Consider the following 288,358-nt stretch of genomic DNA (forward strand, 5'->3'; position numbering starts at 1 on the left):
TCCCAATATAGGAGACATTAATGCTTTAAATCACTGATCTAGCATTGAACATACATTTTACAAGACTAGCATGATAAAAGGTATTTACGATAAATGAGCTGTCATTTTTACTTGATTAAACATATCTACAATTGGGTTAAATATGAAAACGATATAATTGTTATTTTATGGTAAGTAATCTACGGAAACCTTTGTTTTCCTACAGCAAGGGTATTCAACTCTTACTCTACGAGGTAAGGCCTGCTGGTTTTCTGTTCTACCAGATAATGAACTGCACCCACCTGGTGGCCCAGGTCTAAATCAGTCCCTGATTAGAGAGGAACAATTAAAAAACACAGTGGAACTGGCTTCGAGGTCCAGAGTTGAGTTTGAGGGTCCTACAGTACGTTAAACTATAAACTATAATTAGCACAGATTACTTACATGTTGTACCTGAGACTGAGAGGTATTTTGAGTTTGATATGTGTCTCTGTCTTCCATCAGCTGTTTCTGTGGCCCAGTGTTGGTGGTGGTTCTAAACTTCCAGGATGTGCTCTGCTTCTGTGGTCCAGGACCAGGACTTGGTCTGCTTGGAGGGGGAGTGGGTTTAGACTGCTGGGAGTAAAGAGGAGGCTCTGGTGGGTTGTCCTGTCTCGGTCTGTAACCTGACTGCTGCTGCTGACCCATCTGAGAGTAGCTACTTGGGGGTACTGGCTTGTTCTGTGTGTTCCCACTGCTGAAAGGTGCATTGTAGTTGCTCTGTCTGGGGTTTGCAGGGACTCTTGAGTCCTGCTTCACTGGTGGCTGTCCCATCTGCGGACTGGACATATGCGAAACAGTGATATGACAGGTTTATGTGTTGCATAACCATCAGACATCTATAATGACTGCCTCTACAGAGAGCTCCAGAGAGTCCTATCAATTTACCATACCCTGTATTCCCAGCTTTGTATGGGTGTGGCAGAGGTGCAAACCTTCTCCCCACAGGTCCCGGTGCACGTTGACTGTTAGGATACTGAGACTGTGGTTGAGACTGCTGCTGGTTGCCTTGTCTGCTCCACTGATTGTCCTGAGCAGCAGGTCCAGGACACCTTGGGGCTTGATCTTGGTAATAGCCTGTGTTACCTGAGCAGAGGTTGAAAGTACTATGAAAAATGTTGTATGTTATAGCATTGAGATATAGGTGGCAAAAATGCATTTTTCTTTGTGTGTGGTGCCATCTAGTGACTGAGACGTAGTAGAATCTCTCTCTCTCTTTAAAAATCCAATATAAATTCAGGATAAAAGTTTATGAATCACAGAACACATCTGATTATAGCTACTACTGAAATCCATGAGAAGTAGCCTATATTCCTCTTACCTGATGTGTTGATGGATGAAGCAGAGCTGTGTGTGGGCATGTATTCATTGCCGGAGCAAAATTTGTTCTCTGAGGGATTGGATGTCAAAGGCAGCCTGCTCCTTTTCTTCTGGTTAAACAGAGGCACAGAGAGGCATCCTGGAAGACAAACGATCATGAGACATTACATTTTTTCTCATGACAGTGTTGACAATGTTTTGACAATGCAGCCATCAGTTTATGACATGAATGCGGCCATCACATTCCAATAAATCAAATGGCTACCTGGCGTATTTGCATTGACCCCCCCTTCCTTTTTTTTTGTACACTGCTGCTACTCACTGTTTATTATTTACATTCTATGCAGTCACTTTACCCCTACCTGCATGTACATATTACCTCAATTTCCTCGACTAACCTGTACCCACACACATTGACTCGGTAACGGTACCCCCTGTATATAATCTCGTTTTTGTTATTTTATTGTGTTACTTTTTTTTTTACTTTAGTTGATTTAGTAAATATTTTCCTAACTATATTTTCTTAAAACGGCATTGTTGGTTAAGGGCTTGTTAGTAAGCATTTCACGGTAAGGTCTACACTTGTTGTATTCGGTACATGCCATGTGACAAAATTGTTTTGATTTGATTTGAATTTCACAAACCTGCAGTAGGTCTGGCCTGCTGGTTTTCATATCTTCTCATCTTATTCCAGTGTCTTCACTCAATCAAAGAATCTAATGAATTCATAAAATAAAACATTTAACTAGCTAGCCTGACACCTCTAACTACAAAGCATCAAATACAACGTATTGCTAGCTAGCTGTCGTTAGCACTGGGCCTAGCTATAGTAGTTAGCTAGCTAGCTAGCTACAGTATAACGTTAGCAAAAAAAGTTATCAATAGCTATTTCTGTTTTAGTAGCTAGCTAGCTAAATAACAACCTAATCATCAAAGAATGTTTAGTTTTCATCAACGTTAGCCAAGTTACATTTAATTAAATAATGTCTTTCCATTGTTTACATGTGGTTTCTGTTCCAAAGTAGCTAGCTAAATACCTACTGTAGTTAGCTAGGCAGCCTCCTCCAAGCTTCGTCGAATAAAGCAGGGGCCTCCTTTTCGCCAGTCAGATTGGATAGGCACGCGCTAATGCCCGCGATTTCCCACTTCTTGGCTAGCTAGAACACTTAGCTAGCTATTAGCTAAGAGAGGGAGGCTGCACTTTATATAAATACTACCTAGTTTGTTCGTTTTCTTTTCAAGTGGGACTGAGTTAGTCTGTTGGCCTATATACTACAGCATCTATACTGCTCACCTGTTTAGGTACTTGTAACTGAGGTATTACTGTGCTCTTGTAATCAGTTAGGCATCATCACATATGGGTGACTGCGGTCAATTGAGCGATTTTTTTACATTCAGGATCACTCTGTGAAGGGAAATATAGTATTCTTTCTAACAAAGATATCTACATATATTTCAGGATGTTGTGTATCCCTGGACATAATCAGAACGCATGTAAACATTACAGTTTTTTTTTTTTAAACATAGCTTGTCTGGGTATTGGGTAAGTTGAGCCGCCTACAAATGTCTGTACTGAATGAAATATTACCACTACATTTTAAAAACCATGTCTATATTTCTTTCCCAAACACAATTCAACACAATCACACTCGTTTTTTTATTAATCATTTTAAGCATCTTTTAACACAGGCTTAACACCTAACAAACACTTTTAACATAGGCCAGGCCCTGTTGTTACCTCATATCCCAGCAATATAATGCCTTGCATTACGGCTGGGAAGAAAACACCTCAATTTGCCTTTGGCTCAACCTTTGGCTCAATTTACCCCATGGCCATTGGCTCAACTTACCCCAAGACAAACATTTTGACTATATTAGCCCACACAGCCAGAAGGATGCACTTTCATGCTTGGTTTAGGACCTCATATTGAAGCTTATAAAGACCACAACTGATATATAGAACAATCTTATAATGATCTACTTTGGTTTAGATACAAGCATCATGAAACCTCTAACACAAATTCATTTGATTTGGTAAAAATATGTTTTTTTGGACCTAACTTGCTTATCACTTTCCCCATGTGGTTTCTTCCTTTACAGACTCCATGAAATCATGACCTCTTCCTAAATATATACGTACCACACTCTCCCCTACCACAATAGATGCAATTTGAATCAGGTACAGTATATGAATAGCAGGCTACACACAATGCATTTCCAATGTCATGAATAAAATAGAGAATCACTGACTGTCAAGGTTTTTGTGTGTTTTTGAAGGGCTGATGTTTGAAGGAGAGGTTAGAGTGAGTAGACTGATATCCACCTACTGCAGCCTCCCCCAGAGTCAGGGCCAGTGGTTGAATGTCTCAACAATTCTGTGTCCTGTCCCCTGCTCTGTTATTCTTTAATGGGAGGGATTAAAGAGCATATACATTGACATGTCTCCACAGTCAATTAGTAACTTCCCCTCAGCTCCAGACCAAAGGGTGCATGTTACTGCAGTGCTACCAATGGAACTCTAGACACTTTATAAACAAGCATAAAGAAAATAATGAGAGAGAGAGCGAGATAGAGACTGTGTCAAAGTAGATTAGATTGGTGTGTGTTTTTGGTGCATTCTGTAATGTAATTTAGAGCAGATTATTTTTTTTACCCGTTTCCAATCATAATCGTTTAGCTGCCAGGGTGCTTGACGTGCTGGTTGATAATCAGACAAGGGGAATGATTGTTTTGCCAAATAAATTGTTATTTGTTTTGATGGGGCTATATCTCTTTCATATCAATTCTTTGTAATGCACTGCAAACTTGATTAAAAAGTGATGAGTCTTTTGGATCACACATGTTCAATTTCAAATTGATTAAGGTTAGGGTTAGAGTATATTGTCATTTGTTCACCCTAGATAGAAAAGCAGTGGGATCTGCACACAGTGGAGCACATGTCTGAAATGAAGTGACACTGACAGTCTCACATTGTCATAGTCATGTGATCAAGGGTGGAGCTCCAGGAACCTGATCACAGAGTATGAGATGACTATTACCCCCACAAGCTGGGCTATTATCATTGTAGGAGGGGGTTATTTACAGTACCAGTCAAAAGTTTGGACACACCTGCTCATTCAAGGGTTTTTCTTTATTTTTACTATTTTTTACATTGTAGAATAATAGTGAAGACATCAAAACTATGAAATAACACATATGGAATCATGTAGTAACCAAAAAAGTGTTAAACAAATAGCCACCCTTTGCTTTGATGACAGCTTTGCACACTCTTGGCATTCTCTCAACCAGCTTCACCTGGAATGCTTTTCCAACAGTCTTGAAGGAGTTCACACATATGCTGAGCACTTGTTGGCTGCTTTTCCTTCACTCTGCGGTCCGACTCATCCCAAACCATCTCAATTGGGTTGAGGTCGGGTGATTGTGGAGGCCAGGTCATCTGATGCAGCACTCCATCACTCTCCTTCTTGGTAAAATAGCCCTTACACAGCCTGGAGGTGTGTTGGGTCATTGTCTGTTGAAATGTCAGTGAATGTGTGTGAGAGAGAGTGTGCGCATTTGTATTCCTACATTCCATAGAGCCACAGAGCCTCTTAAGCTTGCACTGGATCCTAGTTAGTCCAGTCCATTCTTTATCACTGGGGGAATAACTCAGCATGTTAATCTAGCCACAGGAGGACACAGAGCTCACATCTGATGCTAGAGCCCTGCCAAAGAGCCAACAGTTACTCTTACATAATGTCTAAGACTAGAGAGACAGAGTTTTCTGTTTACATCTTTTCCTCAGCACATATTCTTTAGAATCTAAGGAAGGCATAGATGTTTAGAGAATCAGTGGCAAGAATCTAAGTGGTGGATCTGAGCCTGTTTACTTTATCCATGTTGAAGATGGATCTGTTACTCTGCACTGGAAGAGGAAAATAGGAAATGACAAGGGTCAGGGCTGAGTTACCAGCGTTTCTCTTCATTAGCTCTAGGCCTGAGGGTAATCGCTGACTCTTCAGTGTGCCTGTGACATACCGGCAGCGAGTCCGAAGGCCACCCTTTTATGACACACATGGCCTCTCTGTATGAGCGACTGTGTCTTGTGTTTCCAGGGTCCCTACCTCCATGGCAACAGATATTTGCATAGTCTTCTCAGGGAGAGGAGCCTCCTTCCTTGCACTTCATTCCTCTTTAAACTCCCCTAGCATTAATTGGTCTCCCAGCAGCAGAGAACTGATCAATTTCTACTCCTTGGTGCAAAACCAATGGCCCACCACTGGCACTGGCAGCTCTCCAGAAGAGCATCAGACAGACCAAAAACACGAGGAGGCAGAGATTTAACAAAGAGTATGGATTTTTTGTTGTTGAAAATAGATAAAATGGTCAAAGTAGCCTAAAAATGTAGGCCACCCATTAATGGGATATGGTGAAAATTGCTCTGCAAAAAGGTATTTCTCCAGTTTATGGGGTGGGAAATTCCGTTCCAGGTTTCTCTCCTGCTCTGTCTACTCCAGAGCCACCTCCTCTGGGTAAGGCCTGAGGCACAAAGAAATATTGAGCAGTACAATGCCTCCAATTGTCTTTGAATAAATATTTACAATTAAGCAGAGTCCATTCCTTAAAACCGAAATCAGGCGTGTCGAATCCAATGGAAAAGGGTTAAAGCACATGTCAAACTCATTCCACTGAAGGCCAAGTGTTGAAAAGAAAAAACCAAAACCCGCAGACACAGGGCCGTCCATGGAATGAGTTTGACACCCCTGGGTTAAAGACATTGGGTTAAAGACTGTACACTTCCCGGAAACTCCAGTGCATGTTATCAGTGTGATCCGCCAATGATACAGCCAGAACTCCGCCCCCTTTCCAGTTCTCCGGGTAGTCACTAGTTACCATAACCACAAGTTCATAAACCCCGCCTATTTCTACAATTTATCTTCTTAAAATCTGATTTTAAACCCTCACCCTAATCTTAACCCTGACCTTAAATTAAGACCAAAAGCTAATTTATGTTTGTAGGAATTTTTACGATATAGCACATTTTGACTTTGTGGCTGTGGTAACTAGTGGAAACCAGTTCTCCGTTTTCGACTGAGGTCCTTCCTCGTCAGCGCCCCTAGCCGCTCTGCAGCCATGCTGCCTCTGCAATGCTTCAAATAGAGTACCACAGTATGAGTCATAATAACCATAAAGCCTAGCCATCAAACATGGAAATGGTTCCAATCGTTTTTCCACCATTTATTTTTCCCATAGGGCTGTGTTTTGTGTAGGCTTACCCTGGCGTGACGTTTTGATAACCGTGTAAATCTCTCTCAGACAAGTTGACTTTTATCAATATATTCGTCTGTATTTACCCCCAACAAACTAATTAGCTGCTAATGTGGCTATTATAAAGAACTACAAATGCCATGATGTAGCTCAGTTGGTAGAGCATGGTGCTTGCAACGCCAGGGTTGTGGGTTCGATTCCCACGGGGGGCCAGTATGAAACAATTTATGAAAAAAAAAATGTATGCACTCACTAACTGTAAGTCGCTCTGGATAAGAGCGTCTGCTAAATGACTAAAATGTAAAACGTATAGCCTGTCTGCTGCAGAGGGACACGGCGGAGCCACGAGAAAGTGAGTTTTGATCAGTTATGGGCAGGAAAGTGCTGAAAACATGTTGGCTCACCATTTAAGTTATCAGGACCTATTAGGATGATAAATACCAAAGTTTTGGCGCAGGAGCTATTATGAATGAGATACCAATCTCAAAATTGTGATTGAGACATCCCTATACACATATGCATGTCACCAATATCAACACCATCAAACGTTTTTTTCACATGACATTTTATACATTTCTCTTTACCATTTACTTTTTGTCTGTCAAAACTTTACTACTTGCCATACAAAAGGCTGGGTCATGAGTAATCTTTCAAGATTATTTGTCGGTGTGAACGGCTGTACATGGTCTCAGTCAGTGACAAGCAGTATCTTGGTAGTGAAGTGTGTTGGGATTAGTTACTTAAGTAATTTTACTTGTTTAAAATATTACTTTGTGTGGAAAGTAATGTTACTTTCATTAACAAATCATCTCTAAATCAGTTTGTTTGACTGTCAAGGGAGCAAGGCGAGCTGCGTGTATGCACTCACTAACTGTAAGTCGCTCTGGATAAGAGCGTCTGCTAAATGACTAAAATGTAATGATGATCTGGATGAGACTGCCGAATCGAGGCAAAGGTAAGAATCTCTGGATGAACTATCTAATGTTAGCTAAATGCAGTAATTAATAAATTGGCAAAATGTCTTAAGATGTACAGTTGAAGTCGGTAGTTTACATACACCTTAGCCAAATACATTTAAACGCAGTTTTTCACAATTCCTGTCATTTAATCCTAGTAACAATTCCCTGTCTTAGGTCAGTTAGGATCACAACTTTATTTTAAGAATGTGAAATGTCAGAATAATAGTAGAGAGAATTATTTATTTCAGCTTTTATTTCTTTCATCACATTCCCAGTGGGTCAGAAGTTTACATACACTCAATTCGTATTTGGTAGCATTGCCTTTAAATTGTTTCACTTGGGTCAAACGTTTCGGGTAGCCTTCCAAAAGCTTCCCACAATAAGTTGGGTGAATGTTGGCCCATTCCTCCTGACAGAGCTGGTGTAACTGAGTCAGGTTTGTAGGCCTCCTTGCTCACACACGTTTTTTCATTTCTGCCCACAAATGTTCTATAGGATTGAGGTCAGGGCTTTGTGATGGCCACTCCAATACCTTTACTTTGTTGTCCTTAAGCCATTTTGCCACAACTCTGGAAGTATGCTTGGGGTCATTGTCCATTTGGAAGACCCATTTGCGACCAAGCTTTAACTTCCTGACTGATGTCTTGAGATGTTGCTTCAATATATCCACATAATTGTCCTTCCTCATGATGCCATCTATTTTGTGAAGTGCACCAGTCCCTCCTGCAGCAAAGCACCCCCACAGAAAGATGCTGCCACCCCCGTGCTTCACGGTTGGGATGGTGTTCTTCGGCTTGCAAGTACTCCCTTTTTCCTCCAAACATAACGATGGTCATTATGGCCAAACAGTTCTATTTTTGTTTAATCAGACCAGAGGACATTTCTCCAAAAAGTACGATCTTTGTCCCCATGTGCAGTTGCAAACCGCAGTCTGGCTTTTTTATGGCGGTTTTGGAGCAGTGGCTTCTTCCTTGCTGAGCGGCCTTTCAGGTTATGTCGATAGAGGACTTGTTTTACTGTGGATATAGATACTTTTGTACCTGTTTCCTCCAGCATCTTCACAAGGTCCTTTGCTGTTGTTCTGGGATTGATTTGCAATTTCCGCACCAAAGTACGTTCATCTCTAGGAGACAGAACGCGTCTCCTTCCTGAGCGATGTGACGGCTGTGTGGTCCCATGGTGTTTATACTTGCGTACTATTGTTTGTACAGATGAATGTGTTACCTTCAGGTGTTTGGAAATTGCTCCCAAGGATGAACCAGACTTGTGGAGTTCTACAATTATTTTTCTGAGGTCTTGGCTGATTTCTTTTGATTTTCCCATGATGTCAAGCAAAGAGGCACTGAGTTTGAAGGTAGGCCTTGAAATACATCCACAGGTACACCTCCAATTGACTCAAATGATGTCAATTAGCCTATCAGAAGCTTCTAAAGCCATGACATAATTTTCTGGAATTTTCCAAGCTGTTTAAAGGCACAGCCAACTTAGTGTATGTAAACTTCTGACCCACTGGAATTGTGATACAGTAATTATAAGTGAAATAATCTGTCTGTAAACAATTGTTGGAAAAATTACTTGTGTCATGCACAAAGTAGATGTCCTAACCGACTTGCCAAAACTATAGTTTGTTAACAAGAAATTTGTGGAGTGGTTGAATAGCGAGTTTTAATGACTCCAACCTAAGTGTATGTAAACTTCTGACTTCAACTGTACCTGTAAACAAAGGTGCCAGCTAGAGATTATGTGCAGGAGCTTGTAGGGGTTTGTAGTCTTGCATGTCTACATTGATGCTAAATAGAGCCGAATATATTGATAAAAGTCACCTTGTCCGCGAGAGATGTACATGGTTATCAAAACGTCACACCAGGGTACGCCTACACGAAACACAGCCCTTATTTTAAGTGTTTCTAAACTCCCCTATGGAAAAATTAATGGTGGAAAAATGATGGGGTGGAACCATTTCCCTGTTTTGACCGCTAGGTTTTATGGGTATTATGACACCTCCACTGTGGGGATCTATACACACATCAATACACAGTAAACCAATGGGAATACATTGAACAATTGTACCTGCATTCTCACGAGGGGGGTGTGAAAATCGGGCCGCAAGTTGCTCCGTTCTCCTCCTGTTGTTGCACTCCAGTGATTGTTGGCAATGCTCCTATGAATCCACCACAGGAGGTTGGTGTCACCTTATTTGGGTAGGACGGGCTCGTGGTAATGGCTGGAGCATAATTGGTAGAATGGTTTCAAACACATCAACCATATGGAAACCACACATTTGCTGGAGCAATCCACAACAATACTGTTTCCTTATGAATGTAATTTTGTCAGATCATGACATGGGTGTGTGGTTTGTTTGTTTGTTTTCCTGGCTGCCTGTACCATAAGGCCACACTGATGAGGTTTGAGATGTGGGAAGCAACCACTTTGCCTGCATGAGTTGGGCTGAGGTAAAACAGAGTGCAAACGAAAAGACACCGTTGATGTCAGCTTTTATTCTTCTACCAGAGGAACAAGTAGATACTTCCAATACATGACCACCTATAACCCTAGCTCTTGAAAACCTTTATTCTCCATATGTAGGGTTTTCAGTGGTTACATTCGCTCATGCTTGGCCTCCATGTGAACTACAATTCAGACACTGTGTTTTAAAGTTTAGAAACGTCAATAATCATCGCTTTCAAACCGGTTTTCGAAACATATGCTGATATTTACATTTTACATTTTAGTAATTTAGCAGACGCTCTTATCCAGAGCGACTTACAGTTAGTAAGTGCATACGTTTTCATACTGGCCCCCCGTAGGAAACGAACCATGCTCTACCAACTGAGCTACAGGGGACCAGTATGTATGTCCCTTATCTTTCATATCAATGAGAAATAATCTTTCAAATAAAAATATACACTTACTGTAGCAATTTTTCACGGATCCACAAGCTGTGTGTGCCTCCAGTTGACGAACTACACTTCGTCCCATCACGCTTACACACAGGTGTTTGGAGCACGCTAAATAGCTAATTAGCACAGGTGGCTGCCTATGTCTTCCATCTGTCTTCCGTAAACAAGCGATATAATATGGAAATATGGCTGTGTGGGAACCCTAACCGTATAAAGGTGTCTAGTAATTTAACCTTTTGGTTTGAGAAAATTATTTCTCGCTGATATGAAAGATACGTTCCTTATGTTTAAACCGTACTGCAAGCGATGCGTTTTAATGTTCAGAATGAGCGTCGGGATCTTAACAAAACACCCCCGGCCAGAAGATACTATCATCAATAGGTGCTAAAGCAGTTAGCGTCTATGATTGGGTTATAATCCGCACAATCCTCCAAACCAAAGGTTTACTGGTTTCCATGTACAGTTGAAGTCTGAAGTTTACATACACTTTGGTTGGAGTCATTAAAACTCGTTTTTCAACCACTCCACAAATTTCTTGTTAACAAACTATAGTTTTGGCAAGTCGGTTAGGACATCTACTTTGTGCATGACACAAGTAATATTTCCAACAATTGTTTACAGACAGATTATTTCACTTATAATTCACTGTATCACAATTTCAGTGGGTCAGAAGTTTACATACACTAAGTTGACTGTGCCTTTAGACAGCTTGGGAAATTCCAGAAAATGATGCCATGGCTTTAGAAGCTTCTGATAGGCTAATTGACATCATTTGAGTCAATTGGAGGTGTACCTTTGGATGTATTTCAAGGCCTACCTTCAAACTCAGTGCCTCTTTGCTTGACATCATGGGAAAATCAAAAGAAATCAGCCAAGACCTCAGAAAAAAAATGGTAGACCTCCACAAGTCTGGTTCATCCTTGGGAGCAATTTCCAAACACCTGAAGGTACCACGTTCATCTGTACAAACAATAGTACGCAAGTATAAACACCATGGGACCACACAGCCATCATACCGCTCAGGAAAGAGACGCGTTCTGTCTCCTAGAGATGAACGTACTTTGGTGCAAAAAGTGCAAATCAATCCCAGAACAACAGCAAAGGACCTTGTGAAGATGCTGGAGAAACCGGTACAAAAGTATCTATATCCACAGTAAAACGAGTCCTCTATCGACATAACCTGAAAGGCCGCTCAGCAAGGAAGAGCCACTGCTCCAAAACCGCCATAAAAAAGCCAGACTACGGTTTGCAACTGCACAAGGGGACAAAGATCGTACTTTTTGGAGAAATGTCCTCTGGTCTGATGAAACAAAAATAGAACTGTTTGGCCATAATGACCATCGTTATGTTTGGAGGAAAAAGGGGGCAGCTTGCAAGCCGAAGAACACCATCCCAACCGTGAAGCACGGGGGTGGCAGCATCATGCTGTGGGGGTGCTTTACTGCAGGAGGGACTGGTGCACTTCACAAAATAGATGGCATCATGAGGAAGGAAAATGATGTTGATATATTGAAGCAACATCTCAAGACATCAGTCAGGAAGTTAAAGGTTGGTCGCAAATGGGTCTTCCAAATGGACAATGACCCAAGCATACTTCCAAAGTTGTGGCAAAATGACTTAAGGACAACAAAGTCAAGGTATTGGAGTGGCCATCACAAAGCCCTGACCTCAATCCTATAGAACATTTGTGGGCAGAACTGAAAAAGCGTGTGCGAGCAAGGAGGCCTACAAACCTGACTCAGTTACACCAGCTCTGTCAAGAGGAATGGGCCAAAAATGCACCCAATTTATAGTGGGAAGCTAGTGGAAGGCTACCCGAAACGTTTGACCCAAGTTAAACAATTTAAAGGCAATGCTACCAAATACTAATTGAGTGTATGTAAACTTCTGACCCACTGGGAATGTGATGAAATAAATAAAAGCTTAAATAAATCATTCTCTCTACTATTATTCTAACATTTCACATTCTTAAAATAAAGTGGTGATTTTAACTGACCTAAGACAGGGAATTTTTACTAGGATTAAATGTCAGGAATTGTGAAAAACTGAGTCTAAATGTATTTGGATAAGGTGTATGTAAACCTCCGACTTCAACTGTATCTGCTCCATCCGTTCTGTCATGGACAGAAGAGGACCCAAGAGCGCAAGTTCAAAATCAGAGTTCTTTATTGAAGGTTTCAGGCGGGAAGAGGAGTGCCAGGGGTGTCAGGGGTTCCAGGGGTGCTTGGGGCTCTGGGGTTTTTCAGGGTCCTGTGGGTACCTGTGCTCCGGGGGTCACCAAATGTCCGGGGGTGTCCAGTCCAAGTGCTTAGTGTGTGTGTTCCCCAGTGATGGAGCGGCGTATCGGGCTGAGGGTGGTGAAGCGTCTGGGCACGCTCATCTGGTGGTCGGAGACCGGAGGGGCTGAAGATCGGAGAGTAGTCGAGGTCCAGAAGGCAGGTCGGGATAGACGGGGCAGTAGAACAAGGAGGCAGTCAAGAAAGGATCGGTATCACAAACAGGAGTCAGAGCGCAGACAGGCAGGTTACTGGTCCGGGTATGAAGACGATCTGACAGGGCTTGGCTGAAAAACAGGGCTTGATATACTGGGAGAGGTTAGTGGGGAAATGCAGTTCAGCTGGCAGAGTAATTAGAACAGAGTAGGGCGGAGCCAGGTGGAGCTCGTTAGGCAGAGTAGGGAGAGAGTGAGCAGAGTGGCAGAGAATTGAATGCAATTAATGTTGCTACCAGGGAGAGAGAGTGCTCATGACAGGACCCCCCCTCCAAGGGACGGCCCCAGAAGTCCCAAGAACAACATCATGCCGGGAGGGTGGAGGGGAGCAGGCGGCGGGTCAGAACTCCTCCGAGCGGTCCGAGTGAATCTCCTCATCCTCAGAAGGAGCTGGAGGGTCACGGTCGGGAGACAGGACAGGCACTGAGACAGGAGCAGGGTCAGGCACAGGACAGGAAGCAGGGCGGGCAGGACGGCTAGGAACCCCTCTTGGACGGCCCCTACGGATTGCAGGCTGATCAGGATGTAGTCGGTGGAAGTCAGTGATAAGGGTCCGGTCCACTATCCTCCTGGCCGGGATCCAGGTCCTCTCCTCTGGACCATATCCCTCCCAGTCAACGAGGTACTGGAGACCCCTACCCCTTCGCCTAGAGCGGAGCAGCCGCCGGACGGTGAAGACAGGACCGCCATCTACGAGGCGCGGAGGAGGTGGCGCCGGAGCTGCAGGGACCAGGGGACTTTCATGGACCGGCTTGACCTTGGAGACGTGGAAGGTGGGGTGGACCCGCATGGAAGCGGGCAACTGAAGTCGGACCGCCGTTGGACTGATGACTTTCTGCACAGGAAAAGGACCAATGAAGCGAGGGGCCAGCTTTCGTGATTCAACCCGCAGCGGCAGATCCCGGGCAGACAGCCAGACCTTCTGACCAACCCGGTAAGTAGGTGCTGGGGTCCTCCGTCGGTTGGCACCGACGGCGTAGCTGGTTCCAGACTTCAGGAGCACAGTGCGAGCCTGGGCCCAAGTGCGGCGGCAGCGGCGGGCATACGCAAGAGCAGACGGACAGGTGGCATCCGCCTCCTGGCTGGCAAACAGTGGAGGTTGATACCCGTAGACACACTGAAAGGGGGAGAGCCCGGTGGAGGAACTGGTGAGTGAATTATGGGCATATTCCACCCAGAGCAGGTGTTGAGCCCAGGCCCGGGGATTTTGGGAAGCCACACACCTCAGTGCCTTCTCCAGCTCCTGGTTCATGCGTTCAGTCTGGCCGTTTGACTGCGGGTGGAATCCAGACGATAGGCTGGCGGTGGCCCCAAGGAGATGACAGAACTCCTTCCAAAAGGTTGCTGAGAATTGCGGGCCCCGGTCTGACACTATATCCTGGGGTAGGCCATGGATACGAAACACATGTTCCAGGACCACCTGGGAGGTCTCTTTAGCAGAGGGTAGTTTGGGAAGGGGCACGAAGTGGGTCATCTTACTAAAGCGGTCAACAATGGTAAGGATGACTGTGTGTCCGTCAGAGGGCGGAAGGCCCGTAACAAAGTCCAGTGAAACGTGGGACCAGGGCCTCTTGGGTATGAGTAGGGGTTGCAGCAACCCAGCAGGAGGCTGGTTGGGGGTCTTGTTTCGGTTACAAGTGGGACAAGCTCGGATGAATTCTCGGACATCCCGTCTCATCCGCCGCCACCAGAACCGCTGGCGGACCAGATGAAGGGTGCGAGTGATGCCGGGATGACAGGCCAGACGGGATTCGTGCCCCCACTGAATCACAGGTGACCTGAGATTTGCTGGAACAAACAGACGGTTGGGGGCGCTGGTGCTTGGACCTGGCTGGTCCCGAAGAGCCTCCATGACCTGCTTCTCGATCTCCCAGGTGAGGGCCGCTACGACCAAGTGGCTGGGAAGAATGGGGGCTGTCATGGCGGTGGTCTCGTCCTTCTGAAACATCCGGGAAAGAGCATCAGGTTTGATGTTGCGAGATCCCGGGCGGTAGGAGAGCGTGAAATTGAAGCGCGTAAAGAACAGAGACCACCGCTGTTGACGGGAGTTCAGCCTCCTGGCTGTTTGGATATACTCCAGGTTCTTGTGGTCTGTCCACACTACGAATGGTTCCTTTGACCCCTCTAACCAGTGCCGCCATTCTTCAAGGGCGAGCTTGACAGCCAACAGCTCGCGGTTCCCAATGTCGTAGTTGCATTCGGCAGGGGTTAGCCGACGGGAGTAGAAGGCACAGGGGTGCATCTTGCCATCCTCAGCTGCTCTTTGAGAAAGCACTGCACCCACTCCCACGTCCGAAGCATCTACCTCCACCACAAACTGCCTTGCTGCATCTGGCATCTGGAGGATGGGAGCAGAAGTGAAACATGTCTTGAGGATATTGAAGGCCTTATCAGCAGCTGATGTCCATTGGTACGGTTGTTTAGTGCTGGTTAGCGCCGTGAGGGGTGCAGCCACTGTGCTATAGTTTCTGATGAATCTCCTATAAAAGTTGGCAAAGCCCAGGAACTGTTGCAACTTTTTCCGAGACTCAGGAACTGGCCAGGAAGTGACAGCCGACACCTTCGTGAGATCCATCTGAATGCTGCCCTCGGTCACCACATACCCCAGGAATGAAACGGTCTTGGCATGGAACTCGCACTTCTCTGCCTTCACGAAAAGAGAGTTCTCCAGCAGGCGGCGCAGGACCAACTGGACGTGGTGCGTGTGTTCTGACAGAGTCTTTGAGAATATTAAAATATCGTCAAGGTACACAAATACGAACGTATTTAGCATGTCCCTGAGGATATCATTCACTAGGGCTTGAAAAACTGCTGGGGCATTGGTGAGGCCGAAGGGCATGACGAGATATTCATAGTGGCCGGTTGGTGTGTTGAACGCTGTCTTCCATTCGTCTCCCTCCCTCATCCGCACCAGATGGTAGGCATTGCGAAGGTCCAGCTTTGTGAATACAGTGGCTCCCTGCAGCAGTTCGAAGGCAGACGAAAGTAAGGGCAGTGGGTAGCGATTCTTAACCGTGATGTCGTTCAGACCCCGGTAATCTATGCATGGACGAAGAGAACCGTCCTTCTTGCCGACAAAGAAGAATCCCGCTCCTGCGGGGGAAGATGACGGTCTAATTATCCCGGCGGCAAGAGAGTCATTAATGTAGTCCTCCATGGCCTTTCTTTCCGGGGCTGACAGTGAATACAGACGACCCTTGGGAGGTGCTGTGCCAGGCAGGAGATCAATCGCGCAGTCATAGGGTCTGTGTGGGGGTAGAGATGTCGCCTTGGATTTGTTGAACACCTCTTTCAGGCTGTGGTAACAGGCCGGAACATTGGATATGTCGGGGGTAGCGCTAGATCTTTCCCGGTGAACGGGCAGGGTGGCCCCCCTTAAACAGGTCTGGTGACAACTCCTTCCCCACTCACGGACTGTTCCTGTCTCCCAGTCGATGTGGGGGTTGTGCTGACGGAGCCACGGGTATCCAAGAATGAGTGGTTGGCCAGGTGAGTGTAGGAGGTGAAACTGGATGGACTCCTGGTGGTTTCCTGACAGCAGGATTGTCACAGGGGCGGAGATATGAGTGACAGTGCCAAGATGATGCCCATCCAGGGCTCGTGCAGGAATGGGTTGTGTCAGTTGATGATGGTTCACGCCCAGTTGCTGTGCAAGCTCAGGGTCCATGATGTTTGCTTCGGCTCCGGAATCCACAAGGGCGGCCAATGTATGAGTCTTGTCAGAAAGCTGAAGGCGGAGATGAAGCAGGGTCTTTCGGATGGAGGGAGACTGAAGGCTTGTTGAGCTCACCCGGATCTCCCCTACACCTGGTGAGCTGCGGCTTTTGCCGGACAAGTGGCGACACGGTGATTTTCGCCACCACAGTAGAGGCAAAGGTTGGAGCTTAGACGGCGCCGACGCTCCTCGGGAGTCAGAGAGGCACGGCCAATCTCCATGGGCTCAGGCTGATTGAGTTGGCTATGGGACTTGACAGGCAGGGGCTGGACAGAAGCGGTATCGACCCGAGTGCGGATGGCAGGTTGACTGAGACGGCCCTTCTCCCTCCTCCGGGTCTGTATACGGCGGTCAATGCGGACGGCAAGGTCAATGGCGGCATCAAGCGTTGAGGGCGGGTCATGGGAAACAAGCTCGTCTTTGATATAGTCCGCCAGGCTATGGAGGAAGGCTTGCACCAGTGCCTCTGGGTTAAACGAGCTTTGACTGGCCAGGGTACGAAAGTCAATGGAGAAGTCTGCCACTGTCCGATTGCCCTGACGGATGGTGAGCAGAGCTTGTGACGCTTCGGCTGTTGGCGAGCCTAGGTCAAAGACCTTTAACATCTCCTCCTCAAAGGCACTGAAGGAGGCACAGGCTGGGGTTTGCCGGTCGAATTCCGCCGTTCCCCACAACCGAGCTCGACCGGTGAGATGTGTGATGACATACCCCACCTTGGCTCCCTCTGTTGAGAAAGTCCTGGGCTGTAGTGCAAACTGGATTCGGCAGCTGCTCAAGAATGGTCTTACTTGCTTCTGGTTGCCATCAAAACGTTCCGGGTTCCCAATCTTTGGTTCAGGAGCGTGGGGATCTGGTGGCAGCACTGCCGGGCCTGCAGCATTGGGACCTCCAGCGGAGGGATGAAGGAGTGTCGGTGGTACAGGAACAGAAGGACCAGGGGGGGGTGCAGGTGGAGTAGCCGGGTTTGAGAGTAGTTGCAGGGCTTGGGCTAGCTGTTGTTGCTGCAGTTGGAACTGTTGTTGCTGCTGGTTGAATAGCTGGAGAAGGGAAGCGATGTCGCCAGCCATCCGATTTATGTCTCCCTCAGAGCGTTCCAGTCGCTGTAGGGCAGTCATCTCTGGCTCTTCTTCCATCGTGGTCAGGAAGTGCGCTGGGTCCATGATGGTCAGATCGTTCTGTCATGGACAGAAGAGGACCCAAGAGCGCAAGTTCAAAATCAGAGTTCTTTATTGAAGGTTTCAGGCGGGAAGAGGAGTGCCAGGGGTGTCAGGGGTTCCAGGGGTGCTTGGGGCTCTGGGGTTTTTCAGGGTCCTGTGGGTACCTGTGCTCCGGGGGTCACCAAATGTCCGGGGGTGTCCAGTCCAAGTGCTTAGTGTGTGTGTTCCCCAGTGATGGAGCGGCGTATCGGGCTGAGGGTGGTGAAGCGTCTGGGCACGCTCATCTGGTGGTCGGAGACCGGAGGGGCTGAAGATCGGAGAGTAGTCGAGGTCCAGAAGGCAGGTCGGGATAGACGGGGCAGTAGAACAAGGAGGCAGTCAAGAAAGGATCGGTATCACAAACAGGAGTCAGAGCGCAGACAGGCAGGTTACTGGTCCGGGTATGAAGACGATCTGACAGGGCTTGGCTGAAAAACAGGGCTTGATATACTGGGAGAGGTTAGTGGGGAAATGCAGTTCAGCTGGCAGAGTAATTAGAACAGAGTAGGGCGGAGCCAGGTGGAGCTCGTTAGGCAGAGTAGGGAGAGAGTGAGCAGAGTGGCAGAGAATTGAATGCAATTAATGTTGCTACCAGGGAGAGAGAGTGCTCATGACACGTTCATAATGTGAAAATTATGTAAACTTGTTTGCCATATACACTGTTGCTTTCAAACTTTGTGCTCTGCATATTTAATAAAAATAAATATTTTCTTATTTATTTTCTTTCAATATAATGTTACGATAAGTCTCCTGTAGCTGAAAAAGCTATAGTTTGTGAAAGGTAACATAACCATTATGATAATTTCCTTCCGCTCATAAAACAGCTGTTATCTCTGACAAGAAATATCATCAACCCAATGAACCCTGCCATTTCTCTGTGTAACTACAAATACAGAAAGACATTCATGAAATAATAACAACATTGCAATGGTACTATAAAATGAAGCACATTTAGTTGTAAGTTGTTTCCACTCATAATAGTTGCACTGTTATAGCTATTGTAGTTGGAGAGCAAATCAAATCAAATCAAATCAATTTTTTTTGGTCACATGCGCCGAATACAACAGGTGCAGACATTACAGTGAAATGCTTACTTACAGCCCTTAACCAACAGTGCATTTATTTTTAACAAAAAAAGTAAAAATAAAACAACAACAAAAAAAGTGTTGAGAGAAAAAAGAGCAGAAGTAAAATAAAGTGACAGTAGGGAGGCTATATATACAGGGGGGTACCGTTGCAGAGTCAATGTGCGGGGGCACCGGCTAGTTGAGGTAGTTGAGGTAATATGTACATGTGGGTAGAGTTAAAGTGACTATGCATAAATAAACAGAGTAGCAGCAGCGTAAAAAGGATGGGGTGGGGGGGCAGTGCAAATAGTCTGGGTAGCCATGATTAGCTGTTCAGGAGTCTTATGGCTTGGGGGTAGAAGCTGTTGAGAAGTCTTTTGGACCTAGACTTGGCACTCCGGTACCGCTTGCCGTGCGGTAGCAGAGAGAACAGTCTATGACTAGGGTGGCTGGAGTCTTTGACAATTTTGAGGGCCTTCCTCTGACACCGCCTGGTATAGAGGTCCTGGATGGCAGGAAGCTTGGCCCCAGTGATGTACTGGGCCGTACGCACTACCCTCTGTAGTGCCTTGCGGTCGGAGGCAAAGCAGTTGCCATACCAGGCGGTGATGCAACCAGTCAGGATGCTCTCGATGGTGCAGCTGTAGAATTTTTTGAGGATCTGAGGACCCATGCCAAATCTTTTCAGTCTCCTGAGGGGGAATAGGCTTTGTCGTGCCCTCTTCACGACTGTCTTGGTGTGTTTGGACAATGATAGTTCGTTGGTGATGTGGACACCAAGGAACTTGAAGCTCTCAACCTGTTCCACTACAGCCCCGTCGATGAGAATGGGGGCGTGCTCAGTCCTCTTTTTTTTCCTGTAGTCCACAATCATCTCCTTTGTCTTGGTCACGTTGAGGGAGAGGTTGTTGTCCTGGCACCACACGGCCAGGTCTCTGACCTCCTCCCTATAGGCTGTCTCATCGTTGTCGGTGGTCAGGCCTACCACTGTTGTGTCGTCGGCAAACTTAATGATGGTGTTGGAGTCGTGCCTGGCCATGCAGTCATGGGTGAACAGAGAGTACAGGAGGGGACTGAGCACGCACCCCTGAGGGGCCCCCGTGTTGAGGATCAGTGTGGCAGATGTGTTGTTACCTACCCTTACCACCTGGGGGCGGCCCGTCAGGAAGTCCAGGATCCAGTTGCAGAGGGAGGTGTTTAGTCCCAGGATCCTTAGCTTATTGATGAGCTTAGAGGGCACTATGGTGTTGAATGCTGAGCTATAGTCAATGAATAGCATTCTCACGTAGGTGTTCCTCTTGTCCAGGTGGGAAAGGGCAGTGTGGAGTGCAATAGAGATTGCATCATCTGTGGATCTGTTGGGGCGGTATGCAAATTGGAGTGGGTCTAGGGTTTCTGGGATAATGGTGTTGATGTGAGCCATGACCAGCCTTTCAAAGCACTTCATGGCTACAGACGTCAGTGCTACGGGTTGGTAGTCATTTAGGCAGGTTATCTTAGAGTCCTTGGGCACGGGGACTATGGTGGTCTGCTTGAAACATGTTGGTATTACAGACTCAGTCAGGGACATGTTTAAAATGTCAGTGAAGACACTTGCCAGTTGGTCAGCACATGCTCGGAGTACACGTCCTGGTAATCCGTCTGGCCCTGCGGCCTTGTGAAAGTTGACCTGCTTAAAAGTCTTACTCACATCTGCTACGGAGAGCGTGATCACATAGTCATCCGGAACAGCTGGTGCTCTCATGCATGCTTCAGTGTTGCTTGCCTCGAAGCGAGCATAGAAGTGGTTTAGCTCATCTGGTAGGCTTGTGTCACTGGGCAGCTCGCGGCTGTGCTTCCCTTTGTAGTCTGTAATAGTTTTCAAGCCCTGCCACATCCGACGAGCGTCAGAGCCAGTGTAGTACGATTCAATCTTAGTCCTGTATTGACTCTTTGCCTGTTTGATGGTTCGTCGGAGGTCATAGCGGGATTTCTTATAAGCGTCCGGGTTAGAGTCCCGTTCCTTGAAAGCGGCAGCTCTACCCTTTAGCTCAGTGCGGATGTTTCCTGTAATCCATGGCTTCTGGTTGGGGTATGTACGTACGGTCACTGTGGGGACGACATCATCGATGCACTTATTGATGAAGCCAGTGACTGATGTGGTGTACTCCTCAATGCTGTCTGAAGAATCCCGGAACATGTTCCAGTCTGTGCTAGCAAAACAGTCCTGTAGCTTAGCATCTGCGTCATCTGACCACTTTTTTATTAACCGAGTCACTTGTGCTTCCTGCTTTAGTTTTTGCTTATAAGCAGGAATCAGGAGAATAGGGGGCACATGTAAAAGTCTTGTGAATGTGTTTGTGAAGATGATGAGGGCCATATAGGCTACTGTGGAGTAATTAAGAATCACAATGAGTGTGTGTTTCCAACCTAGAGACATCTTCAAATAACTACAGTTATACAATTATGCTTTTTAAATTAGATTCAGGATTTTGATCACGCTACTCTGCATGTCATATAAATGTATTGTATTTTTATTGCCCTCTATTATTGAGGATGTCCATGTGCAAGGTAAGCTGCTTTAAAGATAAAATCATTGTAAAGTAGTTAACATACTGAATTATTGTCCATTTCAAACCAGGAGTACAATTTATCACACATAATGTATTGTCATTTCCTCAACTTGACTTTGATCATTTTCTTACATAATGTAAGGGGCCAGTATATGAATGCAGTATCACAACGTGCTCAGAGAGAGAGCGTAATGTTGTGTATTCATAGCAAGAAAGTTTAAACTAAAGATTAATTTGCATTTTCATATACAGTATTTAGGCACCCATTATTGTAAGAGTCAATAAAACCTGTGGAGGAAGAGATAGTTTGCAGCTATACTGACACTGGCTTATGCATACGCAGCCATGAGTCATTCAAGAACATTTGACATGGTTTTCAATTTCATGATTTGCAATACATTCTTGTGATCCAAAAACAGTCATGGGTTTGCATTTGGTTTGAGTTCTATCGGAAATAACTGTAATTCACAAGGCTTGTTCTGTGCAAACATGGCTGAAGGCCTTGCCTGTGTCAGGCAGTGATTTTCCAGATGTGTTGGACCAGTCTCGCTGCAGACACTTTGCTGTGATGAGATCAGTCTCTTCATTGCTGCTGCAACACAACGTTATGAGGCTCAGACACACCTCGCGTGCTCTTTATAATCAAAGCAGGTGACACTGCCAGACATCTGCAGACTGCAGTTAACTGGCCAATTGTAAACAACTCAACTCAAATCATTTTCTTATGGATTTTTAAACAATAATAGAAAGGTTTATATATTTGATGACTTATGGTGATCAAATCAAATCAAATCAAATTTTATTTGTCACGTACACGTGTTTAGCAGATGTTATCACGGGTGTAGCGAAATGCTTGTGCTTTTAGCTCTGACAGTGCAGTAATATATAACAAGTAATATCTTACAATTTCACAACATATACCCAATACACACAAATCTAAGTAAGGAATGGAATTTAAGAATATATACATATATACATAAATTATATGGACAAGCAATGACAGAGCGGCATGGACTAAGATACAGTAGAATATTATAGAATACAGTATAGACATATGAGATGAGTAATGCAAGATATGTAAACATTATTAAAGTGACTAGTGTTCCATTTCTTAAAGTGACCAGTGATTTCAATAGGCAGCAGCAGCCTCTAATGTGCTAGTGATGGCTATTTAACAGTCTGATGGCCTTGAGATAGAAGCTGTTTTTCATTCTCTCGGTCCCAGCTTTGATGCACCTGTACTGACCTCGCCTTCTGGATGATAGCGGGGTGAACAGGCAGTGGCTCGGGTGGTTGATGTCCTTGATGATCTTTTTGGCCTTCCTGTGACATCGGGTGCTGTAGGTGTCCTGGAGGGCGGGTAGTTTGCCCCCGGTAATGCGTTCGGCAGACCGCACCACCCTCTGGAGAGCCCTGCGGTTGCGGGTAGTGAAGCTTCCGTACCAGGCGGTGATACAGCCCGACAGGATGCTCTCAATTGTGCATCTGTAAAAGTTTGTGAGGGTTTTAGGTGCCAAGCCAAATTTCTTCAGCCTCCTAAGGTTGAGTAGGCTCTGTTGTGCCTTCTTCACCACACTGTCTGCGTGGGTGGACCATTTCAGTCAACTCTTCTTACTCTAAAGGGCAAACTCTAATAGCCTACTGGTGGATCCAGATAAGATAATTGTCAATGCCTCTTGTCTTTATTCAATCTGATTTAGGAACCAAGGTGTTTACAAAATCTAAAATGGTCCGAAATACCCACCCATTCTTGATTAAGATGACTTATTCAACTTCTTTAACAAGAGGACAAAATAAGGAGAAACATTTTTGTATTAGCTTATTCTTGACCACTCCTTGGTTAGCCAGCATCTGCCTCCTCAGTTTATACTGCAGACTGATCAATTCCCTCTCTAACTCTGCCCACCCAATTTCCTAGCATCCTTGGGCAAGTAAGTGCTGGCTCAGATGCCTGCTGCATCTTCTTGATGAAATGGCATTACTACTAAAAGGTCAGCTTCACTATCAAGTCCCAAGAAAGGCTTTTACCAACCCTCATTTATTTATTGTGCAATTATAGCCTACTACACTCAGTTACCATGCAGATTGTGGCCACGTAAAATAGAAAATGTCTACTTGGATGTCTGACCCACCCTTAGCACTCTGGTATGATAAAGATGTTGATAGACATCTGGATCCAGGATCCAAGAGAAATTGGATTGTTGTTGAGTTGGATGATATATTGTGCAAATACTCTGAGTAGAGATCGTTCAACAACTATTTAAAACAGGTCGTTTTACCCTACTTATTTCCACTGAAACTATACACTCTCACCTCAAGATTTAGCTGAGTAAGCAGCTGATGTGTCATTGTGTCAGAAGATGTACTACTACCAGTGCTTGGGAAATGGACAGGATGGAGCTGTGTTGACTTATCAAAAATGTATATTTGACAGAAAGGTCCTGATGAAATGTGGGATGATTCAGTTCTAAGCAAGTGGATCTGTGGCAAGCCCTGTTTGACTTTTGTGGGCAAATGAATTGAAGTTGTTCTCATTTGCTGCACATACACACAGCAAGAGTAACATTAATTGTTTATAGCCTATTAGTAGTGGCTTCACCTGTTATCTGTTACCAGTGGTAAAAATACTTTATAAAGTACTACTTAAGTAGTTTTTTTGGGTATCTGTACTTTACTTTACTGCGCTTATCAAAAGAACATCCCTGGTCATCCCTACTGCCTCTGATCTGGCGGACTCACTAAACACAAATGCTTCATTTGTAAATTATGTATGAGTGTTGGAGTGTGCCCCTGGCTATCTGTCAAACCGTCTGGTTTGCTTAATATAAGGAATTTGAAATGGTTTATACTTTTACTTTTGATACTTAAGTACATTTGAGCAATTCCATTTATTTTTTATACTTAAGTATATTTAAAACTAAATACTTTTAGACTTTTACTCAAGCAATATTTTACTGGGTGACGTTCACATTTACTTGAGTCATTTTCTACTAAGGTATCTTTACTTTTAATCAAGTATGACAATTGAGTACTTTTTCCACCACTGTCTGTTACCCGTCAAATCAGGTCAACTGTAGGCATCAAGCCTATTGAGGAATACGATCTAGTTATAAAAAGTGAGTGGTTTGACGATAAATATAATACACACCACATCGACCAGATAAACATGTGAATATATTTAAGGCCGTGAATTCAAGAGGCCTACAAAACTCCAATATCATGATTTTATTGTAAGGGATTTTATTGTAAATCGATTAAACCCTTTGACCCACAGCTTTCACCCGTGCGGAACAAGAGTAGCCTACGCAAGTAGGAACTGACGTGCAATCACGAGGACGAATGATGTGGCAAAAATCAAAGGATGAATCGCAAAGAAATAGTACCAATGCATCCTTATCTCCAAAATGGCATGCTTCCTTTACACACTAGTCAATTTTCCTGGATGGTATAAAAATGAATAGGTTTCAATGGTGAATATCCTACATCAGTTTAATCATGATTAGAAATGACACTTTTTGAAACATGAATATCTGTATTCGTCCGCCCGACTGAAGTACACAGCCATTTCCGGATTGTTTCTCTTCTCCTGAGCAGCTGCCACCGCCATTGCAGGTCCAGGGTGTTCAGTGCAGCTGCAGCCGTCCGTCATCAGGGGAAGCGCTCAAGTAAACAGCAAAAGGACGAATAAAATCACCATCACATTTTCATACAAGACTTCGAGTCTACCCAATTGGACTGTAAACTAGCAGTTCCCTGGCTGTCCGGCTAGGATCTGAGAAGAAGCCGTAGTTTGTTAGCATTACTTGGAGAATCGGGAGGAGAGCAGAGGAACCGTCATGGCTCAGATTCTGCCTATCCGCTTTCAGGAGCACCTGCAGGTATGTTGTCTGTTGAATGAATGGTAATATTTCGGAAAAATTATCATCTATTACTTTCCTCATATTCATTGTTCCATAGGACACCAAAATAACCGATAATTAAGCGAGCGTCACTGATCTCTGAATGAAAAATAGCTCTCAGTCTCAACATAATGTGAGTTAGCTTAGCTAACTAGTTAGCTTATGACACATCGTCTCCCGGCTCGGTGGGAAGCTGACACTAGCGATGGATGATATTAGTTGGCTAGATATCGTTTCTACCTAGTTACCTTACCCGGTGGTGTGGATGGCGAGGTCGTTAGTAGGCAGATAAGCTATTATTGTTGATATTGGCTAGCTAAAATAAAGTATAGTTCGCTAACTAACCTGTAACAAACTCTAGTTAACTACTCACGTATGTGTCGCGAAGTGGCTAGCAATTTAGTTAGCTAGCTACCTTGCTAAGGAAATAATGGAATAGCAATTCACCATCAATCGCAAACTACGATGTCGGGTGTTTTGGTGTTTTAAGGCATATAACTTTATAGCTAACGTTCGCTAGTTAGCTAGGTAACTAAATTGCTGACCATTCTACCCGGATCAAAGATTAGTTAGCTGACTTTAGCCAGCCGCTTAGCTAACGTTCTTCCCCGTCACACATCTGACTTATCTCAAGCGACTTGAGTTTGAATTGCCAACCCACCATTTACACTTGTTCTTGCCCCAGTTTTGAAAGTCTGGTCTAGCTCAGCCAGCTGAGCGAGGTCTTTAGCTAACACCAAGCCTCATAGTTAGTACTCAAGAATAGGCAACGTTTGTATTTCTGTCCCTAACAGTAACAATCATATCCGTTCATTCATGCCGATTGCCTAACGATTGTAGTGCTTTGCTGGTGGTAGTGAATGGACATTACCTCCTAGGTACACACACCATGATAGTATGAGAGAGCATGTCATCAGCAGGTGTATGGCACACCTTCACACGTAAGCAGACTTTGTTATGTGATTTTTAATGAATGTGTACCGACCAGTGATGTCCCATATCACAGATGACACTTTATAATTACTGTTCTGTTAATGAAATAAGACTCTTGAGCAGGTTGGCTGTAGCTTATGGTCAGTGGACGATTACCTCAAGCACTAAAATGCTCCACAAATGACACCTGACATAGAACACTGTGGGTTGTGAAGTCTCAGGCCAATGAAACAAATGAGGACTCTTCCTATATTATCAGGGAATATGTGTGAATGGGAATGTTTGTGGTTTTGAATTACCATACCTTAGCCTGACATAGGCTACATGTCATGTTGACTATTGAACTCACAGTAGGTCAGGTTGAGGAAGTGGAAAACATTCATGCTCCTTGGAGAGAATGACTTGTGTAAAGACTGTTGGCTTGCAAGTTCCGTGACCTAGCTAGTGAATAAATCATACTCTTTGGTGTTTTTGTGGAGCCTCCGATTCAGAACGAGACATGCAATCCGCCTACATCTTGGCTTCATAAAAATAATTTGTTTTGCATTGTGTTTATTTGTTGCTACATAATGCATCGTTTGTTTGTTTTTACAGCATGTCTCGCACACACTACCCGTTATTAGAAGCACAGTTGGATAGATTGTCACAGTCAGACTGACTTTACAACAATACTTCCATAGACACAAAAGTGCTGCTTGTGACTGAGACTGTCACTTTTGTTGTTAAATTGTGCAGGTTTGCCTCTACATCTGAAGTGCTGCTGTTTTTGCTATTACATTGATTCTAGTTCATCTTCTCTATTCTCATGGATATTGTGTTGCGTCTGAGGGGAATTGCTACTGTTTTTCTCAGTAGTTCAATCTGTGGTGTAAAATTATAGGTTATTGTCAGGAGGATTATGGCTAACCACAGATGTTGTAGAGGTGAAGGGAGGGAAAATGTATTTCTCTCCTCTATTTCTCTCTGTCCCCCTCTCTCTGTCACTGTGAGCCAATGTTATTGGAGGGCTGTCCTCTAGTTTTTTTTTGTGCAAAGTGCAGACAGGGATGGTGAAATTAACACAAATTAACCCTACAGGCAGTGCCCCAATCACGAGACCTATTATCCACTCCAGCCTTTACTGCTGCACAGCACAGTGCACTCACATCAATAGCACTCCATATCACTACTCTACCTGTTCTATAGGCTACTGAAGCTACATTTGAATCGGCAACTTTAAATAATAGAGCTCTAGAGTTATTCATACATCAAGTCTGAGGTTGACAAGCCTGTGTAAAGGCCTTTTGTCCTTGGAATTAGAATGTACAGTTTATAGAGGGGAAAAAGTCTGATGCCCTTGACAGATTCATAATTGCAGGAGTGGGTGTTAAAGAAGATTGAGGAAGGTGGTACTGTTAGATAATGTACTGGCCATTCTGTGCGTTGAGATTGAGCTCAGCTGGCACTGTCATTTCTATCTGCAGGCACTGGAATTCCAACTAGCGTTAGCGTAATGACTGGAAGTCTACAGATACGCTAGCGTATGTGTATGTAGAAAAACGGCAAATTGCCAGAATCTTGCAGTATCCCTTCAAAGCACACATGGCTTCACCCGGACTGACCCCACAGGCTGAGGGAAACCCATGGTGAACTTCATTGGAGTGCTTCTGGCTGGGGGAAACGGAGCCACTGGCAGCCCCCACCACAATTGTTTTAGTTGCGGAACTGAGCAGCATGGTCAATTTTTACAAGTACATATTGTGCGTGCAATGATGTCCGGGGTGGGGGGGCCAGTGTTCGTTCTTTACAGTAATTTATTTGTTGTAATATCACAAACGGACGTGGCTGGTTCACCACTAAGGATTCCAGCTTTAAAGCCTCCCATCCACTTTATTTGCTCTCCATCTGCGGGTGTCCTGTCCTTTCCTCACTCATACGGGGCCACTTGCATAGCTTGTATTTTTATATATCAACCATTTATACAGCTGGGTATTTGGTGAGCTCTGGCTGCTATAGATTGGGACTTTTCTCTCTCTAAGTAACAAGAGCACTGCTTGTCTTTCCAGGCATTATTATTTTACACACAGATACAGTAGGCACTCACACACTCATAAAGCCAGACACTCAGATTGTATAACGCTGCTAATTGTGCAAAAGTTGGAGTTGAAAAATATATCAAACATGACTGGAAAGCTGGGTTCCTGCTCTTTTCAATAATTGCTGACTTGTCTTTTAGGAATGTTGCTCAGTGACTGGGCTTATTAGAGCACATTTCGTTCCATGCAGCAATCAGCTGTATGAGGAGTTGCACGCTCTTGCCATCCGACATTTGATATTAGTCAGATAAATAAACGGCATAGCTCATTAACAGCTTCGGGAATATATATATATATATATATTTTTTAAAGATTATATAGAAAACAATAGCATTATTACATAAAAAAAAATATATACATTGATTTGTGAAAATGTAGTTTCTGTAAATAATGTTTGTCTTGACAAGCAAGCAGCTACATGTAGGTCTAGGCCTACGTAAACCTTTCTTTGCTAATAATGACATCGCTGTGTATGATGTCTGATATGAAAAAAGACTGAAAATGTGGAGGACTTTTATTCTGTGATTGTGGAATGCGTGTGCCGAAGTTCATCTCAGAATTGATGGGTTTCCCTCCTCCGCTGAGACGGGTCTGGCGCTAGTATCCAGGACTTACTTAGGCGGGGCTCACTCCAGAGGGAAGGCTTTGACATTCTTCACTTCACTTGGAAACCCAATGCTGGTTAGTAACAAGTTTGAAGTGTCAGATATCTTGAAGATTGTGAAGGAATAAATAGAAATTCTAAAAAAATATTTGTTTTGGAGTTTGAAAATGTACTGGCCCAAGCAGGCCATATGAAAGCTTGATTAACTGACCGGGTGAGCTCGGCAGATGTTGCCGGAGAAGCCCTGAATGTCGAGCACTGACAACCAACCATCAAACAGCAGCAGGTAGGCTGACAAGATCAGTCTTAAGTCTAACGAAATCTAAGTACTTGCGATATTTTGACAGGCTCTCGTTTGCTGGTGTCGAACTTTTGTGACATTGTTTAGAATTTTTTGCAGTCCACTAAGTCAGCGAAATTAAGTTCACCAAAGTGGTCAAACCTGGCTCTCATTTAAACCCTGGACCTGTTTGATGAGCTGGCACTATCATCGTTGCCACGAAATGCCAACTCCAGTTTACCTAGGTAGCATTAATTAGCTAGGTCTTTCAAAATCTCACGGTTCTCTTTTACCTTTGCATTATGCATGCTGATGTTCAGTTTCCGTTGTTCATTCAATTCCAGATCTATCCGTGAGCTGTAGGGCTGTCCTCTACAACAACAAAATATTGGTAGACCGAGACCCGTCATGTTTAAACTTATTTTTCCATATATAGACACATATGAATAAAATCAACTACATATGCACTTAGCTTGTCTGATGCTTTAAGCACACTGTTTGAGTAAATAATGAAGACACACAAATGACTCAAGAAAGAGCCCGATGGTCACACTGTTATAAAAAATGACAGCGAGTGCCTGTGTGATCAGAAATACAGTGTAGACATTGTTAATGTTGTAAATGGCTATTGTAGCTGGAAACGGCTGATTTTAATGGAATATCTACATAGGCGTACAGAGGCCCATTATCAGCAACCATCAGTCCTGTGTTCCAATGGCACGTTGTGTTTGCTAATCCAAGTTTATCATTTTAAAAGGCTAATTGATCATTAGAAAACCCTTTTGCAATGATGTTAGCACAGCTTGAAACTGTTGTGCTGATTTAAAGAAGCAATAAAACTGGCCTTCTTGAGACTAGTTGAGTATCCGGAGCATCAGCAATTGTGGGTTCGATTACAGGATCAAAATGGCCAGAAACAAATATCTTTCTTCTGAAACTCGTCAGTCTATTCTTGTTCTGAGAAATGAAGGCTATTCCATGCGAGAAATTTCCAAGAAACTGAAGATCTCGTACAACGCTGTGTACTACTCCCTTCACAGAACAGCGCAAACTGGCTCTAACCAGAATAGAAAGAGGAGTGGGAGGCCCCGGTGCACAACTGAGCAAGAGGACATTAGTGTCTTCTAAATGACTAAAATGTAATGTAAATGTAGTTTGAGAAACAGACGCCTCACAGGTCCTCAACTGGCAGCTTCATTAAATAGTACCTGCAAAACACCAGTCTCAACGTCAACAGTGAAGAGGCAACTCCGGGATGCTGACCTTCTAGGCAGAGTTGCAAAGAAAAAGCCATATCTCAGACTGGCCAATAAAAAGAAAATATTAAGATGGGCAAAATAATACAGACACTGGACAGAGGAAGATTGGAAAAAAGTGTTATGGACAGACGAATCGAAGTTTGAGGTGTTCGGATCACAAAGAAGAACATTTGTGAGACGCAGACCAAATGAAAAGATGCTGGAGGAGTGCTTGATGCCATCTGTCAAGCATGGTGGAGGCAATGTGATGGTCTGGGGGTGCTTTGGTGGTGGTAAAGTGGGAGATTTGTATAGGGTAAAAGGGATCTTGAAGAAGGCTATCACTCCATTTTTCAACGCCATGCCATACCCTGTGGACGGCGCTTGATTGGAGCCAATTTCCTCCTACAACAGGACAATGACCCAAAGCACAGCTCCAAACTATGCAATAACTATTTAGGGAAGAAGCAGTCAGCTGGTATTCTGTCTATAATAGAGTGGCCAGCACAGTCACCGGATCTCAACCCTATTGAGCTGTTGTGGGAGCAGCTTGACCGTATGGTACGTAAGAAGTGCCCATCAAGCCAATCCAACCTGTGGGAGATGCTTCAGGAAGCATGGGGGGGAAATCTCTTAAGATTACCTCAACAAATTGACAACTAGAATGCCAAAGGTATGCAAGGTTGTAATTGCTGCAAATTGAGGATTCTTTGACGAAAGCAAAGTTTGAAGGACACAATTATTTCTATTAAAAATCATGATTTCTAACCTTGTCAGTGACTACATTTCCTATTAATTTTGCTATATTTCCAATTCAAACTAATTTCATGTATGTTTTCATGGAAAACAAGGACATTTCAAAGTGACCCCTAAATTTTGAACGGTAGTGTACAGTACCAGTCAAGTTTGGACACACCTACTCATTCCAGGGTTTTTCTTTATTTTTACTATTTTTTACATTGTATAATAATAGTGAAGACATCAAAACTATGAAATAACACATGGAATCATGTAGTAACCACAAAAGTGTTCATATAGCCACCCTTTGCCTTGATGACAGCTTTGCACACTCTTGGCATTCTCTCAACCAGCTTCACCTGGAATGCTTTTCCAACAGTCTTGAAGGAGTTCCCACATATGCTGAGCACTTGTTGGCTGCTTTTCCTTCACTCTGCGGTCATTGTCCTGTTGAAAAACAAATGATAGTCCCACTAAGCTCAAACCAGATGGGATGGCGTATCGCTGCAGAATGCTGTGGTGGCCATGCTGGTTATGTGTGCCTTGAATTCTAAATAAATCACAGTTTCACCAGCAAAGCACCCCCACACCATAACACCACCTCCTCCATGCTTTACGGTGGGAACTACACATGCAGAGATCATCTGTTCACTCACACGCGTGTCACAAAGACACGGCGGTTGGAACCAAAAAAGTTCTTAAAATGTTCAATTTTGATTGACCTTCATGTCTTAAAGTAATGATGGACTGTCGTTTCTCTTTGCTTATTTGAGATGTTCTTGCCATAATATGGACTTGGTATTTTACCAAATAGGGCTATCTTCTGTATACCCCCCTCCCTACCTTGTCACAACACAACTGATTGGCTCAAACGCATTAAGAAGTAAATACAATTCACAAATGAACTTTTAAGAAGGCACGCCTGTTAATTGAAATGCATTCCAGGTGACTACCTCAGGAAGCTGGTTGAGAGAATGCCAAGAGTGTGCAAAGCTGTCATCAAGGCAAAGGGTGGCTATTTGAAGAATCTCAAATATAAAATATTTTGATTTGTTTAACACTTTTGTGGGTACTACATGATTCCATACAGTGAGGGGAAAAAAGTATTTGATCCCCTGCTGATTTTGTACGTTTGCCCACTGACAAAGGAATGATCAGTCTATTATTTTAATGGTAGGTTTATTTGAACAGTGATAGACAGAATAACAACAAAAACATCCTGAAAAATGCATGTCAAAAATGTTATTCATTGATTTGCATTTTAACGAGGGAAATAAGTATTTGACCCTCTCTCAGTCAGAAAGATTTCTGGCTCCCAGGTGACTTTTATACAGGTAACGAGCTGAGATTAGGAGCACACTCTTAAAGGGAGTGCTCCTAATCTCAGTTTGTTACCTGTATAAAAGACACCTGTCCACAGAAGCAATCAATCAATCAGATTCCAAACTCTCCACCATGGCCAAGACCAAAGAGCTCTCCAAGGATGTCAGGGACAAGATTGTAGACCTACACAAGGCTGGAATGGGCTACAAGACCATCGCCAAGCAGCTTGGTGAGAAGGTGACAACAGTTGATGCGATTATTCGCAAATGGAAGAAACACAAAAGAACTGTCAATCTCCCTCGCAAGATCTCACCTCGTGGAGTTGCAATGATCATGAGAACGGTGAGGAATCAGCCCAGAACTACACGGGAGCTGGGACCATAGTTACCAAGAAAACAATTGGTAACACACTACGCCGTGAAGGACTGAAATCCTGCAGCGCCCGCAAGGTCCCCCTGCTCAAGAAAGCACATATACAGGGCCGTCTGAAGTTTGCCAACGAACATCTGAATGATTCAGAAGAGAACTGGGTGAAAGTGTTGTGGTCAGATGAGACCAAAATGGAGCTCTTTGGCATCAACTCAACTCGCCATGTTTGGAGGAGGAGGAATGCTGCCTATGACCCCAAGAACACCATCCCCACCGTCAAACATGGAGGTGGAAACATTATGCTTTGAGGGTGTTTTTCTGCTAAGGGGACAGGACAACTTCACCGCATCAAAGGGACGATGGACGGGGCCATGTACCGTCAAATCTTGGGTGAGAACCTCCTTCCCTCAGCCAGGGCATTGAAAATGGGTCGTGGATGGGTATTCCAGCATGACAATGACCCAAAACACACGGCCAAGGCAACAAAGGAGTGGCTCAAGAAGAAGCACATTAAGGTCCTGGAGTGGCCTAGCCAGTCTCCAGACCTTAATCCCATAGAAAATCTGTGGAGGGAGCTGAAGGTTCGAGTTGCCAAACGTCATGCTCGAAACATTAATGACTTGGAGAAGATCTGCAAAGAGGAGTGGGACAAAATCCCTTCTGAGATGTGTGCAAACTTGGTGGCCAACTACAAGAAACGTCTGACCTCTGTGATTGCCAACAAAGGTTTTGCCACCAAGTACTAAGTCATGTTTTGCAGAGGGGTCAAATGCTTATTTCCCTCATTAAAATGCAAATCAATTTATAATATTTTTGACATGCGTTTTCTTGATTTTTTTACGTACAAAATCAGCAGGGGATCAAATACTTTTTTCCATCACTGTATGTCTTATTTCGTAGTTTTGATGTCTTCACTATTGTTCTACAATGTAAAAAATAGTACAAATAAAGAACCCTTGAATGAGTAGGTGTGTAGCTCAGTTGGTAGAGCATGGCGCTTGCAACGCCAGGGTTGTGGGTTCGATCCCTCACCTTCCTCATGATCATTGATGCCCCACGAGGTGAGATCTTGCATGGAGCCCCAGACCGAGGGTGATTGACCGTCATCTTGAACTTCTTCCATTTTCAAATAATTGCGCCAACAGTTGTTGCCTTCTCACCAAGCTGCTTGCCTATTGTCCTGTAGCCCATCCCAGCCTTGTGCAGGTCTACAATTTTATCCCTGATGTCCCTACACAGCTCTCTGGTCTTGGCCATTGTGGAGAGGTTGGAGTCTGTTTGATTGAGTGTGTATACAGGTAACGAGTTCAAACAGGTGCAGTTAATACAGGTAATGAGTGGAGAACAGGAGGGCTTCTTAAAGAAAAACTAACAGGTCTGTGAGAGCCGGAATTCTTACTGGTTGGTAGGTGATCAAGTACTTACAGTGGGGGGAAAAAAGTATTTAGTCAGCCACCAATTGTGCAAGTTCTCCCACTTAAAAATATGAGAGAGGCCTGTAATTTTCATCATAGGTACACGTCAACTATGACAGACAAAATGAGAAAGAAAAATCCAGAAAATCACATTGTAGGATTTTTAATGAATTTATTTGCAAATTATGGTGGAAAATAAGTATTTGGTCAATAACAAAAGTTTCTCAATACTTTGTTATATACCCTTTGTTGGCAATGACACAGGTCAAATGTTTTCTGTAAGTCTTCACAAGGTTTTCACACACTGTTGCTGGTATTTTGGCCCATTCCTCCATGCAGATCTCCTCTAGAGCAGTGATGTTTTGGGGCTGTCGCTGGGCAACACAGACTTTCAACTACCTCCAAAGATTTTCTATGGGGTTGAGATCTGGAGACTGGCTAGGCCACTCCAGGACCTTGAAATGCTTCTTACGAAGCCACTCCTTCGTTGCCCGGGCGGTGTGTTTGGGATCATTGTCATGCTGAAAGACCCAGCCACGTTTCATCTTCAATGCCCTTGCTGATGGAAGGAGGTTTTCACTCAAAATCTCACGATACATGGCCCCATTCATTCTTTCCTTTACACGGATCAGTCGTCCTGGTCCCTTTGCAGAAAAACAGCCCCAAAGCATGATGTTTCCACCCCAATGCTTCACAGTAGGTATGGTGTTCTTTGGATGCAACTCAGCATTCTTTGTCCTCCAAACACGACGAGTTGAGTTTTTACCAAAAAGTTATATTTTGGTTTCATCTGACCATATGACATTCTCCCAATCCTCTTCTGGATCATCCAAATGCACTCTATCAAACTTCAGACGGGCCTGGACATGTACTGGCTTAAGCAGGGGGACACGTCTGGCACTGCAGGATTTGAGTCCCTGGCGGCGTAGTGTGTTACTGATGGTAGGCTTTGTTACTTTGGTCCCAGCTCTCTGCAGGTCATTCACTAGGTCCCCCCGTGTGGTTCTGGGATTTTTGCTCACCGTTCTTGTGATCATTTTGACCCCACGGGGTGAGATCTTGCGTGGAGCCCCAGATCGAGGGAGATTATCAGTGGTTTTGTATGTCTTCCATTTCCTAATAATTGCTCCCACAGTTGATTTATTCAAACCAAGCTGCTTACCTATTGCAGATTCAGTCTTCCCAGCCTGGTGCAGGTCTACAATTGTGTTTCTGGTGTCCTTTGACAGCTCTTTGGTCTTGGCCATAGTGGAGTTTGGAGTGTGACTGTTTGAGGTTGTGGACAGGTGTCTTTTATACTGATAACAAGTTCAAACAGGTGCCATTAATACAGGTAACGAGTGGAGGACAAAGGAGCCTCTTAAAGAAGAAGTTACAGGTCTGTGAGAGCTAGAAATCTTGCTTGTTTGTAGGTGACCAAATACTTATTTTCCACCATAATTTGCTAATATAATTCATTACAAATCCTACAATGTGATTTTCTGGATTTTTTCCCCTCAATTTGTCTGTCATAGTTGATGTGTACCTATGATGAAAATTACAGGCCTCTCTCATCTTTTTAAGTGGGAGAACTTGCACAATTGGTGGCTGACTAAATACTTTTTTTCCCCACTGTATGTCATGCAATAAAATGCAAATTAATTACTTTAAAATCATACAATGTGATTTTCTGGATTTTTGTTTTAGATTGTCTCTCACAGTTGAAGTGTACCTATGATAAAAATTACAGACCTCTACATGCTTTGTAAGTAGGAAAACCTGCAAAATCGGCAGTGTATCAAATACTTGTTCTCCCCACTGCATATCAACAGTAAAACGAGTCCTATATCAACATAACCTGAAAGGCCGCTCAGCAAGGAACAAGCCACTGCTCCAAACCGCCATAAAAAAGCCAGACTACGCTTTGCAACTGCACATGGGGACAAAGATCATACCTTTTGGAGAAGTGAAACTTTTGTGGACATATTGAAGAAACATCTCAAGACATCAGTCAGGAAGTTAAAGCTTGGTCGCAAATGGGTCTTCCAAATGGACAATGACCCCAAGCATACTTCCAAAGTTGTGGCAAAATGGTTTAAGGAAAACAATGTCAAGGTATTGGAGACCTCAAACCTATAGAAAATCTGTGGGCAGAACTGAAAAAGCGTTGGCGAGCAAGGAGGCCTACAAACCTGACTCAGTTACACCAGCTCTGTCAGGAGGAATGGGCCGAAATTCACCCTACTTATTGTGGGAAGCTTTTGGAAGGCTACCCGAAACGTTTGACCCAAGTGAAACAATTTAAAGGCAATGCTACCAAATACTAATTGACTATGTAAACATCTGACCCACTGGGAATGTGATGAAAGAAATAAAAGCTGAAATAAATAATTCTCTCTACTATTATTCTGACATTTCACATTCTTAAAATAAAGTGGTGATCCTAACTGACCTAAGACAGGGAATTTTTACTACGATTAATTGTCAGGAATTGTGAAAAACTGAGTTTAAATGTATTTGGCTAAGGTGTATGTAAACATCCGACTTCAACTGTGTCTATATAGCGATTCGATGTTCCAAACATATTGCTCAACATATTTCTGTTGCAGAGGGACGAGAGCCATGAGTAAACGAGTTTTGATCAGTCATGGAAATTAAAGTGCTAAAAACAAATTGGCTCCGTATTTAAAAAAACAAGCTATAAAGGAAAAATACTGGAGTTAGAAATTTATAAATTATTTTCAAAGCGATCTTATACGCTATATCGTCAACTAATATGTAACTGTATAGATTTTTTCCCCCCATCACTATGAAGTAGCCTAGTTTTATCATACTAAGGCTGTCTAGCGAAGCATAAAACATGCATATCATTCTCTATATCTGTTAATGCAGCATGAACAAGTTACAAGCATGTAACCAGTTCAGCTGAAAATGAAATGGCCTCAGTCCTCAAGGTCGCTTCCTTTTCTCCTCTTAGCTAGCTACATTTTACATGACTGTTCTCCTCTGCTTACTGCTTTGAAGTCTTTATGCATTTTAGCACGGTAATAACCCTCGCCAAATGGCATTTAAATGAAACATTACATTTTACCCCAGCAGTTATTTTTTTATTTTTATTGATTTTCTTCTTTAATAAAACATCACCTTTTTAAAAGGTTTGTGTGGTGAACTTTGAACTGTCAAATGGTAACCGGCTGATATCTCGTGACATGCTTGTGAGGATATGGATTTGCTGAACACTTGACATTCCTCGGTGCAGGCAACCCAACTGTACAATAAAGCAGCAAAGCATTTCACAAAAAGGAAAAGAAACTACCCGGAAACCAACCCTCAGTCAGCAGAACTGGCTGGACCAGTGGCTGGACTCCACTCTGCATTCAGCTTCTTTTTTCCTCCCTCCTTTCCCCCTTTTTCCCTTAGATCCATCAGGCCAGGGCACCCCTCTTCCTCACCCCTGGGTTGGTGCTGGTCAAATGTCCCCTGGTTCGTGGTCACATGGTCGCTGTGGAGACGGCGCCAGATTGTTTCAGTCTGTTGAACAATGGGCTCCTGCTTCCTGTTGTGAAGTTCTAGAGCGAGCTGGAGCCTCTGCACATTCAGCACATCCTACCCTTGCCCTTCCTTGAACCCCCCCCCCCGCCCCCCCCGTGCTGCAGGACGCCGGGGGCTTTTGTGCTGAGCAAGGTGCCCGTGTTCCCTCCAAGGAAGAGAGGAAACGCAAACTTCGGGTTAAATTAGCAGATTAATTCATGGGGCAGGGGCTCCCTCTGGTTATGAGAGAGCTTAAGAAAGCTATTGGTCAACTGCAAAACATACAGATTGATGCAGCACGGGGACTGACCAAGACCAGACGGAGAGCACACATTATACCGGTTTTAAGGTCTCTGCACTGGCTGCCTGTGAGCTTCAGAATTAATTTTAAGTTTCTTCTATTGGTTTTTAAATCAATCCACGATTGTGCACCCCAATACATGTCAGACATGCGTTTAAGTTATGTACCTCAGGTCCTCTGGCGCTGGCCTTTTAACTATCCCAAAGCCTAGGACCAAGAGGCATGGAGAGGCAGCCTTTAGTTATTATGCCTCCAGCCTCTGGAATAGCCTGCCAGAGAACCTGAGGGGGGCTGAAACTGTGGACATATTTAAAAGAGATATTAAACACATTTTTGCTTTGCTTTTCCTTAGGGTGCTTTTTAGTCGTTCAGTTTGTCATTCTTTTGTTTTTGATCTTATGTTTGTGTAGTAAATGTTTCAGCTTTTATATAAATTGTTTTATGTTTTTTTTCCTGTAAAGCACATTGCGTTGCATTCCATATCTGAAATGTGCTGTATAAATAAAGCTTGATTTGATTTGAGTAACATGGTGGTCGGGGAAAGTGTCTGATTTGCGGTTTAGCCTAGTAGTCGTAACATAAGCTTTGATTAAGCCAGGGAGAGAGAGTGCAGTTGCATGTTGACTTGGATGCTCATTCGTAGCCGCAAGGCTTAGCTAGGCTACAGCTTTGTGAAAGGGATGATTTCTTTTCAGTTTAAGGTCACTGATTCCTGGTGAGAGAGGAGAGCAGCTGCAGTAGTGAGCACAGTGTAGCGGTATTGCTGCTTCTAGAGAGCTGAAGCGGAAGTTGGCAATGATAACACCAACAATGTCAACTGAACTTGCAGATTTCTTGTAAACCAATTACAGATTTCTTGGTCGATCACAAACTGTTAACGGGATAGCATTCATTATGTCACTATCTGAAAACCCCTTATGATATTAGCTTTGTCTCTCTGTTTTCTGGAGTCTGTGCTGCGGATGTTTAGCCCTGTTCCACACAGTGCACTACTGCTTTTCCACTGTCTGCCAGTGAGGCTGTAGTGAGGTGGATATCCATTTGATCCAGCCACGCCAATGCATCTGGAACCAGGAGCTGCTCGGCTCAGCCCTTACTAATAAATGATCTAGCTGCATACGGATGTGTGTCAGTCTACATTTCCTGTCGGCTTCCCAGTCTTACGTAACAGAGAAGTATGCAGAGCATGCACCACTGTAGTGCCATTTAACATCTAGTTAGGGGTTTTCATGTCATTGTGACAATGACAGTGGAGTGGGAGAGACTTGTTTGTAAAGGTAGTGGTGATGGTGATATATGAGGAGAGGTTTGATGGTGGGTGAGGAGTGACTTACTGTTACCTTGTGGCTGTCTGTCTGCTTCTTCCCACAGCACAGCACTCACCTGCAGAGTCAATCGCCTGGCAGGGAGCATCACTCAGAATCATGCTCCCTCGCTCTTTTCCTCTTTTTCATCCCTCTGCCTTTCAGTTTCCCCCAATATCTCTCTCTCGCTCTCATCATGCTGCCGTGGCAAAGTGAACTTTGACAAGGACACCCGCCGGATAAATAACCATGTCACGCTGTGGTGTCAGCCGTGACGCTAACTCTTTCTCTGTCTGTCTCTCTCTCCCCCTCTTGTCTCTCTCTTCAATCTTTCGTCATCTTTCAAGTCTCTCCTGCTCTTTACTCACTTTCTTTACGCACTCTATCTACTCTCCTTTCTTATATTGCTCTTCTGTGTCAAGTCTTGTCACTTGTGCATCCCCGCTGTGTTGGCTTACATGTCATATTTAATGCAGTGATTCGCCGGCAATGTGCCAAAACCCGCTAATCCAGCTTGTGCCAAGGGGTAGGTAACCCAACACCAGGTCTGTGTGAGGAGAGGAGAGGACACAGCCTCATGACTAAATTAGTGATTTTCCAGCCTCTTCCAGGTTAGCGTGTATAATGGTGTAGGTTTGTTCTGGTTTCACCCAAATTCCTCCTCAGTGATGTCATGCATGGCTATGTGGGGGCGGCTATGTTAGTGCCTGCCCAGCTTGCACTCATGTTTGCCTGGTCATAGAAAATCAGTGTAGACTGACAAACGTTTTGCTCAAATCAAATTTAAAATAAAATGTTATGTCACATGCGCCGAATACAACTGGTATAGACTTTACCATGAAATGCTTCCAACGATAGAATTTTAAAATAATTATACAAATACAATAGTAACACAAGGAATAAAATGCACAAGGATGGAGCTATATACAGGGAGTACCAGATCAATGTGCAGAGTTATTTGAGGTAGATATGTACATGAAGGCAGGGTAAAGTGACTAGGCATCAGGATAGATGAGTAAAATAATGAACAAGAGTAGCAGCAGCAAATTGTGTGTGCGCATGCGGTGAATGTGTGTGGGAGTGACAGTGTGTGTGACCTCAACGACCTGTGCGACTGGAGTGGAGCTCAGGTGGACACAGACTGATATGGAAACTGAGCCAGTGACTGCCTCTGATGCAGTTGTGGCAGATTGCGGTGTTGTTGTGGAGGCTTCTGTCACTCATGATGGAACATCCCATCCTACATCCAGGACAACACTCCTTGGTATCAGACGGATGCAGCTACTACAACACTGGACTGGCCTGCGGCTGCTGGGAAACTCGCTGCTCTGGACTGTGCTGACCACTCTGTCTCACATTCCATGTACCAGAATGCTGCAGTTGGCGAGGACATTCTCACCTTTATTGTTAAGGCGATTCTGTAATCTGTAATATAATCTCTCTGGTACCCTGCAAACCATGACCCATTTTGTATTTTGTTTTATACATCAGCCTTCTGTGTGTTCTCTATTTGACTCCGTCTGCATATTTGCAATAAAACGCAAAATGTTTCTCCATCTCCTTAGCTATCATACTCTAATTCCACCATGCATTCCACTGATTTCAAAACTCGGTCCTCCAGAAAATGGAAAGCAACATCTTTGCAGTTCTACTATGTGATATCTTTCAAAAAAGACATGTTAGAAAGGATTACCTACACATACTGACCAGCTCATGTTATAGACCGAAGCATGCTACATGGCAGACCAATCCGAACTCATCTCTCGGAATGTCCAGCCCATCCATTATCAGTCAATCGTGGCTAGCGGGAAGGTTCCTGTCTTTTTCTGTGGCTAAACCAACTAGGCTCGTAATTTTAATACTTTTATTCGCATTTACAGATGGCATACAAGTTTGTTATTGAAAGTTGAAAACTTCACATGTTCCAGAAGGCATTTCTGCATTTTGATAAAAAAATAGAGTTTACATTCAAATGGCTCTCCTGTGAAGTAGTGATGTGCGACATACGCCTAGTTCCCTGAAATGAGTCACTTTGTACATTGCTGGACATGACCACCTTGTTGACCTGATAGCCAGCGAGGTGAGACAAGTTGTCTCACCAACAGCTCACATGCATAAACCTTGCATAAACCTACCCCCAGTGCAAATTGTCTGGGTAGCCATGATTAGCTGTTCAGGAGTCTTATGGCTTGGGGGTAGAAGTTGTTCAGATGCCTTTTGGACCTAGACTTGGCGCTCCGGTACCGCTTGCCGTGCTGTAGCAGAGAGAACAGTCTATGACTAGGGTGGCTGGAGTCTTTGACAATTTTGAGGGCCTTCCTCTGACACCGCCTGGTATAGAGGTCCTGGATGGCAGGAAGCTTGGCCCCAGTGATGTATTGGGCCGTACGCACTACCCTCTGTAGTGCCTTGCGGTCGGAGGCCGAGCAGTTGCCATACCAGGCAGTGATGTAACCAGTCAGGATGCTCTCAATGGTGCAGTTGTAGAACTTTTTGAGCATCTGAGGACCCATGCCAAATCTTTTCAGTCTCCTGAGGGGGAATAGGCTTTGTCGTGCCCTCTTCACGACTGTCTTGGTGTGTTTGGACCATGATAGTTCGTTGGTGATGTGGACACCAAGGAACTTGAAGCTCACAACCTGTTCCACTATAGCCCCGTCGATGAGAATGGGGGCGTGCTCAGTCCTCTTTTTTTTTTTTTCCCTGTAGTCCACAATCATCTCCTTTGTCTTGATCACGTTGAGGGTGAGGTTGTTATCCTGGCACCACACGGCCAGGTCTCTGACCTCCTCCCTATAGGCTGTCTCATCGTTGTCGGTGATCAGGCCTACCACTGTTGTGTCATCTGCAAACTTAATGATGGTGTTGGAGTCGTGCCTGGCCATGCAGTCTTGGGTGAACAGGAGGGGACTGAGCACGCACCCCTGAGGGGCCCCCGTGTTGAGGATCAGCGTGGCAGATGTGTTGTTACCTACCCTTACCACCTGGGGGCGGCCCGTCAGGATGTCAGTGCTACAGGGCGATTAGTCATTTAGGCAGGTTACCTTGGAGCTCTTGGAAACAGGGACAATGGTGGCCAGCTTGAAACATGTTGGGATTACAGACTGGGACAAGGACAGATTAGAAAATGTCTGAAGACACTTGCCAACTGGTCTGCGCATGCTTTGAGAACAGACCCTGGTATTCCGTCTGGACTGTTTAAACGTTTTGCTCACTTCGGCCACGGAGAGCGAGATCACACAGCGTTATATTCCTCAACGCGAGCATAACAGGCATTTAGCTCGTTTGGAAGTTCTGCATCGCTGGGCAACCCCTGGCTGGGTTTCCCTTTTGTAATCCATTATAGTCTGCAAGCCCTGCCACATACAACGACCGTCACTATATAGCAAAGTTGGGTTGGAACTCATAAGATGTCACCCTTCTCCATCGGCGCCAATATTGTCAGCTCTAATGCAACATCTATCTGTCTGAGCTGAGTTATTTGGGTCCGGTCGGTGTAACACATTCATTGTGTAGTGGAGATGGTGAGTGCACTGTGGGCCTGCCTGCTGGACTGCATTTTCCTGTTTTATTGTGGTTTTCGTGTTATTTTTTTTTACATTTGAGTCATTGAATGAAATGCTTTTCCTTAGAATAGAGGGAGCCGATGGAGAAGGGAGAGGGAGAGCATGTAAATCTGTCTAGTCCATTGTGGAATGACTGATGTTAGGACCAGAGGATAGGATAACCCTATACTCTCAATAAGCGATCAGTTCATTGTCCACTTTCAACAGCATCACCGAGACATGTTTGACTCCCTCAAACTCTTTGGCACATATACAGCAAGACACTAGAAAGATGTGGCATCATGTCTAGGGCTTCAGCATTTCAAATATGTAGCCTACTGTACATATATTCCATTCGATTATCAGCCATGGGAGTTTAGTAATTTTTGTAGGATGTTTTGCACTGGACATTTTGAAGATCATTGGTGATCAGTGTGTCCATCATCATAATAATAGTTATTAGGTGGGTGCTCATTTGTCCTATTTAACAAATGTACAAGATTGTATTATACGCATGTGTGAATTGGAAATGTGTGTTTTGCATATCCCAACTACCCTTGAGACACCCTCGGAGTGGGTTCACTGCCAGGGTCTGCCATTATCAAAGCGACTTGGAGCAATTAGGGTTGATTGCCTTGCTCAAGGGCACATTGACAGATTTTTCACCTTGTCTGCTCGGCGATTCAAAATGTTGTGATTTGACTTGCGATATATACTGAACAAAAAAATAAACTATCAACGATTTTACTGAGTTACAATTCATAGAAGGAAATCAGTCAATTGAAATAAATTCATTAGGTCCTAATCTATGGATTTCACATGACTGGGCATAGGCTCGCCCACCCACTGGGGAGCTGGGCCCAGCCAATCAGAATTTGTTTTTCCCCACAAAAGAGCTTTATTACAGACAGAAACACTCCTCAGTTTCATCAGCTGTCCGGGTGGCTGGTCTCAGACGATCCCGCAGATGAAGAAGCCGGATGTGGAGGTCCTGGGCTGGTGTGTATTTACATGTGGTTGTGAGGCCGTTTGCGCTGCTTTTTGTGCATATGGAAAATTTCTGGGAACTTCTATTTCACCTCATGAAACATGGGACCAACATGTTGCGTTTTATTTTTGTTCAGTATAGATCAAAAACATTGGAATCATAGAAATTGAATGATTTATATTAAAAAGCTAAGTAGAAAGCGGCATCGTTCTTGTTTGGAATAATGGGTTGACTGCATTTGACCTAACATAACAGTATGCAAACTTATAGTGAATCTAACAGTGGGGAGGAGGAACTGGGCTGCTTGAGTGACATGGGGCGTGGCTTGGTGTGTGTGTGTGTGTGGGAAGTAGCTGCAAGTGGAGAAAAAACATTGAACTATAAAAATGGACGTTACACCTGGCTCAGTGACGTTTTTAAAATATTGCATGCGATGTAGATATTGCAAATGTCAATATTTCGATGTGAATTTGATTAATTGTGCAGCCCTACGTCAGAGCCACTAAAACAGGTGCGTTTCAAACTCATCATAGTCCTGTCATCAGTCTCACTTTGGTTTTATACATGGAATCTCTTAAAGAATGGCCTTGAATCTGTTGAAGAATTGTGATAGTATGTGTTCTGTTCTGGGCTTGGATAAGGCCAAGGTTATCTCTAGGGAGATGGTAGCCTTTGTAGTGAGTTTCTGTGTGCGTGTGCTGCTGATGTCACCCACAGTGAACAGGTAGGCAGGCAGTTCTAAATGTGACCGTGTCTTTACTGAGGGATGAATCGTGTTTGGCTAGGGGCTGCAGCAGATCTCCATTGTCTACTGTTCAATTCACTTAGTGATCGTTATGTCTTAAGCACTTCTTGCGCAGTGTTCCCTACCACCGACAAATAGCACTGAGGTCAAGGCTTCCCTCCGGCCAATGAGAGATGGTTAGGCCCAAGATGCTGTGATGTCATCAGGGCCATAGTAAATAGAACTCTGAACTGGGGTGTACAGGAACTGATGTGCAACTTCCTATAATATAATTTCTACCATACAATTAGATGGGTAGCTATCTCCCTTTTTGTCCCTTCTGTTATAATGATAAAGGAGAGTTCCCTCTTCACCCTGACCATTCTCTTTAACCTGTCACTCCCAGAAGCTTTTTAACAGGCTCTTAAATTACTTTTACCAAAGGCTATGGATATACTGACAAGATACATGTCTCTCCGCCCTAACAATGGGAGTCGTTGTCCACAAAGTGGCATGGCTGGCTATCTAGCTCCTTTCTTTGGATTGGTGGATACATTATTGTAAGCCTTTTTTGAATATTCGATGAGGGTTGTTGACGTCAACCGCCTGTATTCAATGCTACTAGCCTCATGCCATGAATATGCAGAGCCATCTCGAGATGACTCCAATATAAAGTGTTTTTTTATCAAAGTTGCCAGGATCTCACGTCCTACTTATATCAGTACACTTGTAACAACTTAAGCATTACAAAACTTCTATTAGATCAAATAAACTTCACGTAACAATTAAGCCATACATATTTTTTGTTGACCAAATTCGACACTCATTAACTTCCATTCAAAAGCTCCTTGCTTGGTGGGCGAAACAATGATAAAATGCCACATGCTGGAGGGAGTGTTTTTGGTGAGTTGGGCCCCTGTCTTCCTCTGCTTTTACACAACTTTTGAGTCTACTTCCATGACTTTTGTCTTCATCAAGGGACTTTGTCTGTGTGTAGGGTAGATATGTAATTGAAAAGGAAGAACTGAGGCTACACATGAGTGAAAGAATGCGGTGCCTGCCTGGTGTGGTTGTGGAGTCTCACCATTGATAAAGGTTCAGGTCCTGGTATTGTTGAGCCCTTCGTGGAAATGTGGTTTATGTTAGCCCATTACCAGTGAGCTAGGCCAGGGGTGGGGTATTGACCCTTGTGCTTTCTCTTGTTTAGCTATGCCCTCAGGCTTCATTCAGTCAAAACTGGTATCTGTGTTACCTGGATATTTAAACAACAAATTAACATTTGACCTGTGTGCAGCAAGAGAGTACGTTTGAATTATTTCAAATTGTCAGGTCTAGGCTACATTGTTTTGTTCATTAGGCAACATTAATAAAAAAATATAAGCTATTTTTACCAGTAACCCATAAACCCGGCTACTGGTTTTGATTTGAATAGGCTAGGTCTCCATGTTTGTGCTTCATATGCACTCCAGGGCATTAGCTAGGGGAATTCCAGTGGTAAAAGGCCTGATTTGCTTTGTGGGGAGGAATAAAATCCTTTGCTTACATTCCCAAATTGTATGTTGTTTGGCCTTTTGTTTAATAAAGAATTATTTTAAGAAAATAATGAAGCTGTCATCTGATATGATGTAAAAATGAAATGTCTGTGAGTAGTTGTGGTGAGCCATGGGGGGTTGTGCCAAACAGCTGTGTACAGAATAGTTCTGAATCAGAGATGTGTACTGCTTGGAGTAACAATTACATAACGCCTCCCCCTGCCCCTCTCTCTGTCAGATTCTATTCCTGTCAGTTACCATACCAGCTGCAGGCGCGGAGGTGGCACCTCCAGCCCTGTGTGTGTGTGTGTGTGTGTGTGTGTGTGTGTGTGTGTATCTTGATGGAGAGCTCCCTGTTTTTTTCCATTCAGTTTAAATTAAACTCCCCTCAGTGTCTGGTATGTGATCTGAAAGCAAAGTTGGTTTTGGCTGCATTTCAAGTCTGAACAGCTAGATGGATAGATGGATAGATAGATGGAGGATTCTCCCTCAGCCCCTAATAGCCCTGGAGGGAGAAGGAGCTCCATGGCCCACATAATCAATGAGCCTCAACCTAGACAAATACCTGCAGGTTGTAGGCTACTACTACACTATCAGAATCACAAACTGACACATGCCTTGCAGTCCCAGTTCAATATACACATGTACACTCCCACATTACTACAGAAGTAGAATAAGGTGAGAAAGTAAAACAATGTTGAGAAAAACATGCTCAACTTGTCCTAGAAATAAAGGTTCACCAAATGTAGCCATGGATAGTGATAGATCAATGTTAGATAGGCCCATGGGCACAGTATGCAGCAACACCTCCCGCTGCTACCCTGCAGATGGCAGGTTGTTGCTGTGTCAGGGTTTCTATGTGTGAGTATGGTCTGTAGGTGTTATGCCAGCCAGGCCTGGCAGACAGACAGGGTGACCGTAGAGTGGTGCCTGAGAGGCAGCTGGTGTGATGTTGGTGATCTGGCCTCCCACAGGTCTTTGTTATTGGAAAACAGGTTAACTCGTTGTTCCTCCTCATGCAGGCTGACAGACAGACAGACAGACAGACAGTCTCTGTCATGTTGTCAGCAGTGAGTTCAACAACAGATCTGAGCAGGACTTGTACTCAACTCAAGCTATACCTGCCCTGAGAGCACCTATGTTCCCCTGCAGGAGCTTTCTGGACCAGCTATTCAAAGAGCCCCAGGAATGGGGTGTTTTGGCATCACCACAATGCCTCGTCATCATCAGACATTCTTGTTTGGCTGGCACACCTAAAATGTTCAGCACATGATTACTAGTTGGAGTTCTAATTGGTATTGTCAGACCATTACTATGAGCCGAGCCAAATGTAGTATGAGGTTGTGAACAGGACTTTGGAGTCCACATTGAAAAAGGGTCCAGAGATGTTTTTTCAACAGAGTTACTAAATGGTGAAATGCTGCCAAATGAAACGTTGGGCAAGGATCACTTCCCATCACCCCTCCCTACCCTGGTCCCCCGCCCAGTCCCCAAGAGACCATGCAGCTCTGCTCTGTTCTGATCATCTCTCTGTTGGGGTGCTGCTCAGTGTCAGGCTCAATGACATCACCAGTCACTCAGTCACAGCAGCACAGCACCACCACACCCCTTTTAAGTACTGTGTGCAGCTGACCTGATATTAAACCCCTGGCATAACACTTGTTGTTTAGCCACAAAGGCCATTCATCCATCCCATGTGCTGCAACTGCAGATAACCACACAACCTGCAGATACTGTTGTCAAGCTTATTACCATCAAGTTAACTAAGCTGCAACATGTAGAAGAGTGAAGACCCTTTGACGAATGTCTTCAAAGTATTTCTAAATAGCCTTCTGCTTGAATATGCCCTTTCCCTATGTTCTCTTCCCACTTCATAGCCAGTCAGTCTGGCACCAATTGACAGTTGAGTCCAATGAAAATGTTGATGTTTCTAGAAATGCAGTGTGCCTGTGTGAGAGAGGCCTACTATGGTGTGATTGATTGATTTATTATACAGTGCATTCGGAAAGTATTCAGACCCCTTGACACTTCCTCATTTTGTTACGTTACAGCCTTATTCTAAAATTGATTAAATTGTTTTTTCCCTCATCAATCTACAGTTGTGGTCAAAAGTTTTGAGAATGACACAAATACTAATTTTCACAAAGTCTGCTGCCTCAGTTTTGATGATGGCAATTTGCATATACTCCAGAATGTCATGAAGAGCGATCAGATGAATTGCAATTAATTGCAAAGTCCCTCTTTGCCTTGAAAATGAACTTAATCCCCCAAAAACATTTCCAATGCATTTCAACCCTGCCACAAAAGGACCCGCTGCCTTCATGTCAGTGATTCTCTCGTCAACACAGGTGAGAGTTTTGACGAGGACATGGCTGGAGATCACTCTGTCATGCTGATTGAGTTAGAATAACAGACTGGAAGCTTTAAAAGGAGGGTGGTGCTTGAAATCATTGTTCTTCCTCTGTTAACCATAGTTACCTGCAAGGAAACATGTGCCGTCATAATTGCTTTGCACAAAAAGGGCTTCACAGACAAAGATATTGCTGCTAGTAACAGCCATGAATTAAGAATGGTACCAACACATCCTCCGAGAGCAACTTCTCCCAACCATCCAAGAACAGTTTGGTGACGACCAATGCCTTTTCCAGCATGATGGAGCACATTGCCATAAGGCAAAAGTGAAAAATAAGTGGCTCGGGGAACAAAACATCGACATTTTGGGTCCATGGCCAGGAAACTCCCCAGACCTTAATCCCATTGAGAACTTGTGGTCGATCCTCAAGAGGCGGATGGACCAACAAAAACCCACAAATTCTGACAAACTCCAAACATTGATTATGCAAGAATGGGCTGCCATCAGTCAGGATGTGGCCCAGAAGTTAATTGACAGCATGCCAGGGCGGATTGCAGAGGTCTTGAAAAAGAAGGGTCAACACTGCAAATATTGACTCTTTGCATAAACTTAATGTAATTGTCAATAAAAGCCTTTGACACTTATGGAATGCTTGTAATTATACTTCAGTATACCGTAGTAACGTCTGACAAAAATATCTCATAACACTGAAGCAGCGAACTTTGTGAAGACCAATACTTGTCATTCTCAAAACTTTTGACCGACTGTACACACAATACCCCATAATGACAAAGCAAAAACAGGTTTTTATCAATTTTAGCAAATGTATTACAAATAAAAAATGTAAATATCACACTTACATAAGTATTCAGACCCTTTACTCAGTACTTTGTTGAAGCATCTTTGGCATCAATTAAAGCGTAGAGTCTTCTGGGGTATGACGCTACAATCTTGGCACACCTGTACATGGGGAGTTTCTTCCATTCTTCTCTGCAGATCCTCTCAAGCTCTGTCAGGTTGGATGGGGAGCGTCGCTGCACAGCTACTTTCAGGTGCCTGGTTTCCTCCTTTCCTTTGGTGGAGTGCTGCAGAGATGGTTGTCCTTCTGGAAGGTTCTCCCATCTCCACAGAGGAGCTCTGTCAGAGTGACCATCAGGTTCTTGGTCGCCTCCCTAACCAAGGCCCTTCTCACCCGAATGTTCGGTTTGGCCGGGCGGCCAGATCTAGGAAGAGTCTTGGTGGTTCCAAACTTCTTCCATTTAAGAATGATGGAGGCCACTGTGTTCTTGGGGACCTTCAATGCTGTAGAAATGTTTTGGTACCCTTCCCCAGATCTGTGCCTCGACACAATCCTGTCTCTGAGCTCTACGGACAATTCCTTCAACTTCATGGCTTGGTTTTTGCTCTGACATGCACTGTCAACTGTGGGACCTTTTTTATATAGACAGGTGTGTGCCTTTCCAAATCATGTCCATCAATTGAATTTACCACAGGTGGACTCCAATCAAGTTGTAGAAACATCTCAAGGATGATCAATGGAAATGGGATGCACCTGAGCTCAATTTCGAGTCTCATAGCAAATGGTCTGAATACTTATGTAAATAAGGTATTTCCGTTTTTATTTTTAATAAATTAGCAAAAACTTCTAAACCTGTTTTCGCTTTGTCATTATTCGGTATTGTGTGTAGATTAATGAGGGAAATGTTGTATTTAATCAATTTTAGAATAAGGCTGTAACGTAACAAAATGTGGAAAAAGTGAAGGTCTGAATGCACTGTACATGCATACACACACACACACACAAACACACACACTCAAAAGGTATTCCTGTCATTCCAGCTGGTTTATATTATCCTACTACCCAGGTAATTGAAAGCTGAATAGCTCCTAACGTTGTCCTCGTCCCCCCCAGCTCCAAAACTTAGGGATCAACCCGGCCAACATCGGGTTCAGCACTCTGACGATGGAGTCTGATAAGTTCATCTGTATCCGAGAGAAGGTGGGCGAGCAAGCGCAGGTGGTGATCATCGACATGGCCGACCCCAACACGCCCATCCGCAGGCCTATCTCTGCAGACAGCGCCATCATGAACCCTGCTTCCAAAGTCATCGCACTTAAAGGTAAGCCAGTTAAAACTGACAGTCTGAATTTCATTTAAACTTAATTTAACCAGGATAAAATCCCTTTAAGAGGTTAAAAACCTGGGAAACAATTGGAATTATCAAGTTATCCTATGTAAAACAGGCCTACCATTTTGTACACTTGTGTTGATGTTTTTATTGATATAGTACAGCAGCATTTAACCCTTAATGGGCCTGCCTTCATGATTCAGTTTTGACATGTTTGTGTTGTAGCCAGCAGATTTTTGTCAACATCCAATGTCCATACAGTGTTGAAGTAAACATCTGTTTATGTCCACATACATACAGCTATTTCTATTTAGTTTTGTAAAGTATTTTTGATTGGCCCAGACATTAGTCTTACTGACCTATGACCCAACAGTAGTGTACATTGATAGTCTTGTTCAGCAGCCATAATTGCTTTGTCTGTTTATGTTTTGTTTTTGTTTCTCTGTTTTGTTTGTTCTTTTTTATTATTTTTTCGGCTTTCTTATGTGTATGCAGACGGTGAGTTAAAATTTCAGTACAACTGAGTTGTGGAAGTTTTAAATCCTGTTTTTAAATCAGCATTAAAAAAACAACCATAAGACTTTGTTCAATTCTGATACTAGGGTCACTAGAAACACACACAAGCATACGCACACACTCTCACACTCACTCCAGTCTCTCCTTTCATATTAGACACATCATCACCATGTTATCATACAGCTTGAGACTGACTCCCACTGTTCCAGTCCCACTTGTACTCTATTCCAAAACATGTCTATGCACACAGATGGACATCATTTTGTCAAAATACAGTGGCAGGAGTTTTATTATGGAATCAGAACTTTTATTTTTACATTACCAAAATCCATTCACATATATTTTTTCATACATGCTATATTTCATGCACCTATGTTTAAGCTATTATCTAACTATTAGGCCAATCTAAACAGGATTTATCTTTCACAACCTTCTAGCTTGAATGTTGGCATTACATCAATATGGTTTCTTAGATGTACCAATGATTTAGTATCTGTTTGGGGGTGGAAATATTGTGGGTTGACACAAATTTGTTGCTTGCCATTTCGATTCCCTCCCCAGTTCCTCTGTGTTTGAATGTAACGTTGCCAAAACCCATGGGATCCAATAGGGATCACTACCTTTGTCATAAGAGCTATGTAGTTTTATCATGGCTCTAAGTTTAGGTTATATATTATCCTGAAACGAGACCACATTAGTTGGGAGTAAAGCAGTAAGTAGACATGGGCTAGGTTACTCATGATGTAATCTGTTTCTTTTATTGAGAGATTTAGAATTCCCTCATAGCTAGCTAACTATCGCTGTAGATCCTTGCTCCTCCCTCTGTTAGAGGCAGTGAACGTGGCCTGGGTGATGATATTGATTGAATCAGTGCCCGTATTCTGATGGTAGCTCTGCTCAGATTAGATTATATACATATCCAGTGAGTCTTCCTCTGATATTCTACCCTATCAGATGATGGAGTGGATGTAGCAAGTGTATATTTCAGACCAGAAGGAGTATAGAGATGATGAATAGGGCCCTTTGACGAGTTACCATGGCCCAGAGGGCTGAAAATCAGATTAGCCACCAATTGATTGGTCGTTAAAGTAAAATACCCTTTGATTGGTTTAAACCAGTAGATTTAATTAGAGTCGTCCTCCTCCCTGTAGGTCCAACACTGCCCCTCTCCACCCCCATCCCCGCCACCAATCCTAATGTAATTTACACAGGCCCAAACCACTTAAACAAACCTCCTGGTTTTTACATATTTCCTGGGATTCCATTCAGACAGACTGACACAGACCCCATCCATGTGACAGTAGTGCTCGGTGTGTCCTCCTGTCCTCCTAGCTTCCTCTCTCCCCTTCTTTGTATTGTGACCCTGCGTTTTCCCTGACTGCCTGGTTTCAGCAACCAGTAATATATCTGAAAGGCTCATTTCTAGCAACTGAGTGAATAACTAATATTTCTGAAATAGCACAGTACCGAAGGGCCAGTCGTCCACTTGTATGCTATTTATAATTTATACCTGTGAGGGTAGGATGGTTGTGTGATTACACAATGTTTGGAGGAGGGACTCATTATCGGTCTATGTGGCTACAGCCAATAGGCCTAATACTGATTTCAGGAGTAGATATAGTCAACAATAACCAAATAGTATTACTGTTACATGCAATCTTGACTTGCCTGCAATTTAGTTTTGGAGCCCACTCTTCATTCACAAACATATGACCAAAGGACACAAGTTGAGTGGCAAATGTGAGAAAAGGGACTTTCAGTGCCTAAGATGGTAAAAACACGCAAATGCTATAAACTGTGCCAATAAATGATACTCTCGTTTTGAAGCAGAAAGCAGTTGTGAGATTATACTGGATTAGCAGTCATGATTTGCCATTATTTGGAGTCTCATTCCCAATCATCTATGTTGTACTGTAGGATGGAATTACAGGTTGTAGAACTATGTAGTGGGAAACGCAGGGCCGTGATCTTCTAGCATAGTAGCATAGCTATCTACCATCTCTTCTTACTCTTCCCTAATCTGCATTCAGACAGGGCCTGCCCTCCCTCTTTACCACTGTACTAAATCTATCAGGTGATGGTTTAGTGACCCTGGGGGATGTGAGAAGCAGAATACACAACATGTACCATGCAGATTCTCACGTGCACCTCCAATTGCTTAATATGGTCAAATCAAAACTCACTTTGTTGATTTTGTTTACACTTTAAATGTGGCTGCCGATGCTTTGTAAGTGAATTGCTTTCTGTGATTTACAATTAACTTTCGATAAAATTAACAGGGAATATATTAATTAATGCTTCTTAATAAGGCTTTAACTTACCTATTTAATTACGTTAATTCACCCAAAACTAATCAAACAAAACACAGGTGAGTAACCTTTTCTAACCTATTCATCATTGATACACGGAGTATACCAAACATTAGGAACACCTTCCTAATATTGAGTTGACCCCCCGCACACACAGTTTGCCCTCAGAACGGCCTCAATTCGTCAGGGCATGGACTCTACAAGGTGTCGAAAGCATTCCACAGGGATGCTGGCCCATGTTGACTCCAATGCTTCCCACAGTTGTCAAGTTGGCTGGATGTCCTTGGGATGATGGACCATTCTTGATACACACTGGAAACTTTTGAGCGTGAAAAACCCAGCAGCGTTGCAGTTCTTGACACAAACCATTGCGCCTGGCACCTACTACCATACCCCGTTCCAAGGCACTTAAATCTTTTGTCTTGCCCATTCAACGTCTGAATGGCACACATACACAATCCATGTCTCAATTGTCTCGAGGCTTAAAATCCTTCTTTAACCTGTCTCCTCCCCTTCATCTACACTGATTTGAAGTGGATTTAACAAGTGACATCAATAAGAAATAATCGCTTTCACCTGGATTCACCTGGTCAGTCTAGATGATGGAAAGAACAGGTGCTCTTAATGTTTTGTATACTCAGTGTATATTAACAATGTAAAATAACATCTAACAATGTACAATGGCACAGTCTTAATCAATCAATATTGAAAACCCCTCTTTTCCATTACTTTTATAGGGGTGTCCTTTTCTAGTCAGTCCCCAACCACTGTGCAACATATCTTTCCTCTCCCTCTAATACTGTCTAAGTATTAGTCCTTCTCCCTTTGTCTCTTATAATTGACCTGGATGCTGATATGTAAGATTTTAGTGGTTGTCTGTTTTTAATTTCTTTGCTTAATCTCTGACTGCTGCGTCATGGTGTCCTTCTTGCCTGATGCTCTCTTTGGGCCATGACTACCATCATTTCAAGCTTGACTCTCATTACTCAAGTGGAATTTGGTATTTACTTCACATTTCCCTTAGTCCGACGTGTGTTTGTGGCTCTCTATGACTGACCTGTGTGTGAGTGTGTTTGCTGACTTCTCAGAGTAGCCATAACGAGTTGTTCTCCCATGCGATGCCTCTCTCTGCTCCCTCTGCCCCTCTCAGCCGCCAAAACCCTTCAGATCTTTAACATTGAGATGAAGAGCAAGATGAAGGCTCACACCATGACGGACGACGTCACCTTCTGGAAGTGGATCTCCCTCAACACAGTGGCACTTGTGACCGACAATGCCGTCTACCATTGGAGCATGGAGGGGGACTCCCAGCCAATCAAAGTCTTTGACCGGCACTCCAGCCTGGCGGGCTGTCAAATCATCAACTACCGCACTGACGCCAAGCAGAAATGGCTACTGCTCATCGGCATCTCCGCACAGGTTACAGTCTTAGACACACACACACACACCCACACACATACACACACACACACTAACTCAATGACAGTGAATATACCTAATCTCACACACATATACCTAGCTATGCACTATCAAACTTGACTCATCGTTGTAGCAGAGAATGTTGCCATTGCCCTGTAATGAACATAATGAACATGTTTTTTCTCTGTTGCAGCAAAACCGTGTGGTGGGCGCCATGCAGTTGTACTCTGTGGACAGGAAGGTGTCACAGCCCATCGAGGGCCACGCCGCCGGCTTCGCCCAGTTCAAAATGGAGGGCAACACAGAGGAGTCCACACTGTTCTGCTTTGCTGTGAGAGGACAGGCCGGAGGAAAGGTAGGACAAAGGACTGGGGTACTGAGGGGAGGGGGGTTATTGGATATTGGGGTTGGTTGGTGGAGATGTTTTTCATTTTCACTTGACAATACTCAGCTAGCAAAGCTGGTTGAAATGACATAATTATAACCAGATTAAAACTAACAGGTTAAAATCTGGTTGTGTTGATGTCATTGCAGCCAGTTTTGCCCGCTGGCTAAGCACGTCATTGTAGATGACTGTAAATGACGTTGTTCTCTAATGATCATCTCTATTGTAGTTGCACATCATTGAGGTGGGCACCCCACCCACAGGGAACCAGCCTTTTCCAAAGAAAGCAGTGGACGTGTTCTTCCCTCCAGAGGCTCAGAACGACTTCCCTGTGGCCATGCAGGTACGTAATAGCTAATAACTATGGACTGTACTGTACTTATCACTCTTATACCCCTTTCACACTACTGAGCCAAGACAAGCTGTACTGTGCTGGCGTGGATCCACCATAATTACATGCTGGAAAGGCCAATATGAAAAGAAAAGTAGTACGGTTCGTGTCAGCGAAGTAATGTGAGAAGGTTATTAGTGTTAGCCAAGGGAAGCCTAGTAGGTAGCTGTGGACTGTACTAAACACTGATAGCCACTGTTAGCCAAGGACACCCTGACCTTGTGGCACAGCACATACAGTGCCTTCAGAACGTATTCATACCCCTTGACGTATTCCACATTTTGTTGTTACAACCTGAATTAAAAATGTATTACATTTTTAAAAAATCTCGCCCATCTACACACAATACCCCATAATGACAGTGAAAACATGTTTTTAGACATTTTGGCTAATTTATTGAAAATAAAATACAGAAATATCTCATTTACATAAGTATTCAATACATGTTAGAATCACTTTTGGCAGTGATTACAGCTGTGAGTCTTTCTGGGAAAGTCTCTAAGAGCTTTGCACACCTGGATTATACAATATTTGCCCATTATTATTTATCATTGCTAGACAAACATTTTCAGGTCTTGCCATAGATTTTCAAGCAGATTTAAGTCGAAACTGTCACTCGGCCACTCAGGAACATTCACTGTCTTCTTGGTAAGCAAGATATGGCCTTGTGTTTTAGGTTATTATCGTACTGAAAGGTGATTTCATCTCCAAGTGTCTGTTGGAAAGCAGACTGAACCAGCCTGTGCTTAGCTCCATTCCATTTCTTTTTTATCCTGAAAAACTCCCCAGTCCTTAATGACTACAAGCATACCCATAACATGATGCAGCCATCACTATGCTTGAAAATATGGAGAGTGGTACTCAATAATGTGTTTTATTGGATTTTCCCCAAACACACTTTGTATTCAGGACAAAAAGTGAATTGCTTTGCCACATTTTTAGCTGGTCCTCTGTAGCTCAATTGGTAGAGCATGGTGCTTGTAATGCCAGGGTACATAAAAATGTATGCACACATGACTGTAAGTCGCTTTGGATAAAAGCCTCTGCTAAATGGCATATTATTAATATTATTATTATTACTTTAGTGCCTTGTTGCAAACAGGATGCATGTTTTGGAATATTTGTATTCTGTACAGGCTTCCTTCTTTTCACTCTGTCAATTAGGTTAGTATTGTGGAGTAAATACAATGTTGTTGATCCATCCTCAGTTTTCGCCTATCACAGCCATTAAACGCTGTAACTGGTGAAATCCATGAGCGGTTTCCTCCCTCTCCGGCAACTGAGTTAGGAAGGACGCCTCTATCTTTGTAGTGACTGGGTTTATTGATACACCATCCAAAGTGTAATGAATAACTAAACCATGCTCAAAGGGATATTCATGAATTAAATTCAATAAATGAATGAACGAAAGACATCTGTACTGCCCTTGAAGGGATTTTTTTTTTCAACCTTAGAGTACTCTGCTTTTACATATGTTACACTTTACACATTTGGTTTCTCAAAAAAAAATCTGCCTTTTTCCTCTCAGATAAGCTCCAAGCAGGATGTGGTGTTCCTCATCACCAAATATGGCTACATCCACCTGTACGACCTGGAGACTGGCACCTGCATCTACATGAACAGGATCAGCGGGGAGACCATCTTTGTCACGGCCCAACACGAAGCCACCGCTGGGATCATCGGGGTCAACAGGAAAGGACAGGTACAGATACCACCTCTCCCACCCTCCTCTATACCAACCTCGTTTATCCCCACCTTCTCTATCACCACGTTCTTGGAAAGACAGAAATAACAGAAATATGGCCTGATTGATTGATAGATTTTTCTGACGCTCACAGCATTTTACAATGTAAAGAGAACTCCCCTCATCCACCACAAATGTGTTGATTATTTTACACCCCCTCTTTTGTATGTAACAAGTTGTAGTGCACAGTACAGTGTAATCCATTCAGCTCGATGAAGCTAGTTGTAATCCTAGCGTTGTAACTATTGATGTGCTCCACTGTAAACCAGCCCTGTGTGTTCCTCCTCATTACTATGCCACCGCTGGTTCAATACTGCTGCATTATACATCCCTACATTATACAGCCTCTCTCTAGGGACAACAGAGGAGGAGGAGGCTGGGTCTAGAATACATGCCACCGTGAGCTGATTACCCAAGCAGCACCCTATATAATACCCACCACCACCACATCTAAGACCCAACAAGACAACCATTAATAATCCCACCCTCTTTTATATCCTACCATATGTTCAGGGGTAAGCAGCACAGGGAGGTGGATAGATGATAAGAAGAGCTGGAGTTGAGCGAACGGGATTAACAATTATCCCGGCCTGTCGTCGCCGTTGTCAGAGGACTCAGTCTCTCAATCTAAGCGATGAGGTGTCCGTTCGTTATAAATAATCAAAGGTTGTTGGGTTTCACAGGTGAACCAGAGAGAGATCCATCCCCCCTCCAACACACACACACACACACACCTCCACTGTGAAGGCATTACAGCAGGATACCAGGATCCATCTAACTGATGAATAATGTTCCAGCCAGGCCACAGACCACATGCATTATTAAGTGGAGGAGTGAAAGCTGATCTGAGACACACGCTGTCAGACCTGCATTGCTGGCGCATAGAGCACACAGATAGACACTGGCTGGGGTTTCTATAGAGCAGTGAGCACAGAGACACCGGCTGTAGTTTGTATGGATGATAATGTCATAGAGACACTGGCAGGCTGGGGCTTCTATGCAGTACATATTTCCCCTATATGCATTTAAATCGCAGAATCGTGGCCACCACTGCAAAAAAATATACTTTCTTTTTTATATAATGTAGATTTCCAGACGTATGCCCCACCCGCTAACTCAGCAAGATTAATTTGCTTCCCTTTGGCTGTAGAAGATGTAGCCAAGCTTGCAGGAGTTGGAATGCGAGGGCACAGTAGTCGTGTGTGTGTGTGGTTTGACTGCTCATTAGTTGGAATGAATTGGGATAGCTTAAAAGCATAATGCCTTGGTAATAGGGATGCCTGCTGGCTAAGCAGGTCCTACAGTGTCTGTCTTCTCCATCACTGTCCCACACAGAGAGCTGTGGGGCTGGGCTCGCCTCTCCTTTTCTCCCAGTGTGTGTGTGTGTGTGTGTGTCAGGAGGAAGAGCCAGGGTCCAAGATGCTGCGTCTGCAGCCAGGCACAGGAACACAGTAACACAGGCACTGACTGACCTTGGGATGGAGGAATCCCTGCAAAAAAAAAACTGCAGCACAGAGCTACTCTGCAGTAATTAGAGGGAGAAAAAAAAGAGGGGGAGAGAGAAAAGAGAGGGGGAGATGTGATGACTTTCACTTTGTCAGAACCAGTTGTGTTGACAGTTGATAATGTCACCGCTCTCTGTAGTCACTAAGGTTTGACTCACAGCTCATCCCTCTCTCTGCCTCTAGCTACTACTGACGTCAATACATCCCCCTCTACACACACACACACACACACACACACACACACACACACACACACACACACACACACACACACACACACACACACACTAGGGTTGAATATTCTCCCGGTATTTTACAAATGTTCCATCCCGAGAGTAAATAACTTTTCTCCCGGGTAACACCAGAAGTGTCATTGAAAAGCATTATCAAGCATATAAATAGGCTTATGTTTTGGATTTGATTAGATCTTTGATCCAAAGTTCAAGGCTGATGCTACCTGAGCCATATATTAAATACATTTAATGAGCCCAAGCCCAAATGATTGTGCGGTTATCCAATACATATATGATATAGGCTACTGTACATTACTAACGACAGAAAAACATAAAAGCCCATAGATGTGGCTAGCTATATGCTCTCTTGGGTAAAAAACTGAAACAAGCTCCAGTAGGCTAATCTTTTTGAGTGTGAACTGTATTACTGTACGATATTGTATTATACTGTATTATATGGACTGGAATTACGCACATCGTTCAAACCACGATAAAGCAGGGAGAACATGCGATTCTGGTGCAGCACATGCGGCCTACAAAGTTACAAGTATAGGCTAGCAAATTTGATTTAAGTTTGAAATATTATAGGGCCTATTTGTATAATTAGTAGGCTGACACATATATATCGTTCATAATATTTCCCCTATTGTTATTAGCCTACCTCCTCTTTCTCTCTCTATTGTAGTTTCATTCCTTCCTCGCATTCAACAGTTAAATGAAATGTTTCATTGTCCTTATCTTCATCATTCTAATGACATCCTTGAATAATATAGGACTAGTATTAGATGCAGAAGGCATCTTCTCTTCACGAAGATTGAAAGGTTATGGGTCTGAATAAATAACTGCTATAGCCTACCACCATCGTGCGTTCGCTCTTTCAAACTATCCGTTAGTTCTATTGGCTGCTGTATTTAACATTCAGCAAACAAGAGCTTGCGTCCCTCTTCTGATAATTTTTTTAGTATTTCTTATACCAATAAACTATGTCCAGCAAGCTATTCTAGTCTAGCTTTTCCTGCATGGGACTCCCAAGAGCTAAGGAGCACAGGTGGGTGCGTATTGCGCAAGAGACAGAGGCTATAAGTTAGAAGCTTATTATGCATAACCCATCATTAATTAGCTAAATATAAGGCTAATACTGCATTGAATGTATTACCTGAAAGAGGTAGGCTAGGGATATATATCAATCTAGAACAGGATTATCTATTTTAGATGCAATTTGAATGGAGTTGATGGAGAGACAGAGACTACGAGAGAGAAAGACTACGAGAGGGTGCTTGCGTGTGCACCGGTTTCTGTTATTTATCCCGGGAAAAAGTGAGTTTTTTGGCGGTAAATCCCGATAATCTCGGTAACCAGGTTCCTGCCATTCAACCCTAACACACACACACAAACACACATCTCCACTAAGAGCTCTAATTTTACTCCTCTTTTCTTTGCCTCCATCCCACCCGCCCTTTATTAGCCCAACAATATTATTAGGGGAGTGGTCTTTCTGACCCTTCCTCTCTGAGTGAAGGGGAGAATGAGGTGCAGTCATGCCTGTTAACAGCTGTGGGCAGTGACCTGCTGGGCTTGTTATCGTGAGGCCCCTCTCCTCTCTCCAGTCCCCCATATAGAACCTTCCACCAGAGGCACATGTTATACTGACACACTAATGATGCATTTACCATCATTACAATGTATCAGCCCCAACCCACGGCCTGGCTCAATGCTCCCAGAACAGTTCATATTGTTTAGCCTAATATGCCCTGTTTACCCTCTGCATTTAAATTCTGTTTTCATCCCAGCCATCAAAGCTCCTAGAAGTAAGAGTGTGTGGTTGAATGTGCATGCATAATACAGTATGTGATTTAGCTAGCTGAGTCTATGGTGCACTATGCAGTGTCAGTCATAGATGGTCGTGAGTGCACTAACTCACTGGCGCTGATGGCTTTTGACAGGCCCTGAATCGGCTGCCTGTTAGTTAGAGTATGTATAGGCCACTACAGACGGAGAAAAGGCCATTTCAAAGAGGCCCGTTTCAAGCTCTTGTCCACTCACTGAGCTTATTTCTTTTAGAGAAAGTGTTGATAGTCAGCAAAAAGAAAGCTACAAAAAAGACACCTAGCATTTATAATAATAATAATAATAATATGCCATTTAGCAGACGCTTTTATCCAAAGCGACTTACAGTCATGCGTGCATACATTTTTGTGTATGGGTGGTCCCGGGGATCGAACCCACTACCTTGGCGTTACAAGCGCCGTGCTCTACCAGCTGAGCTACAGAGGACCACCACCATTTGTTTTGGCTAGCCTTCTGTAGCCAGAGCGATATATATATATATTTTGAAACGTAGCAGTCTTAGACATGGGTGAATGTCCTATTTTGAGATGTAAAAATATATATATATATATATTCTTAATGCAAAATGCAATTTTAAAGAATAGAATGTCTTACATTGCTAAATTATATTACACAGCTTTTTTTATATATACCATAATAACCAAATGTAGTCTATTACTAGCTGAATAGATAGATAGATAGATAATTAAGCATGTCAACCTAGGCCCTGCATGACCCTAATGCATTTATAAAGTACCCTAAGTCCGGGCCAGTAGTACCCCAAGTCCAGGCCCTCACCTTCCCCCTTTGACCCCGCTGACCTTCCTCTCCCACCTGATTGATCGCTAGTCCTCCAGAGTTTTATTTTTTTTAAACAATCTGGCTAGCTGGTGCCTATCTGGGTTGGTGGAGGAAAAGTACAAAGAGCGAACAAACAAATGGTTAGCTAGCTCCGTCTCTCTGGCAGAAAGCGAACACCCCTCTCTCTCTTCATTCTCCATTTCACACATGGCTGTGTCCTTTGTTTACTTGTGGATGGGATTGCCTTACACACTGACACAGAGCTCTGGCTCTGTCCTACCATTTACCGTCCTGTATGTTAGGAACCTGATCTGGAGCATACGCTGGCATCTCTACATGTCCTTCAATGGGAACCATGTACAAAAACAGACACCATTGTAGCTGGATAGTAGATACACCCCCCTGTCAACAAGTAGCTCAGTAAACACTATTGAGATGAAGAGAAAAGGGTCAGTAGAGCAATGTTATTTAATTAATCTAGTTTAAACTGAAATATAATTTTCTGTCAGCCTCGCATACCTACATGTATCCCCTTTACACTCATACCCGTATGCGGGTTGAAAATGGCAGATTTGGGCACTGATAAACGCCTAAATTGGAACACAGTGGCTGTACAGTAACATGCTATACATGACATCAGAACTTTGGCTCTGCGCTTCACAGCTCTGTATGGGTTTTGACTGACAGCCGTTCTGAACTTTAGCACCTCGCACAACATTTTTTGTTGTCTGAGTGAGGGAAATGGTGTAAATTACGAAGACTATGTATTTTGAAAGATTATATGTTGAGGATTATAATAAATACCGCTTTGATGTCATACAAGTAAGCCAAACACCCGTGAGTCCAAATGTGCACTTCACATTTCCATATCATATAACTCATGTAAATACAATGTCAACGTTTATGATCAATGTTTGACTTGCAGTTACAAGATGAGTTATACCCTGGGTTGTCCTGAACAGAATGAGCCTATGTTTGTTGTATTGTGAAGAAAATTTGCCGCGGACCACGCCTCTGAATGCATGACTCCATTCTATGCACACCGAAATTACGATCTGCCTAACACTGTAAGATCGTATTTTATAATTTAGCTAGTCAAGTCAGTGAAGAACAAATTCTTATTTATAATAACTGCCTACACCGGCCAAACCCGGACGACACTGGGCCAATTGTGCGCCGCCCTATGGGACTCCCAATCACGGTCATTGTGATACAGCCTGGAATCAAACCAGGGTCTGTAGTGACGCCTCTAGCACTGAGATGCAGTGCCTTAGACCGTTGCGCCACTCGGAAGCCCCATATGCTTTCCATATTTCTTCTGTAAGAAACATTTCAATTTAGCCCTATCTATATAGACCAATTGCCACGAGTGTAAAGGGTTAAAGCACTAACTCTCGAAGGTCCCCCCCCCCCCCCCCAATTGAACAAAGCCATTGTTTCTTGTCTATTGGGTCCTATGTCTGTATTTTATGGATGATTTTCAAACTCCTCTCTCACCCATGTCCTCTCTCCAGGTCCTGTCAGTGTGTGTGGAGGAGGAGAACATCATCCCCTACATCACCAATGTGCTCCAGAACCCAGACCTGGCCCTGCGCATGGCCGTCCGTAACAACCTAGCTGGGGCCGAGGAGCTGTTCGCACGGAAGTTCAACAACCTGTTTGCCGGGGGAAACTATTCTGAGGCTGCCAAGGTGGCTGCCAATGCACCAAAGGTAACTTGTATATAAACGGTACAGGGTCTCCCTCCAGGGGCTGTCTGATCACATTGCTGTAATTAAATGGAAGTTAAACTTTCTGATATCCACTACAGCTTTCTGTTTGTCCATATCATGTTACATCAATACAATATCAAAGTGAATAGTAGCTCACATGATCACGAGAGACTTTGGATATGCAAATGCATTTCTGAATAAATAACCGTTAACTCCTCTCATTTGAATAGTTTGTCTCCAGCATGTACGTGTTGCTATGTACAATATGTTGCTAGCAAAACCCTCTCACAGCCATGTATCAGCAGTATCGCTCTGTGAATATATAAACTGCAGCTGACTCCCTCCACCCATGTCTTGTTGTTCTGTCTCCTCTCTCCCCTCCAGGGTATCCTGCGTACTCCAGACACCATCCGTAAGTTCCAGAGTGTGCCAGCCCAGCCAGGCCAGACCTCTCCCCTGCTGCAGTACTTTGGTATCCTGCTGGACCAGGGCCAGCTCAACAAGTTTGAGTCTCTGGAGCTGTGCAGGCCCGTCCTACAGCAGGGACGCAAGCAGCTGCTGGAGAAGTGGCTCAAAGAGGACAAGGTGTGTGTGTGTCTGTCTCAGAGAGAAGGGGGAGAGATGGGTATCTGACCTCCCATAGGAAGAGGCCTTTCCTGAGGGGGGGGGGGGGGTGTGTCCATGTTCATATCTCCCCAATCATCAGAGTTGTTTGTCCTTTCTACGATTTGAGGCAAACTGTTTGTTATGCTGAGTATTTGAAGAGTTTTTCCCCGCCTTCAGAGAGTGCTGGGAAATGTGGGCGGCTCCTTTGTCTGTCTCAATGTTTCCCCCCATAGTTTTCTGCTTCATACTAATTGTGAATGTTTAAATGTGTTAAAAATCACACACAATTGAAACATTACATTATATTCCAAATATTATTTTTAAAAAACTTTTCTGTAGGGGTTTTCAGTAGGTTATTTTACCTGTAGGGTACTTGTGGTGAAACTAACGGTTTGTCTCTTCTCAGCTGGAGTGTTCTGAAGAGCTGGGGGACCTGGTGAAGTCAGTGGACCCCACCCTGGCTCTCTCCGTCTACCTGAGGGCCAACGTACCCAACAAGGTCATCCAGTGCTTCGCTGAGACCGGACAGTTCCCCAAGATAGTCCTGTACGCCAAGAAGGTACGTTTTCACTCTGCGATGGAGCTCTGTTGATGTTCCTGTTTCCTTGGTTTGCTTTCCTTATGACATGTTTGAGGAAGTGGATGAGCTGTATCTTAGTGTCCCGAGAGGGGCTTTAGAATGGGATCGGCTCCATTGGGGCCAAATGGGGGTTGGAAAGAGGGCTTTAGCTTTCATTAGCTAGATACTTGATGTATGATTGAAAGGTATGTGATATGACAATGAAAGGGTGTTTAAAAAACTAAATACATATTATAAATATGTACGTTGAGGAGTAGATTGGTGCATTGGTAAATGTGGTTGTAACTGTTGTCTTGCTCTTTCTGTGTGGGTAGGTGGGCTACACTCCAGACTGGATCTTCCTGCTGAGGAACGTGATGAGGATCAGTCCAGAACAGGGCCTGCAGTTCTCACAGATGCTGGTCCAGGACGAGGAGCCTCTGGCTGACATCACACAGGTTGGTGGGGGGAGTGGGGGGGGAGAGGGAGGACGAGTGAGAAGGAGGGAGGGGAGGGGAGGGAGAGGGTGGGAGGAGGGAGATATTGGGGGAACGATGGGAGAGGGGAAGGAGGAAGACGGAAGGGAGAGATAGGAGGGAAATGATTTGAGAGAGGGAGAGGGGAAGAGACCCTAGACTATACAATGGCGCCGGAGGGGGTGGCTGCCGTTTTATGGGCTCCTAACCAACTGTGCTATCTTGTTAGTTTTTTCGCATGGTTTGTAACTTATTTTTTAACTTATTCAATCAATCAATCAATTTTATTTTATATAGCCCTTCTTACATCAGCTAATATCTCGAAGTGCTGTACAGAAACCCAGCCTAAAACCCCAAACAGCTAGTAATGCAGGTGTAGAAGCACGGTGGCTAGGAAAAACTCCCTAGAAAGGCGAAAACCTAGGAAGAAACCTAGAGAGGAACCAGGCTATGAGGGGTGGCCAGTCCTCTTCTGGCTGTGCCGGGTGGAGATTATAACAGAACCATGCCAAGATGTTCAAAAATGTTCATAAGTGACAAGCATGGTCAAATAATAATCAGGAATAAATCTCAGTTGGCTTTTCATAGCCGATCATTAAGAGTTTGAAAACAGCAGGTCTGGGACAGGTAGGGGTTCCATAACCGCAGGCAGAACAGTTGAAACTGGAATAGCAGCAAGGCCAGGCGGACTGGGGACAGCAAGGAGTCACCACGGCCGGTAGTCCCGACGTATGGTCCTAGGGCTCAGGTCTCTCAGTTGGCTTTTCATAGCCGATCATTAAGAGTTGAAAACAGCAGGTCTGGGACAGGTAGGGGTTTCGTAGCCGCAGGCAGAACAGTTGAAACTGGAATAGCAGCAAGGCCAGGCGGACTGGGGACAGCAAGGTGTCATCATGCCCGGTAGTCCTGACGTATGGTCCTAGGGCTCAGGTTCTCAGAGAGAAAGAGAGAACGAGAGAATTAGAGAGAGCATACTTAAATTCACACAGGACACTGGATAAGACAGGAGAAGTACTCCAGGTATAACCAACTAACCCCAGCCCCCCGACACATAAACTACTGCAGCATAAATACTGGAGGCTGAGACAGGAGCGGTCCGGAGACACTGTGGCCCCATCCGAAGAAACCCCCGGACAGGGCCAAACAGGAAGGATATAACCCCACCCACTCCGCCAAAGCACAGCCCCCGCACCACTAGAGGGATATCCCCAACCACCAACTTACAATCCTGAGACAAGGCCGAGTATAGCCCACAGAGGTCTCCACCACAGCACAAACCAAGGGGGGGGCGCCAACCCAGACAGGAAGATCACGTCAGTAACTCAACCCACTCAAGTGACGCACCCCTCCCAGGGACGGCATGAAAGAGCACCAGCAAGCCAGTGACTCAGCCCCTGCAAGCCAGTGACTCAGCCCCTGCAACAGGGTTAGAGGCAGAGAACCCCAGTGGAGAGGGGAACCGGCCTGGCAGAGACAGCAAGGGCTGTTCGTTGCTCCAGCCTTTCCGTTCACCTTCACACTCCTGGGCCAGACTACACTCAATCATATGACCTACTGAAGAGATAAGTCTTCAGTAAAGACTTAAAGGTTGAGACTGAGTCTGCGTCTCTCACATGGGTAGGCAGACTGTTCCATAAAAATGGAGATCTATAGGAGAAAGCCCTGCCTCCCGCTGTTTGCTTAGAAATTCTAGGGACAATTAGGAGGCCTGCGTCTTGTGACCGTAGCGTACGTATTGGTATGTACGGCAGGACCAACTCGGAAAGATAGGTAGGAGCAAGCCCATGTAACGCTTTATAGGTTAACAGTAAAACCTTGAAATCAGCCCTTGCCTTAACAGGAAGCCAGTGTAGGGAAGCTAGCACTGGAGTAATATGATCAAATTTCTTGGTTCTAGTCAGGATTCTAGCAGCCGTATTTAGCACTAACTGAAGTTTATTTAGTGCTTTATCCGGGTAGCCGGAAAATAGAGCATTGCAGTAGTCTAACCTAGAAGTAACAAATGCATGGATTAATTTTTCTGCATCATTTTTGGACAGAAAATTTCTGATTTTTGCAATGTTACGTAGATGGAAAAAAGCTGTCCTTGAAACAGTCTTGATATGTTCGTCAAAAGAGAGATCAGGGTCAAGATAGTTTTTTATATTTTCCGGGTCAATGTTGCTGCTACCGTCTCTTATGACCGAAAATAACTTCTGGACATCAGAACAGCTATTACTCACCTCGAACTGGACAAATCATTTCTCTTCAACGAGTCTGACGCGGGCCCGTTTTCTCGGGAACGGGCCCAAATCCCCGTCATTTGCGTGAAGAAAAGACAGAGAAAAGGGGGGTGGAGGTCGGGCTACCTTCTGAGAATTCGTAGGCGAGTGAGTAAACCTCCACTACCATCCGTTCTATTGGCCAACGTGCAATCATTGGAAAACAAAATGGATGATCTACGATCAAGAATATCCTACGAACGGGACATTAAAAACTGTATCTTATGTTTCACTGAGTCGTGGCTGAACGACGATACGGATAATATAGAGCTGGCATTTTCCATGCATCAGCAGGACAGAGAAGCTACGTGTGTCTATTTGTCAATAACAGCTGGTGCGCGATGTCTAATATTAAAGACGTCTCGAGGTATTGCTCGCCTGAGGTAGAGTACCTCATGATAAGCTGTAGACCACACTATCTACCAAGAGAGTTCTCATCTATATTATTCGTAGCCGTCTATTTACCACCACAAACCGATGCTGGCACGAAGACCGCACTCAACGATATAAGGCCATAAGCAAACGAGGAAATGCTCATCCAGAAGTGGCGCGCCTAGTGGCCGGGGACTTTAATGCAGGCAAACTTAAATCAGTTTTACCTAATTTATACCAACATGTCACATGTGCAAACAGAGGAAAAACAACTCTAGACGTACATATCCCAACCAGAAGCCATGGATTACAGGCAACATCTGCATTGCGCTAAAGGCTAGAGCTGCCGCTTTCAAGGAGCGGGACACTAATCCGGACGCTTATAAGAAATCCTGCTACGCCCTCAGACGAACCATCAAACAGGCAAAGCGTCAATACAGGATTAAGATTGAATCCTACTACACCGGCTCTGACATTTGTCGGATGTGGCAGGGCTTGAAAACTATTACGTAATACAAAGGGAAACCCAGCCGTGAGCTGCCCAGTGACGCGAGCCTACCAGACGAGCTAAATGCCTTTTATGCTAGTTTCGAGGCAAGCAACACTGAAGCATGCATGAGAGCACCAGCTGTTCTGGACGACTGTGTGATAACGCTCTCAGTAGCCGATGTGAGCAAGACCTTTAAACAGGTCAACATTTACAAAGCCGCGGGGCCAGACGGATTACCAGGACGTGTACTCAAGGCGCGGACCAATGAAATAATCCCAAAATTCCAATCTCGAAGCTAAATCAAGAGTATTTCAAATACTCATAATTGTAAGTAGTGTATTTCTGTGGCTGTGTCTTGTGTTGACAGTTGTTATTTTGTTTCTCTCTGTCCCGGTCTGTTCAGATTGTGGATGTGTTCATGGAGTATAACCTGGTCCAGCAGTGTACCTCCTTCCTATTGGATGCCCTGAAGAACAACAGGCCTTCTGAGGGGCCGCTACAGACACGCCTCCTGGAGATGAACCTCATGCACGCCCCACAGGTTCACCTTAAATTTAGATGAGGATATGACAATCAAAAATCCAATTGCCCTCAAAGGGAACGTGACTATAATTGACATTCACACTTTATCACCGTTCCATGCTTATCCTTCTCTGTAGGTTGCGGATGCCATCCTGGGCAACCAGATGTTCACCAACTACGACCGTGCCCACATAGCCCAGCTGTGTGAGAAGGCTGGCCTGCTGCAGAGGGCTCTGGAGCACTACACCGACCTGTACGACATCAAGCGGGCCGTGGTGCACACACACCTGCTCAACCCAGAGGTATGAATCCAACAAACCCTAGTGAACCCTCCTCAAAACCCCCTATGACAGTAGTATTCAGGCCAGTCCCCTCTCATGTGTCAGCTAGTGTAAAAAAACAAACATATCACATTGGTTTCAATTAACACAGCTAGATGAACATGACTGTCATGTATTTCTTCATGACACTATCTAATTCTGACCCTACTCTCCTTTCTCTTGCTCTCTCCCTCTCTCTCCCCCCTCTCTCCCTTCCCCCCCTCCCTCTCCCCCCCCCCCTCCCTCCCTCTCTCCCCCCCCCTCCCTCCCTCTCTCCCCCCCCTCCCTCCCTCTCTCCCCCCCTCCCTCCCTCTCTCCCCCCCTCCCTCCCTCTCTCCCTCCCTCTCTCCCCCCCTCCCTCCCTCTCTCCCCCCCTCCCTTCCTCTCTCCCCCTCCCTTCCTCTCTCCGTCCCTCCCTTCCTCTCCCCGTCCCTCTCTTCCTCTCTCCCCGTCCCTCTCTTCCTCTCTCCCCGTCCCTCCCTTCCTCTCTCCCCGTCCCTCCCTTCCTCTCTCCGTCCCTCCCTTCCTCTCTCCGTCCCTCCCTTCCTCTCTCTCCGTCCCTCCCTTCCTCTCTCCCCCTCCCTCCCTTCCTCTCTCCCCCTCCCTCCCTTCCTCTCTCCCCCTCCCTTCCTCTCTCCTCCTCTCTCCCCCCCTCCCTCCCTCTCTCCCCCCCTCCCTCCCTCTCTCCCCCCCTCCCTCCCTCTCTCCCCCCCTCCCTCCCTCTCTCCCCCCCTCCCTCCCTCTCTCCCCCCCTCCCTTCCTCTCTCCCCCCCTCCCTTCCTCTCTCCCCCTCCCTTCCTCTCTCCGTCCCTCCCTTCCTCTCTCCGTCCCTCCCTTCCTCTCTCCGTCCCTCCCTTCCTCTCTCCGTCCCTCCCTTCCTCTCTCCGTCCCTCCCTTCCTCTCTCCGTCCCTCCCTTCCTCTCTCCCCGTCCCTCCCTTCCTCTCTCCCCGTCCCTCCCTTCCTCTCTCCCCGTCCCTCCCTTCCTCTCTCCCCGTCCCTCCCTTCCTCTCTCCCCGTCCCTCCCTTCCTCTCTCCCCGTCCCTCCCTTCCTCTCTCCCCGTCCCTCCCTTCCTCTCTCCCCGTCCCTCCCTTCCTCTCTCCCCGTCCCTCCCTTCCTCTCTCCCCGTCCCTCCCTTCCTCTCTCCCCGTCCCTCCCTTCCTCTCTCCCCGTCCCTCTCTTCCTCTCTCCCCGTCCCTCCCTTCCTCTCTCCGTCCCTCCCTTCCTCTCTCTCCGTCCCTCCCTTCCTCTCTCCCCCTCCCTCCCTTCCTCTCTCCCCCTCCCTCCCTTCCTCTCTCCTCCTCTCTCCGTCCCTCCCTTCCTCTCTCCGTCCCTCCCTTCCTCTCTCCGTCCCTCCCTTCCTCTCTCCCCGTCCCTCCCTTCCTCTCTCCCCGTCCCTCCCTTCCTCTCTCCCCGTCCCTCCCTTCCTCTCTCCCCGTCCCTCCCTTCCTCTCTCCCCGTCCCTCCCTTCCTCTCTCCCCGTCCCTCCCTTCCTCTCTCCCCGTCCCTCCCTTCCTCTCTCCCCGTCCCTCCCTTCCTCTCTCCGTCCCTCCCTCCCTTCCTCTCTCCCTCCCTCCCTTCCTCTCTCCCTCCCTCCCTTCCTCTCTCCCCCCCTCCCTTCCTTCCTCTCTTCCCCCTCTCCCTCCCTTCCTCTCTTCCCCCCCTCCCTCCCTTCCTCTCTTCCCCCCCTCCCTCCCTTCCTCTCTTCTCCCCCTCCCTCCCTTCCTCTCTTCTCCCCCTCCCTCCCTTCCTCTCCCCCCTCCCTCCCTTCCTCTCCCCCCTCCCTCCCTTCCTCTCTCTCCCCTCCCTCCCTCCCTCTCTCCCCCCAACCTCCCTTCCTCTCTCTCCCCCCAACCTCCCTTCCTCTCTCTCTCTCCCCCCTCCCACCCTTCCTCTCTCCTCTCTTCCTCCCCTTAGTGGCTGGTGAATTTCTTTGGCTCCCTCTCAGTGGAGGACTCTCTAGAGTGCCTGAGGGCCATGTTGTCTGCCAACATCCGTCAGAACCTGCAGATCTGTGTCCAGGTGGCCTCCAAGTACCACGAGCAGCTCTCCACCAACTCCCTAACCGAGCTCTTTGAGTCCTTCAAAAGCTTTGAGGGTGCGTCATACAGCCACACACACTATTCTATACTTCCCTTTGACAGGGTTCGAGATTGTGACCAAAACACTTGCATTTGTGACCCTTTGACTTAGCAGTGCGACCAATTTTTTTACAGGTCGCTAGGGTGGCAGTAAACATTTTTTTGCTGGTCACGTTCGTTTTTGGTTCACAATTTGCTTTTATTTTGTAATTATCTAGATTTATTCAAACAACAATGGGTATGAAAAACAGGTATTCAAAAAGTTGGGTCTGAAGTCTTGGTTGAATCTTTGCGATGCGCAATTCAGTCATCATGTGCTGTTTGAATGTTTATTTTTTTAAAGGCTTTACATTTTAGTCATTTAGCAGTCGCTCTTATCCAGAGCGACTTACAGTTAGTGAGTGCATAAAATGTTATTTTTTTCATACTGGCCCCCCGTGGGAAATGAACCCACAAACTTTCCCAAAACAACTTCATAATTAAATGTTGACTGCAAAGTAGGTCTACCTGGCAGAATTATATAATGATGATTTTTATCAATCGCGGGGTATTTGTTTTGCATACTCTGCCATCACATGTAGCCTACACTATACATTGTACAGTACAAAAACACAGCTAACCAAACACAATGGTCTCTTGCTAGGTGTGCAATTGAATTAAAGGGGAACTACACCCTCCACATAAAAATAATTTAAAAGTATTATTCCCAGACCTCAGAAGTGGTCTCCTGATGTGGTTTTAAGCATTGTTGTGGAACATTTAAAAACATCTATAAAGTGTGATTTTGAGTGAAAACCTACAACCTGGAAAAATGAAAACGGAATTTACCAAAAGATCAATCTGATTTTATAGGGCCCGACAACTGTAGACTGGCAAATGTACCTGAATGTCAAGCCCTGCAAGGGAATGCTAATTTAAAAGATGGCTAGTCATTATTAGCCTGGTTCTGTATGGAATGCAGGTACATTATGGGACGCAGGTCAGGTCAAACATTGGTGTGACCAAATCATGTGCTGGTGCCACCAGTGGAAAACGTTAGTCTAGAATCCTGTTGGATCACTCTCTCTTTCAGCCATGTGCCCTGTAATCAGCTAAGTAGGCCAGAGGCAGCAGAATGGTTGATGGGCTCAGTAGAATGGCCTGTAGGCCCAGGGTAGACTACAGACGACGAGGTGCCCAATCATAATGGATCTACAGCGCAATAAACGAAGTGAGAGAAAGCCACTGTTTTCAATTGTCCAAATAACTCTTGCAAAACAAACATGGTGGAAAGTGTTTGTGATTTTGGCAAATGGCGTTGTCCCTAAGAAGTACAAGTGTTTTATCTTCATCAGCTAATTCTCAAAGAATGTTGTTTTTGTTATTATAGCCTGAAGTGTGATGTACATTTAATCAAACAAGGGGCAATGAGATGGTGACAGTAGCCGTCCACTCCGGTCTCTTGGGGTGCAGTAGTTGCCCTATCGTAATCACTGTTCTATTTTCCCAGCAATGGTTTTACTATTGAACATGTCCTGACATGTGACTGACATGTTCTCTGGTACTGTATTTCCTCTTGACTGACATTGTCTCTATGGTGATGCTTTGTCCCAGGTCTGTTCTACTTCCTGGGTTCCATCGTTAACTTCAGCCAGGACGCAGAGGTCCACTTCAAGTACATACAGGCAGCCTGCAAGACGGGACAGATCAAAGAGGTGGAGAGGATCTGCAGAGAGAGCAACTGCTACGACCCAGAACGAGTCAAGAACTTCCTCAAGGTAAAAGATGGAGGTAGGGAGGGAGACGGGAAGAAGGTATCTAGAGGGAGGTGAAATGCAACTGACTGAAGATGTACTCTCCCTTTTTGTTTTGCTTTTCTTTCTCTTTCGATCTTTCTTAAGTTTAACTTTATTCTACTCTTTCATTTTCTCTCTCTCTCTCTCTCTCTCTTTCTTAAAATTTAGAAATGACGTTGAAATGAAATTACAAAACTTCTGTCAATCCTATTAATATGCATATCGACCTGCTAACACTAGCGTTTGTGAAACGCTTAAATGTTTCTTTCATTGGTAAGAAGTGTTCCTCAATCAACTGATGGCGGTTATTATCTCTTGTGCTTTTCCCTGTTGTCTATGGAATGGCAGGACATGTACCAGGTATATCTATCCCCAAGTACAGGACTCCCATATCCCTGATTAAACCTGGGATATGTATTACAAGTATAATGACACAACCCGCCGCTGTACTAGGTCTGGGCGATATGGCCTAAAAATCATATCTCTATTATATTTTTTAAACATATGGGCGATTCACGATAAACACTACATGGTCAAAAGTATGTGGACACCTGCTCGTTGAACATCTCATTCCAAAATCATGGGCATTAATATGGAGTTGGTCCCCCTTTGCTGCTATAACAGTCTTCACTCTTCTGGTAAGGCTTTCCACTAAATGTTGGAACATTGCTGCGTGGACTTGCTTCCATTCAGCCACGAGCATTAGTGAGGTCGGGCACTGATGTTGGGTGATTAGGCCTGTCTCACAGTCGGCGTTCCAATTCATCCCAAAGGTGTTCGATGGGGTTGAGGTCAGGGCTCTGTGCAGGCCAGTCAAGTTCTTCCACACCAATCTCAACAAACCATTTCTGTATGGACCTCGCTTTGTGCAGCACGGGGGCACATTGTCATGCTGAAACAAGAAAAGGCCTTGCCCAAACTGTTGCTACAAAGTTGGAAGCACAGAATCGTCTAGAATGCCATTGTATGCTGTAACTTTAAGATTTCCCTTCACTGGAACTAAGGGGCCTAGCCCGAACCATGAAAAACGGCCCCAGACTAGTATTACAAACTAAAGTTTGGCACTATGCATTGGGGCAGGTAGCGTTCTCCTGGCATCCACCAATCCCAGATTCGTCCGTCGGACTGACAGATGGTGAAGCGTGATTCATCACTCCAGAGAACGCGTTTCCATTGCTCCAGAGTCCAATGGTGGCGAGCTTTACACCACTCCAGCCGACGCTTGGCATTGCGCATGGTGATCTTAGGCTTGTGTGCGGTTGCTCGGCCATTGAAACCAATTCATGAAGCTCCCAACGAACAGTTATTGTGCTGACGTTGCTTCCAGAGGCTGTTTGGAACTCTGTAGTGAGTGTTGCAACCGAGGACAGACTATTTTTATGCGCTTCAGTGGTCCCGTTCTGTGAGCTTGTGTGGCCTACCACTTCGCGGCTGAGCCGTTGTTGCTCCTCCACGTTTCCACTTCACAATAACAGCTCTTACAGTCCTAGCAAGGCAGAAATTTGACGAACTGACTTGTTGGAAAGGTGGCATCCTATGACGGTGCCATGTTGAAAGTTACTGAGCTCTTCAGTACGGGCCATTCTACTGTCAATGTTTGTCTATGGAGATTGCATGGCTGTGTGCTCGACATTATACATCTGTCAGCAACGGGTGTGGCTGAAGTAGCCGAATCCACTAATTTGAAGGGGTGCCCACATACTTTTGGCCATGTAGTGTATCTGGATTTTTGTTCTCTAAATAAGCTTTGTTGCACAATTAAAGGTCAATAAACTGCATGCAAAATTATACCTAGGCTAAATATAAGACTTCCACAACCATAAACCGACTAATAATATTATTTTATCAAAGTAGAGTTTAACCTGCTTTTTTGCAATAATCTGGCTTTCAAGTCTGTCGATGAAATATATATATGTATATTTTTACAACTTTAACCAGAACAATGCACCTCCACTAATAATGACTAACTTCTTGTAGCAGGCATTATAGAAAATTAACACAGGTCTCATAAACAATCTCTCAAGCACAAGCTCACATGCTAGTGATCACATGCTAGTGAATAGCCAGCTTATCTTTATATTTAAAGTGTAGCCAACTTGGAGCTATTTGCTTGTTAACAAGTTAGAAAGAACAGTTGAACTGTTATGAATACAACCTCCTGTCCTTCTCCAACTGTTTGAACAACATAGCTTGTTCACTTTGTTTAGATATTGAAATCAAGTGGCCAACCTGGATAAGAAGATGCTTAGGCTATTGTCAAAGTCGCGTCAATTCAAATCTGGTATTAGGAACAAAAGAGGTCAACACGACTTCTAAGATATACTAGTTATTTTAATTAATGCAAAAACCTTCAATGGTAAATATGATGTTTCGTATATACGGGCTCTCTGAGATACCTCGCAGGACACCCCAGAGAACTAAATCCATTGTTTCAGATTGTTGCTCAAATACTCTGACAGAGAAAGTTTCCCACTTCTCTGCTGGCCAATCAGAGTAAAGAACTGAGTGTGGTTTAAACTTTACTCAGTTGGTTCAGGGGTTGGTCTCATCTCCTCGGCGCCATTTGTTGCACACTTCAGCCAGGCACAAGTTTATCATAACAACCTATCATAGTGAGAAGAGCCAGCTCCCTTAGACATCATTCCTACGTCCAAGGAAGGCTCACAGATCACAAAGAACTAGTATAGTCTAGCATTTGAAGACACAATCCTTATCTCATTTTACCCCCTAAAACAGCTCTTCACATCAATCACAGCCTGCCAGGTGTCACAGCCTACATTAGCCCAGTCAAGAATGCATTCTTTCTAAGTTAGTCATCCCATCAATTTAGGAGAATAATAAATCCCCAATACTATTTCTCAGAATGAGAACGAGTTGCCAATTGCTTATTGCACATTTATAAAACCGACTAGACAGCTAGCACATGGGTCTGTGGCTAAAATGCTGCTAGCTGTACCGCAATGCCACACGTGACTAACAATCATGTTCATTGATACACTAGTTTTAGTAGGGTCTCTGTTCTACATTTTGGGAGTTGAGACGTGAAAACGGTATCGTTAGAAAGGTTAAGGTCTCGTTTATTACAGTAAAACAATGTCTAAGGGTTTCGGTGTTCGTATAACCGATTCTGTTGGACCAACCCTCGAATCCAAATAGTGAGGTTAAACTGCTTGTTGTCAGAGGAAGACGTTATCTTACAAATACAAATCTTCGTCTTTATTGTGAGTGGCAGGGGGAGGGGCTTGGCGTATGTGCGAGTGGGAAGGTGCACAGCGAGACAAGACCAAAAAGACAGAACGCTCATGAATATATAATTTGATATATCGCCCAGCCCTACGCTGTACCCAAAAACCATACACCCACGATGGGGTGCACCACACTATAGTCTGTCTGTTCAAACAAGTCCAAAACCCGTAGTTTGATAGATAGCTGAGCTACTTGCTAGAAGGTGTTGTGTGAGTGTTCTTTAGTTTTGTATTTGTGACTGTGCATAGCTAGCTGTAATCTGAGCTGTAGTCAAATTAGGTTGTTATCCGTATGGAAAGTCTATCCAGCACAAGCATGGCTATATGTTCTACTGGTGGTGGATTTGAATTTGTTTACCTCTGTGGATAGATTAAGAAACTAAATGCACATACTGTATCAGTCTCCAAGGCTGTACAGGGGGAGCCAATGGACCTCAAAAGTAGTGCACTACATAGAGAATAGGGTGCTATTTGGGCAGCAGCCATTGTTTTCAACAACATGCTCTAGATGTCTTCAAATCCAGTCTTTATGGTTGCTGCCCCTAGGAGTATAAGTCTGAGAGTTTAACAATCCCATGGTATTATGTCTTGTTCAAAACAACTGGGAACTCTTAAATTTGGAAATCTCAGACTTCCAACTTCAGTGCATTCATTATAACTGGGAAATCTGGGGGCAGGGACGAGCTCCGACTGGGAAAAATAGTTTTGACCGGTCATCCAACTCGGAATTCAAAGTCGGAAACTCAGGTGTCTTTCTAGAGCTCCGACTTTCCGATCTGAAGATCACTGACGTCATGAAGCACCATAGATCCTGTAGTGTGTTGATGGCAGTCACCCAGTGATGACACACACACACTGTATGGAGAGTCTAGTCTGGCAGTGTGTGGCAGTACCTCAGTAGTACCTGCAGATGGAGACCTAGGTTTGTGTACATATGTGATTGATCCTTACAATAGGGTTTTCTTGTTTCTCTCCTTTTGTCTTTCTTTTCTTCTCTGTCCACTCAGTCGTAGTAAACAAAATGTTTTCAGTACTTAACCATCTTCTAACCTCTCAAAATGTGATGCCTCCCGTTTGTTGTTGTAGTTACGTATTTTTCATGATATTGTCTAATTTTCAAATCACTCGAGCAGGATCGTTTAAACTGGAAAATAACTTCCCAATTTCATTTTAAGTGATTCTAATATTTTATCATTGTACATTAGTGGTTGTATAAACCCAACAAGATTAGTCAAACTTCAAGCTCGGATTTTAACATTGAACCGCTTGCTATTTTTTTTGCTTTCTTAAAAACATCTATACATACAGGAACTAAAAACAAAAAACACTCAAAGCTTCAACACTAGCCATTACGATCATAAACTCAGCAAAAAAAGAAACGTCCTCTCACTGTCAACTGCGTTTACTTTCAGCAAACTTAACATGTGTAAATATTTATAAGATTCAACAACTGAGACATAAACTGAACAAGTTCCATAGACATGTGACTAACATAAATTGAATAATGTGTCCCTGAACAAAGGGGGGGATCAAAATCAAAAGTAACAGTCAGTATCTGGTGTGGCCACCAGCTGCATGGACTGCACCAGATTTGCCAGTTCTTGCTGTGAGATGTTACCCCACTCTTCCACCAAGGCACCTGCAAGTTCCCAGACATTTCTGGTGGAGAATGGCCCTAGCCCTCACCCTCCGATCCAACAGGTCCCAGACGTGCTCAATGGGATTGAGATCCGGGCTCTTCGCTGGCTATGGCAGAACACTGACATTCCTGTCTTGCAGGAAATCACGCACAGAACGAGCAGTATGGCTGGTGGCATTGTCATGCTGGAGGGTCATGTCAGGATGAGCCTGCAGGAAGGGTACCACATGAGGGAGGAGGATGTCTTCCCTGTAACGCACAGCGTTGAGATTGCCTGCAATGACAACAAGCTCAGTCCGATGATGCTGTGACACACCGCCCCAGACCATGACGGACCCTCCACCTCCAAATCGATCCCGCTCGAGAGTACAGGCCTCGGTGTAACGTGCATTCCTTTGACGATAAACGTGAATCCGACCATCACCCCTGGTGAGACAAAACCACGACTCGTCAGTGAAGAGCACTTTTTGCCAGTCCTGTCTGGTCCAGCGACGGTGGGTTTGTGCCCATAGGCGACGTTGTTGCCGGTGATGTCTGGTGAGGACCTGCCTTACAGCAGGCCTACAAGCCCTCAGTCCAGCCTCTCTCAGCCTATTGCGGACAGTCTGAGCACTGATGGAGGGATTGTGCGTTCCTGGTGTAACTCGGGCAGTTGTTGTTGCCATCCTGTACTGCAGGTGTGATGTTCGGATGTACCGATCCTGTGCAGGTGTTGCTACACATGGTCTGCCACTGCGAGGATGATCAGCTGTCCGTCCTGTCTCCCTGTAGCGCTGTCTTAGGCATCTTTCTTTTGGTGTTTTTCAGAGTCAGTAGAAAGTCCTCTTTAGTGTCCTAAGTTTTCATAACTGTGACCGTCTGTAAGCTGTTAGTGTCTTAACGACCGTTCCACAGGTGCATGTTCATTAATTGTTTATGGTTAATTGAACAAGCATGGGAAACAGTGTTTAAACCCTTTACAATGAAGATCTGTGAAGTTATTTTGATTTTTACGAATTATCTTTGAAAGACAGGGTCCTGAAAAGGGGACGTTTATTTTTTTTGATGAGTTTATATAGCCTGTGAATTCTCTGTGGTTAAAGCGTGTCAGGTTTGGCTGTGATCATTGGTGGGCTGTGATCAGGTGCACCGTCTCATAACAATGATGTCAAACTAACCTTGGCCCCTCCCCCTGCTCTGTGATTGGACAGGAGGCCAAGCTGACCGACCAGCTTCCGCTCATCATCGTGTGTGACCGCTTCGACTTTGTCCACGACCTGGTCCTCTACCTGTACCGCAACAACCTGCAGAAATACATTGAGATCTACGTGCAGAAAGTAAGTCAAACACAAACTCACACACTAGCAAGCATCTACGAGACAATACTTGTCTACGTTTACAAAATCTACCAACTTTCAAACTTGATATTCTAAGTTTCTAACTACAGAAACTATATACATATTTAGTGTCATGTTCGCACAGACTCAAAAAACACCCCCACACTCAAAATGCAGTGTCCAGGAATGTGTGTACAGGATATTGACGTGTGTGTATTAGGTGAACCCCAGCCGTCTGCCGGTGGTGATAGGAGGGCTTCTGGACGTGGACTGTTCTGAGGACGTCATTAAGAGTCTGATCCTGGTGGTCAGAGGACAGTTCTCCACTGACGAACTGGTGGCCGAGGTGGAAAAGAGGAACAGGTACAGCAACCCCATTCTCACCAGATGGCAAAAAATAACTACTAGTTAGAGGGGTGAAATATAGTTAAATGGCTTATTATTATTATTATTATTATTATTATTATTATAAATATAGTTGATAGTAGCTGGTGAATCAGCCCCAAGCCCCCAGCCTCTTCAAACACCAGGGTGTCAAGAACAACAGTGTCTTTACTATAACTTAGTCTTTAATATACTAGCTGTGCTATCTGCATCATTAGTAGTCAGCAGGCTCATCTCTCTCTCTCTCTTTCTCTCTCCCCTCCTTTTCCTCAGACTGAAGCTTCTCCTGCCCTGGCTGGAGGCCCGTATCCATGAGGGCTGTGAGGAGCCCGCTACCCACAATGCCCTGGCCAAGATCTACATCGACAGTAACAACAACCCTGAGCGCTTCCTGCGTGAGAACCCCTACTACGACAGCCGTGTGGTGGGCAAGTACTGCGAGAAGAGGGACCCCCACCTGGCCTGCGTGGCCTACGAGAGAGGACAGTGTGACCAGGAACTCATCAACGTCAGTAGCCTATTCTTCTTCTCCTCTTCCTCTTCTTATAGGAAATAGTTTCATATATCATTTAATTTTTTACAAAAAAGCACTGTGATAAATGTAAATTGAAATTCTCTACATTGTTATGCATGATTTTAACCGACATTCTTTGCTTAAAACAGCAATACTGGGAATAGCCTACATATTAGGTTATTTCAGAATGTGAGGTGATAGCCTGGTGGAGTAACTGTGTTCTCTCTGTTTTCTCTCAGGTGTGCAATGAGAACTCCCTGTTCAAGAGTCTGTCTCGCTACCTGGTACGTCGCAGGGACCCGGACCTGTGGGCCAGCGTGCTGCTGGAGACCAACCCCTTCAGAAGACCACTCATCGACCAGGTGGGACCCCACCTTTCTGTTACCCCTGTGCCAGCTCTGAACCAGGGTTGAGGTTGATTTCATGTTCAATTTATGAATTGTAAATTGCCCTAAATTTTCTATGAGGATTTTTCAGTTAATTAATTGAATTTCAGTTCACTTCTTCAATTGACTCAATTGAGAGTGGAATTGAGCCGAACCCTACTGTAAACAATAAAGGAGTTTGAGGTTCATGCATCTCCTCATGACCCTGTCTAAATCTATTTTTCCCTCCCTGTCAGGTGGTGCAGACCGCCCTGTCTGAGACTCAGGACCCAGAGGAGGTGTCAGTCACAGTCAAGGCCTTCATGACTGCAGACCTGCCCAACGAACTCATTGAGCTGCTGGAGAAGATCGTACTGGATAACTCAGTCTTCAGTGAACACAGGTAACAGAGCTCTTAGCGCTCTGATACCTGTGCTCACTGTAGGCTGGGCTGTCCATTGTGTGTCTTCTCTCTCGTTCACTTCCGCCATCTTTGTTATACTTTTCCAAATCAATCAAATCCAACTTTATTTAAAGTACATTTTAAAATCGCAACACACTTTACTGTAAATGTAAACTTTACACATACAATTGCTGAACTTCACTACGGTGAATTCCGGGATGGTGCGTGATTATTTGGTGTTTTTGTGTGTCAATGCTGAGGATAGTTTGTGTGTTGATCCAGAAACCTGCAGAACCTGCTGATCCTGACAGCCATCAAGGCGGACCGTACCCGTGTGATGGAGTACATCAACCGCTTGGATAATTATGACGCTCCAGACATCGCCAACATCGCCATCAGCAACGAGCTCTTCGAGGAGGCATTCGCTATCTTCAAGAAGTTTGACGTCAACACTTCGGCCGTGCAGGTGAGAGATGAACCCTAACCCCCCACAAACGCCATGGAGTAATCATATCACCCTTTTCTATCTCTCTATTACCTTCAGTATCACTGATCTGAAATTATCGGACTGGTAAAATAAACCTGGTTGAAGGTCTGGAGACCTATCCAGTCCCTTCTCCTATCCAGTCCTAGCAGTGGTCATAAAGGAAGGGTGGGGTTGGGGGTATGGGAGGTTGGGGGTATGGGATGGGATGGGAGGTTGGGGGTAAGGGATGGGAGGTTGGGGTGGAGGTCTGCTTCTTTTTTTGTTTACTTTTCCTGTTCATACTGAATTTATTATTACTTCAACTGTATGTATTTCAGTTTCTTTTTTGTTCTTTTGAGTGGCAGCCTACAGGTACATGTAAATAGATAATGTACCTGTAACCCCGCCCCCCAACAAGAAATTACTAAACAAATAAAAACACGTGGTAAAAAAATCTCTAATAAAGGAAAGGTGGTGAGAAGAGAAGCTAGTCAACATGATTAACACACACCGTCTGACTTCCTGTCATGGTGTGATGTTGACTCCCCTGTTGTCTCTCCTCCCCAGGTTCTGATTGAGCACATTGGGAACCTGGACCGGGCCTATGAGTTTGCCGAGCGTTGCAACGAGCCGGCCGTGTGGAGCCAGCTGGCCAAGGCTCAGCTGCAGAAGGGCCTGGTCAAGGAGGCCATCGACTCCTACATCAAGGCTGACGACCCCTCTGCCTACATGGAGGTGGTACAGGCCGCGGACCAGAGTGGTAAGGATTGTGGGGCAGACCATTGTTGAGATAGGGGGTGGCAGGGTGGGTATTAGAATGGGTAAAATCACCCAAAGTCAGTGAATACAGTCTGGGAAATGTCCAGCTGTTTTTGGTGACTTTCTGTAATCATCAGCGGCTCACTGACTGACCTCAGGATCCAAGGTACTGTAGCCTCCCAGCCTCTCTTAACTGACTAATGGTTGTTCTGGTGTGTGTTAGGTAACTGGGAGGACCTGGTGAAGTTCCTTCAGATGGCTCGTAAAAAGGCCCGTGAGTCCTATGTGGAGACAGAGCTCATCTTCGCCCTGGCCAAGACCAACCGTCTGGCTGAGCTGGAGGAGTTCATCAACGGACCCAACAACGCCCACATCCAACAGGTACTGTAGACCAAAATTAATACAACAGGTACTGTACCTAATAACCTGGCCACTGAGGGTATGTATTGACTAGATGACTGACGGGGGGGGAGTTCATACAATACTATGTGTTGTAAAAAAAAAAAAGTATGTATTAGTGTCTAATGAAAAAAATACGTATTTATCTTCCAAAACCTAACCTGTAGCTGTTGAAATGTAAACATGTAGCTCACCTCTCTACACTACAAAGCAACACAGGGTGCGTTCGTAAATTCACTCTGCCATCTACTCCGATTTCAGAGCACTCTCATCTGAGTGTGCCATAGCGCAGAATAACTGATTAATTTATGAACGCTCAACACCCGTTGAATATGGCCGGTGTCTGTAAACGTCGGCAAAAAAGCGTAATAAAATTGTTGCCAGCAGTACAGTTACAGTCACCAACGCTCTGGATAACATGAAAACAGCCTAACCAGCTCTGCAAGGGCGAGTAAAATGATCTGAATGAGCTGTTCTCTCATTTGTGTCTGGAAGTAGCTAGCAAGCTAGCCAACGTTAGCCAGTTAGCTCGGGTGCTTGACTGCCGTTGAGGTCAGAACACTCGGATCAACCCTACTCCTTGGCCAGAGCGTCCACTGTGCGCTCTGAACGCTCCGAGAGCAAAACACTCTGAATTTACGAAACGCCCAGAGCGCACTCTGGCACTCCAGATTGAATTTACAAAAGCACCCACAATGTCGATTGTATAATGTTAAGCTGGAGAAGTTAATCCATGATCCCATAATAATGTTTTCAATATTGCTGACCAATTTAAGATCAATCTGATGTAAAGTTACTCCCCCATGAAGCCAGTAAAAAGAAGTTGCAATAGACTCAATATCAATAAATGACTCTTAGTACAATAAACCTAAGAACTGATTCACTCATAGACTGTAAAAAACACTGGGTTCACTAGTGGCCTTTTTGTATACATTATGTCATGTAGGTACTAGGCTGGCTGCTAGCTTTAACTACATTCATTGTCAATGCACTATATTTGTTCAACAGTTGTGAAAGGACTATTAGAAAATCCATAACAACAGCAGTTCAATTGTACACATACAATACACAGACATTTGCTTACAAGCGTTGCTATGGTTACACAGTACCACAAGCTGTCAGGAGCAGTCGGTCTCTCAAAGTAGACCAAAAAGTACATTTTCTACGCAAAACATTTTGGTACTTACATATGAAATGTCTTCCCACATCCCTTGAATTGGTGCTGGCTGCATCCATATGCCGCACATTGTGACGTTGTTGACAAGTTGGCCATTTTAATGTGGGGTGTATCATTTTTCCTTGATTTACTTCCATTAATCAAAGCCCCAAAAGGAGGAGTATGATAATCGTGGCTTGAAAGGCTCTTATTGGCCAAGACCTAGCATCACTTATCCAGGGTTTGTATACGTCATTGCATCCAACTGGTACTGTAGACCAAATTGCATACAACAGGTACTGTTACTATAGGCCAGACTGCATACAACAGGTACTGTTACTATAGGCCAGACTGCATACAACAGGTACTGTTACTATAGGCCAGACTGCATACAACAGGTACTGTTACTATTGGCCAGACTGCATACAACAGGTACTGTTACTATAGGCCAGACTGCATACAACAGGTACTGTTACTATAGGCCAGACTGCATACAACAGGTACTGTTACTATTGGCCAGACTGCATACAACAGGTACTGTTACTATAGGCCAGACTGCATACAACAGGTACTGTTACTGTAGACCAAATTGCATACAACAGGTACTGTTACTATAGGCCAGACTGCATACAACAGGTACTGTTACTATAGGCCAGACTGCATACAACAGGTACTGTTACTATAGGCCAGACTGCATACAACAGGTACTGTTACTATTGGCCAGACTGCATACAACAGGTACTGTTACTATAGGCCAGACTGCATACAACAGGTACTGTTACTATAGGCCAGACTGCATACAACAGGTACTGTTACTGTAGACCAGACTGCATACAACAGGTACTGTTACTATAGGCCAGACTGCATACAACAGGTACTGTTACTATTGGCCAGACTGCATACAACAGGTACTGTTACTATAGGCCAGACTGCATACAACAGGTACTGTTACTATAGGCCAGACTGCATACAACAGGTACTGTTACTATTGGCCAGACTGCATACAACAGGTACTGTTACTATAGGCCAGACTGCATACAACAGGTACTGTTACTGTAGGCCAGACTGATATATTAAACAGTACAGGTTGTTGTATTCAAAGTCAATGGGAAATATAAACGGCGGTGTGATTTTTCGCTCCTAGTTCACCAGGAAGTGTTTTCGAATCTTAACCAGGACATTATTTTCTGTTTTCCCAAACAACTCCTTATGTAAGATGTTGATTGACATTCATACGATTCTCCTCTCACCGAAGGTCGGCGACCGCTGTTACGATGAGAAAATGTACGATGCGGCCAAGTTACTGTACAACAACGTGTCCAACTTCGGCCGCCTGGCGTCCACCCTGGTTCATCTCGGGGAGTACCAGGCGGCGGTAGACGGGGCGCGCAAGGCCAACAGCACTAGGACCTGGAAGGAAGTGTGCTTCGCCTGCGTGGACGGAGAGGAGTTCCGGCTGGCCCAGATGTGTGGCCTCCATATCGTGGTGCATGCTGACGAACTGGAGGAACTCATCAACTACTACCAGGTAAGACTGATGCACACACACACACGACCCACTCGATCTCGATGCACCTTATCCTCCTTGCTGCTAGATGCTGTCAAGGTTATATGTTTGTATTAAATTGGAGTTTTCAGTCTAGTCAACTTGAAAAGTTCTCATTTTGTCCACCTCTCTCCACACACTCTCTCTCTCTCCAATCACATTTGGTGCTTTAGAACCTCTTAATGCTTTACCTCTACAAACTCATGACCCCCTTTAACAAATCCCCCCCTCTCCCTGTATGTTCAGGACCGTGCTTACTTTGAGGAGCTGATCACCATGCTGGAGGCAGCCCTGGGGCTGGAGCGGGCTCACATGGGTATGTTCACCGAGCTGGCCATCCTCTACTCCAAATTCAAACCCCAGAAGATGAGGGAGCACCTGGAGCTCTTCTGGTCCAGAGTCAACATTCCAAAGGTTCTGCGGGCGGCAGAGCAGGCCCACTTGTGGGCGGAGCTGGTGTTCCTGTACGATAAGTACGAGGAGTTTGACAATGCCATAATCACCATGATGAACCACCCCACAGACGCCTGGAAGGAGGGCCAGTTCAAAGACATTATCACCAAGGTACCAGTCATTGCTGTATAGGATCTATAATGACAAAGCTCGACTTAATGTGATATTGTTCAGTGTTTCTTTAAAGTACATTGAAACATCTCAATACACTTACAATTATAAAACAATAAAGGACATCAACAATAGATGACAAACAATAATTTCAAAAGTAAAATGTTAAAATTGGACATACGCATTGGCTTCTCTTCACAATACTTTCATACATGACAATCTCCCCCTTACTCTCTTTCCTGTGACTGTGTAGGTGGCCAACGTGGAGCTGTATTACAAAGCCACTCAGTTCTATTTGGAGTTCAAGCCTTTGTTACTGAATGACCTGCTCATAGTGCTGTCCCCCAGACTGGACCACTCCCGTGCCGTCAACTTCTTCAGCAAGGTGAGACAAGCTCTCTTTCCCCCCTATCTGCCAACACAGGAAACTGAAGCATTGATACCTGTTATAGTAGTTATTCTAAGACTGTGAAGCTATGTATTTGTATCTACAGTGCACTCTGCTTATAGTGAATGCAGTTCTAGTAATCAACGGTGTGTGTGTGTGTGTGTGTGTGTGTCCAGGTGAAACAGCTGCCCCTGGTCAAGCCCTACCTGCGCTCAGTACAGAACCACAACAACAAGTCTATCAATGAAGCACTTAGCAACCTCTTCATCACAGAGGAGGACTATCAGGTTTGTGGTCAATGTTTTTGTTGGTTGTTACATTGTCATACAAGTAAGACATTAGACACATTTTCCATTGAATTATTTTTCATCCTCGACTAGGCTTAAAGGGATACTTCAGGATTTTGGCAATTAGGCCCTTTATCTACTTCCCCAGAGTCAGATGAACTCGTGGATACCATTTGTATGTCTCTTCGTGCAGGTTGAAGGAAGTTGCTAACTAACGTTAGCGCAATTGCTAACTAGTGTTAGCTCAATGACTAAGTCTAGGGTAACTGCTAGCATGCTAGTAGATGCCATAGACTTCCAGTTATTGTGCTAACGCTAGTTAATATTGGCTCGTAAAACTACCTCTTAACTTCCATCATAATGGATGCAGAGACATAAAAATGGTATCCATGAGTTCATCTGACTATGGGGAAGTAGATAAAGGGCTTTATTGCCAAAATAAGTATCCCTTTAATCTGGGTTTGGGATACTGGCCCTATATACAGTATGACATTTCTATTACCTTGTTTACATGAAAACAAAGTGTTTTTTTACCTCACTGAACAATGAAGTTACTCCTTCCTCATCCTTTCTTCCCTCTCTCCATGGTCTCAGGCTCTGAGGACGTCTATAGATGCCTATGACAACTTTGACAACATCTCGCTGGCCCAGCGCTTGGAGAAACATGAGCTGATCGAGTTCAGGAGAATCGCTGCGTACCTCTTCAAGGGTAACAACCGCTGGAAACAGAGTGTGGAACTCTGCAAGAAGGACAAACTCTACAAGGTAACTCATTCATTCCCTTCTCCTTACCAAGGCATGTTTCTCCTTGGACTGCCATTCACTGGGGAAAGTGCCATTATATTGTCATTGAACGTAATTTTTTAGGAGAGAGAGGTGGATAATGGGAAGTGTAGTATTTTGCCATTTTTTCTGGTAAGGTTAGTGTGTAAGCGTAGGGTTCGGGGTTAAGATGATTGTTGGTGTACTTTGTTGCAAATCAGATAAATTCCCTATGGGATATTAAAGTATTCCATAGGTGGAAGAAGTCCTATACTTTCTAGGCATTACTAGATTGCACCACACCTGCCACTTTGTCTTGGTATCTACCTTCCCCTCTAACACATCAAGCATCACGTCACCCCTCCTGATCTTGAACCTCCTCCTCATAGTTCCCATCTTCCTCCAGGATGCCATGCAGTACGCGTCAGAGTCCAAGGACACGGAGCTGGCTGAGGAGCTGCTGGGCTGGTTCCTGATGGAGGACAAGAAGGAGTGCTTTGCCGCCTGCCTTTTCACCTGCTACGACCTTCTGAGGCCAGATGTGGTGTTAGAGACAGCCTGGAAGCACAACATCATGGACTTCTCCATGCCCTACTTCATCCAGGTCATGAGAGAGTACCTCTCCAAGGTGGGTGGCTGTCTGGACTTGGCTAGGTGGAGTGTTGAGTGGGCCAAGGGCTGTGTTCATTAGGGCACGCAACGGAAAATGTCAGTTTTCTTCCATTTGGTGGCTAATGAACACGGCCCAGGTCTGCTTTCAGAGGTAGTAGGGTGAACCTTCCCCTAGTCATTGATCTAGGGTCAGTTTGGAATGTCTTACCCCAAATGGTTAAAGCGGCAATCAGCAGTTGAAACAATAACAAATGAAGTCCCCGCCCCTGTTTTGCTAAAAAGCTGAGGGATGGGACTGGAGAAATGTAAGCACTCTAAAATTCATAGACTGAGCTATGGGTGCAAGGACTGACCATCCGTGATATCAAAATTATAGTTTTACCCATATTTTTAGGCTATATATTTACATTTACTTTGTTTACAAACATTGGAGTAAAACAAGCTGATAGTGTTCTGATGGGGTACGACAGTTGAACTAAGCACATGAAGCATTTTAAGTTATTCCTCACAAATCAATTGGTACACATCGTTAATTTATAAGTCCAAAAAAGGATGTAGCAACTGCTGATTGCCCCTTTAAGGTTAGGATTGAGTGAAAGTAAGCTGATCCTAAATAGCATTGGCCACTTTTACCCAAAGCCTTTCCAAACACACTGTGCAGTGATCTTCTGTTACACAGTCAACTGCTTTTAGCAGTTAGTCACGTTTGAAAAGCCACTTAGCTAGTCAGTAGCACAATACCTTATTTTTAAATAGCAAGTTCAGTTGCTACCAGAGATTCTTCAATGATTCCAATAGAACTCAGTCCAGCAGAGTCTAGACTTTGCAGCACGTGTGTTGTAATAGAAATATAATTACTGGAATCAGTAGAATATTCTATTTAGAATACAATAATTATATTTCAATGTGTGGCGTGCCAGTAATCCTTGTAGACTCTATAGGAAGACTTACTTTTGTTTGTTTCTATCGACTTACCTTTTATTTTTAGTGCCTTGTCTCTTCTGTATGTCTGAGTTTGATAAAGCTAAACAAACCTCTCTGCACCGATGCCTTATACTCATGTCATTAGTTTGAATTTTCCCACTTTTGTTAACCATTTTGCTGCTGTTTTGTTAACCCTTTCCATATAAGACAGTAATTGCTCTGTTTAATGCTCTGGCAAAAAATAAACTGCATCATCCGAAATACATAAAAAAATAATTTAAGTACAGTTCAAGTGTCTTGTTGATGCATTGTTTCAAGGTGGTGTCCCCTCTGCTTTGAAATGATCTTTAGTTCCTCTCTCTAGAGTCCAATTGTTTGTTTTCTTGTCATTGATATTAAGTGGCAAGTAAGTGGAGCTCGTCATTGGATGCTGCATGTGGGACTGCTGTGACTGAGCATGAGTCAGCATACCTTAACCACACACACACACACACACACACACCCCACTAGGGCTGTCCCTGACCAAAAACAATCTTGGTCGACCGAGAGTCGTCCTGTTTAAACTTATTTTTCCATATATAGACAGACACCCTATGTGTTTGTTTGAATAAAATCAACTACATATGCACTGAGCTTGTCTGATGCTATAAGCACACTGTTTGATTAAATAATTAAAACACACAAATTACTCCTTGAAAACACCCGATGGTTACACTGTCAAAGTGTAAACAACACTAAATAAATAAGTGTACCAGAGATAAACCGCAATTCATGTCTGAATTGTAATAAAGGCTTATATATATATATATATATATATATATATATATATATATATATATATATATATATATATATATATATATATATATATATATATATATATATATATACACACACACACAGTGAGGGGAAAAAAGCATTTGATCCCCTGCTGATTTTGTACGTTTGCCCACTGACAAAGACATGATCAGTCTATAATTTTAATGGTATTTTTATTTGAACAGTGAGAGACAGAATAACAACAAAAAAATCCAGAAAAACGCATGTCAAAAATGTTATAAATTGATTTGCATTTTAATGAGGGAAATAAGTATTTGACCCTTCTGCAAAACATGAATTAGTACTTGGTGGCAAAACCCTTGTTGGCAATCAGAGGTCAGACGTTTCTTGTAGTTGGCCACCAGGTTTGCACACATCTCAGGATGGATTTTGTTCCACTCCTCTTTGCAGATCTTCTCCAAGTGATTAAGGTTTCGAGGCTGACGTTTGGCAACTCGAACCTTCAGCTCCCTCCACAGATTTTCTATGGGATTAAGGTCTGGAGACTGGCTAGGCCACTCCAGGACCTTAATGTGCTTCTTCTTGAGCCACTCCTTTGTTGCCTTGGCCGTGTGTTTTGGGTCATTGTCATGCTGGAATACCCATTCACGACCCATTTTCAATGCCCTGGCTGAGGGAAGGAGGTTCTCACCGGTACATGGCCCCGTCCATCGTCCCTTTGATGCGGTGAAGTTGTCCTGTCCCCTTAGCAGAAAAACACCCTCAAAGCATAATGTTTCCACCTCCATGTTTGACAGTGGGGATGGTGTTCTTGGGGTCATAGGCAGCATTCCTCCTCCTCCAAACACGGCGAGTTGAGTTGATACCAAAGAGCTCGATTTTGATTTCATCTGACCACAACACTTTCACCCAGTTCTCCTCTGAATCATTCAGATGTTCATTGGCAAACTTCAGACGGCCCTGTATATGTGCTTTCTTGAGCAGGGGGACCTGCGGGTGCTGCAGGATTTCAGTCCTTCACGGCATAGTGTGTTACCAATTGTTTTCTTCGTGACTATGGTCCCAGCTGCCTTGAGATACAGTTGGGGGAAAAAGTATTTAGTCAGCCACCAATTGTGCAAGTTCTCCCACTTAAAAAGATGAGAGAGGCCTGTAATTTTCATCATAGGTACACGTCAACTATGACAAAAAAAAAATCCACAAAATCACATTGTAGGATTTTTTATGAATTTTTTTGCAAATTATGGTGGAAAATAAGTATTTGGTCAATAACAAAAGTTTCTCAATACATTGTTATATACCCTTTGTTGGCAATGACACAGGTCAAACGTTTTCTGTACGTCTTCACAAGGTTTTCACACACTGTTGCTGGTATTTTGGCCCATTTCTCCATGCAGATCTCCTCTAGAGCAGTGATGTTTTGGGGCTGTCGCTGGGCAACACGGACTTTCAACTCCCTCCAAAGATTTTCTATGGGGTTGAGATCTGGAGACTGGCTAGGCCACTTCAGGACCTTGAAATGCTTCTTACGAAGCCACTCCTTCGTTGCCCGGGCGGTGTGTTTGGGATCATTGTCATGCTGAAAGACCCAGCCACGTTTCATCTTCAATGCCCATGCTGATGGAAGGAGGTTTTCACTCAAAATCTCACGATACATGGTCCCATTCATTCTTTCCTTTACACGGATCAGTCGTCCTGGTCCTTTTGCAGAAAAACAGCCCCAAAGCATGATGTTTCCACCCACATGCTTCACAGTAGGTATGGTGTTCTTTGGATGCAACTCAGCATTCTTTGTCCTCCAAACACGACGAGTTGAGTTTTTACCAAAAAGTTCTATTTTGGTTTCATCTGACCATATGACATTCTCCCAATCCTCTTCTGGATCATCCAAATGCACTCTAGCAAACTTCAGACGGGCCTGGACATGTACTGGCTTAAGCAGGGGGACACGTCTGCCACTGCAGGATTTGAGTCCCTGGCGGCGTAGTGTGTTACTGATGGTAGGCTTTGTTACTTTGGTCCCAGCTCTCTGCAGGTCATTCACTAGGTCTCCCCGTGTGGTTCTGGGATTTTTGCTCACCGTTCTTGTGATCATTTTGACCCCACGGGGTGAGATCTTGCGTGGAGCCCCAGATCGAGGGAGATTATCAGTGGTCTTCCATTTCGTAATAATTGCTCCCACAGTTGATTTCTTCAAACCAAGCTGCTTACCTATTGCAGATTCAGTCTTCCCAGCCTGGTGCAGGTCTACAATTTTGTTTCTGGTGTCCTTTGACAGCTCTTTGGTCTTGGCCATAGTGGAGTTTGGAGTGTGACTGTTTGAGGTTGTGGACAGGTGTCTTTTATACTGATAACAAGTTCAAACACGTGCCATTAATACAGGTAACGAGTGGAGGACAGAGGAGCCTCTTAAATAAGAAGTTACAGGTCTGTGAGAGCCAGAAATCTTGCTTGTTTGTAGGTGACCAAATACTTATTTTCCACCATAATTTGCAAATAAATGCATTAAAAATCCTACAATGTGATTTTCTGGAAAAAAAATTCTCAATTTGTCTGTCATAGTTGACGTGTACCTATGATGACAATTACAGGCCTCTCTCATCTTTTTAAGTGGGAGAACTTGCACAATTGGTGGCTGACTAAATACTTTTTTCCCCACTGTACATACGTGTGTGTATATACACATACATGCAGGTTTTCCTACTTACAAAGCATGTAGAGGTCTGTAATTTTTATCATAGGTACACTTCAACTGTGAGAGATGGAATCTAAAACAAAAATCCTGAAAATCACATTGTATGATTTTTAAGTAATTAATTTGCATTTTATTGCATGACATAAGTATTTGATACATCAGAAAAGCAGAACTTAATATTTGGTACAGAAACCTTTGTTTGCAATTACAGAGATCATTCGTTTCCTGTAGGTCTTGACCAGGTTTGCACACACTGCAGCAGGGATTTTGGCCCACTCCTCCATACAGACCTTCTCCAGATCCTTCAGGTTTCGGGGCTGTCGCTGGGCAATACGGACTTTCAGCTCCCTCCAAAGATTTTCTATTGGGTTCAGGTCTGGAGACTGGCTAGGCCACTCCAGGACCTTGAGATGCTTCTTACGGAGCCACTCCTTAGTTGCCCTGGCTGTGTGTTTCGGATCGTTGTCATGCTGGAAGACCCAGCCACGACCCATCTTCAATGCTCTTACTGAGGGAAGGAGGTTGTTGGCCAATATCTCGCGATACATGGCCCCATCCATCCTCCCCTCAATACGGTGCAGTCGTCCTGTCCCCTTTGCAGAAAAGCATCCCCAAAGAATGATGTTTCCACCTCCATGCTTCACGGTTGGGATGGTGTTCTTGGGGTTGTACTCATCCTTCTTCTTCCTCCAAACACGGCGAGTGGAGTTTAGACCAAAAAGCTCTATTTTTGTCTCATCAGTCCACATGACCTTCTCCCATTCCTCCTCTGGATCATCCAGATGGTCATTGGCAAACTTCAGACGGGCTTGGACATGCGCTGGCTTGAGCAGGGGGACCTTGCGTGCGCTGCAGGATTTTAATCCATGACGGCGTAGTGTGTTACTAATGGTTTTCTTTGAGACTGTGGTCCCAGCTCTCTTCAGGTCATTGACCAGGTCCTGCCGTGTAGTTCTGGGCTGATCCCTCACCTTCCTCATGATCATTGATGCCCCACGAGGTGAGATCTTGCATGGAGCCCCAGACCGAGGGTGATTGACCGTCATCTTGAACTTCTTCCATTTTCTAATAATTGCGCCAACAGTTGTTGCCTTCTCACCAAGCTGATTGCCTATTGTCCTGTAGCCCATCCCAGCCTTGTGCAGGTCTACAATTTTATCCCTGATGTCCTTACACAGCTCTCTGGTCTTGGCCATTGTGGAGAGGTTGGAGTCTGTTTGATTGAGTGGACAGGTGTCTTTTATACAGGTAACGAGTTCAAACAGGTGCAGTTAACAGGTAATGAGTGGAGAACAGGAGGGCTTCTTAAAGAAAAACTAACAGGTCTGTGAGAGCCGGAATTCTTACTGGTTGGTAGGTGATCAAATACTTACGTCATGCAATATAATGCAAATTAATTACTTAAAAATCATACAATGTGATTTTCTGGATTTTTGTTTTAGATTCCGTCTCTCACAGTTGAAGTGTACCTATGATAAAAATTACAGACCTCTACATGCTTTGTAAGTAGGAAAACCTGCAAAATCGGCAGTGTATCAAATACTTGTTCTCCCCACTGTATATACATACATACATATACACATACATACGTATCTATATACACATATATATATACACATACATATATATGTGTGTGTGTGTATATGTATATATGTATATATATATATATATATATATATATATATATATATATATATATATATATATATATATATATATATATATATATATACATACACACACACACATAGCCTTATACATATATATATATATATATATATATGTGTGTGTGTGTATATATGTATGTGTATATGTGTGTGTGTATATATATGTATGTATGTGTGTGTGTGTGTATATTCCGGGGCGGCAGGTAGCTTAGTGGTTAAGAGCATTGTGCCAGTAACCGAAAGGTCGCTGGTTCTAATCCCTGAGCCGACTAGGTGAAAAATCTGTCGATGTGCCCTTGAGCAAGGCACTTAACCCTAATTGCTCCTGTAAGTCGCTCTGGATAAGAGGGTCTGCTAAAAATGACTAAATATATTTTTTTTAAATACATACACAAACACAGTGCCTTCAGAAAGTATTCTGACTTTTTCTACATTTTGTTAGGTTACAGCCTTATTCTAAAATGGATTAAATAAAACAATTTCCTCAGCAATCTACACACAATACCCCATAATGACAAAGCGAAAACAGGTTTTTAGACAAAACATACATTTTTTACATAAATATTCAGACCCTTTGCTATGAGACTCGAAATTGAGCTCAGGTGCATCTTGTCTCCATTGATCATCCTTGAGATGTTTCTACAACTTGAGTCTACCTGTGGTAAATTAAATTGAATGGACATGATTTGGAAAGGCACACACTTGTCTATATAAGGTCCCACAGTTGACAGTGCATGTCAGAGCAAAAACCAAGCCATGAGGTCGAAGGAATTGTCCGCAGAGCTCCGAGACAGGATTGTGTTGAGGCACAGATCTGGGGAAGGGTACCAAAAAATGTCTGCAGCATTGAAGGTCCCCAAGAACACAGTGGCCTCCATAATTCTTAAATGGAAGAAGTTTGGAACCACCAAGACTCTTCCTATAACTGTCCGCCCGGCCAAACTGAGCAATTGGGGGAGAAGGGCCTTGGCCAGGGAGGTGACCAAGAACCCGATGGTCACTCTGACAGAGCTCCAGAGTTCCTCTGTGGAGATGGAGAACCTACCAGAAGTACAACCATCTCTGCAGCACTCCACCAATCAGGCCTTTATGGTAGTGGCCAGACGGAAGCCCCTCCTCAGTAAAAGGCACATGACAGCCTGCTTAGAATTTGCCAAAAGGCACCTAAAGGACTCTCAGACCATGAGAAACAAGATTCTCTAGTCTGATGAAACCAAGATTGAACTCTGAATTCCAAGCGTCACGTCTGGAGGAAACCTGGCACCATCCCTACGGTGAAGCATGGTGTGGCAGCATCATGCTGTGGGGATGTTTTTCAGTGGCAGGGACTAGGAGACTCGTCAGGATCGAGGCAAAGATGAACGGAGCAAAGTACAGAGATCCTTGATGAAAATCTGCTCCAGAGCGCCCAGGACCTCAGACTGGGACGAAGGTTCACGTTCCAACAGGACAACGACCCTAAGTCTCTGAATGTCCTTGAGTGGCCCAGCCAGAGCCTGGACTTGAAGCCGATCGAACATCTCTGGAGAGACCTGAAAATAGCTGTGCAGCAACGCTCCCCATCCAACCTGACAGAGCTTGAGGATCTGCAGAGAAGAATTTGAGAAACTACCCAAATACAGGTGTGCCAAGCTTGTAGCGTCATACCCAAGAAGAGGCTGTAATTGCTGCCAAAGGTGCTTCAACAAAGTACTGCGTAAAGGGTCTGAATACTTGATATTTCTGTTTTTTAATTTTTTATAAATTAGCAAAAATGTCTACAAAAACAGTTTTTGCTTTGTTCTTATGGGTTATTGTGTGTAATTTTAGAATAAGGCTGTATTGGAGGTGAAAGAATTTAGGCGAGGTGCTGGCTAACGGAGTAGAACACTTGAAAAAGAAAAGGAGAGCTGCACACTAGGAGCTCAGATGCAATCATTGAATAACCGAATAACCAACGTTTCGACAGATAAGCTGTCTTCATTGTCATTAAATTATTTTATCTGCCTAGAGTGTGCGGCTCTCCTTTTCTTTTTTTTTTAGAATAAGGCTGTAACCTAACAAAATGTGGAAAAAAGTAAAGGGGTCTGAATAGTTTCCAATAGCTCTGACCGGAACAGTAGTCCAGCAGCTCTCTAGTCTAGTCAATGACATATAGAGGACACCAGTTCTAGCATGTCTGTCTATCAATAGAACGGCTAATGCAGTCTGTACGGCTCTGCTCTCAATATTACTTTAGTGACTCAAAGTTGAGTTCACCGGAACCTATACAGGTGTACACACTAGTCTACTAAATTAAATACATTTGGCCATTTCATATTTGGCCAGCACAGGAGAAACTGTATTTTGATGCATGTAAATGTGATAAAGATCATTACAATGCTTAACTTATCTTCAAAACAATATTTCTTAGGATGGAAGGGATAGTTTAACAAATCACAAACTAGAAAAATTCAGAAAGAAATTGTACCAGACTTCCTTTTAGACAGGAGTGTTACTGTCTTTTCTATCTCTTAGTTTTAGCTATTTTCTACTGTGTGGATATTTGGTTGCCTCTCTCTCTCTCTATGCACTATGGGAAACTGAGTTAATTTTATTTTCTAAGCTGCGCTTCTTGAATTCCCTTCCAGGTTAATGCAATTAAGGAAAAGGTGAAAGTCGATTCCTATATTCCATCAATTTCTTTCGTTATTAAATTTTCTTCATTTATCCTGGAGGACTGCAACCTCAGGAATCTGCATGAGTTTTATTTTAATTCTGTCATCTATTACACTACTGCTTTTCCAAACACCCACACACCGAGTAGTGCCTTCTCTGAGTGTCCTCTCAAACGGACTCTCACCGACTGGGCAGCCAAGCACTGTAGTAGATCTGTAGTTACTCACCAATGACAACCCTTAGTCTGAGTAAGTCTACCAACGATGCCAGTCTGCCATTGGTTTCCAGTCCTGACCTTTCAACCCACTAACCCTAAAGCACTCTTGATACCCCAAGAGTGTCTGAGAGGAAAGTTAATTTTGTAGAATGTTAGAACACCTTTTAATAAACTCAGTCTTGAGTCTTCTCATAGTGCCAGCACATAGTTAAGACTGTTCAAAAAGAGCTGCAAACCAGTTGTAGACTGCATTTAACCATAGTACTAAAACTGTAAGCCAATAAATTCATTGTATGATTAAGGTTTGTGAAGAGAATGCAGTTTTTAGAAATGTTTCAGAAATTACATTTTGTAGTGATTACATTTATATATTTAATTTAAGGCCTGAGGGGGTGTGGTATATGGCCAATATACCACGGCTAAGGGCTCTTATGCAGTCAGCCAGTCAGCATTCAGGGCTCGAACCACCGGGTTTATAATTAAAACTTTGTCATGTTCATATTGAAGTCTTGATAGTGATGTACAGCTTGTGCTGCAGTACTAGAGGCTGAGCAAAAAAATCTGTCTTTGTTGAAGTACATTTTTCACGGGCAGTAAATGAAAAGTGCATTCCTTCACAGACTTTTACACTGTATCCAAGATAGTATGTACTGTGCCTTCAGAAAGTATTCACACCCCTTGACCTTTTCCACGTTTTGTGGTTTCAAATTGGGATTAAAATGGATGTAATTGTCTTTTTAAAATTTATTTTTACGATCTACACAATACTTGATTAGATAAGTGTTCAACCCCCTGAGTCAATACATGTTAGAATCACCTTTGGGAGTAATTACAGCTGTGAGTCTTCTTGGGTAAGTCTAAGAGCTTTGCACACCTGGATTGCACAATATTTGCACATTATTCTTCAAGCTCTTGTCAAGTTGATCATTGCTAGACGGCCATTTTCAAGTCTTGCCATAGATTTTCAAGCAGATTTAAGTCCAAACTGTAACTAGGCCACTCGGGAACATTCAATGTTGTCTTGGTAAGCAACCAGTGTATATTTGGTCTTGTGTTTTAGGTTGTTGTCCTGCTGGAAGGTGAATTTGTCTCCCAGTGTCTGTTGGAAAGCAGACTGAACCAGGTGTTCCTCTAGGATTTTGCCTGTGCTTAACTGTTTATTTTTATCCTAAAAAAAACTCCCTAGTCCTTGCCGATGACTAGCATATCCATAACATGATGCAGCCATCCCCATGCTTTAAAATATGAAGAATGGTACTCAGTGATGTGTTGGATTTGCCCCAAACATAATGCTTTGTATTCAGGACAAAAAGTTAATTTCTTAGCAGTATTACTTTAGTGCCTTATTGCAAACAGGATGCATGTTTTGGAATATTTGTATTCCTTTTCACTCTGTCATTTAGGTTAGTATTGTGGAGTAACTACAAATGTGGTTGATCCATCCTGTTTTCTCCTATCACAGCCATTAACTCTATAACTGTTCTAAAGTCACCATTGGCCTCATGGTGAAATTAAATCCCTGAGAAGTTTCCTTCCTCTCCGGCAACGGAGTTAGGAAGGACACCTGTATCTTTGTAGTGACTGGGTGCATTGATACACCATCCAAAGCGTAATTAATAACTTCACCATGCTCAAAGGGATATTCAGTGTCTGATATTTTTATTTTTACCCATCTACAAATAGGTGCCCTTCTTTGCGAGGCATTGGAAAACTTCCCTGGTCTTTGTGGTTGAATCTGTGCTTGAAATTCACTACTCGACTGAGGGACCTTACAGATAATTGTGTGTGGGGTGCAGAGATGGGGTAATCATAAAACTAAAAATCTTAACCACTATTATTGCACACAGTGTGAGTCGATGCACCTTATTATGTGACTTATTAAGCACATTTTTACTCTTGAAAGTATTTAGGCTTGCCATAACAAAGGGGTTGTATACTTATTGACTTCAGCTTATTTTTGTATTAATTTGTAAACATTTCTAAAAACAAAATTCCACTTTGAAATTGCGGGTATTGTGTGTAGATCAGTGGCACAAAATCTCAATTGAATCCATTTTAAATTCAGGCTGTAACACAAAATATGGAAAAGGTCAAGGGGTGTGAATACTTTCTGAAGGCACTGTATGTTTGTGTGAAAAACGGGTAATGGTACATGCTTTGGGAAATGTTCTCTGGTTTTAAAATATGCATGTGATTGAGCCCATGCCAATGAGTAGCTAGCAGCACTGAGATGCAAGGAGACATTGCTGTTGGCTGTGCCTTGCTGTTGGTTGATGGGACTGGAAGGCCTTGAGTGGCTGGACTACTAATCATCCTAAGCTTTCACTCCCTCTGCGCTTCAGTACTTATGCCTCTTTCAAGCACACTTTTAACCAACTGTGTAACAACTACTGTAGCATGTTGTTCTTCTCCTTTCAATGAAGCCTCGGCTTGTTGGGATTATGTGGGAAGAGATTTACTGATGGTAGTTACTAATGTTCCTAACAAGAGGTATGGAGGGAACTAAACCCACTTAACACAGAAGCACAGCTAAATATAGTGAACAAAATAAGAAAAAAGGGATATCTTTTAACTTGCACAAAATGCATCTTGCCTCTTACCACAACTTTCAAACACAAGTTTTCTTCCTAACAACTCTTGGAAAGCTGCTGTTTTTACTGCTACGCTTAAAACGTCACTCCCAGGATTGGAGTTACAGTGGGCTGATATTGACAAGCTATAAACTAAGTATGTTCGATTATGAAGACGGTTGAATGGGTCCTAGATAAATCAGTGAAAATACCACCTGGTAGTTGGCATTGCTACTTCACAATAGCATTTGTAGGCCTGATTCATACTTGATATGGGTTTGGTTCTCTACATACATAGCAATGTTTATCTATACTGAAAACTTCAAGTAAAGACTGGTGGCTGAATGGAGGGACCAAAGTCCATTCAGTCTTTTTCCAGTCACATCTTAATGGTCATCTCTCATTTTTCTTCACTAGTTTTAAATGTGTGACGAAGGGGCAGCTCACAGCAGCCTTGTATGTGTTGAAAATAAAAATCACCTAAAATGCACACACTTCACACACCGGAACGGTTCTGTCCATCAACCACTTAACATTAATTGAACTACTAAATGAAAGAACAGTCAATGATTGAAGGCTTTTCCAGCACGTCTAGTCTTTTCTGGCCTGCCTGCTTGTAGCAGTGTTTCATTGTGTTCTTTCTGACCTCTATTCCAGGTGGACAAGCTGGAGACCTCAGAGTCCCTACGGAAAGAGGAGGAGCAGGCGACAGAGACACAACCCATCGTCTATGGTAAGTACCTCGCGCGTCATTCACTACCAGTGTTGGGGGTACCACGTTACAAAAGTAACGTTACGTAATCAGATTACTTTTATGGGTAATGGAGTAAAGTAACACGTAACTTCTTCAGAATCTTCTCTCTACCAGGCGTGTGTTTCCATGATCCAATCCAATGTTTCCTCATGTAGTTATCGAGTGAGCGTAGAAAGGCTGTTTGGAGAAATGTCATGACAGCAGCAGTCCATAGAAATGTATAGGGGGCGTACCTTTGATCTTTGCCATTGATTGGTTCTGTGATAGCAAAGCCCCATAGAGGGCTTTCCCGTCTAGTGGCAAGTGTGCCCTCTATACATCTCTATGGGTCCGTATAAGTGCGGTCTATAACCAGAAAAAAGAGGCAATCTGTACAGATGTTTGGCTTACAGTTATATGGCTAAGTAGCCTGTCTTTGGTAGTGCACATGCAGATCGCCTTGCTCCCTTGACAGTCAAACAAACTGATTTAGAGATTATTTTTTAATGAAAGTAACCTTACTTTCCACACAAAGTAATATTTTAAACAAGTAATATGTAATATTAATTAAGTAACTAATCCCAACACACTTCACTACCAAGATACTGCTTGTCACTGACTGAGACCATGTACAGCCGTTCACACCGACAAATAATCAAGAAAGATTACCCATGACCCAGCCTTTTGTATGGCAAGTAGTAAAGTTTTGACTCAGACAAAAAGTAAATGGTAAAGAGAAATGTATAAAATGTCATGTGAAAAAAAACTTTGGATGGTGTTGATATTGGTGACATGCATATGTGTATAGGGATGTCTCAATCACAATTTTGAGATTGGTATCTCATTCATAATAGCTCCTGCGCCAAAACTTTGGTATTTATCATCCTAATAGGTCCTGATAACTTAAATGGTGAGACAACATGTTTTCAGCACTTTCCTGCCCATACTGATCAAAACTCACTTTCTCGTGGCTCCGCCGTGTCCCTCTGCAGCAGACAGGCTATACGTTTTACATTTTAGTCATTTAGCAGACGCTCTTATCCAGAGCGACTTACAGTTAGTGAGTGCATACATATTTCTTTTCATAAATTTTTTCATACTGGCCCCCCGTGGGAATCGAACCCACAACCCTGGCATTGCAAGCGCCATGCTCTACCAACTGAGCTACATGGGGCTATAGTCAAGTGAACAACACGTTTAAGCTTCCTTGTGGTTAGTGTCTCTGACTTAGGCCTATGCCAGAGTCAACATGGGTTTGAATCCGGCCCACTGTCCTTTGACTCAATCTCTCCGATCTTCTCTCTACAGTCCTCTGTTCAATAAAAAACCTGACAAAAATATTAAAGGAGGAGGATTGCCCCACTCTTCCTTGGCTCTCTGGAATGTTGACAGAGTTGCGCTGTGGCTCGTGTGCATTCTAAAACAATTTAGTGAATTTGGGTAAACTAATCAAATTGAATAGATTGTAATTTTGGGGTCCGCCCTACATGTATAACCCCCTCTCTCTTTCCTCCAGGCACACCCCAGCTGATGCTGACTGCTGGCCCCAGTGTGCCCGTACCCCCGCAGCAGGCCTACGCCTACGGTTACCAGGCCCCTGCAGGCTACCCCCAGGCCCCTCAGGCACAGCCAGGCTTTGGCTACAGCATGTAAAGGCCCTTCTGGTCTGGAACAAGCCTGGAGCCCATCCCTCCATCTCTCCCCCCACTCAGCTCAGTCCTTCACCAGCTCATTACCATCTTCTACTCACAACATACAGGGGATTCAAACAAGCAGTTATTACTCTTTTAATTATTTGTTATTATCGTTTGTTTTCCTTTTTTTGTCATGAAGGACTCCATTTTATTTCCATTGTCAAAGAAAAGGATTGGATGACAACGATTTTCTTCCACATTCCATTATATTTACTAGATGTAATTTGTCTTATTTTCATGTACAATGAGGGGGCTTGTGGAAAGAGCGAGGCCTCTTAATTAAAGTTGTTGTGAAGCATCAGATTTGCACTCTGTAGTATCACATTTTGATGTGTGAGCAGCTTGTTCTATCCATCTAAAATGCATTTAATTATTGTATATTCAGAAACGAAAGTTACAATGTTCTTCTATATTTGAACATGAGACTGCCGCTTCCATGAACCACAAACTAGAAACACTACGTACAATACCAGTAATGACCTACACAGGGTTGAGGGGGTTGTGTAGCTCTAGAAAGAGAAAATATTATTTTAAAATGCATATAGACATGATTTCCAAAAGTGAGTTTTATCCTTCCCATCCCAAGCATATGCACGTTCTCCAGTCAGACCGTGCGGTGTAGAGATTAAGTTGTTGGTGTCTTTGGTCTCACTTTGCTGCGTATACAGACTTCCTTTCCTCGTGCTGTAAACAGTGCTCTTGTTTGGGACCATTCCATTTAGGAGGGATTGATTACTAGAATTAAAGAAGCCCTGTTCAGTTCAGTTGGACCTATGTGTTTTACTAACTAACCACACCTTGTGCCCTGTTCTGGACTGTACAGAAGAGAGAATATAAAACCTAATAGCCTCGATGTCCTGCCAGGATGTTTTTCTTTCTTTGGACGTGTCCAAAATGCCACCCTATTCCCTATATAGTGAACTACTTTTGACCAGGGCCCATAGGGGTTTTGCACCATGTAGGAAATAGGGTGCCATTTGGGACAAAGCGTTTCAGTTTGCCCTCTGATCTAATTAAAGAAAATCACAGGACTGTGGTAATTTGGTGTTTTTATCAAAGGCTTGCGTGTATACAAAGAAATTAAATCTACCCTATACTCTCTAAAAACAAATGACTTTAGATTTATGCGTGCACTTGATTGTGCAAAATCTGGATCATGATGAATGAAATGGCGGTTTTCTTTTCCACATAAAATAAAGGCTTCTTGTTTGTCAAGAAAAGTCTGGTCAAGTCTCAACTTTGTTTTGTCAGACTAACACAAACATCGGCAGTTCGCAGTAGATCACGTGCTGGGTGTCAATGATTGTTGGCGATTCAACATTTAGAATAGTCAGGAAATTTTAAAGAAAACGATGGCCATCCGCTGTGCACAGCCGACGTTTGTTTCTTTCATCTTATGAACCTTCTCATCAAGGCATCCTGTAGGGAAAATCCATATCACTCCATATGTACAATACAGTATGTTTTAAGTACAAGCCAGTGCTCAGATGTGTTTGGGGTAGTTTAAGCACAGCCAAAGTGCGGTGTATGCCTATTGGTCAATTGACTAAATACTGAATCTGTCTGTTCAAGAAAAATGTTCACATGTAACTTATTCTATTAGGGGGGGAATAGAGTACCACAGTGAGTCATAATACCCATAAAACCTAGCGGTCAAACAGGGAAATGGTTCCAATCGTTTTTCCAGCATACATTTTTCACATAGGGGATTTTAGAAACAATTAAAATAAGGGCTGTGTTTCGTATAAGCTTACCCTGGTGTGAAGTTTTGATAACTGTTTAAATCTCTCTAGGACAAGGTGACTTATCAATATATTGACCTGTATTTACCCCCCAAAAAATGAAACACTAATTAGCTACTAATGTGGCTATCATAAAGAACTACAAATGCCATGATCTGGACGAGACTGCCGAATCGAGGCAAAGGTAAGAATCTCAGGATTAACTATAATGTAAGCTAAATGAAGTAATGAATAAATGTCTTTAATGGACAATTCTGAACTGTCTTGTGCACGTTTTAAATTGACACAATACCTGTTAGCAAAGGTGTCAGCTAGAGATGACATGCAGGAGCTTGCAGGGATTTGTAGTTTTGCATGATGTCTTCTTTGATGCTAATTAGCATTTTCAAAACAGTAAATGGAGCCAAATATATTGATAAGTCACCTTGTCCGAGACAGTGTGAACCTGCTTTCATCTGTGAAGAGCACAGGGCGCCAGTGGCGAATTTGCCAATCTTGGTTTTCTCTGGCAAATGCCAAACGTCCTGCACGGTGTTGGGCTGTAAGCACAAACCCCACCTGTGGACGTCGGGCCCTCATACCACCCTCATGGAGTCTGTTTCTGACCGTTTGAGCAGACACATGCACATTTGTGGCCTGCTGGAGGTCATTTTGCAGGGCTCTGGCAGTGCTCCTCCTGCTCCTCCTTGCACAAAGGCGGAGGTAGCGGTCCTGCTGCTGGGTTGTTGCCCTCCTACGGCCTCCTCCACGTCTCCTGATGTACTGGCCTGTCTCCTGGTAGCGCCTCCATGCTCTGGACACTACGCTGACAGACACAGCAAACCTTCTTGCCACAGCTCCCATTGATGTGCCATCCTGGATGAGCTGCACTACCTGAGCCACTTGTGTGGGTTGTAGACTCCGTCTCATGCTACCACTAGAGTGAAAGCACCGCCAGCATTCAAAAGTGACCAAAACATCAGCCAGGAAGCATAGGATCTGAGAAGTGGTCTGTGGTCACCACCTGCAGAACCACTTCTTTATTGGGGGTGTCTTGCTAATTGCCTATAATTTCCACCTGTTGTCTATTCCATTTGCACAACAGCATGTGAAATGTATTGTCAATCAGTGTTGCTTCCTAAGTGGACAGTTTGATTTCACAGAAGTGTGATTGACTTGGAGTTACATTGTGTTGTTTAAGTGTTCCTTTTATTTTTTTGAGCAGTGTATATAGTGCCTTCGGAAAGTATTCAGACCCCTTGACTTTTTCCACATTTTGCTGTCTTATTCTAAAATGGATTAAATAAATAAAAGATCCTCATTAATCTACACACAATAACCCATAATGACAAAGCAAAAACAGGGTTTTAGACATTTATTTAAAATAAAAGAACAGAAATACCTTATTTACATAAATTATTCAGACCATTCGCTAGGGGACTCGAAATTGAGCTCAGGTGCATCCTGTTTCCATTGATCACCCTTGATGTTTCTACAACTTGATTGGAGTCCACCTGTGGTAAATTCACTTGATTGGACATGATTTGGAAAGGCACACACACCTGTCTATATAAAGGTCCCACCGTTGACAGTGCATGTCAGAGCAAAAACCAAGCCATGAGGTCGAAGGAATTGTCCGTAGAGCTCCGAGACAGGATAATGTCAAGGCACAGATCTGGGGAAGGGTACCAAAACATTTCTGCAGCATTTAAGGTCCCCAAGAACACAGTGGCCTCCATAATTCTTAAATGGAAGAAGTTTGGAACCACCAAGACTCTTCCTAGAGCTGGCCTCCCGGCCAAACGAAGCAATCGGGGGAGAAGGGCATCGGTCAGGGAGGTGACCAAGAACCTGATGGTCACTCTGACATAGCTCTAGAGTTCCTCTGTGGAGATGGGAGAACTTTCCAGAAGCACAACCACCTATGCAGCACTCCACCTATCAGGCCTTTATGGTGGCCAGACAGAAGTAAAAGGCACATGACAGCCCGCTTGGAGTTTGCCAAAAGGCACTTAAAGACTCGCAGACCAAGATAAACAAGATTATCTGGTCTGATGAAACCAAGATTGAACTCTTTGTGCTGAATGCCAAGCGTCACATCTGGAGGAAACCTGGCACTATCCCTACGGTGAAGCGTGGTGGCAGCATCATGCTGTGGGGATGTTTTTCAGCGGCAGGGACTGGGAGTCAGGATCGAGGCAAAGATGAACGGAGCAAAGTACAGAGAGATCCTTGATGAAAACCTGCTCCAGAGCGCTCAGGAACTCAGACTGGGGCGAAGGTTCACCTTCCAACAGGACAACGACCCTAAGCACACAGCCAAGACAACGCAGGAGTGGCTTCAGGACAAGTCTCTGAATGTCCTTGAGTGGCCAAGCCAGAGGCCGGACTTGAACCCGATCGAACATCTCTGGAGAGACCTGAAAATACCTATGCAGTGACGCTCCCCATCCAACCTGACAGAGCTTGAGAGGATCTGCGCAAATACAGGTGTGCCAAGCTTGTAGCATCATACCCAAGAAGACTCGAGGCTGTAATTATTGCAAAAGGTGCTTCAACAAAGTACTGAGTAAAAGGGTCTGAATACTTATGTAAATGTGATATTTCAGTTTCATAAATGTGCAAGAATTTCTAAACCTGTTTTTGCTTTGTCATTATGGGGTATTTTGTGTAGATAGATGAGGGGGAAAACAATTTAATCAATTTCAGAATAAGGCTTTAACCTAACAAAATGTGGAAAAAGTAAAGGGGTCTGAATACTTTCCGAAGGCACTGTAGTCTACCCCGACTTTCTGTTTCCTATTTATATCATGTTAAATATTCCACTATCAGTATCAGTATTAATGGCACCTGTTTGAACTTGTTATCAGTATAAAAGACACCTGTCCACAACCTCAAACAGTCACACTCCAAACTCCACTATGGCCAAGACCAAAGAGCTGTCAAAGGACACCAGAAACAAAATTGTAGACCTGCACCAGGCTGGGAAGACTGAATCTGCAATAGGTAAGCAGCTTGGTTTGAAGAAATCAACTGTGGAAGCAATTATTAGGAAATGGAAGACATACAAGACCACTGATAATCTCCCTCGATCTGGGGCTCCACGCAAGATCTCACCCCGTGGGGTCAAAATGATCACAAGAACGGTGAGCAAAAATCCCAGACCTACACGGGGGGACCTAGTGAATGACCTGCAGAGAGCTGGGACCAAAGTAACAAAGCCTACCATCAGTAACACACTACGCCGCCAGGGACTCAAATCCTGCAGTGCCAGACGTGTCCCCCTGCTTAAGCCAGTACATGTCCAGGCCCGTCTGAAGTTTGCTAGAGTGCATTTGGATGATCCAGAAGAGGATTGGGAGAATGTCATATGGTCAGATGAAACCAAAATAGAACTTTTTGGTAAAAACTCAACTCGTCGTGTTTGGAGGACAAAGAATGCTGAGTTGCATCCAAAGAACACCATACCTACTGTGAAGCATGGGGGTGGAAACATCATGCTTTGGGGCTGTTTTTCTGCAAAGGGACCAGGACGACTGATCCGTGTAAAGGAAAGAATGAATGGGGCCATGTATCGTGAGATTTTGAGTGAAAACCTCCTTCCATCAGCAAGGGCATTGAAGATGAAACGTGGCTGGGTCTTTCAGCATGACAATGATCCCAAACACACCGCCCGGGCAACGAAGGAGTGGCTTCGTAAGAAGCATTTCAAGGTCCAGGGGCCTAATATATCAATCTTGCGTACGCACGAAAACACGGCGTACGCCAGCTTTCACGTTCACGGTCAGATGTACTAACAGTGAAATTAACGTAAGAATGTGCGTTCTTCCACGTAAACTTCAGGCCTGGCGTACGTACATTTTTGTGATGTTTGTCCGTTGGCGACTCATAGAGGCAATAAAGTGAAGTGGCAAACATTACACTACGAACTGTTCTATCGCACCTGCCAGATATTGCTTATAATTTGTAATTGATAAATGATTTGCCATATTATTGTCACACGAGTCTTATTAGAATATTCTATTAATTATGCAATTAAGTAAGAACATATATAAAGGATGTGAAAATTGATACAACCCGTCTAGCAATGGCAGCTTTGGCTTTATTAGAAGACATTTTCAATGGACAAATCCGGAGAGAACGAGTTTTTAGGGACCACGGTGATTTTCTGGCCCACGACGATGACTGGCTCATCAGCCGTTTCAGATTTCCAAGGGCTATACTCTTGGAGCTCTGCGCTGAGTTGGGTCCGAATTTGGAAAGAGAGACAGTGAGGAGCCACGCATTACCCGTTCCTTTACAGGTGCTTACTACACTTGGTTTCCTAGCAACCGGTTCTTTCCAAAGAGAACTGGCAGACCGCTCAGGAATAAGCCAGTCGTGTTTGAGCCGTGCAATGCCACCTGTATGGGACGGCATCATCCGCTTGTCTACCAGGTATATAACGTTCCCATACGATGCAGGTGACCAGCCAAACATCAAAGCGCAATTTGCAGCGATAGCCGGTTTTCCTAATGTAATCGGAGCGATCGACTGCACACATATTGCTATAAAGGCGCCATCTGAAGACGAATTTGCATATGTGAATCGGAAACATTTCCATTCAATAAATGTGCAGATTATATGTGATGCACAAATGCGCCTAACAAATATTGTGGCAAGGTGGCCTGGGTCAACCCATGATTCATATATCCTTACAAACAGCATGGTTGGGATGAGACTCCAAGCTGGCAGGGTGCGCGATGGGTGGCTACTTGGTAAGTTATGCATTTAAATGTATGGTTCTATCTAAAAGTAAAATGTTTGTGTCTGTAATTATTATTACTGCCCATCAGGAGACAGTGGTTATCCACTAAAGACGTGGCTGTTAACCCCCCTCACCAACCCACAAACTGACCGAGAGCGCAGATACAATGATGCCCATTCCCGCACTCGGTCAGTTGTGGAGCGGGCGATTGGGCAGCTGAAATGTCGGTGGCGCTGCCTTGACAGGACCGGGGGGATGCTGTTATACCGCCCTGACAAGGTTTGCCGCATCATACTGGCCTGTGGAGTGCTGCACAATGTCGCGCACAGGCATGGCATACCCCTTGGTGAGGTGGGGGCACCGCCAGATGACCCTGACCCAGGACCAGTATATGTGCAGCACAATCAACAAGCCATTCAGGCCCGTCAACGTGTAATTGCGACAATATAAATGGTACTCAGACACAAAGTTCATTTTTTGACCAATTCTTTTAATGAATGGCTTATTTATGTGAGTGCGTCAGTGACATTTTTAAGGTGACTGTTCATTTCTTCAATGGCCCTAACAATTTGTTGTTGTGACTCCAGAACAGCATGCGTCAAGACACGGCCAGATGGACGGGCTTCAGCACTGGGGGGAACATTAGAGACACGGGAGACGCTGGACTGAATGGGCTCTGGCTGCTCAGGTGGTGCGGACTCTGAGTGCGTGCCAGTGGACGTTCCTGCGGTTCCTAAGTCCAATTAAACACAGGCACATCTTAACAGTAATTTGAGTCTGTTCCTTATTAATGGGTACACGCATTTGCAATAAAAGCAGTGGATACGTGAAATCTCTGGTGTACCTTTTGCTATATTGCATGCATTTTAAAATTAAACGGTGGCTGGCTATGTATATCAAAGTTAAGGAAATAAATCTGAGTCACCTTGCTGGCAGTCCTGTAGTATATCCGAGTCTCCTACATCAGCGGATACGATTCCAGAGATTAACGTGTCTCCTACAATAGAGGCAACTCTCTGATCAAAGGGTGCAAGTTCATCGGTCCCTGTACCACCGCCTGTTCTGCCCACACTTTGTCGGTGCGCAGCAGTTCTCCGCTTAACTTCCACCTTTATGTCTGACCATTTCTTCTTCAGTTCATTTACGGTGCGACTCTCAGATCCCACCGCGTTGACGGCATCAGACAAACTCGCCCACTATTTTTTCTTTCTTTTGTTATTAATTCCAGAGGACAGATTTCCAAATAAAATATTTTTTCTTGTTTCTACCTCTGATAGTAGCACCTCTAATTCGTTTTCAGTGAAATTTCGTTTCTTGCTTGCTTTAGCCATGTTCTTGCAGGTTTCTTTTGCCAAATTGGACTAATTACCATATTTAAATTGATTTAATTGAGGGAGGAGACAGGGTGTGGTGTGGTGCTCGTGCATGTGCGCTCAATTTCGCGTTGATTGGGATGTACAAAGAGAATGTATGGGGAATGCTGCGTACGCAGAGATTCATACATCAGATTTTTTTGGTGCGTACGCACATTTATGGCTTTGTCCGTACGCAATGTTTTAGTATGAATTCAACGCAAGTCTTTGTACATGAGGCCCCTGGAGTGGCCTAGCCAGTCTCCAGATCTCAACCCCATAGAAAATCTTTGGAGGGAGTTGAAAGTCTGTGTTGCCCAGCGACAGCCCCAAAACATCACTGCTCTAGAGGAGATCTGCATGGAGGAATGGGCCAAAATACCAGCAACAGTGTGTGAAAACCTTGTGAAGACTTACAGAAAACGTTTGACCTGTGTCATTGCCAACAAAGGGTATATAACAAAGTATTGAGAAACTTTTGTTATTGACCAAATACTTATTTTCCACCATAATTTGCAAATAAATTCATAACAAATCCTACAATGTGATTTTCTGGAGAAAAAAAATCTCATTTTGTCTGTCATAGTTGACGTGTACCTATGATGAAAATTACAGGCCTCATCTTTTTAAGTGGGAGAACTTGCACAATTGGTGGCTGACTAAATACTTTTTTTCCCCCACTGTGTGTGTGTGTATGTATATGTGTATATGTGTATATATATATATATATATATATATATACACACACACACACACACAGCTCAAAAAAATTAAGGGAACACTAAAATAACATCCTAGATCTGAATGAATGAAATAATCTTATTAAATACTTTTTTCTTTACATAGTTGAATGTGCTGACAACAAAATCACACAAATTATCAATGGAAATCAAATGTATCAACCCATGGAGGTCTGGATTTGGAGTCACCCTCAAAATTAAAGTGGAAAACCACACTACAGGCTGATCCAACTTTGATGTAATGGCCTCAGTAGTGTGTGGCCTCCACGTGCCTGTATGACCTCCCTACAACGCCTGGGCATGCTCCTGATGAGGTGGCGGATGGTCTCCTGAGGGATCTCCTCCCAGACCTGGACTAAAGCATCCGCCAACTCCTGGACAGTCTGTGGTGCAACGTGGCGTTGGTGGATGGAGCGAGACATGATGTCCCAGATGTGCTCAATTGGATTCAGGTCTGGGGAACGGGCGGGCCAGTCCATAGCATCAATGCCTTCCTCTTGCAGGAACTGCTGACACACTCCAGCCACATGAGGTCTAGCATTGTCTTGCATTAGGAGGAACCCAGGGCCAACCGCACCAGCATATGGTCTCACAAGGGGTCTGAGGATCTCATCTTGGTACCTAATGGCAGTCAGGCTATCTCTGGCGAGCACATGGAGGGCTGTGCGGCCCCCCAAAGAAATGCCACCCCACACCATGACTGACCCACCGCCAAACCGGTCATGCTGGAGGATGTTGCAGGCAGCAGAACGTTCTCCACGGCGTCTCCAGACTCTGTCACGTCTGTCACATGTGCTCAGTGTGAACCTGCTTTCATCTGTGAAGAGCACAGGGCGCCAGTGGCAAATTTGCCAATCTTGGTATTTAAAGCCTTAGGCTAAATAAATCATTATGGAGCGCAGACTAAGCCATAACAGTTTGAACCCGATGGTTAGTGCAGGCAATAGACGAGGGTATAACCTATTGTACACTAATCTTCCAACATTACCATGGGTTGAAGAACTGAACCCAACTTTCAGGATGACTCAAACCACTATTTTTGATTTATCAGTATATTTTGTGCGTAAAGGCTCTTCAAACCAGTTTTTTATGATTAATACATTATTTCCTAAATAATCTACCAATTGGTGCTGAAACAGAGACAAATATGCATATACATTTCTTTAGATGGCTCTTTCATTGAGCCCTAATGTTCTGAACCCGTTCTCTCGATTTATTCTAGTGAGTCTGTCGACTAAATTCAAACTAAAAGGTACACCGAATTTAAAGGGATGGCTTAAGATAAACATACTGAAACCCCACAAGAAAATATCTTGGCCACCAAGTGTGAGGGTTTTCAGCAGTTGAATGAAATGTATTCAGAGCGTGCAAGGTCGCCAGCCACACCTGCTACACAACTGAATAAGGTAAGCCTGAATACCAAATACTGAGAAGTACGTAGGAAAGGCGGACATGATGTTGGACCTTTTAATGAAAAGTAATGTACAGTTCCCAAATGACCACTTCTCTATTAAAAAAATACATTTTGAAGTGGACCATGATTATCCTACTTCAAATACAACTAATACAGACTACTCAATTCAAGTCCTATTTCGTGTCTAATAGAGCTTCAAGTGTCCAGTGACTTTGTCCACAAGATCAGCTGGTCCAGGGCCTACTCCCAACACAGTACGGGATCCTGGTGCTATCTGGGTCCTCCCTGCATCTTGGATCAGACTGACAGGCAGCCCTACCTCTTTGGCATGGGTTAGCAGTTCTATCAGACTGTCCTCATCTGGAGCTTTAACCACAACCTTGGGCTGGCCACAGTACTCCCATTGCTTCAGAAGCTCAGGGTTCCTGCGCTGGACCTGCTTATAGGCCGACACAGCAGCGTGTGAGCACTGGGCTGCCACTTTCCCCTTGCCCATCTTCAGGTCGGATCGGACCACCAGGATCATTTTGAACTCCCCTCCTTCTCCCATGACGCTGGCGGCCATTTCACCCCCGCTGCCATTCCCCATCGCCGCCCCGATGAGGTCTTTGGAGGAGTTGCTGAACCGAGCCCGGACGTGCCAGCCAAGGCAAAGTCCACAGCCCACTCCTCCCAATATTCCAATGGCTACCTGGCCGTATAGGGAATCCATCTTGAGACTTGTCAAACCTGAAAGTTGATTTAAGGCTGTGAATTTATTAAAGGCAATCTGAATTTATTGTAGGCTTCATCTCTTAGCTACATAGTCTAAGTATGCCTTTCACTGTAATGTCTACACCTGTTGTATTCGGCGCATGTGGCGAATAAAATTTGATTTGTTAGGGCCCTATATAATCATTTAAATGTTTGGCCTGATTCTGTTTTTCCCTAAATTCCGTTTTGTTTTTCCAGGTGTCCATTTTCCCGTTTTATTTCAGGTTTTTGCTATCAAAATCACACTTCTAATTTCATATGAATAACAACTATGTTAGTTGTTCTAAGTCAACAATAATGATTATACTACATCAGGACACCACTTTCGAGGTCTAGGAAAATTCGATTAAATTAAATTTCGATTTGTGGGTGTAGTTACCCTATAATTCCAGTGCGCACATTGCAAGAGGATGTTTAGTTATGTTTTTGGATTGATGCAAATAATCATGATATCATTCTGGCAGGTATGCATAGGCTACTTTGTAGTTAACATTGAATTGATTAGGTTTTTGGGTTAACATCTACCAGAAGATTTTTCATTAACGTCATCGCTAACGGCTACACAAAGTGGTAGCTGGGCGCACATACACAGACCGGGGAATTCTCGTTGCCTCTTCAGAAGGTTGCATTAAATAAGAATCACTGTTGCATTCTGTTTGTCTTATGATAAACGTGTGCTAATTAATGTAATACATAGTTGATTCCCTAAGTTCAATACGTTTAATATTGTTGAATTCCGTTAAATTTTATGGATTCCGTCCATTTTATAGGGCCCTACATTGTTGGCTAACTAGTTAGGCACTAAAATCACCTAGCTACCTAAGGTTACCCTAAATGTGTTTCCACTTCAGACAAACATTGACCTGTCATCAGTTGATCTGATAGGATTGTTGAACATGGTAACTTAACTGTTTGACTCAGGGGAGAGAACAAGAGATTCCGAACTTACAGAGTAGGCTACCGTCAAAATATCTTTGCTACCATTGAACTAGCATGTAACTAACGAGTTAGCTATCCTAAGTCAACTTCGCAATATCACCTCAATGGAGGCAGAATTCGTAACCTTTTTACCTGACGCCTTCATAAAGTCATAACATATTGCATAGCAGTTTATGACCACATTTCACCGATTTTTACCTGCTCCCAGCGAGATCAACGCGCTTACATTCGTCTTCATCCACCGTCCACTTCTGATGACGTCACAGTAAATACACTGGGCACGTTTCAGTATGAAGAGGCGACAACTGGGAGATGCAAATAAATTGGGGGTGTCTCTGAGTTTATGCAGCTTTTTAGGTTTTATGTTCTATTAATAATCAAGATTATTGAAGTTTTTGAAAATAACATGGTTCAATTTCAAAGTATTACTATCCCATGTATTTAATTAATAGATTCTCTAGGTCAGTCTTTTTAATGGTGGGTGCACATGTCAGAGTAAAGAAATTAAGAAAAAAGTGTAGTAATCATGGCCAAATACCGACTGGGCACTCAAGGCACGTGCCCAGGGGCTCCTCACTCAGATATCATATTTACATGGCATAAGTTACTGCAAAGATTGCTCTCCACCCATGGTAAAATTAGTCGAATTGCATGAAATTTGTTATAAAATTGCTAAATGTTCTCTCAAGACTGCAAATGTTAAGAAAACGACTGCACTGATTTGTTGCTCTCGAACGCACCCTGAGCATGTGCCGCTCAGCTTTACCTGGCTTTGAAGTACCTGGATATACTCATCGCCTATCTGTTAATGGATGGGGCTTAGATCAAAGCTCATCCAAATGATAAGGTGTTTTGTGGTACTACTATACACCATTCCTATTGGCTCGTGGTCTGCGCTTCAGCGGAAGTACACGCAGACACTGAAGAGGAAGCGAGACACCAATAGAGATAGATAGAGGACTCATCTTTGTATCTGTGCCATTATAGCGTCTGTGACACCACAAGCGCCATTGAGGCAATCTCCATTTTGAAGTAGTCAATTTTCTTCTTAACGATTGGCTGATCCCTCCTGATGACCTGTTTGGACACGACTCCAACAGTGTCATCATGAGGCATCAGCCAATGAAGTTCGAAGTCCCACCCAGTTGACTACATTAAAATGGTGGAAGTCCTTAATGGCGCTGCCCATGCTTAAATGACCTTTTGGCCATTAGAGGCCTCTATCATTCTCTATGGACACACCCCACAGTTTCTTTCTGGTTTAATGAAAGTCAATGAACTAAGTAGACCATACACAGCTGCTATTGCATTGGTGTCTATGGGAGACATGTCCAGTTAAGTAGATCGGAACTTTTTTCAATGGTATGAAAAATGTATGCACTCACTAACTGAAAGTCGCTCTGGATAAGAGCGTCTGCTAAATGACTAAAATGTAAATGTAAAATGTAAACGGCCTCAGTGAACTATCTTTCTTTATCGACCATCTTTGGTACGCGGTCCATGGAATAAAACACACGTCTGTTTCCTGTGCTGTAGGCTGCGGCGTTTGACAGCTCGAGAGTGAAAGGAGAAGGTAGGGGGACTATTTGTATCGTTCATGTCTGCTCATTGTCGTGGCGTGTTCATAATAGTAGTTAGTAGAATAACATTAGGACACATCCAGTCTATCCCCATTTGACATTTGGCTATCCTCCATCATCAGCATGTCTTTGTAAAATGTCAGTCTAAGGCTACTGACGCGTGCCAGTGCCAGGTTTTGCTCAGGATAAAATAAGGTTTACATTGCTATAGGTACCCAAATAATATATTTTGAGCTGCTCTAAAATAAAATAAGTGAATGAAATAGTGAGTCCTTGATGATTGCAAATGTTTTAGTGTCTGGTGAAAAACCTGTTGGCAGGATAATGCGTGAACATTCTGTTCTGTATGCACCTGGCATCAACTTGCCAGTCTGTTCTGTTCAAGGTTAACTTGTTAATTTCGTGCTCTTAACTTTTTCTCGAGGATCTTTGGCTGGATCATTTATCCTCTAGAGGTGCTAGCTGGCAAATTAAAAGTGATCTAAAATTATCTATGGTGAGATTAACACCAATTAACACCAAGTGTTTAGGCGGTCATTTTGACTGCATATGAATTTAAAACTGAAATATCGCTGAAATGTTTAAAGTCATTCCCACCTCCGTCCTTAACTTTTACTAAATACGTTTATTTAACACATATGTTGTTAGTATTTTGATATCAATAACAGAATTTGCGTTATAAGCAGTTTTAAGAGGACATATGACATATCATCCCCCCGTAACTCCTACAGTCACATGCAGTTAAGACGTTCTGATTTCTATAAAGTATCAGAAATAGCAGATTCTGAAGTTTCCAAAACACGTACCTTTGCCAAATAACTCTTAAAATAAGAGATTAGCTATATTTCTAAATATCACTTCTTCCAAAAATAACCGCAGTTCTTTTGCACTCCACATGTGAGCATGCGGCAGAAGATTGCCTACAGTAACAAACATAAACTAATGAAAATGCTATTGTGCTATTTTTTCGTATTCGAATGTTACCCAAGACATTCATAAACACAACCAAATAATGATTTTTCCAATCGCATATATGACATTTATTTCCTATTTTGTTCTATACTGCTCTCCTTTTGATCCTCGATAACATCACAAATTCCCATCAGATGAACTCCTTGAATGCCCTACTCCTTGAAGTTTGCAGTTGTGTCTAAAAAACACTATTTTGTTCAAAACATATATATTTTTAGCCCTTTAATGCAGTGTTTCCCAACCAGGGGTACTAGTGTAATCGGTAACGTCACTCGCTCTGAGACCTTGAAGTAGTTGTTGTGGAGCAATAGTAACAATGCTTTGTGTGAGGCAGTTGTTGATGTATTCAGATGGTCCCTGGTTCAAGCCCAGGTTGGGGCGAGGAGAGGGACGGAAGCAAAAATGTTACATTGGTGCCATGACCCGGATCACTTAGTTGGGCAGCCCAGCTGCTGGTGTTGCTGCGAAGGAGGAGGTCAAAGGTGGGTGAGTGTAACCGGTGTGAAATGGCTAGCTAGTTAACGGTGCACGCTTGTTGCGTTTCAATCGATGACGTCACTCGCTGAGCCCTTCAAGTATTTGTTTCCTTGCTCTGCATGGGCTGCAGCTTTTGTGGAGCAATAGGTAACCATGCTTCGTGGGAGGCAGTTGAGGATGTGTTTCAAAGGGTCCTTGATTCAAGTCCAGGTTGGGGCAACACTGTTACACTAGGACCCCTGCCGTACTTGGCCTATACACATGTGGGTACTGGTAATAGGCCTACTGGTAAAATGCACGAGGGGGTACTTCAGGGGTACACCGGGCAGAGCAAAATTCAGTTGGTGGTACAGTAACAGAAAAATGTTGGGAACCACTGCTTTAGTGTGTTTACTTTACTGTATTTGTAGGGTACTAGGGGGTAACTAGTAGTGGATTAGTTGTGAGCAGTGCAGGAGGTGGGCTCATGAGTTGTGCTCCAATCTTACTGGGGATAGCTTTATTTGTGACCTATGTACAAATTAGAATCCTAGCAGAGCATAAGAGAGTTGCCACATCAATGTTACACTGAGTTAATTAGTTAAGTTATTGTTATTAAATGTTATATTCCAATGTTATTTAATGTTATTAGTTATATTCCATTCCAATATTATATTCCAATTAATATTTTTTTATGAATTATAAACAATTGAAAATCTTTTGCTCCTGAATGTCATTTTTAAAGACTGCTGGGATTCAAAATCTTGCATTATTCAAATAATATTTAGTGCATTGTATATAATGAATTGTATGGAACAACAATGAAAGAACAAATAAAATTAATGTGCAGGTGAGTTAAAGAGGGACTTTACATCAAATATCCTCATAGTGCAGATATTAATGGTGACATGTGCAACACCATTCCCCCCCCCCCATATTTTATTTAAATAATAAAAATAAGACAGCTACACTTAGCTTTTAAGTATTACTTACTAAAGAATTTCTAAATAAAACTGATTAAAATCGATTTTAACACACTTGTGTGAAACCCTATGCTATAATCTTCTAGCGGGGTAACTGGCACACCCAGGGCCAGTTACTCCATTTCATGAAATAACTAAAAAAGTGTAAACTGTAGCCATTTATTTACCTTTATAGTTTATTTGCCTAAACATGACATTCATCCACATGCAATTTCTTTCTCCAAACATTGCTTTTTTTGTGTCAGCAATTAGACATTGTTAATAGGGGGGGGCTAGTTACCCCTAGAACCCTATTTGGGATGTGGCTTTTCAACAGGAAAAGTTCCAAAATCACTGGTCTATAAATCTGCTATTTTAGAGGGGGACTGTTACTGATACAGGTATTCTGTATGTGTATTTGTGTTTTTCCTCTCCTTCTGCCCTAATCACAGGTCGTTGGTGTGTCCCACCTGTCAGATTGCTGAGGTGTACCAACCAGTGGACACTCCTCCTGATTGCACCACCTGTTTCTGGTTTTCATTACCCAATCACATCACACATCCCCTGGTTTAAAAACCCATTCAGTTGTGTTTCTCCCAATACTCTTTTTTTTTTCCCTCACACATTAGGCTACACAGACACAAACTTCTTGTCACAGACCGTTTTGATAGATTGACTACCTTCATACACCACAGTCATAGGCCATACATCTCACTTTGTCCTGTTCCATGTGAGTATGTTTTACTGTGGGGTCTTTTTTGCTATTGTCTAGTCACTCGTTTGCAGTTTAGTCCCTATTTTACCTATGTTTGTTTGTGCCTGGGGAAAAAGGGCATTTTTTGCAGTTAGATCTGAGTGGACCACCCACTGTATTTTTGTATAGTTAGTAGCAGGCGAAGCGGTTCTTTAGGCAGGCAGGATCAGTTTAGGGGTTTTTGAATTTATTATTTCATTCCTTGGGTCCAGCTCAGCCCCTTTCCCCAAACCGTTTACCGTGTGTTTAAAATAAACGTTTTGTGTTTGACGGTAGGATTGGTTGTCAGTGTATTTTGTTCTCACTGTTCCTTTTCACTATTCTAATTCACATGAGTTATGTTACGGGTGTCTTTACCATCCACCCTAGACTTTTAAAGCCACTAGGTTCGTAACAGGGACCAACTCAGGACAGGATGTTAGGTAATAGCTTGAGTGCAAGAAGGACATATTGTTGTTACATTGGCTCTATCAAGCTTTATTCAAACAACATGCCATGCATTATTTGTTTTCTCTTACTTGGATTGAAATAATGGATGTAGGCCTATTACAATAGCATGCACACAATGGCATGCAATGCATAAGTATGTCATTATAATGCAATACTAGCCACAAATGTATCAGTATTAGACTTTTCAGTGGTAATTTAGGCCATGTCTTCTCAAGACATTACCTGAAAATCTCCTCACCCTGGGTGTCTTCTCAGTTTCGTCTGGGTAAGGCTGCCATTCTCTTTCTTTGCTCAATCCAAATAGAGATTCGTTAGATGCCTGTTGCAGGAAAGTTATATGAATGTATTTTTAAAGCTTTAGTCTTGATCTCTTGGGGTAGTTACTAGGCTAACTATGAAAAGTCGGCTCACATTTACTCCTGCCTGCCACCACCCCCTCTGCAGCCCCCGACTATCCTTCTAGTGATTTATCCCTTTACGTGCCCCCAGTCCCCCACGACACCCCACACTGGGCTATAGTCATGTAGGCTATGATTCTATTACAACCGGAGTTTGAAACTGTGGTTTTGGGTACATTCCTGGCGGACTCAAGACATCTCGCGGGGCGGTGAGTTGCTCTCTCTGCCTCGAACAGTGAAAAATGTGACTTGTGTGCCAAGAGATTCATATTACTTTTTGGTACTGTTGATACTTGAAACCAGTGCGTAGGCTACTGCGTGGAGAGGTTTAGTGTTGCTAGAATTGCTTGTTAAAAACATTTAATTTGACGCGGTAATTTAGACTATCGCGTCCTAGAGTCTGTGGACTATGATTTACGCTTGAGACCACCATCCGTGGAGGATGCACAGCCCAGAACGCGCACGACCCCACAATTCCCAACCAATGCATCTCCGGTATGCGTCCTCTATTCGTCTGAATATGTTGACAGTTTGATAAATGTCTTGAGCTGCACTGACAATTCGAGAAGTATGAAAGCCAACGGTCCAATATTCGAGAACACTCCTGTGCGTACAAGTACAAACCCTTAACGGCGCACGGGGCCTCACGCACCTAGTCTGTTGTTTTTGAAGGAAGTTATTGCGTAATCGAGTCCCGTTTTGGCACACTACGCGCTGCTGGATTTACACCACGCGCTGTTTTGTTCTTTTCAGCAGTATTTTGAAATGGCAGATTGTGAAAACAACATGAGTAAATCAATGATCGTCGTCTAATGATGAAGCGCAGTCGGGTGGACTACTACAGACCGTTGTGATGCTGGGAATTGGTTAACATTTTTGCCTCAAGTTGCGTCAACACAGCCAAACAACACTCCCGTTGACGCACGCGAGTAGACTAGACATATTAATTAAAGCAAGGAGCTTGAATAGCTCTCTGCAACGCAGCTGGACATGACTCATGATGCATATTGCTCTCCTTTTTGGATGACTGTCCAGACTGTCAATCCAAAGGTGTTTGGTCTTAGCCAAAGTTACTTCTCTCATGCAAAAACAGTCAAGGTATGATTAGACAGTTAGTTGAAATTGATATGGGGCATCCAATACCTTTACTCCCCCTAAACTTTAAATGTCTGGGTTAACTTTGAGGGTAAGAATCTGTCTGTTGTGCTGCACCAACTCATGTAAATAGCCCCAGTGACCTCACTCTGCATTGTTGAGTGTGTAGGTGTAGCTTATGCTCCTACATGTAGCCTTTAAACTCAATACTGATTGACACATTTTAATGCCGCTGTATCATCAGCCTACTATAAATACTGTCCTCAGTCATCTCTTCCAACCCTGTATTTGTCTTAGAAGGAACCAGTAAAACACAGTACTTTCTCTGTAGTATTGATTTTAAATACCCTGCTCATTCACTTACCAGGTTTTAATGAATTGTATTTGTAATTAGTGATGAACTGTTGCATACCTATATGCCGCCCTATACCATTCAGCATTATGTTTCATTGACCATCACGTTTGTTCCAAAGGCAGCCAGCTATTATTTTCACAAAGGAAGAAAACATGACCCTACTCTGGCCTCAGAATTCCTATCTAGAATCTAAAGAGCCATCAAGGGCCCCTGTAAAGTCAACGATGTACATTGTCTTCTGTCTGTCAGCCCGGTCAATGTGGACGTTTGGAAACTGAATCCAGGGGCCCTCCTGTATTGGAGCCGATGGCACTAAATAGAGGGATTAAGAGGCTGTGACACTGACACTTCCACCAGATTGAGAGCTGAGTGGTCTGCGTGCTGGTACTCTCAGCTCTGAGCTCTCTCTCTCTCTCGCACACACAGCCTCAGAAAAATGGGGGTGGACAGGACACTGGGTTAATAAGTGTCCCTGCTATGTCTCACTCGCACCACCTCCCGTCTCCTTCTGGTTCTGGTCTGTAACATCCCATAGAGCGACTGTGTAGCATAACAGATGTGTCTAGATGCAGAATGATGGATCCTTTCACTGAAGTATCTGGGAAGAGACGAATGCTCAGAAATGTGTTGGCTTGTTAGTGTATTCTTGAGAAAAACGTGGTGGTGGATAGTATCTCTTTTATCACCATTGGTCCTTATCTCTGACACATTACCCTGTTGTCTACGTACTATATAGGTTACCTTGCATCTGCACTGTTCTACTCTGTTCTTCAGAGGCTGCCTGTTGTGATCATTTGGGACATCTAATCTATGACCTTTAAAAAAAAAATAAAGTACAGACACTCACTGACTAGGGGATCAGAGATTTCACAGAGCCTGTGCCGTGTCCTGCAGATTAGTGGTAACCCGATAAAGCGCTGTGCGTGACCTAATGATACTATCACCTTCTGCACTCAGATCACCACTCAGTCACGTCTTGCCAACACCACACTGTCGGTCCCATATCCTGCAGCCCTCTGGTCACGACTTAGCCTACCAACAGCACAGAGTCCCCTAGGTCTGCTCTAACCACAGTCTGTCCCTTATGCAATTTTTGTCGTTCCTCTCTCTAGGTGTCCCCCAGTCCTCCCACTACTCAATGAGATGGCAGAGAATGGGGCAGACTGCGAGCTGCCTAGCGGCCAAGGAACAGCACAACAGGCAGTCTGCAGGTAGGGACCGCTGAATGAACCACTATATAGTTAATGATTGTTATTGTTGACATAACATACAGTGATGTAGGCCTAAGTGTTTTTGTTCACACTGACTGAAGAACATAAAAACCTGCACTTTGACAGTATCACTTGAGTTTATTTAAGCTACACCTTAGCAGTTCACACTGACTGACATGTCTTTAGAGGTGGTTGAGGCAAACCCCACTGTGTGGATGTGTTGATATAGACTCCTTGTCGCTGAGGGAGAGGAAGCAGAGGGACCGTGAGAAGTGCGTGTCTCTAGTGCTATGGAAGAAACCGCTCGTCACGCTACACTACTTCCTGCTTGAGCTGCTCATCACCCTGAAGGACTGGAAGTGGAGGTGAGAAACTCACTCAGACCCTCACCTGTCACCTGTTTTTTGCCGTCATTTAGGACAAGTTTGTGTGGTCTTCTCAATTTTTATATTGTTGAATCAGTGTTACAAAGTAAGTGTTGATTATAACGTTTTGAGTACAAAGTATTGAATAAGTGTTACAAAATGGGAAATAAAGAGTATTGATTAAGTGTTGAAATGGAAAGTATTTTAGTCTCTGTAGAAACAGATGTTAAGTTCACAAATCTCCCCAACACTGTGCTCTATTGCATGTCAGACTGAGCAAGTAAACAGTCTAGCTAGTCTGGTGTTTGTAGGAAGACAAAGGTCTTAGTCCACACATACTCCCTACTGCTGAGGGTGAGGTCATGATATGGCAGCCCAGCCACAGACAGACTTGGAGGCAGCAGGGTCAGAGTCTACACTACAAGATAGAGGCTCTTTGTTAATTTGTCTTTCCTCTATTCCTCGCGTCCTCTGTCCTCGCCTCCTTCTCTAACTGCATTTGGGGAGAAGATCCAAGGTCCCTCCCTTTGGACCTTCTCCTTCAAAATGTTTTGAGAAGGAGGCGAGGAGAAAGGATGTGCAGACAGACAGACCTTGAGACTCTCCCTGCTGCCCTCCTGGCTCGCTCCCCTGTACTTAATCCTTTCTGCCTGGCTGTACAGTCCGACAATACAAGACAGGATCATTTATTAAAACAACTACGTAAGCAGGGAGTAGTTAACCTTCATTGATGTTGCAATGAAAGACACCAATTAGATGCCCTGCCAAAATTGATTTTTTTTTTCCCAGCCCATTTAAAAAAGTGTTTATCAGAATACTATTGTGAGTTTATAGTGAGTTCAGTCGAATAATACTCCCACAAATGCCGTATCACTGCAGGCTCAATGATGATGATGATATGGAACCGGTTTCTGATATGAATAACCTTGCCCCAAACATGATCCCTATGTTTTCCCTGTTTTCAGTCACTTAATACTCTATTGACGTAAGGGCCAGTATGAAAAATGTATGCGCTCACTAACTGTAAGTCGCTCTGGATAAGAGCGTCTGCTAAATGACTAAAATGTAAATTAAAGGAGGTCATTGTGCACACCTTGAGAGCCTCTTGTGGTTGAGTCTGAGGGCAACATGTTTATTTACTAAATGACAAGAGGACGTGGTGAATCTCAGGCATCACAAGGCGAGTACCGTGCTGAGAGTATGAGAGAGAGATTCCTATGACCGAAAACATGTTCTGAACAGCGGCATCCTGACGAGACTACGTCGGTGAGCAAATACACCGTCATTGCCCTCTGTTCTACATGGGCGAACGTGCATTCACTGGAGAATAAACTGGATGAGTTCCGTTCGAGACTATCCTATCAAAAAACGGTAATATGCTATGTTTCTCGGAATTGTGGCTGAATGAGGACATGGATAATATACATCTCGCTGGTTTTTCTATGTATGGTCAAGACCGGTCGGCAGACTCGGGTAAGACGAAGGGAGGAGGGGTGTGTCTCTTTTTTTAATAACAGCTGGTGCGCGATCTTTAATGTTAAGGAGTTTTTGCTGCCTGAGTTAGAATACCTCATGAAAAGCTGCAGACCATACTATTTACCAAGAGTGTTTTCATCTATATATTTTGTAGCTGTCTATTTACCACCACAAACCGATGCTGGTACTAAGACCGCACTCAACAAGCTGTATAGGGCCATAAGTAAACAAGAAAATGCATGTTCAGTGGTTGCTCGTGGCTGGGGATTTCAATGCAGGGAAACTTAAATCTGCTTTACCAAATTTTTACGAGCATGTCACCTGTGCAACTGAAGGTGGCAAAACTCTAGATAACTTTTACTCCACACTCAAAAATGCATACAAGACCCTCCCTTTGGCAAATCTGACCATAACTCCATCCTCCTGCTTCCTGCTTACAAGCAAAAACTCAAACAGGAAGTACCAGTGACACGCTCAATGCGGAAGTGGTCCGATGAAGCGGATGCTAAGCTACAGGACTGTTTTGCTAGCACAGACTGGAATATGTTCCAGGATTCATCCATTTAACACATCAGTCACCAGCTTCATTAATAATAAGTCCGTTGACTGTTGTCCCCACAGTAACTGTATGTACATACCCCAACCAGAAGCCATGGATTATAGGCAGCATCTGCACTGAGCTAAAGGCTAGAGCTGCCGCTTTCAAAGAGCGGTACACTATTCCAGACGCTTATAAGAATTCCTGCTACGACCTCCGAGCCATCAAACAGGCAAGCGTCAATACAGGACTAAGATCAAATCCTAATGGATTACCAGGCAAGCTAAATGCCTACTATGCTCACTTTGAGACAAGCAAACTGAACCATGCATGAGAGAACCAGCTGTTCCGGACGACTGTGTGATCTCGCTCTGCGTAGCCGATGTAAGTCCTTTACAGGTTAACATTTGCAAGGCTGCATGGCCAGACAGAATACCAGGACGCATACTCATGTGATGACCAGCTGGCAAGTGTCTTCACTGACATTTTCAACCTATCCCTGCCCCGTCTGTAATACCAACTTATTTCAAGTAGACCACCATAATCCCCGTGCCCAAGAATGCCAAGGTAACCTGCCTAAATGACTATCTCCCTGTAGCACTCACATCTATAGCCATGAAATGTTTTGAAAGGCTGGTCATGGCTCACATTAACACCATCATCCCAGACACCCTGGACCCACTCCAATTTGCATACTGCCCCAACAGATCCACAGATGATCCAATCTCTATTGCACTCAACACTGCCCTCACCCACCTGGACAAAAAGAATACCTATGTAGTAAAAAAACAGCATTTTTACATCTATGCATTCAACGCCATAGTCCCCTCCTAGCTCACCACCAAGCTAAGGACCCTTGGACCAGGCAGTGAGGGTAGGCAACAACACATCCGCCACGCTGACCATCAACACAGGGGCCTCTCAGGGGTGAGTGCTTAGTCCCCTCCTGTACTCCCTGTTTACCCACGACTGTGTGGCCACACAAGACTCCAACATCAAGTTTGCTGATGACACGACGGTGTTAGAACTGATCACCGACGAGGATGAGGCAGCCTATAGGAAGAATGTCAGAGACCTGGCAGTGTAGTGCAAGGACAAGAACCTCTCCCTCAATGTCAGCAAGACAAAGGAGCTGATCGTGGACTACAGGAAACGGAGGAGCAAGCACGCCCCCATCCACATCTGTGTGTAGTGGAGCGGGTCGAGAGCTTCAAGTTCCTCAGTGTCCACATCACAAAGGAATGAACATGGTCCACACAGACCCACACAGTTGTAAAGAGGGCATGACAGCGCCTCTTCATTCTCAGGAGGCTGAATAGATTTGGCATGAGCCCTCAGATCCCCAAAATTCTACAGCTGCACCACTGAGAGCATCTTGACTAGCTGCATCACCGCTTTATACGGCAACTGCAAGGTACCCGACCGCAAGGCGCTACTGAGGGTGGTGAATACAGCCCAGTTCATCACTGGGGCCGAGCTCCCTGCCATCCAGGACCTCTATACCAGGCTGTGTAAAAGGAAGCCCCAAAAAATGGTTTAAGACTCCAGCCACCCAAGCCATAGACTGTTCTCTCTGCTGAACATCAAGTCTGACACTAACAGGCACCTGAACCGCTTCTATCCCCAAGCCATAAGACTGCTAAATAGATAACAAAATGGCTACTATCTGCATTGACCCTTCTATTGTTATTTTCGACTGTCTCAATGCACACTCTGGAACTGACCGTGTATATAGTTTACTTACATTCCTGTGTTCTTCTTATTTCTATTTCTCGTGTGTTTTTGTTGTACTTGAATTTTTCATACTTTTTTCATGGAACTACTGATATAGATTACTGCATTGTTTGTAAAGCGCAAGCAAGAAAGGCTTTTCACTGTACTAGTGCACATGACAATACAACTTTTAGGGTTAGGGTTGAGGCTAGGGTTAGGATTAGAGTTGAGGCTAGGGTAAGGGTTGAGCCAGCATGTGAACATGAAGCAAGGGTTAGGGTTGAGGGTTAGCGTTAGGGTTGAGCCAGAATGTGGATATAAAGGTAAGGGTTAGCTTTATTCACTTAATAATCTCACATTTGATTGAACATGCATTTAAATCATGAACTGCATTTCAGTTAATTCCTGAACAGACAAATAATCTAAACGGCAACCCCTCAGCCTCAGACGCCCACTTAAACACACTGGGAGGATCAGCCTGCGTGCCAGCTCAAATCCAGGGGGCTGATAGTTGTCACCCGCTTCCCTTGAAAAACTGTTTGCCCTACAGCCAATTCTGTCGAATCAAAAGAATTTGCAAAAATACAGTCTGATTTCGACAGAAATATGGCTGAGACGCAAAGAAAATTCAAGGAGAGGGGGTACAAAAATGGTCAGATTAATACTGCCATTGAGAAAATTCAAAACAAATCAAGACATCTCTTTCAAGGACAGTCTCGTAAAAAGAAGCATTCTTACGTTCTAACTACACGCTATTCAAAGTGCTCTGAACAAATTTAAGGGAATCGTTCACAAACATTGGCACATTCTGGGATCCGATGACAGTATAGGTAATGTGTTTTCGGACCCTCCCTTGGTAGTATTCTCGCGGGGCAGAAATCTCAGATCAATTGATAAACTCTGATTTATCACACAAAAATATCTCTTTGCACCTCTACCAGATGGAAACGAGAAGTGTAATGGTTGCGCTCAATTCAATGGCACTTACAAATGTACATCCTCAAAACACCCCCAAACAGGGAAACAGATCCCAATAAAAGGTGTTATCACGTGCTCCACTAAGGCAGTTATTTATCTTATAACTTGTCCTTGTGGTAAAAATGATGTGGGTAAAATAAAGCGTGAATTAAAAGGACGAATCTCGAAGCATCATAGCACCATTAGGTGCAAAAACTCGACGTACCCAGTCGCGGCACACTTTTTGGAAGCGAACCACTCGATTACGTTATATCGGCATCGAACATGTCACCCTCCCTAGGAGAGGTGGTGACCTCGACAACATATTGTTAAGACGAGAGACTGCCTGGATCTTTAATTTATAGACCCTTGCTCCCTTCGGTCTCAACGTAGACTTTGATCTGAAGCCAGTCTTGTGATTTTGCTATTCATTGTAAATGTTTGTGGGCCTATGTAGCCAGATTGTGATCGTATGCTATCCATTCATGTTTTTTCTATGTTCTGTTTATCTGTGAATTAACCAATATCAGTCCACACCCGGCCATGATTAGACACCTGTGTGTGTCCTTTGACACTATATAAACTAGTGACCCACAGTGTTTGTCACTATACCCTGATGAAGATAGCTTGTCTGTCAACGTTGGTTATTATATTATTGCATCTGAGCTCCTAGAGTGTGCAGCTCTCCTTTTCTTTTTCAAGAGCTCAAGGCCAGCCACCATCTGGTCTGCCCATTTGCTCATCCTCCTCTCCCTCCCCCTTATCTTCTTTACCTCCCTCCCCTCCTCCTCTTTTCCCTCTTTCCTCCATCCCTCTCTTCTTTCCTCAGGTTATGGCGACAAAGACATTCTGTCTTCTCTGCTGGTGCTGGTCACCCTCTTCTCTATCGCCTACTCTGTTGAAGGAAAACATCAGAAGGTGAAGTGTGTGTGTGTGTGTGTCACGTCTGTAGTAAATTAGCTGTTCATTTGGTACAGTGTGTGTGCATCAGGGGTTGCTAATTAACGTTCCTAAGCCTTTATAAAGCTGTTGTCTCCAGAGATCACAAGCTGAAAAAAAAGAGTATTAAACTTACTACACACTTACCTTCACACACTTACCTTCACCTGCCCTATTTACCACATGCCCTATTTAATCGGTACATTAGCTGTACCACATGAACAGCTAATTTACTGAGCGCACACACACACTGTACCAAATGAACAGCTAATGTACCACAGTAAAAGTGGCTCCAGAGATCCAGACAGAATTGCTTTAAAGCTGCAGCACCAAATATTTTATTGTCCATGTTAAACTCCTAAACTCTAGTCCTAAGGTGTTACGTCATTAATTCTTGGTAACCCTGAAAACAATTGGACATGGCTGGCACTTCCCACCCAGGCTTTTTAAGAGGCCATGAGAGATGCTGCTGCTGCATATAATGTTTTTGTTTTCCTCTGTTCACTGGGGTTTTCTGGGAAATGAGTTTGGTGCCAGAAAAACTCCACAGTGTTCCCGTAATCTACAACATCACTGGCTCTTCCTGAAAACAACCTGTCTGCCCATTTGAGGAGGTGGTGTTGGTCCATATACTGTATGATTGATGGAGGGAGAGATGGGCGGGGGAAGAGAGGGAGAGAGAGGGAAAGAGTTGTGTAAGAGCTGACTTCCTTGTAGAATAACAGTTATTCTGCTCTTCTCTTTGTGTGTGTTGTTTTGAATCTGAACACTCCTATCCTACGGCCCTGTCCTCTAAAACTCTCAACAACAGGCACTAACTGATGATATTTTGCTCATTCTCCCTCTCTCTCTCTATCACATGCCCTCTCACCCCTGCCACTCTCTGCTTCGCCTCTCTCTATTACTTGCGCTCTCTCACCCTCTCTGCCCCTCTCTCCCTCCCTCACGCTCTCCAGGTAGAATCAGGAATTCCCCAGGGCTGCTGTCTAGGCCCATTACTTTTTTCAATCTTTACTAATGACATGCCACTGGCTTTGAGTAAAGCCAGAGTGTCTATGTATGCCGGATGACTCAACACTATACATGTCAGCTACTACAGCGACTGAAATGACTGCAATACTTAACAAAGAGTTGCAGTTAGTTTCAGAGTGGGTGGCAAGGAATAAGTTAGTCCTAAAGATTTCTAAAACTAAAAGCATTGTATTTGGGACAAATCATTCACTAAACCCTAAACCTCAACTAAATCTTGTAATAAATAATGTGGAAATTGAGCAAGTTGAGGTGACTAAACTGTTTGGAGTAACCCTGGATTGTAAACTGTCATGGTCAAAACATATTGATACAACAGTAGCTAAGATGGGGAGAAGTATGTCCATAATAAAGCGCTGCTCTACCTTAACAGCACTATCAACAAGGCAGGTCCTACAGGCCCTAATTTTGTCACACCTGAACTACTGTTCAGTCATGTGGTCAGGTGCCACAAAAAAGGACTTGCAATTTGCTCAGAACAGGGCTGCATGGCTGGCCCTTGGATGTACACAGAGAGCTAATATTAATAATATGCATGTCAATCTCTCCAACTCAAAGTGGAGGAGAGATTGACTTCATCACTACTTGTATTTATGAGAGGTATTGACATGTTGAATGCACCGAGCTGTCTGTTTGAACTACTGGTGCACAGCACGGTCACCCATGCATACCCCACAAGACATGCCACCAGAGGTCTCTTCACAGTCCCCAAGTCCAGAACAGATTATGGGAGGCGCACAGTACTACATAGAGCCATGACTACATGGAACTCTATTCCACATCAAGTAACTGATGCAGGTAGTAAAATTTAGATTTAAAAAACAGATAAAAACACCTTATGGAACAGCGGGGACTGTGAAGCAACACAAACATAGGCGCAGACACTTGCATACACACGCACTATACACACACGTACACATGGATTTTGTACTGTAGATATGTGGTAGTGGTGGAGTAGGGGCCTGAGGGCACACTGTGTGTTGTGAATGTATTGTAATGTTTTTAAAATTGTATGAACTGCCTTAATTTTTCTGGACCCCAGGAAGAGAAGGCAGCAGCTAATTGGGATCCATAATAAATACAAATACTTGCTCTCTCACCCTCTCCCCACTGCTCCCCCTCTTTTTCTGTGGCGCACTTTCACTTTCTGCCTCATGTTTACCTTCTCTCACTCTCTTGTCCCTCCCTCCTTTCTCTAGAACGGAGTAGGGTGCACACAGTGCACACGCAAAACCTCCTGTCTCTCCTACTTCGTTTTTTCTCTCACTCTGCCTGAGTCTCCCATGGCTGACTGTCTCGGTCTGCTGTGAAGCTGACACTGTCTCTCTGTCTGTGTCTGTCCCCTGTGTGCAGTATGTGCAGCACATGGAGAAGAGGTTCCTGTGGTGTGCCTACTGGGTAGGCTTGGGTATCCTGTCCTCTGTGGGACTGGGGACTGGCCTGCACACCTTCCTCCTGTACCTGGTAAGAACTCTCATTTACAATGCAAATACACATTTCCACAATGGTCAGAGAACACTGTTATATACCATGCAAATACATGTTCATATTCAAAAAGAGATCCTTACAACAGTCTCCTGCCATAGAAATGCATGCTGATGCTCAGATTGCACCTAGCCTAAAAACACTTTCATATACCATCCAAATCCTTGTTACTTCTCAGGTTGAAATATCCTCTCTGTATGATGTTACTTAGTCAGTCCCACTGCGTATGATGTCCGTCTCAAACTCGGTGTTGATGCGTGTGTGTGTATAGAACAGTGTGTTACGTTTCCCTCAGTGAATAGGCACACACTGCGGCGGGTAGCAGTAGTGTTTTGACAGGCAGTCCAAAAAATGAGTGCACTCAATGACCCCGCTGACTGAGTGCATGCAAGGATAGCCAACTTCTCTCCTCCCTTTTTCTCTTTTCCTTATCTCTCTCTCTTTTATTTCTCTCGCCGCCTCTCTCTTTTCTTTCTCTCTCCACCTCTGCTGCTCTCTCTTTTTTTTCCCTTTCCACCCTCCTCTCTCCCCCCTCTCCCTGCCTCTCCCTGTTTTGAGCGGCGGTGCGGAGTGGAAAAATGGGGGCTGGCTGCAGATCTGGGCTCCCAAACATCTGGTAGTCTTTACAGCTTGCTCTGAGAGCATTATTAACACTGACTCCCCCATCTGTCATTTGGGAGCAGCACAGTTGCAGTCCCATTGCATTGCCCAGTGGAGCTGAACTGGAAACTGTGTCCTCCATTCTGTGTTTTGGAGAGCCCACGCAAATGTAATTTGAGACGTTTTTATATTTAAATTTTTTTGGGTGACCTGACTTTCCAAGACGCCTGTCTGTTTCTAAGGAGGACGTTGCCATCTAATGGCCTTTTGATGGATCAGTAGATTTTCAGTGCTGTTTGAGGAATCAGTTAAAGTTGCCTGCTTTTGAATGTGGAGCTGATTGAGACTGCTGGATGTATGGGTGCTATTGCAGGGGATGAATTGTGGGTTTGTGCTCTCCTACCCACAGAGGCCTTGGTAGAACCATAGACTTATGGTTAGAACACTGCTCCTTATCTGATCTAGCTTGTCTATGACGCATGTTCATTTCTACAGGAAATGTTCACTACTACAGGAAACCATATTAATGTTTGTTATGATTTTTGCAATGTTTGATGGTTGCAGCGACTTGTTTATAGAAAAGTTTGTGGTCATACGCACATCCTTAAAAATGTAGGTGCTGGGCTAATAAGGAATACTTGTAAAGAACAGGAAGGCCCGCACACTGTTTATGCTTCCCCAATTCACTGCTTTATTGACAACGTGACTTGTGTCCCCTTTCTAGATAGTGTCTTCTTCACAATGGTTGATGCAGCTTTCCTGCTTGGGGTCAGGGGGTTCACTGTAAACCCATGCCCTTTACCTTCGGTGAGCAGTAGGTGGGGACATTTGTCTGTGAATGTGAGTCAGACGCTGCATGCAGTGTATGTAGGTACTGGCAGTGTTCGAGAGGATCAAAACCGTAATGTATCATGGGTAAATTGTGACTGACTGATCTACAAATAATAATTTACATTTACGTCATTTAGCAGACGCTCTTATCCAGAGCGTGAGTGAGTAGTTATTTGAGTAGTTATTTATGATGCAAGGTTCATTGTAGATCACTCAGTCGACAGTCGCCTGCACTGTTGGCTGCAACGTTAAACAAGCCCACCCAGCAAACCAAAATTGGTTCTGTGAATGTTCCCAGAACATTCATTAGGTCATGGCAAATGTTCTCAACACAAACTGTCCAGTCTGCTGATAATGTTTGTATAAAAAATTTGCTGGATGTTGCAAGAACGTTCCTCAAACAAATGTAATCTGTTCTTCAAAGGTTCCCAGAATGTTTCATTAGGGTGTGAGAACAGTCTGGTGAGAACATTGTGGGGACATCACAAAAGATATGTTTCCAAAACACAAAAACTGTCCAGTTGTGCGGATGATTGTACAATATTTATTTTAGGGTGCAAAAAACATTCACCTGATGTCACAAGAACATTCCCAGAAGACATTTTCTTTAAAGGTTCCCAGAATGTTACTTTAGGTTGTGGGAGCATTGTGGGGATATCACAAGAGAGGTTCCCAAAACACCAAATATGCTCAATTGTGATGACATTCATACAATGTTTAAGTTAGGTTGCACAGGACATTCCTATAATGTTGTCAGAACACCTGGTCTAAGTTCTTTAAAGGTTCCCAGAATATTTAATTAAGTAATGGGAGTTGTCTGGGATGTTTCAAGAATATTCCCACTATGTTCCACAATTTACAGATAATTCAGTTTGTATGATGTTCATAGCATATTAATTTTATGTTTAACATAATATTCCATTGATGTTCACGCAATATACATTTTATCTTGTCTTGGAGGTCCTCAGAACATGTCAAGACCATTTAGAAAATGTTATTTAAGTTTTACCTAATATTACCACAACATTCTCAGCATGCAAATGTGTAGCTCCTTAAAGCAGATTGGAATACATCCCCATTATATTTCTCTCCACGCTTAATGGCCATTCACATTTGAAGGTGATATAGAGACGTGCCATTTTCATTCATAGGACATTTGAACAGCATTTAATCATACAAACACAACTATTTTTTACACTTCAAATGTTGACAATCTGCAATGTTTGGTTCCAAAACCAGGTTTTTTATCCTCTGCGCCACCAGGGAAGCTCTCTTATGTCTTAGTTTTTCAGTATATAGCCATGGCAGTATGGTCAATCGAATTCCATGCTTCCTTTTTTGCCTTCTAATACATACAGTGCATTCGGAAAGTATTCAGGCCCCTTGACTTTTTCCGCATTATGTTACGTTACAGCCTTATTCTAAAATGGATTAAATTGTTTTTTTCCCCTCTTCAATCTACACACAATAGCCCATAATGACAAAGCAAAAATGTTTTTAGAAATGTTTGCTAATTTATTCAAAATAAAAAAAACAGATCATATTTACATAAGTATTCAGACCCTTTACTCAGTACTTTGTTAAAGCACCTTTGGCAGCGATTACAGCCTCGATTCTTCTTGGGTATGACGCTACAAGCTTGGCACACCTGTATTTGGGGAGTTTCTCCCATTCTTCTCTGCAGATCCTCTCAAGCTCTGTCAGGTTGGATGGGGAGCGTTGCTGCACAGCTATTTTCAGGTCTCTCCAGAGATGTTCGATCGGGTTCAAGTCCAGGTTCTGGCTGGGCCACTCAAGGACATTCAGAGACTTGTCCCGAAGCCACTCCTGCATTGTCTTGGCTGTGTGCTTAGGGTCGTTGTTCTGTTGGAAGGTGAACCTTCGCCCCAGTCTGAGGTCCTGAGCGCTCTGGAGCAGGTTTTCATCAATGATTTCTCTGTACTTTGCTCCGTTCATCTTTCCCTCGATCCTGACTAGTCTCCCAGTCCCTGCCACTGAAAAACATCCCCACAGTATGATTCTGCCACCACCATGCTTCACTGTAGGGAGGGTGCCAGGTTTCCTCCAGACGTGACGCTTGGCATTCAGGCCAAAGAGTTCCATTTTGGTTTCATCAGACCAGAGAATCTTGTTTCTCATGGTCTGAGAGTATTTAGTTGCCTTTTGGCAAACCAAGCAGGCTGTCATGTGTCTTTTACTGAGTGGTTGTTCCGTCTGGCCACTCTACCATAAAGGCCTGATTGATGGAGTGCTGCAGAGATGGTTGTCCTTCTGGAAGGTTCTCCCATCTCCACAGAGGAACTCTAGAGCTCTGTCAGAAAACTTTTGGGGAATGTTCAGTGGTGGTTGTTACAGATGTTTTCCACAACATTTTATTGAATGTTAGCAGAACATTCTAAACACTAAGTAGAACTTAATGGGAATCCTAGCTAATGTTCTGTAAATGTTCTCTCCTTTAGGAGGTAATGCTGCGTTCACGTGCTATTGGAAACTTCGTGTTAAAATTAAGATAAGTTATTTGCGTAGAGCTTCCTATTGGTTGATTCTGGTACTTTCAAGTGGGAAATTCAGAGCTCATGTTTCTACAACGAGTTTCCAAGTAGGAGAATTCTGAGTTTCCTAGTTCCGACTAGCACATGAACACTGGACTCAGTTATATCATTCCTATAGGACATCACTGAGAGGTCTTGATGTCACTGGTTTTTCTTTCTAAACCAGAGCTTCCTGTGGACATAAAGGGCTCTGCTTATGAGGCATCCTGTGACCTATTCATTCACTACATGGGTGTCAGCAAGCATGTGACTATTTCACGACATGAGTGTTGTCATGTGACTTTCACTTCCTATTTCTGACATAGTGTAGTGAGATATATATTACATTTACGTCATTTAGCAGACGCTCTTATCCAGAGCGACTTACAGTTAGTGAGTGCATACATTATAATTATTATTATTATTTAATCATACTAGCCCCCCGTGGGAATCGAACCCACAACCCTGGCGTTGCAAACGCCATGCTCTACCAACTGAGCTACATCCCTGCCGGCCATTCCCTCCCCTACCCTGGGCCAATTGTGCGCCGCCCCATGGGTCTCCCGGTCGCGGCCGGCTACGACAGAGCCTGGATTCGAACCAGGATCTCTAGTGGCACAGCTAGCACTGCGATGCAGTGCCTTAGACCACTGCGCCACTCGGGAGATGTGTGTGTGTGTGTGTGTGTGTGTGTGTGTGTGTGTGTGTGTGTGTGTGTGTGTGTGTGTGTGTGTGTGTGTGTGTGTGTGTGTGTGTGTGTGTGTGTGTGTGTGTGTGTGTGTGTGTGTGTGTGTGTGTGTGTGTGTGTGTGTGTGTGTATATATATATATGTGTATATATATATATATATATATATATATATATATATATATATATATATATGTGTATATATGTATATGTGTTCTAGAAGGTTGTCTTTTTTAGTGACTTTAGTCATCTGTCTGAAATGTACACAATGTTGCATTCTCCTGAACACGACAGTGATTCCATATATTATAGTTGTATATAATACAATCAGTACCCAGCAGAGGGAGGTAGAGTCAATGCTGATGATGTCCTGACTGACTCACTCGGGCAGTGAAGTGGAGGCTTTCCTGTTCACTGACCTTGGCAATTGCTGCACTTGCCTCCTTTGTGTTTGTGTCACAGTGAGACTGGGAGAGATTGAGTATACATGGACACAACTGGCTGTTGGAGAAACACACACACACCACCCATGCACACACACACCTCTCCTGCCTTCGATTGGCGTGGACTCATGATTCACCAAGCTGCTTAGAGGGAGGGGGTAACTGCTCTTGAAAACAATAGAGTTGTCAATGCACCTCACAACCAGAGGGTAGATCTGATTTCAAGGTTAGGCAGAGAGGCTGTGATGACTATAGTTCTCCTAGTGTGTGTATGTGTTAAGTCTCAGCGCAGACACATGACTCCGAGTTCCTGCTTCTGGCCCATCTGCTCCAGCAACACAGGCCTTTATTGCCAGAGCCCGTCTCCTCTTTACCAACCGTCTCTACCCCTCCACCAACACAGCGGGCATAGCTCTCACAGCAGGGGCCTGGGGTGGGGTGGGGGTTTGTCCCTCTGCTCTCTGTCTCTCCCTGTGCCGGGCCACGTGAGAAGGGGAGGGAGGGAAGAAGGGGGAGGGAGTCGCTGTGACTTGCTGAGGCGTGGTTCCCCAATAGCTGGATCTCGGACACAACAGTCTCCACTCCCAGGGGCTTTAGGTTCCAGAATACACACATCCTACGGACAGATCTACGTCTTTGTCCTATACCTGAGCCCATCAGCAACTACAATGATTACCCTCTCGTCACAGCATCCAGAGCAGTTTCTGTGTTTGTTTGTGAAGTCCTCCTAAATCATGGAAGATTGTATTGTGTCAGTATACCATATAAATCCAGTTTTAATGGGCCTGGAAGGGATGACTGAGACTTGGGGAAATCTAGGCAAAGCTGTAAATAGTTTTGATGAGAGCTCATTTGAGTCATCCACAATTAAATTGCATTCAGTAATGGCTGTTGTCATTAAGTAATTATGGGCAGCTTAGAAAATTGCTGTGATTAACAGTAAATCAACAGCAACAATGTATTAAAAAACCATTATATTCCAAGTCTAACACATTTGTGTTTGGATAAACACAACCAGGCCAGGGTAGTCCCAAACCCACCCGCCCTCTTGCCGCTATTTCTGAGACTCGTCCTGTGTGTGTGTGTGTGTGGGTCGTTCCACCAATTAGGTGTCTTGTGAGTAGTGTAACTTGATTTCACCTGATTTTAACATTCTGTCATAAAGAGCACATGTTCCACTTCATAAAAAACACGTTTTCCCATCTCATGAGGTTCAATAAAAAAAACACTATAGTAAGTGCCAAATAAAGTAACAGGTTTAACTTTTTAACAGGATTGATGATTTCATCTTAAAACAGTTATAAATGCCCTTGTGATAGGGGGTTTAAAAGTTTGTGTGTAACGGGGAGGATCAATTTAAAGTAAGCTTCACAAAATAATAATAATTGTTAAAGCATTTCTAGCCTGTATCTGTGGGTAACAGGGTTGATGTGTTATGTTCGACCCGCTCACTTTTCCACCAGAAAACACCAGAACATGGCCAAAAAGAGTAGAACTAGCTCATCTGCTTTTACACTATGGTTTGACTATTAGATGTCTAATGTTTCTTTAGAACATCTTATTTTTTTAAAGGATTAGTTTCACCACATTAAAACGTAAGTTCAGTTCACGTAACAGGGTTGACCTTAACATGAAGGACAGAATCACTAATCACATTAAATAAATAATAATCTCCAGAATTTACTTTGTCAAAGCAACAAAATAACTAGGGTTTTATAATGATGGTGAAAACTTTGAGAAATGTTGCGATTAAGTGGGTTAAAATCTTCCTAGAAGTCAGAGGGTGCATGAAGGGACATGTCAAAATGCTAAATTTTGGCACTTCATTGAATTCTCCATGTGGTCTATATTAAAGGGCACTACAATTATAACAGGCTTTGGTGCACAATTTCTACTTATCAAAGGGACGCAAAAGGCACTCATTTCGTGGGAATGACCTGTGTGTGTGTGCGCGCTCTTTGACTATCACTATAATGTCAACTAAACCTCCAGAAAATGCTATCTGTACTTGGGATTATAAAAACACTAGAGTGTTTGTAGCTTGTCTAAGCAGTGTGATTTACCATGTCTTATCTTTCAGAAGTAACCCAATGGATTGGCTAAATAAAGGATACATTCTGTAGTTTTCTATATCCAGCCTCGCGTAGGATTGTCTAAATTACACGTTGTAGAAAGGTTTGCCTAGCGTATACAGATTTTCCCTGAAATTAAGTTTTACTGTTTGTAATTATGATGACCAACACAGCTCAAATTAACGACAACTGTCTCAGAGCGCGCCAACCAAGATCTGCAGTATCTTTCCACTCAGTTGTATCAGTGCTGGACTATTGTCTAGCTAAGCCGGGTGCGATTTTTGCCCCGATTTAGCTGTCCCAGACAAGGTTTTGAGATCGGAGACTAAATCTCCAGGTTGTTGCCTACTCGGGGAGTGCGGCCGTCACCGACGCTCGTTTAATGTGAGCGGGTCAGAGACGCAATCTGAGGGCTACCGATCCCATCCAGACATCCCGATATTTTCAAATATGTTTGATTTTATCGGCACAAAATCTGCAATGCTCTTGTAGTGTGAGATATGCAACGACAAGATTTGAGAACGCAGATCAGCAATATCCAAGGAGAGCTCGCCAGAGAAGAAGCCAGTGAGATGATGACGTTTTATCGCATCACCCAGAATGTGTAGACTCTCGAACAGGAGCGTTGACTACTACTAGTATGCGTTTGTACTTGTCAAATCGTTACAGCTCTGACAAGCTCTTTACACACAATGTTATTCAATTCAAAATGTATTGGCTAGATATTTCAACTCTGTATGGCAAACGTGAATATCTGACTGAAAACGTTCATGATGTTGCTTTGAGCCACAGCTCGTTCTAGCTATCTAATCACATCACATCCTAGTTTTTGTGAGAGAGCGTGGTATCAAGAATCCTCACGACCAAGTGAAGAATCTTGTAGTGTGTGACCCCCCCCCATCCGCATTGTTTAGTGTGCACACCACTACATTGCCAAGACAAAGAACGACAGGAAAGACGGTCGTTTAATGTGAGATGCTCAGCGACATTAGGATTTAAAAAGTTGTGTAGTGTCTGCCAGGCATTAGAAGTCTAGATGACTATCAACATTCATGTACACAGTCATTCAAATTCATCCAGAGAAACAAAGTTCACATGAACAGACTCCATTACACCCACACTGACACTTACACTTCCTCTGAAACACACACACACACCAGTTGTTGTCCAGTCCCAGAGACTCAGTGTAACTAAAGGTAGTGGTGTGGCTCTGTGGCTGGCAAGTTCTCTACTTACCTGCCTATAGTCAGGGCAGGTGCCCGGGTGGCTGACCGCTGGCCAACCTTCCCAACACGTCAGAACACAGTGCTACACAATAGAGCCCCTTTACAGAGCCCCTGGGCCTTTGTGTCAGTGAGCTGTGAGTCATGGCCCCTTGTCTCTCTATCTGTTGGTTCACTGAAACCACATCTTAGTAGCGGATGAGTGGCAGGGGTGGAGGAGTGGGGGGATGGTTAATTAAATAGGAGTGGGAGGGCTACACACACACTTGTGGTGAAGGAGGGGGAGTGCTCTGACAGGTGTGTGTGTTTGCATGCACTTACTCTCTGTGTCAAAGGTGGCAGAGGAAACCTGTGGCCGTCCATCGATTTTCTGGTGTCAGAACTGGTCCTTTGTTTGTTGCCTTTGTGCTGTAGCGACACACTAAGATCAGGTTCAAACCCCTTTGTAAACCTTTCTGTCACCTGATTTCACGATCCTTTTCAATGTCACTTCATCCATTGGCATATTGAAATAGATCTTTACTTCAATTCAGTCAATTTGAAGCAATTGGCCTACTGTATTTATTTGGAGCTGCGTAGTAGTTGGGCTTTATAGAACTGAATCTGGTCTTTGACCCTAACCTGCTAAAAAGCAGCATTAGTTACAGCATTATAAAGCTGACATGACTGTGCTGGTCTGGTCAGGCATTTCACGCCCCCGGAGATGGTGGCAGTTTCAGGGTTAATGTGTGCCACAGCTGCTCTGGGGGCTGTTGTCCAACCGAACGGTAGTAGGCCTCAATGGAAAACAGAGCACAAAAGCGTGTGTGTTTCTGAAGGGCATAAACAAGAGGCACAAATGTCTTCATTCATCCGTTGATTCATTCATTCTTTCATTCATTCATTGCTGCTCAGTATAGGTTGGCTTGTTTTGGCTGGTCTGTAGCTTATTCTTTAGATGTTTGGGGCTGCTGGTGAACGATGATGTGCAGGCATAATCAAAGTGACTTTGAACTAGCGCACTTGCAGTCTTTAGGGTGTCTATAGCTTGAGTCTGCTGCTCGGGCAAACATCTTGGGACTTACTCCTGTAGTCCCATCAAAGCTGCATGCCAGAGATGTGTAAATAAGAACACTGGGTTAGTGTTTCTGAGTGTGTGTGTGTGTGAGAGAATGTGTGTGTTTACATTTACATTTTAGTCATTTAGCAGACGCTCTTATCCAGAGCGACTTACAGGAGCAATTAGGGTTAAGTGCCTTGCTCAAGGGCACATTTACGTCATTTAGCAGACGCTCTTATCCAGAGCGACTCACCAATTGGTGCGTTCACCCTATAGCCAGTGGGATAACCACTTTACAATTTTGGGGGGGGGGGGGGAACTGCTGAATCACACTTGCAACAATCTCAATCTAACAACTCAGTCATCTGAGGCATGTGGCTGAGTGTGTCTCCCAGCCTCTCCTTAACTGGACAGACCCCAGACAGGAACAGGAGCATTGTTAACACCAAACACAACAGCCTCTCACTGTGAAAGAAAGCCACACAGCCAGTCCCCCTCAGAGGAAGGAAGCCATGCTAGACCAGAGTGGGGTCGTCAGTGTGTAACCCTTCTGGAATGGCAGAATCACGGCTACCACAGGAGGCCAAACCCAAACAGACCAGACCAGACCTGACCAGACCTGACAGTTTGAACCAACCAGAGGAGCTGACAAAATCCTAGCACAGGCAGTAGTTCATTCATTTATCCGTCAAAGTTAATTCGGTTAGCATGAAGCTGGGAATGGTCTTAAACTGCATGTAAATGGATGATTCTACAGAAGTGGTGTAAATTGCAGTCCTACCCCCACCCCCCCAAAATAACTTGGACATTTATTTACATCATGATATGTTCTAATTCAGTCCAAGTCAATAACAAACATATTGTTAATAATATTGTACAAAGTCATCACCTATTTCTATTGAGAGTTGGCTGTCCCAAACCCTGACTTCATGTTTGGAAAAAAAATAAAATAATTAAACTTATTTCAATAGAACATCTTGTTGTTCTATTATTACATTGAAATACAGTATACTGATCTAATTAGTCATTTTATTTCTTTTTAAACATCTTTCCACAAAAATAGGCTGTCCCACCTTTTGATGTCACTACTGAAACACACACATTAAAAGACTGTAGAATGAATGTCTTAAACCACACCCCTACAAATATCACCAGGTGATAGGATTGCACCCCTCTCCAGCATGGCTCTACTGTACTCGAGTTTGCTCTACTTAAGTTTCTTACAATTGAAGAAAGGGCCCATGGACTCTTGATCTAGTGGTCTTGGTCCTTGATCTAGTGGTCTCAACTCACTGGTTCTGGAGCTGGATCTTGGGACCAATTTCCTGGTATACATCTTGGTCTTGGCTCCTGGATATAGCCTTAGTCGTTGGTTTACAAGCCATAGGCAACTCAATTTGAAGAAGACAATGCTCTCTGATCATTGGCTGATCACTCCCAACCCATAGGAATCCCCACCAAGTTGACTACTTTAAATGGTGGAAACCCTCAATGGCAATGTCTTCAGAAAGTATTCACATTCCTAGACTTATTCCACATTTTGTGTTACAGCCTGAATTCAAAATTGATTAAATATTTTTTTGAATCTACACACAACACCCCATAATGACAAAGTGAAAACATGTTTTTAGGAATGTTTTCAAATTTATTGAAAATGAAATACAGAAATATCTAATTTACATACAGTACCGGTCAAAAGTTTGGACACACCTACTCATTCCAGGGTTTTTCTTTTCTTTTTACTATTTTCTACATTGTAGAATAGGTGTGCCTTGTTAAGTTAATTTGTGGAATTTCTTTCCTTCTTAATGCGTTTGAGCCAATCAGTTGTGTTGTGACAAGGTAGGGGTGGTATACAGAAGATAGCCCTATTTGGTAAAAGACCAAGTCCATATATCTATGACAAGAACAGCAAAGAGAAACAACAGTCCATCATTACTTTAAGACACGAAGGTCAGTCAATCTGGAAAACTTCAAGGACTTTGAACGTTTCTTCAAGTGCAGTCGCAAAAACCATCAAACGCTATGATGAAACTGGCTCTCATGAGGACTGCCACAGGAAAGGAAGACCCAGAGTTACCTCTGCTGCAGAGGATACGTTCATTAGAGTTAACTGCACCTCAGATTGCAGCCCAAATAAATGCTTCACAGAGTTCAAGTAACAGACACATCTCAACATCAACTGTTCAGAGGAGACTGTGTGAATCAGGCCTTCATGGTCGAATTGCTGGAAAGAAACCACTACTAAAGGACATCAATAAGAAAAAGAGACTTGCTTGGGCCAAGAAACACGAACAATGGACATTAGACCGGTGGAAATCTGTCCTTTTGGTCTGATGAGTCCAAATGTGAGATTTTTTTATTCCAACCGCTGCGTCTTTGTGAGATGCAGAGTAGGTGAATGGATGATCTCCGCATGTGTGGTTCCCACCGTGAAGCATGGAGGAGGTGTGATGGTGTGGGGGTGCTTTGCTGGTGACACTGTCAGTGATTTATTTAGAATTCAAGGCACACTTAACCAGCATGGCTACCACAGCATTCTGCAGCGATACGCCATATTATTTATTTTTTTATTTAGTCATTTAGCAGACGCTCTTATCCAGAGCGACTTACATGAGCAATTAGGGTTAAGTGCCTTGCTCAAGGGCACATCGACAGATTTTTCACCTAGTCGGCTCGGGGATTAGAACCAGCGACCTTTCGGTTACTGGCACAACGCTCTTAACCACTAAGCTACCTGCGCCATCCCATCTGGTTTGGGCTTATTGGGACGATCATTTGTTTTTCAACAGGACAATGACCCATAACACACCTCCAGGCTGTGTAAAGGCTATTTGAACAAGAAGGAGAGTGATGGAGTGCTGCATCAGATAACCTGGCCTCCACGATCACCCGACCTCAACCCAATTGAGATGGTTTGGGATGAGTTGGACCGCAGAGTGAAGGAAAAGCATCCAACAAGTGCTCAGCATATGTGGGAACTCCTTCAAGACTGTTGGAAAAGCATTCCAGATGACTACCTCATGAAGCTGGTTGAGAGAATGCCAAGAGTGTGCAAAGCTGTCATCAAGGCAAAGGGTGGCTACTTTGAAAATCTAAAATCCTTTTTGATTTAACACTTTTTTGGTTACTACATGATTCCATGTGTGTTATTTCATAGTTTTGATGTCTTCACTATTATTCTACAATGTAGAAAATAGTCAAAATAAAGAAAAACCCTTGAATGAGTAGGTGTGTCCAAATTTTGACTGGTACTGTAAGTATTCACACCCCTGAGTCAATACTTTGTAGACTCACCCTTATAGTTATGAGTCTTTCTGGGTACGTCTGTAAGAGCTTTGCACATCTGGATTATACAATATTTGTCCATTATTCTTTTCAAAATTCTTCAAGATCTGTCAAATTGGTTGTTGACCATTGCTAGACAACCATTTTCAAGTCTTGCCATAGATTTTCAAGCAGATTTAAGTCAAAACTGTAACTCTGCCACTCAGGAACATTCACTGTCTTCTTGGTAAGCAACTCCAGTGTAGATTTGGTCTTGTGTTTTAGGTTCTTGTCCTGCTGAAAGATTAATTAATATCCCAGTGTCTGGTGGAAAGCAGACTGAACCAGATCTAGAGGTCTCCATTTATCTCTGATTGCCACTTGACACCATAACTCCTGTTATTTTGCTAATATAAAGTGATAATTTAAACATTAACAACATAATTAATTAGATGTGTAAGTAATTCAATCAATCAACAAGTTTCAAATTCATACAATCAACATTGAACATTTACAGAGAACAATAGTAATAATATTTCTATAAATTCAATTGAAAGGTTTTGAAAATCATGTTAAGAATCATGTTTTTACTATTTTGTTAATTTGGTATACAAAAACAATCTGTAATAGAAGGTTAATCAAAATTATCACTACTGTGCATGGTTCTGTTTTATTGCAACTTTTTCACTATGATTCGGTAGTGATAAATTGAGTGGGGTGGTAAGGAATTCAGGTAACTGTTTCAAATATGCAATACGAACAGTGTGTGAGTAGTATATTTCTACCTGACATATGTTGGAGGACGTGTTGAAAGAAAAAATATGATACAAATGAAAAAAAAATCCAACCCCCCAATTTGCACCACTTCTGTAGAATGACTCATGTAGACATCTTGTTTTTCTATATCAGTCACTCAAAGGGGAAAAAGAGGGGGTAACCACAGATAGTAATCATGTTGCTGTATACATCAAAATGGTACAGTATGTATGATATGTAATCTGGCTGTATATTTACTCCCCATATTCTTCATCAGCTTCTCTCTCTCTCTCGGGGGGGTTAGAGATTGAGTGTGGCGGCTGGTGCCATTACGGTTTGGGAGGTGGAGGGGGAGTGGAGACGGGTGGATGGGGCTCAGATGAGGTAATGTGGCCAGCCCACATGGATAAATCATTGAGCCCATCCCTCCCACATACCCCACCCCCCATTCCCTCTTCCTCCCCACACCCCACCCCCTCTCACCACAGGATCTCACCCACCCCTGGGAGGCCTGCTGTTTGTGTGTGTGTGTGAATACATCTCTTAACCATTCCACACCTCTCCAACACTGAGCCCAAACCCCAGACAGCCCTCCTGCTGACATCCTACTACTAAGGTCTCTGTAAGGTTGTGTAGCTTTACAGTTGAAATGGGACACGACAAGCCTGAGGGAAGAACAGTTTGGCTCCCCTGTATATGTCCCTTACTACAGTAACAGCAGCAGCAGCCAGCAGCAGCCCAGGGAGATGTATTATGAGAAGTGGTTGTGGAATTGACCATGAATGGGCTGTGACTAATGTGTTACCCTGGCCCCTGACCAGAGAGCAGAAACCTGCAGACGACTGTGCTGCTGCTGGGGTTATGGTTAGGTTACAGTCAGTTAAGTCAGCCCATTAGGGGTCTGCGCTCTGGTTTGGGATTGAATTGTTGCTCCACTGTTGGCACTTGGCACCATAGTAGCCCACAAGCCAGTTCCACTGTTGGCACCATAGCCCACAAGCCAAGGGCAAGCCAATATGTTGCCAAAGTGGGCACACTCACTGACTGCATTGATTGCTCGGCCACTCTGTTGGCACCTTAAGCCACAATCCAGGCCCTGGCCAGCACTTTGCCAAAGTGAGTACACTGCACTGTGCCATGCGTCTTGTTGTTTGAAGTCCAAGTGGAAAGGAGTCCCTACTTTGTGTTCTTCTGTACCTGGTCCATTTCCCTCAAGCCTCAGGACACTTGCCAATACTTTTATGACACATACTTAAGAGTAAGATGTCAGGGTTGAAAGTCTGGTTGTAAGTTACTTGGCAGAATGAGTGAGTGAATATCGTTTCCTGTCATAATGTGCCTGTCATTTGCTACAGACAGCCCTTGGCAGCTCTAGAACATGGTGGAATATTACAGTGGAATACTGGTTGAGTATTCAATAGGACAAGAGCGACGACAGACAGTTGACTTAATCGATGGCGGTGGGTGTGTGTGTGTGTGTGTGTGTGTGTGTTAGGCCTTATTTAGCAGTAGAGGAAGATATTGACTGCCACTTTCCCCAATGTCAGTCCTTTACCCCCAGACTTTCACTTCCTCCTTCTGTGGGTTCTACGTGGCACACTGTTCCACTGTAGCAGATAGTGAAACCTAACTTTACCACTGTCGGCCTATGGGTCTTGGTCAAAGGTAGTGCACTATGTAGGAAATAGGGTGCCATTTGCAGGGGTTAAAGTTATCTGTCACTGTGACGGATTTTCATCATACGGATTCTGGAGAGGTCGTTTTTTTTTTTTAGATCTGCAATAAAAATCTCTGGTGGGGGGCTGGTTTGGAGTTGACAGCCTAATGCAGACAAAAGCATGTCTGTTCTACTAAATATATTCCCAAATAAATGTGTTCTCAAATAATTAATTTTCTCTGTTACGCTGTGTGCACTGAACTGACATGCATGATTGTTGCTGACACTCCGATGTTCAGATGAAGGGAATGAAATAGTCTATAATGCGCACTACAGCAGTGCTCAACTCAGACAGCGGTGTGTAGCGTACTGTAGCTGCTGGCAAAGTCATTTAAAGCCTATACTTTATCACTCAGGATGTAACATTCCAGTGCTACTTTTTGCCATGTGATGTTGTTATTAAAACGAAGTCCGACAACCCCATAGTAGAATAGTTGACCTACAGTTGAAATTGGAAGTTTACATACACTTAGGTTGGAGTCATTAAAACTTGTTTTTCAACCACTCCACAAATTTCTTGTTAACAAACTAGTTTTGGCAAGTCCGTTAGGACATCTACTTTGTGCATGACACAAGTAATTTTTCCAACAATTGTTTACAGACAGATTATTTCACTTATAATTCACTGTATCACAATTCCAGTGGGTCAGAAGTTTACATACACTAAGTTGACTGTGACTTTAAACAGCTTGGAAAATTCCAGAAAATGATGTCATGGCTTTAGAAGCTTCTGATAGGCTAATTGACATCATTTGAGTCAATTGGAGGTGTACCTGTGGATGTATTTCAAGGCCTACCTTCAAACTCAGTGCCTCTTTGCTTGACATCATGGGAAAATCAAAAGAAATCAGCCAAGACCTCAGAATAAAAATTGTAGACCTCCACAAGTCTGGTTCATCCTTGGGAGCAATTTCCAAACACCTGAAGGTACCACATTCATCTGTACAAACAATAGTATGCAAGTATAAACACCATGGGACCACGCAGCCGTCATACTGCTCAGGAAGGAGACACATTCTGTCTCCTAGAGATGAATGTACTTTGGTGCGAAAAGTGCAAATCAATACCAGAACAGAAAAGGACCTTGTGAAGATGCTGGAGGTAACAGGTACAAAAGTATCTACACTGCTCAAAAAAATAAAGGGAACACTTAAACAACACAATGTAACTAAGTCAATCACACTTCTGTGAAATCAAACTGTCCACTTAGGAAGCAACACTGATTGACAATACATTTCACATGCTGTTGTGCAAATGGAATAGACAACAGGTGGAAATTATAGGCAATTAGCAAGACACCCCCAATAAAGGACTGGTTTTGCAGGTGGTGACCACCGACCACTTCTCAGTTCCTATGCTTCCTGGCTGATGTTTTGGTCACTTTTGAATGCTGGCGGTGCTTTTACTCTAGTGGTAGCATGAGACGGAGTCTACAACCCACACAAGTGGCTCAGGTAGTGCAGCTCATCCAGGATGGCACATCAATGCGAGCTGTGGCAAGAAGGTTTGCTGTGTCTGTCAGCGTAGTGTCCAGAGCATGGAGGCGCTACCAGGAGACAGGCCAGTACATCAGGAGACGTGGAGGAGGCCGTAAGAGGGCAACAACCCAGCAGCAGGACTGCTACCTCCGCCTTTGTGCAAGGAGGAGCAGGAGGAGCACTGCCAGAGCCCTGCAAAATGACCTCCAGCAGGCCACAAATGTGCATGTGTCTGCTCAAACGGTCAGAAACAGACTCCATGAGGGTGGTATGAGGGCCCGACGTCCTCAGGTGGGGGTTGTGCTTACAGCCCAACACCGTGCAGGACGTTTGGCATTTGCCAGAGAACACCAAGATTGGCAAATTCGCCACTGGCGCCCTGTGCTCTTCACAGATGAAAGCAGATTCACACTGAGCACATGTGACAGACGTGACAGAGTCTGGAGACGCTGTGGAGAACGTTCTGCTGCCTGCAACATCCTCCAGCATGATCGGTTTGGCGGTGGGTCAGTCATGGTGTGGGGTGGCATTTCTTTGGGGGGCCGCACAGCCCTCCATGTGCTCGCCAGAGGTAGCCTGACTGCCGTTAGGTACCGAGATGAGATCCTCAGACCCCTTGTGAGACCATATGCTGGTGCGGTTGGCCCTGGGTTCCTCCTAATGCAAGACAATGCTAGACCTCATGTGGCTGGAGTGTGTCAGCAGTTCCTGCAAGAGGAAGGCATTGATGCTATGGTCTGGCCCGCCCGTTCCCCAGACCTGAATCCAATTGAGCACATCTGGGACATCATGTTTCGCTCCATCCACCAACGCCACGTTGCACCACAGACTGTCCAGGAGTTGGTGGATGCTTTAGTCCAGGTCTGGGAGGAGATCCCTCAGACCATCCGCCACCTCATCAGGAGCATGCCCAGGCGTTGTAGGGAGGTCATACAGGCACGTGGAGGCCACACACACTACTGAGCCTCATTTTGACTTGTTTTAAGGACATTACATCAAAGTTGGATCAGCCTGTAGTGTGGTTTTCCACTTTAATTTTGAGGGTGACTCCAAATCCAGACCTCCATGGATTGATGCATTTGATTTCCATTGATAATTTTTGTGATTTTGTTGTCAGCACATTCAACTATGTAAAGAAAAAAGTATTTAATAAGATTATTTCATTCATTCAGATCTAGGATGTGTTATTTTAGTGTTCCCTTTATTTTTTTGAGCAGTGTATATCCACAGTAAAACGAGTCCTATATTGACATAACCTGAAAGGCCGCTCAGCAAGGAGGAAGCCACTGCTCCAAAACCATCATAAAAAGCCAGACTACGGTTTGCAACTGCACATGGGGACAAAGATCGTACTTTTTGGAGAAATGTCCTCTGGTCTGATGAAACAAAAATAGAACTGTTTGGCCATAATGACCATCGTTATGTTTGGAGGAAAAAGGGGGATGCTTGCAAGCCGAAGAACACAATCCCAAACGTGAAGCACAGGGTTGGCAGCATCATGCTTTGGGGGTGCTTTGCTGCAGGAGGGACTGGTGCACTTCACAAAATAGATGGCATCATGAGGAAGGACAATTATGTGGATATATTGAAGCAACATCTCAAGACATCAGTCAGGAAGTTAAAGCTTGGTCGCAAATGGGTCTTCCAAATGGACAATGACCCCAAGCATACTTCCAAAGTTTTGGCAAAAAGGCTTAAGGACAACAAAGTCAAGGTATTGTAGTGGCCATCACGAAGCCCTGACCTCAATCCTATAGAACATTTGTGGGCAGAACTGAAAAGCTGTGTGCGAGCAAGGAGGCCTACAAACCGGACTCAGTTACACCAGCTCTGTCAGGAGGAATGGGCCAAAATTCACCCAACTTATTGTGGGAAGCTTGTGGAAGGCTACCCGAAACGTTTGACCCAAGTGAAACAATTTAAAGGCAATGCTACGAAATACTAATTGAGTGTATGTAAACGTCTGACCCACTGGGAATGTGATGAAAGAAATAAAAGGTGAAAGAAATAATTCTCTCTACTATTATTCTGACATTTCACGTACTTAAAATAAAGTGGTGATCCTAACTGACCTAAGACAGGGAATTTGTACTAGGATTTAAATGTCAGGAATTGTGAAAAACTGAGTTTAAATGTATTTGGTTAAGGTGTATGTAAACTTCCGACTTTAACTGTATTACCTAGTCGGATAGTTTTTGTGTGTGTTCTATGCAAGAGTAATATTCCTCTCGAGGTGCATTCAAGTTGGGAGAGCCATAGGAGGGAAACATGTATTCTGACAAGCAGTCTATGCACAACAATTCTAAATGCAATCGCTGGAAAACACTTTGGAAAGCAGTTGTGGCAAATTTATTTTGAAGGCAGTTTGGCCTTTGCGGTGGCGTATATTCATGGAGGCCGCCCGTAGCATTGAATGCATGGGAAGTCGGTGAGCATTTGGCCTCCCTTAATAAAAAAAATAATAGCCAATCAGCGTTGAGCTAAACTGAGTGAGCTCAACTGTGAATGGTCCTGGCGCACCAAATAAAAGTGTGAAGGGAAGCCAGTTTGGATCTGGCTTCACATCAATCACATCACAACAAGATTAATTGTTGCATCTCATTGTGTCGTTGTCCTCCGGTGGCTAGCTAGCTAAAATTGGCCTTTTCTTAAATTAGCTATGGATGGAGATAGGGATTTGGACTATGATTATAACTGTGATTCTGATCCAACCATAAATTCATACATTGTGCCCCTGCCTGAGATGATGAAGTTCAATATGTAGCTAGTAGGCTAATGTTAACTAGCTCGCTCATCGTTTCCCATGAAAGGAAGTTAGACGAGCGAGCAAGCATTTTAGCCAGGTAGTCTAGGACAACAAAAACTAAAAGTGTGTACTGTATGACGGCAACATGAAAGAGAGGATGGCATTGGCGTTTCTCTACGAGTAGGGTGAGTCAACATGTTTTTTCTACTTGCACAAATGCACGCATGCACACACACACATCAGTCCCATGGACAGCCACATCATATTTAGCTTACGTTAATTGGACCAAATTGTTTTTGGTATCTTAGTTGTCACTGTATTAGACTAAGCATAGGTGATTTGATGATGTTTAAATGTTGAAGTTGAAATGGTGCTGGAATAGTGGAGGCAGCTCATGTTTTCTTTGCGACTTGCGGTAACTCTCAGTGGTTCTAAATCAATAGTTGTTAAGTAGTCCGACAATGTCGGAAACATGAACTTGCTTGACCATGCTGTTGGTCATGTAACTGTTTGTTACACGTAATGTGCTTTGTGGACTTCACTGGACAGATGTTGCTGTCTGGATTTGTGATGAAACAAAGGTGTGGTTGAATTTATTCTGCCACTGTGTCTTCTTTGTCTTGTTTATTACACACACCTGGTTCATATCCCCCCTCATCAGCACCTGTATAAGTATTCCCTCTGCCCCCCTTGTCTTTGTGTGTGATTGTTACTTTGTGGAGGTATCGCATGCTCGGTTGAGCATTTTGTTATTTTATCGGCGGGAATATTTACCTGTGTATGTTTGGTTCCCCGTACGCATTTCAGTCTCACTGGGATTGTGTTTACGCATTGCTACGTACTACATTATTGGGCTGATTTAAAGCATATTCCTTCTTCACACTCCTGCGCCTGACTATGTCCATCCCCGCGCCCACAGAATCACACACCCAACAGCATGGAGTCAGCAGGAAACGAGAATATGCCTGGAGTCGTGGAGCAGGTCCGGGAGCACTCCAACATGCTAGTCAGCTTGGGCGACGCGATGGATCGGGTTCTCCAGGTCGACCAACGCCTGGAGAGGACCAGACCCTTCGGGACCAGCTGAGCGACCAGATCCAGTCACCCACACCCTAGCACCCAGAGGGATTCACCTATCCCGACCGAGGGAGTACGACGGGACAGCGGCCCGCTGCCAGGGATTCCTCCTGCAGCTGGACCTCTATTTTTCCAACAGTAGCCCGGCTCCCTCGGAGCGGGAGAAGGTGTCCGCCCTCTTCTCCTGCCTCTCGGGGAAAGCCCTGGAGTGGGCCAACATGGTCTGGGGTGAAGGAGGTGTCGCGTTGGACAACTACGGTGCGTTCGCTCACCTCTTCCAGGCAGTCTTCGATCATCCCCCCGAAGGAAGAGAGGCCGGTGAGTGCCTGGTCCAACTGAGGCAGGGGACGAGGACCGCGCAAGCCTTTGCCCTGGAGTTTAGAACTCTAGCGGCGGGGTCCGGGTGGAACGAGCGGGCCCTCATCGACCATTTCCGGTGCAGCCTGCGGGAGGAAGTCCGACGGGAGCTAGCCTGCCGGGATGCCCGATGACTTTCAACCAGCTGGTGGACATGGCCATCCGGTTGGACAACCTGCTGGCTTCCAGAGGACGTCCTGGAAGGGGCCTGCCCGTTTCACCCCTCTGCAATCCGGATTACGTTCCGATGGAGCTGGGTGGTGCAGCGTTCAGGGAGAACGGAGGACGACAGATCCAGTGTCACTCTTGTGGCAAGAGAGGACATTCTGCTGCACGCTGTCGTCAGAGTTCTTCTGGGTCGGAAGGCAACAGGCAGGGCACTCTCGCGTCACCCCAGGTAGCGCAAATCCACACTCGTTCAGAGCCCTCTGCTTCACACTTCACCATACACGTCAACTTCCCTGAGCACACGGTAGTTCCCCAGTGTAAGGCACTGGTCGATTCAGGCACAGCTGGGAACTTTATGGACAGGTCTTTAGCGAATAGGTTATGTATCACATTGGTTCCCCTACCCATTCCATTGCCCATCAAAGCACTTGACAGTCGACCATTAGGGTCAGGTTTTGTTAGGGAGGTTATAGCACCAGTCACAATGATTATGCAGGAGACCCATAGGGCGCAAATCACCTTTTACATTATTGAGTCCCCTGATTTTCCTGTTGTGTTGGGTCTTCCCTTGCTCACACTACACGACCCCACCTTTTCATGGCCGCAGAGGGCTCTCACGGGGTGGTCGCAAGAGTGTCAGGGTAGGTGTCTAGCTGTTTCCGTTGGTGCAACCACGGTGGAAAATCCAGACACTACCTCCACCATGCGCATTCCCCCCGAATACCTTAATTTGGCGCACGCGTTTTCTAAAACGCAGGCAACCAAATTACCACCCCACGCGATAAACCTCCGGGTAGACGCTGTGCCTCCCAGGTGTCATGTATATCCCCTGTCGCAGGATGAAACGGAGGCTTTAGAAACATACGTCTCCGAGTCCCTGCGCCAGGGGTTCATACGTCCCTCTTCACCCGCCTCTAGTTTATTTTTCGTGAAGAAGAAAGACCGAGGTCTACGCCCTTGCATTGATTACCGGGCACTAAATCGAACTACCATTCGCTACAGTTACCCTCTACCCCTTATCCCCTCTGTTATCGAATCAATGCATGTTGCGCGCTTCTTCACAAAATTAGATCTCAGGAGTGCGTACAACCTGGTGCGTGTCCGGGAGGGGGACGAGTGGAAGACAGCCTTTAGCACAACCACGGGGCATTATGAATACCTGGTGCTCCATCAGTCTTCCAGTCCTTTGTGAATTAGGTGTTTCGGGACATGCTTGGTCACGGTGTGGTGGTCTACATCGATGACATTCTGGAGTATTCCTCTACGCGCGCTGAGCATGTGTTCCTGGTTCGCAGAGTGCTTTGCCGACTGTTGGAGCATGACCTACAGTTGAAGTTGGAAGTTTACATACACATAGGTTGGAGTCATTAAAACTCGTTTTTCAACCACTCCACAAATTTCTTGTTAACAAACTATCGTGTTGGCAAGTCGGTTAGGACATCTACTTTGTGCATGACACAAGTAATTTTTCCAACAATTGTTTACAGACAGATTATTTCACTTATAATTCACTGTATCACAATTCCAGTGGGTCAGAGGTTTATATACACTAACTTGACGGTGCCTTTAAACAACTTGGAAAATTCCAGAAAATGATGTCATGGCTTTAGAAGCTTCTGATAGGCTAATTTACATAATTTGAGTCAATTGGAGGTGTACCTGTGGATGTATTTCAACGCCTACCTTCACACTCAGTGCCTCTTTGCTTGACATCATGGCAAAATCAAAAGAGATCTCAAAACATTTTGTAGACCTTCACAAGTCTGGTTCATCCTTGGGAGCAATTTCCAAACGCCTGAAGGTACCCATGTTCATTTGTACAAACAATAATACGCAAGTATAAACACCATGGGACCACCAGCCGTCATACCGCTCAGGAAGGAGACGCATTCTGTCTCCTAGAGGTGAATGTACTTTGGTACGAAAAGTGCAACTCAATCCCAGAACAACAGCAAAGGACCTTGTGAAGATGCTGGATGAAACAGGTACAAAAGTATCTATATCCACAGTAAACGAGTCCTATATCGACATAACCTGAAAGGCCGCTCAGCAAGGAAGAAGCCACTGCTCCAAAACCGCCATAAAAAAGCCAGACTACGGTTTGCAACTGCACATGGTGCATAAAAGCTGACAAAGATCGTACTTTTTGGAGAAATGTCCTCTGGTCTGATGAAACAAAAATAGAACTGTTTGGCCTTAATGACCATCGTTATGTTTGGAGGAAAAAGGGGGTATCTTGCAAGCCGAAGAACACCATCCCAACCGTGAAGCACGGGGGTGGCAGCAGCATGCTGTGGGGGTGCTTTGCTGCAGGAGGGACTGGTGCACTTCACAAAATAGATGGCATCATGAGGAAGGACAATTATGTGGATATATTGAAGCAACATCTCAAGACATCAGTCAGGAAGTTAAAGCTTGGTCGCAAATGGGTCTTCCAAATGGACAATGACCCCAAGCATACTTCCAAAGTTGTGGCAAAAAGGCTTAAGGACAACAAAGTCAAGGTATTGGAGCGGCCATCACAAAGCCCTGACCTCAATCCTATAGACAATTTGTGGGCAGAGCTGAAAAAGCGTGTGTGAGCAAGGAGCCTACAAACCTGACTCAGTTACACCAGCTCTGTCAGGAGGAATGGGCCAAAATTCACCCAACTTATTGTGGGAAGCTTGTGGAAGGCTACCCGAAACGTTTGACCCAAGTTAAACAATTTAAAGGCAATGCTACCAAATACTAATTGAGTGTATATAAACTTCTGATCCACTGGGAATTTGATGAAATAAATAAATCATTCTCTCTACTATTATTCTGACATTTCAAATTCTTAAAATAAAGTGGTGATCCTAACTGCCCTAAGACGGGGAATTTTTACTAGGATTAAATGTCAGGAATTGTGAAAACCTGAGTTTAAATGTATTTGGCTAAGGTGTATGTAAACTTCCGACTTCAACTGTATATGCCAAGGCAGAAAAGTGACTTCTTCCAACAGTCCGTCTCCTTCCTCGGATACCACATCACCACCTCAGGTGTGTAGATAGAGGGAGACCGCATTTCCGCTGTGCGGAATAGGCCGACCCCAACCACGGTGAAGGAGGTGCAGCGGATCATTGGCTTTTCCACTTACTATCGGAGGTTTATCCGGGGCTTTGGCAAGGTTGCAGCGCCCATCACCTCTCTGTTGAAGGGTGGGCTGTCCCGGCTCCGCTGGTCTGCTGAGGCTGACAGGGCTTTCAGTAACCTGAGGGCTCTGTTCACCTCAGCCCCGGTACTGGCCCATCCGGATCCATCATTGCCGTTTGTAGTGGAGGTGGATGCGTCCGAGGTAGGGGTAGGCGCTGTCCTATCCCAACGCTCGGGCACGCCACCCAAGCTCCGCCCTTGTGCCTTCTTTTCGAAGAAGCTCAGCCCGGCAGAGCAGAACTACGGCATTGGTGATTTGGGAGCTGTTGGCTGTGGTCAGAGCCCTGACCGCGTGGAGGCACTTGCTCGAGGGGGCGGAACACCCTTTCCTCGTCTGGACTGACCACCGTAACCTGGAGTACATCCGGGCAGCGAGGAGGCTGAACCCTAGCCAGGGGGGCCTTGTTCTTCACCAGGTTTGATTTCACGCTTTCCTACATACCATGCACTAAGAACGTGAAGGCAGACGCGCTGTCACGGCTGTATGACACAGAGGAGAGGCCCATAGACAACACCCCCATACTCCCGGCCTCCTGCATTGTGGCGCCAGTAGTGTGGTCGGTGGGCGTTATGCACAGAGCCATCTCCACCTCAGTGCCCGGCTGGGCTGCGATACGTGCCGTCTATTGTCCGTGATCGTATTATTTATTGGGCACACACGTCCCCCTCCTCTGGTCACCCAGGCATCGGCCGTACTGATTCGACTTCCTCTGAAGCTGCCTCCTCTCCTTGTTCGGGCATGCTTCGTTGTTCGTCATCACCGGCCTTCTAGCCACTGCAGCTCCTCATCTCATCATTACATTTGTTTTGTCTTGTTTATTACACACACCTGGTTCATATCCCCCCTCATCAGCACCTGTATAAGTATTCCCTCTGCCCCCCTTGTCTTTGTGTGTGATTGTTACTTTGTGGAGGTATCGAATGCTCGGTTGAGCATTTAGTTATTTTATTGCCGGGAATATTTACCTGTGTATGTTTGGTTCCCCGTACGCATTTAAGTCTCACTGGAATTGTGTTTACGCATTGCTGCGAACTACCTTATTGGGCTGATTTAAAGCATATTCCTTCTTCACACTCCTGCGCCTGACTATGTCCATCCCCGTGCCCCCACACACACAGGTTGTAATATGCATTGTTTCCTGGCTTGGCTTCCCCAGTGATTTCACCCACGCACCGCTACTGGGCCTTTGTTAAAAAAGAGGGGGAATCCCAGTTTTACATTGCTACCACGTTTATTTCTCTACTCCTTCAATTGCGCACGTGGCATCGTTTTATAAATGCAGTTTTACAACCGGCGTTTCAAGCATGGTTTACGCGCAGCGCAATATAGTTCTTAAAGGGGCAATGGCTTCATAAAACATCAATGACATACTTTGTAATAGAAACCAAAAAAATATATTTTTTAGTGTGCATAATAATAACTTAATTATAATAATAATAATATAATATAATATGCCATTTAGCAGACGCTTTTATCCAAAGCGACTTACAGTCGTGCGTGCATACATAATTAATTATATATTCATATTTAGAATAACATTATGATAATAATTAATAACAACAATCAGGATGTAGTGTCCAATGGGGTGAATGCAGATGGACAAAACCCTATGCTTCATCCTATGTACATGTTATAGCCACTATGTTGCGTCAGTTGGGCCACAGGTGATAATGCGTATTGCTAATAGCACATCCAATATGTAAAAAATTATTTTAACATCATTTTTGCCGATATGTTATTGGGCCAATTTCTGGAGGTAGAAATAAAAAAAAAATATATACATATACAGTGGGGAGAACAAGTATTTGATACACTGCCGATTTTGCAGGTTTTCCTACTTACAAAGCATGTACAGGTCTGTAATTTTTATCATAGGTACACTTCAACTGTGAGAGACGGAATCTAAAACAAAAATCCAGAACATCACATTTGTATGATTTTTAAGTAATTAATTTGCATTTTATTGCATGACATAAGTATTTGATCACCTACCAACCAGTAAGAATTCCGGCTCTCACAGACCTGTTAGTTTTTCTTTAAGAAGCCCTCCTGTTCTCCACTCATTACCTGTATTAACTGCCCCTGTTTGAACTCGTTACCTGTATAAAAGAAACCTGTCCACACACTCAATCAAACAGACTCCAACCTCTCCACAATGTCCAAGACCAGAGAGCTGTTTAGGGACATCAGGGATAAAATTGTAGACCTGCACAAGGCTGGGATGGGCTACAGGACAATAGGCAAGCAGCTTGGTGAGAAGGCAACAACTGTTGGCGCAATTATTAGAAAATGGAAGAAGTTCAAGATGACGGTCAATCACTCTCAGTCTGGGGCTCCATGCAAGATCTCACCTCGTGGGGCATCAATGATCATGAGAAAGGTGAGGGATCAGCCCAGAACTACACGGCAGGACCTGGTCAATGACCTGAAGAGAGCTGGGACCACAGTCTCAAAGAAAACCATTAGTAACACACTACGCCGTCATGGATTAAAATCCTGCAGCGCACGCAAGGTCCCCCTGCTCAAGCCAGCACATGTCCAGGCCCGTCTGAAGTTTGCCAATGACCATCTGGTTGATCCAGAGGAGGAATGGGAGAAGGTCATGTGGTCCGATGAGACAAAAATAGAGCTTTTTGGTCTAAACTCCACTCGCCGTATTTGGAGGAAGAAGAAGGATGAGTACAACCCCAAGAACACCATCCCAACCGTGAAGCATGGAGGTGGAAACATCATTCTTTGGGGATGCTTTTCTGCAAAGGGGACAGGACGACTGCACCGTATTGAGGGGAGGATGGATGGGGCCATGTATTGCGAGATCTTGGCCAACAACCTCCTTCCCTCAGTAAGAGCATTGAAGATGGGTCGTGGCTGGGTCTTCCAGCATGACAACGAATTAAAACACACAGCCAGGGCAACTAAGGAGTGGCTCCATAAGAAGCATCTCAAGGTCCTGGAGTGGCCTAGCCAGTCTCCAGACCTGAACCCAATAGAAAATCTTTGGAGGGAGCTGAAAGTCCGTATTGCCAAGCGACAGCCCCGAAACCTGAAGGATCTGGAGAAGGTCTGTATGGAGGAGTGGGCCAAAATCCCTGCTGCAGTGTGTGCAAACCTGGTCAAGACCTACAGGAGAAACGTATGATCTCTGTAATTGCAAACAAAGGTTTCTGTACCAAATATTAAGTTCTGCTTTTCTGATGTATCAAATACTTACGTCATGCAATAAAATGCAAATTAATTACTTTAAAATCATACAATGTCATTTTCTGGATTTTTGTTTTAGATTCCGTCTCTCACAGTTGTTGTGTACCTATGATAAAAAATTACAGACCTCTACATGCTTTGTAAGTAGGAAAATGTGCATAATCGGCAGTGTATCAAATACTTGTTCTCCCCACTGTATATATACAGTGAGGGGGGAAAAAGTATTTGATCCCCTGCTGAATTTGTACGTTTGCAAAGACATGATCAGTCTATAATTTTAATGGTAGGTTTATTTGAACGGTGAGAGACAGAATAACAACAAAACAATTCAGAAAAACGCATGTCAAAAATGTTATAAATTGATTTGCATTTTAATGAGGGAAATAAGTATTTGAACCCTCTGCAAAACATGACTTAGTACTTGGTGGCAAAACCCTTGTTGGCAATCACAGAGGTCAGATGTTTCTTGTAGTTGGCCACCAGGTTTGCACACATCTCAGGAGGGATTTTGTCCCAGTCCTCTTTGCAGATCTTCTCCAAGTCATTAAGGTTTCGAGGCTGACGTTTGGCAACTCGAACCTTCAGCTCCCTCCACAGATTTTCTATGGGATTAAGGTCTGGAGACTGGCTAGGCCACTCCAGGACCTTAATGTGCTTCTTCTTGAGCCACTCCTTTGTTGCCTTGGCCGTGTGTTTTGGGTCATTGTCATGCTGGAATACCCATCCACGACCCATTTTCAATGCCCTGGCTGAGGGAAGGAGGTTCTCACCCAAGATTTGACGGTACATGGCCCCGTCCATCGTCCCTTTGATGCGGTGAAGTTGTCCTGTCCCCTTAGCAAAAAAATACTCCCAAAGCATAATGTTTCCACCTCCATGTTTGACGGTGGGGATGGTGTTCTTGGGGTCATAGGCAGCATTCCTCCTCCTCCAAACACGGCGAGTTGAGTTGATGCCAAAGAGCTCGATTGTGGTCTCATCTGACCACAACACTTTCACCCAGTTCTCCTCTGAATCATTCAGATGTTCATTGGCAAAATTCAGACGGGCATGTATATGTGATTTCTTGAGCAGGGGAACCTTGCGGGCGCTGCAGAATTGCAGTCCTTCACGGCGTAGTGTGTTACCAATTGTTTTCTTGGTGACTATGGTCCCAGCTGCCTTGAGATCATTGACAAGATCCTCCCGTGTAGTTCTGGGCTGATTCCTCACCGTTCTCATGATCATTGCAAATCCACGAGGTGAGATCTTGCATGGAGCCCCAGGCCGAGGGAGATTAACAGTTATTTTGTGTTTCTTCCATTTGCGATTAATCGCACCAACTGTTGTCACCTTCTCACCAAGCTGCTTGGCGATGGTCTGGTACCCCATTCCAGCCTTGTGTAGGTCTAGAATCTTGTCCCTGACATCCTTGTAGAGCTCTTTGGTCTTGTACCCCATTCCAGCCTTGTGTAGGTCTAGAATCTTGTACCTGACATCCTTGGAGAGCTCTTTGGTCTTGGCCATGGTGGAGAGTTTGGAATCTGATTGATTGCTTCTGTGGACAGGTGTCTTTTATACAGGTAACAAACTGATATTAGGAGCACTCCCTTTAAGAGTGTGCTCCTAATCTCAGCTCGTTACCTGTATAAAAGACACCTGGGAGCCAGAAATCTTTCTGATTGAGAGGGGGTCAAATACCTATTTCCCTCATGTTTGACATGTGTTTTTCTGGATTTTTTTGTTATTCTGTCTCTCACTGTTCAAATTAAAATTATAGACTGATCATTTCTTTGTCAGTGGGCAAACGTAAAAAATCAGCATGGGATCAAATACTTTTTTCCCTCACTGTACATGATACTAAAATTTTACCTATACCCATCATGAGGTTGCCTAACCTATGAATGAACGTTTACAACATAGGTGCACACAAATTTGAGGTGACATAATTTGAGGTGACACAATGACATTCAATACCGCCTTGCCCACTCTTGCCTGCATCTAGCTGATATGGTGTTATCATTAGTCCAGTAGTTGCAAACGAGAGTTTCTATTGGACAAATTCAGGTATGTTTATCCCCGTTTTGTTCCGTTTGCTTCCATTTAAGAAACGTTTTTCAACAGAATCGGCGGAATGAATACACCCCTGATCACTCGTAAACGGAGTTCACTCTCATAACAGCCACGTTGTATTCCTTCTCTTCCCTTCGCTTGTGGACTTCAATGCACAACACATCAAAAAACCTTTCCAAGCCAAACCGCTACACACAGCATTGTTGTTACCAAATTAGCTAAAGTAAAGTCATAGTCAGCATAGCTAATAGAACTAACACGTTAGTAAACCCGCTACAATCATGCAGTAACGTTAGTGTACAGTCAGTAAGCACTTAAATCGGCGAGCCCCGGTAGCAATAAATTAGTAATACCAAAATCTTAACTTGACTTGGAAGAGTTCCAGTGTTGTGTTGGAAAGTCATAGCCAGCTAGCTAACATAGCATCCCTCTGTTTGAGCAGGGTGTTTCAGTAGGCTAAACTAGCTCGCTGCATTTGCTAGCTAAGTAAGTTAAAGTGAAAAAAGAATCTCTTGCTTCTCCTTCATTTTGGAAGAATTTAAATTGTTTAACTATTGTCTTTCTCTCTCTGAGTCAACTACTCACCACATTTTATACACTGCAGTGCTAGCTAGCTGTAGCTTATGCTTTCAGTACTAGATTAATTCTCTGATCCTTTGATTGGGTGGACAACATGTCAGTTCATGCTGCAAGAGTTCTGATGGGCTGGAGGACGTCCTACGGAAGTTGTCATAATTACTGTGTAAGTCTATGGAAGTGGGTGAGAACCATGAGCCTCCTAGGTTTTGTATTGAAGTCAATGTACCCAGAGGAGGACGGAAGCTAGCTGTCCTCCGGCTACACCATGTTGCTACCCTACAGAGTGCTGTTGAGTCTAATGTAGACCTTCTTTGCAAAATAGTGTTTTAATCAGTTATTTGGTGACGTGATTATATTTAGTATAGTTTTATCTAAAAAGGATAACTCTTTTAATGTTTTACAATTTCAAATGTTTATGAAATTCACTGAGGATGGTCCTCCCCTTCCTCCTCTGAGGAGCCTCCACTGACACACACACACACAGCTTGGAGGCACACACAGAGATTGCTGGGGATTCCGCTCATCTCGGCGGCGAGGCGATGGTTTCCTCTGGACGCCACAGGAATGCCAGCTATGTTCCCTTCATTGTAGCATCGCTGGGGCTGATGGGACGAGGGCTGGCTGGAGTATACTGTATGTGTGTGTGTGTGAGGCAGACGAGGGTTATTGTCCACAGAAGATTTAGACTTCATGTTTTATAGGCTTTTCAGCTGCTGACATAATTCAGACATGTTTCCAGAGAGGACTGACAGGAGGGTTAAACGGTGGAGACACAAACACATACATTATATCATGTGCACACTCTCACCCAGTCGTGCTCTTATCTCTAAGGGTCAGGCTTAGTTTGTTTAGTTTTTAGTTGGGTTTTATGTGTGTGTGTTTCCTCATGTGAATTCATTTGAGACTTCCCAAGCACAGGCATTCATTCCATTGGGAGAGTCATGAGAAGAGTGACATGTTTAACTACTAGTCATACAGTATCATGTCACTGCCAGCTCAACTCCTAACATATACTCACTGTCGACCTCCCTCCAGTTCTAAGCCTGTCTCTTTTGCTTGTGTCCTGTTCACCTTAACAGTATCCTCTCTCACCTTAGTGACGTGGACTAGCTATAGAGGCTGCTATCTGCCTGTTTAGGGTTGGGCTCCAGATTAGCCGTGACTCACCAGGACAACATGAGAAGACTTGGCAGTGTGTCTGTGTTTGTGTGTGTAGTTGTAGGTGTGTGTGTGTGTATGGTGAGATGCAGTGACCCGGCGCTCTGTGCGTGTGGGAGAACGGGAACAGGCAGGCAGCGGCACACATGTAGGTCTCTCCTGCAATTCTCTGTGTGTGTGTGTGTGTGTGTGTGTGTGTGTGTGTGTGTGTGTATGCCTCCTTATGTGTGTGTGCCTGCGTATATGTGTGTGTTTTGTAAACACACCAGAGAGCCAGAGAAATGAAGTATTGGACAAACACTCAGACAAGCAGTCTACTCTGTTGTAGTGAGAATCTGACTGTGTGTCAGGGCAGTGTGTTCCCAGCTCCTGCCAAGAGGCTTGGAGTCTTTTTTTTAAATGTGTTTAATTGAATTTTTTATAACAATTATTTATTTACAACATATCACACTCAATCAACAACAAAACACACCATATGTAAACACATGACACAAAATTGTTCTCTCATCCTGGTCTAAATAATGTTTAGACTTATAAAGGCACATTTCTATACTTTACTTTCGTTTCTTTGCATATCACATTTAATCCAAAAAACAAAAAAACAGGAGAATGTTGCATATATGGGAAACAAATAAATAGGTAATTAATAGTATGAATAATGATAAAATTGCAGTCATGATAATCTTGCAGTCATGAAGAAAGAAATGCTGCAGTTCAGTTTCTCATTATGTACAGTTGAAGTCGGAAGTTTACATACACCTTAGCCAAATACATTTAAACTCAGTTTTTCACAATTCCTGACATTTAATCCTACTAAAAATTCCCTGTCTTATGTCAGTTAGGATCACCACTTTATTTTAAGAATGTGAAATGTCAGAATAGTAGTAGAGAGAATGATTTATTTAAGCTTTTTTTTCTTTCATCACATTCCCAGTGGGTCAGAAGTTTACATGCACTCAATTAGTATTTGGTAGCATTGCCTTCACTTGGGTCAAATGTTTCGGGTAGCCTTCCAAAAGCTTCCCACAATAAGTTGGGTGAATTTTGGCCCATTCCTCCTGACAGAGCTGGTGTAACTGAATCAGGTTTGTAGACCTCCTTGCTCGCACACGCTTTTTCAGTTCTGCCCACAACTTTTCTATAGGATTGAGGTCAGGGCTTTGTGATGGCCACTCCAATACCTTTACTTTGTTGTCCTTAAGCCATTTTGCCACAACTCTGGAAGTATGCTTGGGGTCATTGTCCATTTGGAAGACCCATTTGCGATCAAGCTTTAACTTCCTGACTGATGTCTTGAGATGTTGCTTCAATATATCCACATACTTTTCCTTCCTCATGATGCCATCTATTTTGTGAAGTGCACCAGTCCCTCCTGCAGCAAAGCACCCCCACAGCATGATGCTGCCACCCCCATGCTTCACGGTTGGGATTGTGTTCTTCGGCTTACAAGCCTTCCCCTTTTTCCTCCAAACATAACGATGGTCATTATGGCCAAACAGTTCTGTTTTTGTTTCATCAGACCAGAGGACATTTCTCCAAAAAGTACGATCTTTGTCAGCTTTTATGCACCATGTGCAGTTGCAAACCGTAGTCTGGCTTTTTTATGACGGTTTTGGAGCAGTGGCTTCTTCCTTGCTGAGCGGCCTTTCAGGTTATGTCGATATAGGACTAATTTTACTGTGGATATAGATACTTTTGTACCTGTTTCCTCCAGCATCTTCACAATGTCCTTTGCTGTTGTTCTGGGATTGATTTGCACTTTCGCACTAAAGTACGTTCATCTCTATTAGACAGAACGCGTCTCCTTCCTGAGCGGTATGACGGCTGCGTGGTCCCATGGTGTTTATACTTGCGTACTATTGTTTGTACAGTTGAACGTGGTACCTTCAGGCATTTGCAAATTGCTCCCAAAGATTAACCAGACTTGTGGAGGTCTACAATTTTTTTCTGATGTCTTGGCTGATTTCTTTTGATTTTCCCATGATGTCAAGCAAGAGGCACCTGAGTTTGAAGGTAGGCCTTGAAATACATCCACAGGTACACCTCCAATTGACTCAAATGTAAATTAGCCTATCAGAAGCTTCTAAAGCCATGACAATTTTCTGGAATTTTCCAAGCTGTTTAAAGGCACAGTCAACTTAGTGTATGTAAACTTCTGACCGACTGGAATTGTGATACAGTGAATAATAATTGAAATAATCTGTCTTTAAACAATTGTTGGAAAAATTACTTGTGTCATGCGCAAAGTAGATGTCCTAACCGACTTGCCAAAACTATAGTTTGTTAACAAGAAATTTGTAGAGTGGTTAAAAAACAAGTTTTAATGACTCCAACCTAAGTGTATGTAAACTTCCAACTTCAACTGTAGCTTAATTTTTGTGTATTTTATTCATCTTGTGTTACTATTATTGTAAATGTTTTACTCTGCATCGTTGGGAAGGGCAAGTAAGCAAGCATTTCATGGTAAAGTCTACACCTGTTGTATTCGGCGCATGTGACAAATACAATTTTATTTGATTATTAATTACATATTATATTTGACATACAGTACATTTCCCCCTGTGTTCATTCAGTCTAAGACAGTAGCTTCAAACTTGGCCCATATCTTTTCGTATTCCTTTGAATTTCCATTTGCAATAGTTTTTAAAAAATGTACAGTATTCATTGACAACTTCAGCAAATGAGGGTGGCTGCTTCTCATTCCAATGCCTTAAAATTACCCTTTTAGCAATGAGAGCGAGGCTGCATTTAGACAGGCAGCCCAATTCGGATCTTTTTTTCATTAATTGGTCTTTTGACCAATCAGATCAGCTCTGAAAAAGAGCCGATGTGAAAAGATCTGATGTGATTGGTCAAATTAGACCAATTAGTGGAAAAAATAATTGGGCTGCCTGTCTAAACACATTTTTACTGGAGGATGTGAGGAGTAGGCTTACAGTAGACTAGGTCAGTCCTGGAAGTTTCCTGTGTTGTGTTTTGGGGCAGGAAATGCATTCCCTCCCACTTTTTCAGAATTCTTTTGTTGATTTTTGATATTGCAGCAGCCAGTGAAGCTTCTTAGTAATAATGAAGGTAAATTAATATTTTTTCTGGGATTATTGAGAATCTATGTTCTTGAGAAAGATTATAAACCCGCGCCACTCAGTCAACATCCGAGATGAGTGATAAGGTATTGAGTCATGCAGGGGAGTGCACCTGCCCCAGAGAAGACCTTAGTGAGAACATTTCTCCATCCTGAGTGTACACACACATGCACACACACACACATTTCTCCCTGCTGAATGTACAGGCTGTTGCTTCACTGCACAGCCCTATCCTGTCCTTGCTGTCCTGGTTCCTAACGTAAGTCTTGCCCCACCCTACTGTATTGCGAGAGAGAATGCCATGGCGTAATATTGCTTAATGATGGACTGCCCTGTGACTGTGATTGGAGTAGAACATGCGTCACTAAGCTCACCACTCCTACATATGTCCTCACAAATACTCACATACGTACCCACACTGGCACCGCTTTTCAAAGCTACCCTTGCTATAACCGTTAAAAGGTCAGTTGTAAGGGTAATTTATGAAACGCCCTGTTTTTAAGTTTGCTCATTTCTGAGTACTGTATGAGCATGTCTGTTTGTATTTGGGTACGTTTGTGGACATTGTGTGCTTTTGTTGATTCGTTTCAAAGTGTGTGTGTGTGTGTGTGTGTGTGTGTGTGTTTTTGGTTTTACTATCCTTGTGGGGACCATAATCTTCACAAGGATAGTAAAACAAGGAACAATTTCCGAGCCCCACAAGAAAAATGCTATTTTAGGCTTAGGGGTTAGGTTTAGGGTTAGGGTGACAATTAGGGTTAGGGGTTTAGGGTTAAGTTTAGGGTTAGGGGTTAAGGATAATAGGATTTTGAATAGGAATCAATTGTTTGGTCCCTACAAGGATAGTAAAACAAACATGTGTGTGTCTGTGTTTTGTGTGTGTGTGTGGGTGTGTATGTATGTATGTATGTATGTATGTATGTGTCTGTGTGTGTTATCTTCTACCGTATGCATGTGTGTGTGGTCTAGGAGTGTCTCTTTCTTAGCTCTGACGGTGGTGATATTGAGTGCCATCTTGTCTGATCTTGTTGAGGGAGCGTAAGCTGTTAGTCTGTTCAGCCAAACTTTCACCAGTGCCACCACACATCAAAGAAGGACTCCACCCACCCTCTTCTCCCCTCCTCAACCCTCCTCTCCTTCCTCCACCCTCCTCTCCCTCCATTCTCTCACTGGAAGCATAATTAAAAGAGTAAATAAACAACAAGCAGAAATGTAAACAGGACGGCACGATATCAAAGAGGCTCCTCAGAGCAGAGGCATGCTGGGCTCATGCACCTGCCTATCAGCAACCAGTCTACTCTGTCTCACTGACGGCTGCTTACACTAAAGACATGGGAATAAAATAGGATTAAATGAGTGAAGGTTCTCCTTTTCATTCTCTTCATTAGCATTATGTGGCATCAATTTGCCAGTTATACACACTTCACAGATGCATGCTTCACACGTACACACTTCACAGATGCACACACACACACACTTCACAGATACACACACTTCAGATACTCACTTCACAAACACACTTCAGTAGGTCTGCAGATTCCGCCCCTTATATGGGGCAACCGACCGACGCTTCGTTGCTGCCATGTCATTTCAGTATTGGTTGTATTAGTGTAGTGTCACCCAAGGGGCCATGGGGAGGAAATGTTATCAGACTGCACTATGAATGGAAAACACTAGTGATGTTCTCTGAAGTCACGGAGTCTTCTGTCTTTGGCGCGCTTTGTCACAGGTGCAGCTCTCAGTGTGTGTGTGTGTGTGTGTGTAACGGTTTCTTGTCCCAAGCTTTTGTTTCAGTGCTTTGATGTTTCAGTAAGGGAGTTTTGACTATTTTTTTAGCTCTAGGCCTCAAACCCTTTGTCCCTCACCTCTGTTTTACCTCAACACGCAGCTTGTATTCACTTATCTTTTACATGGAGGTTTCTCTGCAGTCGTTTGCCCTTTATCCCTTATTACTCAGAACTCATTTATAAATCCCCCCATCTGAATCATATGGATCGAATGGCTGGAAGGTAAAGAGGAGACAGGCAAGCCATGCAAATTTATGTTCTGATCATACAAAGAAAGGCAGAGGAGTAGTTTTAAAAATAAAATAAAGTTGTCATGACCATTCAAATAGGTACTATTATGCATAGGCCTACACCAATTTTTTATATGAACTATTTCCATAAGAGTTCTTCCCTCTTTTAATGCAAATGATGCCAGGGGTCTTCTGAAAGCTTCCGTTGAGTCATAAATTCCAACAATGCTGTTGATGTACAACTGACCTCCCACTCTCCACTTCCTCTCTTTCAACCTCTCTCTTTCTCTCTCTCTCCCCCTCTGTCTCTCTGTCTTTCAGGGTCCACACATAGCGTCAGTGACCCTTGCAGCGTATGAATGTGGTTCAGTGGACTTCCCGGAGCCCCCCTAACCAGAGCAGATCATCTGCCCCCAGAAGGAGGTCCTGTTGGGGGAGACGGAGGCCGGCGGGGGCAGCAGCAGCAGCTGTACAGGGAGGCTTCTCCCTCTGGACAATCGTCTCCAAGGTCCGCCTAGAAGCCTGCATGTGGGTGAGTCTACTGTAACTGTACTTGTAGCCTACGCACGGTTAACACACAGTCTACTGGATAGTCCATGGCACATAGACACACAGTCAACTGGACAGTCCATGGCACATAGACACACAGTCTACTGGACAGTCCATGGCACATAGACACACAGTCAACTGGACAGTCCATGGCACATAGACACACAGTCTACTGGACAGTCCATGGCACATAGACACACAGTCAACTGGACAGTCCATGGCACATAGACACACAGTCTACTGGACAGTCCATGGCACATAGACACACAGTCTACTGGACAGTCCATGGCACATAGACACACAGTCAACTGGACAGTCCATGGCACATAGACACACAGTCTACTGGACAGTCCATGGCACATAGACACACAGTCAACTGGACAGTCCATGGCACATAGACACACAGTCTACTGGACAGTCCATGGCACATAGACACACAGTCTAAACCCCAGCCTTTTAGGGTGAATTTCAGGTGGTTTAACACCTCTAACCAAACCTAGCCATGTGGTTAGGTACTGGGTACTTGAGACTGATAGTTGACAATCCTTCATCACTGTCACACACACACCACTGTCGCACATACTGGAGCAAGAGCCAGCCCCTGGCACAGGTAGAGGGTATGCCTGCACCAGATATTCTGGGTGTATTCTGACTCTGGAAGCCTGGTGGCTATGGTGACCACTACAATGACTCAGCCATATCTCTAACTGGTAACTGTCTGTATCAGCCACAGAACTACAATGAGATTATATTTCTATGGTATCAGCTTCCAACTGATGATCAGCAGTACTGTTCCTGAATTTCTCAGCTCTTTTACCCGCGGTCAAGCAGCGTCAGGCCCTTTTTCAGTGCTTCCCTCTGTGTATAACTGTCAATACTGAGAAACACTGATGGTTAACAGACAGAGAGCTCTGAGAATAGAGAACTCATCTCTATGACCTGTGGTGAACTGAGGTATTTTACATTTTCCTCTAAGCTGACAGAAAATTAGAAATGGAAGCTATTATCTTACTCTGGTCTAGAGCACATTTCACATGTTACTGGGCGTGGGGAACAGAGTATTACTGCTGCTGCTTCTACTACTACTGCTGCTGCTACTACTGCTGCTGCTGTTACTGCTGCTGCTGCTACTACTGCTGCTACTGCTGCTACTACTGCTACTGCTGCTGCTACTGCTACTGCTGCTGCTACTACTGCTGCTACTGCTGCTGCTACTGCTACTGCTGCTGCTACTACTGCTGCTGCTGCTACTACTGCTGCTACTGCTGCTGCTACTACTGCTGCTACTACTGCTGCTACTACTGCTGCTGCTACTACTGCTGCTACTACTGCTGCTGCTTCTACTACTGCTACTGCTGCTGCTACTACTGCTGCTACTTCTGCTGCTACTACTACTACTGCTACTGCTGCTGCTGCTGCTACTACTGCTGCTGCTGGGGGCCTTTCCCCTCAACAGAGTTGCTTTCCGCTGGGCTGGCTCCCCTTTACCCGGCCCCTTGTACTCTACTCAGAGGGACAGAGAGCTCGTGACTTCCTTATTGTTTGTGTCACAATAGCTTAACACACACAGGAACAGAGACAGACACACACACACGCGTCATAAGATTGGATATTGATGAGTTGTAGTGTATTCACAGATACTGTACATAATCGGAGCATCACATTTGAACATTGGACTGGACCTACAGTGGGGAGAACAAGTATTTCATACACTGCCGATTTTGCAGGTTTTCCTACTTACAAAGCATGTAGAGGTCTGTAATTTTTATCATAGGTACACTTCAACTGTGAGAGACGGAATCTAAAACAAAAATCCAGAAAATCACATTGTATGATTTTTAAGTAATTAATTTTTGCATTTTATTGCATGACATAAGTATTTGATCACCTACCAACCAGTAAGAATTCAGTCTCTCACAGTCCTGTTAGTTTTTCTTTAAGAAGCCCTCCTGTTCTCCACTCATTACCTGTATTAACTGCACCTGTTTGAACTCGTTACCTGTATAAAAGACACCTGTCCACACACTCAATCAAACAGACTCCAACCTCTCCACAATGGCCAAGACCAGAGAGCTGTGTAAGGACATCAGGGATAAAATTGTAGACCTGCACAAGGCTGGGATGGGCTACAGGACAATAGGCAAGCAGCTTGGTGAGAAGGCAACAACTGTTGGCGCAATTATTAGAAAATTGAAGAAGTTCAAGATGACGGTCAATCACCCTCGGTCTGGGGCTCCATGCAAGATCTCACCTCGTGGGGCATCAATGATCATGAGGAAGGTGAGGGATCAGCCCAGAACTACATGGCAGGACCTGGTCAATGACCTGAAGAGAGCTGGGACCACAGTCTCAAAGAAAACCATTAGTAACACACTACGCCGTCATGGATAAAAATCCTGCAGCGCACGCAAGGTCCCCCTGCTCAAGCCAGCGCATGTCCAGGCCCGTCTGAAGTTTGCCAATGACCATCTGGATGATCCAGAGGAGGAATGGGAGGAGGTCATGTGGTCTGATGAGACAAAAATAGAGCTTTTTGGTCTTAACTCCACTCGCCGTGTTTGGAGGAGGAAGAAGGATGAGTACAACCCCAAGAACACCATCCCAACCGTGAAGCATGGAGGTGGAAACATCATTCTTTGGGGATGCTTTTCTGCAAAGGGGACAGGACGACTGCACCGTATTGAGGGGAGGATGGATGGGGCCATGTATCGCGAGATCTTGGCCAACAACCTCCTTCCCTCAGTAAGAGCATTGAAGATGGGTCGTGGCTGGGTCTTCCAGCATGACAACGAATTAAAACACACAGCCAGGGCAACTAAGGAGTGGCTCCGTAAGAAGCATCTCAAGGTCCTGGAGTGGCCTAGCCAGTCTCCAGACCTGAACCCAATAGAAAATCTTTGGAGGGAGCTGAAAGTCCGTATTGCCCAGCGACAGCCCCGAAACCTGAAGGATCTGGAGAAGGTCTGTATGGAGGAGTGGGCCGAAATCCCTGCTGCAGTGTGTGCAAACCTGGTCAAGACCTACAGGAAACGTATGATCTCTGTAATTGCAAACAAAGGTTTCTGTACCAAATATTAAGTTCTGCTTTTCTGATGTATCAAATACTTATGTCATGCAATAAAATGCAAATTAATTACTTACAAATCATACAATGTGATTTTCTGGATTTTTGTTTTAGATTCCGTCTCTCACAGTTGAAGTGTACCTATGATAAAAATTACAGACCTCTACATGCTTTGTAAGTAGGAAAACCTGCAAAATCGGCAGTGTATCAAATACTTGTTCTCCCCACTGTATATGGCCTCCCGACCACTGCGCCTCCCGAGTGGCGCAGTGGTCTAAGGCACTGCTTCGCAGTGCTAGCTGTGCCACTAGAGATCCTGGTTCGAATCCAGGCTCTGTCGTAGCCGGCCGCGACCGGGAGACCCATGTGGCGGCGCACAATTGGCCCAGCGTCGTCCAGGGTAGGGGAGGGAATGGCTGGCAGGGATGTAGCTCAGCATGGCGTTTGCAACGCCAGGGTTGTGGGTTTGATTCCCACGGGGGGTATGAAAAAAATAAAAATAATGTATGCACTAACTGTAAGTCGCTCTGGATAAGAGCGTCTGCTAAATGACTGAAATGTATAAAAAGGAGCTCTAAGCCAATGGAAGGCAGCCGCTCCATTAAAAAAAAAAAAAAAAAAAAAAAAAAAAAAAGAATGATCATGTATTCTGTGGTGATGCCAGTCTACTCGATCTGTTGTGTGTGTGGGTTGGTAGCTGGATCAGGAAGTGTGTGTGGTGGCTGATTTGTGCTGGTATCTGCTCTGGCTACATCCACGGCGCCAGACCAGGCCTGCTGGAGAGACCGTCTGCAAGGCCCACCCCATCTCACCTCAACTGAAAGCTACAGCACCTGTAGCGTTTTACCAGGGGGTTATCATCATCACCTGTAGTGTGTGTGTCTCTGTGTGTGTGAACTTCATAACGCCTCATTAAGAGTTGAGTGCTCTCCAGTGCTGAGGGTTCAGTCAGGTCAGGTGTATTCTACAACCATAGTTTTAGTTACGCCAGGATAAGTGTGATTTTCCTCATTCATTCCTCTTCTATTTTACCAGGAAGACTCCGATTTCAGTACAGCAGGTTCATGGTTTGTTTAGCTGGCAAGCCGTGCCCACACCAGAGAGTAATTATGCGGTAAGGGCACAGTGGTGTGTCCACTTAAAAAAATGTGCCGCAGGTGGCAGAAGGTTGGCACACACACACAGTAGTGCAGTACAGTGAATGAAACAGCTGCCCTGGAGATTAGGGCACGTCTGCATTATGAGCAAACTGGCAGGTTTCATCAAAGACTGCTGTGTTGACATGGAACACGATGTCCAGATTAAGTACCCCCTCACCCATCCCTCACCCACCTCTCCCTCACCCCAACCTCTCCCTCCGTCACCCCACCCGTCCTTCCCCTCCCACACCCTACCCTCCCTCCCTTCCTCACCCCATAACCTCCCTCCTCCCCTCCATCACCCATCCACCCCAAAACCTCCCCCCTCCCTCCCTCCCTCACCCATGCTACCCACCCCAAAACGTCCCTCCTCACCTCTCTCCCTCCTCACCTCCCTCACCCCACCGCTTCTAACAAGTTTATCTGTGCCTGGAAACATTACCATAATGAGCTATGAGCAATTCCAAAGCACTCGGTTTCTCTGAAGGTTTTTCATTGTGTTAATTAAGTCTATTTCTCTGCGCTCCCTCATCCTCGTGTTCCTGGAGGTATGAACCCACTGAACCTGCCTGATAGAGGATTTGTTTCACTCAAATCTCTTCAGTTTTTTCTTCACAATTCGGCTCCGGAAATCACGGAGTGATGCAGGCTTATAACTGAAAGCCTGTGAAAACCCGTGGAATTTTGAAAGAGATTTTTTAAATCATGTGAGAATTACTGCCAGTATTGTAGGTGTGTGTTGTACATGGTGAATTGTGAAGTGTTGCTTGGTCCTTTCTCACATATGGCCTTTTCTCCTTTGTGTGTTTGTGTGTGTAGGGAGCGGGCACGGCCATTGGGGAGCTGCCCCCCTACTTCATGGCGCAGGCAGCGAGGCTGTCCGGAGCAGACCCTGATGATGAAGACTACGAAGAGTTTGGAGAGTTGCTGGAGCAGGCAGAGGCTCCACAGGTAACCTTTCACCCTTATTCCAACCTCGATCTGTATTTGTTGTCTTCCCTCTCTCTCACCCTTACCACACGTCTCTCTACTCTTCTTTCCTTTTCTGTCTCTCTTCTCTGAGACGGGCTTACACCCGTTCCATCTCTCCTCCGGACTCCCCTCTCTATCTCTGCTTTCTCTCCTTCTCCCTCTTTCTCTTCTCACTGCTCATGCTCTACCTGTTTTGCCACTACTGTCCTCCAGGTCTCACTCTGTTTCTTCTGCCTTCTCTCGTCATTTTCTATCAACCTTTGTGCAACTTTGGTGAAACTAAACGTTCAGAGTGTATACATGTGTAGTAAAAACTCTTGGACAACTCTTGGATGTGTATGCACATGCATGCACACATGCACGCCCGTACACACACACAGACACACACATTAGCTCACCCATTCCCAGTGCCCCACCTCAGGCCTGGAGCAGTCATGTGCTGCTGTCTTTCACAATGCTCTGCTCAGACTAAGTGGGTAGCAATGCAATGTCATTGGGCAAAGCCTTTCTTAATGCCATGACAAACAGTATTTTTCATTTCAAAATATTATTTTCCAGCCCACTTAAAAACATGAATGAAAGAATGGGAGAAAAAAAATTGTCAGTTGCTCTGTGCCTCCCTAATTTTAACCTGTCTTCTCTGAGTGTATCCGCTTTTCAACACAATACAGATCAAACGGTCAAGGCTGGTTTATACTTCGTCTATCGACATGTCTGTAGACAGTCGCAGTGACATCACAAACATTCTATTGTCGTCCTACATCAAACTTGTCGTTATGAAAAGGTATAAACAAAGAAATGACAGGCTGCATGACATCAGCAGCCTGGTGGTCCAAAATAGCATAACTGGTGTATTTTATCCCCAATAAACCCATCCGTTTAAAAATGAATTTAGTATATGTAAATCTAGAAAATCAGGCAACTAAAAGCAACTTTCTAAACAATGTTTTGGTTAGTTTCTAGCTTGTTAGCTAGCTAGCTAACATTAGCTGTATAGCCTGTTCAAATAATGAACATATCATAGCTGACAATGTCTTAACTTTAGCAATTTTGTAAAAATTATTACAGGAAAATAAACTCACAAGATAATTATTTACAAGTTAATGTCGTGCTAATTACAGAAGATAGCTTACGGTTGGGACGATATAAAAGTATGGCATTCTTCCGGATAATTTTAGAACTTTGGCACTGTCTTGTTGCTGGCTCAGTCAGGTAATCATGACAACGGACGCAGCGACAGGGTCAAAGTTAAACTTTTTTCATCTGTCTGCGACAAGGAAACTGACAGTCGCATAGGCGATCTACAGACATTCCACTGGAGTATAAATTAAATGTTGTTTTGACCAGTGACACATAGACAAAGTATAAACCAGCTTTTAGGCCAGGGGTATACAACTCTTACCCTACGAGGTCTGGAGCCTGCTGGTTTTCTGTTCTACCTGATAATTAATTGCACACAGCTGGTGTCCCAGGTCTAAATCGGTCCCTGATTTAGAGGGGAACAATGAAAAAATGCAGTGGAACTGGCTTCAAGGTCCAGTATTGAGTTTGAGGGCTTTAGGCAGTTACTGTAGTTAGGCAAATGGTTTGGAGAAGCCAATGCCAAAAAAAGGACCCTGTTCTCCTTTACGTGCTGATATAGACTAACCAAAGGTTTGTTCTATTCAAATTTAAATCAGACTTTTAGGTCAAATAGCGATTGATGTGTATTGAGGTGCTTTAAGGGTTAATTAATGTGTTTTAATGAGTCTTTATCTGGTCTCAATAGATTTCTATAGGCTCACACAAAACTGTACATTGATTACTTTGTGCCAGTATAACAAAATAACTTTGACGTTCAACGTCAGGTTCATTGACATTCTGTATGACGTTGATTCAATGTGTTTTAATCCGGTGGATCAGCAGGGTGTGACAGACACTGGTGGAACTGATCGAGTGGTTGAGTGATCATCCGACACCGATAAAGTCCCGCTCGGATCTCCACCAGAACGAACCAACCAAGTGGAAGAGAGAAGGCGAGGAGAGGAAAAGAGAGGGAATGTGTGACGCACCATCGTGGAGAGCCGCATTTCGTCTGTCGATGCATTCATCTTGGTCGCTCTGATTCGTTCTTGTCGTTTCTTCTTCATTTTCTCCGCCGTAGCTTTGACGTGTCCGAGGTATCAGGGAACACTTGTTGGTTGTTGGTTTCGCATCCTCAGAGAGAAGGTTTGAACACATGTCACCCACCACAGAGCTGCTGCCTCAGGGCTGCTGGGTCTGAATTAGTACTCTGAGGCTCTTTCACTCTCCCTCTACCGCTCTCTCTCACTTTGCCTCCGTCACACACACTCTATTTCTGTTGATATCCCTCCCTTTCTCTCTCTCGGTCTCTCTCTCTCTCCCTCCCTGATATCTTTCACCGGGTGACTGTGTGTGTGTGTCTGTGTGTGTGTGGGGACAGCAGCAGGTTGCTTACACCACGGAGGAGCTGCATGAGTCGGAAGCCTTTCTTTCCTTTCTTCCCCCTCCATCTATCACCTACAACGGGGGGGGGGCATTCTTTCACTGGCCGAGAGCGAGAGACGCCGCTTATTGCGTCACATGCTCATTATACTATACATTTTTAAGAGAAGACATCACAGCGATTATCAACATCTCGTTTCGGTGGATTCATATTGAATCGTTATTTTAACCAAGGTTAGAATAGCAATTATAGAAACTCGAGAGGTGATTGAATGGTAACATGGGAGAGAAAGTGTGTGATCGGATGTGTTGAGTTTGTATGTTTGCGGAGAGTAAATGGTTAAACAGGGATGATTTATGAGTGTGACGTGTCTTTGGGCTCCACAGCAGGTTGGAGATGCTGACTCTCTCCTCTCTTACTCTGAGGTCATAGGGGTGTCAATGTGCCAGGAGCTTGACTTAAACCCAGTGGCATTTCTCAGAACGTGCACGTGCCAACTTCCTGCCGCAAGCTCATATGAGTGACGGCAGAAGAACACGGTTTTCCCCCCTTCAAGACGGCTATTCAAGAAGGATGAAGTCATGACTTTACTAAGCAGGTCCAGACGTTGATGTCAGCATTGATTAAAAAAAATTAAAAATCATACAGAAATGGAACATTTGGATGATACTTATGTTTCTGAAAACTAATCCTGGAATCCTCATCCCAAAAGTTATTTTTATATGCATTTCCATTCTATAATTAAAGGTAGCCTGGTGATTCAGTGGTTTCCCTGAAGTGTTTTGTGTTTTTAAGTGTTTGGCCGGCATGGAAGGGGTTTACCAGCGCTGTGAATTCTTGATTGCCAACTCCCAGGATCGTATCTCCTGCAACCCGAATAAGAGCCATTCTCCCCCCCCCCCACCCCCTTGCCTCTCCTTGGCCTACTACACTCCACTCAAAGGCTCTCTGTGCTGTGGTTTGTCCAGACCCGTCACGTGACTTCTCTGAAAGTGCCCCCTCCCTCCTCCTCACCCTTTATTTCCAGTAAACTGTTTGAAAGGAGGGGGTGAGTCAGAGTAAAACCAGCTTCCCTTCAACCACAGCTTGTTAAAGAATTTGTCAACGTGGACTCGGGCCGTTTTTTGGTGGGGTTGATAGATTTGAATTTTGTAGGGGGCTGGGATTGGGTTGGGTTGCGTCAGGAGCCTTAATCACTCTGCTGCCTGTGTGTATGCCTGTGTGTGGTGTGTGTGTGAAAGAGAGAGAGGGGGAACAGGCTTGTGAGGAGTTAATAAGATGAATTTGAGCGATCTCTCCGTCGGGGCTCGGCTCGCCTCGCCTTGCGCCGCGCCGCTCCGCTCTGGAGATGTGTGTCCTCGTCTCTCTGTGTGTGAAAGAGTTTCATTCAGAAAAAAAGAGAGAGAAAGAAAGAGAGAGAAACTGTGCGTGGGTGTTGACCTGTGTATAGGCTATGCATAAATTTTTCCTTAACTGACACTTAACTTTGCTTTGTCGTCTGCCTATTTTTGACGTTTTTGAACTCCTTACCCCAGCATTTCCCAAACTCCATCCTGGGGACCCCAAGGTGTGCACGTTTTGGTTTTTGCCCTAGCACTACACAGCTGATTCAAATAATCAAAGCTTGATGATTAGTTGATTATTTGAATCAGCTGTGTAGTGCTAGGGAAAAAACCAAACCTTCACCCCTTGGCTCCCCAGGACCGAGTTTGGGAAACGCTGCCTTAACCCCAATCACGTCTACAAAAGTCTTCAGAAAAGCACAATAATTAATTATCCAAACACCTACATGTTTTCAAACCTTTTAGTTCATCATAAGCCATACATTTATATTCTAGAGTACGTATTTGCATCAGTACAATGAGTCATGCATATATTGTATAAATTGATATCAGAGCAAATAGTTATCATAAACATGGCGTGGGCTGGTTTGTTTATATAAACAGAGTCCCACAATTTAGAATAGGGGTTGCTATATCATTACATGTGTGGAGTGTTTCCTTTTTTCCCACTGGGCTGCCTATTTGCGTCAATCTCTCGTCATCTCTCTGGCAACGGTAACCGTTGGTATTCAAACTATTTATGTTAAACATAGTGCTCATTGGTCCCCTTTGTGTGGACATTTTCCATAACAGTAAATATAGAATGTGTTCAGATAGGCTCTGATAATTTAATGTCATTCAAATTCTTAGAACCTGGATTCCATGTAATCATCGTGTTTGACATCATTTCATTACTAAGAGGTCCCTGACAGTCACCCTACCTTGGGAGACCAGCTACTGTACCTTTAGACACTACCCTAAAGATGGGTAATGTATTTTTGGATACATTTAGAGAGAAAAATAAGAAGCAAACTCCATAGCTGTTACTGGGGCCACTAACTGTAATAGCCTTAACATATAAATGGCAGATCAAACATGTGATTTTTACTTCACACTGTAGGTATTATCTTGATGTGGGGGCGTAGTGGTACAGAGTGCTGAGTAAAGATACGGAGAGCAAAAGGCTGGAGCCATGCTCCCATGGTTTTAATGACCCTGCACCCTTGACAAGATCTCCAAAATGTAATTGCTGGTAAGCCCTGCCCTGGGGAACAGCACGTCGTGCAGTGACGGGGGCGGGAGGGAAGCAGCCATGGGTGGAAGCCTGGCCAAGGTGGTGATTTTCCATGAGCTGCATACAATACACGTTGTGTGGTGTCTGGATTTCTGAATACTGGTCATGTAAGATAGACAATTTTGTGGTCCAGAAGGTACACACACGGGGAGTCCCTCTAGCAAATCACAACGTCACGTGTATACACACGATATCCCTGCCCATTGGGACCTTCACTTCATTCGGTTGTGAGGTAGCAATTTTCCTTTCACTCATCCATACCAGTCAAGTGAGGGGAAATCCAGAACTCTACTAACTTGGTAAACAATACCAATGCAAATATCATGTAATCTAATAAATGACTAAACGGTGCTTGTTTTCCTAACAGTTATTAGTTATTGAAACATAAATCCTCTACGGTTGTCAGGTGTTTGTGGTCAACAGACGGTCCAGAGTGGTTCAGCTGTAAACATGTACATTTTAGTCATTTAGCAGACGCTCTTATCCAGAGCGACTTACAGGAGCAATTAGGGTTAAGTGCCTTGCTCAAGGGCACAGACAGATTTTTCACCTAGTAGGCTTGGAGATTCGAACCAGCGACCTTTCGGTTACTGGCCCAACGTTACCTGCTGCCACATACACATTCCTTCCCCCAAGACAACCAGCTCCGTCTCCCAATAAAAAAAAAAAAAAAAAAAAAAAGGAATAAAGAATCTGGAACAGAAGGCTAGAATTAGAGAAGCAGGCTTATCCTTGTGGAAAGCTCTTGTGATTGGATCAAATCTGAGGGAGAATTTCAAAATGTGAGCCAATCAGAGTGGATGTCAGTTGGGCCCGCCTTCTTTTATTCTACCCCACATTTCCTGTGGGCCGGCTCCTGCCCTTGAAAAAATGGCACCATTACTCTACTGCTTTGTTGACCATATTTGGCATGCTCATATCTTACTACCCTCCCCCAGTCAAGTTCAACCTCTCAAGTTTAAATTGACTGGTAAGTGTGTGAAACAAAGGTGAAAGTCCTATAGATAAACATTTTACCCCATACATTTAGGTTGTGTTAATGTTTAGTTTATTGTGAATAAGCACTTTTCATAATGCATTGATGTTTTATCAATTTCTTGTAGAACTTGATGATTTGGATGAGGAAATTGCTCATGCAGGGGGGCACGTCCTGTCTGATTTGAGGGCAGTTTTAATATCAAAAATAATTATAGCAATTAAACGGATGAAATAAAAACCATTAACCAGTAGTAATATGGTAACTACAGTCATCTGAAAGATGGCAGTTTGAGTTCTGGATCAGTTAAGAGTTGATTTTAAGGTTTATGCCTCATATCAGATTTAGCCTGAGAGATGACCTGATACTAAAAGGTAGTGAATGATTCCCGTCATTCCTCCTAAAAAAATAAACATTTTGTTCTAGTTTGATATTTTTTTACATGCATACCACCTCATGTACAGATCATACCAGTCAAATAGGAAATACCATTCTAATAACTACATTAAGTTCTCTGGTTGGAGCTTAACATATTGTTTAGAGAGGTAAAACATGTTCCTAAATATTCCTTCAATTAGACTGAATGTTTTGCTCACAATTCAAATGTATTTTACATTTTATATCAAAGGAAAGATTTGTTGTTTTATAATAAAAGGGATGAAGTATTAAATATGCAGTTTACAACACCCATATTTCTATCAATTCATATCAAACAAATTAAATGTTTCAGCCTTGGGACAATCAATATCTACAGAATATATTTTTAGAGTCCAATTAATAGAAGTCTGTATGTACTTTTAGCAGTAATAAATACAAATCTATACATATAAATGAGACAATACCCTCAACATGAGGTCACACATTACCCCCAGTGTGTTTTTAGTTCAAAAGTATTGACATTTCATTTTTCATTCCCCTTCAATTGATATACCAACCTTACGGCATTGGCATAGTTAAATATCTGTAAAAATATATATATATTTAAACTCAAATTAATAAATAAACACATCAGCACATGCATACAATTTGTACTGTTATCTCTAGTGGCATTCTAATACAATCATCAGAAGTATGACAAATTTACCGTAATCAATCCAGGATAATTCCCCCATCTTTCCGTCACAGTTCCCAGAAATATTTTAAACTACATCAACAATAGCTTAACCCTCCTCTTCCCAGCATAGGTATATTGAGGAAAAATCCATGTCATTGCTTTCAAAAGAGCCTTTTGTTGAGTTGTCAGGAAAGATGGGGGGAAAAGCAGCAGAATTAGTAAGAATATGTGAGTCATTGAAATGACCATGAAGTCTCGTCTTGTACTCACATTGATGATATTGGATTAAAAATTAACTGTCACCAGAGGTAAGATACAGTTAGGGGATGTGAATATATAATGTCCCAGTAGAAAAGGTGTTTGGATGAGTTTGCAGAGGGTGATTGTTCCAATTAGACAACTGACAGGACAATTGACTGTGTGCAGCAGTTTTGAAGGGCGTACAAAAGTTTTTTGGTTAACAGAAGTATTGATATATACAGGAAAATAATGTATTTAGATAAGTGGGGTAGTAGATAACTTAGAAAAGTCTGTAAAGTGTGTCACAATATCGTTTTAAATAAATAGAAAGATGTCCCGTTTTTGCCAAAATTCTATATGTTAATTGTACATTTACTTCATAGAGAAAAAGCTTTAGTTAATATAAACCAAATTATTCGTTAATCAATTATCTGCTCTCTGATGTATTTGTACATATAAAATGCCAACTTCCTTTTATCTTTATATTTATGGTCGATGTGTTAAAAACACAACATATTAATGAGAAGATATGGTAAAAAATACACCAGGTTGTCCTGTTCCCACAGTAAATATATTTTCTATAGTGAATAAATCTTCTGATATTCCCCATAATTTCACATTTTTGAATATTCTCAAATCCCCCCCGACCCTATTTTAGTATAATTTATTTATCATTTGAAAGACAGAAATGCATCAGAACTCACAAATGACTTACACCACCATGCCGAAGATATTTCCTTAGAGACGATAAAATAAATATAAACAAAGCCATTTTTAACAAATGCATTCCTTAAAGACAATAACTTCATTGTTTTTATTGGATCAATATCATTTGTGTGGATTGTGCAAGAATCGTCTCAGATTGATTTAAGACTGCCTCAAACAATTTTGAAACCTTTTCACAATGATAGTTCAGAGATATATTATAGAATAATATAATAATGTTTTGGTAGTATTCTTAGTAAATATTACTACCATGTTTTCATCTGTGATATATTTAAGATGTGCAGGAGAACATCCTTCTACCTTTTAATCACCATAGATTAGTGAAAAGGTTATTGATTGCCTTCAGAAAGTATTCACATTTTGTTGTGTTACAGCCTGAATTATAAATGGAATAAATTGAGGTTTTGTGTCACTGGCCTACACACAATACCCCATAATGTCAAAATGGAATTATGATTTTTGACATTTTTACAAATTAATAAAAAATGAAAAGCCCAAATGTCTTGAGTCAATAAGTATTCAACCCCTTTGTTATGGCACGCCTAAATAAGTTCAGGAGTAAAGATTTGCTTAACACATTATTGCATGGACTCACTCTGTGCAATAATATTGTTTTTTTATGACTACCTCATCTCTGTACTCCACACATACAATTATCTGTAAGATCCCTCAGTTGAGCAGTGAATCTCCCTTTGAGCGTGGTGAAGTTATTAATTACACTTTGGATGGTGTATCAATACACCCAGTCACTACAAAGATACAGGCATCCTTCCTAACTCAGTTGCCGGAGAGGAAGGAAACTGCTCAGGGATTTCACCATGAGGCCAATGGTGATTTTAAAGTGGATCTGACAGCATTTTAAGCAACATTAAATCTTATTAAAATCTGTTCATATAAACCCCCAGGAAGAATATGACACTTAAAAAAATTTCTGACAAGCAAGCACTTAGATATGGTCATTTTCACGTTTTCATAAATTCTTAGAATGTTTGGGAATTACGTATACTAAGGCATTTGTGAAAATTATATAGCAATATAGAGTGGGAAAGCGGCTGAGCGTTTGGACAATTAATAGACACTGCAGTAAATAAAACCTAATAAAAACATCTGTCTCGTCCAAGACCGGAGTCTACACAGACCAGTGCGCTATAGCCAATCAGAGCTACAGTAGGCCTTTATACACACAAGCCATTTGCCTCAAGGGCCTGCCATCATTCACTTTGAACTGGACTGTGGGTTTACAGACAGTTGCAACAGCACAACTTAGATCTTTAGAATGCATTCGCCAAAAGCCACAAAATACACCTGAATGGATTTCTGCAAATATGTAAACACCACAGGAGTCCTCTTACATTTGGGAACTTTACAGTCCTATTGATCAAACAACCATGAAAAGGTAGGCTCTCTCTCCCTCAGTTATGCACTTCAACAAGTTCAACATCTAATGCTAGCCAGAGCAAGATGAGCTAAAATCTAACAAAGGAACATTAGATAAACCCTCTCAAACTTTTTCAGCTAATTGGCCTTCAGAATTGCACTGATAAACGATGGGGAATTGTAGCATACTCATCCTTCTGCAGCTTGCTTGCCAATGTATACTTGTTCCAACCAAGCACCCAAGCTAACTGGCTAAAGTTGGCTAGCTTGCTAGATGGCTACTTCCAGACACAAATGAGAGAACACCTCACTCTGAACATTTTACTCGCCATAGCAGAGCTGGTTAGGCTGTTTGCATGTTATCTAGAGTGTTCGTGACTAACTTACTTTTTTTGCCTACGTTTTCTGACACCGGTCATATTCAGCTGGTTTTGCGTTTGTAAATGTATCAGTTATTCTGCGCTCTGGCACACTCAGACGAGAGTGCTCTGAAATCAGAGTAGATAGTCAGAGGTGAATTTGCAAACGCAAGATATATGCTAACTGGATAACAGTTGTTCAAGTTCTTGCTAGCTAACTAAATGACACCTGCATCTCTAGCTGTGTAAAGCCACTGAAAAACGATATGAGGGGAAAAGGTCAGTCACTCACCCACTCCTCCAATGGCATGACATCCTCCTAGCAGCTAGCTAGCTAGCTAACGTTAGGCTCCGTGTTTTTAGCTTGCTACATAAATTGATACACTAGCCTATTAGCCGCATTATGACTGACTTGTGATCATTGCCCTTGCTAGTTTGATTGTATTGACATTCCCAGCCCTAGTTACATTCGTCCATTTTTGAAAATGTTGTCATTGAAATGAAACAGTGCATCCCGAATAGAGGCAGCAAACAATGTACCAGGCCAGCTGTAATTTACAACCTGGTAGCAATATTTTTTGGACTACTAAGAAATGCATCCATCTATTCTGCCAACAATTCCTTTGTGTAGGTGATGGAATGTTGAGTCAAATAGAACCAATTTTTAAAACCTCTTATAAAGTTGGTTTTGTACCATAAACTGGGAATTTAATATTTTTTACTGATGTTATGATTTTCTGTTTTTTATGATTGTCAGTTCTACTTTAAAACAGTTACAGAGTTTAATGGCTGTGATAGGAGAGAACTGAGGATGGATCAACAACATTGTAGTTACTCCACAATACTAACCTAATTGACAGAGTGAAAAGAAGGAAGCCTGTACAGAAAAAAAATATTCCAAAACATGCTTCCTGTATGCAACAAGTCACTAAAGTAATACTGAAAAAAATGTGGCAAAGCAATTAACTTTTTGTCCTGAATACAAAGTGTTATGTTTGGGGCAAATCCAATACAACACATTACTGAGTAGCACTCTCCAAGACTCACAGCTGTAATTTCTGCCAAAGGTGATTCTAACATGTATTGACTCAGGGGGTTAAATACTTATCTAATCAACATATATTAGTGTTTTATTTTTTATTTTATATGTTATAATTTTTCTTCAACTTTCACGTTACGGAGTATTTTGTGTAGATCGTTGTCAAAAAAGTACAATTAAATCCATTTGAATATCACTTTGTAACATAACAAAATGTGGAATAATCTTCTTAATATTTGCTATTATTCTTCTCAGGACTTTGCCACCAGAGCAAAACTAGCAGTGCAGAAAATGGTTCAGAGGGTTGGATTCTTTGGAATTCTAGCCTGCGCCTCTGTAAGTGAAATCACATATCAACTATATTCTATAAAATAAAATAAATCACCCCTATTAATGTCTGAAAATACAAGAAAGTGACTACAGTTTAAATTCAAACCTTAAAAGAGCAATTCTGTGCATAATGAAACTGTCTGTCTATTTAAAGTGAACTGCTGATGGCTCAATCCTCAAACCAGCAGACAGAACAGATTAATAATTATAATTGTTAATATAAAGCTATCTTTATTCTGGGTATTTTAGTCATTGTATTACTAATCTGTTAGATTTAAAACATAGGCGCATTTAACAAAACTGTGTTTGGACTGAACAATATTGAAGCATATTGAAGCATATTGAGGACCTGCACTCTTATATAGAGGAAAGTTGTTTCTTTGCTCTATAATTGTTGTCAGTTATCCATATTCATTTCTGATATTTAATATATATTCTCTGGTTCTCCAGATTCCAAATCCACTGTTTGACCTGGCAGTTATAACGTGGCCATTCCCTAGTCCCTTTTTGGACCTATTTTGGAGCAACGTTAATTGGGAAAGCCATAGTCAATATGCACATTCAGGTGAGTGTACTGTATACCAGCACATGGCAGAAATGCGCGCTCTTGGATAATAACCTTTTTACAAAAGTCTTGCACACACAACTCACTTTTCTTATGTCTTTTTTGTCATGACAAAGAGGCTACTTCAGGTCCATAGTTTGATATAAAATGTTCACAAAGTAACCTTTTTTCGTATAGAATTGATCGATCAAGGCTTTAATTTGTTTTGAATATATTTATATTTACATTTACATTTACATTTACATTTATTTAATATGAATATTTCAGACATGATAGTAAAGCTATGTAGAGGATAAGGAGGGATCCTCCTGTGCTGTACTCAGCTGAGAGTGTATGGAGGCCATTTTGTGCAGTGAAAGCAGGGTCTGTCGTCCATTTTGTGAAAGCAGCAGCTGCACTCAGGGATACATACACTACATGACAAAAAGTATGTGGAAATCTGCTCGTTGGATAATAAACTTTTTACATTAAAGTCTTGCACACAACTCACTTTTCTTATGTCTTTTTTGTCATGACAAAGAGGCTACTTCAGGTCCATAGTTTGATATAAAATGTTCACAAAGTAACCTTTTTTCGTATAGAATTGATCAATCAAGGCTTTAATTTGTTTTGAATATGAATATTTCAGACATGATAGTAAAGCTATGTAGAGGATAAGGAGGGATCCTCCTGTGCTGTACTCAGCTGAGAGTGTATGGAGGCCATTTTGTGCAATGAAAGCAGGGTCTGTCGTCCATTTTGTGAAAGCAGCAGCTGCACTCAGGGATACATACACTACATGACAAGAAGTATGTGGAAACCTGCTTGTTGAACATCTCATTCCAAAATCATGGGCATTAATATGGAGGTGGTCCCCCCTTTGCTGCTATAACAGCCTCCACTGTTCTGGGAAGGCTTTCCACTAGATGTTGGAACATTGCGGCAGGGACTTGCTTCCATTCAGCCACAAGAGCATTAGTGAGGTCGGGCACTGATGTTGGGCGATTAGGCCTGGCTCGCAGTCGGAGTTCCAATTCATCCCAAAGGTGTTGGATGGGGTTGAGGTCAGGGCTCTGTGCAGGCCAGTCAAGTTTTTCCACACGATCTCGACAAACCATTTCTGTATGGACCTCGCTTTGTGCATCACAGGGGCATTGTCATGCTGAAACAGGAAAGTGCCTTCCCCAAACTGTTGCCACAAAGTTGGAAGCACAGAATCGTTTAGAATGTAATTGTATGCTGTAGCTTTAAGATTTCTCTTCACTGGAACTAAGGGGCCTAGCCCGAACCATGAAAAACAGCCCCAGACCATTATTCCTCCTCCACCAACTTTACAGTTGCCACTATGCATTGGGGCAGGTAGCGTTCTCCTGACATCCGACAAACCCAGATTCGTCCGTCGGACTGCCAGATGGTGAAGCGTGATTCATCACTCCAGACAACGCGTTTCCACTGCTCCAGAGTCCAATGGCGGTGAGCTTTACACCACTACAGCCAACGCTTGGCATTGCACATGGTGATCTTAGGCTTGTGTGCGGTTGCTCGGCCATGGAAACCCATTTCATGAAGCTCCCGACAAACAGTTATTGTGCTGACGTTGCTTCCAGAGGCAGTTTGGAACTCGGTAGTGAGTGTTGCAACTAAGGACAGACGATTTTTACGCGTTATGCGCTTCAACACTCAGCGGTCCCGTTATGTGACCTTGTGTGGCTACCACTCCGCGGCTGAGCTGTTGTTGCGCCTAGACGTTTCCACTTCACAATAACAGCACTTACATTTGACCGGGGCAGCTCTAGCAGTAGTAATTTGACGAACTGACTTGTTGCAAAGGTGGCATCCAATGACGGTGCCATGTTGAAAGTCACTGAGCTCTTTAAGTCCATTCCTCTGCCAATGTTTGTCTATTGAGATTGCATGGCTGTGGGCTCGATTTTCTACACCTGTCAGCAACGGGTGTGGCTGAAATAACCGAATCAACTAATTTGAAGGGGTGTCCACATACAGTGGGGAAAAAAAGTATTTAGTCAGCCACCAATTGTGCAAGTTCTCCCACTTAAAAAGATGAGAGAGGCCTGTAATTTTCATCATAGGTACACGTCAACTATGACAGACAAAATGAGAATTCCAGAAAATCACATTGTAGGATTTTTAATGAATTTATTTGCAAATTATGGTGGAAAATAAGTATTTGGTCAATAACAAAAGTTACTCAATACTTTGTTATATACCCTTTGTTGGCAATGACACAGGTCAAACGTTTTCTGCAAGTCTTCACAAGGTTTTCACACACTGTTGCTGGTATTTTGGCCCATTCCTCCATGCAGATCTCCTCTAGAGCAGTGATGTTTTGGGGCTGTCGCTGGGCAACACGGACTTTCAACTCCCTCCAAAGATTTTCTATGGGGTTGAGATCTGGAGACTGGCTAGGCCACTCCAGGACCTTGAAATGCTTCTTACGAAGCCACTCCTTCGTTGCCCGGGCGGTGTGTTTGGGATCATTGTCATGCTGAAAGACCCAGCCACGTTTAATCTTCAATGCCCTTGCTGATGGAAGGAGGTTTTCACTCAAAATCTCACGACACATGGCCCCATTCATTCTTTCCTTTACACGGATCAGTCGTCCTGGTCCCTTTGCAGAAAAACAGCCCCAAAGCATGATGTTTCCACCCCCATGCTTCACAGTAGGTATGGTGTTCTTTGGATGCAACTCAGCATTCTTTGTCCTCCAAACACGACGAGTTGAGTTTTTACCAAAAAGTTATATTTTGGTTTCATCTGACCATATGACATTCTCCCAATCCTCTTTTGGATCATCCAAATGCACTCTAGCATGGTCCTCTATAGCTCAATTGGTAGAGCATGGCGCTTGTAACGCCAGGGTAGTGGGTTCGATCCCCGGGACCACCCATATGTAAAAATGTATGCACACATGACTGTAAGTCGCTTTGGATAAAAGCGTCTGCTAAATGGCATATTATTATTATTATTTAGCAAACTTCAGACGGGCCTGGACATGTACTGGCTTAAGCAGGGGGACACGTCTTGCACTGCAGGATTTGAGTCCCTGGCGGCGTAGTGTGTTACTGATGGTAGGCTTTGTTACTTTGGTCCCAGCTCTCTGCAGGTCATTCACTAGGTCCCCCCCGTGTGGTTCTGAGATTTTTGCTCACCGTTCTTGTGATAATTTTGACCCCACGGGGTGAGATCTTGCGTGGAGCCCCAGATCGAGGGAGATTATCAGTGGTCTTGTATGTCTTCCATTTCCTAATAATTGCTCCCACAGTTGATTTCTTCAAACCAAGCTGCTTACCTATTGCAGATTCAGTCTTCCCATCCTGGTGCAGGTCTACAATTTTGTTTCTGGTGTCCTTTGACAGCTCTTTGGTCTTGGCCATAGTGGAGTTTGGAGTGTGACTGTTTGAGGTTGTGGACAGGTGTCTTTTATACTGATAACAAGTTCAAACAGGTGCCATTAATACAGGTAACGAGTGGAGGACAGAGGAGCCTCTTAAAGAAGAAGTTACAGGTCTGTGAGAGCCAGAAATCTTGCTTGTTTGTAGGTGACCAAATACTTATTTTCCACCATAATTTGCAAATAAATTCATAAAAAATCCTACAATGTGATTTTCTGGATTTTTTTCTTCTCAATTTGTCTGTCATAGTTGACGTGTACCAATTATAAAAATTACAGGCCAGTGGGAGAACTTGCACAATTGGTGGCTGACTAAATACTTTTTTTCCCCACTGTACTTTTGTGTGTATGTGTGTATATATATATATATATATATATATATATATATATATATATATATATATACATATATACACACACACACACAGTGAGGGGAAAAAAGTATTTGATCCCCTGCTGATTTTGTACGTTTGCCCACTGACAAAGAAATGATCAGTCTATAATTTTAATGGTAGGTTTATTTGAACAGTGAGAGACAGAATAACAACAACAAAAATCCAGAAAAACGCATGTCAAAAATGTTATAAATTGATTTGCATTTTAATGAGGGAAATAAGTATTTGACCCACTAGCAATCAGAAAGATTTCTGGCTCCCATGTGTCTTTTATACAGGTAACGAGCTGAGATTAGGAGCACACTCTTAAAGGGAGTGCTCCTAATCTCAGCTTGTTACCTGTATAAAAGACACCTGTCCACAGAAGCATTCAATCAATCAGATTCCAAACTCTCCACCATGGCCAAGACCAAAGAGCTCTCCAAGGATGTCAGGGACAAGATTGTAGACCTAAGGCTGGAATGGGCTACAAGACCATCGCCAAGCAGCTTGGTGATAAGGTGACAACAGTTGGTGCGATTATTCGCAAATGGAAGAAACACAAAATAACTGTCAATCTCCCTCGGCCTGGGGCTCCATGCAAGATCTCACCTCGTGGAGTTGCAATGATCATGAGAACGGTGAGGAATCAACCCAGAACTACACGGGAGGATCTTGTCAATGATCTCAAGGCAGCTGGGACCATAGTCACCAAGAAAACAATTGGTAACACACTACGCCGTGAAGGACTGAAATCCTGCAGAGCCCGCAAGGTCCCCCTGCTCAAGAAAGCACATATACAGGCCCGTCTGAAGTTTGCCAATGAACATCTGAATGATTCAGAGGAGAACTGGGTGAAAGTGTTGTGGTAAGATGAGACCAAAATCGAGCTCTTTGGCATCAACTCAACTCGCCATGTTTGGAGGAGGAGGAATGCTGCCTTATGACCCCAAGAACACCATCCCCACCGTCAAACATGGAGGTGGAAACATTATGCTTTGGGGGTGTTTTTCTGCTAAGGGGACAGGACAACTTCACCGCATCAAAGGGACGATGGACGGGGCCATGTACCGTCAAATCTTGGGTGAGAACCTCCTTCCCTCAGCCAGGGCATTGAAAATGGGTAGTGGATGGGTATTCCAGCATGACCATGAACCAAAACACACGGCCAAGGCAACAAAGGAGTGGCTCAAGAAGAAGCACATTAAGGTCCTGGAGTGGCCTAGCCAGTCTCCAGACCTTAATCCCATAGAAAATATGTGGAGGGAGCTGAAGGTTCGAGTTGCCAAACGTCAGCCTCGAAACCTTAATGACTTGGAGAAGATCTGCAAAGAGGAGTGGGACAAAATCCCTCCTGAGATGTGTGCAAACCTGGTGGCCAACTACAAGAAACGTCTGACCTCTGTGATTGTCAACAAGGGTTTTGCCACCAAGTACTAAGTCATGTTTTGCAGAGGGGTCAAATACTTATTTCCCTCATTAAAATGCAAATCAATTTATAACATTTTTGACATGCGTTTTTCTGGATTTTGTTGTTGTTATTCTGTCTCTCACTGTTCAAATAAACCTACCATTGAAATTATAGACTGATCATGTCTTTGTCAGTGGGCAAACGTACAAAATCAGCAGGGGATCAAATACTTTTTTCCCTCACTGTACATACTGTACTTTAGTAGAGAGAAGATTTTTGAATCACTTGAGAAAAGTGAATAAGGAACCTGTATTTTATTTATTGTACTGAAAAGTGTTTTTACTGATGATTATTGTGTAAAAGTTGAATCAGTTTTTCCCCATGCATGGATGGATTGAAGACTTAATACACTTTGTTAGACAGTGTCTGTATGCTTATTGGATTATCTTTCTAAATCCTCTATAAATTATTTTATAAATCAAAATACAAAACATGACCAAAGACTGTAGAGTGCCAATTGAGTAAGCTGATTTTTACATTTACATTTACGTCATTTAGCAGACGCTCTTATCCAGAGCGACTTACAGTTAGTGCATACATTATTTAATTTTTTCATACTGGCCCTGATTCATTATGTAAGGTTCAATAAGATTGATAAATAAAAAGAAAGTTCGTCCTCATTATCTGTCTAGTAATGTTAAATTCACTTGGCTAACTTTCTCTAGATACTCTAGTAGTGAGGGAAACCTTGTTGTATGGGTGGTGGCCATAGAGAAAACCCTATTGTACAGAAGATGAACACTGTCTGTGATGATACAGATAGTGGCGTGGGCAGCAGCATCATAGAGCCGATTAGGTCTGGTGTCCCCTGGGCCGATGACTTTCTCCACATCCAGGCAGGATCAGAGGTGTGCCCCTCCTTGTCTGACACGGCCAGGGCCAGCTTTACAATGACACACCACACTGGAAACTGAACCTGGCTTACCATCACAACTGGCTGGGGTCGACCTGTGGTGTATTTAGTGAGATGAAACATTCTGTGTTGAGGATAGAAATGTAATAATAATAATAATAATAATAATAATAATATGCCATTTAGCAGACGCTTTTATCCAAAGCGACTTACAGTCATGTGCGCATACATTTTTATGTATGGGTGGTCCCGGGGATCGAACCCACTACCCTGGCGTTACAAGCGCCATGCTCTACCAATTGAGCTACAGAGAATATACATTTACATTTACATTTAAGTAATTTAGCAGACGCTCTTATCCAGAGCGACTTACAAATTGGTGCGTTCAACTTTGGATAGCCAGTGGGACAACCACATCTTGATCACAGTATGTACACTTCTTCAAACAAGCAGCTGTGAGCAAAGTCAGTGCAATCGGGGACAACTACATCTCGATCACAATAAGTACATTTCTTTAAACAAGTCAGTGCTAGCAGGTGAAATAAGTCAGGTGTTAGTTTAGACAAAAGACAGTGGTAGTAAAGGGGGGGTTGAAGGATTACTATTATACTATTCCAGGTATTCCTTAAAGAGGTAGGGTTTCAAGTGTCTCCGGAAGGTGGTCAGTGACTCCGCTGTCCTGGCGTCGTGGGGGAGCTTGTTCCACCATTGGGGTGCCAGAGCAGCGAATAGCTCTGACTGGGCTGAGCGGGAACTGTGCTTCCGTAGAGGTAGGGGGGCTAGCAGGCCAGAGGTGGATGAACGTAGTGCCCTCGTTATATCGCTGACACAATGCTCTATACCTGACAGATCATGTCCTGTGTGAACAATACATTTCTATCTGAACATTCTGAACAAACTCCTGTTCTCTCAGCTTCTCTTGTTCTTTTCCCCATTGTGTTAAGTCTGGAAAGAATGCAGAGAATTCAATTTTATTAGACTGCACTTCTTTGTTGTTTTACATTGACACTATACTGTACTGTGAGTCACAGAGCTGTATAGTTGTTGTCATGTAAGAGTGGGAATGGAGAGGCAATATGATAGACTGTAATGGTGAACAGGTGAACATTCTCCCTTGTGGGTCAAAGCAGAGGAACAATGCACTAGGGGGATTTGGAGGTGTTTTTTGTGTGGGCGTAATACTGGGCCACCTCAATGTGTTTTCTGTGTGGGCGTAATACTCAGCCACCTCAAAGGGAAGGCCCTTTGAGAGCTGGATAACTGGGTTTTACCTTCAGGTCAGGTGGTGCGTTCAGGTTCACAACAACAATCTGTTCCTGTCAACAATGACACGAGGCCCAGAGGATGAAGGCCTTTTCATAACTCTTAACCCTGTCATACTCTAAACTGGATCTGGTTTTCTGACGGTACTGTGGTGATGTGGCTAGGTTTTGAAATATTGATAGGAACTATCAAAAATTATATCATAACATTTAAGGAATTTAGGTTTTATAGTCCTAATTGTAAAATGTTGAAATAGCTCAGTTTGGTTTAGCTGGGCGGAGACATGAGTAAATGTCCTTGAATTATGAAGTGGACAGTAAAAGCTCAGAGGAAATAGTTTATTGTTAAGCAGAAGTTTCTGCCATTGCCTTTTACCTTCAGTACCCGTGACACACAGTCTGGTCTAAACAATAGAAGAGAAGTAATCTCCATGATAGCCTCCCTGACTTCCACATTCCTACTAGTTTAGTTATGGGCTCTGTATTTCAATGGGTTTCAACAGGCGCACATTGCCATTGTGAGAACCCACTCGAATGTTGATTCCCTATATGAGTGGTATAATGGGGTAGTATCATCTTGTTAACCTTAAACTGCAGTTGGCTAAATCAGGGTCACAAAGAGTGTTTCTTGGTAGTCTTAAACAAATCTACTTTTAAACAGAAGTATACACCTCACACATGTGGTTATGGGCTTTAAAAAAAGAAGACACCTGTACCATGTCAGATATAGAGTTGAAATGTATTCAATTTTGAGTTTGCGTCCCAATATTACACTTTAAATACATCACAGAATACTTAAATGTAACAAAACCGTTTGACACATAAAAATATATATAATGTTTATTAATTATGAATGAATGAAACATATTAATAACATTCTACCCATGAGGCCACTAGGTCATTTGACTGCAGGAAAGGGCTACACCTGTGAACTTCCCTTAGAGGTTTTCATGAGTCCATAGAGAAGAGGGCAAAAACATGTTTGTAAGACTTGGTCTTTGTTATGTGGGTCTCTCCCAGACCCATTGTTTCCTGTTTGCCTGCTCAGTTCGGAGCTGAACAGTAACTGAATGGTAAACAGAGCCTTATTGAGCTCCCTAATACGGTCTGATTGAACTGTAATGTCTCCTGTGTCGTCTGTGGCAATGAGTAAGCAGGAATCAGACTGGACAGGAACACAATCTCCCCAAAACCCCCCTTTTACTGTTAAGAACTGCTGTCTGAGAGGAGTGACACATCTCCTCCTGATCCCTCCATCCCCTCAATAGCCCTAATCCGCCTCCTCCTTATCCCCCTCCACACACCCCCCTCTTCAGCTGCCCACATGAAAAAATACTACTTTTACATTTTAGTCATTTAGCAGACGCTCTTATGCAGAGCGACTTACAGTTAGTGAGTGCATACATTTTCATACCTGCCCCCCTGTGGGAAACGAACCCACAACCCTGGCATTGCAAGCGCCATGCTCTACCAACTGAGCTACAGGGTACTACAGTTTACTATAGAATACTACAGTACTTACTATAGAATTCTGTAGTATACTGTAGAATACTATACTACACACTGTAGTATCCCTCGATCATGTGTAGTACTTACTATATAATTTTGTAGTATACTGTAGAATAATATAGTAATATCACAGTATTATCTACAAGAAAACACTAGTAAATACTACAGTAATGTCCGCAAAAACACTACTTTTATTTTTTTACTATAGTAATACTACAGTATTTAATTTGCATATACCCTGTCCATTCCCTCCCCCATATCCCAAGGAGACTGCTTAAAGAAGGATTTTTTAAGCCTTGAGACAATTGAGATATGGATTGTGTATGTGTGCCATTCAGAGGGTGAATGGAAAAGACGGGCCTCCCAAGTGGTGCAGCGATCTAAGGCACTGCATCGTAGTGCTTGAGGCGTCACTACAGACCCGGGGCGCGCAACTCAATATAAGGAAGGTGTTCCTAATGTTTGGTATACTCAGTGTATATAGAAAAGAGCAGAAGGTCTGAACCTATCCGTTTAGACCCCAGTTTAGACCCCAAAATGTGCTCTTTTAGTATTTCTCCAGTAGGTTTCCTCAAGGAGAAAGCCCACACTTCTATGTCAAAGATAATAAAACAAAAACACTATAGTAAAAACTACAGTATACTACAGTCCGCAAAAACACTACAGTAATTACTATATCATATGGGCAATTTCACAGTAAAATATTTTTCACTTTAAAATGTATGTCAAACAAAAAACAATAATTGTTTTTTTTTAAACATGCAACTCTATGCACAAGAACTACATTTACTTGAAGAACAGTGCAGATGCAAAGTTTGGTAACAGAATGACAGTTTGTGCTGTTTGTGTAATGTTGCAATCATTGTTTTTTGTTTGACATACATTTTAAAGTGAAAAATCTGAGTCTCAGCATCATCAGTTACCGAATTGCCCATATACTACAGTAAAAACACTACAGTAATTACTATAGTATATATTACAGTTTTTTTACTACATTATTTAAACTATAGTCAACTGTAAATACTACATTATACTACAGTCATGTCCGAAAAAACACTACAGTGAATATTTTTACATTTTAGTCATTAAGCAGACGCTCTTATCCAGAGCGACTTACAGTTAGTGAGTGCATACATTTTCATACTGGCCCCCCGTGGGAAACGAACCCACAACCCTGGCATAAGTCGCTCTGGATAAGAGCGTCTGCTAAATGACTTAAATGTAAATGTAAATGCAAGCGCCATGCTCTACCAACTGAGCTACAGGGGACTTTATACCATAGTATAGTATAGTATTTTTGCATGTGTCTGTTCTCTATGTATCAACAGTAGCCCCACACCCTCCCTCACCCCCTAGAGACAGCCTGCCTGTGTACAGTAATGTCCCTGACCTGAGTGCATTGGTTATGATTCATAGGGGCTCAGACTTTTGTTTCTGGCCTTGATGACAAAGGGCCACTTCATTGCTGGTTTTGGGCTAACGCCTGTCAGTCACCAAGTGTGGTGGTGGTTGACTACAGAGGGTACAACATAGGGAGTATTAATGATCGAACCATGAGTGTACTTCCCCGGCCGGGCCTGTATGTACCCCCCCATGACCTCATGGTCTACTGACTGACTGTCTCTCTTTCTTCGTTACAGAAACTGTTAGTGATCGTAACCTTCAGCAGGCACATAGTGGAGCAGATGGTGTCTCTGATTGGGTAAGTAACCTAGCCATTGAGTAATATTGGGCGGCCTCTGAAGAAATGTGTGTGTGTGTGTTTGTGAGTGTGTATATGTGTGCAGGCTTGCATGCGTGCGTGTCTGTGTGTGTGTCACGGAGGAGACAGGATGACAATGAGAGGGATAGTATCACACATGAATGGGTTCATTTTGAACATGACGGTTGAGAGAACTTCAAGTGTGGCATTTTGAGGTCGTTCGTGCCCCTTTTAGGAAAACCTGCTCTAATTTCGTACTGACTGCGACGCAGGTCACTGACCAAAATGTTAGCATCAATTTAACAAGGGGATTTTTGGGAGATGCAATGTTTCATGGAATACATTTTATTTTCAATGTGTTTTGAAAGACCCTGGAAGGGTGTGGTGATTATACAGTAGAATATGTATTTGCGCTGCTCTGGTAAGGTTTCTCTTTCGTCCCCTCAATCTCTTCCCTAGTCTGGATGCTGACTGATGGCCATGCTCTGCCACTTGTTGTGGATGGCTATGGGTATGAGGATGTATGTAAGTCTGTTTCTCAGGTTAGGATGAACCGTCTCTGGCCTACCGTCTGATTGAAATCTAGTTTAATATCGTGGTCCTGATACAATGTGGCACTGCTGTCTCTCTCCCTTTTCCATGGTGACCTTAGACTGACTGTGTGCTCTGCTCTTCATTTGGTGTCATATGACACTCCAGTGGAAATGGGGTTGGTTGATATCGACGTATAAAGACATTTCACACATGCCGTAATGAGTGGAGCAACAACTGTGTACTTTTTCCGTCTGTTGCCCACCACTGACGGCTTGGTGTCACCCTCCCAGACTGATCTGATCTCCTGTCAGACGTCACTGTCACCAGCCCTGTGGTCTGGCCTTCCAAGCCTCCTGCTAATAGAACCTTCACACCCACCCACCCACCCTGCCTGCCTCTCACACTAATACCCACTTCACATTACTGAGCCGAGATGTGCCGTGCCGAGTTATGCATCCACCATAAATGTGATGAAAGAAGACTATGTAAAAAATAACATATCCGAGCCAGTACGGTTCGGGTCAGCACAATACTGTGAAAATGTTATATAACCATGCCTGTATGAAGGGCTGCCTGCTGGGCACATATAGGAGGAAGCAGGCTTAGGCCTTGGAGGGTTGGTGCCCTTGTAGAGGTGTCAGGACCAGGGTGTGTATCAGGAAACTACCCTCTGTCTGTACACCTGCCAGTTGGGGGAGTGGCCCTTGCTGTGTATACCTAACATGGTGTTAAATTGGCACCTGAGACATCACACACATGCACACACACACACACACACACACACACACACACACACACACACACACACACACACACACACACACACTGCTGTGCTGAAATCAGACTGTGAGATTGCATCAGCTCACATCCTTGCCAGCAGTTGTTTTTCCTGATCTTTTCTTTGTTTCAAGAATACATACTGTGATGGCTTTATTTAGAGCTGGTTTTAATTAAAAGCTTTGTCTTTTTTCTCCAATTTGTTGAAATATTATTCCCCAAATTGAGGTTATAGAAAAACAGCAGAATTTTGTTAATGTTGTTTGGTCATTACAAGGGTTTTATCATTCATGAGGGTTTTTCAGCATTTTTGTTCACATTATTTTCAAATGAATTTATTTGAATATATGCTATTCATTTAACTATCATATGAATCATATTAACATTTTATAGCTGTGTGTGTGTGGTGTTTGTGTAATGATGTATAGATAGAGTTGGTTTCAGGCCCTAGTCATTGAGCCACAAAGATACAGAGGTGAGTGAGCTATCAGAGGTGATTGGAAAGTTTTACTATAAGTCACAACCTCTCCTTTTTATAACCTGTTAACCATCAACTTCCTTCCTGACTGAGGCCCATCCACCTTGACAATTGCCTGATAGTCAAGCTTTCTCACAGAAACTGTCATCCAGCAATGGCTCTGTGACATATCCACCTCACACACCTTCACTATTATTAACCCTTTAATATTATTAACACTTTACCCTACTGACCACACCTTTACTTTTAACCCTTTAAGTATTACCTCTAATTACCCACACATGCCCATTGCCACTTTTAGTTCATCCTTTAGGTGCTTGTCCACATCTTCAGTGTTAACCCATTCATTGTCTGTTTTTGCCTGTTTATTGTCCTGTTTCTACTTTTATTTATGCACAGCAAATTGGCCAGTATCATTTAAAATAGATTTAAATTAACTCTGTAACACTCAGTGGTGTAAAATAACCCCAGTGTTGGTGTTAATAACCAGTGCTGAATCAAAACCACGTCCATCCTTATCATATTTTCCAGCACGCTCTGTTGCAGGTTGATTTTTAGAATGTTTGATTATTAATTAATCTTATGTTACTCAAATATAAGTAACATACATGTTTCTAAAATAATCTAATCTTTAACTTAGATTTATTTAACCTTTTACTGAAATGGTTGTTCCAGTTTAGATGCTTTAGGTAGTCTCATATCTTAGTCTTCCCAACCCTGGCAGTCATTCTGAATGCAGGTTGCGGGTGAATAAAAATGCCAAATGTTGAATATCCCCACTCTGGCTGGATTCCAATAGGAATTACACATCACTTTGCAAGCCAACATAATGTGACTTGCATGCCCGATGTGGCCTGTAAACCATGAGTTTCAGGCCACTGTATTAGGCTAAAGCTCTCAAAATAAGTATTGTCTTTAATACTATGTGTCATTGCTAATCAATGCTAAATCAATTACTTTGATAATTTTTTAACATAGCTTTTTATATGTATTAAATAACATTATTTCAGTCATACAGCTCAGGTTTTCTCATGTATGTTGTTTGTTGCAGTCAGCAGTGCTCCTGCTATGGACTGTAGAAATATGGTACAATTAATTAGTTGTTACAATCTCATATAACAGTGTTGTTTGTGTTGTCTATAGAGCATTCTTAAAACCTATAAAACCGTTATAGTTTTAGTGATGTTTAGACACAGGAGTAGACAATGGTACAGTGCCTTCAAAAAGTATTCGTACCCCTTGACTTATTCCACAGTTTGTTGTTGCAGCCTGAATTAAAAATGGATTTTAAAAATAACAATCTCACCCATCTACACAAAATATCTCAGAATGACAAAGTGAAAACATGTTTTTTGAAATATTTGCAAATTGATTGAAAATGAAATACAGAAATATCTAATATACATAAGTATTCACACCCCTGAGTCAATACATGTTAGAATCACCTTTGGCAGCGATTACAGCTGTGAGGCTTTCTGGGTAAGTCTCTAAGAGATTTGCACACCTGGAATGTACGACATGTGCACATTATTCTTTTTACAATTCTTCAAGCTCTGTCAAGTGGGTTGTTTATCATTGCTAGACATAATTTTCAAGCCTTGCCATAGATTTTCAAGATGATTTAACTCAAAACTGTAACTAGGCCACTCAGGAACAATCAATGTCATCTTGGTAAGCAACACCAGTGTATATTTGGCCTTGTTTTTTAGGTTATTGTCCAGCTGAATGGTGAATTTGACTCAAGACATTTCAGCTTTTCATTTTTATTAATTTCTAAACATTTCTAAAAACATAATTCCACTTTGACATTATAGGGTATTGTGTGTAGGCCAGTGACACAACATCTCAATTTAATCAATTTTAAATTCAGGCTGTAACACAACAAAATGTGGAAAAAGTCAAGGGGTGTGAATACTTTCTGAAGGCACTGTGTCTGCTGATATCTCTGCTGTCGCTATGGGTGTATCACAACAGTTTATAACATATTTATCTATGCACAGTTCATAAAAACAGACTCCCTGTATCTCTTAGTAAATTATGAGAAATCGGTTCTTACAGGCCCCAACGGTTTTCCTGTACAGCCAGTTATTATATAGTACAAGGGTCCTAACTTGACTGTTAACGTTGTGACATGTTTTTTAACCTATAGTATTCATATTTTATAGTCTTTAGACAGATATACAGTATCTGTACATTTTTAACACATTGTTTTTATTTACACAAACAATATTGACTGTATTGCATCATTGCAAATGCTGTGCTTACAAATCTGATTCTGATGATCTTTTCTTTCTTTTTTTTACAGTACATTTTGGAGCTTTTAAGTGGGTAAAAATAAGTTCACTGACTTCTCAAGTTTTATTAGATCAAATTGATCTAGTATATTTACTATCTTGCTTACTTTTCCTTATTGTTTTATGTTGTTTTGTTTCATCACCATTTTGTACAATTGAATTTCAAGAAGCTGACTACCATCTAACTACCATCTCTGTCTCAAAAGGAAAGAGGAGTGAAAGCATTAAGTCATGTCATTCCTTATTCGGTTATTGTGAATGAAGTGACCTTTGGACTTGTGGTGATTTCACTCTCACATGATATGACAGTATTCATTTCCCTCTTCTTGTTAGTCTGTCAGGTTAACCATTTATCATAACTGCAAAGATACAGTTGAAGTTGGAAGTTTACATACACTTAGGTTGGAGTCATTAAAACTCAACTTTCAACCACTCCACAAATGTCTTGTTAACAAACTATAGTTTTGGCAAGTCGGTTAGGACATCTACTTTGTGCATGACACAAGTAATTTTTCCAACAATTGTTTACAGACAGATTATTTCACTTATAATTCACTGTATCACAATTCCAGTGGGTCAGAAGTTTACATACACTAAGTTGATTGTGCCTTTAAACAGCTTGGAAAATTCCAGAAAATGATGTCATGGCTTTAGAAGCTTCTGATAGGCTAATTTACATAATTTGAGTCAATTGGAGGTGTACCTGTGGATGTATTTCAAGGCATACCTTCAAACTCAGTGCCTCTTTGCTTGACATCATGGGAAGATCAAAAGAAATCAGCCAAGACCTCAGAAAAGAAATGGTAGACCTCCACAAGTCTGGTTCATCCTTGGGAGCAATTTCCAAATGCCTGAAGGTACCATGTTCATCTGTACAAACAATAGTACGCAAGTATAAACACCATGGGACCACGCAGCCGTCATACCGCTCAGGAAGGAGACGCGTTCTGTCTAATAGAGATGAACGTACTTTAGTGCGAAAGTGCAAATCAATCCCAGAACAACAGCAAAGGACATTGTGAAGATGCTGGAGGAAACAGGTACAAAAGTATCTATATCCACAGTAAAATTAGTCCTATATCGACATAACCTGAAAGGCCGCTCAACAAGGAAGAAGCCACTGCTCCAAAATCCAGACTACGGTTTGCAACTGCACATGGGGACAAAGATCGTACTTTTTGGAGAAATGTCCTCTGGTCTGATGAAACAAAAATATAACTGTTTGGCCAGAATGACCATCGTAATGTTTGGAGGAAAAAGGGGGTCGCTTGCAAGCCGAAGAACACCATCCCAACCATGAAGCACGGGGGTGGCAGCATCATGTTGTGGGGGTGCTTTGCTGCAGGAGGGACTGGTGCACTTCACAAAATAGATGGCATCATGAGGAAGGACAATTATGTGGATATATTGAAGCAACATCTCAAGACATCAGTCAGGAAGTTAAAGCTTGGTCGCAAATGGGTCTTCCAAATGGACAATGACCCCAAGCATACTTCCAGAGTTGTGGCAAAATGGCTTAAGGACAACAAAGTCAAGGTATTGGAGTGGCCATCACAAAGCCCTGACCTCAATCCTATAGAAAAGTTGTGGGCAGAACTGAAAAAGCGTGTGCGAGCAAGGAGGCCTACAAACCTGACTCAGTTACACCAGCTCTGTCAGGAGGAATGGGCCAAAATTCACCCAACTTATTGTGGGAAGCTTGTGGAAGGCTACCCGAAACGTTTGACCCAAGTTAAACCATTTAAAGGCAATGCTACCAAATACTAATTGAGTATATGTAAACATCTGACCCACTGGGAATGTGATGAAATAAATAAAAGCTGAAATAATCATTCTCTCTACTATTATTCTGACATTTCACATTCTTAAAATAAAGTGGTGATCCTAACTGACCTAAGACAGGGAATTTTTACTAGGATTAAACTGAGTTTAAATGTATTTGGCTAAGGTGTATGTAAACTTCCGACTTCAACTGTAGGTCAATGCCCCTTTAACCTCACATAGAGAAACGTGACGGACAACTAAAGTACTGGGAAAGAGACGTTAAAAGCAAATGTTTAAACACATGTTGTTGGACTATTCTCAACTTGTAAAGATACATTTCTCTGTTGCTCAGCCCGTTGGCTGTTGTTCACATGTGAAAGTATCAGAAAGATTTCATATAAATCTTTTTGGCATTAAAATAGCCTAATCTGTGTGGCTCAGACAGACAGTTTTGCCCAGGAGATTTGAGGATGTGCCCTTTTGAATTGAGTCCATCTGAACATCTGCTAAACAATAGGCCGTGGAAGGAACCTCTGGCACACAACTTAAAAAGAACCATTATATACACTGTAAATTCGCCTCTCACAAGTCATAGCTTGATGTTTTATGAGATATCACTTCTCACCAACAAAATCTATTCCCTCGACCTTTAGGTCATTTTGAAAACATATACCTAAACAATATTCTAAATGATTAAAAAAGGAAAAGTATATGTGGGTCAATTCTGTTCAGATTTCAAATTTGAAACAGTAATGTATGGAGTAATACAACACATCTCAATAATTTTTTTATGGATTGTTAAACAATAATAGAAAGGTTTGATATGATGTGGCGGTCCTGATAAGACATGTAGCTATCCGTATATTATGTTTGACTTATGGTGATCAAATCAATCAAATCAAATGTTATTGGTCACATACACGTGTTTAGCAGATGTTATAGCGGGTGTAGCAAAATGCTTGTGCTTCTAGCTCCGACAGTGCAGTAATATCTAACAAGTAATATCTAACAATTTCACAACATATACCCAATACACACAAAACTAGTGAGGAATGGGATTTAAGAATATATACATATATGGACAAGCAATGACAGAGCGGCCTAGACTAAGATACAGTAGAATATTATAGAATAGAATACAGTATATACATATGAGATGAGTAGTGCAAGATATGTAAACCTTATTAAAGTGACTAGTGTTCCATTTCTTAAAATGGCCAGTGATTTCAATAGGCAGCAGCAGCCTCTAATGTGCTCGTGATGGCTATTTAACAGTCTGATGGCCTTGAGATAGAAGCTGTTTTTCATTCTCTCGGTCCCAGCTTTGATGCACCTGTACTGACCTCGCCTTCTGGATAACAGCGGGGTGAACAGGCAGTGGCTCGGGTTGTTGATGTCCTTGATTATCTTTTTGGCCTTTCTGTGACATCGGGTGCTGTATGTGTCTTGGAGGGCGGGTAGTTTGCCCCCGGTAATGCGTTCGGCAGACCGCACCATCCTCTGGAGAGCCCTGCGGTTGTGGGCGGTGCAGTTGCCATACCAGGCGGTGATACAGCCCGACAGGATGCTCTCAATTGTGCATCTGTAAAAGTTTGTGAGGATTTTAGGTGCTAAGCCGAATTTCTTCAGCCTCCTGATGTCTCCTCATCAAAGAGAGAATACTTTTCCTTTCATGGTTGTCATGTTTGATCAGAATGTGCCCCTCGCTCATCTCATTTAGCTTCAGATTGAAGTCTTCTGATTTAAGTGGTGTTGGAGGGCCAGTAGGAGGCACCCTTTCCTCTGGTCAAAAATAAATATCCCAATGCCCCAGGGCAGTGATTGGGGACATTGCCCTGTGTAGGGTGCAGTCTTTCGGATGGGACGTTAAACGGGTGTCCTGACCTTCTGTGGTCACTAAAAATCCCACTAATTTATCGTAAAAGTAGGGGTGTTAACCCCGGTATCCTGGCAAAATGTTCAATCTGGCCTTCATACCAGCATGGCCACCTAATCATCCCCAGCTTCCAATTGGCTCATTCATCCCCTCTCCCCCTGTAATTATTCTCCAGGTCGTTGCTGTAAATTAGAATGTGAGTCAATTTACCCGGTAAAATAAGGGTAAAAGACGACAATTGTTTATATTTTAGTAAGAGTGCCAGCATACCACAACCATAAATACAGAAGCTTTCATTATATCCTATCCTTGTTTAGTGTTGCCAAACCATTCATAAACAAATCACAGTGGATAGAGCTTATCATGCTACTTCCTGTGTGATCTGATGTACCACAGCTGCATGGCACACCAGACTCATCAAAACAGCCCCCAAGTCTCAATGACTCTTGTGGTGTAATCAGATAGCCAGCATGTTTCTTTGTTACCTTCCCCCTTTACTTCCCTCTCCTATCTCTGATAAGAGACCAGTCAATGTGGTTGGGATTCCAGATACCCATTGGAGGAAACACACACACACACTAAGGTAAGTTCCTTACTAGAACTGGATAGATTGGTTGTTTTCCTGTGTTACACATGCTAGATAAGCGTCAGTAATGAGAGCTCAGTGATTCAATATTAATTCCACCCCCTGCCGCAGCCTGGGGGATGGTTGATGTCTCTAGTAGGGCTGTGTTTAGGCTGTGTTTAGGCTGGGGTGGTGGTGAGACTGGGAATGAAAAGGTTATTGATGATGATGATGATGATTTTATTGTAGAGTTTCAGATGCTGATTCAGCGTCTGCAGGACTACAGCATGGCTGGTCTAGGTCAGGGATTTCTATACGGTTTGAGGCGTTGTGGTTATGCCCTCCTCGGAAGTGGCTTGAGAAAGCTTACGTGGTTCACTTCACAGCAAAAAAAAAACATTTGGGAACCATTGGTCCATGTTAGCTGTGTGTGTGCGTAAGCGTGTGTGTGTGTGTGTTGTAGCACTTACACACTTACTGTAGCTATACTGTACTTACATTCTATTTTTTTTATCTTGAAAGCAGCATAGGAAATCCCTGGTTGATAATCAAACCAATCACCTTGATTGAAGCACATCTAATTACCATGGTCAATCAGCCACTGTAACATGTACTGTATTGTAATTCAGTAATCCTTCAGATTGGGTGTCAATAGAGGGGATTATTGGTGAGAGGTCCATTGAGATGCTGGGGGTGCTATGGTGAAAAACCAGGCTGACTGGGGGACTCCCTGTGAATGACAGAGTGATGGAGAAGGGGGAACAGGGCTCCTCTCCATGAGAAAGCACACATTTCCATGTGAGTCCATCTCTGTGTGGAGCACATTATCAGCACAATGCTATGCATATGGCCTTTCCTGCTCCCTGCCCCAGAGACAAACTAACAATATACAGTAGGCTTAGCCCTGCCGAGGGGGAGTGCTAGGAGGTGAGAGAGAGAGAGAGAGAGAGAGAGAGAGAGAGAGAGAGAGAGAGAGAGAGAGAGAGAATATTGTGTTTGTATCAGTAACTGACCAGTTATAAAGATTATAAAGAGAATTATCCACATTTCCTCAGTAATTCAATCAGAATTTTACCAGATACTAAGTCATTGTTCTAAATGAAGGTGAATTTTAGGCCTAGGTGATGAGTTACATTTAGGTCAAGTTTGATGATTATGATGACTACTCACCTCTCACAAGACTCTATTTGCCAGGCCAAAATCAAATCAATGTTAAATTAATGGCTTTGAATGCAACCCCTTCATGTTTATTCCAGGGTTAATAGATTACATCACAGAATGCACCTCACTGGTCCTATAAATAGCCAGAGCCTCTTTAATAAATATGAGCAAATTCTTCCTATTAATGCAATCTGCAGGGAGGGTGGGGGTTGTTTTGGGTAGGGCTGGGTGGTGTTGGTGGTTTTTTGCAGGGAGGGCTGACAGGGCAGACCACAGGATTTTCCCCCTTACGTTGTTAGTAGTTAGTCACTGGCTACTGAGAATGAAGGCTGGGAGGGACGGGTCACCTAAGAAAGCCCTCACAAAGATGGCATTGATCAAGCCTATGGCCGGCCGGGCCAGCTCTCTCTAGGAGAAACCCAGTCAGATCCCTCATTTAGGAGGACAGGAGAGAGGGAGGGAGTGAGGGATGGATGACGGGCTAGATTGGTGGTGACGGTTTTTATAACAGAGTCGTTAAGTTTAATGCAAGTCATAACGGGGAGCCCGTTTTCTCATATCCTCTCATTATGATTACGTCTCTTGGCTCTCCTCAAATGGCAGATTTCTCTCAATCGGAGAGGGATTGAGAAATGCATAATAACTTGGAGAGCTTGCTCGGTCTGTCCAGAATCCAAGAGGTCTTCCCTGAGCTCATAAAATAATATGACTTACTAAGTGGAAGTTATATTTTTATTTATTTAATAAATTTTTATTTAACCAGCAAAGACCTTCGCGGTTAGAAATCCTATTTTGCGAGGGCGACTTGGCAAGAGGTCAGTAGGAAATATGGTATAGGTGATATGTACAGCGCCTTCAGAAAGTATTCATACCCCTTGACTTATTCAAAATTTTGTTGTGTTACAGCCTGAATTCAAAATAGATTAAATATACTTTTTTTTCACCCATCTACACACAGTACCCTCTAATGACAAAGTGATTTTTTTTTTTTGAAATCTTAGCAAATTAATTGTAAATGAAATACAGAAAATATCTCATTTACATAACTATTCACATCCCTGAGTCAATACATGTTAGAATCATCTTTCGCAGTGATTACAGCTGTGAGCCTTTCTGGGTAAGTCTCTAAGAGCTTTGCACACCTGGATTGTACTATATTTGCACATTATTATTTACAAAATTCTTCAAGCTCTGTCAAGTTGGTTATTGATCATTGCTAGACAGCCATTTTCAAGTCTTGCCATAGATTTTCAAGCCGGTTTCAGTCAAAACTTTAACTAGGCTACTCAGTAACAATGTCGTCTTGGTAAGCAGCTCCAGTGTATTTGGCCTTGTGGTTTAGGTGTCTGGTGGAAAGTAGACTGAACCAGGTTTTCCTCTAGGATTCTGCCTGTGCTTAGCTCCATCCCATTTATTTAGTATCCTGAAAAAACTCCCCAGTCCTTAATGATTACAAGCATACCCATAACATGATGCAGCAACCCCTATGCTTGAAAATATGGAGAGTGGTACTCAGTAATGTGTTTTATTGGATTTGCCCCAAATATAACACTTTGTATTCAGGACAAAAAGTGAATTGCTTTGCCACATTTTTTTGCAGTATTACTTTAGTGCCTTGTTGCAAACAAGATGCATGTTTTGGAATATTTTTTTATTCTGTGCAGGCTTCCTTCTTTTCACTGTTTTAAAGTCACCGTTGGCCTCATTGTGAAATCCCTGAGCGGTTTCATTCCTCTCCGGCAACTGAGTTAGGAAGGATGCCTGTATCTTTGTAGTGACTGGGTGTATTGATACACCATCCAAAGTGTAATTAATAACTTCACCAAGTTCAAATGGATATTCAATGTCTGCTTATTTTTATTTTATTAAGCATGAGTTGGCATGAGCATACCCAGAGAAAAGTATTTTGTGTAGAGGTGCTGACTAACGGCCAATAAACTGTAAACTATAAAAATAAATAAAGAGATACGCACACTCTCTATATTTAAAACTCCCAGTAATTTATTGGGTAAAATGCCAACGTTTCGGCATCACTGTGCCTTCTTCAGGGTAATGTCATGAATGCTTGAACCAGGTTATGTAGACAAACAGTGCAATTAGTGCGACCAATGACAATAGTGAGGGATCTGGATAAGAGCGTCTGCTAAATGACGTAAATGTAAATGTAAATTAGGTTGATTATAATGAATTAAGTGAAACTATTAAAAGACAATAGTTTACAGCATATTTAAGATATTAGGCTATTGTTATCAGATGGAAACATAATTCGATATTGTACATTTTACTCATGAACTTATTTAGGCTTGCCATAACAAAGGGGTTGAAAACGTATTGACTCAAGACATTTCTCAAGACATTTCTACAAACATAATTCCACATTGACATTATGGGGTGTTGTGTGTAGGCCAGTGACACAAACTTCTCAATTTAATCAATTTAAAATTCAGGCTGTAACACAACAGAATGTGACAAAAGTCAAGGGATGTGAATACTTTCCGAAGGCACTGTGTATGTGGTCATTAGCACATTGAGGGCCTGTGAAGGGGCACTGGTACACAGTGTTCTGATCTCTGTGTGTGTTTATGGTACAGATGAGTAAGAGTGGAGGAGATGTGGGTGAAGTAGGGGGTCAGATTAATGCTCTGGGTCCGGTGTCAAGTGTCGGGCCCTTCAGTTTGGTGTGATCTCGTCGCGCGACATGCTACTTCCTGCTTTATTCATCCCTGATTCATTTGTTTTCATCTCCTGTTCCCTCCTAGACCTAGACACCCCACCCGGTCATTAAAACGTGGCTTCACATGTTCATGTCCAATCTGTGGAGCTACTCATCTATTTATGAATCAGTTTGTTTTATTCTGTGATTAATTTAGCCATGTTGATGAATTCAGCCACAAGCAACGATTATGTTGTAGGCCTTGATATAACAGCACAATTCCTTTCTGATCTTAGTCAGCATCATGAGTGTTTTGTATAATGTAGCATCAGACTGTGGTCTGTTATGATGCTCAAGTCTGTATGATGCTGGGTTCAGCACTTCTCCCCAGAGCTTGAAGACCAGTCATCAAAGAACAGTCCAGTCCAACTCTGGTCCTCCTGAGTCACAGGCCTTTTTTTACGGCTCTGCCTGTCTGTTACAAGAACACACAGCAGGGCACAGCTCCAACTAAGGCCACTCATTCAACATGAACACAAACAAAGCAATTGTAAAAGTGCCCATTCAGAACAATGGCAGCCAAGCTAATGAGTCAAAGGATGTGTTTTAGTAGGGGTTTGTGTGTAAATAGGGGTTATTTATAAAAACATACCGTAAAACTGTTTTACATTTACTACCTGTTGTTCCCAACCGGTATTTTCCCCATACAAAGATCCTAGACTAAATAACAACTATTGGCTCTATTTAACACCTTGAGGCAGACATCGGTGTTCAATTTGATTAGATTTTATACTTGTATTTTTTTTATTTGACAAATTAATGAAAGAATCTGTTACTTGATTGTACTTGCATGTTATTTAGTAATTATTTATCATTCCTTGCATGTTTAGTCATTTTTCCCATTGGTCATCAACTAATGGTTTTAAATGTTTTATGTTTTTTTTGTTTATATTGAGAATCTAAATGTAGTTACTGTTTTTTGGTTGATTGACCAAAAATACCTTTGTGCCTGAGCCAATAACAGTGGTTGTAAAGTACTTGTACTAGCAATAGAAAATTGCTATTTTGTAGTGAAAATAGCTAAAACTGTATTGTTGTAGCGTTAGGAGGGGGTCAAGGAAGTAGGTCTTGAACAGCACTTTCACTGGCTGTCTGTACGTTAGACACACATCCTGCCCAAAGTGTATGCACAATTTAGCCCTAGCCTCAAACCTGAAACTAACTATTACTGTGCACAAAATGATGTTACTTCTTAATATGTTGTTATTTTTAAAGCGATGTAATGTAAGTACGGGAGGGGGGGGAGAACGCCCCCATCCACATCGACGGGGCTGCAGTTGAAAAGGTTGGGTCCTCAAATCCTCAAAAAGTTCTACATCTGCACCATTGAGAGCATCTTGACTGACTGCATCACTGCTTGGTATGGCAACAGCACAGACCCTTGATCGCATGGCACTACAGAGGGTGGTGCGGACAGCCCAGTACATCACTGGGGCCGAGCTCCCTGCCATCTAGGATTTCATTTGATATTAGGCAGTGTGAATGGAAGGGCCGGAAAATCGTTAAAGACTCCAGCCACTCAAGCCATAGACTGTTCTCTCTGCTTCCGCACGGCAAGTGGTGTCAGTGTATCAAGTCTGACACCAACAGGCTCATTAATAGTTTATATCCCCAAGCCATCAGACTACTAAATAGCGAACAGAATGGCTACACACACACACATCCATACAATCACCATTTACGCTGCTGCTACTGTTTATCATATATCCTGATGCCTAGTCACCTTACCCGTATACATATCTACCTCTATCACTCCAGTATCCCTGCACATTGTAAATATGGTATTGGAACTGACCCTGTATATAGCTTCTTACTTTCTCATGTTCTTCTTATTTTATTTTTTTCTTGTGTGTTTTTGTTCTACTGTCACGCTCTGGCTCCGGGACTGTGTTGTTTGAGCCAGGGTGTATTCATTTGGTTGTGTTGGGTATAGGGTGTGTTCATTTGTTGTGTTTGGTTTTGGTTTTGTTTCCGTGTTTGGTCAGTGACTCCCAATCGGAGGTAACGAGTGTCAGCTGTCGGCTCGTTATCTCTGATTGGGAGCCATATTTATACTGTGTGTTTTCACCTTGTGGTTGTGGGTTTTTGTTCCTGTACAGTCATTGCCACTGTGGACTTCACTATCGTCTTTTGTTTTGTATTGACGTGCTTTACTAAATTAAAGTCATCATGTTCACTCAACGCGCTGCGTATTGGTCTCCTGTTTTAGACGATCGTGACAGAAAAACCCACCAAAGAAAGACCAAGCAGCGTATACAGGAACACCCGCAGGAGAGAACGCTGGTGGATGTCCTCCTCGGCTGGGGACATATTACGCAGGAGGAGGCCGTCCGGTACCGGAGGGCGATGAAGGGGGAGAACCTGGCAGGAGAGGAGCAACGGCGTCAGCAGGGCCATCGTCGGATGGACGAGAGGCAACCCCAAAAAGTTTTTTGGGGGGGGCACATGGCTTGGGCGGCTGGGCAGCAGGAGGCTGCCACAGAGAGACGTGGAGAGAAGGCTACCGGATTACGGGAGCCATTGGCGAGTAGAGGGAGGGAAGCAGTTGAGGCACGGCGTAAGAGACTGAGGTGTGTTACCAGTCCGGTCCGGCCCGTTCCTGATCCCCGGTTAAGGCCAGTGGTGTGTGTTCCCAGTACGGACCGGCCTGTTCCTACTCCACGCATCAAGCCCACGGTGTGCGTCGCCAGTCCGGCCCGACCTGTTCCTGCTCCACGTACCAGACCCACGGTGTGCGTCGCCAGCCCGGTCCGGCCTGTTCCTGCCACCCGCACCAAGTCTACGGTGCGCGTCGCCAGCCCGGTCCGGCCTGTTCCTGCCACCCGCACCAAGTCTACGGTGTGCGTCGCCAGCCCGGTCCGGCCTGTTCCTGCCACCCGCACCAAGTCTACGGTGTGCGTCGCCAGCCCGGTCCGGCCTGTTCCTGCCACCCGCACCAAGTCTACGGTGCGCGTCGCCAGCCCGGTCCGGCCTGTTCCTGCCACCCGCACCAAGTCTACGGTGCGCGTCGCCAGCCCGACCCGGCCTGTTCCTGCCACCCGCACCAAGACTACGGTGCGCGTCGCCAGCCCGGTCCGGCCTGTTCCTGCCACACGTACTAAGCCTACGGTGTACGTCGCCAGCCCGACCCGGCCTGTTCCTGCCACTCGCACCAAACCTACGGTGCGCGTCGCCAGCCCGGTCCGGCCTGTTCCTGCCACCCGCACCAAGTCTACGGTGCGCGTCGCCAGCCCGACCCGGCCTGTTCCTGCCACCCGCACCAAGTCTACGGTGCGCGTCGCCAGCCCGGTCCGGCCTGTTCCTGCCACCCGCACCAAATCTACGGTGCGCGTCGCCAGCCCGGTCCGGCCTGTTCCTGCCACCCGCACCAAGTCTACGGTGCGCGTCGCCCGGCCAGAGTCTGCCGTCTGCCCAACGGCGCCTGAACTGCCCGTCTGCCCAACGGCGCCTGAACTGCCCGTCTGCCCAACGGCGCTTAAACTGCCCGTCTGCCCAACGGCGCCTGAACTGCCTGTCTGCCCAACGCCGTCTGAACTGTCCGTCTGCCAAGCGCTGCATAAGCCGCCCGTCTGCCATGAGCCTTCAGAGCCGTCCGCCAGACCGGAGCCGCTAGAGCCTTCCGCCAGACAGGATCAGCCAGAGCCTTCCGCCAGACAGGATCAGCCAGAGCCTTCCGCCAGACAGGATCAGCCAGAGCCTTCCGCCAGACAGGATCAGCCAGAGCCTTCCGCCAGCCAGGATCCGCCAGAGCCAGCCAGCCAGGATCCGCCATTCAGTCCGGTACTGCCCCTTAGTCCGGTGCTGCCCCTTAGTCCGGTGCTGCCTCTTAGTCCGGTGCTGCCCCTTAGTCCGGGGCTGCCTCTTAGTCCGGTGCTGCCCCTTAATCCGGTGGGGGTCAGTTGGAGGAGGCTACGAAAGCGGGTAGTGACTATGGTGGGGTGGGGACCACGACCGGAGCCAGAACCACCGCCGAGGAGGTATGCCCGCCCAGCCCTCCCTTGTTTAGCCCGTATTGAGGCGCGGTCGCAGTCCGCGCCTTTAGGGGGGGGTACTGTCACGCTCTGGCTCCGGGACTGTGTTGTTTGAGCCAGGGTGTATTCATTTGGTTGTGTTGGGTATAGGGTGTGTTCATTTGTTGTGTTTGGTTTTGGTTTTGTTTCCATGTTTGGTCAGTGACTCCCAATCGGAGGTAACGAGTGTCAGCTGTCGGCTCGTTATCTCTGATTGGGAGCCATATTTATACTGTGTGTTTTCACCTTGTGGTTGTGGGTTTTTGTTCCTGTACAGTCATTGCCACTGTGGACTTCACTATCGTCTTTTGTTTTGTATTGACGTGCTTTACTAAATTAAAGTAATCATGTTCACTCAACGCGCTGCGTATTGGTCTCCTGTTTTAGACGATCGTGACATCTACCTTATGTTATTTTTAGTGCTACATTGAGTACGGTTACATGCACACAATAATGTGATTATTGTGGATAGTCAGATTAGTATAATAATTTGATTAAAAGGTTTACATGCTTTGCAAGAAGAACGATTTCCCTAATAATCCTGTTTACATGACAGATATGAAATCAGGCTACCTGATGGCTATCTGATAAATGCAGAAAATCGCCAATCAAAACAAACGTTCTACCACAGCGACCATGACATTTTGGGGATGCATATTTGATTTTGAGTTCGGACATATAAAGTGTGTATGTGAAAACTACTTCTAAGATGCATACATTCACTTGTTCCGAACTCTCTTCACTCGCTCTAAAGAGGGAGGCTCGCTTGGCTGGTGCTAGCACATGCCCAGATCAAACACACAGCTGGAACGCTGTTTAAGGTGTTTATATGTCCTAATCATTTGAAAGATTGTTCAGAAAACCAGGTGTTTTAATCGGCGTATGTTTACTTTGATTTTGACCTTACACCGATTAAGATAAGCAGAGTAAGGTGTTTACATGACTAATGCCATAACCAGCCTACTGCCATAATCAGTTTAATACCGAATTATTACTCTGCATGTAAACCTACTCATTTATATTGGTTACTGCATTGTTGGGTTTGGAGCTTGCAAGAAAGGCATTTCACTATACTTGTGCACGTGACAAGAAAAACTTGAAGTAGAACATACTGTACAGTATTTCACAGTGGAAGACTGTCTTGCTGCCTGTGGTTTTCTCCAGCTCCATAGTAACCTATGTGGAGACCTGTGGGTTGTCAAAGCAGACGATCAACAAGGTGAACATTATAGGAGCCGCACGTACAGTCACCCATTATTCACAGGATACTGTATAAGCCACACATATTCAGCATTGGTCTGTCATATAATTGTTACTTACATAATTTGTTTGCTGACAGTGATACTGAAATGGTGTGGTGAGTTTGCCACAATAAATAAAGCATTGGCGATATTCAACCTAGGCCCTCTGGGTTAGTAGTGTGGGTATCGATCAATGGGATAAGATCCACCCAGGCAGGCCGGGCACCACAGGATGAAGACTGACTGGACTCTGGTTCTAGCTTCCTCCCAGTTCCGCTGCTCCCCTTCCTCCCTCCTCCTGGCCTCCCCTGGGTCCCAACTCCCTACGTTGGGCAGCCTGGCCGGGCTAGTCCTGGCTGTCTCCATCCCTCTGTGAGTCAGTCAACCTTTCCACTCCCCACACCCTGCGTCTGGAAAGGCCAGCAGCAAAGTCACTGAGTGAGGCAGACCTCTCACCTCATCACACCCCCTCAGCCACTCACAGGCCCAGACCCAGGTGGTTGTTGGGGACTGTTTTATAGGACTACATGCATGGGAGGTGACAGGAATAATAGAGTGCTATATATAATTGGTGCTCTTTGTTTCCTGGCAGTGGGCACCCCAGGGGGCAGGCAGTGTGTTTAGCTGACTGTCCCTCCCGGCAGACCCGTGCTGATAAGTCATTTCCAAAAAAGAAATGATCTCATCCCTTCTTCCCTCCCTCCCTCCCTTCTTTCTTCTTTGTTTAAGGCTCCCTCCTTTTTGTGAATGTGTATAAGCTTTTTGTGAATGTGTACGTCTGTGAGAGTGTGAGAGAATGTGTGTGTCTGCCACAGATGACTGGGGAGCAGGCAGGGTTGTGATAAACACCCTGGCTGGGTAGTACTAGGGGATATCAGTCCAGGAGTGGGCTCCATGCCTTAGTGATGAAGTCATTGGGAAAGAGCCTGATTCAACTGGACCAGATCAGGCTGACAGAGTGAGACATGGAATCAGAGGGACACGCTCCCTACACACACAAGCTCCCTACACACACACGCTCCCTACACACACACGCTCCCTACACACACACACTCCGTTTTTTCCCCACCGTATCGTTCACTGTAATTCCACGAACTCTACCGTCACAGATCATTATAATGGATTATTGCTTCTACTATAATTAACAGTATTTTATTTGACCACATAACAGCAATTCTACAGTTTGTTACAGCTTGAACAAAACAAATGAACTGTGTAAAAAAGTTATTAGAAACTTTCAATTGAAATACTTGAATTGGCCCATAAGTAAAATTAGATGGGCACCTTTTATGTGAGTGGTTTAATCATAGATATTCAGAGGTGTGACAAAGACTTGCAGGTTTCAGTGTCTCGGGCAAAATGCCATTAACACCAAGCCTGAGTTTCTGGCTGTAGGCCTATCTGGTTATACTGGCTGAAGTGTTATGTTTGATGTGAACTTGGGATCTGATGGTCTTATGTCTTTGTTGTGATGTTGTAACCAGTTGGACCTGGCCAGGGGGTTAGCTAGCTGAACTAGCTGTCATGTGAGCATTGCTCTCCATCTCTGTCATGTCCTGCATATGAGTTGGATGTGTGTGTATGATTGCACCACTAATGTTAATGTGTGTATTGTGTGTGCTTGTGGTCATCTATGGCTCAGTTGTTAGAGCATGGTGCTTGTACCGCCAGGGTTGTGGGTTCGATTCTCAGGGCCACCCATACGTAAAATGCGTCTGCTGAATGTATTATGTGTGGGTGCTTGTTTGAGAGTGAAAAAGTGTGAGAGAGTGTTTGCGCTTGTGTGTGTATGTGCATGTCTGTGTGTAAGAGAGCGAGAGCAAGTGTGTGCCCCTCTCCCTCAGAGGTGGCAAGCTGAGCTGCTTCAGAGGGGGTCATAGGTTACCTCTGACTCATGTTCTGTGGAATTTGGTCTCAAGAAAAAATAAATAATAATAATGAACGGCAGCAGGAAATGATAGCACATTAAAAAAAAGGACTGTTAATGGTGGTCACAAATTAACCCTTTCATGTTTTGTCCTCTATGTAAGAGGAGGATATGGTGGTTTGGGGGAAGGAAGCAAGTCTGATTTCCCTCCAAACCCCCCCCCCCCATCTATCCCCTGGTTCAGCACTTGAACAATTCACACCTCCCTGGCAATTTATCAATGAGTTGATTTCCTCCTTATTGTGACTTGGCTGTGAGTGGGCAGACAGTAGACCTTTTTCTCAGCTAGACTGGGAGCTCAAAACGCTGACTGCAGCTATCTGATTTGGCACTGCTTGTTTCATACAGGCAGACATCCATATCGTGATGCATTATGTACTAATCAATTCCATTCTTCTAAGCAGGGCCTAGGCCCTATCCCCTACTTGTCAGCATGTGGACATGTAGTAGTAGTCCCCAGGTCTGCTGGCAGTGCTTCAGTCACAGCCTCTCGTCTCCTCATCATTAGACAGAACACTGTTGATTTGACCGTCTGACCATCAGCATCTGGAGTATGGAGTGCTTTTTGTGGGGGGGTTTTCAGACATAACAAGCATTTATTGTGTGGGAGTTTAGTCAGTAGGCATCCTGGGAATGTGTGTGTGTGTGACTGTGTGTGTAAATGTGTGTGTGTGTTTGTTTCAGTCGGTGTATGTTTCAGTGTGTGTGTGTGATGATACCTCTACCTCCTGTATATCTGAGTCAGTCCTCAGTTCCATCCACTGACCTGACATAGTGCAGTGAGCTCACAGGGTGAGGAGAAATAAGATGAATCACCTGATTGATAAAGTCACCCCTTCCATGTATCTACGGTATGCATCACACAGTTTATGTGCATCACTGCATGCATGGGCTTCATAACGTTAGCAAGAGAGTAATACAAATATCAACATCTGACACAGGCATTGATCAAAAGTACATGTACTGTATATCAATGTAAAAAAGTGTCCACTCATTGCTGCAAAAGTGATCTGTTATTTTAGGTTAGTGATGCATTACAAGTCATTAAGTCACACCCTGTGTCCTACCTGGCATCATCAAATAGCTGCTGGTCCCACGTTCAGTCCACAAGGCTGCTTTAGCGTGGGCTTTGTAGTCCAAACATACTACCTTATCTGGTCAATGGCGCCATATATTTGCTCTCAGTGTCGCATATTGATTAAATCTAACCTTAAGTTGATTTATTTGTCTAAAATAAGGCTTTTGCTAACTTTTGATCCCATATAAGTGGCCTTAATAATGCAGGTAGGCCTATATTTTACATTTACATTTACGTCATTTAGCAGACGCTCTTATCCAGAGCGACTTACAATATGTTATTGTAAGGACATTATATGTAGCTTCAGTTTGATTATTTTTGTTAGATGTATTTATTTAGGCTCTGGTATATTGTGAGTCACTGAATGAAGACCCGTCTGATATAAAAAGTATAAGATTGAGGATTTTTCTTTTTTTATAAATATCAAATGCTTAAGTTTCTTAATTCAGCAATCATTTAAATTATCACTAAATATGAAAATGGATATTGTGATGGTATTCGAAATTGATATATTTTTTTACCTGCGAGTTGTAATAGTTTTGTCTCCCGTCGGAGACATTGCAATGTTTTTTCTCCCGTTGGATTGCATGATATTATTTCAATTTGGATTCCCTTGTTATGGTTCACTGAAAATATTCAATGTGAGAAATTGAATGTAGCGTTCAATGTAGCATAGATTTAGAATGATCTATTAATCAGAATTGACAGAATAGACAGAATTGATTCAAATCTATCATTTAAATTTGTGATATGTTTTTGTTCAGTTGACTATAATTATGTCTGCTTGTTGTTATTTTAGGGAGAAATGTAATTTTGAAACCATTGACATTATTTTAGCTAGAATCCATAAACATCAATTATGACTGATCTATTTTATATTCTTATTACAGGAACTAGATAAAAGCCATATTCCTCTTTAATAGGGAAATCTTGATTTTGTATTTGATTGTTTAGTTAATTCTAAAAGTGTCTAGGTTTTTCTTGTTTGTATTTATTTTGTCATTCATATCACATATATGTATATTTCTCCACCCACCCACACTGTAAGTCTATAGTAAATATATTGATGTTATAGTATTGTAAAACACATGATTTCAACAAACATGGTGGTTACTAGGTTTGTTCAGTAGCTGTTGAGCAAATAGCAGGAATTAAAAGTTTACTGAATACTTTATTTGGATTTTAACTGGATTTTAACGAAAGCTACTTCCACTCTCCCTCTTATAATTAACAAGCCAGCAAACTCAGGTTGTGGTGACAAAAATAATTGAAGAGAATACATTTCATTTAAAAACTCACAGAGAGTAAATCTACTACAATAATGTAACATTTTTTTAAATCACAGGCATTTTAATGCATGCCTTCAGAAAGCATCTAGATTCCACATACTCAAATTCTCACTGGTCATCAACCCTGCACCTTAGAAGCTACTGCCCTATGTACATAGACATGGAATCACTGGTCACTTTAACAGTGGAACACTGGCCACTTTAATCATGTTTACATACTGTTTTACTAATTTCATATGTATATACTGTATTCTAGTCAATGCCATCCTATTCAGCTATTGCTGTATATATACTAGTCTATCCTACGTATCCTACAGATAGATATACTAAATATTCTATCCACATCCATTATGTCTATACATCCCATCATATATATCTATATATATATATATATATATATATATATATATATATATATATATATATATATAATATTTTATATTTCTTAATTCCATTCTTTTACTTTTAGATTTGTGTGAATTATTAGATATTACTGCACTGTTGGCGCTAGGAACACAAGCATTTCGCTACACCCGCAATAACATCTGCTAAATATGTGTATGCAACCAATAAAATGTGATTTTAATGTAACATTTTAAATTCCTCTTGAACAAAAATACATTATAATCACTGTCTGAGCTTCTTACAAAAATACAGCACAAAATAAGGTTTTAAAGATACTCACAGGTATATAAAACAACGCAAGATTAGAAGAAACATATAAGTCCAGAAGGTTCACAAAGCATTGAGATAGTTCCAAAAGCTGAAAACAGGCAGATCTATGTACATAAGGACACAGATACAGCCCTAAGGTATTAGGTTTGAGTTTCTGTCTACTTGTTGAGTGTTTGCGCCGGGTTCATGACTCACTATTGCTCATCGTACAGGGCATGAATTGAGCCCGCTATTTCTCAAACCCTGACTTTCTCTCTTTGTTCTTGTCAGTTTGTTTTTAGTCAGTTGGAAATTGAATCTCTCATTTGATTTTGAATAAAAAAAATTGTCTTAGAGTTAAGTTATTACTAGGATTGTTGTACTAATTAGCATTTTAGAAGCAGTTTGGTTTCTAGGTGTGTAAAAGGTGTTTAGGATTAAAGAATGTGTAGGACGAATGGGGGAGGGGACGAAACTTTTATCCACTCATCTTCCTCGGTTGATCTTTAGATCCATCTTTGGATCTGATTTTGTGTGTTCTTTATTGTGTCAGTTGAGCATGATCTCTAAGCTTTTCTTTGTGATTTGCAGCCTTTTTTCTGTCCATTCATGATGAGGATATCCGTAACTCTGTGTTTGGTTAATGATTAAAAGAAACGTAACTGTTGTAAACTCATGCAAACGCTTGCTGTGACAACAGGCTGAGACAACTTGTTTTGTCACACAATTAGAGGGAAGGTGTGTGTGTGCGTGCGTGTATGTGAGAAAACACATGGACATGTGTGGGGAATTACTGTAGTTTGAAAGAGAAAGTTATCGGTCCTATAAAGTCAACGGTATATGACCATGCCCTGCCTTTGTGAACATACGGTTTGCGCTTTGAGTTGTGTCTTGGAACATGCCACCCCCACCCCACCATTACAGATGTATAAATCAGGAGTTGGAATGCTTTTAACAATGGTGGTAAAGGGATATAATTGACAGTGTTGTGCCACTAAAGAGTATAAGTGAAGGTCTTTAGTATGTATTTGTTCAGTGATTAATCACTAACTCCTGACTAGGGATGGGCCATTCTCTGTTCCACAGCATTGTCTCTCTCTCTGTTAGTGTGCTTGTAGTTGGTTGCTGAATCTTGTAAAGGGTTTTCCTAATATGGGCCGTCTTACTGAGCCTTCTCCTCCTATGGCTGGTAGAGGGCAGGGCCTTCCCCCTCTCTCAGCCAGTGATGACACAGGCACGACTCACTTCCTCATTAATTGGCTGAAACCAGTTCTTACAGGAACCGCCGGTGATAAATGTGAGAGTTCTGAGAAGTCATTCATTTCTCCTCGCTCGCTGCAGCCGAGAGGAGAGGAGCACTGCAGGGGAGTTGAACGGGTTCGCGGATGTGTGGGTGCCGGAGCCGCAGTGTGTGTGTCTGTGGACTTAGAGGACAAGCCAATTTTTTCCCCTTTTTATTTTCTCTCTTTAAAAAAAAAACCAAAAAACAAGCTGAAGTGCGTAGGATATGTAGCTCTCAGTACATCCTGTACTTTTCAGTGTTTCATTTTTTTTGGTTCTGAATTCCTGTCTGTGGGGATGAGCTGTTTGAAACCGCAGTCTCTCTCGCGCGCACACTCTGTGTGGAGGGAGGGAAGCAGGGAGAGAGGGAGGGAGGGGGAAGCAGCACTGTACAGGAGGCAGTACAGTATGTCTCCCTTTGTTGCTGCCCTTGGTGGTGAGTAACAATGATGTGACGTGCTCTGTGTCCCCCCCTCCCTCCCCTCTCTCTCTCTTTTTTTCCCTCCTTCCCTCCCTCTCTTTTTCCTTCAATCTGTTGGCTGTGTGGCAGTGCTGTCCCAGTGCTGGGCGCCTCTCTACAGAAGCCCTTCAGGGAGTACTTGGAGGCTCAGAGGGCCAAGATGCACCACCGCACGGGAGAGGGGACCCCAGCTGTAAGTACCTCGTACTCTACTCTACCACCTCCCTCTATTCACTACCTCTCTCATGGAGGGGCCGTTTCTCTGAAGAATGTATTGCCCTCGCCGTCTTTCTTTCATTCTCTCTCCACTTTTCTTTCCACTTTTCTATCTTTTTCTCTCTCTCTCTCTTTCTCGCTCTCTCTTTGTCTCTCATTAATTTTCCATTTCAAATGTATTTTTCACTTTCCTTTTAATCCCTTTTTCTACTCTCTTTTTCACTCTTTCTTCACTTTTTTTTCTCTGATTTTTAATCCTTCCATCTCTCACTGACTGTCTTTCTTCTACAGTAGTGGGATGAATATCAACAGTGCAGATGATACCGTAGTCCAGCAGTAGTAATGTAATAGTACTGTACCGCAGGGCCTCGGGGCAGCGTTTAGGGTGACAGGGAGAGGGTTCGCTGGGTGCACGGCGGGCTGGGCAGGCTGAGGGGGGGGCTAAGAGGGGCTGGGGCTAAGGGAGAGGGGGCCAGTGTAGGGTCTGGCTGTAGCTCTGGTAGCAGTGTTACCGCTGTTAGCACTTAACAGTGTTAGCAGTAGGTATGCTGAGTCATGCTCAGTCTGAGTGGATGGGAGTGTGTGAGTGTGAGTGGTCAGTCACTCCCCCGTGTCACAGAGTGCCCCGCCTGAACCCATTGCTAGTGCTGACTGGGGACCAGGGACCGGGGCGGGGTTCCTCCTGCTCTGCCAATAACAATCCATCCAAAAAAGCAGTCTGGGACAAAAAGAGCCAGTTATAGCAGGAGCCATATCTCTTTGAAAGCTTTTTTTCCTTTTCATTCTCTCTCTCCCTCCCTCCCTTCTCTCTCTCTCTCTCTCTCTCTCTCTCTCTCTCTCTCTCTCTCTCTCTCTCTCTCTCTCTCTCTCTCTCTCTTGCTCGCTGTCTCCCTCTCTCTTTCTCTCTCCCGCTCCCTCTGTCAAAGTGATTCATTGAAAACGTTTTTATAAAAAAGGAATGGAGAGACTGAGTTGCACAACGAGAGATTAAGGCTGTTTCTAGAACAATGTTCCTTTTTTTCTTGTAACTTGAACCTCCTGCAGTTGCAGGAGAAAAGCGAGGCAATTTAACTTTGAGGAGAGTGAGGCTGCCAGTTGGGGTTACCAGGGGCGAGGGAGGAGGTTGGCGGGTTCACTTTTTACTACCACTGATCTCTATCTCTCTGTCCTGCACACATGGATGGATGTGAGAGTGGATCCCATCCCACACAGATAGAACATAGGTTCTACTCTAGCATCAAGACTAGAGACAAGGGAGGTGGACTCCATAGTAATCAGGGTCTCGCCCTTCTATTTCTGTTCCGTTCCTCGCAGAATGAAAACTGGCTGTCGTGGGTCTTTGAGAAGGTGATCGTGGTCATGGTTTGTTTCTTTGTCTGCCCCATTGTCAACTCCATGGCCCAGAGCTATGCCAAGCGCCAGCAGCAGCAGAAGTACTATGAGGGCAAAACCAAGTGAAGGCGACAATGAGAGGAGAGCAGCTAGCCTAGTACACATTCTGGGCTCTCGCTCAAATAACCCTCAGCACAAACTTTCTGCTTCTTCCTCATTTTTTCTCTCTTTACCAATAATCTCCAATGAGACACAAACCGCCATAATCTGAATTATGGGTGTCCATGTTATCGATCGATGGACATCCACCATATGAAGTAACCGTTTTCTTTGTTTCTGTAGTGGTACTGAAGTTGATCTGTTTACCTTGAACTTGGACTTAATTTATTAGTTTGCCAGGCTTTTTTTTATAGAGATGATGGCTCATAGTTTTTGGCATCCTTGAGTGGTTGTTCACTATAAGGTAGGTGCTTGGCCGTGTGGTGTGTTTTATGGATAGGACATCCATTTCATTGAGCAGCTCTACAGTGACTGTGTGTGGGTGGGTGGGTGAGCAGCTCTGCGAGGCCTTAAGTACTCTTTGGTCCAGCTTCCACTACTAGAACTAATGGTCATAGAGCCACTTTATTTACAGGATTATGTTTGGCTTGGATGGGTTTTATTTGACTAAGGTTATATATTACTTAAATTGCGCAAGGCCTAATCTGTTTTTTCCCAGTTAATTTATTAGGAGTTGTGATTTTCGTTGTCGTTTTTTTCAACTGTTGCGGCATTATGGTAAGACAAGGTATGTACATGAAATGCATAGATTGTTAATAATCTTGTAAATCAGTTTTTCTAAATTCCACAAATCTGCTGTAGATAGACCTAAATCAATCAATATAGGGAGTTAAAGAACCTGATTTGTATCTGTAGGCCTACATACATACTGCTATTGATGTCATTTTTATGCTGTAAAATTCCACAGAGTGAGCACCTTTGGATCAGACAATATAAATCGTCCATTAATCATTCTGCTGGTCCCTTTGTCTGGAGTTATTTTTCTACTTCCAATAAGAGAGCACATGAGTCAGACCCAGGGCTACTCAACCAACCAGATGCAGTGATGGATTGAATTGTGTGTGCCACTTTTGTTACTCTTCCTTATCGAGCCTTTCATTTGGACCCCAAGTTTTGTTTGGTGGTATCTGTTTAGTTCATAAGATCTTTTAGGGGTTTATAAGATATTTTGTGCCTGGTTTGAAGCGTGTGGTAAGTGTTCCCTTTGTCTTCAGTGCCTGTAAAGCTTGGACACTCTGCAAGCTCATGTTCACCATTAGTCTGGAAGGAAGAAAGGAAGGGCAGCACTTAAAAAAACATGTTATGCCATCAATGTTTCTTTTTTTTCTGTCTCTTAAGCTCGTTGGATAATGTCAGCTGGTTCGTGATCCAAGATTCCTCTTTTTCTTAATTGCTTGTGAAATGTTTTTTTTTTTTTTGGCACCGTTGCCCCGGTATGTTGGTTTGGGAGCTCCGGGCAGGCAGGCAGGGTGGGGAAAGAGAGCGAGCGGAGAGAGAGAGAGAGAGCGAGTGCAGTGAAAAGCTTCTGTGGCATTACCTCGAGTGAACCCTCCTAGGAACTCGCTGCACTGCCCCAGTGACGGAGCCAGGAGACGAATCAGTCGAGTAGATTCAAAACAGAGGGGCACTGTTGAACGCACAGAGCATGCCTCTCTCCGCTCTGCTGCAGCTCTGCTAATCACACCATTCAAATACAGCCTCTCTGTCTCAGGGTAAGTAATGGAAGGATTTTTTTCCTGTTCTTTCCTCATGTTGCGTGTGTGTCTCAGGCATGTCCGTCACTCTCTCGGCCTGTCAGATAGCTTATCAGACTGGTGTTGGCTGTTACATTGCAAGGCGACAACAGTCTGTAGGCTGTCTGACATTTCGGGGTCTTTCATCTGACCAGCATCCTGTTTCTTCCTTGTCCGTCTGGTGGTGTTGTTGTCATTGTTGAAGCATCGGTGCCCATTTTGTGCTGTGTGGTCTGATGTTATAGTTTCTCTGTTAGCCCCTCTGTTTGTAAAATGATGTTTGAGACACAAGTCTATTGTATATTTACTCTTCCATCGATGTGTTCTTTATTGACTTTGTTTAAAGTCGTTATATCTCTATGTCTGTTTGTACATGAAAATGTATTGCCGTAAATTTGTCCCATTGGTGTGTGTGTGTCTCCATCTTTACTTTAGATTTTTTAACCAGCATCATTGCCTTCCTGTTAAAAGGGTGTGTGTTTCCGCGGTTTGGCTCAGTCCCCTTGATTTCCAGAGAATCAAGAAAGCACACACCTTATTGCAAACATTCCATTGTGACAGACAGCCAGTGTTTGCTATGGTACACACCGTCCTCGCCTCAGATAGGTCCACTTTCCACTATTGCTCAATAGCTGATTTTTTTTTTTTGTCTAACGTTGCATTTTATTGGTTTTTTATTTTTCTTGTTTTTGCTTCAGGGTTTGTATTTACAATTTTAGAAAAAGCTGAAATCATGGCTTGACCATTAGATGTTCTTTCTGTGGTCATAAATTCACAGAGCCAAGATGACTTACCTTTCGAGAAATTACTTTTGTTTTTCCAGAATATGAGGGAAACATTTTCCTGGTTATAAAAGCGAAATCCTTGGATAATATTGGAATGGTCCCGCTGGCTCAGGGAGTATGTTTTCCTTGGCAGTTTCAGAACGTCCTGTTCCATAAGGGAGCCCCCTTTTTTTCGTATGTGTTTACGTTTCTATGTGTAAATGTCTGTGTAATGGTGGGTGTCTGTACTTCGGAATTATTTTCTATGTATGTACTGTTTTATCTGTTTTCTCTTTAAATAAAGTGAACTGAAATAAAGTTGCTGGGTTTTGTTCATTGTTTTTTAATCATGTGATATGCGGTAACTGTGACCACACAACCCAGTAGGACTGACCCTAGAGTTCCACAGAGACATTCACAGATCAGCCTTGGGGAGGGACAGGAAGGACATGGACTCGTTTTCTCTCATGTTTCACATTTTATCGTTATCACATTACAGACAGACTCTCACCCTTCAACATTTACATCATATTACTTTCAGATTGCATATCAAGTTAGTCGTGCGAGGTTACAGTAACCAATAAGGGTTAACAGAAAATGACTATTGGGTTACAGTTAAGGATTATTTATATCTGAATGATGGACTTACCTAGAATAATCCTCATTACCATCATATCATGTTTTCATAGGTAGTGTAGAAGGCTCATCAGCCCTGCATATGGGTTCAGACACCTAAATTAGTCCTAGGGTGGATCTAGATTTATTAGTATGAGAAATTAGTTCACAGACCCCTCAAACATCTGCAGGTATGCTCTCTATTTGACCACTTCTATTTCTAATGGAGAAGAAAACAGCAGGCAATTGACAGAGTAGTGAGTAGTTTTGTGTTCTGGGGACAGCCCCTGTCCCCGCAGGAGGCCTTTTGGTAGGCCGTCATTGTAAATAACAATTTGTTCTTAACTGACTTGCCTAGTTAAATAAAGGTTAAATAAAAATAAATATAAATATAGCCTGTATGATGTCCCAGTCGTGACACAGGGCTCTCTGTATGATAAGGACTGTACCCAGAACAGCCAGCCACACCCAGACTCCCTTCCAGGGTTTATGATGATGACAATGATAATGCTGAAAACCAACCAATATGTAATTATTGTATCTTGCCTGTCCAAACAGGCTTGGCTAGCGGTATTCAAATGATGAGGCCACTTTTGTTCTATTTAATTTTTTCCTATGAACCACCTCACCACCAGTACCAGTGTGGCTGGCTGCTGCTCATCTATCTGCTCATATGTTGAGCGTCTGGGAGCCTGCTGGTGGTTTGTGCTTTAATGAGTGCCTGAGTCACACACACACAGAGCTCTCTCTCTTTCTGTGGGTTCTCCCCTCCCCTCCCTGTCAACACTAACCAGCGAGGCACGCCGGAATATCACTGACTTCATTTTCACTCCCACAACCCAACGAGCCCACATGTGGCTATCCACTTAACTCCACTCGCAAATAGTGTTGGATAATTTATTCTGGTGGTGGGATGGGTGGGCGTCTAGCTGATTAAGATATTCATGTGAATGTATACTTAGTTCCAGGGTGATGCATGTAGTGGTCTACTCCAACAGGCAGGTCTGGGATGTGCCTTTGATAGCGCCCTCCACTGGTTAGCCATTGTAAACATCTGGAAGAAGGCCTACTGTTGGTCAGGGTTTGGTACAGTACAGTACCATATCACATCTGAGTGCACCTCAGGAGCAGGCTTACAGGAGAATGAAAAACATGGCCTCTTTCTCTTAGTATCTGTCTCCCACGAGAAGATCAATTCCTAAAACACAGAAGAGGAAGACAAAATGGCACAAGTCTCACAACTAATCAATTTATTAAAAAGAACAACCACGTTTGTGCTGAGGTGGGAGCATGAGGACCACATGACAACATTAGAGCATGAGGGTCCTACAAGGGGAAGAGGAAGATGGGTCCTGAGACTGAGGGTGCTGCTCTTACGTCTCGGTTGCCCTGTAGTCTACCCATATGCTCAGTACCCACTTCCTGTGTTAGTTAGTTAGACGTAATTTGGGTTTCGGAAGCTGAGAACACAGATTGGGGGAATGAGTCGGCACTGGTTTTGTTGGGCGCTCATTGGACTGCAATTTGAAACGGTTGACCATTTAAATGTTAGTTTGCAACCACTGGCATGCCGAGACAGTAAAAAAGACATGAATTGCTCATTTGCCAAATCATTATCACTGATTTGCATTTGTATGTCATTTGGGATTAATGTGATAGATGAAAATCTTCACATGCTCCATTCTGCACAAACCGCATGCATTGATGCAAGTCACCAGTCTCTGTTTCTACTGAATATGCATGTGGGCTTCATTTCTGAGTAAGAAACCCACAACATTTACCTCATCTGTTCCAAACTGACCATAGAAACGTTATTGGATTCCTCTGAAAACACACACACACACACACACACACACACACAAACCACTTCCAAACTGACCATTGTGACCTTATAGGGTCTTTCCTCTAAAATCACACATGCACGCAGGCTCGCACACAATAACCACTTCTGAACAGACCAAACTACAGACCGCTATGGCATGAATCATGTCCTTTATTGTGGTGTTACAGCCAATAGAGATCTAACTAATCAACTGCTTCAAACAGCATGTTTTCATGTCCTTATAACTCAGTCCATCTGAGTGTGTAGCCATAGTGACACTATTTTGATCCATATGCTGTTTCAGAATGACTGTATAGATGTAGGATCTTAATTTGATCACTCTTTTGTTGCTGAGAATTTTCCTGCATAGCAGTAAATGCAAAATGTTAGTGTATTTGAGGTTAAAAAATGCTTCTAATGTTTGTAATTTGCAGAGGTGGGTCCAATTCACTATTATTCGAGTCACGAGCAAGTCTCAAGTCACAAAGTCTGAGTAAAGTCAAGTCCCAAGTAGAACGGGTCAAGACTCAAGTCAAGTCCAAGTCGTGCATTCTAAGAGCAAGTTAAGTAGAGTCAAAACAGAATCTATACATGCAACGACTTGTTCAACTACAAATCTTTGTCTATTTATTGAGGCTACCAGACAGCCCTTTTGATTATTTTATCTACAACATATCTTTATTAGCTTATGTAATTGTAAAATATGGACCTTGTAGCAGTCATAAGGGCATGAAATCAGCAGAAGGCAAGGCAGGTTGACGTGCTCAGAGTGTAGATTTATTTACAGGTCTTGGTGATCCAATGGTGAAAGCTACATATCATACAAAATATACAAGTAGATTTACCAAATATACATGTCCTATCTGAACGAACACTGGTAGAGGGCAAGACTGTACAGCTTCCCCTTGAGAAACCAAATCAAGTCTGTCAAACACAGGAGCTCAAACAGGTAGGCCTACATAATATAAACACTTGGCCCCCAGGACCATACAATTACCCAATTGGCAATTACAACCATTAAACTGGTTCTACAACATAAAAGGCAATTTCCACATATATTGCTACATTCATCTTAATCAGACTTAATGATTATTAATGATATTTCAACACCATGCATACATGGAACAATCATTTACTCTTATTCAACGTTCTGACTCCAAAGCGTGGAGGGCAGGCCTATTTCTATGCGCACTAAGGCGCGCGCTCCTGTTACGCACAACAAAAATGACAAAGACATTAAACTTATGACGCGTTCAAAACAACTGCAAACTCGAAAAAATACGAAGTCAAATCATGACGTCAGTGATCTTCAGGTCGGAGCTCTAGAAAGAGGCCCGAGTTCCCGAGTTGGAATTCCGAGTTGGATGACCGTTCAAATCGGAGCTCGTTTTTTTCCAAGTTGCCAGTTGTTTTGAACGCACTGAAGTCGAAAGTCGGATATTTCCGAGTTCCCAGTTTCAAGTTCCCAGTTGTTTTGAACGCGGCAACAGACACACGGAACTCCAACATAACCCAGGAAAGCGTACATTGAATTAAATACCTCTTGCGAACATGCACTGTAAAACTTGTGCCCACTCAGAGCAGGTTAAGAAATGGTTGGCTATAAAATGAAAATGTATCATGGCCTATCAAACATGAAACATAAATGTCTACGTGTTGCAATAAACGGTACGGGGATGGAATGATGAAATGCTAGCAATTATTGTAGTATTACATGGAATATAGATTTGCCACATAGGGCCTATGCATTTAAAGTGTGAAAGCAACAGCAAACATTTCAACAAGAGAAAAATAGCACTCTCTACTCCTATGGTGCGTCTTTGCCATAGTATTAATTCATTTTAACAACCAATTCCAAATCCAAGCTTTATAAGTAAATTTATTTATTTATAAATGTCAAGCAATTGTTACATACCAAAAGACCAGTAGGCCTGTGCTAGTAATTGTTGCCTCGTTGCTGGTGAGCTTGCAAAGTAAACAGTTAATATTCTTGATCACCAAACATTTTTTTGAGCTGCATATTTATTTATTATGGCAATCCTCTTTCTCTACGATCCTAAACTGTACAGCGAATCAGCAATTTGTTCGCTAGCTCACCTGACCTGTGTTGATTGACAGTTTGCTGGTCCAATCAGAGTGCCGAGTTAGCGTTTCACTAAATCTTGAGCCGTTTTTTTTTTGCAAGGGCCATGCTGTCTCTGGCTGCGTGTAGAGTAATCCACGTAGACTCTGTGCCACAAAATGTGTGACAAAACATTACAAAACCTGGCCAGATAATTTGAAATCATCAATCTCAAGTCAAAGTCGAGTTATTTGTTTTCTATCAAGTCAAGTCATCAAATTTGGACTCAAATCAGACTCCAGTCCAAGTAATGTGACTCGAGTCTACATGGTAATTTCCACCCTTTTTTTTCAATTTTCGCCTAAAATGACAAACCCAAATCTAACTGCCTGTAGCTCAGGACCTGAAGCAAGGATATGGATATGCATATTATTGATATCATTTGAAAGCAAACACTTTGAAGTTTGTGGAAATGTGATATTAATGTAGGCGAATATAACACATTAGATCTGGCAAAAGATAATAAAAAAAAAAAAACATGCGTTCTCTATTTTTTGTTGTTCCATCATCTTTGAAATGCAAGAGAAAGGCCACAATATAATATTTTGGCCACTAGATGGCAGCAGTGTGTGCAAAGTTTCAGATTGATCCAGTGAAGCGTTGCAATACTGGACTATTTTGTATCAAATCTGCCCAAATGTGCCGAATTGGTCAATTGATAGATTTTCATACACAAAAATGTATGCACGCATGACTGTAAGTCGCTTTGGGTAAAAGCGTCTGCTAAATGGCATATTATATTATTATATATTATATTATTTTCAAGTACATAACTATGACAGGAATGTCATACATGATGGATCATTAGTTTACACACAAACTTTCACACATCTAGATGGCCGGGCGGGGTGGTTGTGGTGCCAGAGACAGCAAGGGTTCAAACTGTAGAACCCAGTTCCTACATTTGAATATAAAAATTGATTTTATAAAACTATTATACAATTTATCTCTGGGACCCTTAGGATGACATATCAGAGCAAGATTACTGAATGTAAGTACATTATTTACCTTGAGAGGTGAATGTATCAAACCAGTTGCCGTGATAAGTTTTTTGTTGTTGTGCACTCTCCTCAAACAATAGCATGGTATTTTTTCACTGTAATAGCTACTGTAAATTGGACAGTGCCGTTAGATTAACAATAATTTAAGATTTCTGCCCATATAAAACATGTCTATGTCCTGGAAAGTTTGCTTGTACTTACAACAGTGATGCTAATCACCTTAGCGAACGTTAGCTCAACTGTTCCATATACGGGACACCAATCCCGTAGAGGTTAACGAAAAATGTATCAACCCCTACAAAAAATGTCCATTAATTATAATCCACATAATAATTCACATTTCCTGTTGCTGCAGGATTATTTTCCTGCTGTAGCAAACTGGCTCAAATTAAGATCCTGCAGCTGCACGACTAAAACAGCTTATTGAAAGGTAACTTGGTGTTACTGACGGTAATTGTAGACCAATAGTGGTTATGATTAGTTTTCCTAAAATCTGATTAAACAGGTTCTTTCTGTGCTTCTATTTGACCTATGGAAGATATGGGCAGTTTGGCAAAACATGGTTTTGATTGAGCAACAGCTTCCAGTCCTCTGCCTACCCAGTATGGCAGAGGGTCTCACCCTTAACCTAACCGCAAAGGCCAGCCAGGTGGCAATGCCAGCAGGATATAGAGTGTGTGTGTGTGTGTGTGAACTGTGAGCATACAGAAGAGAACAGACACACCCTAGTAATCACCTGACTGGCACATCCTGTCCTGCTCTGTCCCGCTGTTCAAATGTACTGTTCATCACACCACATTCTATTCACTCAAATTCACAGATTGCATAACTGTAATCATATAATTTTTGGTGATTGTTGTCGTGTCACTGACTAATACATAACAAAAGAGCGCCCCCTTGAATCCTTGTAGTGCATGATTTCGTGATGATTATTTGAGGGAAGAAACCGATAACATAACCATGTAAGAGCCAATAATTAACGTCCAACTTTTTCCTGTTCTCTCATCTTCTTTGAAGATATTTTGGAAATTGCCCTTTGCAGTCATTTGCAAATAAATGTGTTCTCTGTCTTTCAACACGTCAAAACCAGAAAGCCCCTGTTTTAATCTATTCCTGTGGTTTCATGCTGTGAGGAAAAGAGAAGGGAACCAATAGGCTCATTTGTTACTGACAGATCAAGCATGCTTCTATCTGCCACCGTCATCTACAGTCATCTGCAGCCAAATACATACCCACAGTCTCTCTCTATGGCCATGAATAAAAAACAATATTGTCTATTCATTTGTCCACGTTTGTCTCCCTCTTTCTCTCTCATTTCCTCCCTTCCTCTCATCCCTTTTATTATTTTCATTCTCCCTTCTTCGCACCAACAGCCTGGCCAAAGAATGCACATCACTCAGGTGTCTCAGTTACACACAGGAACCACTAATAAATAAAACATCCTAATGTGCAAGGCAGAGAATGTTGTAATTGCTGGTTGTACCCATAATACACTGAGTATACCAAACATTAGGAACAGCTTCCTAATATTGAGTTGCACCCCCCTCTTTTGCCCTCAGAACAGCCTCAATTCATTGGGGCATGGACTCTACAAGGTGTCGAAAGCGTTCCATAGGGATGCTGGCCCATGTTGACTCCCATGCTTCCCACAGTTGTGTCAAGTGGGCTGGATGTCCTTTGGGTGGGACCTACTACCATACCCCGTTCAAATGTACTTAAATCGTGTGTCTTACCCATTCACCCTCTGAATGGCACACATCCACAATCCATGTCTCAATTGTCTCAAGGCTTAAAAATCCTTCTTTAACCTGTCTCCTCCCCTTTTAGCTACACTGATTGAAGTGGGTTTAACAAGTGACATCAATAAGGGATCATAGCTTTCACCTGGATTCACCTGGTCAGTCTATGTCATGGAAAGAGCAGGTGTTCTTAATGTTTTGTATACTCAGTGTATATATATATACACACACATATACACACATCAAGGACCCCACCCACCCCAGCCACAAGCTTTTCTCTCCCTTACCGTTGGGCAGACAGTATAGGAGCATGAGGACTGATACCAACAGGCTCAGAGACAGTTTCTATCCACAAGCCATCAGACTGCTGAACACTTGAACTGGACTGACCACCTGCTCCGATTCGCCCCTCATTAGCACACATGCACTCACTCATGCACACACCCACACAGACATACACACACACACACATATACATTCATGCTAAACACACATCACAACTACTGCTACCAGACTCTTATTCTATTGCTCAATTTATACACTTGCCCCCCATCCCCAATACACGTGTAAATATTGGGCTATAAATTGTGTCTTCATGTATTATCCTTATGCTAAAATGTTTATTCTATTCTACTGCCATTGACGTTTATTCGTATTTTTATATTTTATTATTTCTTACTGTTGTTTGCGTTGTCGAGAAGGAACCTGCAAGTAGGCATTTCGTTGGACGACGTATACCATGTGTATCCCGTACATACGACTAATAAAAAAAACGTTCAACTTGACTTGAAACACAACCCCTTTGATCTGGGACCACAGGTGTCACTGAGTCTCAGAGATAAGCTTTCTATGTCCCTGGGCACTGAGTAGAAGTAATGTGTACTGTGTGGGTGTATGTGTGTGTGTGTGTGTGTGTTGTGAATAAATGCTCCCAGGCATGAGTCATCATCACAGGAATGGTGATGCTATATGTGAAACATCACAGCATATAATTCTCACACCACCTCAACTCAAGGTGACTGTGTACATTTATGTGGGTTATTCGACAACAGGAGGATAAGTGGCACCTGAATCAGCACCTGAATCAGGCTGAGGTAAACAGTAACACCATGGATGAATAAGGGTTGGTTAGCTATAATAATATTTGGTTACACCCTATGGGCGCCCCCTGTTGGCACTTTAAGATCACCGCAAGACTCAGAGGTCCAAATGGGGTGAAAATCCTCTCAACACCCGAAGAAGGATTTCTTTGTTCTCACTGCCATCTACTGCCAATAACGGCTATATGCGCACAAACAGTTATTCTGGTTACAGGTTAGATCACAAAAGACACTAACTTCACAATTAACCAAGAGGGAATACAGAAAAGGCTGTGAACGTTTTGTCACAGTGCAATCATACTTGTTGTGGGAAAGAATATGCCAGGCAGTCCATGGAACTAATATTTATATATTTCTTAATTCCATTATTTTACTTTTAGATTTATGTGTATTGTTGTAAATTGTTAGATACTACTGCACTGTTGGAGCTAGGAACACAATCGCTACACCGGCAATAACACCTGCTAAATATGTGAATGTGACCAATAACACTTGATTTGATTTTGACTGACTACAGTATCACCATAGCTAATTTCTGAGCCATATCACACAAATATCACTTTGTGACTATTGAAGGATAATATATAAGATAAAATATAACATGTTTAAACGGGCGAAATCAGTTTACGAAAAAGTATGGGGCATCATGGACATTGTGCTACTATTAAAGATACTCAGCTAGCTACTATCTAATTTCAGCAGTGCGCGTGCTCAACACTTGGCTTTGTTTTTTTACCCCTTTGGAATCTTGTTTGGTCGGGAGCTAGCGGTACTGCTACTCGCATGGGTTCTATTTACTGTAGCCGGTTATGTCGGCAAGGTGTGTTTCCATGAGGCAGTGGAGAAGAATATACTTTCTTTCGGACTGAGTGAGAGAGGGACCAAGCAAAGGCCATGGCCGGGGTATTCGACATTGATTTGGATCAGGCGGACGAAAATGTGTCTGATGACGAACTCGAGGATGGGGTAAGTAGCCAGCTACTGTACAGTAATTAGCTAGCTACCCAGCAAAACATTACTCGCTAGCTAGTTTCCTTTAGCTTGGTATGAACTAGTTAGCTACTATCGTTAGCTGCTAGTGAAGAAGGGAGGCGCAAACGAACTTGTCTGCAGTAAATAAGATGATGTTAGCCAGAAGCTTAAGACTGTCTTTGTCAGTAACTTCAACATATCAGCTGGTTAGCTCGTCGTGGCAAGCCCGAAAGAAGAACCCACGCTTACAACCGCTACTAGCTAGCTAGTTAACTTAGCGACTAACGTTAGTAAGAAATAAGATAGGTAGCTAGCTAACTAATGTTATAGTAACTAACGCGTTATTATTAGGTAGCGGAACCAAGGGTGGACTTGACATTGGTGGCTAGCTAAACTAACCAACTGTACCATATGGCATAGGCCTAGCCATCTGTCTTACATTTACATTTACATTTTAGTCATTTAGCAGACGCTCTTATCCAGAGCGATTTACAGGAGCAATTAGGGTTGAGTGCCTTGCTCAAGGGCACATCGACAGATTTTTCACCTAGTCGGCTCGGGGATTAGAACCAGCGACCTTTCGGTTACTGGCACAACGCTCTGAACCACTAAGCTACCTGCCGCCCAATAAACGATCCATTCTTAGTTGGATTGTCAAAACATACAGTGAGGGGAAAAAGTATTTGATCCCCTGCTGATTTTGTACGTTTGCCCACTGACAAAGACATGATCAGTCTATCATTTTAATGGTAGGTTCATTTGAACAGTGAGAGACAGAATAACAACAACAAAATCCAGAAAAACGCATGTCAAAAATGTTATAAATTGATTTGCATTTTAATGAAGGAAATAAGTATTTGACCCCTCTGCAAAACATGACTTTGCCAACAAGGGTTTTGCCACCAAGTACTATCACAGAGGTCAGACGTTTCTTGTAGTTGGCCACCAGGGATTTTGTCCCACTCCTCTTTGCAGATCTTCTCCAAGTCATTAAGGTTTCGAGGCTGACGTTTGGCAACTCGAACATTCAGCTCCCTCCACAGATTTTCTATGGGATTAAGGTCTGGAGACTGGCTAGGCCACTCCAGGACCTTAATGTGCTTCTTCTTGAGCCACTCCTTTGTTGCCTTGGCCGTGTGTTTTGGGTCATTGTCATGCTGGAATACCCATCCACGACCCATTTTCAATGCCCTGGCTGAGGGAAGGAGGTTCTCACCCAAGATTTGACGGTACATGGCCCCGTCCATCGTCCCTTTGATGCGGTGAAGTTGTCCTGTCCCCTTAGCAGAAAAACACCCCCAAAGCATAATGTTTCCACCTCCATGTTTGACGGTGGGGATGGTGTTCTTGGGGTCATAGGCAGCATTCCTCCTCCTCCAAACACGGCAAGTTGAGTTGATGCCAAAGAGCTCGATTTTGGTCTCATCTGACCACAACACTTTCACCCAGTTCTCCTCTGAATCATTCAGATGTTCATTGGCAAACTTCAGACGGGCATGCATATGTGCTTTCTTGAGCAGGGGGACCTTGCGGGCGCTGCAGGATTTCAGTCCTTCACGGCGTAGTGTGTTACCAATTGTTTTCTTGGTGACTATGGGCCCAGCTGCCTTGAGATCATTGACAAGATCCTCTCGTGTAGTTCTGGGCTGATTCCTCACGGTTCTCATGATCATTGCAACTCCACGAGGTGAGATCTTGCATGGAGCCCCAGGCCGAGGGAGATTGACAGTTATTTTGTGTTTCTTCCATTTGCGAATAATCACACCAACTGTTGTAACCTTCTCACCAAGCTGCTTGGCGATTGGTCTTGTAGCCCATTCCAGCCTTGTGTAGGTCTACAATCTTGTCCCTGACATCCTTGGAGAGCTCTTTGGTCTTGGCCATGGTGGAGAGTTTGGAATCTGTTTGATTGATTGCTTCTGTGGACAGGTGCCTTTTATACAGGTAACAAGCTGAGATTAGGATCACTCCCTTTAAGAGCGTGCTCCTAATCTCAGCTTGTTACCTGTATAAAAACACCTGGGAGCCAGAAATCTTTCTGATTGAGAGGGGTCAAATACTTATTTCCCTCATTAAAATGCAAATCAATGTATAAAATTTTTGACATGCGTTTTTCTGGATTTTGTTGTTGTTATTCTGTCTCTCACTGTTCAAATAAACCTACCATTAAAATTATAGACTGATCATGTCTTTGTCAGTGGGCAAACGTACAAATCAGCAGGGGATCAAAAACTTTTTCCCCTCACTGTAGCTAAAGGATACAGATATTGACAGATAAGCTATGAAACCACTTGACCTCTGATCAGATTTCGGCATCGTTGGATGTGGACAACTGAAACAAGTTGTTCTAGCTACTCTTTCATACATAATTTCTTTGAGTATCATTTGCTTTTTTCAGCAGTCTCACAAGACTGTGTGTGTGATGCAGTCAAAAAAGTCCCTTCTGAAAAGTCACTGGAACAGGTGTATTTTCGAAGTTGTTTACTGATGGAGAAAGATCAGTCCTGTTGTTAAATTGGTCTATCTCTTCTTTTTTTTGCCAGACCCAAATGAGTGAATCCATGGAGCAATGCAGCGGGTTCGAATTGTGGGTATTTACAACATAGGTTCAGCCTGTATATTTTAGCACTAACTAATGTGGCACAGTCACCACAACATCTTTGACAACAGGGTGCTTCTTTGTCATGCAATTCTATGTGTTTTAATGTTTGGGCAAAGGTGTCAATCTAATTGCCCTGAAGGGATTAATGATATGTGTAATCTAATTTGTAAATTACAGCAACACCGTTGACCACTTTTATGATGTTGTATGCTTGATGAACAGATAAGTCCAGAGGTGATAGATTGCTTGTGCAGGACTGTTTTCCCCTACTGCGAAATTCCATCTTTAATCTAACCTTCTGGTTTTGTCATTCGGGTAGATTCAACATTGACTGGCTGCAATTTGACATGTATGAATTATGTTTCAATGGTTGTCTTTATTTATTTTCAAGTAACATGGACGACTGTGAAAAGTTTGAAATCTCTGAAGACAGCGTCAACAAAGGAACGGAGCAGATTCGTCCGGAATGCTTTGAGTTGCTCCGGGTTTTAGGAAAAGGAGGCTATGGAAAGGTGAGCTATCCCTGATCACCTTATGACTTGTTCAAGTATTCATTCACATGTCTTCTCCTTAGAATAGATAGCATAACTTCACAGAAATTCATGTTTTGTCTCTTCCCCCTATCACATTCAGGTTTTTCAAGTTCGTAAGGTGTCGGGTGCCACTTCGGGAAAGATATTCGCCATGAAGGTCTTGAAGAAGGTGGGCTGTTTGGATTATCATGACGTTGAGATACTTATCTGTTTGGATTATCATGACGTTGAGATACTTGTCTGTTTGGATTATCATGACGTTGAGATACTTGTCTGTTTGGATTATCATGACGTTGAGATACTTGTCTGTTTGGATTATCATGACGTTGAGATACTTGTCTGTTTGGATTATCATGACGTTGAGATACTTATCTGTTTGGATTATCATGACGTTGAGATACTTGTCTGTTTGGATTATCATGACGTTGAGATACTTATCTTTTGTTCTCTCGTCTGTCCCTAAGGAACTGTACACTTAAATTCTGTGAGATTTATTCAATAAAGATTTATTCTCAAAGGATTTCTATTGACATGACGATGAACCCAGATTGGACACTGACCCAAGTTGTTACAGTAGTGTACTGAATACACCTGGGTGAATTCATTTAGCCATGCAGTCAGAAAAGAGGCCGCCTAACCCATAACAAAAAAACTAAAACAACTTCCCATGAAACCTCAGGGCTGTTTGTTCTCCCCAGTTTCTTTCCATCTGTTCTGCATCCTTTCTGTAATTGACGACCGCCCGTCTGGTTTGCATTTTGGCCCCAGAACCCACCAATTTTTCCCAGAAGCCTTAGAGGTTTCGGTAATAATGATTCTTTTTATAGTTTTTATAAGCCAGTATTTACTGTTGCTACCATGCAGGCGCTAAGAGCTCTGATTCCTATTGTACCTCTGTGGTTGAGGATGAAGGCTTTTAACCAGCCAACCAGCAGCTATCATCACTGCCAAATAAAACACCAGGGTCCCCCCCTCCCCTCTTTCCCTCATGTCTTGGAAGCCCATATAGCATTTATGTACAGGATTTACCCCAGTGTTTTACCGAAAAGGCTCAGACTTTTCTGTTTCCATGGGCCATGGCTCCGGTGGACCTGCTCTCACTTGGGGCCAAAGCAAAGCCCCTGGTACTTTTCAGCTGGTGTTTACATAACAATGGCTAACTGAACTTTAACACCTTCTCACAAAGCAACTGTTTTGATTATGCAGAGGTTGTTGATTCTGCTCTTCACAAGTCCTCACTGTCAGCCCTAGCTATGGAAACACAATTTCCATAGTATAACATAAGGGTGTATATACTCTAGTGTATACAGACAAGCCCCAGCACTGGTGTTTAACATGATGGACTTTACCTGCCATGTCAGAACCCATCACTGTGTGCATGTTGTAAGTGGCTGTGTAGCACGGCAGGCAGCAGAGCCTCACGCTCATGACCGACTGCTCTGGCTTCTGGCTCTTCCACTGGGCTCAGGCTTTATCCAACTGAAACAGATCTAGTATTGTTCCCAACAGCTGAAATAGTTAGAATGTTTTGGATTTCTTTGAGCAAAAGATTTGCGCGTGTTCTGGATCTGAGGGCGACAATAACAGCATTAATGACATGGCTCAGAGCAGAGGAGTTCCTTTACTTCCTTTCACTGGGCTGGGGAAAAGGGGAGCGCAGAGAAATAATCATCCAAACCAGATGGCAAATGAGCATTTCCTTTATGTTACTGTTATGTTTTCAGAGCGTCTCAAACCTGTTGTCCGTTACCTACCATAGTCTGTCCTGCTTGACAAAGAATGTACTCGTGTTTTCAAATGCATATCATACCTCAGTTTCTATGTGCAAGAAATGTTTTCATTTGGAGTGACTAACTTGTTACCATACTATTACCAGGTTATTTCCCCTTTATTCTCTGCTGTAAATGTAAAGTGCTACCATTGTTATAATGCTGACAGTTTTTGAAAATCCATGCCTTGTTTGATCCCTCCAGGCCATGATAGTGCGTAACGCTAAGGACACAGCTCACACCAAGGCAGAGAGGAACATCCTGGAGGAGGTGAAGCACCCGTTCATAGTGGACCTCATCTATGCCTTCCAGACAGGGGGCAAGCTGTACCTCATCCTGGAGTACCTCTCAGGTGAGTGACTGGGGCATGGTGTGGGCGCCCACACATCATACACACACAAACCACACAACACAGCGTAACATACACATCATTCACACACAATGGCCTAAGTTAAAATAAAGCTGCAATATGTAACTTTTTGGGCAACCTGACCAAATTCACATAGAAATGTGAGTTATAGATCTGTTTTTCACATGGAAAGCAAGTATAAGAAGCGGTATTATATGTTCTATGCGCCCTATTTCTATGCTTCCGGTTCTTAAGTTTCATTTTTGCATATCTTTTACTTTCGGTTTTGTACACCAGGCTTCAAACAGCTGAAAATGGTTATGGAAAATATCACAGCGGTTTAGATGGTACAATGATTTTCTACAATATACATGCTTGTTTTTCACATGAACTGAAATTAGGCGAACTATTCGAATTTTAGCAACCAGGAAAAGGCGGCGCGATTTCTGCATAGTGCATATTTTAAATGCTTTATTTGTGATTTGCAGGTGGGGAGCTGTTTATGCAATTGGAGAGAGAGGGGATCTTTATGGAGGACACAGCATGGTAAGTGATCTATCATGCTGGAGATGTGTATCTGTCTGAAGTGTGTAGAATAGATATGAGTGTCTGGAACCTGTAGTCCTCACTCAAATGTTGTGTCAACAGATGTGAGATTTGATTACATAGCATAAGGTCAGTAGGGGTGTGTTTTTGTTTTGGAGCTATTTTTAGAAGCAGACAAATGTCAGGATGTTGGAAGCACAGCACCTTAGGTTTAGAATGTAGAGGGCAATGGAAAGCGGAGAAAGGTGAATCTGAAAGGATAAATTTTTCCAAAATGCTATTGATGCTTTACGGAAGGATTTTTTCCGTCATACTTCCTGTAACAGTATAGATGCAATATTTGCTGAGGCAAAGATCCAGCACACTTTGACTGTACTTGATGTAAAATGTCTGTTTTCTGTTCTGCAGCTTCTATCTGGCAGAGATTTCCATGGCTCTGGGACACCTGCATCAGAAAGGCATCATCTACAGAGACCTGAAGCCAGAAAACATCATGCTCAACAACAACGGTCACATCAAGCTCACAGACTTTGGACTGTGTAAAGAATCAATCCACGGCGGCACGGTTACTCACACCTTCTGTGGTACCATAGAATACATGTAAGTCACGGTGCTAATCATTAAAACAATGAAAAGTTAATGTCAGCCTCCTAGTCTGTTGTAAACTTCTTTATCCACTACTCTTTTGGTAGAAGAAATGAGTGAGTTTGGTTGCACATTGTATAGGCCTTCACATTCCTCTCCCCTCTGTCACACCAGGGCCCCAGAGATCCTGATGAGGAGTGGACACAACCGGGCTGTAGACTGGTGGAGCCTTGGAGCTCTCATGTATGACATGCTGACAGGAGCAGTGAGTACAACTCCTCCAAGAGACACATAATGTACTCTGTGTACAAGACTACATCATCATTTAATTGATCAATATCTTGATCTTTTTACATTTTGATTATTATTTAGATATTTAACCTCAGGGGGACATTATGTCTGTATTGTTGTGGAACATACTTTTTTTTGTTACTCAACAGCCACCATTCACTGGTGAAAACAGGAAGAAGACCATTGACAAAATCTTAAAGTGTAAACTGAACTTGCCACCTTACCTCACACAAGAAGCCAGGGACCTTCTCAAAAAGGTAAGCGTTTCACTGTGTTAGATGTTAAACTGTCCCAGTTTTAATCATATTAGTTTTTGGGTGGCATTTCAGGTACACTCCATCTTCTGATTGTCTAATGTAACACAAGTCGGGTCAAATGAAAACAGATGAGCAGACTAACATTACCCATAACTCTCTGTTCCAGCTGCTAAAACGCAACGCCTCGTTACGGCTGGGGGCGGGCCCAGGAGATGCCTCAGAAATTCAGGTGATACAGTTAAAACATGGGACCTGTTGCAGGATTATTACAATGTTGTTGAAGAAGGTGAAGAGAGCCACCCTCTAATGTGGCTTTTTTCTCTTGTCTCCAGTCCCACCCATTCTTCAGGCATATTAAATGGGACGAGCTTCTCGCTCGCAAAGTGGAGCCTCCATTCAAGCCTTTTCTGGTGAGCCATCATTCCTTATTCATTGCATTTCCATTGTGAAGAGCACCTGTGCTTTCCAAGTCCTCCGTGACCCACAGAGACTAGAGGTTAACAGGTTTCCTTTTTTCCTTCCATTGCAGCAATCAGCTGATGACGTGAGCCAGTTTGACTCCAAGTTCACCAGCCAGACTCCCGTCGACAGCCCTGATGACTCCACGCTCAGCGAAAGTGCCAATCAAGTCTTCCTGGTAGGCTGCTTACTGTGCTCAGCCCATTTGGTTTCGTGTTTGTGTGCATGTGTGTTTTACTGTGTGCATGGTTGCACGCACACGGGTAGGCATAAGCTAGACTGTTTTTGTTCTTTTTTTATTTTTGACTAAAAAACATTGTTCTTACGAGAAATGGTTAATGCATTGCATCTGTTTTTTGTTATTTATTTTTTACTGGAAACTGTTGACTGTCTGGCCACATTGCATGATGTAGTTTAATGAGTGTGTCATTGCTCATGTCCTCTGTCCTGTATTGTAATGGACCTTGATGAGCCTGGCTATAATCTTCCCTGTGACCTCCTTCCCACAGGGCTTTACGTATGTAGCCCCCTCCGTGCTTGAAAACCTCAAGGAGAAATTCCCCTTCGAGCAAAAAGTCCGCTCACCAAGAAGGTTTCTGGGAAGTCCAAGAACACCAGTGAGGTAAGGGCTTTTTGTTTTGTCTCATGTTCGTCTAGGTTTGTGTAGAACTTTAACATGAAGTTGTCCTGCCCACCAGTGGTTGAATCAAGTATCATTCTGGTACTCACTTGTACTGGGATTTATCCTCACTGTTAAAATGTCACTATTCTAACAGTCTGCCATTGTCAGTACTCAAATGCACTATTCTAACCCTGCCCTGTCGCCTCTCCTTCTGTCCCCTCAGCCCAGTGAAGTTTGCTGGGGGGGACTGCTGGCCCCGGGCCCCCACCCAGGCTAGAGTCTCGTCCCTGCTGTCCCCTGGGGCCTCTGGGTCTGGAGACCAGCCCATGGAGGTTGGTGTGGAGCAGATGGACGTGAGCTCCAATGCTGCTGAGGTGTCTGCCCCCCTGCCCATCAGAAAGCCCTCTGGCAACACCACCACAGGCGGCCCCTTCAAGAAGCAGGCCTACCCCCCGATGTCCAAACGTCCCGAGCACCTCCGGATGAATCTATGACCCTCAGCTCCATCTAGAACTCCTCTTTTCTAATTCCTCCTTTCCCTTTTTATTTTTTTATTTTAAAAGCTTTTTAGAAATTAAAGAAATGACTGACGGACCACCGACCATCGGCACCAATCACCAGTTCCTCCAGACGCACCTTCCATCTCTGCCTCCCTCTCCTCTCTCCCTCCCTCTCCTCTCTCTCCCCTTTTGAGCAGCTTGGGAGCCACACAGGGCTTTCTACCCTAGCAGATATGAACAAACTATAGCATCCTCCTGTTAGAGCTTTAGTCAGACAGCGAGAGGTCTTGACTACTTCCTTATGCCCTGTAGGGTGTAGCTGGAGGAAGAGACAAGAGCAGTGCTGCTGCTGCCTGATTTCCTGTGTTCTCCACTGGGATAGCTTCTCATGTGATATTCTGGTGCTTTGTACTTTGGGTGGATGGGGAGTGGGGACAGACAGTGTTACTCATGCAGCAATGATTTTCCTCACCAGGGGTGAGACGTTATTGATTTCTGAAGCCGTGTAATAGACTTTTGAAGGCTGAGAGGGTGGAGATGATTTCCCCCTTAAATGCCGCTGCTTCCTTTTTACAGGATACAGTATAGATGGAGAAAATCACAATGAACACAGAACACAATATTCACTTCAGTTCTCATGCTATAGTATATTAGGCTACATTGTTCCATAAAAAAAAAAGATGGAATCCACAATGCCTTTTGTCACATCCAGTCAGGATAAATCCTGTTGAACACGGCTGGGTCATATTCAGTAGGTTGAAAACGTATTGAAACTGAATTAAACAGGAAGGTGCAATCTGAACTCGTCCAATGAGAACAGATTTCCGTGAGCCCTACTGAACATGACCCTGGTGTGGTGTCATTGATGGAGGAGGGGCAGCTAAAAGCAGACAGAAAAACTCTTAGTATGCTATTTCAGCTGAATGCAACACCTCCTGCACCATATGTCTTCAATACCAAATGCTGACACTGCTTTACCAGTCTGACTAGATCTCTCTCGGTAGATAGAAAACCTTTCTGTCTGTCTCTGTATGTAGTACATTTTTGCCTTGAATGTAAATTTACTAAATGCCCTTTCGAGTGTCACTTACTCAGATGACCCACATGAGTTCTCTCCACGGTTACTGTTAACATGCATGCAGGTTTATTATAATATTATGAACCTATTCTTTTAGGGTGTCAGCAAATTTGTCATTGTCAGATACAAACCGAGGGCTTGTCTTTTGAATTGAAAGAAGCAAAGCGTCAAGGCCAAATTCTCGTCATCACTGCCTTTGTGTTTAGCTAATCGCCAGGTTACATTTGTCTAATAATGTACCTGGCTAGGTGCTTCACGGATGCTTCCCTCAGTCTTTATGAACCCTTGGTGATATCAGTAGGGCTATACCGCTATGCTGGTTCCATTTTAACTAGTTTGAAATGTGTGGTGTGACTTGAAGGTGTATGTATGTATGTACAGTGGGGGAAAAAAGTATTTAGTCAGCCACCAATTGTGCAAGTTCTCCCACTTAAAAATATGAGAGAGGCCTGTAATTTTCATCATAGGTACAGGTCAACTATGACAGACAAAATGAGGAAAAAAATTCCAGAAAATCACATTGTAGGATTTTTAATGAATTTATTTGCAAATTATGGTGGAAAATAAGTATTTGGTCAATAACAAAAGTTTCTCAATACTTTGTTATATACCCTTTGTTGGCAATGACACAGGTCAAAGTTTTCTGTAAGTCTTCACAAGTTTTTCACACACTGTTGCTGGTATTTTGGCCCATTCCTCCATGCAGATCTCCTCTAGAGCAGTGATGTTTTGGGGCTGTCGCTGGGCAACACGGACTTTCAACTCCCTCCAAAGATATTCTATGGGGTTGAGATCTGGAGACTGGCTAGGCCACTCCAGGACCTTGAAATACTTCTTACGAAGCCACTCCTTCGTTGCCCGGGCGGTGTGTTTGGGATCATTGTCATGCTGAAAGACCCAGCCACGTTTCATCTTCAATGCCCTTGCTGATGGAAGGAGGTTTTCACTCAAAATCTCACGATACATGGCCCCATTCATTCTTTCCTTTACACTGATCAGTCGTCCTGGTCCCTTTGCAGAAAAACAGCCCCAAAGCATGATGTTTCCACCCCCATGCTTCACAGTAGGTATGGTGTTCTTTGGATGCAACTCAGCATTCTTTGTCCTCCAAACACGACGAGTTGAGTTTTTACCAAAAAGTTCTATTTTGGTTTCATCTGACCATATGACATTCTCCCAATCCTCTTCTGGATCATCCAAATGCACTCTAGCAAACTTCAGACGGGCCTGGACATGTACTGGCTTAAGCAGGGGGACACGTCTGGCACTGCAGGATTTGAGTCCCTGGCGGCGTAGTGTGTTACTGATGGTAGGCTTTGTTACTTTGGTCCCAGCTCTCTGCAGGTCATTCACTAGGTCCCCCCGTGTGGTTCTGGGATTTTTGCTCACCGTTCTTGTGATCATTTTGACCCCACGGGGTGAGATCTTGCGTGGAGCCCCAGATCGAGGGAGATTATCAGTGGTCTTGTATGTCTTCCATTTCCTAATAATTGCTCCCACAGTTGATTTCTTCAAACCAAGCTGCTTACCTATTGCAGATTCAGTCTTCCCAGCCTGGTGCAGGTCTACAATTTTGTTTCTGGTGTCGTTTGACAGCTCTTTGGTCTTGGCCATAGTGGAGTTTGGAGTGTGACTGTTTGAGGTTGTGGACAGGTGTCTTTTATACTGATAACAAGTTCAAACAGGTGCCATTAATACAGGTAACGAGTGGAGGACAGAGGAGCCTCTTAAAGAAGAAGTTACAGGTCTGTGAGAGCCAGAAATCTTGCTTGTTTGTAGGTGACGAAATACTTATTTTCCACCATAATTTGCAAATAAATTCATAAAAAATCCTACAATGTGATTTTCTGGACTTTTTTCCCTCAATTTGTCTGTCATAGTTGACGTGTACCTATGATGAAAATTACAGGCCTCTCTCATCTTTTTAAGTGGGAGAACTTGCACAATTGGTGGCTGACTAAATACTTTTCCCCCCCACTGTATGTATGTATGTGGTCTTTAACTGTGCACCTCTGGAGAAAAGCCATTTGATCTTCTTCCCCAAACATGAAATTTAGTCAAATGAATAATAATCCAAGTATAAGGTTCCATCTAGCTGAAGGCAGTGTTCACACGACCAAGAGAATGGTCACGCTTAACCAAATGTGTCTGTTATTTGATCAATTTGAAAATGTTAACATTTTACTTTAGAAAAAGTACCTTTTAAAAACTCAATCAATAAGCAAAAAACTGCTGAGGTTTATTAAAATAGACATTATCGCCCCCACCCCCCTGTGTCTGCTTGTCAATGAAGGAATGGACCAATTGCTTTGGCTACAGGTTCCATTGGAGAGGATGTATGGTGCACTTCAGAGCAACTTTTCACTCCCACAGTGACCATGGCTAATCCATTTTTAACACTCAACAACTTCTATGGTGATTTTGTTTTCTTTTATATTTTTTTGTACTGCATCAGTCTCACTATGCAAACAATGTATTTATTGCAGAGTCAGTTGTACGTTAGGTGCGCATGGATCTTTATAAATGACTGCTTTATTTTGTTTAACATTTATTTCTTTGTAGATATATGTGCATATGTTTATATCATATGAATATCTCTCTTGAGAAACCTCAAATGCAGCAGTTAATACTTTATTCCAAACTACAATGTCCTAAATGTTTTAGAATATTTATTATACTACAATATAATCATATTGTACTATGGACAAGTTCAGAAAGTAACTTTTTGATATCTTGTACCTGGTTCTTTTGATTCTGAAAAATTGAACTTTAAGATGCCTACTGAGTGTTGGAAACATGGGCAGCTTAGGTGTGTGTGGTTAAAAATAAATAATAATTGCAACTTGTATGTATTTGCAGATGTGTGTGGAATGCTATTGAGACAGAGGAAGATGATTGGACCATGTGTTTCTTTCTTGTGGCGTAGGGTCTCTAAATGATGCTCCTCAAACCTGTTAAATACTAAAATGATCGTAATGATACAGAAATGATCTGAGTGGGATTTATCTCAAGTGGTTTTGGAGCTTGAGGACCTTTTTGTATACTTTTCAATGTTCAACTGGAATGAAATGAGTGACCCTTTGGGAACATGAATATGATTAATCAACTCATTAGAAGACCACTGCGAACATTTCATTTGAGTCAATATTTCACCCCTGTATTTATTCCATGACATTTTAGGGGCCTGGGATGTTGATTTGTAATATCATGTAAGTGGGTGGATGAGAACAAAATAAAAAGCGTTGCTAATTTGAAGCCTGTGAGTGATTGAGTGGAGCAGGTTGAGAGTTTGAAGTTCCTTGGTGTCCACATCTCATGGTCCAAACACCCCAAGACAGTCGTGAAGAGGGCACGACAACGCCTATTCCCCCTCAGGAGACTGAAAAGATTTGGCATGGATCCTCATATCCTCAAAGTTTTACAGCTGCACCATCGAGAGCATCCTGACTGGTTGCATCACCGCCTGGTATGGCAACTACTCGGCCTCCGACCGCAAGGCACTACAGAGGGTGGTGCGTACGGCCCAGTATATCACTGGGGCCAAGCATCCTGCCATTCAGGACCTCTATACCAGGCGGTGTCAGATGAAGGCCCTAAAAATGGCCAAAGACTCCAACCACCCTAGTCATAGACTGTTCTTTCTGCTACTGCACGGCAAGCGGTACCGGAGCGCCAAGTCTAGGTCCAAAAGGCTTCTTAACAGCTTCTAACCCCAAGCCATAAGACTCCTGAACAGCTAACCAAATGGCTACCTTGACCCTCCCTCCTCTACCTGTCCTGTATAGATATGGACTCGCCCAACTATATGCCTCCAGTCCACTTATATGACAGTCCAAATGGGACAATAGATAATACTAAGAACAGCCATGGACAGTGAACAGGATAGTTAGATGCTTTTCTGTGTGTCCCTCAGACCTCTGCACTCTTCATTCTAAAGACTAATAGGTTGTAAATAACTGAAAAACAAAGTTGGTTTCTTAACAAGCTTAAACACGTTTGTGTATAATGATTGTAAATGCTCAGGGCCAATTATTAGTAGGCTATAATTGAAAATAAAAATAATCTGATATTTTATTTAATTTGTTGATTGAATGACTTTATGCAAGAAAAACATGAAATGATTTCACTACATAATGAAATATGGTAGTAAAATAGATACATCCTTTTTAAAAACCAAAGAGTGTAAGAATGCAACTGCATCATCACTTTAGAAAAATAATTTATGGATCAAACCAATCTCACAACAATCTTAGTTGTGTTGCATATTTGTCATCTGGAAAACAAATCTCAAAAAGCTGAGATATCAGACTTAATCTGAAAATAAGAAGCCCCCCCAAATTAGTAACTTTTAAAATATCATCAACCTTTGTGTTTGTAATTGCTTCTCAACGTGTTGAGCACATTTAGTTCTTTAACCCCTTCCGTCTATCCGTACTGCCTCGATTAGACACAGAATGGAATCCCTTTGCAACATGTTGGAACCTTTGCAACTCAAAGAGAGATGTGTTTGAAAGACTGGGTATCTACCAAACACAAAACAAAACACATTTTTGTGTGGTCCACATTTGTTCTAACTTTGGAGGGAGTGATATAATAATACATCTGATTAAAATACTACTACATTTTAAATATCCATCTCGAGAACCCACCCCTATTTTCAGGTAGAAGAAACCTCCAGGTATTCCCTGACTAGCCTGGTGCCAGATCAGTTTGTGCTGTCTTGCCACCCCCTTTGGTCATTGGTGTGACATTGACAATAACGATAGGAGTTGGCAAAACAGCACAAACTGATCTGGGATCAGGCTATTCCCTGACAGCTCTGTCTAATAAAGACAGAGGCTGTCTGTTCTGTTCTTCTAGGCTGGCCGTCAAAACAAAACATGATAAAATCAGATCATGATAAGAAAATATAAATGTTTGAAAATAAAATTAACTAAAAACAGCAAAAGGGGGCATGCAGAGCGAGAACCAACTTCAGTCAGTTGTGTAGAAAAGTGACGGTCGGAGAGGGAGTTGCAGTAACAGTAACATGCCATGATGCTGAATGCATCCCAATCCCAAATATTATGTGACCTTACTGATGTTGGCCAGTAGTGGGTACAGCCCTTAATGAATGGAGGAACAGTGTGGTCATCAGCTTCACAAGCCAATGAGGAGTGGAGTATTGCGGTCAGTACAACTGTCATTCACACATCGCAAACTGTCCAAAAGTCATAGGCTCTCCACTTTCCTCCATCGTCTCTCTCTCAGTAGATCTGCAGGTAAGGTGAGGTGGCCCCGTCCCTCCACTTGTGGACCTTGTCTGTGATGGCCGTGCGACAGAGTGGACACGTCTTCTCCCGGTTAAACCACAGAGCAATGCACTCGTCACAGAAAATATGCTGTTATTGAGAGAGAGAAAATAAAACAAGTATCCTCGATCAAACCATGCTACAGTAAAGCACATACAGGCAGTACCGTATGTGTGTAGCCTCGCATACCAGGTTTCTAGTGTCTGATAATTGGTTAAAGAGACTAATGTTTGTAAATAAATATTGTATACAAGTAAAAAAAATTCTGGTAATGTGGTGGTGTGTCTTACCTGACACAGGAGGGCTCGAGGGTTCCTGTACTCTGCCTGACAGATTGGACAGATGTCCCCAGCCTCACTGCACTGGCTCCTGCTGGCTGCTGCCCCTGTGTGCTGAGGAGGAGGAACAACACGGGTTTACACCCCACACAGTGAACAAACAACACTGATCCAAACTCCTTACAAGGGTCCACATTATACTCACATGATCTACACATGAACAAGCTTTTCAGCATGTTCAAGACAAGTAGTCACCCGGCAGTCAACCCACATACCACCACTTAGATTTTTTTAAACATGTTGATCTATTTAAAGTACTGTACCTCGTCACTGAGAAATATCCTCACAGTTTTCTGGAAAGACCCCCACTGCCCATACAATCCTAAAAGCTGAATTTAAAAAGTAAGAGTTTAGTACATTTAAACAAAAAGGTGCAAATAACAAAATGTAGCCATTACATATTTTCAGAATTTCCATTACTAAAGTAGCTATTTTGAAGCATCCATCTTTGATCAATTCTATGTGGTGCAGTTGTAGGTCAGCCACCTTGAGTATGAAGTAGACCAGAGCCAGCAGGACTCCCAGGGTGAGGCCAGTGTTGCCATCCACCTCCTGGTAGGTGATCAGGTAGCGGAACCACAGGGGAATGGGTGCCAAAGCCTGGTACACCTGGCCCACCTCTTCAATCAGCATGTACCACCGCCCCTGGGGACAGCGAGTCATGAGTGAATCAATGCTTTCCCACCATTGATCCCCTCCAAAATGGTGAAAGAGCACACCAAAAATCATGCTATTTGTATTTGAGCAATATGATTGGCCGTTCATTCAACCACGCTCCTCGCGAGTCACAACTTCTCGAGCACTGGAGCAGTACATAAGTTGGTGCGTTCACACAGCACACGCAAGCTGTCCAGAGTAAAAAGAAGTGCGCATCAATCCACTCACTGAGCTTATTTATTTTAAGGGAAATTGATTCACAAAAGTAAACCTTCAATAGTGAACATACTAACAATAGGCTGGCTAGTGGCTACTGTTGATAGTCCACAAAAAGAACGCTACAAAAAAACACCTAGCATTCATGATTTATATATACAGTGGGGAAAAAAAGTATTTAGTCAGCCACCAATTGTGCAAGTTCTCCCACTTAAAAAGATGAGAGAGGCCTGTGATTTTCATCATAGGTACACGTCAACTATGACAGACAAATTGAGAATTTTTTTCTCCAGAAAATCACATTGTAGGATTTTTTATGAATTTATTTGCAAATTATGGTGGAAAATAAGTATTTGGTCACCTACAAACAAGCAAGATTTCTGGCTCTCACAGACCTGTAACTTCTTCTTTAAGAGGCTCCTCTGTCCTCCACTCGTTACCTGTATTAATGGCACCTGTTTGAAGTTGTTATCAGTATAAAAGACACCTGTCCACAACCTCAAACAGTCACACTCCAAACTCCACTATGGCCAAGACCAAAGAGCTGTCAAAGGACACCAGAAATAAAATTGTAGACCTGCACCAGGCTGGGAAGACTGAATCTGCAATAGGTAAGCAGCTTGGTTTGAAGAAATCAACTGTGGGAGCAATTATTAGGAAATGGAAGACATACAAGACCACTGATAATCTCCCTCGATCTGGGGCTCCACGCAAGATCTCACCCCGTGGGGTCAAAATGATCACAAGAACGGTGAGCAAAAATCCCAGAACCACACAGGGGGACCTAGTGAATGACCTGCAGAGAGCTGGGACCAAAGTAACAAAGCCTACCATCAGTAACACACTACGCCACCAGGGACTCAAATCCTGCAGTGCCAGACGTGTCCCCCTGCTTAAGCCAGTACATGTCCAGGCCCGTCTGAAGTTTGCTAGAGTGCATTTGGATGATCCAGAAGAGGATTGGGAGAATGTCATATGGTCAGATGAAACCAAAATAGAACTTTTTGGTAAAAACTCAACTCGTCGTGTTTGAAGGACAAAGAATGCTGAGTTTCATCCAAAGAACACCATACCTACTGTGAAGCATGGGGGTGGAAACATCATGCTTTGGGGCTGTTTTTCTGCAAAGGGACCAGGACGACTGATCCGTGTAAAGGAAAGAATGAATGGGGCCATGTATCGTGAGATTTTGAGTGAAAACCTCCTTCCATCAGCAAGGGCATTGAAGATTAAACGTGGCTGGGTCTTTCAGCATGACAATGATCCCAAACACACCGCCCGGGCAACGAAGGAGTGGCTTCGTAAGAAGCATTTCAAGGTCCTGGAGTGGCCTAGCCAGTCTCCAGATCTCAACCCCATAGAAAATCTTTGGAGGGAGTTAAAAGTCTGTGTTGCCCAGCGACAGCCCCAAAACATCACTGCTTTAGAGGAGATCTGCATGGAGGAATGGGCCAAAATACCAGCAACAGTGTGTGTGAACCTTGTGAAGACTTATAGAAAACGTTTGACCTGTGTCATTGCCAACAAAGGGTATATAACAAAGTATTGAGAAACTTTTGTTATTGACCAAATACTTATTTTCCACCATAATTTGCAAATAAATTCATTAAAAATCCTACAATGTGATTTTCTGGAATTGTATTTCTCATTTTGTCTGTCATAGTTGACGTGTACCTATGATGGAAATTACAGGCCTCTCTCATCTTTTTAAGTGGGAGAACTTGCACAATTGGTGGCTGACTAAATACCTTTTTCCCCCACTGTACACTAGATGACTGATAGGGGGCTCTGTTTTGAAGCCACCACATCTCCATCTTAGCACTCCCCCACCATTGTAAAACATATTTTGGATGCTTAGCAGGATTTCCGTTATGAAAATGTGGTGCCAGACATTTGACCGGCAGCATTTTAATTCACTGGACATTTACACATTTACTGGACCCATAGGCCTATGCATTGGGTGCGTAACCTGATTAGGGCGTCCACCCACGGTGGATAGTCATAATTTAGACTAATAATAAAACTCAATCACTGTTCACAAAAAAGACTGTTCAATGCATGGCTGAGCACGTATAGCGTAGAGGCCTAGGCTCTATCAGAGATGTTTTATTTCTTTGCACGGGAAAATGTGGCCTTTTATAAACACATTTCATGCAATTCTACTACACTTTATATGACTGCAGACATTAGCAAAAAAAAAAAAAAAAGCCAAATGACAGGGTAGCCTACTCTGCTGACACTGATAAACAGATCAACAAAAACAACGTTGTCCATATAATAGGCCTACAAAATGGGGAGACACATCAAATATGACGTCCATCTAAACTGGAAATGACTGTCCAAAAACAGTGGCATTGACCCAACAATGATAAAGAGTGAATATGCGCAGTGCTCACTCACTGGGGATATGACCGATGCTCTCCGCTGGTGCCAATAAGATAGGCATAGGCCTACTGTTGTTCGCTCAATTCAATTGCTAATTCTGATAACTAAAAGACAGATGAGAGTCTTTTCATTGTCTTCTCTTTACAGCAATAGCCATTTGCTTTCCAAACTATGTTTTTCCGCGATTGAATTTTGAAATATTGCGATATGCCTGGCTGGGCCTCTTTTCACAGACAGTTGCAACTCAATTAGGTATTTGCAGCGCTCGCTCCCTTTCCTTATCATCTATTAGGTATTTGCAGCGCTCGCTCCCTTTCCTTATCATCTATTAGGTATTTGCAGCGCTCGCTCCCTTTCCTTATCATCTATTAGGTATTTGCAGCGCTCGCTCCCTTTCCTTATCATCTATTAGGTATTTGCAGCGCTCGCTCCCTTTCCTTCCGACTGTAGGCAATGTGATTAAAAACAATCCACAACTTTTTTTTTTTTTTTAAAGGCTAGGGGAAGCTAATGATCCTCTCTGACCAAATCATGCTTTGGTAGCCTATTTTGAATTATTTTATTTATTTCTGTATAGACGGGAGTAGGCTAATTAGGCTATATAATTTTGGCAATTTAATTCAATTTACTTAGGGAAAGCTTAGCTTCCCCTAGCCTTATGGACACGCCACCTATGAGCCTATGTCAATCTACTATCCCCCATAGTAGAAAAGTTGACCTATTATATTGGTCAGCTTGTCGAGAAAGAAATAGCCCAAACAGACTCTGGGACAGTTGTGGGACGATAGATCCCAAATCCATCCAACCAGTAGGCCTAGGCTATATAAATATATACATACATATTTTTTTAAGCAATGAGTCTGATGTAACAGATCAGAACGTTTAGCTTAAAATGTTGATAAACTATTATTACTTAACAATATTAGAGCAGCAATGCATTTTGCATTTGGCTACTGGACAATTAAAGAAAGTTGAAAACCAATAGAACATGAGAGAAATAGGCTACTGGTTTCAATGGCATATGGAAGTCTTTATAAAATAATTACCTCCACGGATATGGCCGGATTTTGCCTAGGCTACTTTGAAGAGAGGTAAAACATGCATCATAATACGTAGTAAAACGTTCAGGTTTCAAACAATTAAGTAGCTATATGTTCTTAAAATGCATACTGCCTCCAGCTCATTGCAAAATGGTATGTGATGCGCTGATGAACCTGTCTTCCGTTGCCTATGCATATGAATGGCGAATGGGAAGCATGCTTCAATTACCAGTTGAGAAAAAAAAATAGTAGCTCTTTTTAATCATGTCCCAAAAACTATTTTTAACACACGATTGCATTTAGAATTGTTGCGCAATGATTGGGCTGATAAAAGCGCTGTCTGACAGATTTTCTCAAAGGCTCTGTATCTGTATGCTGTGTGCGTGTGATAAATAACGAATATACACATGCACCAATTTAATTCCACAAAATTATGCAAATTAACCCATAGACCGATAAGCATAACGGGTCAAATTTATTTACATCAACTGGTATTTCCGTCACTGAATAAGCTAAAAAAACATGGGATTGGGATTTTTTTAATTCTCCTGGACAATTGGCTGGTGCCAATTATTTGTAACATTTATAAAAATAAGAAAAATGCCAAAAGCCGGCTATTACTGTCTTATGGAAACCCTGAGCTATACAAATGCATTTATTATTGTCTACATTCGTTTTTGCCACATTTACTTTATTACAGACACCTTAATGCATACTTTTAAATGATACAATTGAAGTCGGAAGTTTACATACACCTTAGCCAAATACATTTAAACTCAGTTTTTCACAATTCCTGACATTTAATCCTAGTAAAAGTTCCCTGTCTTAGGTCAGTTAGGATCACCACTTTATTTTAAGAATGTGAAATGTCAGAATAATAGTAGAGAGAATTATTTATTTCAGCTTTTATTTATTTCATCACATTCCCAGTGGGTCAGGAGTACACTCAATTAGTATTTGGTAGCATTGCCTTTAAATTGTTTAACTTGGGTCAAACGTTTTGGGTAGTCTTCCACAAGCTTCCCACAATATGTTGGATGAATTTTGGCCCATTCCTCCTGACAGAGCTGGTGTAACGGAGTCAGGTTTGTAAGCCATATTGAAGATGTTGCTTCAATATCTCCACATAATTTTCCTTCCTCATGATGCCATCTATTTTGTGAAGTGCACCAGTCCCTCCTGCAGCAAAGCACGCCCACAGCATGATGCTGCCACCCCTGTGCTTCACGGTTGGGATGGTGTTCTTCGGCTTGCAAGCTGCCCCCTTTTTCCTCCAAACATAACGATGGTCATTATGGCCAAACAGTTATATTTTTGTTTCATCAGACCAGAGGACATTTCTCCAAAAAGTATGATCTTTGTCCCCATGTGCAGTTGCAAACCGTAGTCTGGCTTTTTGGTTCCGGTTTTGGAGCAGTGGCTTCTTCCTTGCAGAGCGGCCTTTCAGGTTATGTCGATATAGGACTCGTTTTACTGTGGATATAGATACTTTTGTACCTGTTTCCTCCAGCATCTTCACAAGGTCCTTTGCTGTTGTTCTGGGATTTATTTGCACTTTTTGCACCAAAGTACGTTAATCTCAAGGAGACAGAACGTGTCTCCTTCCTGAGCGGTATGACAGCTGCGAGGTCCCATGGTCTTTATACTTGCATACTATTGTTTGTACAGATGAACGTGGTACCTTCAGGCGTTTGGAAATTGCTCCCAAGGATGAACCAGACTTGTGGAGGTCTACAATTTATTTTCTGAAGTCTTGGCTGATTTCTTTTGATTTTCCCATGATGTCAAGCAAAGAGGCACTGAGTTTGAAGGTAGGCCTTGAAATACATCCACAGGTACACCTCCAATTGACTCAAATGATGTCAATTAGCCTATCAGAAGCTTCTAAAGCCATGACATCATTTTCTGGAATTTTCCAAGCTGTTTAAAGGCACAGTCAACTTAGTGTATGTAAACTACTGACCCACTGGAATTGTGAAACTGTGAATTATAAGTGAAATAATATGTCTGTAAACAATTGTTGGAAAAATTACTTGTGTCATGCACAAAGTAGATGTCCTAACCGACTTGCCAAAACTATAGTTTGTTAACAAGAAATTTGTGGAGTGGTTGAAAAACAAGTTTTAATGACTCCAACCTAAGTATATGTAAACTTCCGACTTCAACTGTATTAGGTGAGCTAAACATACAAATATGTAAAAATATTAAAACCCTACTTAAAGTATAATTTTTTTGAGATTGCTAATGTTACTGTCCCCACTACAACAAAAACATACATGTCATTTTCTCCTTGAAACATTTAATTGAAATAATGTGGTCCTCTGTAGCTCAGCTGGTAGAGCACGGCGCTTGTAACGCCAAGGTAGTGGGTTCGATCCCCGGGACCACCCATACACAAAAAAATGTATGCATGCATGACTGTAAGTCGCTTTGGATAAAAGCGTCTGCTAAATGGCATATTATTAATGTAGAACTCCATTCATTCCTATGGAGGACTGCTCCTACTGTGGAGTGCCAATATGGCCAACCGGTGGCTTAATAGCCAATACATAGCATCAGCAATCCAGGGTTTATATACATCATTGAGCCAGAGCAATATCTCTTTTGAAACGTATGAGATGTAAAAAAAGATACTCAAAATGACATACTTTAGAAACAAAAGTGAATGCAATTGATGCAATGCAATGCAATTCTAAATAATAGAGTAATGACTTAAATTGCTAGATTATATTACACAGCTTTTTAAATAAAATAACCAAATGTAGCCTATTACTAGCTGTATACAAAAGAGAAAGCATGCAACCTATACACATCGTACAAAACATTAGGAATGCCTTCCTAATATTGAGTTGCACTCCCCTTTGCCCTCAGAACAGCCTCAATTCGTTGGGGTATGGACTCTACAAAGTGTCAAAAGCGATCCACAGGGATGCTGGGCCATGTTGACGCCAATGCTTCCCACAGTTGGCTGGTAGTGGATCTCTACTCCGAATGAGTCATTCCATCTCATCCCACAGATGCTCAATTGGATTGAGATCTGGTGACTGGGCAGGCCACTGCAGTAAGCTGAATTCATGTCATGTTTGTGGAACCATTCCTGGACAATCCTAGCCTTGGGGCATTATCCTGCTGAAAAAAATGGTTACACGGCTGCCATGAAGGGATGCACCTGATTGGTAATAATGTTCAGATATCCTGTGGAATTCAAACATTGCTCCACTTTTATCAAGGGGCCCAATGTGCCATGAAAACACACCCCACACCATCTCCACCAGCCTGCAATGTTGACACGCGGCATGATGGATGCATGTACTCATGGTTTTCTCCATACCCTAGTCCCCCATCAGCGTGAAACAGCAGGAACTGGGATTCATCAGACCAGGCAATGTTTTTCCAATTCTTCAGTGTCCAGTGTTTTCGTTCCTTAGCCCACTGCTACTTCAGTTTCTTGTTTTCTGCTGAAAGAAGTGGAACTCTGTAAAGTCGTCAGCTGCCATATCCCATTCGTGTCGAGGTACGATGAGTTATGCATTATTTTATGGGTCTTTGGGCACCAATGTTGTACTGGACTGTCAGTTGACTAAATGTAGCCCGTCTGTTGCTCTGCACAATTCGTGTCAGCCTCCTTTGTCCTCGTTCATCAATTATCCGTTTTCGACCACTGGCCTGTCGTTGGTTGGATGTCCTTTGGGTGGTGGACAATTCTTGATACACACGGGAAACTGTTAAGCGTGAAAAACACAGCAGCGATGCAGTTTTTGACACACTCAAACCGGTGCACCTGGCACCTACTACCATACCCTGTTCAAAGGCACTTAAATATTTTGTCTTAAATGTTGCAGTAGCTGTTATCAAATTATTTATGTTGTGTTGTTTCATAGCTGGTAGCTAATCACACAATGAAATACAAATCCTATATATATATATATATATATATATATATATATATATATATATATATATATATATATATATATATATATATATATATATATATACAGCTGCGGAAAAAATTAAGAGACCACTGCAAAATGATCAGTTTCTCTGGTTTTACTATTTATAGGTATGTGTTTGGGTAAAAATAACATTTTTGTTTTATTCTATAAACTACTGACAACATTTCTCCCAAGTTCCAAATAAAAATATTGTCATTTAGAGCATTTATTTGCAGAAAATGACAACTGGTCAAAATAACAAAAAAACTTCAGAAATCAATATTTGGTGGAATAACCCTGATTTTCAATCACAGCTTTCATGCGTCTTGGCATGCTCTCCACCAGTCTTTCACATTGATGTTGGGTGACTTTATGCCACTCCTGGCGCAAAAATTCAAGCAGCTCGGCTTTGTTTGATGGCTTGTGACCATCCATCTTCCTCTTGATCACATTCCAGAGGTTTTCAATAGGGTTCAGGTCTGGAGATTGGGCTGGCCATGACAGGGTCTTGATCTGGTGGTCCTCCATCCACACCTTGATTGACCTGGCTGTGTGACATGGCGCATTGTCCTGCTGGAAAAACCAATCCTCAGAGTTGGGGAACAATGTCAGAGCAAAAGGAAGCAAGTTTTCTTCCAGGACAACCTTGTACGTGGCTTGATTCATGCGTCCTTCACAAAGACAAATCTGCCCGATTCCAGCCTTGCTGAAGCACCCCCAGATCATCACCGATCATCCACCAAATTTCACAGTGGGTGCGAGACACTGTGGCTTGTAGGCCTCTCCAGGTCTCCGTCTAACCATTAGACGACCAGGTGTTGGGCAAAGCTGAAAATTGGACTCATCAGAGAAGATGACCTTACTCCAGTCCTCTACGGTCCAATCCTTATGGTCTTTTGCAAACCTCAGCCTGGCTCTTCTTTGGTTCTCATTGATTAAGGGCTTTTTCTAGCTTTGCACGACTTCAGCCCTGCCCCTAGGAGCCTGTTTCGAACCGTCCTCGCCGTGCACTTCACCTCAGCTGCCGTTTGCCATTATTTTTGTAGGTCACTTGATGTCATCCTACAGTTGTTGAGTGACATTCGAATGAGTTGGCGGTCATCCCGGTCAGTAGAGTCGTTTTCGGCCTCTGCCGGTCTGTAGCTTTGAAATTTTAAGGATGGAAGCAACCTGACGCTCACTGTATCCCTCTGCCAGTAAAGCCAGAATTGAACCCTTCTTTTCCTCACTCAAAACTCTCCTTGTCAACTCTTTTGGCATGGTCAATAGTTATTTTTTGATTAATATGACTTTTGAGGTACTATTAGCACTGTTTTTGCCATCCAGCTGGTCCTATTGCAAGAGGATAGTGATGACCACAGCAGTGGTTTTTATACTTTTCCTTTTTCCTAAGATTTGGTTCATGTGATCACCTAATCAGTACCTAATTCAGTAGAATGAGGTGTGCCTGTGTTGGAATTTAACAGACACTGGAATGGAATGGCTATCATACATGTAGAGATGCTGATTTAAGAAAAATGTGCAGTGGTCTCTTTTTTTCATTGTAGAATAATAGACATCAGAACTATGAAATAACACAAATGGAATCATGTAGTAACCAAAAAAGTAATATATTTTATATTTGAGATTCTTCAAATAGCCAACCTTTGCCATGATCACAGCTTTGCACACTTTTGGAATTCTCTCAACCAGCTTCATGAGGTAGTCACCTGGAATGCATTTCAATTAACAGGTGTGCCTTCTTAAACGTTAATTTGTGGAGTTTCTTACCTTCTTAATGCGTTTGAGCCAATCAGTTGTGTTGTGACAAGGTAGGGGGTATACAGAAGATAGCCCTATTTGGTAAAAGACTAAGTCCATATTATGGCAAGAACAGCTCAAATAAGCAAAGAGAAACGACAGTCCATCATTACTTTAAGACATGAAGGTCAGTCAATACGGAAAATGTCAAGAACTTTGAACGTTTCTTCAAGTGCAGTCGCAAAAACCATCAAGCGCTATGATAAATATAAAATATAAATATGCCATTTAGCAGACGCTTTTATCCAAAGCGACATACAGTCATGCGTGCATACATTTTTGTGTATGGGTGGTCCCGGGGATCGAACCCACTACCTTGGCATTACAAGCGCCGTGCTCTACCAGCTGAGCTACAGAGGACCACTCTCTCATGAGGACCACCACAGGAATGGAAGACCCAGAGTTACCGCTGCTGCAGAGGATAAGTTCATTAGAGTTACCAGCCTCAGAAATTGCAGCCAAAATAAATGCTTCACAGAGTTCAAGTAACAGACACATCTCAACATCAACTGTTCAGAGGAGACTGCGTGAGTCAGGCCTTCATGGTTGAATTGCTGCAAAGAAACCACTACTAAAGGACACCAATAAGAAGAAGAGACCTGCTTGGGCCAAGAAACATGAGCAATGGACATTAGACTGGTGGAAATGTGTCCTTTGGTCTGGAGTCCAAATTTGAGATTTTTGGTTCCAACCGCCGTGTCTTTGTGAGACGCAGTGTGGGTGAACGAATGATCTCTGCATGTGTAGTTCCCACCGTAAAGCATGGAGGAGGTGGTGTTATGGTGTGGGGGTATTTGCTGGTGACACTGTCTGTGATTTATTCAGAATTCAAGGGACACTTAACCAGCATGGCTACCACAGCATTCTGCAGCGATACGCCATCCCATCTGGTTTGGGCTTAGTGGGACTATCATTTGTTTTTCAACAGGACAATGACCCAACACATCTCCAGGCTGTGTAAGGGCTATTTTACCAAGAAGGAGAGTGGTGGAGTGCTGCATCAGATGACCTGGACTCCACAATCCCCTGACCTCAACCCAACTGAGATGGTTTGGGATGAGTCGGACGGCAGAGTGAAGGAAAAGCAGCCAACAAGTGCTCAGCATATGTGGGAACTCCTTCAAGACTGTTGGAAAACCGTTCCAGGTAAAGCTGGTTGAGAGAATGCCAAGAGTGTGCAAAGCTGTCATCAAGCCAAAGGGTGGCTATTTGAAGAATCTCAAAATATATATTTTGATTTGTAAATTTTTTTGGGGGTTAATACATGATTCCATATGTATTATTTCATAGTTTTGATGTCTTCACTATTATTCTACAATGCAGAAAATAGTAAAAATAAAGAAAAACCCTTGAATGAGTAGGTGTGTCCAAACTTTTGACTGGTACTGTACATTCTGTTGTTCACAAACTAGGTGGTTTTTCAACGTCTGAGTTTGCTTCAACTGCTAGCAAAGACACATCTGCACACTGTCACTGATGGTTTTCTTGAATGCCCTCGTTGCCATGGTAACCTCCCACCCTTAAAGGGACAGCTGGACACATTTGTCTGGGATATTTTGGTTAAAAGACTCAGGTCACAAAAAATTATATAACATTTAGCAATATACCACATCACTACTTACTACTAATACATTTATTGTTTGAGAAATATTACAAAGCACGCTCATCTGTTTTTTTTGTCGTTTTTTGTAATTATGGCAAGAAAATATTTTGCCTAGTAAAAAATACTGTATGAGTGGACTAAAAAGTTGGTTTTAGGCCCTGATTTTAAATGCACCATGTCCAGTCCAGTAGAAATTATGGTCGGGCCAGTAGATTTTTGGCCAACAGGCCCGAGTGGGCCAGTGAGAAAAAAAGTTAACGTTGGACCCTGGCCTCATCAAACAACTGGAGAGGGAGAGAGAGCATCCTTCCTTGCTTACCTGGGCTCTGAATGTCACCAGGTTAGAGGGCAGCAGTAGGATAAGGCACTTGAACCCCATGAAGAAGAACTTGAGCATAAAGTTGGTGACGCCCACCGCCCATAGGACCTCCCAGAAACCCAGGGGCTCAACAGCTGGGCTCAGGAAAATTAGGCTGAGAAGGAGAGAGAGGGAAAGATGGATGAGAGGATGTGGATGACGTATTATGCTCCCAGTCCTGATTTTTTAAATTGTTTGTCTGTTTTGTGTATTAATCATACCACGCTGTGAAGCCAAAGGCAAATTTCCATATATTGTGTAGAATTTTTTTTTTTCTATTCTATTCTGGTCTACTGTGAGCATGTAAAGTAAGGGGAAACTTACCAATAGTAAAGTGACTCAGTGAGAAAAGTGTAGTAAAGCAGGAGTGTGGAGGACGCCAGGAAGAGGAGCAGCCATACGCACTCTATACTTGACCGACGATCCTGAGGAGAAATACATGGAGGACGATCAAATGCAGATTGAGGTTTGAGTACAGTATGTTAAAGCACTGATGTATAAATTGAGAATATATATTTTCTTCCGTTAATGACTTACCTGAAGAAAGACTTGGGTTTGAATGTTCTTATTCGCATAAAGAAAAGTTGTAAACAAGCCAACTCCGACAGCTAGACCTGCAACAAAGTCATGGAAGAGATGTCAGACAAACTTACTAGATAAATAGAAGATTGTTCCTTACTGTATATGTTATTATTACCTGACACTTACCTAGGGCATGCTGGATGACCAGTTTAGCACTGAGGATGATTATGAAAGGAAGACTCTTCTGAACCCAGCGGAAGAGGTAGCGCAGCTCTGAGAACGAGGTGCTGGGCTCCCCTGACTCCAGATCAGCATCAGCCGGGTCCGTCTCACTGGGCTCACTGTGAGAGTGCTGGTGTCCCCCACCATGTGAATGGGAGTGGGAACTGGTTCTGGAAGTGGCTCTGGACCTACGGGATGACGCCCCTCCTCCTCCTCCGCCACTGGGCTCCCCGGGCCCGCTGGAGAGAATAGGTACCCGGAATTCATCACTGGTCTCTGGGATGGCAGAGCCCCCGGTAGCCCCTGCTGGTGTCCTGGTCAGTAGTTCTGGCTGTATAGTCAGGGAGAAGCCATTTCCTGCCTGATGGGCAACCAGCTCGCTGTAGTTAGGTTGCATCACAGTTGGTGATTCCCTCGATTTCAACGTTCTTCTGGAATCACTCCTTCAACAAATACATTGAGGTAAAGAGGAGAGACAAGAGGATGTAGCCTAGTTATAATGCGCAGATGTTAGCTAACAATCTAGCTAAGTTAGCTAGGCCTAGGGGAGAGGGGTAAGTTGAGCCAAAGGGGTAAGTTGAGCCAACCTTGTTTCTAGGAAACCATACACAAAATGAATAATTTCACCAAATATTTTGGAAGAGGTCATCATTTCATGGAGTCTGAAGGAAGAAACCACATGTAAAAAGTGGTAAGCAAGTTAGGTCCAAAAACGGAAGTCAAATGAACTTATTGTGTTAGTAGTTTCATGATGCTTGTATCTAAACCAAAGTAGATAATTTTAAGATTGTTCTATAAATCATTTGAGGTCCTAAACCTAGCATGAAAGTGCATCATTGTAGTTGTGTGGGTTAATATAGTCAAAATGTTTCCCTTGGGGTATGTTGAGCCAATGGCCATTGGGTAAGTTGAGCCAATGGCAAGTTGAACAATTGAAGTGTTTTCTTCCCAGGCGTAATGCAAGGTATTATTGCTGGGATATGAGGTAACAACAGGGCCTAGCCTATGTAAAAAGTGTTTTAAAAAGTACAAAGTGTTTGTTAGGTGTTACGCCTGTGTTAAAAGGTGCTTAAAATAATTAAAAGACAAAAAAGTGATTGTGATGAATTGTATTTGGGGTAAGTTTTTTGGACAAGCTTTGTTCTCAAAACTGTAATGTTTACATGAATTCTGATTATTTCCAGGGATACACAACATCCTGAAATATATGTAGATATATATTTGTTAGAAATAATACTATATTCCCCTTGATGGAGTGATGCTGAATGTAAAAAAAATCGCTCGACTTAACCCACTCTCCCTAACTAGCCTAGGCAGCTGCTTGTGGCTGCTAGATCTGCACTATCATCTGGGATTGATGTGCTTTCCAGGTAATACACTGGTGTACCCCGTGGACCGGCTCGTACACAAAGCATCCTCCATTCAGGCTGCAAAGGCATACTTTCCCTCCTTAACTAGCTTTAATGGCAAGCCGACCAATATGTGTAGTGTCTTAAAACATCATTTTCCGCCATCACTTTCGGATTTTCGGACAACTTTGTTTGCACACCGCGTTCAACCTAGACGATTGCGCAGATCTACCGGCCACTATCTGCTGCCTACTACGACTAGGCTACTCCCCTACTAGCTAGCTAGAGGTTGTTGTTGACAGCTTGATAACGTTAAACCATTGTAATGCAGTCTAGCTAATGTTACTTGGGCTGGCTAAATGACAGTCAGAGATTCAGGACAGTGTTATCACCAGTATATCAATACCCACTTTTGTACCAGTCTAGCAACTGTTTTCTCTTTTGTTTACATAAGGAGTGACAATTAGCTAACGTTAGCTAGCATTTAGCTAGCGAAACAGATAACTGTGTGACAAGCTGTCTGATCAACATTACAATTGACACTGACAGCTCTTTGGCAAATAGAGGCTGTTGACACTGATGACATGAGAGTAATGGCAGTTAGTTGTTCGTTAGACTTCAAGTGACAGATATTTGCTATCAGCTAGCTAGGCTAACGGTATGCCATTTCATTAGCAATGCGAGCAAAAAGGCTATAAGTACCTGTCATACTGAGTCCGGAGTTTCATGATAAGCCACCGTTCGCCATCTAATACACAAAATTAACCAAAAATGTAAATAAAATAAACGATCTAAAAGCAAGCTAAGCCATAAGCCTATCGTTTGGAAGACATCTTGAATACGACAGGCGGCAGCATCGACGTCGCGAACTGACGTAAAATTGGTCAAAGGTGAAAGAGAACCAACTCAGGGAAGGAGTCAGTGAATTGGAAATAGACATATACATTTTATTTACTTTACTTCTAATGTGATGTAGGCTAAGCAACAAAAAGTTATCCCATAAATCAATCCCCTTCAATTTATTTTTGTTTCGTGAAGCTCTACGCCAGAAGAACAGGTAGGCGATAGCCACAGGCTCAGGGTCAGATATGTTTTCATCCCCTTTGGTTAAGTTTAGGGCTGGGGTGAAGTAATCTGATCCTAGATAAGCAACTACCTTGAGCGTCCCCAGCTGCAGTAGGCTAGTTGACGACAGACATCACATTAGCTTAGTGTATTTCTGAGTGACGTTGTATTGCTGGCATATTTCCCCTGTGGCAATGTCTGTCAACTGGTGATGTTACAATATGATAAGTGCTTAGTTGAGTCATATTCATAGCCTCCTATGTGGTTATTGTTCTCTGTTGATGCTTGTTTAATTGGTTGGTGGTTGGCTTATCTAATGGTGTTTGTTTACTGTCATAAAATTGTACAGTATTATCATCTGTCCTATGATCTTGACTAAAGCTGAATCGCCCCCCCCCCCCCTCTCTCTCTCTCTCTCTCTCTCTCTCTCTCTCTCTCTCTCTCTCTCGCTCTCTCTCTCTTTCTCTGTGTCTCACATAGGCCTATGAGAAACCCTGTGGTGTACGATTAACTATTGCATAGCAGTGTGACTTTAATTATACATATTTAGGGGTGTTTTGAAGTGCTATGAAAGCAATTTCGGATTTGTAATAGCTGTGCAGGGTTCAACATTTCACCCTGGGCTGGGACGCTATGAACATGGATGTCCTTGCATGTTCAATTAACATGCAAGGAACAAAGAGCATTGAGAAATGTCTCTGTATGCAGTGTATTGTCATGTCCTGATTATGCAGTACTGTATGTTTAATCTATGCTTCTGCAGTGGGCAGTGGATCAAACCCCTTCAACAGTGTATATTTACCAGAGGAAACAAGCCCATCTCATCTGAACATGAACAGGCTGTTAATATTCCTCTATTACCTGGGTCTATAGCCTCGGTCCCCAGGTGCTGCTGGGCCCCATGCCAGCCATCTGCTCCAGCAGGCCTGGGGTCCGGCTGTGCTGGGCTCACCTGCAGCTAATGCCAGTGGCAGGTGATCTCCCATTGTGTAATGGATGAGGCCTTCCCGCTGGAAGAGAGGGCAGCTGCCAGAATGATACTCAGATTTATTTAGAGACATTCCCACACAGGCTCTCCAGAGACTCGAACGATTGAACACACACCAAACAATGTGAGGTCATGTAGAAAACGAAAACATTTTAAGGTTATTATCATATCATTATTGTATGATCATACATATGGTCTGCATATTCTGTACATAGGCTAGCCATACTGTATAGATACTGTATGACACCTCTATAAGCGGATAAAAAATGTTCTGACATATTATCCATCTATAAAAGTGCTAAAGTATACCTCTTTCACATACAGCATTCTCCACAGATGAATCTCTACAAATACTGTTTGTGATTGATGATATACTCCTCTGTAACCCCTCTCTGATTCATTTCTCTGAGAGGTTGTATTCTTTAATCTAGGTCTCCGGGGTTGCCTCTACAGTGAAGCAGGGGCTAATATGAGCTACAGCGTTTTGTGATCAGGGCAGCAGCGCAAGGCTAGCTAGCTGTACCCAGTCATCATCCTGAAAGGAGGTTAATATGGTGTGGCTCTGAGCTACTTCCAGTTCCCCTGACTCTCTTCCGCCTCCCTGCCTACTCACTGCCCTGTAATTGTGTTATTACGTCGTAGGATTGTCAGAGGACTCCTGGGCCCCAGTGAAGATGTCTGAGCACGGAGCAGCAGTGCCTGTGGAAGTTAACTTGACATATAAATTGCTATCTGACTGCCGGGAGATAGATGAATGAAGCTCGCCAGAGAACAGATGCAGGGAGCAGTGACCTGACATTGCTTTTGACAGACTCTCTGTCGACTCTCTCTCGCTTCCCCCCTCGTTCACTCGCTGTCTCTCTGTTCACTTTGTCAGCTGCTGTTTCTTCCTTTGATATCTTTACTACAAGAGTTCAGTGGCGGCTCCTGAAAAAATTCTCAGGAGGGGCAATTTTTCTGATGATTTAGGTGACCTACACACGTGCACGAGTCCGTGCACGCGATTCCAGATATCTTTACCTCTGAATAAACTGCCTTTATTATACCATATCCACCCTGTCCAAAGTCTCTACTTGGTCTCAGTTCTCCAGTAAACTTGTGATTATCAACAGTACACAACGGTAACAAACAATTGGGGGAACTCACGGGGCAGATAGTAACCACTTAAAAGGAAGCGATTCCCAAACCTTCCATAACAAAGCCATCACCTACAGAGAGATGAACTTGGAGAAGAGTCCCCTAAGTAAGCTTGTCCTGGGCCTCTGTTCACAAACACAAACAGACCCCACACAGCCCCAGGACAACAACAACAACAACAACAACAACACAATTAGACCCAACCAAATCATGAGAAAACAAAAAGAGAATTACTTGACACATTGGAAAGAACAAACAAAAAAACAGAGCAAACTAGAATGCTATTTGGCCCTAAACAGAGAGTACACAGTGGCAGAATACCTGACCACTGTGACTGACCCAAACTTAATGAAAGCTTTGACTATGTACAGACTCAGTGACCATAGCCTTGCTATTGAGAAAGGCCGCCGTAGGCAGACCTGGCTCTCAAGAGAAGACAGGCTATGTGCACACTGCCCACAAAATGAGGTGGAAACTGAGCTGCACTTCCTAACCTCCTGCCAAATGTATGACCATATTAGAGACACATATTTCCCTCAGATTACAGCGATCCACAAAGAATTCGAAAACAAACCCAATTTTGATAAACTCCCTTATCTACTGGGTGAAAAACCACAGTGTGCCATCACAGCTGCAAGATTTGTGACCTGTTGCCACAAGAAAAGGGCAACCAGTGAAGAACAAACACCATTGTAAATACAACCCATATTTATGTTTATTTATTTTCCCATTTGTACTTTAACTATTTGCACATTGTAACAACACTGTATATATACATAATATGACATTTGAAATGTCTTTATTCTTTTGAAACTTCTGAGTGTAATGTTTACTGTTAATATTTATTGTTTATTTCACTTTTGTTTACTATCTACTTCCCTTGCTTTGGCAATGTTAACACACGTTTCCCATGCCAATAAAGCCCTTAAATTGAATTGAATTGATAGTAAGGTCGCAATGACACAGAAAGCAGTTCAATGTCGGGGTACAGAGTCGCTCTCTTACCAGGATCGCGGTCCGCTCTGACCAGGGTGAAGGTGGCCGGCTCCACTTCTCTGTCCGGGACTCATCCAGCCAAGTCTCCCAGCTGTATTGGGATTCAGCTGCCAGCAGCGTTTTCATTATTTAGTCCGTTCGTAGCGGGTATGTACACGATCAACAAGATCAGTCCAAAACCAACCACTGGAAATCCATGGTTGGCAGAATGTTTGTAAACTAAGTCTACAAATTAAAAACATAAAATAACGCCGCACTGCAGGTCGCAACAGAGACGCTTCTAGCCGCCATTGTCTTAGTTACGTTCAACGTTACGTCACGTATGACGAAAGCGCGTAAGTGCAAGCCCACAGACACCCATAGAGAATGTATTGAAAGCTTTGAAATGTGAAAAAAATAGATTTTACATGACAGGCTATGAGAGACTTCTGGGCGATTTTCAACTTGACTGAAATCGCCCCAAAAACGGGCGGGGCCATTTGAAGCACGACTTTAGCCTGATTTGACATTTAGTGGCTGGCAGATCAGACGTGAACACTGATAACTGCTGTTGCCGTGATATAATTGATTAGAAAAAAAATCCCTTCCTTTTCCCGTTTGGCAGTGCGTCGCCCATATCGCCCTATTGAACAAGCCGTCCCTGCAAGAGTTGCCACTGACGGAACAGTCAGAACCATGTTTGCCATGGGCTTACTGGGCTGTGTAGGCGTAGAGACAGGTTGGGGACAGGTGGTTATGCATGGTGGTGAAGTGACTCATGTTGTTGAGGTCACAAGTCAGGTCACAAATGTCATTAGGAGTATTTAGGTCAAATGCATATTGAATTAGCCTGGTCTCTTTGTGCTGTTTTGCAAACTCATATAATGGGACCAGGCTAATGATGTATAACTTTCCCAGATGCTTAGCAATGACCTCGTAGTAAGAAAAGGAACCATCAGCTTACAGTTATGTTTCTCAAGAGGATGTAGTTCAACCTCTGTATGTTGTTAAGGAAACATGTGGTGATGATGTTATCTGTTCTATCTTCATACAGTAATACAGCTGATCACACTGCACAGTACAGGTCTAGTCATTGTGCTCTGTTTATTGCAGCAAAACAGAGCAGATTCTGCGCCTCCATGCCCCAGCTCTTACGGTGACCATTACATACCAGCTATGTTTGTGCAGCTGAGGAGACAAAAGAGTTGACGACTGATTGATATCCTGTTAGGTTGTGGAGATGTTGTTGTGACTGTGTGTGTGTGTGTGTGTGTGTGTGTGTGTGTGTGTGTGTGTGGCTTTTTGAGGTCACTCTTACACCAGTCTGGAGACCTTCCAGTTGGCAGGGCATTGTGTACACAAACAGCACATCTGTTATTTTGCAGCGTGGTGGTGGACTGGGCAAGGTAGGACAAACAGGGCCAGATAGACACATCCCAGCTAGCACATTTGGTTCTTTGGAAGTTGTGGGAATGTATGTTTTTGGTTTAATATTTGTTGTGGGAACGAAGCCATACGTTTTCTGGTAAAACTTCTGAGAGCAGAAGTGAAACTTTCGACTGTTCTGGGAACATTTATTTTTTTGGTTGCAGGGAGCTTCTGAGAACGTTTTACTCTGGTTCCTTGAAAGTTTTCCTGGGAGGACAATATAAAAGAGGAAAATAGCCTGTAAGTCAATAATTGTCAATAATTGTTCTATGGATGTGTGTGTGGGCGAGAGGGTGTGAGTGGATGTGTGTGGGAGGGCGGGAGAAAGTGGGAGTGCGGAGGCGTGGGGTGTATGTTGTGTGTGCATGGATGAATGGGTGGATGTACATAGTGGATGTGTATGAGAAGAGGGGAGGGGGGAAAAGATGGTGGCTGGAATAAACTGGGCCTGGGTGGGAAAAGGAGGGCAAGGAGGGGAGGTGGTGATAAGCTTGCCTTATGGAACAATCCTTAGATAGCTTTTCAGAATTCATCCCACAACACTAAAGGCATAGAAATCGTAAATGACTTGGTAATAGGAAATACATTTATTTCCATGACAGCTTTAAAAAGCTATTTTGGGTTGACCAATGTAGATATTTTCGAATACATCCAACTTATACGTTTTATATCACAAAATGTCGATTTGAAATCTTTTGGACATCAGAGCAATCGTGAGGGAATCCTTTTTCAGTCAGAAAAGGATATTCAAATGATAGGTAAGCTATACTAAACCTTGCAGAGAGCCTAAACAACTGACAATATCTTAGAAAAACTATTGGAACCAAGTTTTTAAAATAACTGATATTGGCACAAGATGGAGGGAATGTTGGAACATAATTTACGAGATTACAGTTAACTGAAATTGTCATGAACCCTGCGTCCTGAGTCTGTTCCTGCCTTTGTTGCCGTTTTTCTGCTCGGTATCTCCTGTTTCCTGAAGGTTCCTGAACGCACCCTGTCCGGTTGCCGGGCGACGTTGCTAGGCGGGTGATCTCTCGATTACCTGCACCTGCTTCTCATCAGCCTCGGCACACCTGGTCCTGATCATCACCCCTTCTTAAGCTCTGACCTGACATCCATTCCCTGCCGGATCGTTAGCCATTAACAGTATGTTTTGTCAGCGTATCAGCCTCTGAGTACTAGCGTTAGTTTTGTTGTTTTGCACCTTGTTGACCTGCCTTGTACTTACCTCCGTTTTTTCTGTCTACAGTCATTCTCCCGGAACCTTCACCCAACCCCTGCCGTGCCATCATTTAATCTGCCACTTCACCTCCACCTACTCATCTCCGCCACCCGCTCCGTCTCCTGGATTATTCTGCACCTTTTGAATCTGTAAATAAACACTCACCTTCGTTCAACTCTCCTTGTCCTGGTCTGCTTCTGGGTTCTGTCTTAGGGAACCGTGACAGAACGATCCGGCCAGAAATGAACCCAGCGGACCTGGACTCTGTTCGCCATGCCATTACCCATCAGGAGAAGATGTTGGGACAACATAGCACAACGCTACAGGAGATAGCGTTGTCAGTTCGGAACTTTTCTACCAGTCTGACGAAGATCCAGGCTCAGCTCAGTTTGCCGGGGGAGAATCCACCACCGGTTTCACCCATCTCGCCTGCCGCTTCTGGAGCTGTGCCCTTCCGTGAGCCCAAGGTTCCGACGCCTGATAAATATGAGGGGGATTTGGGAAGATGCCGTTCCTTTCTTATGCAGTGTGGATTAGTGTTCGATCTACAGCCCCACTCTTATGCCACAGACAAGGCTAGGATAGCCTTTGTCATTGAATTGCTGCGTGGTAGAGCCCTGGAGTGGGCTTCAGCCGCATGGGAACGACAGGACACCTGCATGGCTTCATACCAGGAGTTCACGGCAGAGATGAGGAAGCTGTTTGACCATCCTGTTCGAGGTAAGGACGCAGCTAAGCGCCTGTTTTCTCTTCGCCAAGGAGCTCGCAGAGTGGCCGACTTCGTAATCGAATTCAGGACATTGGCTGTGGAGAGTGGGTGGAATGAAGAGTCACTGCAAGCGGCCTTTTATCAGGGGTTGTCGGAGCAACTCAAGGATGAGCTGATCTCCTATCCGGAGCCTAGTGACCTGGACAGTTTGGTCGCGTTGTCTATTCGGGTGGATAACAGAGTTCGAGAGAGAAGGAGGGAGAAGCAATGGGGCCCGTCCAATCAATCAGCTTCTCGGTTCCCAGTCGGGTCAGGAGGTGGACCAGAATGCGTCGATCATTGTCCACCACAAGGGATTAGTGGAGAGGTCCTGCCTCCAGATTCTGAACCCATGCAAGTGGGGCGGCACGGGTTAACCAAGAAGGAGCGCCAACATAGACGTGAGACCAACCGCTGCCTCTACTGTGGTAGTTCGGGACATTACATCTCCACTTGTTCCCAGCGGCCGTCAAACTGTCCGGCTCGCTAAGTTTGGGAGGACTTTTAGCGAGCCGGTTTCAACCTCTCAATACCCCTGTCAGACCCCGTTTCCCGGCTACCCTCATGAACAGGAATCAGAGTTTAGCGATTAACGCTTTCATCGATTCAGGTGCCGATGGCAGCTTTATTGATGCCGACGTGGTGGAACAGCTGGGGCTTCCCAAGGAGCGACTACCGGAAGCCATTGAAGCTACCACTCTGAACGGCAGTAGTCTGGCACGTATCACGATGAGGACTGAACCGGTTAAGATGCTGTTGTCAGGGAATCATTCTGAGGTTATCTCATTCTTCATTCTGCCTTCTCCCCATGTTCCTCTGGTCCTTGGATACCCCTGGCTGAAGGAACACAATCCCACGTTCGATTGGGTGACTGGCAAGGTAACTAGTTGGAGCATTGATTGTCATGCTAACTGCCTCAAGACTGCCTGTTCCCATTCTGTTCCCAGTCAGGTCATTGAGGCTAACCCCCCAGATTTGTCCCTGGTCCCCGAAACATATCACGATTTGGGGGAGGTGTTCAGTAAGCAGAGGGCTCTGTCACTCCCTCCCCACCGACCATATGATTGTGCCATAAACCTGTTCCCTGGAGCTGTCTATCCCAAGGGACGGTTATACAGCATCTCCCGACCTGAACGTGAAGCTCTGGAGACCTACATAAAGGAGTCCCTAGCTGCTGGTCTCATTCGTCCCTCGTCATCACCCCTGGGGGCAGGATTCTTCTTTGTGAGTAAGAAGGATGGCTCTCTTCGACCTTGTATTGATTATCGGGGGTTGAATGATATCACGGTCAAGAACAAGTATCCCCTGCCCTTGATGAGCTCTGCCTTCGACTCCTTACAGGGTGCTACGGTGTTCACCAAGCTGGACCTACGCAATGCGTATCATCTGGTCCGGATCAGAGAAGGTGACGAGTGGTTGACTGGTTTCAATACACCGATGGGTCATTTTGAGTATCAGGTGATGCCGTTTGGACTGACCAATGCTCCAGCAGTGTTCCAGAGTATGGTGAATGACGTCCTGAGAGATATGATCAGTCTTTTTGTGTTCATTTACCTGGATGACATTCTTATCTTCTCTAAGGAGCCTTCCAGCCACGTCAAGCAGGTTCTGCAGCGATTGTTGGAGAATCGCCTGTTTGTGAAGGCAGAGAAGTGTGAATTTCACGCCCACACTACATCCTTCCTCGGGTACATCATCTCCAGGGGAGAGATTAGGATGGACCAAGAGAAGGTTAGGGAGGTTCTGGATTGGGCCCAGCCCGGTACGAGATTGCAGCTCCAGAGGTTTCTGGGGTTTGCGAATTTCTATCGTAGATTTATCCGTGACTACAGCCGTGTGGCCGCTCCTTTAACTGCCCTGACTTCTAGTACCAGAACCTTCAGTTGGAATCCTGAGGCGGACCGAGCATTTCTGGATTTGAAGAGGCGATTCACCAACGCTCCGATTCTCTCTCAACCTGACACTGCCCGTCAGTTTTGTTGTTGAGGTGGATGCGTCTGATGTGGGGGTTGGCGCCATCCTGTCCCAGCGATGCTCCACTGACGGTAAACTCCATCCCTGCGCCTACTACTCTCGTCGTCTTTCGTCTGCGGAGAGGAACTACGATGTGGGTAACCGGGAGCTTCTCACAGTGAAACTTGCCTTGGAGGAGTGGCGCCACTGGTTGGAGGGGGCGGAGCAACCGTTTGTTGTCTGGACTGACCACAAGAATCTTGCTTACGTGCAATCGGCTAAACGTCTCAACTCCCGTCAGGCCAGGTGGTCGTTGTTTTTTGGACGCTTTAATTTTTCCTTGACGTTCCGACCGGGGTCTAAGAACGGCAAGGCGGACGCCTTGTCCCGGATGTTCTCCAAGACGGAGGAGAGTCGGGCCAAGACTGAGACGATTCTTCCCCGGAACCTTGTCGTAGGAGCCGTTATGTGGAGGATTGAGGAGGAGGTTATGGCGGCCCTTCGGACGCAGCCCGGCCCCGGTAACGGTCCACCCAGTCGGTTGTTTGTGCCTGAGTCGGTCCGTTCGGCTGTCCTCCAATGGTCCCACGCCAGCAAGATGGCTTGCCACCCTGGCGTGGCTCGGACGATGGCACTTCTACGCAGACGATTTTGGTGGCCTGCCATGGGAGAAGATACTCGGAGGTTTGTTGCTGCCTGTCCAGTTTGTGCACAGAATAAGAGTGCCAATCGGCCCAGCTCTGGACTTCTTCACCCCCTACCTATCCCCCGGTGACCATGGTCGCATCTGGCCCTGGACTTTGTCACTGGGTTGCCCTCTTCTGAGGGGAACACGGTCATTCTGACTATTGTGGACAGATTCAGCAAGTTCGCCCACTTTGTGCCCATCTCCAAGCTTCCCTCTGCCTCTGAGACGTCCAAGATCCTGGTTAGGGAGGTTTTCAGGGTTCACGGATTGCCCAGTGACATAGTTTCCGACCGTGGTCCTCAGTTCACCTCTGCTGTCTGGAAGTCCTTCTGTTTGGCCATTGGAGCTACAGTCAGTCTCACATCTGGATTTCACCCCCAATCCAATGGACAGGCGGAGAGAGCCAACCAGAAGATGGAATCCACGCTGCGCTGCCTTGTTTCCTCCAACCCCACCTCTTGGGTCTCTCAGTTGCCTTGGGTGGAGTATGCCCACAATACTCTCCCTACTTCTGCCACTGGGATGTCTCCCTTCCAGTGCCTATACGGCTACCAACCCCCCTTGTTTCCTTCTCAGGAGAAGGATCTCTCGGTTCCCTCTGTCCAGGCCCACATTCGTCGTTGCCACCGGACCTGGCATCGGGCCAGAAAGGCCCTCCTTCGGGTTTCTGACCGGTATCAGCTCCAGGCGAATCGTCGCCGTATTCCAGCCCCCGCTTATGCCATCGGAGATAGGGTCTGGTTGGCTACACGGGACCTTCCTCTGCGGACTGAGTCAAGGAAACTGTCGCTGAGGTTCATTGGTCCGTTTGTGGTGGAGAGAGTGATTAATCCGGTTGTGGTTCGACTCAAGTTGCCTAGGACGCTCAGAGTCCATCCCACCTTCCATGTCTCCTGCCTCAAGCCTGTTCTCCTCAGCCCTCTGTTGCCCCCTCCGCCTCCTCCTCCTCCTCCTCGGATGATCGGAGGAGGTCCTGTCTACACGGTGCGCCGCATCATGGATTCCAGACGGCGGGGCCGGGATTTCCAGTATCTCGTGGACTGGGAGGGGTATGGTCCTGAGGAGTTGGATTCCTCGGCGTCAGATCCTTGATGCTGACCTCCTTCGTGACTTCTACCGCCTCCATCCTGGCGCTCCGGGTAGTCCGCCCGGTGGCGTTCGTCGGAGGGGGGGGGTACTGTCATGAACCCTGCGTCCTGAGTCTGTTCCTGCCTTTGTTGCCGTTTTTCTGCTCGGTATCTCCTGTTTCCTGAAGGTTCCTGAACACACCCTGTCCGGTTGCCGGGCGACGTTGCTAGGCGGGTAATCTCTCGATTACCCGCACCTGCTTCTCATCAGCCTCGGCACACCTGGTCCTGATCATCACCCCTTAAGCTCTGACCTGACATCCATTCCCTGCCGGATCGTTAGCCATTAACAGTATGTTTTGTCAGCGTATCAGCCTCTGAGTACTAGCGTTAGTTTTGTTGTTTTGCACCTTGTTGACCTGCCTTGTACTTACCTCCGTTTTTTTCTGTTTAGTCATTCTCCCGGAACCTTCACCCAACCCCTGCCGTGCCATCATTTAATCTGCCACTTCACCTCCACCTACTCATCTCCGCCACCCGCTCCGTCTCCTGGATTATTCTGCACCTTTTGAATCTGTAAATAAACACTCACCTTCGTTCAACTCTCCTTGTCCTGGTCTGCTTCTGGGTTCTGTCTTAGAGAACCGTGACAGAAATGTACACTTAATCCAGTATAAATTTATGTATATAATTTATTATACCAGAGACAAAATTCACAAATTCTACAGCACAACGGCAGAGTCATGTCTAAAGTATAGAACTACAAATGACTCAATAATTCATGCCTTCTGGGAATGTTACAAAATAAAAAAGTTGGAAAGATGGACATATTGTAAACTTACTTTTAATTAGTCTGTCTGTATATTTCAAGACATGACATCTGAGGGTGCTGTGAGATACTCGATGGGTTGGACAATACTCTTCTCATCAATGATCTTTAAAAAACGTATACTCAAACTGGAAATCAGTCAATCCTCCGTCATTCACGCAATGGACAGGTCAAATGCTTTATTATCTAAAAATGTAAAGAGCGTGGGCGAAATCGTGCAGTTTGAGGCCATGTGGCAGAAAGTGATAAGGACGCTGGAGATAGGGGTGGGGGCTAGTGGGTCTGGGCAGGTGTGATGTAGTGATGTTTGTATGATGTAGTCGTTTGTATGTGTATGTTTTGTATTGTTTTTTAAATATAAAATCATGTCTTATATATATTTAAAAAAAGGTTTTATTAACACTCTGAGAATGGAATGGAAATGATAAAAGGCCACTCTAAAATGGGCAGTTTTGTCACACAACACAATGCTACAGATGTCTCAAGTTTTGAAGGAGCATGCAATTGGCATGCTGACTGCAGGAATGTCCACCAGAGCTGTTGCCAGATAATTTAATGTTAATTTCTCTACCATAATTGTGTTGTGTGACAACGTCGTTTTAGAGAGTTTGGCATTATGTCCAAATGGCCTCAAAACCGCAGACCACGTGTAACCACGCCAGCCCAGGACCTCCACATCCGGCTTCTTCACCTGCGGGATCGTCTGAGACAAACCACAGCTGATGAAACTGTGAGTTTGCACAACCGAAGAATTTCTGCACAAACTGTCAGAAATCGTCTCAGGGAAGCTCATCTGCGTGCTCGTCATCCTCACCAGGGTCTTTACCTGGCTGCAGTACGTCGTCATAACCGACTTCAGTGGGCAAATTCTCACCTTCGATGGCCACTGGCACACTGGAGAAGTGTGCTCTTCATGGATGAATCCCAGTTTCAACTGTACCGGGCAGATGGCAGACAGCGTGTATGGCATTGTGTGGGCAAACGTTTTGCTGATGTCAACATTGTTTATGGGATGGGCAGGCATAAGCTACGGACAACGAACACAATTGCATTTTATCGATGGCAATTTGAATGCACAGAAATACTGTGACGAGATGCTGAGGCCCATTGTAGTGCCATTCATCTGCCGCCATCACCTCATGCTTCAGCATGATAATGCACGGCCCAATGTCGCAAGGATCTGTACACAATTCATGGGAGCTGAAAATGTCCCTGCATACTCACCAGACATGTCACCCATTGAGCATGTTTGGGATGCTCTGGATAGACATGTACGACAGCGTGTTCCAGTTCCCGCCAATATCCAGCAACTTCGCACAGCCATTGAAGAGGAGTGGGACAACATTCCACAGGCCACAATCAACAGCCTGATCAACTCTATAAGAAAGGAGATGTGTCGCGCTGCATGAGGCAAATGGTGGTCACACCAAATACTGACTGGTTTTCTGTTCCACGCCTCTACCTTTTTTTTTTGAGTTATGTTGATGCTGAGAATGGAATTTATGTTTTTAAATAACATTCTTAGAATGTTCTCTGAACGTTACTAAATTTTTGTTGTGGTTTTTATTAAACATTTTCTTAACGTTCTCTGAACAATTTGAAAACATGACTTTAAATAGAACCATGAGGAAATCTGTAGGAAACGTTATGCAGAAGTACTGAAATTCAAACAGAAGAACGTAGTTTGTTAACATTCTCAGAACAATTTGAAAACATTACTTTAAATATAACCATGAGGAAACCTGTAGGAAACGTTATATTGTACTGAAATTCCCACAGAAGATCGTTGTTTCTTAACGTTCTCTGAAATATTTTAAAACATTCCCAATGTCAAACCAGTTGGAGAACGTTCCAAGAATATTATAATGTTTATTCTTCATACCAAAATTGAAATTAAATGTAACCATGTTTGAACTTTTAGGAAACGTTCTGTTAAAGTAATGAAATACCAAGAAAATAACATTTTTTGTCAAGTTCCTTAAATGTGCTGAGAATGTTGCAGGACCATTCCCAGAACGTTGTGGGAAGGTTGTATGCAAAATAACCATAGGACAACCATGCTCTCACCAAGCTCTAAGAAACATATGGTTCTCAAAACGTTATGGGCTAGCTGGGATAGGCATTCCTTGGGCACACAATAACATTAGTTATTGACTAAGTGAAGTCCAGGGGTAAATAGAGGAGAGGAGTAAGGGGTTGGAGCCTAGCACAGGGACAGAAAGATAATGAAATCATGTATTTTACTGCACACACACAAACACACACACACACACTCGCACTCTCTCTCTATTAGAGATGTGCAGCTTGATTTACTTCAGTGGCCTGTGTTTTTGCAGCAACTGGATCCCCTTGCCTGTTATGGCTTGATCCATGTACTGTGTCTGCTGTAGGTGGACCCCCTGCCTCCACTCTTTCAGTGCTTCTTTCTTTTTCTCTCTCTCTCTCTCTCTCTCTCTCTCTCTCTCTCTCTCTCTCTCTCTCTCTCTCTCTCTCTCTCTCGCTCTCTCTGTGTTGGAGCCTTATCTTCCTCCTCTCCTACCCTGATTCCAAAGGAGTCTGCTGGGGTGTGTGTGGGCTGGACCAGGTCTGGGCTGGAGGCCCCCTCCATCCTCCAACACATGGCTTTACCTGGCCTGCTCTTCACACACTTAGAAAAAAATGTGCTATCTATACTGAACAAAAATATAAACGCAACACGTAAAGTGTTGGTCCCATGTTTCATGACCTGAAGTAAAAGATCCCAGAAATGTTCAATATGCACAAAAAGCTTATTTCTCTCCAGTTTTGTGCACAAATCTGTTTACATCCCTGTTAGTGAGAATTTCACCTTTGCCAAGATAATTCATCCACCTGACAGCTGTGGCATATCAAGAAGCTGATCAAACAGCATGATCATTACACAGGTGCACCTTTTGCTGGGGACAATAAAATACCACTCTAAAATGTGCAGTTTTGTCACACAACACAATGCCACAGATGTCTCTAGTTCTGAGGGAGCGTGCAATTGGCATGTTGACTGCAGGAATGTCCACCAGGCGCCTCCATCGTCATTTTAGAGAATTTGGCAGTACGTCCAACCGCAGACCTCCACATCTGGCTTCTTCACCTGCGGGATCGTCTGAGACCAGCCACCTGGACAGCTGATGAAACTGAGGAGTATTTCTGTCTGTAATAAAGCCCTTTTGTTGGGAAAAACTAATTCTGATTGGCTGGGCCTGGCTCCACAGAGGGTGGGCCTATACCCTCCCAGGCCCACCCATGGCTGCGCCCCTGCCCAGTCATGTGAAATCCATAGATTAGGCCTAATGAAGTTATTTCAAATGACTGATTTCCTTATATGAACAGTAACTCAGTAAAATAGTTGAAATTGTTGGATGTTGCGTTTATATTTTTGTTCAGAGAACCTTTTGAAGAACCCTTTTTGGTTCCAGGTAGAACCCCTTTGGGTTCCATGTAAAACCCTTTCCACAAATAGTTCTACCTGAAACCAGAAATGGTTCTACCTGGAAGCCGAAGAACCCTTTTGGAACCCTTTTTTTCTAAGAGTGCACATCTCAAGGCCATTCAATTGTACAAATAACCAGTGACGAAAAACCCAAGCACCGGAACTATTGTTGCTTGTTAGCTATCAGAGCCCATAATATAAAGACAGACCTACGGGACCATTTATGTTTTAGTATATATATATATTTTTTTTTACATGTATAGTAAATGTTTAACAATAATTGGTCTTCAGTCAAAATGTTATTATGAAAATGTTTCACACATTGTGATATTCTCAATATTGGTTGCATACATATATTTTGCAGATGTTATCGCAGGTGTAGTGAAATACTTATGTTCCTAGCTCCAACAGTTCAGTAATGCCTAACAAAACAAAACAAAACACGCAAATCCAAAAAATGTAAAGAAAGGAATTAAGAATATAGAAATATTAGAACAAACTGACTTTCCCACAGCGATACCTCCCAGTTTATGAGCTATTTCTCAGTTGGATCTTGATTTACACCACCATCATAATATATTACCTAGACTAAAGAACATGAAACCAGTGGAATTAGAATTTGTTAAATGGGTGTAGAGTAGACACACTACACACAACGTCCAGTAGAGGGTGCTGTATGTAAAGAGCTTGGAGCCTCAGTAGCGTATTGTGCACACCTTTACTCAACTGGCAAGGAATATTGAATTGTCACCTGGCTCTCAGACACCCCTTCGGTTTGTGTGACTAGTGAGGGGTACAGTGACTAAATGGGTACAGTTCGTGTGGCAGTCAGTCCAGAAGCCATGCAGTGTTGCAGTTGAGTGATGTACATTTGGATGGTGTGTTACAGTTGTAGTGGTAGATCCTTGTGGTAGTGTGGTCACCAAGGTGAACAGAACCGTTCCATTGTGATCTCTGCCTACACACCACTCCTTACTCAACTCAAAGCCTGGTTCTCCTCTTCTCCTGGTTGACTCGCCACCCACTCTCTCATCGGTCACCTTCCTCTCTACTCTCCCCTACACTCTTAGAAACAAAGGTGCTATCTAGAACCTAAAAGGGTTATTCGGCTGTCCCCATATGAGAACTCTTTGAAGAACCCTTTTTGGTTCCAGGTACAACTCTATTGGGTTATATGTAGAACCCTTTCCACAGAAGGTTCTACATGGAACCCAAAAGGTTTCTATCTGGAACCAAAAAGGGTTATTCTATGGGGACAGCTGAAGAACCCTTTTTTCTAAGAGTGTAATGGATAGGCCGCTGCTCCCTCCCGGCCGCTGTGGAGTGTGTGTGTTTGTGAGCTCACCAGCCACGGTCCATGCTCTCTTATTGTCACTGTGATCGATGTGTGTGCAATGGTTATCTGGGACATTGCATAAAGTGAGCTGGGTGGGTGTAGGGCCATCAGTAGCTTCCACTCCTCCCCATCACTCCTTACTGTTGTGATGTAATGATGGTGTTGTTGCACTTCACACAGGGTAGGGGAGACTGGGGACAATTGTAACACAATTGACCCGTGTTTCATTTGGCCCGTTCTCTCCCCTACAAATACTAAGCAGCATCCTCTTGAATATTCAATGTCCATTATGAATTAACCTTGATTTGCATTCATTATTTTCTCTCCAGTGGTGCAATGTCAATGTGTGTATTGGAACAGCATAGTCAAGGTGCCTCCCATCCCTCCGCAGTCATTAAGAATGAACGACACTGTAAACAACAAGGCTTTCGAAAGAATGCATGCCCAATACATTGCTTCATTGTAAGTGGTATGCTAGTGTGGATATTGGAACAGAGCCTTAATGCAAGCAAATGGTATTGCCACCCACTACATTGTGTAGTGTTGATGGTGTATATCTCAGCAGAGGTCCTCCTAACTCCCCTGCTTTCCTGTGCTCCTCCTCTCTCAGAAGCTCCTCTTTCCAACAGCTTGGGCCCATATTCAAAAACCGTCACAGTGTGCCTATCTAAGATCTGGTCCCCACTGTCTATATAATTCTTATTCATTATGATTTAAAAGGCCAAACGGATCCTATCTCAGGAGCACTCCTATTCTGAGAGTCTTTGTGAATACGGGCCCTGGGCTCTAGGCACACACACATGCACACACATACACACCACACGCACACCTCACCCCTCACCTCACTCCGGAACAACCAGCACGTCCCTTAATTTGCTTCAGATTCGTAGATGGAGCAACAGTTGACGTGGCGGGCGGGAGGCGGGAGAGGGCTGTTGGGACAAGACCAGAGGAAAGGAGAGCTCCCCGCTGACAGCAGTGTGATGTGTTTGTAAAATGCAGGGCATGTTGGTATTGGATTGATTTTCTACTCCCAGCTCTCCAAGCACCTCTGTAAGGAACCACTGACTGAGAAGCCAATTTCTGACTGAGAAGCTGAAGTGCTGGTTTTCCCCAAAGTCTTGTGTAGTCGTTCCTGCCACGGTTGTTTTTCCCATGATGTCTTGTGTGTGTGTGTGTGACATAATTCACCTTGTAAGAGCGTTTGATGGGTTGTGTTCCCTCCCTGTACAGATCTGTCCGAGCTAGCACATTTGGTTCCTTGGAAGTTGTGGGAACGTATGTTTTTGGTTTCCCATTGGTTCTGGGAACGAAGCCATAAGTGTCCTGACCGGTAATATGGAACGTTTTTAAACGTTCTGAGAACGGAAGTGAAAATTTAGCCTGTTCTGGGAACGTTTATTTTTAGGTTGCAAGGAGGGTCTGAGAACGTTTTACAATGGTTCCCTGGAAGGGGAATTTCACCCTAGGCGAATCTGGGCTTGTTTTCATCATGTCCGAGGTATTTCTAGGTCAGTGAGATGTGTTTCACACATAATTGCCCAGGAGGAAGGCAGGTCTGGGCTTCGCGCTCTGAATGATACACCCTATGACGGCTTCTGGTGTATTGATCGTGCTCTGGCCATGTCCATCCCCCAAGGCAGGCTTTTTTTAAAGGGAGGCGGACACTAACAACACAATCCTTTGGGCAAAACTGAAAGAACTGACCAGACCACAATATATTCCTCTCATCAGTACTAATTTGACGATGGAGCATTTTCTTTTTACAATGTGTTCAACCGGAATATAGTGAAGAGGATTCGAAACAAACAGTTGCATTTAGCTAGAAGCTCAGCTATAGCTGATGCCAGCACCAAGAAGGCAGATTACAAATACGGTGGCTAGCTAAGTAAGTTATTTTTCCTGCAAGCCACCTAGCTAGCTAACTTTAGTTTATCTACTGAAACCCATATTGTGTATTGCTGGCTAACACACTACTGTGTTACAGTGTAGAGAAATTTAGGTTTGCTAACTTAGGTAGCTAGGTAGGTAGTTAGATAGCTAGTCTAGCTAGCTACATTTGCTAAACAACTACAGGTAGCCATATCTATGACAATTGGAAATCTATTGTATCTTGATTGTAAAACCTCTTCTCTGTTTAGTCGTAGATATGGCTACTAAGCTGTAAGCTATAACATTACAAACAACCACCTAAAGCTAGGTTTACCTGCAAACGTTAGCACATGACTGGAACTGGAGCTGGCTAGCTAGTTAGCTTGGCACCTGCTAACTTGTTACTCTGTGCCTCCCGTTTGTAACTTTCTAGCAAACGTGTAACATCAGCAACTGTAAATAGTTTTACTAGCTAGCTATGTAACATAATTGACAAGGGTTGAATTGGTTATGATTATGGCCGTGGATGCATTTCTACATCTCAAAATTATAGGCATGATGCAAGATAGGATTCCAAACAGATGTAAATAACAATTATTGGCTATCCGGTAATGCTAGCTAGCTAAGTTTACTATCTAACAGTGAGGAGACAATAAAACAACAATTTAACTCTTGTAAATCTCTAAAACTGATAAGCTGGTTTTACTATAAAAATATGCCTGTTAGATATGGCTGTAGCTAGAAACTGTCTGCCTCAACACACTATCACAGCTTATTGTGAAATAGACACAAATTACTTATTCGAAATTTGTGACAGGCACACGAAAAAGCACTTTTTCTTGTGTATTACACGATTTTCATCACATCGCATTTTGAGTGTAATACACAATTTTCTTTCTTCCTAACGCATTTGTGTACATTACACGAATTCCAATTTGTTGTGGCTAACGTTAGCTAGGCTAGCTAGGTGGCTAACGTTAGCTAGGCTAGGGGTTAAGGTTAGCGTTAGGAGTTAAGGTTAGGGTTAGGTTTAGGGGTTAGGGTTAATTAACATGCTAGCTAAAGGGTTAGGTTTAGGAGTTAGGTTAAAGGGTTAATGTTAGGGGAAGGGTTAGCTAACATGGTAAGTTATTGCAAAGTAGCTAAAAAGTAGTCAGTAGTTGCAAAGTAGCTAATTAGCTAAAATGCTAAAGTTAACCTTTGGGTTGCTAGATGTTCGCTTTATACGTCCACTCATCCTCCCCAAACAACCTCCCTCCTATCGTTTCTGTCTTAAGTAAGCAACTGTCTTTATCTGTGAATGAAATGCACTGTATACAAAATCGTGTACTGCACACACAAACAAAACAAAAATTAGTGTGCCTGTTACAAATTAAAATAAGCAATTTGTGTCTATTTCACAATTATCTGTGATACTGGGTTGGTATGCCTACCTACCTAGGTACATTTGTACAGTCTGGTCACTGTGCAAAGGTTGAGAGTTATGCTATATTTCTTTCTATTTGGCTAGATATTGTTCTAAATGTAATCTCTTTGCCTATGCACATATATGTATGTTCAACTAGTCTACCCTAATGTGGTTATGCTGGCACAGTTCAACTGTCGTTCAAACTGTGCAATGGAGTATAATTTATTCTATTTTTTTGTCTTACAGAAACTTTCCAATTCTACCAGTGAAATGAAAATGTGGTCGTTCTAGCTTGTGGTTTGGATAATGTTGATGTTTATGACAAAAACATAATGTTGTTAATATACTGTAGTAATGACTATATGCCGTGGCAGAGCCAGGATGAAATTCCCCTTTAAAGTTCTGAGAACAGAAATTATAGGTTATTTGAAGGTAATTTTGTTGTGAGAACATATTTCAATAAGACTTTTAATAAAAATGATAGCTATGCATGGAATTAGTCCACTGCGCCACCAGGATGGAGCTAGCATGTCATGTTATTTAAACTCATACAAAGCTATTCATTTTAGTCTATTCAAACAGACCCCATTTCAAAGGAAACAAGTACACATTAAGATCAGGTGTGGCCAATTAGTGGGAGCGGCCAACACACCTGAACATACTTAACAAAATAAAGCATAGAGAGAGTTTTGTTGATGTTGGAAATGGAATGTACATGTTTTTAAATACATTATCTGAACGTTATAAACGTTTTCTTGTGGTTTTTATGGAATGTTTTCTTAACGTTCTGAGAATGGAATGTATGTTTTTAAATAACATTCTTAGAACGTTCTCTGAATGTTACTAACGTTTTCTTTTGTTTTTTAAGGAACGTTTTCTTAAAGTTCTCAGAGCAATTTGAGAACATGACTTTAAATAGAACCAAGACGAAACCTGTAGGAAACGTTATGCTGAGAATGGAAATTATAGGTTACTTGAATAACTTACTCAAAACTTTCACTGAGTGTTTCAATCAGATTTTATATAACAATGCTAGCTAATTTTGGGTAAACTTTTTTGAGCTCCAAGCACACATGGAAATTAATTTACTTTGGAATTAATTATGCAAACAAATTTATTTTTTATTGTGACACGGCATCAGTAAGATTTGAACCTTCTGTTTTCTAGCCATGGAATTAGTCCACTGTCACGCCCTGACTCAGGGGACGCTTATATGTTGAGTCAGGGTGTGTATATTCCTTGTTGTGTTTGGTCATTGTTTGTCGATCTAGTATGTATGGTTCTATGTTGGCCGGTGTGGTTCCCAATCAGAGGCAGCTGTCGTTCGTTGTCTCTGATTGGGGACCATACTTAGGCAGCCTATTGGCACTAGTGGGTTGTGGGATCTTGTTCCGTGTAAGGTTTGTTGTGTGTTACCTTAGGACTTCACGTGTCATTGGTTTATTGTTTTGTCGTGGTGTTTATCAGTTAATAAACATGTACGCATTTCACGCTGCGCCTTGGTCTGACCCGTCCTTCAACGAACATGACATCCACTGCGCCACCACGATGGAGTTAGCATGCCATGTTTTTTTTTACAAAGCTGTTCATTTTAGTCTATTCAAACAGACCCCATTTCAAAGGAAACAAGTACTCATTAAGATCAGGTGTGGCCAATTAGTGGGAGCGGCCAACACACCTGAGCACACTTAACAAGATAAAGGATAAAGAGACTTTTGTTGATGCTGAAAACGGAATGTGTATGTTTTTAAATAACATTCGTAGAACGTTCTCTGAACGTAAATAAAGTTTTCTTTTGTTTTTTATGGAAAGTTTTCTTAACGTTCTCAGAACAATTTGAGATCATGACTTTAAATAGAACCATGAGGAAGCCTGTAGGAAACGTTACGGTGAAGTACTGAAATTCCCACAGAACAACAATGTTTCTTAATGTTCTTGGAACAATGTCAGAACATTACTTTAAATAGAACCATGAGGAAACCTGTAGGAAACATTATGCTGAAGTATTGTAATTCCAGTAATAGAAAATTGTTATGTGCTAACTGGGGTGTTAGTTGTGGGGCAGGTTTTGTGAATGCATTGCTGTTATACAGATTATGTCTCTCATGGTGAGTTATTGACTGCTTGATTGATAGAGCCTTGTCAATAGTAATGGCTCTAGTGTGGTTTTGCGCTGACGTGGCCCACACACAGATAGCAGACTGAAGTAGTCTGGACTGGACTGTAGGAAGTGGCCTGCGGTCTTCTCTTTTCTCTCTTGCTGCTGGTCACTCACCTCAATTGATTGCTTTAATTTGGCCTGTAATGGGCGGGTAGCCTCCTATCTGTGATTAGCGTGTGTGTGTGTGAGAGGGAGAAATTGTGTGCGTATGTGTGTGTGTGTTTGCGTGAAACGCTGTGTTTAATTACTGCAGCAGATGAGTGCTGTGTGGCCCAGCGAGGCCCAGAGGAGTGGGAGGACCACAGCTCAAACTGAGGCTGAGCAACGCTGCCTGCTGCCATACAGATACACACTACACCCCTATCCTATGACTGTGTTACTGCATTGCCAGGGGAGAGAGAGAGACAGGTCAAGACAGGGAGGTGTGATGACAGACTGCTTATCCATATACTTGTCGCTCTTATTATCCACTTCTGATAATGACGCTTTAAAAGCTCATGAAGTTAAGTGAGGTGTGGTATGTGGGAGTGTATTTGCCTCTGTTATTCTGAAACCCATGTACAGTATCTGTTATGTTAGAGTAACATCCCCTGCTAACTATGATGTAATCTCTCTGCTGGTATGGATTTACAGCGGTGTGAAGGGAGTATCTGACGCCTGCTAGTGCTACACCCGTAGAGAAGAAGATCAAAAGAGGAGACTGTTCATGTCCTAATACAAACACTAGCGAGTGTAAATCACCTAAACAGATCTTCACCCCTCTTTCACCCCTTCTCTCTCTCTCTCTCTCTCTCTCTCTCTCTCTCTCTCTCTCTCTCCCTTTCCCTCTCTCGCTCACTCTGTTTTTGTTTAATGAAAACATGTTTAATCATCAGACTTTGGCATCTTCCCTCTCTGGGCAGGAGTAGCAGTTCCCCAGGGCCCTGGAGCGCACAGACACGACACACACCCAGACACCACACACACACACACACACACACATACACACACACACACTGTGGTGGATTAGACTGGATGCAGATGAGATAAACAGGCTTTTCAGCCTCTCTCTCCAAGCACCCAGGGGATATATTCTCCTCCACCTGGATTTTAATCAGCTCTGATAACATACTGACGTGCCTAAATACAGAGCCAAAATACTTGTTTTATTACATATGAACTGAAAGTATGCAATATGTTGTGTTTGATTAATGCCTTGCTGAATTAAAAATATACTTGTGGAGATGGATTGTGGAGATTTTGACAGGCTGTTTTGAAGACAACCACAACCAAAGTCCCATGTGAGTACCAAAAAGATTCCCAACTGAGTTGCATACTAATACCGAAGAGAGTCCCATGATAGCTGTGCCAAACAGATTGTGCACCGGATACCATGACAACCGCATTCACAGTATCATTTGTTTACAAAGCAGTAACTCTTATCTGAAGTAACCTCAACCACTGTTTTAATTATTTAACAACCTTTTATGAATGTTGATTTAATGTTTAGGACACTCTTCCTAATGATGTTGTTTCTTTGACCACATGACCATGTGTGTGTGTGCGTGTCTACCCCCAGGCGAATGAATACCAGTTGTTTTTCTCTCTCACTAAGCAGATAATCTCACATTGATTAACAAAGCTCATTACAATTTCCAATGCAGCACAAGTTGCTGAGCTGTGCTCTATAGCGCTATAGGATCTAGCAACCTGCCATGTTGAGGAAAAACTATTATTTTAACTGCCTATGTTTTTTCTGTTCCTCTCTTTAGACATCTTAGTCACTCTCCATAATCCTTTACTTATGAACCTCTGCTATGTTCTTCATAGAGAAAACACACACGTACGTTCGCACGCACACGTGAGTTACGAACAGAGTTATGTTATATCCTACAGATTTTCATAACGTATTTCTGGTCATGAATGGTAAAGTCTACGTCATCCTTTTGTATCATACATTTCATTCAACAAGTAGACTTTACCATATCCAATAGCTGTACCAAACAGATTGCGCACCGGTTACCACGACAACCGTATTCACAGTTAATTTGTTTACAAAGAAACTCTTATCTGAAGTAACCACAACCACTGTTTTCATTATCTAACCTTTTATTAATGTTAATTTGAATTTGTACAGTAGGTTTATGAACCTCACTAACAACAATATAATCACTATTGAACAGTCTGCTCTCTGTCACTTGCACTGTCGTTGCAACAAACAAGGAGAAACTAGCAAACACAGTGTAAATATAAATCACCCACTATATCCCACCACTATATCCCACCAATATATCCCACCAATATATCCCACCAATATATCCCACCACTATATCCCATCAATTATGATGTTGTAATATTGTTGTTATAGGATTGCTGTATGGAATTTAGAACATATTCTTTATTTATTCCCCTGAGCTGTAGACTGAGGGAGATGTCCCTACAAGATAACAGCCAGGTTTCTTCCCCCCACCCACCTTATGCTCCCGCTCCTGGACACACAGAGAGACTGCTTTTGCCCCTGGAAAACATTTACTAGTAGCAGGACTGTGAACCTACACTACATTCCTGTAGGAATTAAATTGTTTACCCTCTCAATCTTCAGTGATTGAACGTGCTTACTGATTATTACTCTGAAATAAATAAATTACTTGATCATACTTTGAATGTTTCATTTCTGGGAAACTACCTATGGTTGTGTGGCTACACGGCATTGGAGTTTTACTATAGCACGGTAAATTTTTTTATGAATAGTATGTTTTTATTCCTTTTATGTCTGCAAGAAACCAGTACCATACATACAGTTGAAGTCGGAAGTTTACATACACTTAGTGTCAGGGCGTGCTGTAGGTGTAGTGGTGGAATCAAACGCAGGACTCAGAACGATAATCCAAAGACTTGTATTAAAGCCAAAACCAAGGCAAAAGGACAACTGGCCCGAAGGCGAAAATACGCACGAAGGCGAAATAGAAACAGCGCACAAACAGGTGCGAAAATACTCCAGCGCAGTGGAGAGAAGCTCAACCGAGCGAAACACACGACTGACGAAAATCAATTACACACAACACTAGACAAACACAACGAGACACTTATAGGACACTAATTACGCCCAAACTAGAAACAGGTGTGAAAACAAACAGACAAAAGCAAACGAACATGAAACATACAACGGTGGCAGCTAGAATTCCGGAGACGACGAACGCCGAAGCCTGCCCGAACAAGGGAGAGAGGCAGCCTCGGCCGAAACCGTGACACTTAGGTTGGAGTCATTAAAAATCATTTTTCAACCACTCCACAAATTTCTTGTTAACAAACTATAGTTTTGGCAAGTCAGTTAGGACATCTACTTTGTGCATGACACAAGTCATTTTTCCAACAAGTCTGGTTCATCCTTGGGAGCAATTTCCAAACGCCTGAAGGTACCACGTTCATCTGTACAAACAATAGTACGCAAGTATAAACACCATGGGACCACACAGCCGCCATACCGCTCAGGAAGGAGATGTGTTCTGTCTCCTAGAGATTAACGTTCTTTGGTGCGAAAAGTGCAAATCAATCCTAGAACAACAGCAAAGGACCTTGTGAAGATGCTGGAGGAAACAGGTACAAAAGCATCTATATCCACAGTAAAACGAGTCCTATATCGACATAATCTGAAAGGCCGCTCAGAAAGGAAGAAACCACTGCTCCAAAACCGCCATAAAAAAGCCAGACTACGGTTTGCAACTGCACATGGGGACAAAGATCGTACTTTTTGGAGAAATGTCCTCTGGTCTGATAAAAAAAATAGAACTGTTTGGCCATAATGACCATCGTTATGTTTGGAGGAAAAGGGGGGTAGTTGCAAACCGAAGAACACCATCCCAACCGTGAAGGACAGGGGTGGCAGCATCATGCTGTGGGGGTGCTTTGCTGCAGGAGGGACTGGTGCACTTCACAAAATAGATGGCATCATGAGGAAGGAAAAGTATGTGGATATATTGAAGCAACATCTCAAGACATCAGTCAGGAAGTTAAAGCTTGGTCACAAATGGGTCTTCCAAATGGACAATGACCCCAAGCATACTTCCAAAGTTGTAGCAAAATGGCAACAAAGTCAAGGTATTGGAGTGGCCATCACAAAACCCTGACCTCAATCCTATAGGACATTTGTGGGCAGAACTGAAAAAGCATGTGCGAGCAAGGAGGCCTACAAACCTGACTCAGTTACACAAGCTCTGTCAGGAGGAATGGGCCAAAATTCACCCAACCTATTGTGGGAAGCTTGTGGAAGGCTACCCGAAACGTTTGACCCAAGTTAAACAATTTAAAGGCAATGCTACCAAATACTAATTGAGTGTATGTAAACTTCTGACCCACTGGGAATGTGATGAAAGAAATAAAAGCTTAAATAAATAATTCTCTCTACTATTATTCTGACATTTCACATTCTTAAAATAAAGTGGTGATCCTAACTGACCCAAGACAGGGAATTTTTACTAGGATTAAATGTCAGGAACTGTGAAAAACTGAGTTTAAATGTATTTGGCTAAGGTGTATGTAAACTTCCGACTTCAACTGTACATAATAGTACCGTTATACCAACATAATGCAGTCTGCTGCTGCTGAGATGGTATATGTCAGTAGGAAATCAATAGCCAGTGAGTGTGTGTGTGTGTCTCAGATTGGATAGACTATGTAGATGCAGCACAGTGTGTGTGTGTGTGTGTGTGTGTGTGTGTGTGTGTGTGTGGATGCAGAGGGCATG

At 43.4% G+C, this 288,358-nt stretch overlaps 5 protein-coding genes and 1 pseudogene across 7 annotated transcripts in view; 3 read left to right on the plus strand and 3 right to left on the minus strand.

The window, feature by feature from the left end:
• The window catches only part of spata22 (spermatogenesis associated 22), a gene marked incomplete at both ends in the record, with an annotated part of 2,940 nt that extends 918 nt beyond the window's left edge, over positions 1 to 2,022 (minus strand). Inside the window, 4 exons of the mRNA XM_084169687.1 lie at positions 424 to 799; positions 912 to 1,104; positions 1,340 to 1,477; positions 1,983 to 2,022. Coding sequence (XP_084025813.1) covers positions 424 to 799; positions 912 to 1,104; positions 1,340 to 1,477; positions 1,983 to 2,022 — 747 coding nt within the window. The remainder of the gene's footprint in view (positions 1 to 423; positions 800 to 911; positions 1,105 to 1,339; positions 1,478 to 1,982) is intronic.
• A 23,179-nt stretch (positions 2,023 to 25,201) lies between these two features.
• Positions 25,202 to 102,514, plus strand: LOC311136256 (clathrin heavy chain 1-like). Its single transcript, XM_084170387.1, has 30 exons — positions 25,202 to 25,343; positions 50,509 to 50,716; positions 54,701 to 54,969; positions 55,163 to 55,324; positions 55,584 to 55,697; positions 57,274 to 57,447; positions 63,370 to 63,567; positions 63,952 to 64,152; positions 64,580 to 64,732; positions 65,068 to 65,190; positions 68,735 to 68,872; positions 68,991 to 69,155; positions 71,090 to 71,270; positions 72,847 to 73,010; positions 79,103 to 79,228; positions 79,449 to 79,591; positions 79,886 to 80,120; positions 80,366 to 80,488; positions 80,749 to 80,894; positions 81,177 to 81,360; positions 81,928 to 82,120; positions 82,343 to 82,500; positions 84,930 to 85,202; positions 85,467 to 85,784; positions 86,038 to 86,169; positions 86,349 to 86,459; positions 87,054 to 87,224; positions 87,628 to 87,849; positions 99,981 to 100,056; positions 101,573 to 102,514. The coding sequence occupies exons 1-30, from the start codon at positions 25,302 to 25,304 to the stop codon at positions 101,707 to 101,709; spliced, it is 5,040 nt and encodes a 1,679-aa protein (XP_084026513.1). The 5' UTR covers positions 25,202 to 25,301; the 3' UTR covers positions 101,710 to 102,514.
• A 9,249-nt stretch (positions 102,515 to 111,763) lies between these two features.
• Positions 111,764 to 113,676, minus strand: LOC311136123 (peptidyl-tRNA hydrolase 2, mitochondrial-like). The gene is made up of 2 exons (XM_084170207.1): positions 113,615 to 113,676; positions 111,764 to 112,453 (listed from the first exon to the last, which is right to left on the minus strand). The coding sequence occupies exons 1-2, from the start codon at positions 113,652 to 113,654 to the stop codon at positions 111,909 to 111,911; spliced, it is 585 nt and encodes a 194-aa protein (XP_084026333.1). The 5' UTR covers positions 113,655 to 113,676; the 3' UTR covers positions 111,764 to 111,908.
• A 1,031-nt stretch (positions 113,677 to 114,707) lies between these two features.
• LOC311136179 (vacuole membrane protein 1-like) lies at positions 114,708 to 222,950 on the plus strand (annotated as a pseudogene). Its single transcript, XR_014615428.1, has 13 exons — positions 114,708 to 114,778; positions 114,953 to 114,989; positions 121,551 to 121,649; positions 121,879 to 122,014; positions 127,528 to 127,616; positions 130,020 to 130,130; positions 166,733 to 166,943; positions 171,983 to 172,114; positions 183,224 to 183,304; positions 183,749 to 183,863; positions 194,364 to 194,425; positions 218,618 to 218,720; positions 220,058 to 222,950. The product of XR_014615428.1 is annotated as a vacuole membrane protein 1-like (transcript).
• Positions 222,951 to 231,760: 8,810 nt separating this feature from the next.
• Positions 231,761 to 241,606, plus strand: LOC311136552 (ribosomal protein S6 kinase beta-1-like). Its single transcript, XM_084170727.1, has 14 exons — positions 231,761 to 231,997; positions 234,547 to 234,590; positions 234,997 to 235,117; positions 235,239 to 235,307; positions 237,112 to 237,259; positions 237,745 to 237,802; positions 238,211 to 238,402; positions 238,562 to 238,652; positions 238,828 to 238,935; positions 239,102 to 239,164; positions 239,268 to 239,345; positions 239,465 to 239,572; positions 239,904 to 240,016; positions 240,240 to 241,606. The coding sequence occupies exons 1-14, from the start codon at positions 231,926 to 231,928 to the stop codon at positions 240,508 to 240,510; spliced, it is 1,536 nt and encodes a 511-aa protein (XP_084026853.1). The 5' UTR covers positions 231,761 to 231,925; the 3' UTR covers positions 240,511 to 241,606.
• Positions 241,607 to 245,640: 4,034 nt separating this feature from the next.
• LOC311136551 (E3 ubiquitin-protein ligase RNFT1-like) lies at positions 245,641 to 262,186 on the minus strand. 2 transcript variants are annotated; one of them, XM_084170725.1, is made up of 9 exons: positions 262,013 to 262,186; positions 259,926 to 260,404; positions 259,755 to 259,831; positions 259,542 to 259,642; positions 259,179 to 259,332; positions 247,710 to 247,868; positions 247,487 to 247,552; positions 247,176 to 247,277; positions 245,641 to 246,975 (listed from the first exon to the last, which is right to left on the minus strand). In XM_084170725.1, exons 1-9 carry the CDS (start codon positions 262,036 to 262,038, stop codon positions 246,841 to 246,843), a joined length of 1,299 nt encoding a protein of 432 aa, XP_084026851.1. In that variant the 5' UTR covers positions 262,039 to 262,186; the 3' UTR covers positions 245,641 to 246,840. The 2 variants fall into 2 exon arrangements, with proteins under 2 accessions (XP_084026851.1, XP_084026852.1); XM_084170726.1 differs by having other exon boundaries at positions 259,926 to 260,401; positions 262,013 to 262,137.
• Between the last annotated feature and the right edge of the window lie 26,172 nt (positions 262,187 to 288,358).

The sequence above is a fragment of the Coregonus lavaretus genome, assembly GCF_964263955.1.
Source record: "Coregonus lavaretus genome assembly, chromosome: 10".
In the NCBI taxonomy this organism is placed as follows: Eukaryota; Metazoa; Chordata; class Actinopteri; order Salmoniformes; family Salmonidae; genus Coregonus; species Coregonus lavaretus.

Excerpts from the sequence above, each read along its gene's own strand:
- LOC311136123 (XM_084170207.1), bottom strand. The coding sequence starts at position 113,654 with ATGAAGACGAATGTAAGCGCGTTGATCTCGCTGGGAGCAG. Across the intron at positions 112,454-113,614 it reads GTTGATCTCGCTGGGAGCAG|GTTTGACAAGTCTCAAGATG; the intron begins GTAAAAATCGGT and ends ATCAACTTTCAG.
- LOC311136256 (XM_084170387.1), top strand. The coding sequence starts at position 25,302 with ATGGCTCAGATTCTGCCTATCCGCTTTCAGGAGCACCTGCAG. Across the intron at positions 71,271-72,846 it reads GTCCTTCAAAAGCTTTGAGG|GTCTGTTCTACTTCCTGGGT; the intron begins GTGCGTCATACA and ends GCTTTGTCCCAG. Across the intron at positions 87,225-87,627 it reads AGAAGGACAAACTCTACAAG|GATGCCATGCAGTACGCGTC; the intron begins GTAACTCATTCA and ends ATCTTCCTCCAG.
- LOC311136552 (XM_084170727.1), top strand. The coding sequence starts at position 231,926 with ATGGCCGGGGTATTCGACATTGATTTGGATCAGGCGGACGAAAATGTG. Across the intron at positions 235,118-235,238 it reads GAAAAGGAGGCTATGGAAAG|GTTTTTCAAGTTCGTAAGGT; the intron begins GTGAGCTATCCC and ends TATCACATTCAG. Across the intron at positions 237,803-238,210 it reads TTTATGGAGGACACAGCATG|CTTCTATCTGGCAGAGATTT; the intron begins GTAAGTGATCTA and ends TCTGTTCTGCAG.
- LOC311136551 (XM_084170725.1), bottom strand. The coding sequence starts at position 262,038 with ATGAAACTCCGGACTCAGTATGACAG. Across the intron at positions 260,405-262,012 it reads CTCCGGACTCAGTATGACAG|GAGTGATTCCAGAAGAACGT; the intron begins GTACTTATAGCC and ends TATTTGTTGAAG. Across the intron at positions 259,333-259,541 it reads ACTGAGTCACTTTACTATTG|CCTAATTTTCCTGAGCCCAG; the intron begins GTAAGTTTCCCC and ends TCTCCTTCTCAG.